The 285,760-nt window shown below is 43.2% G+C and overlaps 11 protein-coding genes, 1 long non-coding RNA gene and 3 other non-coding genes across 44 annotated transcripts in view; 8 read left to right on the forward strand and 7 right to left on the reverse strand.

Annotated features, from left to right (window-relative positions):
- Positions 1–8,484: 8,484 nt before the first annotated feature.
- On the reverse strand, positions 8,485–33,056 carry CXXC1 (CXXC finger protein 1). Of its 8 annotated transcripts, none has more exons than XM_020797612.3 (16): positions 32,865–33,056; positions 32,157–32,272; positions 31,323–31,423; positions 30,403–30,545; positions 27,305–27,460; positions 27,111–27,137; positions 24,818–24,967; positions 21,888–21,995; positions 17,735–17,919; positions 15,852–16,059; positions 12,843–12,953; positions 12,019–12,068; positions 11,011–11,107; positions 10,148–10,300; positions 9,853–10,003; positions 8,485–9,035 (listed from the first exon to the last, which is right to left on the reverse strand). In XM_020797612.3, the coding sequence occupies exons 1-15, from the start codon at positions 33,039–33,041 to the stop codon at positions 9,857–9,859; spliced, it is 1,929 nt and encodes a 642-aa protein (XP_020653271.3). In that variant the 5' UTR covers positions 33,042–33,056; the 3' UTR covers positions 8,485–9,035; positions 9,853–9,856. The 8 variants fall into 8 exon arrangements, with proteins under 8 accessions (XP_020653271.3, XP_078242579.1, XP_072847396.2 ...); XM_078386453.1 differs by having other exon boundaries at positions 27,305–27,463; XM_072991295.2 differs by lacking the exon at positions 27,111–27,137.
- Positions 33,057–34,858: 1,802 nt separating this feature from the next.
- SYCE1 (synaptonemal complex central element protein 1) lies at positions 34,859–52,413 on the reverse strand. 5 transcript variants are annotated; one of them, XM_078386465.1, is made up of 14 exons: positions 52,284–52,408; positions 50,272–50,317; positions 49,117–49,179; positions 47,785–47,844; positions 46,598–46,672; positions 45,275–45,322; positions 44,653–44,707; positions 43,067–43,156; positions 41,848–41,911; positions 41,196–41,253; positions 37,030–37,144; positions 36,598–36,687; positions 36,120–36,216; positions 35,121–35,480 (listed from the first exon to the last, which is right to left on the reverse strand). In XM_078386465.1, exons 3-13 carry the CDS (start codon positions 49,154–49,156, stop codon positions 36,159–36,161), a joined length of 753 nt encoding a protein of 250 aa, XP_078242591.1. In that variant the 5' UTR covers positions 49,157–49,179; positions 50,272–50,317; positions 52,284–52,408; the 3' UTR covers positions 35,121–35,480; positions 36,120–36,158. The 5 variants fall into 5 exon arrangements, with proteins under 5 accessions (XP_078242593.1, XP_078242591.1, XP_072847404.2 ...); XM_072991303.2 differs by lacking the exon at positions 50,272–50,317 and having other exon boundaries at positions 52,284–52,413; XM_078386464.1 differs by lacking the exons at positions 50,272–50,317; positions 52,284–52,408 and adding an exon at positions 51,427–51,538.
- A 1,768-nt stretch (positions 52,414–54,181) lies between these two features.
- On the reverse strand, positions 54,182–88,850 carry LOC110081141 (vacuolar fusion protein MON1 homolog B). Of its 5 annotated transcripts, none has more exons than XM_072991299.2 (6): positions 88,793–88,850; positions 71,332–71,436; positions 69,673–70,119; positions 61,281–62,079; positions 57,645–57,792; positions 54,182–56,750 (listed from the first exon to the last, which is right to left on the reverse strand). In XM_072991299.2, exons 2-6 carry the CDS (start codon positions 71,414–71,416, stop codon positions 56,532–56,534), a joined length of 1,698 nt encoding a protein of 565 aa, XP_072847400.1. In that variant the 5' UTR covers positions 71,417–71,436; positions 88,793–88,850; the 3' UTR covers positions 54,182–56,531. The 5 variants fall into 5 exon arrangements, with proteins under 5 accessions (XP_072847400.1, XP_078242583.1, XP_020653265.1 ...); XM_078386457.1 differs by lacking the exon at positions 88,793–88,850 and adding an exon at positions 83,061–83,135; XM_020797606.3 differs by lacking the exon at positions 88,793–88,850 and adding an exon at positions 76,003–76,132.
- PTPN18 (protein tyrosine phosphatase non-receptor type 18) lies at positions 88,780–127,809 on the forward strand. 2 transcript variants are annotated; one of them, XR_012084071.2, is made up of 18 exons: positions 88,780–88,941; positions 97,155–97,263; positions 98,365–98,441; positions 100,428–100,523; positions 101,821–101,859; positions 102,029–102,097; positions 104,373–104,435; positions 105,859–106,001; positions 107,065–107,131; positions 108,832–108,909; positions 112,003–112,092; positions 116,615–116,694; positions 117,787–118,121; positions 119,714–119,796; positions 121,484–121,511; positions 123,003–123,128; positions 125,795–127,222; positions 127,296–127,809. XR_012084071.2 is itself a non-coding variant. In XM_072991301.2 (17 exons), exons 1-17 carry the CDS (start codon positions 88,849–88,851, stop codon positions 125,860–125,862), a joined length of 1,644 nt encoding a protein of 547 aa, XP_072847402.2. In that variant the 5' UTR covers positions 88,780–88,848; the 3' UTR covers positions 125,863–127,809. The 2 variants fall into 2 exon arrangements, 1 of the variants encoding a protein (XP_072847402.2); XM_072991301.2 differs by having other exon boundaries at positions 125,795–127,809.
- Positions 127,092–140,548, reverse strand: IMP4 (IMP U3 small nucleolar ribonucleoprotein 4). The gene is made up of 9 exons (XM_020797636.3): positions 140,425–140,548; positions 138,874–138,982; positions 136,897–136,980; positions 136,156–136,265; positions 135,252–135,384; positions 133,239–133,393; positions 131,105–131,199; positions 130,220–130,293; positions 127,092–128,161 (listed from the first exon to the last, which is right to left on the reverse strand). Exons 1-9 carry the CDS (start codon positions 140,425–140,427, stop codon positions 128,049–128,051), a joined length of 876 nt encoding a protein of 291 aa, XP_020653295.3. The 5' UTR covers positions 140,428–140,548; the 3' UTR covers positions 127,092–128,048.
- VMA22 (vacuolar ATPase assembly factor VMA22) lies at positions 140,535–148,846 on the forward strand. Its single transcript, XM_020797637.3, has 6 exons — positions 140,535–141,098; positions 143,017–143,145; positions 143,394–143,497; positions 144,455–144,564; positions 146,016–146,177; positions 148,261–148,846. The coding sequence occupies exons 2-6, from the start codon at positions 143,017–143,019 to the stop codon at positions 148,395–148,397; spliced, it is 642 nt and encodes a 213-aa protein (XP_020653296.3). The 5' UTR covers positions 140,535–141,098; the 3' UTR covers positions 148,398–148,846.
- A 2,914-nt stretch (positions 148,847–151,760) lies between these two features.
- On the forward strand, positions 151,761–151,832 carry TRNAE-UUC (transfer RNA glutamic acid (anticodon UUC)). The gene has a single exon. It is a non-coding gene; the product is annotated as a tRNA-Glu (tRNA).
- Positions 151,833–153,490: 1,658 nt separating this feature from the next.
- On the forward strand, positions 153,491–153,562 carry TRNAE-UUC (transfer RNA glutamic acid (anticodon UUC)). The gene has a single exon. It is a non-coding gene; the product is annotated as a tRNA-Glu (tRNA).
- A 1,210-nt stretch (positions 153,563–154,772) lies between these two features.
- TRNAE-UUC (transfer RNA glutamic acid (anticodon UUC)) lies at positions 154,773–154,844 on the reverse strand. The gene has a single exon. It is a non-coding gene; the product is annotated as a tRNA-Glu (tRNA).
- A 905-nt stretch (positions 154,845–155,749) lies between these two features.
- Positions 155,750–171,611, forward strand: LOC110081203 (adiponectin receptor protein 1). Of its 5 annotated transcripts, none has more exons than XM_020797735.3 (8): positions 155,750–155,837; positions 156,655–156,852; positions 157,918–158,070; positions 160,607–160,778; positions 162,513–162,699; positions 162,964–163,151; positions 165,455–165,648; positions 168,147–171,611. In XM_020797735.3, the coding sequence occupies exons 2-8, from the start codon at positions 156,754–156,756 to the stop codon at positions 168,273–168,275; spliced, it is 1,122 nt and encodes a 373-aa protein (XP_020653394.2). In that variant the 5' UTR covers positions 155,750–155,837; positions 156,655–156,753; the 3' UTR covers positions 168,276–171,611. The 5 variants fall into 5 exon arrangements, with proteins under 5 accessions (XP_020653394.2, XP_020653396.2, XP_078242588.1 ...); XM_078386461.1 differs by having other exon boundaries at positions 155,836–156,133; XM_078386460.1 differs by lacking the exon at positions 155,750–155,837 and adding an exon at positions 156,225–156,413.
- A 1,300-nt stretch (positions 171,612–172,911) lies between these two features.
- Positions 172,912–182,390, forward strand: LOC110081184 (uncharacterized). Of its 4 annotated transcripts, none has more exons than XM_020797699.3 (8): positions 172,912–173,050; positions 176,398–176,651; positions 176,845–176,908; positions 179,293–179,420; positions 180,047–180,165; positions 180,877–181,012; positions 181,736–181,832; positions 182,011–182,390. In XM_020797699.3, the coding sequence occupies exons 1-8, from the start codon at positions 172,981–172,983 to the stop codon at positions 182,055–182,057; spliced, it is 915 nt and encodes a 304-aa protein (XP_020653358.2). In that variant the 5' UTR covers positions 172,912–172,980; the 3' UTR covers positions 182,058–182,390. The 4 variants fall into 4 exon arrangements, 3 of the variants coding, with proteins under 3 accessions (XP_020653358.2, XP_020653357.3, XP_020653356.3); XM_020797698.3 differs by lacking the exon at positions 172,912–173,050 and adding an exon at positions 173,146–173,245; XR_013542258.1 differs by lacking the exon at positions 172,912–173,050 and having other exon boundaries at positions 173,496–176,651; positions 180,813–181,012.
- On the reverse strand, positions 182,354–214,671 carry RBM10 (RNA binding motif protein 10). 7 transcript variants are annotated; one of them, XM_020797694.3, is made up of 25 exons: positions 214,499–214,664; positions 213,745–213,806; positions 206,526–206,646; positions 206,145–206,331; positions 204,929–205,120; positions 204,718–204,787; positions 202,477–202,550; positions 200,279–200,365; positions 199,606–199,666; positions 199,339–199,512; positions 197,438–197,598; positions 191,547–191,644; positions 191,376–191,463; positions 188,665–188,869; positions 188,410–188,573; positions 188,175–188,319; positions 187,920–188,011; positions 187,511–187,687; positions 186,870–187,019; positions 185,813–185,878; positions 185,263–185,448; positions 183,824–183,898; positions 183,627–183,730; positions 183,025–183,154; positions 182,354–182,608 (listed from the first exon to the last, which is right to left on the reverse strand). In XM_020797694.3, the coding sequence occupies exons 3-25, from the start codon at positions 206,540–206,542 to the stop codon at positions 182,483–182,485; spliced, it is 2,829 nt and encodes a 942-aa protein (XP_020653353.3). In that variant the 5' UTR covers positions 206,543–206,646; positions 213,745–213,806; positions 214,499–214,664; the 3' UTR covers positions 182,354–182,482. The 7 variants fall into 7 exon arrangements, with proteins under 7 accessions (XP_020653353.3, XP_078242596.1, XP_078242597.1 ...); XM_078386470.1 differs by having other exon boundaries at positions 213,467–213,806; positions 214,499–214,641; XM_078386471.1 differs by having other exon boundaries at positions 213,740–213,806; positions 214,499–214,620.
- Positions 214,672–223,255: 8,584 nt separating this feature from the next.
- On the forward strand, positions 223,256–273,702 carry NDUFB11 (NADH:ubiquinone oxidoreductase subunit B11). The gene is made up of 3 exons (XM_020797674.3): positions 223,256–223,466; positions 257,977–258,107; positions 273,521–273,702. Exons 1-3 carry the CDS (start codon positions 223,290–223,292, stop codon positions 273,648–273,650), a joined length of 438 nt encoding a protein of 145 aa, XP_020653333.1. The 5' UTR covers positions 223,256–223,289; the 3' UTR covers positions 273,651–273,702.
- Positions 245,252–257,977, reverse strand: LOC144587094 (uncharacterized). Its single transcript, XR_013542259.1, has 2 exons — positions 253,665–257,977; positions 245,252–253,179 (listed from the first exon to the last, which is right to left on the reverse strand). It is a non-coding gene; the product is annotated as an uncharacterized LOC144587094 (long non-coding RNA).
- A 9,416-nt stretch (positions 273,703–283,118) lies between the features above and the next one.
- The window catches only part of LOC110081189 (caM kinase-like vesicle-associated protein), a 46,806-nt gene continuing 44,164 nt past the window's right edge, over positions 283,119–285,760 (forward strand). The window contains exon 1 of the mRNA XM_020797709.3: positions 283,119–283,371. The gene's annotated coding sequence lies outside the window, so the exon portion shown is untranslated. The remainder of the gene's footprint in view (positions 283,372–285,760) is intronic.

A 285,760-nucleotide genomic window follows, 5' to 3' on the forward strand; every position in this document is an offset into this window, starting at 1 on the left:
ACAAAACCGCAGGCAGGACCGCAAAACCAAACAGTCTCTCTACTGCACTTGACTTCTCTGTCGTTGATCAATCAGTCCGTTTGGCCCCTCATCTTTCTAATTGGTGTTCCTTCACATCTAACATTTTGCTACTCTCTATCATAGCTACCAGCAATGCCACTGAATTCGATGTACCCCTGTCACAGGCCATGTTAAGGTCACCCTGACCCCTCCCCCACAAAAAAGGATGGAGGCCTCTGGCCCATCCTTGATTTTGGAGGCCTGAATTCTTTTACTACTCTACGTAGACTCCATATGGCTTCCTTGGACTCTGTTATTCACATGTTACGTCCAGGGAGTTGGTTTACCATGTACTGCCCTGGCTTCTGCACTTCTGTGACATCCCTCCTCCTGGTTAGTCAGTTTGCCAGTCACCCATTAGTGTGTATTCACAGAGGCCACAAAGGAGAAAGAAAAGTTACCTGTAATTTCAAGTGGTCCTCCATGAATTCACACGTACTCGCCCTCCTCCCCACTGTCAATCATGTGTGCCATGGCCTGCTGGGGAGCGGCAATCAGTTCCTTAGAATTGAGGCATTGGGTGCCGGGGGGGCGGAGTTTTTAGCCAGGTGTAGGGGAGGTCCCAGCACTAAGTGCTTAAAGCTGTGAACGTTTCCGAAGATGCTCTGCTTGAGTGCAGATTAACCCATTAGTGTGTACTCACAGAGGACCACTCAAAGAACCAGAGTTACAGGTAAGTAACTTTTTTTTATGTGTTTAGTTAATAAATACAAGTACTTGATTCCTTGTCCCAGAGGATGACTCTTGAGAAAAACAACAGAAATGCTCTGGAGTGTAGTAAAGATGAAAGGATGGCAGATGCCTTTGAAGAGGAAGTCTATGATGAAGAACCTGCTGTTCTAGAAAATGAAGTGAACTGTTCTGAAAGCAGTAGGAAGAAATAAATCACCTGGGGTAGATGGAATACCAATAAAACTGTTTCAAGACACAGAGAATGAATATGTCAAAATGTTTAAAATATGCCAATAAATATGGAAAACAAAACTGGCTCACAGACTGGAAACACTCAATATACATTACAATCCCGAAGAAAGGAGATGCCAAAGAGTATAGTAACTACAGTGGTGCCTTGAGTTACGAACTTAAGCCATTCCAAAAGATGGTCGTAACTCAAAGCACCATTTCCCATAGGAATACATTGAAACCCCATTAATCCATTCTGGCTGGGGAGGAAAACCCACTGAAAAACAAAAAACACTTCAAGACCCATTGGAAACGCAATTGATCCGTTCTTGCCAGGGGAAAAACAGAGAGAAAAGCAAACAAAGACTGCAAGACCCTTCACAGCACAGTAACATAACTCTGCAGCCCAAACCCACACTGCAAAACCCTGTACAGTACTTACTCAGAACAGGCATTTTAAAAAGCAGAAAGCAGGACCAGGCAGTCTGAAGCCTCCTTCAAACACACACTCTCCAACCGCTGGGCAAAAGAGCTACAGAGAAGCAGCCTCTTCATCAACCAATGGTTAGCAGTTTAAATTCCCCCCCTTTTTTTTTTCCGGTTGTAACTCAAAGCTCCGGTCACAAATGAAAGCAAAGTTTTGCGCCCAGACCTGGTCGTAACTCAAATTGGTCACAAATCAAGACATTCGTAAGTCAAGGCACCACTGTATAGGATCAATGGTTTAATTTCTCATGAAAATGATGCAACAAAGACTTATTGTATATAGAGTGAGAAATGCCTGATGTTCAAGCTGGATTTTGAAAAGGAAGAGGCACTTGGGATCATATTGCAAATATCTGCTGGCTATGGAAGAGCACCAAAGAATTTCAGAAGAAGATCAATCTATGCTTTATAGACTACAGCAGAGCCTTTTACTATGTAGGTCATGAGAAACTATGGGTTGTTCTGACAGAAATGGGTGCATCTCAGCCCTTGATTGTCCTGACACATAACTTATATTCTAGACAAGAAACTAGTGGTTAGGACAAAATATGGAATCGTTTCCTGTAGGTAAAGGAGTCAGACAAGGGTGCATTTTATCCCTTTATCTGTTCGAGGAGTGAAAATTGGTGAAAGAAGCATGGGTAATTAAAGATATGCAGATGACACCATTTTACTAGTAGAAAGCAGTAACAACTTGAAACAACGCTTAGAGAAAGTGAAAGGAGGAAGTGCCAAAGCAGGACTGTGGTTGGACAATAAGAAAACAAAAATAATGACTGAAGAAAATCTATACAACTTTAGCATTGACGATGAAGGAATTAAAATATTTAAGAGATTTTGCATACCTTGATTCAATCATCAATTCAATTGGAGATTGCAGCCAGGAAATCAGAAGAAGACTGACAATCAAGCCTTATGTCAGAGTCCAAGATATGACAGGCAGCCTCTCACCCTGGACAAGGGCACCAGGGCCCAGTCCAACACAAAGGGTATCGAGTCCAAAGGCACTCACTGCACAGCTGGCTGTGACTAAGCAGAGGTGGGAGTACCAGGCTGGAAGCCAGGTTGCAGGACCGGGAGTATGGAGCCAGAACAAGGGACCGAGATGCAGGAGACCAGCAGAAGCAGGAAGACTGGAGTCCAGGCACAGAGATGCCAGAGGCCGGGGCCCTGGAACACAGGAACTCTGTCACTCAGGAGCAGCAAGGCACAGAACAGCCAAAAGGCTTTCTTACTGATACCAGTTCTGGGAGGGAGACCCACTCCTTAAATAAGCCTTCCCTCCAGGCCTCCAGGTGAGCCTCATGAGTGGCCCAGCACTGCTACACGGGCCAGGGCCTGAGCCTGCAAACACCAAGCTATTCCTAAGGCAGGCTGGCCCTGATCCTGCAGCTGCCAGGGCAGTGTGGGCCAGATCCTAACACCCGAACTATCTCTGGAGACAAAAAATGTTGAAACTGAAGCTGTCTTACTTTGGACACATCATGAGTAGGAAGGATTCTCTAGAAAAGACAATAATGCTGGGAAAGGTGGAAGGCAGCAGGAAAAGAGGATGACCAAATATGCAATGGAGTAACTCCCTAAAGGAAGCCACAGGCTTGAGTTTACAAGAGCTGAGCAGTTGAAGACAGGAAATTGTGGAGATCACTTATTCATAGGGTTGTTATAGGTCAGATGTGATTTGACAGCACATAAAAACAACTGTAGTAAAGGCATGCTAGTCTACTGTAACACAGCTTTCCTGGACTAGAACCCCTTTCATCATGATAGAATGAACTTGTTAATCGTTAAGGACCCACAAAACTCTTTCTGCTTTTGCTACAGCAAGTCCAGTACAGCTTACTCTTTGGGAATGGTCTATTGGAAGTTTTGAAGGGCCTGTGATTACAGAGTTACCTGTTACTCATTTTCAACCTTGACCTACACGGAACTTCCCGTGTGAAGAGCAGAGGGTTGGTGTAAGGCACTGCCTTTATTATAACAGAACTTTTATCAGTCATAAATAATCCATAATTAACTGGCACTATATTGTATGCTAACATCTAATCTGCTGAGTTGTGACCTTTGGCTTACAAAACTACTGTTTCTGGCAGTTTTGCTTTAGAGAGTTGACTGGGTCCTCTCCAAACAGGGGAATTTGGAACAGTCTTGTTCACACTTAAAAGATTCTTATCTTCGGTGTGATCTATTTTATCCCTCATTTGAGCGATCCTCCCAGTCACTGTGGAGATGTTTAGTCTCTCATAAGAAGGGTCCACGCAGGTCTTTGGATTATTGGTTTACTGGCAAGTAAGAAGGCAGTAGCCAAAGACAGTGGTGGTGCAAGGGGAAAACATTGAGGTGAAGGTTGGGGAGATGGAAGGCAAGTTAACACCCCTCTTTTTTTTCTTCTGCTGGGGCTGCACTGCCTTATGGGGGGCAGAGTCCATGAAGTCAACATAGCCTCCTTCTCCACTTTTTCTCACGGCCACCATTCGGGGCTGTGGTGACTTTCCTGTTTTGTTTAGTTATTTATTTTGTTAAATAAAGTAAGTGGCAAATTGAAACAGCACCGTGTCAAACTAACCTAGTATTAGAACTTTGGTGTGTTAGGGAAATATTTTTTTTAAAAAAAGATGAAAATAGAGAAGGAGGGGGTTCTCAATTTTCTCTTTTAATGTCACAACCCACCTAATATGTCACAGATTTGTCACCACAGATAACACAGCCCACAGTTCTTTTTGGATACAAAATAACCATCTGGATAGGCTATACAATGGGATAATTAGGAGTGTACTGAATATTATATAAAAACACAGAAGCCTCTAGCACCAGAAATGTGTGCAACCGCCCTTAAAGGGACAGGGTGGATCACTCTAATTCAGTGGTTCCCAATCTTGGGTCCCCCAGTGTCCTTGGACTAAAATTCCCAAAAGCCTTCACCATGTGCTGTGCTGGCCAGGATTTCTGGGAGTTGTAGTCCAAGAACATCTGACCCATGGTTGGTAAGCGTTGCTCTAAGGATAAACATATGTGCATGCTGTAATTAAATTCGAACCAAAATGTACCAATAGCCATTGTGAAGGAGAGATAGATAAAAGAGAGAAGGAACAGAGTAAGCCGTCCCCTCGAATAGAGACGTCGGAGTGAGAGAAGGAGATAAAAGAGAGGAAGATAATAGAGTGGGGAATTGACTGTAGAAGAAAAAGAAAGAAAGGAATCAAAGGGAAGAGAAGAAAAGGTTGAAATATGTTTGGTGGTGGAGGGAGAAGTAAAAAGGAGAGGAAGAGTTAATTCTGCCAGTGTGGGAAGAGGATATAAAAGATCAAAAGAGGAGGAGAGTTTTCAGTGTACCAAGGGGAGAGACGGCAAAGGAGGAGGTTGGAGATAGAGATAAGAAAAAGGATGAATACAGGTACAAAAAACCACCACAAGTTATTAGAAGATGTTCCTATCTTGAAAGTAGGAGGATTACTACCAGACCATGAACTAAGAAAGGAAAAGGGATCAGCAATTGAGACACTAGAATGGACAGTTGTAGTCTTTCCACGAGGGCAAGTATCACATTCCCAGGGGGTTTCAACAGGCAAAAGTCCAATAAACCAGTCCAATATCAGAAGTCCAGAAGATGCAAAGCAAATACCAAAATGCCAAAGCCAAAACACAAACCATAGTCAGCAGTCAGAGTCCAAAGCCAAGGGTTCAGAGAACAAGGTTCAAGGTAAGCAGAAGCATTGATGTGAGCCAGAGTGTTGACTTGTTGCTTCCACAAACTTCCAAGCCTCTTGAGTGCAGATTTTATCACAGCAGCAGTCATCTAAACAATTCATCCTGCTAAAACTCAGTGCTGGTCGACCTGATGTTCCCATGGGAAGCATTCATGCGATCCTCTGCCCTTCGTGTCATGAGTCTTTGCTGAAGCTTAGCCCTCACCCTGGCTACTGGGGGAGGATAATCTGGTGGTGATTCAGCTGTCTTGTGCTTCTAATTGCCCAGCATTTTCCTCAGCTGTAATTAACCCCTCAGATTCCAGATCTTCTTCTGTTGAACTCATGACAGCAAGGTCACTGGAGGAAGGTGATCCGACCAGATCAATCCTTAAATGAACCACCACAGGAGGGAGATTGGGCCAGACATCCTTGCTGTGGAACGATATGCACAGTGCGGAGTGCTCTGTTGAGGAAACCTACAGACTGGGGGCAGTTTGGACAGGCCCCTCAATGAACTTTCATAACCTGCGGATGGAGTTTTCATCGTCACATTATGGACAGTTACCTACCCTTAGTTGTTTTGATCCTATAGAAGTCGTTGTGGAATCGCCAAATGTTAAATCAAACAAATCTGTTGATGTTTCAAAAGAGACGCAGTTGTTATTTCCTGCCAAAAAGGAGAAACTGCTTCAAATTTCTAACGAACCCAATCACAGCCATCCAAACAGCTATCTGTATACTCATCTGGACAGGCACACAGTCAGAAAGAGAAAAGAAGAACCTAAGCAGGTGTCCATGAAATAAAACCACAACCTGTAGCCGTGTATGGAGAAACCAAACTATGCATGAAGTTGTGGGGAAGTATATATTGTGACTGTTTTTCTTAAGTGCCTTGCCCTGGCCTGAGAGCCTGCATTTAGACTCATTGCTTTGTGCCTTTTAGTTGCAACCTGAATAAAAGGTACTTGCTGGAGGATTGACCAGGTATTTGGAATTTTGCTAATAGTTTTGGTGCGATGACTCCATTCCACTGCATTTGTGAAGGGAGCAACTCAGTTCGGGGTTCTGTTCCCAAATACACTTCTTTGGGCCCACAAAGGGGCATTTGCCTTTTTAAAGGCTCCTTCATGAGAGTAACTCCACCTGCTGTTTTGTGAACACAATTGCTGCTGGAAAATCAGAGACCAGCTGTTTTCCACAGGTCCTGGGGTAAGTCTGCTTTACTTGCTGCTGTTTTTTGGGGGGGGGGTTCTTTATGGAATCTATTGAGTTCAGGTGGTCTTGAATTTTCCTGCTTTGCATCTCAGGGGGCCGCACCCCTCCCTATCTGTAATGTGATCTGAAGCAAGGAATTGGTGATTTTTCATGAGTTTCCTGATTCGTTTTGGGCTTCATGTGGAGCCAATCTTCTGTAGGGCCTCCCGATGTTAAAGGCCCTCCATGTTGGTCACCAATATGTGAGGGTTCGACTTTTGGGTCCACAATCAGTTCAAAGAAATCAGTAGATTTTTGTTGCTTCAAAACAGGTGACAGATCGGTGCATTTAACAATAAACAAGTGTCTGTAACATGATTGTGAGTCTCTTCTCCTTCTGCCTACGGGTCTGGAAGGGGCTTCCAATCATCAAACTGGAATGGGTAACCATAACTATTATCTTGTGGTCCTGGTAAATCGGTAGGGACTGTCTCTCAGTCTGCCCCGTCGAACCTTCCAGCAAGGGCATGGTCTTGTCATCCTCATCGCCATTCTACAGGGCCTGTCTCTCGGGGTCTTGATCTCCCCAGGTCCTCCCGATAACTCTTCTCCCTCATCTTATTCTTCATTCTAGCCTTTCTCTCTCCACTCTCTCTTTCTCCTCTCTCAGCCTCCTCCTCCACTCTCTCTAGCCTCGGCTTCTCCCCAATAAGATGATCTAGAGGGAATCTTTCTTCTCCATTTGTAATCCGCCTCCTCCTTAGGCACTCTCAGTCTCTCCCATAATCCCGTCCAGGGATCCTCCATCCACACCCATTCCCAACCAGACGGCAACTGACTCTCTCTCCTTTCTACCTACCGTTCCTGCCTCAAACTCCACTCTCTTTTTCCTCTCCTTTCCCGCTTTTTCCTCCTGAACCTCTCTCATCGTTACTCTCTGTATCTCTTCGGTCAGCTCCTCTATATCTATCCCTTGCTGAGCTTCTGCCGTAGGCTCTGGTGCTGGCTGGGGTCTCGCCTCCTTATCCTCGTTGTGGGCGAGGGATGGCTCTCCAGAGTGGGGTATCCCTCTCGCCTTCTGTCTCTCACACACATTTTTATGCAATTCAACACTGTTTAGAACAGTCAGATTTAAAGTCAGAAAAGTCATTATGACACTGAGAGGAGTAAAAGTAGTAGTAATAGTGAGGATAAAGATTACTACATACTCATAGCACATAGGTCTCTCTATATGTATAACCACTTCACTCAGACAGTGTGTAATTGTTTCTTTGGTTAGCAGAACTTCAGCTTCTTGGCATCTCAAAGTCAATTTATAAAGCCATGGTAAATCAGAGTTTGAATATGATGAGTGGACTAAATTCATTGGCCTAGTTTTGAAAAGGAACATGACAGTGGTTTGATTCTTAGATATAATGCAACAAGCGAGACTAAAGCTAGAGAAGTTTCCTTCAGTCGCAGATTGAACTTTATGAAGTTTCAGTCACTTTTCTTAAGTGGTGGAAGGAGAACATCGGTGCTAACTTTTTACAGGAAGTATGTCTTTCTGCTGAAGATGGGAGTGGGTCAGGGACAGCAAAATAACGAACAGTTACACAATGGCACCCTTCCCCCTCACCAAACAAGGCCTTAAAGCAGGGGTCTCCAAACTACGGCCCACGTACCACATATGGCCTGCATTGCCATTTTGTCCAGCCCATTCCGTTCAGCCCTGCACGCGGGGGTGGGGGTGGGCCAGTGCATGCTTGCAGGCGTCTGTGTGAGCGAGCGGGTGGTGCAGGCAGGCAGTGGGTGGGTGTTTATGGGGGCATGCATGTGTACAGGTGGGCATCTGTGCAGGTGTGCATACGTGCCTGCGCGCACACATTCCTGTTCCTTTGGCCCTCAAAAACTTTGATAATATCCGGTGTAGCCCTCACTGTAAAAAGTTTGGAGACGTGCCATTAAGAGTTGTTTAATTTGGCTGTCTGGCAGCAAAGGCCAAATCACAAGAGATGTACATCTGCAACATCTTGGCATGTAGCAAAAGGATAGGCAAAATTACAGTAACTAAGATGCAATGATGGGAAAACGGGTAAAAAAAGAGGAGGGAGGGAGAAGCTGATAAAATACTAATCTCAAATTATGAGAGCAAAATAAAACACACCGAAAGAACATTCCAAGATACTTTTATTTGTTTCTCTTCTGCCTCCTGGCAGGAGCACACAAGGGATACAGTTGTACACAGCTGATGCCCTGGCCCTGGTACAACCATCTGTATGCCCTGTTTTGTAGGTCTCTTTACCACTGACAGCAGCTACATGGAAAGGCAAATGAGAAGTGAGCGCTGGAAAGGCTGTACTGCTGAGCCAGAAACCTCATCTGCTTAGGAGAACAGGGGCTGCCCTAAGCCAGAAGGCGCCCAAACAGTCTTTTTCACTTTGGCAAGGTCAGAGTAAAAGGAAGAACCACCACTGACTTTCCTACCTGCCAGCCTTTCTCCCTTTAAAACCACATGAATATTTTTAAAAAAAGTAGTAGTATATACAAGCAAGGCTAATAGCCACTGGCACAGGGATGAGGGTCAAAGATAGCTAGATTCTACAGTCACAGAGGCCACACCAGATCATTTTAATGAAAACTCTGCTTACAAAAAATCATTAAAAATATTCTGGTTCTGTTGGCACTGAATCATGAAGGTCTCATCAGAAATTTGGAAAGTACCTGTAAAGAGAAATGTAAGTGTTTAGTAGTAGTTACATGCCGTCAAGTTGGAACCAAACTATAGCAATCCTTATAGGATCCTTACTTTCAAAGTAAGTGAGATATTTAAGGGGTGGTTTTACCACTTCCACACACCCAGTGAGCTTCAATGGGAGAGCAAGAACTCAAACCCAGACCTTCCAAGTCCTAGTCTACTATCCAATACATCACACTGGATACCCATGTGGGTATTGGAGAAGGGGAAAGCAACACAGGACTCTATAGCACAGTGGGGAACACCTGGGTCTTCCAGACATTTTGGACTTCAGTGTCCCATCGTCCTTCACTAGCACAGCCAGTGGTGAGGACTGATGGGACTTACAGTCCAACATTTGAAAGGATGCATGTTCCCCACTCCTGCTTTATAGTGTTGCCCTTGTTTAAACTAGAGGATGTAGTTGACAGTTTTCTACACAAAAAAGGGTAGGCTTATGCACCATTAAATTTCTGCATCTAAATCCAGGAAACTATCCATCACAATCCTCTTTTGGTCCTCTATGCGGCCAATAAAAGCATTGCATTCCCCCACACTCTGCCACCGCCACCCCGACTCAAGCAGCACATGAGCACCAGTGCCTCCCGAGCCCCTGGCTAGTGTCAGAGGTTAGTGAGGGTCAGTCAGTTCCCAGAGCAAAGGTTAATGGAGAACCAATTGATCCAGTGCTGCCAGCATGCCTCTTATTTGAGGCAAAATCTCAGAAACCTGACCAGCCCTGGACTTAGTCCTCTCTTCCCACCCACCCCCCCAATGCCACCAATTCCCGTACTGTGACATTACCAGCTCAGCGGTCAGTGGTTGTACGCAAATCTGTGGTCAGCGGATCATGCTGGATGGTTTGGTGCAGCATGAGGGCCAGAAGCCCAGCCCGGTTGGTCATGGCCATCCGCACATTCCGCTCCTGCTCAAAGAGCTCATCCAGCTTATACCACTGTCAAAAGGCAAAGGGGACAGAAATTATACTGAGCCATCGCTGAAGAAGGGTGATCTCCAACCCAATCCTGACAGCACCACCATCCTCCTTGGTCTCTCCTTCCCCGCCCCCACCACCACTTCAAGGGTTTCCCATCCATACCACGCGCACTCGCTCCAGGTCCACCTCAGCTCGGCGCAGTTTCTCCCAGCAGTAATGCCTGTTGCACTTCCGTTTGGGCACCCGGCAGAATTCGCCAGTGAGCTCAAACACATCTTTCACCATGGGACAGCCGCACACTTCATCCGCAGGCACCTATGGGGAGATCACCATTGAAGCGGAGCCAGGTGGCTGCATGTCATCTGACAAAACTTAATTACTATTCTGCAGTGGGATCATCCAAACCCAATTCCTTATCCATGGAAGCTATGCGAATGTTGCTCATTTTGCTTTGCGAATCATCCGAAAGGAGAAAGTGTTATCTATGATTTCCTTTCCTTGGTCTCTGGAAATTTTGTTCAGTCATGCCTTTGGGTTTCAGGAGCAGAGATGGGCATGAACTGCCAGTTTGGTGGTTGGTCCATCAGTATTCCGCAGTTCTAAGCCCCACCTCTTCCGACAGGCACCCAACTCAGAGGCAGCACCCCGAAGCGGCGGGGCAAGGAAGTCAGGGCATTGCCTCTGAGTGGGCACCCACCAGAGAAGACGGGCCTCAGAACCACAGAACATCTGTTGGACCAATGAACAAACCAGCATGAACCAGGCCCATCTCTATTCAGGAGGCATTGTCCTAAAGTTCTGAAATACAACTCTGTAGTCAATAAGAGCTAGAAATTTGTTTTTATTGTTAAATAAAAGCCACTTCAATGCTTATTGCCACACTGCACACTTCTCCCCCCCCCCCCCAATAAAGGCACTCAGCCAAATACAGTATTCCAATTAATGGCCATTTCCCTCATGGATCTGAATGATACGTTAGCCTAAAGCCGGGGTTGGTTTGCAAAGGAGAGCAGCTCTGTCCCTACCTTGGGGTCCCGGGAATGTTCTGGGCACAGGACCTGCAAACGTTTGCAGTAGGTCTTGCTTTGTGGGTTGTAGACATCACAGAAAAGACGCGTGGCCCTGAGAAAAAGAGGACCACAAACAGGTTAGGAGTGGAAAAGTAATGACCTTGGTTTTCAGTGAGCTGGGTAAACAAGAAGAAAAGCATTTGAAATCCATAAGAATTCTGCCTCGGCTGCTACCATCTCTAGTAAGAAACTTGGAGGGACAGTACTGATTTTGGAAGGACATTAACTCAGGGGCAATGCACATATTTTGCTTATACAGGTCCTCCTCTTCCTTATGTAGAGGACATGCAGCCACTGTGAGGCAGAAATGTGATCTCGAGGTGCTTCACTGCCATTCATCTTTCCAAAACAGTCCTACACTCACATGGAGGAAAACATGAGGCTGGTCCACAAAAGACACCTTCCTAAACCCCAAGAGATCAGTAGAGAGTCAGCTTTTCAAGAAAATGCTCGGACCTAGTTTTCACTTGCACTGGCATGGGGTGGACCACTTCAGTTCGTATTATCAGAGGAGCAGATCTGAAAGAGGCAACGTGGTGGCACTGCAGGTTAAACCACAGAAGCCTCTGTGCTGCAAGGTCAGAAGACCAGCAGTCGTAAGATCGAATCCACACCACAGAGTGAGCTCCTGTCCCTTGTGCCAGCTCCTGCCAACCTAGCAGTTTGAAAGCATATAAAAATGCGAGTAGATAAATAGGTACCACGATGGTGGGGAGGTAATGGCATTCCCCGTGTCTAAGTCGCACTGGCCATGTGACCACGGAAACTGTCTTCAGATAAAATGCTGGCTCTATAAGTTGGAAATGGGGATGAGCACCGCACCCTAGAGTCGGACACAACTGGACTAAATGTCAAGGGGAACCTTTACCTAGATCTGAAAGACTGACTGCATCAGTATAATGATCCCTAGTGGGAAGGGTCTGGTAAACAGCCCCAAGCAGCAAAGCCTGAGCATTAACTTACCCTTCAATACGTGTTGGATACATAGACCCAAAGGATGTCTGGCTCTCATACTGCGGAAGGGGAAAAGGAAAGTGGAGTCACAACTTCTAAGCATCAACAGGAAGTGAAGAAGCAATTCAATCCCTCCCTCCCGCCCCCTTTCAAATAGCTATTGCCAAAAGGTGACGTGCCTGGTTCCACCTTTTGTTATGCCTGTCACATCCTACAGCATTCCTCTCCAAGCTTGTATCCTCTACAGAAGTTTTGAACAGTTACTTCCATAACTCTTTTAGACAAAAATGTTTAAATCTCATAATCCATGACAGTCTAGGTCATGAGCACTGCTGTGAATTGGAAAGTGATAGCAATTCACATCATTGGGTAGCAGATAATTAACCCTTTCCTTGATGTTTTAATGAATATTTAAAAATGTCATACCAAGAAAGGTTAGTTCTTGGTCCTATAAATGAATCCATGATTAATAGAATGTACTCCTATGTAAACCTGCTATTAAACATGCTACTAAGTAAATGAACAGCATCAAGCTTTTGATTTCACTTAAATGCCTTGGAAGGAGATATACTGGCAGAATCCAGAATGGCATCCTTGGCTTCCTAAGACTTGGGCAGACATTATAGCACAGGCCACCAATATTTACATTTTACAGCTTTGGAATGCAGGCTAGAAAGAAGCTGTTTGCTCAGCATGGACGTGAACGTTGGTATGAAATCCAACACCAGGGTTATCTAGCCCAGAGAAGGAAGGCAACATGATTTAGTAATGGAAGCTGCCTTGGGTCCTTTTAGAGAGAAAGGCGGAACAGAAACATTTAAAATAAATACTACCTTGGCGTAGCACCGCTCCATGTGACGCAGGGCGACCTTTGGATTGATTGGGTGGCCGCAGGAGACACAGAATATCTGCAAGTCTGTGTCATCGCTGTCTCCTTCACTGGTCTAGAAAACAAGCAAGGAAAAATCAAAATTAGCAACTGAGATTTTTCAACCCAACAGCTGCTTCCCTCCCTGTCATGGAATGATTTATGTGGTTTAAATCTTGTACTAAAGATGGGATATGTAGTAGTGAACAATGTAAATGGATTCCATATTGGTTCTCTGTATAAATGATCTCTGCATGCTGATAGTGTGTTTCTAGAAGGATGTGGGAATGTTTTTCTGTAGGCCTGAGGAGGACATTCCTAGATAAGAAGACTGGTCGTTTGTTTTGACTGAATTGCAGACATATTGAGGAAAACAACGCCTGTTTCCCATGAGAAGAGAAGAGAGAAGATAAAGAGGGACTGTTTACCTGAATTCATGCTGTGATTGGATGACAGCGTGAGAGACGGAGAAGAAGGGGGGTTTTCAGCTAAGCTTGAAAAAGGAACTCTTACCATGGACAATATTCTTTTTTTTCTTTTGACTTTTTGGACTACAGTTTGCTAGGTCTTGTTGCCTGCTGTGCATGCAGGTAACAGACTGATAGAGGTGTAGGTGATTAGGTGGAAAGGGGGGCTTTAAGCCTTTTGCCCACCCTAATAGAGCTTTTTATAGATTTTTCTAGGATTTTTAGTGTTTTTGTATTTAAAGAGAATTGTTGCTTCATTTATCAATCCTTGAAAATGATAATATGCTTGCTTATGCATTAAAATGACTTTATTTTGTGAATTTCTATATTTTTCTTAATAAAATAATAATTATAAAAATCAATTGGTCTCTTGTACAGCGGAGCTGTCTTAGTATTACCCTTAGGGGGAAATATTGGGCCACATTTTGCTACTGCGTTCTATCCATATGGAGCAAAGTGAGTCTACCGACTACATAGCTCATGTGTCTTCCTTTTTTGGAATTTTCTAAGGTTGCTGGAGTATCTTTTTAGGGCAGACTTGTAAGCAGAAGTGTTGGGGCAGCCCTTGGCTGAAGTTACCAGGACTCGACTCAGCCTAATGAGGGAGCACAGGCTTCTAATTACTTTCTGCCGAACGGTCAAGCATCCTCTAGGGGAGTTGATCGCTGACACTCCCTACTCTAAGAGGGTGGGGTGGATCTGAACAGTATCTATAACCCTCCAAGCCAAGCATGCACTATATACTCATCACCATGTCACAAGCTACATAAGCTTAGGATACGTAACAGGGAGAAATCTCAGCTCTAAGCTAGGGTAGAAGCAGTTGGGGACATTTTCCTTTGCTCCTTTCAGCCCTGATTTCCAGCTGTTCTTGCCCTCTATTTTCATTCTATCTCCCCATTCCCCACTGCCCCCCACCTCACAATACAGTTGACCTTTGCCTTGGGCAAATAGGTCTCTTGCTTCAGGTAAATATAAAACACTGCAAAGAATGGACTTGACAAAAGCTTCATAGTTGACCACATGACACGGTCACACAAAGAGGCAAAAGGCGATCTCAGAAAAACAACACAGCCTACTATGTGGGGGTGGGGGCAGGGGGCACTTGACCTTCTAGGTATTTTAAGAGTAGCCATTCTCAACCTTTTTTTGGCCATAGCTATAAAAACAAAATGAAAGAATTAAGGTGAATCAGGACTGTATAAGTATAACAAACCTTATAAGGTGGCCACAGTTCCATGGTTCAGCCCGGTGTTCCACAGGTGCCATCCCTGCCTCCTCAGTGCAACTGCCTACTCACTAATCTCAGTGCAAGCTTCCTTCCCCGCCCCCTCCAGTGGCGACCCACTCAGACGAGGAGGCGGAGCAGGAGAGCCTGCAGTGCTGTGTTTTAGTGGGCAGCCGCCGGAAGAAGGAGAGGAGGGAATCGCACACAGAGATTGGTGAGTGGGCAAACAAGCTGAGGAGGCAGAGAGGGAAGCGCGCTTCAGCCAGGGAATTGGGAAGTGCACAGAGGAGATGAGAGAAGGGAATGCACGGAGCCCACAGAACACCTGTGTGGGCTCCATAATGAACTGACCTGAACCGTGAAACTGCAGTTTATGACCCATCTCTAGTGGTGAACATAAGAGCCCTGCTGGATCAGGCCAGGGGCCCACCTAGTCCAGCTTCCTGTATCTCACAGATGCTTCTGGGAGCACACGAGACAATGAGATACTGGTCTCCTGATACTCCCCCCCCCCCCCCGCATCTGGTGTGTGAAGAAGTTTCCAGTCTGTGGCCTGTCAAGGGTGCCACGACCCGTACGGCCCCTTTTGCGAATGGCTGTTTTAGACTACAACTCTCACATACCTTACGCTGGCTATGCTGGGGAAGGTTAATGGGAGATTTTAGGTCACAATATCTGATGGGCCAAAGTTTCCCCGGCCTGCATGCTAGGGCTGAACATCTCTGGAAATCACCACTGGAGTAAAAGTTCTGGCACTCATGTAATTCTTAAGAGAACTCAGAGCACTGGCTGGCTGGCTTAACAGGTGAAGTTAAGAGTGACAATTTCTCCAGAGATCCCATTCCCATAAAACTGCTATGACAACAAACAGGTTTTGTAGGCACAGTGCGGAATTACAAGGCTATCAGGACAAGTACTAGACTTATTCTGGGAAGGTATCAATACCACTGGAACTCATGAAAGATCTATGGACTAAATCCAGGTGCTGGCCCCTATTAGAGTAGACCCACTGTATCAACTGTTGATGGTAAATCCCACTAATTCAATGGATCTACCCTAGTTGGGACTGGCGGCAGGATTTCGGTCGACAATTCTATATCCAAACACAGAAAGGAACACACACAGGTTGTAAAACAGCTCCATCCAGGCCCTTTCCACGAACCCCCTTTCTACGAAGTTAGAACATGGTTAATGTTTCCAGCGTCTACCCAAGAGAGGATCTCGGAAATCCAACAGCCAGGGGCCTCCCACCCCCACCCCCCACACATCTTCCAAGCACCTCTTCATCTTCCTTGATGGCCTGTTGCTTGGCCCGGCTAATGATGGCTTCTAATTCATGAAACTTGCGCTCCATTTCCTGCAGCTTGAGCCGAGCTTGCTGCTGCTCCCGCCGTATCCGCTCCAGCAGTTTCTTGCCATGTTCCTCGGCCACACACGGGCTTTGCTGCCACTGCTGGATGCGCTGAGGTAGGATCTCATAGATGCGGCTGTGGAAAAAGACAGAGCAGGCCCATCGATACTTGCCAGTACATCAAAAGACAGTAGCCCCTAACAATATCACAACATTCAATGCTAAATTGTGGGATTCAATTGCCACAGTGCATTTTGTGGGAACACGGGAGAGCGCCTTCTCTGCTGCTGTTTCCACGCTCCGGAACTCCCCCCCCACTGGAGGCCAGGCTGGCCCCATCTTTGCTGCCCTTTAGCAAGCAGGCAAAGACCTTTGTCTTCAGACAAGCTTTCCCTCAGTGACTGGCTGCCGGAGTGAGATATTTAAATGGATTGCCTAGCCTTACTACTTTGAATGTGGTTTTGATGTTCCTTTTATTCAGTTTTTACTGTGGCATTTGCTCGATCTTTTTTAGTACAGTGGTGCCCCGTATAGCGAGGTTAATCCATTCCGGATTAACCTTCGCTATACGAAAACATCGCTGTGTGGGTAAGCAAAGCCTATTGGAACGCATTAAACTTAGTTTTAAGTTTTAATGGCCGCGGATGGCCCGAAATGCCCCCCCGCAGCGTTTTCGCGACCTCCGTAAGCAAGGGGAGGGCGCGAAAACACTGATAGGGGCCATTTCGGGTCATGCGGCGGCCATTTTGGAGCCGCCGATCAGCTGTTCGGCGGCTCCAAAATGGCCGCCGGAGGCCCCAATCATCGCAAAGCGAGTGTGGCGATTGGGACTGATCCGTATAGCGATCCCCAAAAAGGGATCGCTATACGGATTCTTCGTTAAACGGTGCGCTCGTTAAGTGAGGCACCACTGTATTTATACACTTACTCTTGTTAAATATTGTCTTTTAATGATGTAAGCCACCTTGGATTCCCTTATCGGGAGAAAGGTGGTCGATAAATAAAACAATAAATATTTTATTGTTGTTGTTGTTGTTGTTGTTGTTGTCGCTGTCGCTGTCGTTGTCATTATTATTAACAATGATAATATCTCAAGAGGTGTTTAGATAATTGTCTGCCACAGAAAATTAAGAACTTGCAAGCTGCTTTTCTCCATACAGTAGAAAAAGATGATTTGAGAGTTGCATAAGGTGAGCCCCTGTGTTTTACCTTTGTACACTGGGGGATAATCTTAAAGGGGGAAGTGTGTCAAATCTGAAAAGGGGTGCCTAGGATTCCCACAGCCTGCGTATCATATCTGCTGCTTAGCATGGGCGGCTGTGCTGTTGTATATTGCCCACTAGCACATTAAGGCGTTTATCAATTGACTTCAATTTCCAGAGAGACAGCTGTGTCAGTCTGAACTGACAGACTAAAAATTACAAAGTCTTGTTGCACTTGAAAAGACTAACAAGTTTTATTTAGCATAAGACATCATGGATGCATCTGGAGGTGTCAACTGGGAGCTGTGAAAACTTCTCCCTAATAAAACTCGTTCAGCTGCCAGAAAACATTGTGGTTTCTGAACGACATCGTAATAGCTCGTTTCTTGAAACTGCCGAACTGAGACTGAAAGAAAGTCCCAAGACACCGACTCTGGCTATGTTTTGTCCGCCAAAGCTCCTTACAACTCACTCCATGCCTGCTCCGAGGGTGACCCCCGCCTGTCTCCCTGTCCCCCGTCAATGCTGGATGACAAGGCAAGGAGGCCAAGGAGATGGGGAAAGAAAGAAAAACAGGGAGAGGAGGAACCAAAGTAGATCGGCTCTTACTTTGCTGCCAGCTTCATGCCGCATTCGTCAGAGCAGTACTTAGAGTTGGCCCGGGCAGCCTGGATGCAACCAGGGCCAAGACACTGCTGTAAAGAGGACGGGTCTTTGGCGTCCACCCGTTCAGCATGCTTGGACCTGTCGCGGTGCTTCTGCTTCTGCTTGTGACGCTTGTACTTCTCCTCCTTCTGCAGGGCAAGGACCACACAGCAGATACAGTTAAGAGGCAGCAAGACCCCTGATGGGCACAAAGAGGACTGTGCATTTTTACTGAAGCTCCTCAAGGCCTTTTCACTGAGGCCGCCCTGAGGCTGTGGCCTGCCTCTTCAACAAGGACATTGCCAATGAGACTCACAATTGTTTCAGGCCACAAAGAGCGGCTCCTGCCTCTCCTCTCTAGTCTTCTCTAGTCTATTTTACTCAGCACATTTACTATCTTTTCTCCAAAGATAGATGATCTTTATAACAACTCTGTTGTGAGCTGTAGACAAGGCAAGGATACAGCAAGTGGCCCAAAGACACTCAGGGAGCTTTGCAACCAGCTCTTGAACTGGAATCTTCTTGTGCTCTAACCCAGTGAGTCCCAGCCTTGGGCAACCCAGATATTCTTGCACTGCAACTCCCAGAAATCCTGGCCAGCACAGCTAGCAGTGAAGGCTTCTGGGAGTTTTAGTCCAAGAACATCTGGGGACTCAAGGTTGGGAACCACTGCTCTAACCAATACTTCCCAGTGGCTTTACCTTGCAACAGAAATGCAACAGTGGATTCTGTCCTCTAATACAGTGCTCCCCAACCTTTTTGGAACCATGGACTGGTTGGGGTGGGTGGGCTCCATATGCAGGGGGGGCAGGGGCACCCCTGCACTTGCGGGTAGGCCTGTCATGCTTGCAAATGGGTGTATCACACTCGCGCACTTGCGCAACAATCCCCTGCACACATGTGTGACAATCCCTCATGTGCATGGGTGCAAGCACGACACACACACCCATGAGTGCAACATGGGGGGGGGATGGAGATCCATCTCTGCAGCCCAGTCCTGGGAAGCCCACGAAGGGTTGCGGACCCCTGCTCTAATACACTTAGTTACAGATTATCCTTCAAAATCAACAATGGGCCTCCAGATGTTGCTAGACTGCAATTCCCAATAGTATTCTTCAGCATTTGTTATGCTGGCTGGGGCTGATGGGACTTCCATGCAGTCCAATGATAGGCAGAGGGCCACATTTTGCCTCCAAGTAGCTTGGATGAGCAGCAAAATGTTTCAGCCTAATAAGAAAGAAGTCCAGTTGCTATGACTCAGCTTCCAGACTCCACTGTACATGTTAGGTTTTGTCGCACATCATAACTATAAAGCAACAATGCTACACACTAGGTAACTTTTACACTTTGCTTTGAATCTCCTATCAGATCACATTTAATAACACAAGAGGAGCCATAGCAGAGTGGCAGAGGATAGGGGTGCATGGTGTTAAGGTCCCATATCCAATCTTGGACACTTCAAGTAGGATGGAGCAGGCTTTAGGTCATCGGAAAGGCCCCTCTCTGCTTGGGACTCCAGTATGGGTACTTGCTCACAGTATACAGACTAAGGGTTGGCAAACTAGTACTCTTCAAATGTTCTGGACCCCAATTCGCATTCATCCCAGAAAGAACAGTTAGTGATCAAAATTATGGCTGTAGTCCAGAAAGTAAGGAGGGAATACTGCTTATGCCTAGACAAAAATTGGATTATATGGACAGTCTAATGTACTTTAAGGCAGGTTCTTATATCTGCCTAAATAGTTCTGTACTATTATATTTATTCATCTAAATACCAAGACTGCCGTTAGTTGGGAATTCTCTTTTGTATTGTTGAACTACAAGGGATAAATACAGTAGGACCTGGTATCTGCAGGGGATTGGTTTCAAGCCTCCTCATGGATGCTGAAAACTGTGGATAATAGTGAATTTTATACAGAGGATGGTAAAAAAAAAAAAAATCTAGAAAATAAGTAATTTCACCATGTAGTACCAGAACTGGCCACTAGGAGGAGCCAGAGATTATGCTGTGCAATGGTGCCTCGACTTACATATGCCCCTACTTACGACCATTTCGACGTACAGTGGTACCTCACTAGATGACAACTTCGTAAAATGACGAATCCGCATGACGATCAGGTTTTGCAGTCGCTATAGCAATTTGCAAAACAGTCATTCCAATGGGGGATTTTCGCTGGACGATGATTTGGTCCGTGCTTTGCGGACCATTTGTTTGCAGGATGACGATTTCTACAGCTGATCGGTGGCTCCGCAAAATGGCTTCCCTGTGTTTTCGCGACCCATGCTTCGCAAGACAGCCATTTTAACAGCTGATCAGCACTTGCAGAATGGCTTCCCTCTGGGCGATCTTCGCTGGACGATGACTGTTTTCCCCATTGGAACGCATTAAACGGGTTTCAATGCATTCCAATGGGGAAACGGTTTTCGCATGATGATGATTTTACTAAACAGTGATTTCTACTGGAACGGATTATCATAGTCATGCGGGGCACCACTGTACAACCAGGTCCGGCCACAAAATTTTGCTTCGACTTGCGGCTGCAACTTCAACTTGTGACCAGGAAATGCAGGGGGGAAAGGGGGGAAATTCAAACCGTTGCATTTTAAGGGACGTGGTGGCGCTGCGGGTTAAACTGCAGAAGCCTCTGTGCTACAAGGTCAGAAGACCAGCAGTCGTAAGATCGAATCCACGCGACGGAGTGAGCTCCCGTCGCTTTCCCAGCTCCTGCCAACCTAGCAGTTCGAACGCATGTAAATGCGAGTAGATAAATAGGTACCACCTCGGTGGGAAGATAACGACATTCCGTGTCTAGTTGCACTGGTCACGTGACCACGGAAGACTGTCTTCAGACAAACGCTGGCTCTACGGCTTGGAAACTGGGATGAGCACCGCGCCCTAGAGTCGGACACAACTGGACTAAATATCAAGGGGAACCTTTTTACAAACCATTGGTGGCAAAGAGGCTGCTGCTTTGTAGCTCTTTCACCCCAACGGTTAGGGAAAGGGATGCAGTGGTGGCGGAGGCGGGCCAATGCCGGGAGGCTGAGCATTGCCGGGATGCTCTGGCCGCTTGCCTCCCGACGGGTTCATACGGTGGGGCCAGCCATGGTGGAGGACGAGGCCAGGGTGAGTGGCCGGAGCATCCCAGCCACGTTCAGCCTCCTGGTGCTGGGCCGCCACTGTAGGAGCCCGTTGGGAGGCAAGTGGATGGAACATCCCGGCCAGGCTGCCGCTGCAATCAGAGAAGGCTTTGGAATGGTAAGGTAAGCTTGCAGTGTTTTACAGGTTTTTTTTGGGGGGGGGTTGGTATTTTTTTAAAATGCTGGAACGGATTAATTGTGTTCCTATGCATTTCAATGGGAAATGGTGCTTCAACTTACGACCATTTTCAACTTACGTCCATCTTCTGGAATGGATTATGGTCATAAATTGAGGCATAAATATAGTCTTCACCAACAAGAATAGCATGGTCTCTGTCTCCCTCTAGTGACCAGTTCTGGAAAATACACCATGAAAATATCTATTTCTAGATTTTTTTCTTTTCTTTTAATAGATTATATTTATAGGCTGCAGGTGAGACCACAGATACCGATCCAGTGGATACAGGGGCCCTACTTCATAAATGAAAGGATATGGTGGTTCATTTTGTCCTGCACGCTCAGAAACATCTGGCTGGTTATGGTTGGAAAAAGCAGCGAAGAGAGATGGGCCTTTATTTGCTCTAAGAAGGCAAGGTTAACATTCTCCTTGTCAATGGCAGGAGACTCATACTGACAGTCCAGTTCATATCAAGGAGGAATAAAGGAAAAACTACCACTCAGTGTGTACATTTTAAAGAGAAAGTCATCTGGTTTCACTGGCAGGTGTAATTGTAATTACACGACCCACAAAACCACCCCCCGCCCAGCTGTATTCTGGCCTATGGCTCCCATCAGCCAATGGTAACAGGTTATGGGAAATGTAGTTCAAAATTATTTAGGGGATCAAGAGTTCCCCTCTCTGGCCAGAAAGGATGTATCTTCAGTGCAGGGCTGGCCACTTAAAAAAAATCTACCACTCAGTTGCTCAAACCCTTTGTGCCCTGCAATGCAGGCTGCCTGCCTTTAGACGCCTCACCTTCTTCTCAGATTTCTTCTCCCTCCGCTTGACATGCTTCACCTTGACGGCACGCTTCCGCAACACAGGATCGAACAAGGGCCCATCGTCCGTATCACTGAGCCACGGCTAGGAGAAAGGAAAAGAGAAATGAAGGGATCCGTACACCAGGAAGGCAGCCTAGCACTGAGCAGGTGCCAGCAATGGGCCAAAGCTATTATGAGAAAAGCCAGTACCGAAGAACAGTCAGAAAAGCCAGCTCTCCTTCTGGTCTCCTTCCACCCCTGCTCCTGCCCCCCCCCCCCCAAAAAAGGACAACGTTTATCCTGAACAGGACACAAACTAATTTTAACCATGATACTGAAGATATCAGAATATATGGCTTACTTCCAAGAAATACTTTTTCCAAAGATCAGAAAAGGAGTTGAAAGTTATTAGACCAGTGGTGGACATCCTGTGGCCGTAAACCGCTTTTGCAGACCCCTCTGGCACTCCAAAATATTGAACAAAAAAAGGTCCTCCAAAATCAGCAGTGCAATCCGATATGAAAAATGAGTAGTCCTGGTTTCAGCAGCTATTTTATGTTTTGTCAAAGTTATTTAAATATAATTACTAATAAAACAATGGCCTGCTACTTAGCGTAACAAATCACATTAAAGTAGGCCCACTGAATCAACAACTCCGCAAGTTCCATTGACTCAAATAGATCTACTCTAACTGAGCCCTGCAATGCTAAAGTAAGTCACGGTTAATAGTCAGGCTATTTGACCAGAATTTATGGAAGAGTTGACTCACCAAATCCCCACTGATTCAATGGACATACTCTAATGCAATTTGCTATGCCAAAAAACAAGATCTTGGCCACTCTTTACTGCTTTTATCTTGGTTTATAACTCTTGTCCCATAATTGCTATAACTAAATAAGGAAGCCTGCGACCAGAAGTCTTCAAACAGTTTCTCAGCAATTTAATTGGCAACCATTTATTATTTCCTCTTACAGGATCCAGTGGTTAAGGACTGTTAAAGAACCAAACATTTAGGCAGCAGAGAAACTAGTAAATACTTGCCACAAATAAACTGAAAGAAAGCTGACTGAATACTCCCAACTGTAGACTACCTTATTCAATGCCACCAGTTAAGGTACCAAATCATGATTTTAAGCAAAAAATAAAAGCAGTGAAAATGTTCTCTCATAAAAATAAGTTCCAATACATTTTAAAAAGTACAGTAGGACCCAGTATCTGCAGGGGGCTAGTTGCAAGCCCCCCCCCCCGAGACTGAAAACCATAGGTAATAGCAAATACTGCATAGCATACTAAATGAAAGAAAAAAACTAGAAAAAAGTATTTTCACCATGTATTACCAGAACTGGCAACTAGAGGGAGCCAATGACCATGCTGAGTATTCTTAAAACACAAGAATACTGTACTGATTCACTCTTGTAGCCAATTCTGGTAAATACATAATGAAAATATTTTCTAGGTTTTTTTATCCTTTTAATATTTTTAATATTTTAGGCTTTGAATCCAGCCTCATGAATGCAGGGTCCTACTGTATAAAATAGCTGCTGAAAAATCAAAACATGGTTGAGATCTTAGGCAGCTTTTCTTTTTTGGGGGGGGGGGGGTGAGTGGCCCCAGGCTACTGGACAATGTGAAAACTGGCCCTTGAATCATTGCCAAGAATCACCCACTCTGTACTAGACAAAGCCAGAACAGTGCCTGCTTCCTCATCCCAGTTCTGCTCTTTGTTTCCTCTTGGCAACAGAAGAGAACAGATCTTGCCCACAATCCACCAGGTTCTAAGCAACACAGTATTGAATATGGGTATGAAGCTGGCTTCCATAGTGATGGAAAACCTCTTGTGCTACTATACCTCTCACTTCACATCCTTAAATGCTGCCATTCTCACTTTTGCTGGAGGACTTTAGAAAGCTTATGAAAACTCTGGATTTTGGGAACTAGATTATTCCAAAGAACTGCAGGCACTTGTTTCAAGTTACTACTAGCTCTTCAGCAACAACGGAATGTTCACAAACGGTCTAACTTCTCAAGGGGAAAGTGTTGGCACTAGAGCGCTTACGAAAAGCAGCTTCCATGAGAGAAGTGAAAGTTCTAAAAGCAGGGGTGGGCAAATTTTGGCAGTTCTTTTATCATCCGCCACTATTTATCATGCTGCAAGATTGATGGGAGTTTACAGTACAAGAATATAATGAAGGCCATCGGTTGCCCACTCAGGGTCTAAAGAAAGCCCTGTTTGCCAGCAGGAAAAAAAATGCTAGGCAAGCAAAGAGGCAATGGAAATTTAAGGGAGAGGAGGGTTAAAGTTAGGGTCAAATTAGACAATATATTTATGATGCGTTTTACATAGCTGCTCCCTCAAGTGACTAAAAAAGCTATATTTCATAGCACATGATTTTCTTCACCGACCACATTTAACGTATTTTGTTTTTTTAATTGATTACTGCACGGTAAACATTACCTAAAAGCAAAGGAAGCCTGCTGTATTTCTGAGGAAATCATGTCGCAGAAGCAGCCTAATGTCTAATTTGACCCCTTAAGCAACTGAAGACTTGAAAAAAGCCAGGACGGACAAATACAGAGACCAGAGAGAAAAGACGGAAGGAAGGAAGTGAAGGATGGAGGTACGCTGGAATGAGAGGGGCAGAGACAGCACACAAGGCTTCCAAAGAGCTGAAAATGTGGGGGAACGCTAGATCACATAATGCCATTAAGTATTTAGCTGGACGTTTGCTGATATCTGAGATATAAATATAAAAGTAGATTTGATCAGAATAATTTCAGAGTACAGCATTAAGGAATGTGCAGAAGGAAGGCATTGGGGGGGGGGACCTAGAATGCACAAGGTACAGGACAGTATCTCTGTCCAAACAGCTCTCCTGCCAACCTGACCTAGGAATCCCAAGAGTATGGATCCATCACAGGCCTCACCAGGTTCTGATCATCGAAGGCCCCTGAACAAAGCTCCTGATACAAATCGGGGTCTATGTGCAGATCGTCATCCGACAGAGGTTCGGGTGTAGCAGACGATTCTAGCTGTTCCTTTAGCATCTGTAGATCATCCTCCCGCCCCCGTAACATCTATTGAGCATTTGGGGAAATGGGGGAAAAGGGTGGGAGAAGGCAGTGAGAGAAAAGGGGGAAAGGAGAGGAAGAGAGGGAGAGGAAAGCATTAAAGAAGCCATCGGTCTGGCTTCCCAAGCACAAGGCACTGAAACAGCACAAACACAACCCCTCTCTCCCTCTGTGCGCAGCAGTGGTCAAACAGAGAAAACAGGGCTCGTGGTCAAGCAGCAAAAGCGCGGGAAGCAAAGAGAACCCCAACACCCATTCATTTTTTCCAAGATAAAAAGAAAAAAAGGAAAAAAAAGGAAGAAGGAAAAAAAAGAGGCTCAGAACCAGTTTAAATCAGCAGGGCTCCACTGCCCAGCAGCCACCTGTAGCTGACAATACAGAACCAGGTGCTCAAGAATCCAGCCCTCCCAAGGCCAACCAACTAAAAACCAGACTTAAACCTATACATGCTGCAGAAGGAAATGGGAATGAGATGATGGTGGGGACTTGCCCACTCGGGCAGAACTTGGGGATATCGTAGGCGAACACTCCCACACATTGGAGGTGGGGAGAGAAAAGCTTATTCCCTGCAAGAATAACAGAAAGAGAGCACAATCCAAAGGAAGGGCCTTCCCGAATTTTCCTTTCCCCCATGCGAGTTTGTCTTCTAAGAAAAAATATTACAGACTTTTTTTTGGGGGGGGAAACTAGTTAGAAACAGTTTTCGAAGAGGAAGCTCTGTTAGTCTGTGCTAGCATATCAGGTCAAAAATTAAAGAAAAATGTAAAAAGAAAGACAAAAGTGTTGTGGCACCTTAAAAACTAACTGCTATATTTTAATGTGAGCTTTCGTGGCATGTCTCAGGAAGTAGACTGCTCTAAAAAAAGCTCACATTAAAATATAGCAGTTAAGTCTTTAAAGTGCTACAATGTTTTTGTCTTCTTCTTTTTCTTATTATTTTGTTTGGAGGCTGATAAGTCAGAAAAAAAACTATAATTAACTCCTGCTTTCAGTGACTAGGGAATAACTATATTACATTACAATTGTAACACAGGAAGGGACTCCTTCACTCCTTTTATGATACAGAATTTTTTGTCATTAATTGTCCAGGTACAGAGCATGTAGTCTCATTACTTGGGCCAGGAGCTTATGCCATTATGATTGAATTTTCTAAAGTTACTATTGTATAGCAGGACCATGATATCCATGGGGAATCAGTTCCAAGTCCCCCACATGGATGCCTTAAAAAGTGGAAATAGAAATACAGTGGTGCCTCGCTAGACAGTTACCTCGCATGACAGTTTTTTCGCTAGACACTGATTTTTTGCAATCGCTATAGCGATTCGCAAAACAGTGATTCCTATGGGGGAATTTCGCTGGACAATGTTTGGTCCCTGCTTCACAAACCAATTTTTGCTAGACAACAATTTTGACAGCTCCTTCTGTGCTCGCAAAACGGGTGTTTTCAGGACCTAAGCTTCGCAAGACAGCTATTTAAACAGTTGATTGGCGGTTCACAAAGCGGCTTTCCTACGGCTGATCTTCGCTAGACAACGACGATTCTTCCTCATTGGAACACATTAAACAGGTTTCAATGCATTCCAAAGGGGAAATGCTTTTCGCTAGACGATGATTTCGCTAAACAGCTATTTCAGTGGAACAGATTATCATTATCTAGCGAGGCACTACTGTATAGCTATATATAGCATGCTCTTGCTCCTTCTGGTGGCCAGTTCTGCTAAATACATTGTGGGGGTTTTTATTTAATATTTCCAGGCACTGGATATGCGAATCTGCAGATACTGATGCCGTGGAGGTTCTATCCGTACTAAGTTTCAAAGCAAAGCATTTCTTTGATATGAATAAATTTCATGGTAATTAATCACTTTAACTATAACTAGTTTCTTTTATTAAAGTAACATACCAAGCTCGGGGCTTTTTAAATATGTAAAAGCAATGTACTTCACTTGCTCCTGAAGAAGCAGAGGCTGATAAGCCCCTTTGGTGACCTCGTTCTGTTGCATGTATAGGCCCCTCCTTATTCTGCTCCCCTATCTAGGGTTAAAAAAAACCAGGAGTCCCAGCTTAACACTCATCTATATTCAATCCTGAGTTTTAAATTAAAGAGAAAGCAAAAGAAAAAAAAACTGGAGGGAAAAAGGAAACTTACCGAAGCTGGAAAATATTTATAGGACTCCTAGGAAGAAAAGAATGGGAAACAAAAAATCACGTGTGAGCTAGACACAAATCAACCGCTTCAGTCGGAGGTGGCTGCCCCTCTGGGGTGGAGCAGCCAAGAAAGTGCCCCACAGAGAAAACATGCAATGACCGCTGGGCAGCAAAGGGCCCCCAAGAGACACTCACCCGAGCCCGAACCTGGCACTGCCTCAGGCGGCACTTCTGGCGAATTTTGTTGGGTCCCCCAAACTTCTTCATGTCGCGACAGAAATCACACTGGCCACAATCCTCCGTGCGCCGGCAGGCTTCGCATTCGCCGCACATGCGCGCCGAGCGCTTGATCTGCTGAGGGCAAGGTAGTGAGAAGACAGGAAGCAAGGGAAGGAGACGTTGAGCCCCCCCTCCCCCAGCCTCCACTATGCCTTACATGCAAAAAAGCCCCAATCTGTGGCAGGTTGTTCTGTCAAGAGTAATAATGACCAATAAAGCATGAACTCAGACGACACATGGAGATGGATCTCAAAACAGCCAAGATTAAAGACAGAACCTGAAAAAGGGAAAACATAGCCCAGATATGGGCAGGCAGACCTCCTCACCAGACTCCTACGGGGATGGCACAGGCTTCCTGACCAAAGCACCAGGTGAAACTTTACACTCAGAGGACCGAAGAGGGACCAGACTGCAGAAGGTCATGGAACCAGTCCCTGAGATCACAAGTCAAGAAAGGTTTCAAGAAGCAGGGCTAGGCTGGACATTTGACTGAAATCTTCATAAGCCATTGTCAGTCACAGCCAATATTATATGACATGATAATTCAATAAATATATATAAAAAACAGAGCCCTGTGTTTATATTCTTGTATTCAACTGTGTCCAGTTTTAGGTGCCATAATTCAAGAAGGAACCATAGAAACTGCTGGATAGCTCTGTGGTTTAGGAGAGGTTGGGAGTTTGATCCGTGCCTCCTTGAGAGGGGCTGAACTCCATGATCCGTAGGGTCATTCCAGTTCTAAGATGATGATGATCATTATATAAGGATATTGAGAAACTAGGACATGTCTAGAGGAAGACACCAAGATAGTAAAATGGCCTGAAAATAAGCTATATGAGGAAAGGTTCAGAGAGGTGCATCTTCTACACTTGGAGAAGAGAAGCCTGGAAGGCAACATGAGAGCTATCTTCATATCTGGAAGGCTGTCCCATGAGAAATGGAACAATTCATGGGACAGGGACCAAGCCAATGAATTCAAATGACAATAGAAGAGAAATCAGCTAACCATTAAGAAGGACTGACTGCCAATAACAGCTGCTTAAAAGAGGAAGAAACTGTCAGAAGGTGGTGGTCTCTACATCATGTAAGTATATGAAATGAAGGTTGGAAAGTTCTCTGCCAGAGATGCTTCCGCTGTGGATTTCCTGCCTAGGCAGGCAAACTGTTTGGATAACTCTTGGATCTCATTTAGCGCTGTATGGTTTTACAGGCCACAATCACCACACCGTCAACTTCCAAAACATATTTCTTATTTATTTGCTGCTTCCAGACTGCTAATGGCTTAAAGAAGGCTTTCTATCTTGATAATAATTAGGTACAACTAAGTTGATTGTGACTTATGGCAACTACTTCCAGGGTTTTCTGGGTACAGAATACTCAGAAGTGGTCTACCATTCCATTTTTCTGGGGGTGTTCCAAACATAAAACAGTTCACCTGTAGGAAGAAGCCAATATTAAAAACCAGTGTAATCCGCCAGAAACAAAACAGCAAAATACTATTTGAGCAGCCCTACAAGAACATGGCTCTGGCAAATAAGGCATTTATTTTCTAAAGCCGAGATCAAGCTGCACTGAAAATTTCTACTTCCCTCCCTGGCAGAGCCTACAAAAAAGGCCTCCTTTCTTGATGTGAATTTTGGGGGGGAGGAACATGTGGGTTGTTACTTTTAGAGCGTGGTCTACTATTTGTCACTAGTGCACTTCTTTTTGAATAATTTTGCAAAATATTCTTTTAAAAATAAACCCAGAAAATTATAAACATGGCTAGGAAATCTGTGGAATGATACCCAAAACCTAATGTTTCAGAAGTAGCGAATAAATGGTCACTAACTTTAAAAAGAAAGAGTCTTTAATAATAGTTCCAGTTGTTACACTGGTTTTTAAAATTATACTGGCAATGTTGTTATCCAAAAGATGGAGCACTATCCATATTAGGACCTGATGATAAGGGACCATTTTAAAGCGACAAATTTTGCCTAGGTATCTCCAGTTACTGATCTAAGGTATACAGCGTCAGAATTTTCTATGTCTGGAAATAATGATAGAGAAGCAGAAAGAGAAAAGAGAGGGAAGCAGTCCTTTGCTTAGCAGTTTAAATCTGCTGTTCTAAATGTTTCGGATAGTACAGTACAGTGTTACACACATGTATGGCCAAGTTCACAGGGGTTTCCCCGATTCACTAGAGTGTTTGTTGTTCATTAAATTGGCCCAGCACACAACCAGCCACACAAAGGACAGCCTGCTGGAGAAGAAGATATTAAGAATGATTACCCTTCTGTTCTTGGTTTCCCTAACAAGATTCTGCCTTTGGACTCATCCAATGACACTGCCATAAACAACTTACAATTTTGTAAACCTTTCCACTATATAAAACTTAATGTTAGTTAAAAAAAACACCAAGGTACTGGTACATTGGATTTTCCCAGAAATCTGTAATTATGGATACCAAATTGAATTCTAAAACTACACAGTGGTGTCAACAAAATCCTGCTGTTACCACCCAGATATCCTATGAACAGATTCTCTCAGCTCTGAGCGAACAATGGAGTAAGCAAGAGAGAGAGGGAAGAAAACCAAAAAAACTTAATCTGTTCTAGCAAGGCACTGATCTGATCTGTAGCATATACATGCAGCTTCTTATTGGGTTACATGTTCCACTTTTGGCAGGAAAGGAGGAGAAAGAAGTGGCTACTACAGCAAAATGACCAAATGAACACTTCTACTGAATGGCTAAACTCCACATATAATTCTACATAGGACCTGTTACACTCTTGGGATCATCAAAACAGCCTTTGTACCACCTATCAAAAGTAGGTACAGCTGAACTGAAGGACACAAACAGGGCAGAGTATTTACCTGAAGTCCATCCAACAGTCAAAAAATGACTGTTGGGACTCGGCAGTTGCTCCAGGGTTCTGAAGGATGTTCAGAACTCCAGCTCAGCATATATACTAATATTCTGGAGTGCTTAGCATGTGGCTGATATCTAAGACTTATCAATGCTGAAATCTTACTTTTGAGTTGCGACTCTGTTCCAGAGCTAACTCCTGGGCCTTCGCCCGCAATTCATCCTTCTCAGCACGTTCCTGCTCCCCCTCTCGGTCCTTCTCCTTGGATTTCTTATGCCTGTAGCGAATCTCAAGTGTTGGATCTCTCTCTGTAGAACGAAAAAGAGAAACCCATTAAGAAAACTCACAGGTTTCAAACCCAATTTAGAAAGTAGCCTAAAATTATATGTCTTCAACAGGATGGCCACCTAAATTTGAGAGTACAACCCTCATTATTCCCAGCCAGCTAATGGTCCTGCTGGCATGGAAAATGGGACTCGCAAGCCCAGGGCACCTGCAAACTGCCGAGTTGATGAAAACTGGTATAAATATAGCAGCAAATGCAGCTTTGTCTATAAAGCTAAGCTAGCCTGGTCCAATCAAACATTTGATAAACTTCCCAAAATTATGCCTGTCTAAGGAAGGAAGAACACAATAAACCTCTGAGAAGTACAAACAGAACCATATCAAAACTTCCAAAACAGGGTGCATGGTGAGAAGGGGACCTCAGTGGAAGAGTGTCGGCAATCGGTTTGTAAGATCTCCATAAACAGCTATTTTAAATGCCAGTTAAAACAAAAATACAGTAAGGAAAATATCAAGCTAAAATGTAAAACTTCCATTTATTCACACAGAAGCTTTCTTACAGTATTTTAGTTTTTTAAAAAAGGCAGCTACTTGTCCTAAAAATCCAAATTGCAAGAACCTGGAGTTGTTTTTTTAACTGATGTAGTTGCAAACATCAGAGATAATACAAACATGTGAGTGCTAGAAACAAAATCTGGATGTTCAAGCATGTTGTCTGCAACAGAAGTGTTTCTTGAAGTGTTTGCCCAGGATTAGGAGGCCCACCTCTAATCCTGACACCATCTGGTCTTGCAACTCACCTCTGCACTGCATGCAGTACCACTCCCGAATGGCCTTTGCCATCTTCTCCGTAATATTAATGCAGTGTCCATGGAACCATTCATTGCAGTGATCACAGCCTCTGGGAGGGAGGGAGAAGAGGGAGAGAAGTGAGGTTTCTCTGCAGAAAGTTCTTTTGCACTTGAGTAAACTGACATGGGAGGGCTCATTAGGCACCCTCTCACTGACATGTTCCCTTCAACAGGACAGGCAACCATAGAAAGCACAGCACTCTCTTCCACAATGGGTGGATGACAGGTTAGAATCTGCTAACAAATGTTTGGGTGACTAGATAGTGTAGCAAGAGGCCATGACTCCTCATTGTTGAAAAACAGCAGTAACAAAAAATATCTAGAGTAGGCTGCTGAAATGAAAAGGAAGCTGAGGCGGATTCTGGTGTGTCCGGGGGAGGGGGGAGGGAGGAGAGGATTCAGAACACATGTCCAGAGGCACCATCTCCTTTCATCTTACACTGCCCCACTTCAGAGAGCCCATACTTTGCTTTTGATGAAACGGAGAGTTCTAGCAAACACTCAAAAATGATTGTATTGTTAGCCTGTCATCTGCCTATTATTATTCCTGCATCATACATTATTTCACATTTTCTCTTGAATTAAAAAATAAAATAAAATAAAAAAGCAATGCCTCCCCAAACCTATCGGAATATAACAACACCCAGAACAACCTGACTGTAGATGGCAGGACATCCTACGGCTCACAAGACTTTGTCAGATTATTTCAGCACCTAAATTCCTCCCTTCCATGCCACATATAAACAATTGCATGCTTCGGACATCTTTTCCTCCAATACTTACATCATGAAGCAGTTGATATCAGGTTTGCGACAGATGCAGTAAACAGGTGCATTCTCCCCATTCTCCGATTTGGACTCTTCACCCAAAACCCCCAGATCAGGATCAGAGAATTCATCCTAGGAGGAGGAAGAAAGAGGTGCAATGGATTAATGGTGGCAAACAGCTCGGGAAGGAGAGTGAAGAACCTCACTCTGGTCACCCTCATTTCATACTCCACTCCGGATAACAGCACTTCGGCCGGAGGCGCTTCGTAGAGTGTTAAATCCTACTGGGCAACAGGAGGACTTTGTGAAAAAGGCCGGAGGAGAGGCCAAGAGTCCGATTTCAACGGGCAATCGGGAAAAAAGTCTCCGATTCGTTGCCAAGGGAATCTTGTACACCTGCTGTCAGCCAAAGGAAACAAGGCTTGGCCGGAAAAGGAAACGGGTGCAAGCTTCGCACCTTTACCCAAATCCTTTCTCTCTCACACACGCGCGCGCACTTTCTTTGCAAATGCTCGGGGTCAGAACAGATCGGCCGAACCCTGAAGTTAGTAAAGGGGCGCAGAAGCCCCTCCGACCTAAAAGCCGCCGCCGCCCCCCCCAACACACACACACACACACACGCATGCAGTATATCCAGGTCCCGCTCCCCCCAGCGCCTCCCGCCCCCTGCCCGGAGGGGGCAGAACCCGCGGCCTCCCGACGGGGAACCGGACTAGCCGCTCACCATCTTCGCCCCCTTCTCTTCCAGCCAGTTCCCTTGTTCTGAAACAAGACAAGGGGGGCTGACAATGGGAGGCCAGAGCGTCTCTCCGTCTCGACTTCCGCTTCCGGTGTGAGCCGAACAAAGAAGGAAAGAACATCCGTCGCCTGTGCCCTTTCTAAAGGTGGCGGCGGCCGACATCTTGCCCGGAGGCAGTCTCTCTCGCGTAGGGAAGGGGCGGGAGCGTCTTTAGGGCTTCGGCCTAACGCGAGAGGAGGCCCGGCGTCTCCGTGCTCTCTTCTCTGCTGCTTCCGGGGCCGACAGCTTCGATAGAAGAGGAGCCGAAGCGGCTGGAGCGTTTGCGTTTGGCTGTGAGAGGATCAGGGACGAAGACCTTGGGCGAGGAGGAGGAGGAGCCGCCGCCACGGCGAGGGCCTCCGAGATGGGCTTTTGTGAAGCGACTGATAGCCGTACCAGTGGGATGGTCACATCCCCCCAAAAAGGGCGACGAAAGAGGCCGTCGATCTGCTGAAGGTGGTCTACTCTAATGTAGATGGACAGGAGGACCCCCCCCCCGGTATCTACTCACACACACGCCGCCACCACCCCGCGCGGATGCTGAAAAACGCGGATCGTACCGAACGTTTTATACATAGCATGGTTTTTGCCAAGCTCTTAGTGGCCAGTTCTGGTAACAACTTCTTTAGAAATATAGTATATTTTTAGGATTTTTCTTTTAATATTTTCAGACTACTGTATAGGTAAATGAATCATTGAATCCTGATCCTGCAGATAAGAGGGTACAAGATGCAACACTAGAAATGATTGCCACAGCTTAACTGAATTGTAGTTGGGCTGGTTGGAGTTGAGAAGGCAGAGCAGGAGACCTCTTGAGTCTCCTTGGCCAGAGGATGACTGGGAAATGGGTAACTTCCAGGCTCCTGATCTGTCTCCGTGTTGGTGGTTTTTCTTAACATCTGTCTGGGCTGGAGAAGCTTGCAAAGAGAAAAGAGCTGTGACAGCTTTTCAAAGGGAAGGCTGCCCTTCATGTTAAAAAAACGAGAGGTGGCCACCCTCACGGACCAAGCTGTGAAGTACAATGCCCACATCCTGCATATTTTTGACAGTTGGAAGTGTCTCTTCAAACTATTTCAAGGAGAGCTAGATAATTCATGGTCCCAAAGGGGGCAAAAGGATTTCACAAAAGGTTTTAACATTGTAAATTGTCAGAGACCATTATGGGGCCAGAATATGACTCAATGTTGTAAATGTACGTACTTTTTTTAAAGAGGCGAAACCTCGTGGATAAGTACGTACTTTTTTTAAAGAGGCGAAACCTTGTGGCTTTTTATTATGTTTTGTATTCTTCTATGCTTTTGACCAGTTTTATTTTTCCCCATGTATTTTCCTTTATTAAAGATGCATTCTAGTGTATTTTCTTTGTTAAAGCGACATAGTACCTTATAACTGGATTACAAATATGTACAGGGGCTATTATGTAGCAGCCCTTCATAGGAGCTAGAGTAACTTATTTCACACACACACAAAAACATTTAGTTTAGTATTCAATATACACTACTGAAATTTAAACTTCAGATTAATTTTTTCCAACCTTTTGGGGTAGGGAAGAGTAGATTTTTATGAATTTATCTTACAAGCTTAAGTATTTGCAGATTAGATGTTTGATGTCTTTTTATTTTAATATGCAGCTGACAGATTTAACATTGTCAATGACTTGTATGTTCATCTTTCTGTCCCATCATTCCCTCCAGTCCAAGAGGTTTTACTGCTGCTGCTATGTGCTCTCAAGTTGGCCCCCCAACTCATGGCAGCCCTATGAATCGAGCAATCTCCAGAACATTCTGTCTTCAGCAGCCCTGCTCAGCTCTTGTAAACTGAAGCCGGTGGGTTTCTTTCTGGAGCCACCCCATCTCACATTTTATAGCTCTGCAAGTGATATAACTAGCACACACAGGCAGGGACAGGTTTCAAATAAAATCCTATGCAGATAAGATTGGTTTTATTTAATTTCATTGTTGTTATATTTTATTATCTTGCGGTAAACTGCTTAGAACAGTGCTTTACACTAATGAAGTGGTGTACAAATCTAAGAAATAAATACATAAGCTTAACTAAAGCCAGAATTCATGTTTTTTTAAGTGTAGAAAGCAATTATGTGAGGCCTTGAACAGAATCTCAGATTTCATGCTGGATCGAAATCCTAGATCTGTAGTTTCTTTTAGTAAGTGACAGTGAGAAGAAACATTAAGAACTTAATAATGAGTTTTACTCAGTGTACTTTATTAACAAAGATAATGGCCAGAATCCAACTGTCTATCTATGCCTGTGCAAGTGCAATGCGATAACTTGCAGTGGAGAATAGCTGCTAATTAACAAATTCCCAATCAAAATCTTAGTCACATATAGTCATTAAACTGGCACACTAGTAGAAATTCAATAGGGCTTGTTAATCAGAAGCTGTTTGCTGCTCCACTGCACTTACACAGGCATAAGTATTCAATTTCAATTCTGATCAATAGCAATTTATTAATACATGGCTAACCAGAATTGATTGTGAAGCACTCCACAGGGATGAGAATTTTTCTTGGTGCCAAAAGGAAGACTTCAGCTCACATGAACCTGCCAAAACAGAATAAGAAAGGAAATATGAAATGAGGGCATTAGCTCTGGAATTCTTACAGCATTTCTTTCCATGCAGTGAAAGGGGAAAGAAGAACTGCATTCACTAGCAGCACAGATCTAAACAGTGCTGCAATTCCTTTAATCCACTTCCCAAGAATTTTTGGCTTGGCTTGCCTAATCCTAATTGATAACTGAGATAATTCTAATGGTTTTATTGTTAAGTGTTGTTTGCTTTTAAGGATATTTGGTAGTTGATTTCAGTGCTATTTTTCAGTAAGAAATATAATTAAACACTACTTGAAACCACTGACACAGTCATTCTACATTTTTCTTGGCTCTTCCACAATCACCAGCACCTCCAGTTCTTTTCTCACTTTTTCATTCATCATTTCTCATATGGCCATCCCTCCAATGCCAGATTATTGTCTCCTCCTGTTATAGTTTACCTCTACTAATGTACAGCAAGGATTGGAATTATCTTGTTTTACATATGTTTGATTGCAGGGCTTATCATTCCTTACTGCTGGCTAGGGCTGATGGGAGCTTTAATCTAGCAACATCTGGAAAGACTCACGTCCTCCACTCCTGACATACACCTTCTGGTTTGGGACTGTCCAAACCACAAGGACACTTAACTTGTACACCATCCTCTGTGGCAACGTGCAACAACATAAGTTAATCCTCCATAATTCTGACTTTCTCCATTTCCAAGTCCTCCAGTTCTGCTTTTAATCTGGGGGAAAAAAGGGGGGGGAACTAATCTAAGTATGCAGGCAGGAAAAAGCAACTGAAGACGATAGAACACAAAGCTTCAAATTTTGATGAAATATGTAGGGAATTTAATCAAAAACACAAAATTGTGTATTTGGGTTTCAACCTTTCCAAATAACAGATCTGAGTGCTTCAATACAGGGCCATGAGTTTAAAAGGGGTAAGTTATAGGCTATACCCAAATCCTCTTTCAACAACAATACTCTATGTTGTAAGAACAGAGAATTAGGCTAGTGGCCCTTTATCCCAGCCTCCCAAACCAAAAAAAGAAAAACCCTCTGGAAGCAATCCAAGAACTGAACCTTCACCTCACTCATATTTAGCACATTCCTGACCTGCTCACCTATTACATCTCTGCTGCAAATCAGAGTTGCACTGTGAGGAAGTTTCCAGATATTCTTTTGCTTTCTTATTTTCTTCTTGAAATAGCTCCCTAGTAATGAGAGGGAGACAGTCAGAGGTTGGTTCAGCCAGATTTTTCTGAGTATGACTTCTTTTCTAGGCAAAGTGTTATGTGTGGTACATAGATATCCATTTTAGGAGACCCTGATGGATGAGGCACAGGGTAAAAGAACCCAGATCTTCCAGTGGTTTCATGTGCTATTTAGCTCATAGCAATTATTGCTAATTGCTCAACAAGTGCTTGCTTGTTTAGTTTTAAAAAATTGCCAAGCAATGGTTTTATTGGATATGCAATAATAGTAGTGCGGATAAGTGGGGTCTAAAAACAGGGCTGTCCCCAAAAAAAAAAAATTTCAGATGACTCTACACTCACAAGGCAGCCGCAGCCTCCTGGCTCTTCAGGAATTTCTTCTCCTCACTGAAGGTGGACTGGCTCAGCAAATCTAATTCATCTTGAACACTAGCCAGCTTCTCCTGAAGCAGTTTCTCTGAGCGAATATTGCAAAATAGAAGGGTGTTTTAAGGTCCTGTAAGTAGCACTGGCCTCAGAAATTAGCACAGCTTTGTAATAACTAGTTATCAATGGTTCCCTTTTCCAATTAATAAATTAAAAATACATTGTGGCCCTTTTTTGTCAGCGTAACTTGAACAATAATTTTTGGTGGCGAGTTGCTGCAAGTTATGAAGTCACTGTAGACATTAGTTGCACGCTGAATTGCACGACATTATGCATTAGTTGGGCACTGAATTGAATTAAGCAACAGATAAGATCTACATTGACTTTATAACTTGCATCAAATCACTGCCAAACGTGACATAATTTATATTATTCTAGCAATAGAATGTTGGTTAATGAGTATAATCTTATGTCCTTTGTGTTGCAAGTAATTTTTTAAACTTACTTTTTATAATAGGTATAGGTGCTTGTTAGTGGTAGAGGAGGAATATCACATGGTTGAAGTGCTGGCTCTTGCTGTATTTCATGATACTCCCTGTTGTGCAATAGTAAAGTAGATAGGAGGAGCATGTATTTTATATTATAGACCATTGGCTTGTAACATTCCAATTGTTATTAAAAGTAACCACAGTTCCTTCTTGAGAAACAGGAAGATAAAGGGCTCTTTTTTAAAAAAAGGTTTAATTATATTAATAACTACTTTGGGATGCCATGGTGCTATAATTGACTAACTGTTTTTTAAAGTTAATTTCTAAGGTCTGGAAATTGCTTTCAAACAGTGACAACAACAGAAGGGAATGTTTTGTTAATTACACTAGATTTAGTTTGCTGAAAATGGATAGCATTTTTCCTGAACAAAACCTGCACCAGCACCAGTACTAGCATCAGCAGGAAAATTACGTCACCACCATGATTTCTGCTGTTTCTCCAGGAACAGGAGGGTTATTTTTTCCCTTTTAAATCAGGGACAATACTTCAGACTGCGACTCATGTTAGCTCTAGAGGGCACAGCTAATGAAGATAGGATTCCATTGACAGTTCAACAACATCTCTAGGGGAGCAGTCTGCCTGCCCCTGTTCTAAAAATAGGCATCAGTGCATGAAATACATTTCCTCTTTTTAAAGACAACTCCTCCACTAGTATTAAAGGGGATGCAACTTCTATTCCTGCTATTCACTCTAGCTCAAAAACTATGTAGCCAGCTCCCATGTGGATTGAGGAGTAGCCTTACTGTGAAGGGTGGGGGGGAATGCTATTGAGTCTATATGTGGGGAGGGGGAATCGACTGGCATTCAACCAGATACTATAATTATATATATGAATGCAGCAAGAGACAGGACAACCAACCACCTCCCTGAATCTAGTCTTCCTCAGTTCTCACCACCAAGAGCAAAGTCAGAACTTTCTCTTTAACCAGCTACTTAACTCTGTTAGAGACAAAGGTAGGCTTGGGATCTGTATCAATCTCATAGCTCTGTAAAATGGTCTAAGTTTATCCAGGACTCTCATGATGGACCAGTTCTTGAGTGAGGGCCTTTGTACATCCCCATATTTCTGCCCAATATGTTATTTGGGGGACTATTTTCCTAACAAATACCTCAACTACAGGGGCAATCAAACTCCAACCCCCATAGATTCTGGTAAATCGCAAAAGAGACTGAGAGTTCACCCAAAAGTCTTCACATGCCAACTAGTGTAGTGAAGACCATTTGCAATATCATCTGCATATAAAAGGACTGAAAGCTTGACATTCCAGAATGTAAGTGGGAAGAATCTGAGGCCACTCAATTCTTGCATAATATTATTAAGGTAGACACTGAAAAGACAGAAGACCAAAAGGCATCCCTGTTGCCCTGTTGGACTTCTTTACCTGTCGGTATTGTCTCTGACAGCAGTCCATTTGCCCCAGATCTGACCCTAAGATTCATGCTTGAATGAAGCATTTGGACTAAAAACAACCACCTTCTATCAATGTTGGTGGCAGAAAGTTTTCACCACAAGCCATCGCTATAAAGTAAAAAAACTGAACTGTCCCCCCAGTGGGGACATAAAGCTCCTTCTTACCTAGTTGAGAATATTTTTGTATCAATTGATGGAGTCCAAAACAGTGATGTTTTGGGACCCTGTCTGTTCTGCTATTACTGAGTTATCAGCAGCCCACACTCTATTTTACCCAGCAAATATTTAGAATAAAGCAAAAAGCAAAGTGTGCTGCTTATACTGTATACCGCCCCATAGCACTTCAAGCCGTCTCTGGGCGGTTTGTAAGTTAATTATGCAGGCTACACATTGCCCCCCCCCCCCCCCGCGAGCTGGGTACTCATTTTACCGACCTCGGAAGGATAGAAGGCTGAGTCAGCCTTGAGCCGGCTACCTGGGATTGAACCCCGGGTTGTGAGCACAGTTTTGGCTGCAGTACAGCCCTTTAACCACTGTGCCATGAGGCTCTTCAGTTTGGAGACTACATTGAAGAGACTGATAGGCATACATCGCTGGGCATTTTTAAGAAACAACTAAAAACATTGATGTATAGGCGGGCCTTCCCAACAGAAAACCCTTGACGATCTTTTTTTTTCTTATTCTGTTCTTTATTTTTTATTTACGTTTCTGCTGTAAAGTCTTAAAATTACATTGTTGTTTTTACTGTAAGCCGCCTAGAGTGGTCTAATATGATCAGATAGGCGGGATAGAAATAAAATAAATAAAGAAAGAAAGAAAGAAATACATTTATTTGGATCAGCTTTGAATCCTCTTTTGTGGTTAGGAATACTAAACCCTACTCCCTAGCCCCGAAGTATTTCCCCATGCTGGTTTATAGAGGCACACACTATGGCAAGCACTGCACACCACCAGATGGTATTTGATTTAAACCAGGGGTGTCCAACCTTTCACCTTCCCTGGGCCACATTAGAAGACGAAAAATTGGTTTGGGCCGCACACACATTTGGTTTGGGCCGCATGGGAGGGCAGCCCTAGCCTTCCTCCGCAGCCCCGCTCCAAGTGCGCTTACCGGCAGCTGTGATCTTAGACAGCAGAGGCTGCCAGCTTCAACTCTGGTGGCCTTATGGGGCCGAGAGGGGGTCCGCCTATTGACGGGGACAGTGCAATGCAGTCAAGCAGCCGCCCTGTCCCCTCCCCTCCCATTCCTTCCTTCCTTCCCTCTCTCCCCCTCTACTGTTATGACATGCCCCGGCCACATTCTGGGCGCAAGCGTCGGCAGTGTAACTTGAAACTTTGGAATTTCTTTAAAAATAAAAAATTGCACTGGGCCACATTATGAGCTGACCTGGGCCGCATGCGGCCCTCGGGCCGCAGGTTGGACAAGCCTGATTTAAACAGTTGTCCTCGGAGCATATCCTCTCCAGAAATTTTGTTACTAGGTAAAGAGATAATCAAATACAGCAATGTATTTAATCACGAGTGACTGGCTCGTAGTCTAGGCAAGATAAACAAGGAAGAGTTTAAGCTACAAAGCAGTTTTATTTATTTTATTTATATCCCGCCTATCTGGTCGGTTAAGACCACTCTAGGCGTTTTGGTTTAACCCCAGAATAGTATGTCGAAAGAGTGCTGCAATATGGTTTTGCTACTGTGTGGAAGTTATTTGGTTTTCTAGGGTAGCCATTCTCAACATTTTTTTTTGGCCATGGTCATAAATACAATATGAAAGGAAATATAGACCAAATCAGGATTGTATAAGTCACATAATGAATCTAATAAGGTTGTATGTGAAGAATTGTTTCCAGTCTGTGGCTCTTTTCACATGTGCCAGGACTACCTCAGGGGGGCATAGAGCCCCCGTTGATAATGGCTGGTCTAGGATACCAGAATAAACCCTAATTCCCCTTGACTCTAATGACTAGAACCTAGCTGTATCTCTTTCCAAGGCTGCTAAACCTAGCTCTAGCCAAAATTTCCTTAGATTCTCTTCCTTTTTCTCCCATAGCAAATTTTTATGCTCTCTACACAGTTGAATGACCTGTGGTTTTAAGCAATAAAGCCTGTTCACTAGAAGGGTTATGAATTGTATATGCCTGCAGGATTTTGTAGTTCAAGTGTACAAAATTCTGCAGCTCCTCACCTTCACTTAGCAAACGCTCCTTACTGTCCTTCATCTCAGCAACTTGCTTCTCCCTGGCCTGGAAGGAAAACAAACAGAAAGTAACTGGAATCAATAATAATTTTGCCACAAGGCCAACGGGGATGTGATGTGAGATATCCTTATCACATGTGGAATCACTTCTGGGTCTTCTAAAAGTGCTAATACCGGCCATAAGGAAGGGGAGAGGCAAGAGTTTTGGGGTAAGAGACTAGAATATTGGAGAATAATGGCTACCTTTTTCTTCCAGCACATTTTTGCTTATTAAAATTACAAACACATCCAAAAACTTCAGTCTGCCTAACAGGGAAAAGTTAAATATGTTACACAAGTACCTGCAGATTTTGTTCAACAGGAGGACAAATACAAGATTGGAAAAGTTAAATCAGAACATACCACAAGAAGCAACATCTGTAACAATGTAACTAATTTTAAAGTATTATATCGTCTACTTTTAATCATGAAGAAAATATATATCTGAGAACTATGATTCCAGCAATAATCCCCACCCTTCGTTATAGTTATGAACATTTTTTTCAAACCACAGAAGATGTATGGATCTCTAGTATCACACCTAATTTCACATTTATAGCTATATAGTTCAGGCCAAAGAGAAAAACCCAAGGGTGCTTACATAAAGCTCCCAGAGACTCTTGTGCTTCTCCATCAGCTCATCAAGCAGCTGCTCAAATTCCATTCTGAAAGCAAAAAACAAGCAACATACTAGCTGTTAGGTTTAGGGAGCTGCAGTTCAAAAAAACAATTCTTCATAGTTGTCATAGCTGACTAATAGTAATTCCAAATTTGTCTTTAAAAAATGACAAAACTGAGCCATCCAGATGTCACTGCACTGGAACTCCCAGCATTCCTAGCCACTGGCTGCATCAGTTAAGTCCAATGGAAGCTGCAGTCCTACGACATCTGGAGAGCTGTACTTTACTCATTCATGGTCTTAAAAAGTGTTTTCTTAAAGTTACCAAAGGAAATGGCAATCAGTACCCCTTGTGTCAAGAGTATGCACTGTGTGAGGTGTTTCTGGTCAGAGTTTGGAAATAACTAAATAAAAATAATGCGTTACTTATACAGTAATTAGTTATTTTTCCAACTATCATAGTATTACATAGAGTGGTGTAACTTATTTTGCAATGTATCTATAACTCTTCTGAGCTTCACTAAATGATTAAAGGGGAATATAAAATGGTTTAGGTAGTAAATCCTCCTGTGACTTGTGCAATAACTCACAGGAAGAAATGTAGTTCCCTTTTTATGGGGAACTAGATTTCAGTTACTTCTTCAGGAACAAGCAAATAATTCCTTTTTTAAAAGTTTATGTAACTACCTGCTTGTTTGGAGGTCTTGATATACTAACTAGTTATTAGACATTTATTAACTAAACTTAATAAAATTACAGTAGTTATTTTTTATGTTACACTTCCAAGCTCTGGTTAATTCTTTTGTGAATCCTAAAGCTACCACTAGTTAGTTAGTTAGTTAGTTAGTTAGTTAGTTAGTTAGTTAGTTAGTTAGTTAGTTAGTTAGTTAGTTAGTTAGTTAGTTAGTTAGTTAGTTAGTTAGTTAGTTAGTTAGTTAGTTAGTTAGTTAGTTAGTTAGTTCTTATGACAAGAGTGCTGTAATTGTGAGCAGACTACAGATTTATAAATCGTCCTCAAGACATGCATTGTGATTTTATTCTGCAGCATGTGATTTGTGGGAACACTAAGAATTCATATCCTCCAACATTATCCAATGAAACTCAAGTTTATGACTTTCTCTACAAAACAAGGCATTAATTGAAATCAGGAGATGGAGTAACACGAGATTTTTCTGACATGGTTGTTAATTTCTAGAAATACCTCTGCTCACTTTGCTTCAGTTTCTCCTCCTGGATCTGGGCTGTGATTGCCTCAATTCGCTGCTTACATTCTTGGTTCAGCTGCTGCTGCCTGATAAACAAAGCAAACCTATTCTTCAAAGGGGGAGCTTGATCTCAAATATGTAAGTAAAAGTAGAAATTATCAAAAAATTTATGTACCTACAAAATTTGTAATTCAATCTCAAACATTTGACAGCAGGCATAGACCTCAATTAATGTCATCCAGCACATGTAGAGCTGCACAGAGAATAATTTTGCTTTGTGTCAAGGTCCTTTTGACATGGGAGGTGTGCCACTTTTTAAAATGTTATAGTGGTTCTATGCCATGTTCTGCCTACCTGAATGAACTAACTGCACAGCGAACAGATGCATTGCTAAAAGCACTTTGAGTGAACTAGTCTAACTGGATCTAGAGAGAAAAAGCAGCAAGCACCAACAAAGTAAGCTCCCAGAATGATATGGCTTCCTAAAAGCTCCTGTTCCTCACTGTCATTTTAAAAAATATATGAACACAAGCCATTTTAGCAAGCCACCCCCAAAATCCACCTTCCAAGCTATGCTGGAATTATAACTACTTTAGCATTATAATTTTCCTACAAAAACCAAGGGAAAGAAAATCCCTAGGAGTTCCTAGCATCCCTTGTTCTAAAATGATACACCTGTCCTCGGCCTTCTTTTCTGTATCATTTCTCACATTTGGCCTGGCTATAATCTAAATGGTACACAACAGGTCAACAGGCTGCTTCTGAAACATCCTGCATTGTCTGTCAAATGTAGTTAATTAATGAATGGGAAAATATAACAGGTTAATATCTTTTTTTCTATCAAAGAAAAGGATTATACTCTACAGCAGCAGTGGCAAACCTATGGCACACGTGCCATACTTGGCACGCAGAGCCTTCTCTTTGGACACGTGAACCATCAGTCACCAGATTGCTACTACTCCCCCGCCCACAGCCAAACCTGAGAAGGCGGCTTCAGCTGTGGTGCTGGCACCCTGACAGGCAGTAGGCTGGGATCCAGAGCAGCTGGCGCTGGTGGCGGATCTAGAGTGGGGTCTCGAGGCACCTCTGTGCCCGGGATTGCCCCTTCCACTGTCACTTCCACCACTGCCACTTCTGCTTCTGCCACCACCCCACTGTTCCCCCCCCCCCCCAGTCTGGGCACTCAGGCCCAAAAAAGTTTGTCATCACTGCTCTACAGTAATCTCATATTGGCATGACTTGTAGATCTGAAACCCTTTTAATTACAACTGTAGTTTAGGTTTATACCTCTTTCTGTTGCATATAAACTTCTCAAGGTTCAGTGTTATTTTCTCCCACATTCAGTAACAGTTTTCTCTTTGTTTTAGAAGAGGTAGTTACATCAGTTTGGGCTAGCATATAAGGCGATAAATGAAAAAAAAAATTAAAAAATGAAGACCGAAACAGTGTGGCACCTTAAAGACTAACTGCAATATTTTAATTTGAGCTTTCGTGGGCAAGTCCACTTCCTCAGACCTCAGGTGAAGGATAAGAAAAGGGCAAGTGTGGTGTCTTATTCTCAAACAGATGAGCAGCATCTTACCTCTGCATCTTGGCTTCTGCCTCTTCACAGTGCAACTGCATGACCCTCAGAGTCTCTACAATGCAGATAAGTGTTAGTGCTTAAGGCAGAAATTTTCTACATAACATTTCCATAAAGGCCCAGAGCTTTCACCAGACATCAACATTCCAAGTCCCCACAAACCAGAAAACTCCCTTAGGCAATCTCATTAAAAAACTAGGCCATGCTTGCATTCAAGCAACTGACTAGTTTGAAGGATTTAAATTCAAATCAGGAAAGAGTTTTAGGGTAATGAAAAATGCCAACTTAGGGTGTTTTTAAACTGAGGGTTCCTACTGCTTACATAGTAAAAAAAACACTGTGCAGCTGTTTCATTTCATTGAACATTTTTCTCTCAAAAGAAAAAAAAACACAAGAAATAGATGAAGTTGTAGAATGAAGATGATAATGTCTAAATTCTCCACAAGCTGCAGTGAATGTAGCATTCTGAGGTAATGAAAAAGTACAGTGGAGATTAAACCCGGTCTAGGAAAAAAGGGAGTATCCTTGCAACAAATGTACAACTGAAGGGATTATGTTGGGATGTATGTTAAAAACCATTGTGCTGGTGTCCTCATATAAGCATTCCTGATCTTGCTATTACCTTTCTTTTCATTCCATGTCTCCTCAAGGGTTAACTTCTCAGCATTCACTACAAGATAAGAAGAAGAATTCAGATTGTGCCTTTGTAATATTATGAGGGAGGTTAAGTGGAAGAGGCCCCAGGTGATGTTTTCCTGCCACCTGAGCAAAAAATGCACAGGCTGGAAAGAACTGTTGTGGGTGATATTAAGGAGACTCGTTGAAAATGAGCTTTGGAAAAACAACTAGAGAAGATCTTAGGAAGTGCCAGAATAAATTTCCAGCACCAGTAAAAATAGTTTGCAAAAGGGTAATATAGAAAATAGTTTAGACAAATCTTCATCAAGAGACGGGATTTCAGAAGGCTAATTATCTTTTAAAATGTGTATTATCTCAAAATGTCATATGACAAACATCAGGCTAAAAGGAATGAAAGAGATCAGTGTGCTTTTGTAGCAGTTTAACTTCTGTCTTTGTGGAATGACTGTAACATGACCACAGTGTTCCCACAGAAATGACAGGAGCACCTGCATTGGACATTACCAGGACAGGAGGACAAAATGGGTATCAGTCATGTAATACATTGGAAGATATTGAAACAGTTAATTTCAACAGTCATATTTTTAATTTTATGCAGCATGTGAAAAGCAAAAGACTAGCTTGCTCAGAGGTTCAGTGAGAGCGTTCAGCTGGATCTTTTCACTGGGCTCACATGCCAACAGTCCAGCACAGTAACTGTGAAATCCTGTACAGAACTACATCTCAAAAGTACAAATAGCTATTGAATCCTGATGATAGGGAGGGAGAAAACTGGAGACGTGAAACTTGACATCCGGCTCCAGCAGGTTTTGTTTTTGTTTTGTTTTGCTACATTTCCAAACTAAAGCTGTAAAATGTTGAAATGTCTGCAGCAAAACCCATAGAGGTTCCACAGCTGTACCCTTAAGTCCAAATTAAGGTTATTAATTTTTGCTATAAAGGAAGGAAGGAAAACTACACAGGATTAATTTTGTAGATTCAAAACAGACTTGAATTGAAAGGGAACTTTTCCATCTGGAGCAAAACATTCTGCTTTCCATCTGCATAAGCAGCAGATGGCTCTGTGTCACCAATGTACAGTATCTCAGTGGGGCTTTAACACAACATAAAGATGTGTAAGAAAAGCACATAGCATATTCTGGTGATAGTCTACAAGTTGAAGTAAATAAAAATATACACTTAAAAACAAACATACTACAACATTATGGGGATGATAATGTTTGGGCTGTGTGACAAATATGCCTACATTAATCACACAGCACATATATTATAATCCATAACAAATCATTATGTTACAATTACCTACATTTCTCCAGTTCCTTCTGTAGTGTCTCGCTATGCTCATTTGCCTCAGAAAGCTCCTTACTTAATAGCTTCTTGGCTAAGGAAAAAAAACACAAGGAGTTCAAATACCCATTGTGTTATGAAACACTGTGAAGGAGGTGCTCCCACTGCCCCTGGCTAGCTGTCCACCATGCATTTACATCTCCCAGAGGAATCATGCACTGGCCCTGACAACAGACCCGACAGGATAGGAGGATAGGAAAAAGGAGCATATGGGTGAGAGTAGGGGTCAGGAACACCTGGGACAGCACAGATGGGATAGCAAGGGTGGATGTGGGAATAAGATGGAAAGAGGGGAAAGAAAAAAGAGAGGTCATGGGAGGATGCCTGGGAAGAGTCGATGCCAGTGTTTTGTGCCTTGATGGCAGCACGGCCAAATGTCCTGTGGAACCCGTGGAATAGAGAGTTGGATGAGCTTTGGCCAGGGACATAGACATAGGGGTGGCGCACCCATCTTTGCTTCAGTGGAACCTCAGAATAGCTGACCTTGAAGACCTGCAGAGATTCACCCATCTGGATCCCACCCCTACACAGCAGAGACAATACCACCAGAAGCTGCACCTCACACAGGACCACTCAACAGTTATCCAAATTAATAAAAGCTGTTCACGAACATCCCTGCCCTGGTGTGTCTAGAGGGCCCTTTCTGGGGGCTTCCCCTTTGGAAGGGACAGTAGGGCACACATACAGACAAAGTTAGAAGAGAGGGGGAAATAGTTGTGCCAGGTAAGGGTGATGATCTCGTCCACTGCTCCTGAAGGGGGATGATGTACCACTCTGCAAGCCAATCATGTGTAATTAATAGCTGCAAATGTTTACAGGTCTTGGTAATTCAGATGTCCATCACTCTTGGTCAAAGAATTATACCGTGTTTCCCCTAAAATAATCTGGGTCTCATTTTACCCACAGCATGTTTTTTTAAAAATTTCCCTCTTGCTAATTGGACTCTTAGGATCAACTGATGTGTACAAAGGACTGTACAAGCTTCAGAATCAGAAGGCTGTGCGCTTATATTTTATATTTCTCTCTGGGAAAATTCTGCCTTTAAAGTTGCAGGATCATAAGCTTTAGACTTCGTAACCTTTGTCCAAAAGTACTGCCTGCTTTCCAAAGGGGTAAATATTACTAATCCTTCTGTTTGCCGCTTACCTTGCTGCAGTTTGTTTATCCTTTTTACTAGTTCTTCAATTCTTGGCTCCAGATTTCCCACTACAAAATGAGGAAAAGATCAAATTTCTCCTCAATTGTTTATGTTTTCAATTTAATAAGTAATCTCTTAGGAACTTGCATATGCAACTTGATTCGTGTCTAGTCCGAGACATCTTGCCATCTAAGGATAAGATGCCCACCTGCCCTAGTATTCCATATGCAAATGATAACTAGATTGGCATTTGAATCTTACTTCAGGAACGGCACATAGGAACGGCATACAGTACAGTATATACATCCTGAAGGCAGCATCTAGGGTGTTCCTGGTCAGCTTGTATGGCACCCACAGCTCTCTGCCTCCCAGCATTTACCATCCAAAACAGCCATTTCACTCTGCCTCATGATATGGTCATTAATTACCATTCTTCCTTTATGTTATTATATATAATCCATCACAGGATCAGGGCCATAACTCATAACTCTTTAGCATGAACAGCACACCCAAATTTCTATATGTCTAATAATTTTGACACCACCTTTGATGTTTCTCCTGCACTAACTGAAACTACAACTGCTTCCTTCCCCCGACAGGAACGTCACTCCCCACATTTTTCTCCCAACTCAAACCAAATATTCCATTCTTCCTGCCTTCTGCACTTCTGGTCAAAACAATACTCCTTTCCTTTCTATTTATTCCTTTTCCTACTTCATTCTATGAAGAGCAGAGTACTTGTTTGTATATCCTCTGCAGGGCAGGAAATCTGTTACCACTCTGCAGGTACTGTACAAAGTCTGATGATATGTTATTCTAGCAGGGCAGACCTTAACATTAGGCCTCAGGCTGCAGATGCTGGAGGTTGGCATATCATGACAAGGTCTAGGGGACAGAGCTGTCTGTGTTTTCCAGACTATATTCCCTTTGCTATCTAAAGGTGTGGCTACATTGACAAATATTGCAGGAGCTACCCACAAGAGTGCACAGCCTGAGGCAGATGAATTCTCATTGAAAGCTTGCTGTTTGTTTTTTGTTTTGTTATTTTTTAGTGGTCCAATAAAAGTGTCACCTGTTCCTGCACTTATAAAGCATGTAACCCTAGATTATATCTGCTGCAAAGAAAACCCAAAAATTATGTATCTAGGGTGTTAGTATTACTTGCTAGTCAGAATTTCTCTTCTGGTGCTGAGAAAATGAAAATAAAGTACTTGCACATCCCTTTCCAAACAACTCCCATTTCTACTCTATTCCCTTAACACACACCCCTTTCCCCAGCTAGGATACTTAGCTTCTGCTACATTTCTCTCTAACCACTGGTACTTCTAGGGTCAAAATACCATTCTGCATTTGTTTCACAAGTGACAGTATCTCTTCCATTTTTGATGCAAAATCCCAGGGATCTGGAGAATGAACAAAAGCAAAAACAGAATTGTCTAAATATTGTCACAACCCAACTTCTTCCATCTAATAAAATTGGTAACTCACTTTTAAAAAATGTCAGAAATATTGAACTCTGACCACATTTAGGTTTTGTAAAGTTTGCTGAGGGGAAAAGAACTGCCATCTCAGTCCCAGGTACCACTGTGATGCACAGGACATAGTGGTTACAGTACTGTATATAGATGGAAAACTGGATCAGTTGGGAAGGGAAGTGGCAAGTTTCTCAGCAATTGAGATCATCCTCAGAGGTTCTTCATATGCTTTCTGACACTTTCCAGGTAACTTTCAAGGAATGGGACATTTCTGTGGCAGTGCCCAACTATGGGGGAAAAAAACCCTCTGTGTTTACCTCCATGACATTGTGAGGTTTCAGATACCATGTGAAAAGACCATCCTGTTCACACAACACCAGCTTTCTGAAGTATGAACTGTCCTTTACAGTTGCCATTTTCTTTTGGTTAATTTGCTAGTTTTCTGCTTTTGATATGCTGCCTTCTACAGCTTTATGTTTTTACTGCTTTGCTCTAAATATGTTTGTTATTTATTTTAAAAGTAACCCTGAAGATGGCTTAAAATAAAAACAGAATACATTTTTCAAATAAAGTTGGAGCACTGCTTATTTACTCATTATATGAATTGATAGCTGTTAAGCTTGTGATTTCTACAAAACATACCTGTCACTATACCTCTTTGACTGATATAATTTGGTGCATTTTACTTGGATACCAGTTTGAAGAAAGACATTAAATGTTCCCCTTCTTTTAAAACACTATCAAAGCTGTTCTTCATTCCAAAACTTGGCTATTGGTCTCTTCGTTCGCATACTTGAAGGTAAGATGAAATGTGGCCGTTTGGTGACCCATGTTGATTTATTATATTTCTGATGGTCATTTTCTCCCACCTGTTTTTGAACTTTTAGTACACTTTTTTTAAAGATCTTAATATTTCATCAAAGGGAGATTTAGCCCCCGAAAATCCATAAGCAATATTGAGAGAGGGGGGAATATACCAGCCACTCCAAATGTCTGGCACAATAGGGAGCAGAACTCTACCTGCAGTTCCCTCTACTGTTTGCTGGATTCACAACATTTCCTAGAGCTGGAAGGGGAAAATATTGCATTAGTACTATTTTGCATGTGTTAGAGTGTGGTTACATGTTTTTTTAAAAAAGTTTTGAAGCAGGTTTAACATGTTTTAAATCGATTTTAAAAAATCTGACCATATGACACACAGGAAAACATGGGTGATTTTTTTGCCCAGGAAGTGTGGAGTTTTGGGTCAGAAAATGAAGTATTTTATTCATCTGTGAGAGGGTTGTTTATTTTAAATCACTTGTGAAACTTATTTTGAATTTTTTTTTGCATATGGGAATGCTTCTGTCAGTGTAAATTGTCTCTGGGGTTTGTCAAGTAATGCCAGGTTGACAGGATTCAGACTGTAGGGAAATCTTGCAGTCCAATCCACAATTAAATTAGATTGATAGAGAGGAAATATACTGGTATATATTCTATCTGTAATATATATATTCTACCTATAATATTGATCTAGAGCAATTCAAATATTAAAAGAAAAACACTGCAGCAGCAATGGTGAGTGGCTGTGAGAGGCAGTCAGCACGTGGTCAGGACGAATACACAACACAGTTTAAAAATGAATTAAAAGTTTTTCCAAGAGGACACACATACCAGCCCCAAAACTATGTGACTTTACATCAACTTCAAAACCACCAATCCATCTCTTGATTCATTTTCATGGTGTAACCATGCCTTTAATCAGTTTCTTCTGGCTGGATATCAAGCCTGAACTATTTCTTTAAAAATAAAAGCTTGGAAAACTGGATACAAGGAGAATGTTATAAACATCTGACTAAACTGCTTCAATTTATAAGGAAAACAAGATGCCTATTGGGGACCTGTCAGAGCTTTCTGAAGGGGCCACTCCTTTCCCCCCCTCTCTCCACCCTCCCTCCCAACAAAAAAAGAGAGACTTTTCTTTTCATCCTCATGCCTGTAAACTTTAAAGTCACCTTCTCTACAAACTCAAGTCCAGAAAATGAACTACAACCGCCATCAAGACTAACAGACACAACAATTCAACACAGCTGCCTCTTTGAGCACCCTGTCCAAATCCATTGTTGTGGGTATTCAGATTTGTTGAGTTGTACATTTTGGTTTCCATTTGTTTGCCTGTCTCACCCACATTCTCACCCAGATTATTTTCCTCCATGACCTTGGGTGGCTAATTTCACTCTGCGCCCCAAAAGCTTCCCAATCTGTGGCTCCGCCCTTTTTTGGGCTTTCCCGCCTTTTCTCAACTGTCACTTCCATGAGGCTCCAGCAACATCTCAGAGCGGATCTCAGCAACAGGCTTACTTGCTCGGTAACAAGGAGACCCAAACCAAACACACACTCCTCAAATAAAACAGGTGTTACACATGGGGCAGGATTATTGTGCACTGCTGACTGCTGACAGAGAAATGTGTGGGGCTCATGCCAGCAAACAGTGTAGCACACAAATGTCAAAGCACTAGTTTTCTTGCCATTCTGAGCAAGCAATGGTGGCAATCAGCCTCATAAGGTGCAACAAAGTTGAAATGGACTGTGCTTGTCATTTTGTGTTACATAAAAGCCCTCGTAAGGTTTTCAGTGCATATAAGGTATTTAAAGAGTGGTTTTACCAGCACCAGTCCCATAGTCCTAGTCTGGCACTCCATTGACTACACATCACACTAGCTCCAACATAAAACATACAGTATACTGTAAAAACAAACACAAATTGCAAGGCTCATGCCATATTTTCAAGAATGGCCCTGGTGCAAAATTAATATACTTAACCTCTATCCTGGCATAATGTTATCTATTTTGAGATAACAAAGGAAGAATAGGGCATGGTGATCTGAAAACGACAGCCTCCATTATGTGTGGAAGTTCCCCACACAGAATCACAATCCCTAGAAAACTGGAGTTCCCAGTTGTGTGGAGGCCTCCATGCGTAAAGGATACTTTTCTCTTCAGACTGTCATTCTCCAGATATGTAGAGCAATGATGGAAGAAGAGCAACTAACCTCCCCTTCTTCTGTGATTACTTTAACCAGTCGATATAATACATGAATAGCTTTTTTAAATTAAATAATTAATCTGGTCCTTTAGTATCAATTTGAGGCTTTTTCTATATCTTTTATTCCCACCCCTTTTTTCCTTTTTTTTCTTTTTTTGTTCCTCAACACCCCCTCCTGCCCCCTGTTTCAGGAGGGGCAGCCAGGGAAATACCACAGCTGTGAATTCAAATATCATAACTGCCACCCATTTAGCAACTTTGGGTTTATAAGAAAGCAAAAACCGAGTTTCAGTTCAGTTTTGTGGCTGGCTGACAAGAAGCCAAATGCACAGCTTTTTTGGATATGGAAACAATGTTGTTGAAGCTGTTTTATATGAACTTCTCACTGAAACTGGTTTTGGGTCACCAGTTCTGGTGAGGAATTCATATAAAATAGCTCCATCAGGCTGGTATCACTTGATACTTTTTGTAATGCAAGAAAACCATGATTGCAATTTCCAGGCTCCCAAAATTAAAATCCTAGGTACCCTAGATGGCAGCATAGCCTTCCCCAGCCAATTCATGCACTTTTACTATTTTTCTATCTGATCCAGTCTCCCCTAAAATAATTGGCCCATTTTAAATGAGCTACATGGTTATACAACCACTATTTCTGTTCTCTGTGGTGATTTTTTTCCCTAGAAAACGAATGGAGGAAATTCTCATAAATTCCACAGGGAATAAATTACAGCTTAAAAGTGAATAAAATAAATTAAAATATCAGAGATATGTACATTATAACTACACAACAACCCATTTCAGCCCCAACAAATGTCCACATTTCAGAACACCCATTTTTATTAGAGTGGACAAAGAGAACCACAGTAAAGAAATGTGGTGATTAAGAAAGCTCACTTCAGCCCACACAATACAATCTAGTGGCTATATGCATGGTTGATTCTAATGTGAAACTCTGTATGTTTCGAGCGTCTATGTTTTTGTTCAAAAAGATTTGGTTCCATTTCCTGTCCCTTCCACACACACACACACACCTTTTAAGAGCCAATTAAAGTTTCACTTCCCTCCAAAGAAACTAATTTGAATTGTCTAAGCAAGAGGTTTACAACTGCGCTGATGGCATTTCCCTATTATAGATGTATCAGGTCAGCTGATACATAACAGAATAGATTTTACTTCAGTACTCCCCAGGTAAACTTAAGCAACCTCTAATTAGTTGCTATACTTGCTTGTGGCAAGTAAAAACATTTGTCAAATAAGTATACAGAGAAGTTCTAGAAAGGTTGGGTAGTAAATCACCAACCTCTGTTTAGATAGAAATGATGACTAGTAAAACAAAAGAGCTAGCAATTATTTATATGCCTTCAGCATTTAGTCTCAGGTACTCCTAATTAAATGAAGCAGCAGAGAAATATAAGTATTTTTGTCAGTACAAGCACCGAGAAAAAGCGACATTCCCAAGAAAAGAAGCATTTACCTCTGCATCTGAAAGAGAAAGCCACTTTTAAGATGATGTTTGATAAGACGTGTGTCTTTAGAACTGCTCCCCCCATGAGACTTATACAGATTGATATAAAAAAATTAGACTAGTGGTTCCCAACCTTGGGCAACCCAAATGTTCTTGGACTGCACTTCCGAGGAACCCTAGATAGTACAGTTGTTGGTGAAGGCTTCTAGGAATTGCAGTCAAAGAACAACTGGGTTACCCAACCACTGAATTAAATGATCAATCAAACCAATACAATCAACCAAGATTAAGGCAATCAGGCAAGAGTCCTACCTATTGCCAGGGCTGTCACTGAGGATTCTTGGAAAGGGACAGAGGCATTTGGTTCTGACACATTAAATAATCTTTTGCTAAACATACTAGCAGATGGAGAAAGAAACAGACACACAGGCATAGGGAACTTATTTTCAAATGTTTGTATTTAATAAGATACTTCCAGTTCTCAGTACATCAGTTCAGCCAGAAATATAAACCCCCATTTTCTGTCAGCCACATGGTGCATGGAGTCACTGTTGTCCCCTTTTACCAGGGCAGAAAAAAAAATGCCAGCCAGAAGCAAGCTGAGCGAGCAAGCACACCCTAGAAGGGATCCAACAGCAATAAACAGACCCTGCAAAATAGCATAGTTCTTTTGCACACGGCAGCATTGGCCACTAGGGTAAATCCAGTTCAGTGCTCAGCCCACATCATAACTGGTAATAATAAGTAGTACCTTTAGATAAACATCTCAGGTTAAATCAAGCCTTATTCCCGACACACATAAATACATACTACCCCTTATCTCATCATTAAAAAAAATCACAGGGGGGCAGGATTACCCGGCTGCAGAAAAAAGAGCAGAGGCACCCTGTGGACAAAAATAAGGAAAGACAGAGACAAGAACAGACCCAGTGGAGCAGCAGCAAATTTATACAGGGCACATATTTGCACAGCAGAGCAGCACCTGCTCAGGCAGGAAACGGATGCAACTATTTTGCCTGTCAATCAGGTGTTCACGCCTTCTTCTGAGAAAACTGTCCCAACTGGTGGAACATCCAAGAGAAAATGGACCTGACAGGAGGAAGAGGAGTTATTTTGTCAGTACCAAGCCCAAATAGGAAGGTTACCATGGGTCTGTCTGTCCTTCCCAAGCTCCAAATCTACAGTAAACAGGAACGCAGTTATGCGGGAGTGGGGCAGGAAGGAAATGGTGGCACCTCAATGCAGAAAAGCAACTGAGCTCCCAAAATTCTGGAACGGGAAAATAAGGGATGAAAAGATGTGAAGGAAAAGACAGGAAGGGAGTTATGAGGGACATTAAGACAGCTTTCAAAGCTAGTTAGGTTTCAACTTAAGACTTTTTTTTAAAAGAGTGTCAAAATTCTGTCATGATTAATTACATAGTTTAAACCAAGTCATCATATATAGAAAGGAATCAAAATACCAGAAGGATTGCAAATATCCGTCACATACACGTAACAGCTTCTCATGGTGTTAGAAAAACAATTGAAGCAGCTTCCCAAAGTCATGAGGGAGTTGTAGTCCACAAGAAGTGAGATATAAAGAGTCTTAAATTAAAAAAAAATACTGATCGTTCCAGGATGAAAAATTCTTTGGAACTGGGCTTCTTCATTTACAGTGCTCTCAAGGCGGCATTAAAGTGTCCAAAGTCAGCTACCTTTTCAGTAAACACAAATCTCTATAACTTATGTACTGCACAAAAATATCTTTCTCTTGATAAACCAACAGCATTTACTGGATTGACTATGGACAGCCATTCTGGAAAAACTATGGACAATCCAGTAGCTTATTCTAAGGGCAACATTTTCAAATATATAAAATGGCCAGAATCGAGTTGAATATTTATAATGGCATTAAGTCCAACTGTGTGATTTGCAGTCTCAAATTCCCACTAATTAAGAAACTGGTGCTTTTTTTTTCTTGTCACGCACAAAGTCATACAACTGGTAAGCAGTAAGAAATAAACAGTGTTTACCCAGATATCAGCACCTTGCCACTGAGATTTATGCTACAGGACTTGCACCAGCAGGTGTTAAGTAACAGGATTCTGGTCGTGCTTCCTATTTGCTGATGTCTCAGATAGAGCCCTGAGGTTCTTATTATCATCTGTTCAATTCTTTTACTGTTCTAATACTCAGAGAAATTGAGCAAGCCTGATTCCTAAGCTCCAAATTCTTCTTCAAAGGAAGCTAGTGGCATTCAGCAAGCAATCAAAACTTCTGGTAAAGCAAAGGGAAGAGTGAAAAGTAATTTAATTCCTCAGTGATCACTGTCAGTGGTGTGACAGCACTCACAGAGAATTCCAACCCACTAGGCTGCAGACTAGATGTCAGTGTAAACCATATATATTCAGGAGGGATCCATACAATGTCCTACACCTTCCAGTTATAAGCCACTTCCATAGATAGAAAAGTCTCACACTCCTTAGCCATCTCCAGTTAACTGCAGGGCCTCAGTTCAAGCCCAACATCTCCTGCTAAAGACATGGCCTCAAAGACCACAGATAAAATAAAAATTTAAAACAGCAGGCCAGAAGCTTTGTGGACTTACCACCCAAATAACAGCATGGCCCAACAAATTCTGATTCTTCTTACCCCTATCCCACCAAGACCCTGCCCAACTTGTGGAAAAGAAAGCCGGAAGCTCTTGCCATTCCAAGAGAAGTTCCTCCACTAAGACCTGTATGTCCGGGGAGGGGGGGCACCCAGGATGCAGTTCAAGATGAAGTTCCAAATGAGTGAAGTCCCAGGCCTAGAGGCCTCCAAAAAACCCATTCTCAGCACCATCAGTTCGGGACCCCTTGCTCCCTTTAGCAGGATTGGGTGTGGTGGAATATTTGGGTGGATAACGGATGAAGAGCCGGTCTTCTTCCTTCTTTATCCAGCGCAGCAGCTTTGTCAGGACATTAATGGCTCCAGCTTTGGTTACCAAGGGACTGAAGCAAGTATACAATTCAAACTTACTCGTAACCTAGAAAAGAGAGAAGTGGGAGGGAGGACAGACATTCAGCTGTCAACTAACCTTGAAGCTCTCTACAGGCTATATGGCTGTAAGAAGAAAACATATAGGAGGGATGGAGAATGTAAAGCCCTCCAGATAGTCTTGGACTGCAGCTCCCACCAGTACAGCCAGTGGTGAGGGATCAAAGGAAATGGTGCTGAACAGTATCTAGAGAACCACACGTTTGCCTGGCCTGACTTATAAAATAGGACAGTATTTAGGGAATGCCCGGGAAGTGACAGGATTTACCTATTGTATTCTGTGGACTGTCATTTCTCAGACTTCCCTCCTGTCATTTCCTTTCTTGCCACATAAAGGAAATTCCAGATATTTTCTCTTGACCTACAGAGCACAACAAACTTGGAACATTTTTGTTCTGTGCCAGAACAACAGTGTGGCTGGGCCTTTTAACAAAATCTCAATCCAGATTTATCTAAATCTGTGGTTCCCAACCTTAGGTCCCCAGATGTTATCATACTGCAATTCCCAGAAATCCTGGCCAGCAACAGCTAGTGGCGAAAGCTTCTGGGAGTTTTAGTTCAAGAACAACCTTGGAGGAACCACTGATCTAAATTAAACCTACCTGCTAATTTTCAAGCTGCTACCTCACTACTTTGTACTACAAATCACAACTTACATCAGATTTCAAAACCTACCTGTGAATAAAAAATAATTTAAAAAAATAGGGAAGCCATTCACGGGGGAAATGAACCTTCTCTCCAATCAGCCAGTCCTTCCCTGCAACATGTCTTCCCCAGATAGTTGTCTTATGATGCAAAGAAACTGTATATTAAACCCCAATTTTTCCTCACAACCTGTAGTTCCACCCATGGACAAAAAGGGAGCTGTAGAGTCATGCCTCACCCAAGCCAACAGAGTCTCCTTTTCAGCTACGTGGTAGATGAGACGTAGAGGGCGTGAGGTACTGTGGATACGACCGTGAAGGTAGTGATAGAGATCAAAGAGACGGTGCCGTTCGCTCTCACTGCAGTAAGGCCCCTCCAGTTCCGGGCTGTAGTGGATAAAGAACAATACATCAGAGAATGAAAGGTTTTAGAATTTACCCAGAGAACTTCTTGCTTATCCATTGAAAAACTATGAGCAGTGAAAAACAGCTGGTAAAACTGATTGACATTAACCACAATTCAATAGTCTAACAACAACAAATACAAAAAGGAAAAATAAAGCACAATCCAAGAATAAGTCTATAAAACACCTTAGAATCAAAAAAACCATTCAGGCTCTGGAATTCTTCACATGATTACTAGATGACTGCTATCTAAAGCTATGTACACCCAGAATTTTTATAATTCCAAGTCCAAGAACATAAATCTGCACAGATCTTGTGGTATCTGTAGAGACAACACTAGAACACCAGCATAGCTCCAGTCCCTACCTACAGCCAGCCAGTCACCCGCATGTGATGACATGTATATAGGTCAGCTTTTGGCACAACACAGTTAGAAGTAACTCTTCAAGCCAATATACTGGTTTTCCAAATCTGATTCTATGCCAAACAACCCCTGTAATGGGCTGCCAGTAGACTGGCACAGGTGTAGTTTACTGAGCCACACATCAAAAACAGATGACTGCAACTCCCATCATCCCTCAGCACTGGCTATACTGGCTAAGGCTGATGGGGGATAAAAATGGATAAATGGTAAAAAGATTGCATATCATTTCATATATCCAACTCTTTTACGTGAGGCTGTTTCTGGTTTTGGTGCTGTTTCTAATGTTGCATTCCTTTCCCTTCCCTAGAAGAAATAGCAGGTACTTTAATTCTATCAACAGCATTCCTTTAGAGCAAGGTTGGACCAACCTCAGGGGGCTTAGGTACTAAAATGTATGCCCCCAGCTTTTTCAACAGGTTACCCAGAACCCTAAAACTGTCATTCTTAGACATTGAAAGAAGTAAACAGGAAGTGCCCAGACAGGAACCAATTTTTAAAAATATTTTGAGATGCTGGGGGCTTTAGGGGACACCTTCAAGATTCAAAAAGTGAAAGATGCTCTTCTGAAGGGCCTGCAGGAACAGAAAAGCAACATTTTTAGTTTTAAAACCCTACTTTTTGAAATGAGGGAGGTCTTAGAAACCTTATGGAGTTGCAGAAATCTCAGGGGGACTGCATGAAATGGAACAGCTGTTTCGTTTCTTGTCAGTTACTTTCAAATTATACAACATTAACTTTGAAATTATACAACATTACCTGCTAGCTAGGAGCTCATGATGCCCCTTCCTCACATTCTGCCACTCTCCACAGTCTCATGAAAGATTCCTGCTTCCACACAGAGATCTTTGTGGATAACCAGAAAGTGAAAAATGACACATGACATGTTCTATTTAAAGCTGTAACTGAATAAGGCCAGACTGGTTCTTCCCACATCCTCTGGGTGAGAGTCATGGGGAGGGGTAAAGGAGAGAAGGCATGCCCTCTGTATAAAGGTCTGCCTGCCCCAGAACCAAGTCTAACTGCCCTGGTCAAAAAATATGGGAGTGAGAAACAAATAGCAGGACTAGTCACCCAGTTCTCAAATGGAAAGTACTTTGGAAATATGATTATGTTGACACTTGCATAATTTATTTATTTACTTATTTATTTTTTATATTTATTTATTAGATTTATATACCATCCATCTAGAATGTGTCTACTCTGGGCAGTTTACATATAATATAAAAATAAACTAAGATAAAATCCAGATTAATCCAAGATGGGAATGGAAAAAAGAAAGAGGGGGGAAAAAGGAGAGAAAGAAAAAGAAGAAAAGGGGAGATAGGCTAGGGATGCAGCTGGGTGATCTGCCGAAGATGTAAGTGGGCAGACCGAACCACGGACGCTACCTCGGTCACCATGGTAAGTGCCGGGTCAAGATGGACCCCCAGAATGCATAAGGGATTATTTTGACAATTTCATCAGCCAAACTCTAATGCAACACATGATCACACAGTGGTGCTGTACTTTTTCATTAATGGCTTATATGTTTTTAGATTTGGTGATGTAGTTGTGTTATAATATTAAAATTTACTGACAAATCCTGTTCATGGAGCTGTCCTATGTAAGACTGATGATGTCATTAACCACAGCAATTTTTTTGGAAATAAAATATTTCTCCCACCCACCCACAAGAAATCCTTTTTATTGGGGAAAGCCATTGGGGGTCATGGGACAGGCGAAATCTGTAACTTCCAAAATTCACTGGCAGTGGGAAAACTTTACTGGCAGCTTCATGTTTTGGAAATTAAAGACATCCTCCTCTGTCCCACAGCCTTCCAACAACTTTCTCACAACAAAGAGGATCCATGGAACCCCTCAGGACCCTTGAGTGTGGGAACCAGAATTTTCCCCAAAAAATGTCCACTGCTGATTATGTCTTCAGTCTTATGCCAAACAACTCCACAAACAGGATTTCAGCCACTGTGTTCTTAAGTTGTAAATCGCCTCGGAGAAAGCAGAGATGTTGTTAACAATCATGAAAATTACAATACTGTCTGAATTACAAGGATGCTTCTATGCATGAAAAGCCTCCACTTTATTATTCATTCCCTATGTGAAAACAGTGACATCAGAGTATGTCTGGGCCAGAGCACTACCCATATTTTACTTTTTAACTTAAATTAGTTAGAACGCTTCAATAAAGCTTGTATTCAAAATCACTTAACATTTTAAATTTTTCTAAAAAACCCATCAGATTAGTTTCCAAAGAATTTCATATCATGTTTTTCTGTGCTGTCAAGCTGGCTCTGACTTATGGCAACCCTACTAGAGTTTCAAGCTGTGTGACATATTTAAGGACTGGTTTATGATTGCCACACACACCTGTGAGTTTCCATAGCTGAACAGGGATTTCAGCCGAGATCTCCTGAGTCCTAGTCCATCACTCTAGGCCACTACATCAGACTGGCTCTTACTGTCAGAATCTCAGGATTCTTATTTCATATCATAAACCCAGAAGAGGTTATGCAAGCTGTGATTATTTTTACTTATAATCTGTAATTTGAAGACTGGCTTTGAAAATATCAAATGTTTTCCTAGTAAGAGCACTGTGGGGCAAGACAAGTTTAAACAAAGCAAGAACAACAGAAGGATTGGAGAAGTAGGAATAGCAGAAAATTTGCTCACTCATTGCAAGTTATTCACTGACTTTTTTTAAAATTCCTGTCCAAAATCAGGACTAATAACATTTCCTCCCTTCAAATGAAATATTCAAAATCTCAGCACCATGCAACATGCCAAAGAAGCAACTGCAATATTTTTTTCCTTTCCTTTTTCTTAGAAATCTAGCCATATTTTTTCAGAAACATGAGATATTAGGCCAGATATCACAAGTTAGGATGTGACAATGTGTCTCCCAGGAATATCCAAGTGAATGACTGCAGCAGACAAATCATACTAGGACAAAATCACAAGTGAGATCATTCTCTCCTGGGCTTCCATTTGACGCCTGTACAGAGCCCTCCTTGCTCAGAGCAAATTCCACCCTCAGAGAGCTCCTAATTACCTGGTGAACTGGGGAAGCTGTCGGTAATTATCAGGTATATCCAGGGGCTTGTACATAAAATGCCGGAGGTCAGGCACCCCCACTAACCCCACACTGTAGGAAGGACTCCTTAGGCCACTGGACAGTGCCTGCAGGTAGTTCTGAGTCCTCATGCCTTCCTCAATGCGTTTCTTGCAGTCTGAAACAGAATAGAAAGACTCCTTGTCCGTGGACAGAAGGATGAGGCAGACAGTACATTCTGCGTCCAAGTAAGAAATATAAGCATAAAAATAACAATCAGGGTTGAAGCGTGGCAAGCAAATGGGTGTCCAGATCTCCCCCGTTTGGAAGGCAGAGGTTGCCCCAATGAGGTTGAGCAACAAGTGCAAGTCAGTGGGTTCTAGCCGGCAGTCTTCAATGACCGCCTTCTCCTGTACCGTGGTGACCAGCTGGCTCCGGGCCACTAGAATGGAAAAGACCAGATTGGGTGTGATGGCCTTCTGGAGCAAAGTACCCAAAGAATCACGCAGAGAGGCTGGGAGGGGAAGACAGCGCACAGCGCCAAGCAGGAAACAAGGGTCCGACTCCACCAAGTTCAGTAGGCGATCAAGGATCTTTTCTGAGCCCGTCAGCAAGCGTCGAAGGTCATAGTTCTTTTTCCGTTCAAAGATGCGAGTGATGCTGGCCTGAGTAAGCATGCTTATGATCTGGTGGTAGACATACAAGAGCTCCTGTCGCAGCTGCTGTTCTGACTGCAGAGTGCGTGACACTGATACGAGGACCAGGGGGCCTTGCTGCACAAAAACCAACTTGTGATCATCTGTGGTGGGAAGCAGCAGAAAGATAACCAGTTAAGAGCTGGAGCAAACTGAGCTACGCATAAAATGGTAGAACCAGGGGAAAGACAGACCTCATTTCTTACCCACTCAAGCCTCTGAAAGCTTGGGAACAAACAGGATGGTGCATTTTGGTTCAATCTCGTACAAGGCCCAGAAAAAGCAGGATGAGGTACTGAATTTGCTTCCAGTTTTTAACTAAAAGAGGACAGAACCATAACCAAAAATGGCCACCCACCCACTTTCGTTGCTCACGCACACATCCCCCCACTTATATAAACACCCAGATACACAGTTCATTCATCTTGTCTTCTTTCACCTCATACATTCAATCTACACACTCTCTAAAGCCCTCCCAGTATAATCTATAGTAGGACAAAAATTTCAATTGAGCCCTGTGGTTCCCAATCTTGGGTCCCCAGACGGACTACAATTCCCACAAATCCTGGCCAACGCAGCTAGTGCTGAAGGTTGCTGGAAATTTTAGTGCAAGAACATCTGGGGACCCTAGGTTGGGAACCACCGGTGTAGCCTATGGGACATTGTCCCACACTCATGGCAAGCCTCAAACATGAGGGTACAAGGCTTTTTACTTCTTCCACAGTGCCAGGTTCTTGATCCAGATCACTCTGGGATCACCTGTAATGTGTTGTTCTTCTCTGCGGGATAGTTAAGGAATGAAGTGTCTCTTTTCTCAGTAAGCACAAAAGCCAAGGAGGAGGCAGGGCCAAGGAGGAGAGATCCCAGGAGCAAGACAGGAGTGTTCAAAGGACATATGCAGACTTCAGGCCAAAGACTCTCTTCCTGATTTACTGTAACATATTTGCTTAGCCAGGTTGGAAATCTGGATTTATGCTTCCAAATAACCTAGGATGTGTAAATTATAACAAAACTAGTTTGTGATTCTGCCTTGTAAAGAGACCATTAAGTCCAGGCAGTACACAAAATAAATCCTTCCTGATATGCTTATCAGTTGCATAACAGTTGATGCAAGGCTAAAGAAAGGAGGAAAGTAACTAAGGGCGTGATCACATGAAGGAATTGTTCCCTACTTATGCCCAAAATAGATTACAGTATAGCATAAACTTGCAATCACACAATGCACAGCCATTTGCGATTCATTTTGCCAGCCAGCAGTGTAACTGCAGTTCAAATGCCACTTGCCAGAAGGCATCTGGGTTTTTTTTTATTCTGGTGGCACTTCAATATATTCCTCAATGGTATGGCATGTATGCACAGTCTTATCAATACTTTTCCCAAGCAAATTCACCAGGGAAAGTGGTCATCATTACTGCCACACAGCTGCCATTCTATAACATTTTTTTTTTTAGCCAGAGTGGTAAACTTCAGTCTAGACTTCAATGTATCTTAAATTCTAAGGTACACACATAGATGATTGTACCTTATGCACATAATATGTACTACATGGCAAAAGTTTTAGAAAACAGGTATTTTTATGTTATATTGCTATATTTCAAAAATTTTAATTATGCCTTCTCAGAGACATCCAACACATTCTGCTATTCAAGGCGGAAGAAAAGATTTTGTCTTTCCCCACCCCGCCGCAAGTCAAGATATAGAGAATCCAAGACCAGCAGGATTATTTTTTCACCTGAGGCAGGAAATATCCCCCCCCCCATCTCTAGAGCAATGAATTAAACAACTTTTTTCATCACAAACCAAATCTACCAACTGAAGCAGCCATCTGATTCTGGTTTACAGTAGGAATGGCCCTGCACCATCTTCACCCATCCATCACTCCACAGCTTATTTAAACAAAGGGGGTGACTGTCCCACCAAAGCTGGCACTCTCTCTAATTACACCATTTCTGACCAAACATATGCCATACTTTGAGGCCTGACTATAAAAGGGGAGCAAAGAAAGTAGGTATAATTTAATTATCATAAAACAGGAGGGGATGTAATAGATTTCTACCAGCCCAAACACAGAAGCTGCTATTCTTTAGAAATAAAGCCATGAAATCATCATTGCAAACAAATATTTTAAGATAGCCTGACATAAAAATAACCCAACTCAGGTTGTATCCCCTAGATTTGATGGCTTGTATTGGGATACAATCCCACATCTACTTTCCAAGATCACTGGGGGTCCTACCAGGTAAGTGAGTTACACTGAACTGAGATACTACATAGTTCCTCAATAACACAAGTACTGTACATCAATTCACCAATAATGGATGAGTAATGCATTTATAGTACAGTAATAATTTAGCAGTACCACAGAAGTTCGTCAAATAGTTCCTCTGGGACATGTTAAGCCACACTGTTCCAGCACAGTGTAATACTGATAAATTACACAAAGTAAGGGTTAAAACCATCTGAAATAGGGCTTAAAACATACAAATCAAAGTGTCATATGGCCGTCTGACAATCAGCTATCTGATTAAAAAGAAAATTCTATGGGCACGGTACAGCAGCAAAGGTAAGTACGTATTTAAGCAGTTCAACTAATCTCTTGGTCAGGCAGATTCAACTTAAATCAAACTGATCATGATTTAAATTTAAAAAATGGATTCTTGGCTATTTAAATTAGAAAATTAAATTTTAAATTTTAAATTGTGATTTAAAACTCTCAGGTTTTGAGCATTACCTTCTGCAAAGAAAACTATCCTTGCTTTTTCCCCTTTGCCCAGCAAATACATCTCTAAAGTCTAGGTTTCTGTTATCAAAAACTAGTGTTCTCTCTGTGAAATTTAGAAAGTGGTATCAGTCAAGCACTTAATTTTTATACACTAGCAAAGCAGCCCGTCGTTCTTTAACTGGTAATCCTCTTAGGCTTTTCTCTGAATAAAATTAGAGCATGACACGACTTAGCATGTACAGCACTTGGGTGTCCAGAGACAGAAGAATAAATCAAAGCCAGCACAGCAGTGCAGCATGCATTCAGCACTTACTGTTGATCACTATATAATTCTGCATCAAGAAAGCAGATTTTGCTCCCTTTATCAGATACAGAATTTAAATATCATATTTATTTTGCAGAATCTGTTATGCATTTTTCCTGTTTGCAAGGTGATATGCTGGGCTATGAGTTTCCCATGCCACAGCCACTAGAACTAAGCTTTCAAAGTCTCAAATAATTCCAAGTATGTTTTCATAACCATAAGGGCTAGAAATTAATTCTTCACTAGAATTAGCTTTATATTCCTGTATTGTAGTCAACACAATATTTGTGCTTTTATGTATTTGTAATATATACATATTATTTACCTACAATTGTAAAGTGTTTCACTCTGAAAACAACAAACTAAAAAACAACAGTATAGGTCTCACAGAGAGGTGAGACATAGCACAAACAGTCAGGAGAGATCATGTAAAGTCTAATTGAATTATATCCATTGGACTTCGCAGAAATCTATAAGCATAATCATCATTCAAGTCTAGGCTCCAACTATAGTTGCTGAAAACAGAAATTGGAAGTTTTTACACAGGTGTCCATGAAAAAAATGGTCATGTGTCAAAACATGATGTGCAAATAATCAAGCGCATCTGGAATGCAAAAAGTGATTTTAAAATATGGTCAGAATCCTAAATGCAACTTTTCAGAAAAGGGCACATTAAGATCCACAGAACTATTATAATAGTCACTGGAAAGAAACAGAAGAAAACAGGAACAAAAAAAGGAGGGAAAGGAGATCTCTTGCATAAAATGCAAGAAATCAAAGGAAATTTAAACCCAGATTAGTGATGCAGGGATGACTGCTTCCTTCAAAGAAAAATCCTTTGTTGAAAAACTTGCCAATTTAGAAAGTGATGTGGACACTGCTTACAGAAAAACTGGAAGAAATAAATCATTAGAAGTAAAAGCAACACCAGTAGAACTACTTAATGTTACAGAGGCTAACGCTATCAAAATCCCAACAAGAATATGCCAACAAATGTGGAAAACAAAATAACTGCCCATAAACTGAAAACATGCAATAAACATTTTATCCAAAAGAGACACCAAATATTGCATTACCTAGAGAATCACTACATTATTTTTCTAAGCAAGTCGTGTGATACTCAAGATTTTGCAACAAAGTCTCTTACTATGCATGGAGCAAGAAATTGCAGATGTTTAATCTAAATTCAGAAAAAAAGAGAAGCACTAGAGATTATATTGGAAATATAAATTGGCTACTTGCACATGAATTTTAGGAAAAATCACTTTGTGCTTTATAGATTACAGCAGAGCTTTTGGTTGTGTGGATCATGAATAGCTATGGATCATTCTAACAGATATAGGTATGCCTAAACATTTCATAGTCATGAAACATAACTTGTACTCTGGACAAGAATATTCTGTTGGGACACAATATGAAGAAGCAAAAGGTTTTCAGTTGACAAAGGTGTATTTTATCTCCCTTTCTGTTCAATCCGTACACAAAACACATCTTATATCGAAGGTTAGAGTCAAATGAAGGTAGAAAGAAAAAGGGGAACAGGAAGAAATATCAGTAATTTCAGATATGGAGATGACACCATACTTTTGGCAGAACTCACTGAAATATCTGCCAATGAATGTTAGATAAAAATGTGCAAAAGCAGTTACAGTTAAACAGTAAGAAAACAGGTATAATGTCCACAGAATAATTACATACCGTATTTTTTGGTCCATAAGACGCACTTTTTTCCCTCCAAAATGTGGGGAGGAATGTCCGTGCGTCTTATGGACCGAAGGCAGCAATTTCGTCGCCGCTGGCCACGTGGGGGGGAGCGTCGCAAGGGTCTGGGTGAGCCTTCCAGGACCCTTGCGAGGCTCCCCCACCCCCCACGGGGCCAGCGCCGGTGAAATCGCCAGCTTCCAGGTGGGGGGAACGTTGCAAGGGTCCTGGAAGCTCACTCAGACCCTTGCGACGCTCCTCCCACCCCCGCACAGGCCAGCACCGGCAAAATCGCCAGTTTCTGGGAGTGTTTTGAGGCTTCCCAAGCCTCAAAACACTCCCAGAAGCTGGTGATTTCAACCCCCCTGGCCCTGTGGGGGGGTGGGGGGAGCGCGGCAAGGGTTCAAGGGAGCCTCCCAGGACCCTTGCCACACTCCCCCCACCCCCCATGGGGCCAGCCCTGGCGAAATCGCCAGGTTCTGGGAGTGTTTGGAAGCTTGATAAGCCTCCAAACACTCTCAGAAGCTGGCGATTCTACCCCCCCTGGCACCGTGGGGGGGTGGGGGGAGCATGGCAAGGGTCCAAGGGAGCCTCCCAGGACCCTTGCCACGCTCCCCCCATCCCCCCACGGGGCCAGCCCTGGCGAAATCGCCAGGTTCTGGGAGTGTTTGGAAGCTTGATAAGCCTCCACTCTCAGAAGCTGGCGATTCTACCCCCACAGGCCCTGGGGGGGGGTTGGGGGAGCGTGGCAAGGGTCTGAGGGAGCCTCCCAGGACCCTTGCCACGCTCCCCCCCCCGCACAGGGCCATCACCGACAAAATCGCCAGTTTCTGGGAGTCTTTTGAGGCTTGGGAAGCCTCTGAAGAGTCCCAGAAGGTGGTGATTTTGCCCCCTCTGACCCCCGAGGGGGGCAGGGTGAGTCTCTAAAGCATCCTGGAACACACCCTAGGACCCTTTGGAGGCTCACCCTGCCCCCCCCCGCTAGGCCAGAGGGGAGGAAATCGCCAGCTTCTGGGACTCTTCTGAAGCTTCCCAAGCCTCAAGTCCCAGAAGCTGCCGATTTCGCCCCCTCTGACCCCCGGGGGGGCAGGGTGAGCCTCCAAAGGGTCCTAGGATGTGTTCCATAAGATGGACCTCTCCGCAAGGCTCACCAATTTTTAGGAGAGGAAAATAAATTATTTTTTTCCTGTTTTCTTCTCCTAAATATTTGGTGCGTCTTGTGGAAAGGTGCGTCTTATGCAGCGAAAAATACAGTAATTTTAATGCTGATAATGAAAAAACTGAATTTGTTGAAAACTTTCTATATCTTGGTTCCATCATCAATTCAAATGGACATTCCAACCAAAAATCAGAAGACAGTTGAGAGTTGGAAGGGCAGCTATGAAGAAACTACCGTATTTTTCTGTGTATAAAATGACACTTTTTCCTTAAATAATTAGACAAAAAATTGAGGGTCTTTTTATACACGGAAGGCAGTGACTTTCCCCTGCCTTTTGCGAAGCCACTGGGCTTAGCAAAAAGGAAGGGAAGGCTCTATTTGGGTAAAGCAGCCGTGAAAGAGCTGCACGATCGCAGCCCTTTGATCCTGAAGCAGCCATGAAAGGGCTTCAGGATCAAAGGGCTACAATTGTGCAGCCTTTACCCGAAGGGAGCTTCCCTTCCTTTTTCCCTTCCATGGCTTCACAAAAGGCAAGGAAAAGTGGTGGTCAAAGGGAGCCCTTTGATCCCTGTTTTTCCCTTCCTTTTGCTAAGCTCCATGGCTTAGCAAAAGGAAGGAAAAAGTGGGGATCAAATTTTCTAATATGGGTTTAAAAAGGGGGGGTTCGTCTTATACATTGGATCATCTTAGAAACAGAAAAATACAGTAATAAAGATGCTCAAATGTGAAGACCAGTTGCTAGAAAACAAAGCTATGATCATGCATACTACAGTATTCCTGATCCTTGTGTACAATGAGATGAATTGACTCATTAAAGGAGGTTTGCAAGACCTGAGCAGGTCCATTAATGATAGGATCTTTGGAAGTCATTGATAAAGCAAAGTATCAACAGTGCATACATAGACCTAAGCACAGACTACAGTACAGCTTTCTTCATCAAAGTGTCATAATTAGAGATAGAGGTATTTGTATACGAATATCTCCCCACAGGTGGAAATAACAAGGGTCCCAATCACGCCACTGCCACAAGTTCAATGGAACCTTCCCATTGCTCCGTTGCTCACAATGGATTAGCCACTCTGCGATCTGGCAGAGAGGCTCGTCATCCCGCCTTCTGCCAGGACTGGCTAATCTACTGCAAGCAATGGAGCGATAGGAAGGCTCTGTGCAGCTCGTGGCAGCGGCGTAACTGTGAGTAGACAGTCCAGCCCCGTGGGACCTGACCCTCGTTATCTCCACCTGTGGGGGGGTATTCGTATATGAATACCCCCATTTCTAATCATAATAAATCACCACTCCATCTCTTTCTAATGCCCAAGAGTCAAACATAGCCATACTACCTTAAGCAGAAATGCAACTGCCTCTTAGCTAGGCAAGGCCACTGAATCAGTGGGTCTATTCCGTTTGGGACTAGCAACTGGGTTTCAACCATAGTCTTGAAGACGCATCCAACTCAAAAAGAGATAGGCATTTAAACAACCAATTAAGAAAACTAAAGGAATGCTGCTGGATGCAGCTTCATACCTACCAATTTCACTGGAATTATGATAAAATAGAGAGACCATGATGATGTTGAAAAGCCCCATTACTGATCGTTCTCAATTTCTGGAAAAATATGGGCCCTTATAGCCTACTGAAAACAAAAGGCAAGGATAGCGATTGTCGTACTACAAATCCCATCATCCTTCATGGCTATGCTGGCTAGTTTCTGGAAGCTGCAGTCCGAAAACACTGAGAGGCCCCACTCCCCAGCTCCAAGTTATGATATCTGGAACTCAACAGTTGCCCCACTATCCATTTTTTTGGCATACCAGAATAAATAGATCGGATGGTGTTATCTCCACTCTGAATGAATGACACCAGCGCCATCATGACACCCATGGTGGAACTGAGGGCTTCCTCGTTGCCATAGCGGGAGTAAATGGGCTTGCCAGCCTCGCTTAGAACGAAGACATGCTTCCTGTGTGCCCGCCAGCTCTCAGCTGTCACATCCTCATCCCGGTGTGTTGCTGGACGGGTCTGTGTTGCAACTGTCACCTCCTCTTGTCCTGGTGGACCATCGCTCATCACCATAGGACGGCTAAACTCGCTGGAGTCCTCCAACGTGTTGTCTGTGGAGGCTGAATCAGAAAGATCCTTGTCACTCAGTTCCTCCTGTGTGTCCACTTTGCCATCTGCTGTGCTTAAAGGACCATTATCTGGGGCGGCAGCAGGCAGCTCCTCCTGCTCAACCAAGACACAGCTAGGCTCATCGCCACCTGGAAAATACATGGAAAAGTCACATTACACACCAAAAATTCAGGAGTCCAAACTAATCTTCCCTCTTCTTCCACAGCCCTTCCAGTTGAAAGGAGAACTCAATTGCTAACGCTCACGTCACATCACAATCAGTTACCCACATATCCTTTGCTGCAAGATACATTGTGCAGTGCTGACAATACTCAGCCTCTTCAAAGTCTCCTACTCTCTTGAATCAGATGGCCCAGCCACCCTTGCTTACCCTTACACCTTGAATCAGCTCCCAATTTAGGAATAGAGTGCCTCCTTGCTCCTTTTCCCAAACTCCTTTTTTCCTCACTAGTCCCTACCTTGTGAGAGCAAAATCTACACCCATGCAAAAACATTCATACAAATAGTTCCCTCGTCCTCTTTCCCTCTTCTATTGCTTTGCTGGCCATGCTCACGGGGGAATACTAGGAGCTGAAGGGGTGCGGGGAAATAACCTCTATAAAATCCATGAGAGCAAAGACTACCATTCTTCTGTAACACCGCGTCTATTAGTGCCACTATATTAAGAGCAAGCTGTGATCTCATTACAAGCCTTGCTGGCTTGATCCAGGCAGCAATCACTGTGAATGGGAAAATTTGTTACAACTAATCAGAGTTGGACTAAAAAGAATGGAACAGTAATTATCTATCAGTGGGGCAGGTATATATGAAGGGGGTGCATGTGCCTGTATCTAAAGAGAAAGAGAGACAGATTTCAGGTTTTTTAAATAAACAGGTCTTCATTATTACTATAATATATATTTCTTTTTTAAAATAACAATTTGGGAAAATGATATTTAAAAAAACAATTATATTTGCTATTTTCTGATCAGGTAGCTTATAGCACCATCCTATGATATTCAGTAATGCACTTACTATATTTCTCTCCTCTATCTCTGTTTCTGAGTTATGTCGTAGAGTTTGTTGTATGTGCATTATGCTCCCCTTAAAGTCTGCCCCCCCATATGACGTGCCCACACCACCGAAAAGTGAGCCTCCCCTTCCAGCAGCTGTGATACAGATGACTCATGGGGACACAATGCCTTCCCACCTCGCCCAACGCAAGCTGCAACAGTTGAAAATTCAAATGAATTTACTGGAGGTGGGAGGTTTGAAGGGAGGCAAGGAATTTGACAGGGATGCAGAGATGGAAGAAAGATGGAAAACCTCTTGTATAGTCGCCGGGATTTCAAGCTACTCACCTGTCCCTGCAGAGGCCAACTCAGCCTTCTGCTCAAGGACATCCATCCCACCCTCTGCGGGTAAGCCAGGATCTTCCATCTCCATCTCTACATCTCAAGTAGCAGCTGCAAAGACAAAAAGCAAACATGACATAACTCCATGAGTTAAAAACCAAACCAGGATGCAGATACTATGTAGCCAATATAGACTGAACTTAGAATAGCAACTCTGAAGCACCACAATGCCCTTGCTACAACTTTTGGCTCAGATAAATTAGCCACAGACTCAAGCTAATCTTTTTGGTTCAAAGAAAGAACAAGCACAAATCGGAGGGGAAAGGGGCACAGCTAGCTCTTCACTCTCCCAAAGAAAGAAAGGCGACACAGAATGCAAGAGTCAGTGTGTCAGATTCGCCTGCTCTGCCAGCCATAATCTCAGTCACATGCTAAGCCAGGGACACCTCAAAAGAGACAGCATGAAATGCCTTGCTACTAATCACACAATCACATACACACACACATGTGCACACAGAGTTAGCAGAGCTTTATACCCACTACTGCCTTTTCCAGTACAGCACCCTCCAGATCTTCCTGGATACAATTCTCATAATGTGTGGTAAGTTTATGTGGGCCACGGATGATGAGAACTATAATCCATGAGTGTGCTGGAATGAGGAAGATGGACTTTTACCCCTGGTTGTTAACTGACACACAACGAAGTTGGCTGCACCCATACAACTAACAATAGAGGGAAAAGAACCCCATCAATATTACTATTATTTTCTTGTTCCATGCCTTTGTTTGTTCATTTGCTAAGTTTTGTTTAATGAGAAGGAGCAAGGAATAGTTTGACTTGATAATCAAACAGAAACAAAGGAAACACTCCTTTACATTTAAGCATTCGGCAAAAGAGGAAATTTCAGCCAGGAATAAAGTAAGAAGGAAAGCCACACCTGCTCACTGCTCAGAGATAAATGAGACCTGTCGTCCTTTGTTTCTAGGCACACTGCAGGATGAATAAGGCAGGCTGATAAGAATGAAGATAAAGAAGAGCAAGAAAATATGAGTTCCAGGTTAAGGATGGTCTTCCCATATCTGAACAAGGCAACAGCCACCAATACTCGGCCAAAGCAGAGATAACACTACATATCTGTGACTCAAGGTGAATCTTTTCTCCACCATCAGGCTGGTCCTATCATTAGGCACAGCAAGGGAGACACCACCAAACAGTTGTTTACAAGCGTCGTAAAATGGCAGCGAATCTCTAGTCACTGAATTATTATTTTGCTTTAACCTCCAAGAAAGGGGGAGAGATGTCTGTGGGATTTCCTGTCTCAAAAGCAAAAAGTAATTTGGCTGGCATTAGGTAATATGCACTTTGATCTGGGAGGAGGAAGGTCTTGGTATTTTTTCCCCTCCTCTCTCAGGCTATCCCTGTCTTAGAAACTGGATAACCCTATACTGCTTTGCAATAGAAGCAAATATTCTGTGTGATATTGGACCAGCTCCAAGAAATCACATGCATCCACACGCACATACACAGACATGCAATACTTTTCTTGGTGCATTTTCTTCTAAAAGTCCTTCTTTTTAAAACCTATTAATGACACAACAAATGAACAAATAGACGTATATCCGCGGCTTTCAAAAAGTTCTCACCACTTGAAAAAAAAATCAGAGAAAGGGTTAAGCCAGACAGCCAAACCAGGAGGATGTACACAAACATCTATCATTTCAGTTGTGAAAAAAGAGAGAGCAGAGATTTGTTCCCACTGCTCAGTAGCCTGACCAAACCTTTTCTGTATATTTTTTTCTTTCAGACTTGCATAAATATGTTTTGGCAGATGTGTAGAAAGTCCTTTGCCTGAGGTAAAAAAGAAAAGGCTCCTAGAGAAAAGGCAGGGAAGTATTTAGAAAGGGGGGGAGGTGTTGTAGGGGAACATTGCTTTTACAGGATTTATCCTCATCCAACCCTTTCAAGCCATCAGTGTGCCACCACAATTATATATGCAGGCAGCTGATTAAAATATAATCACATCTCTAACAGGTGTTGTCAACTTCCTAACTCATTACATGTACAGTATGTCCTGTTTTTCCTGGATCTCTTCTCCACTTTGTCATCACAAGCAATGGCTCAGGTCTCACTCTAACACACTAACCACTACACCACATTGGCTCCATGCACCTTGCAAGGCTGAATTAAGGAACTCTAGCACTGCTCCTTTCCCCATCTCAGCACTTTGAGGCCAACAAACTCACAGGTCTATAGAAGGGGCTGCATTTCAAAACAGAAGAAGTCCAGAATGGCATTCAGAAGGATGACTTCCTGCTCAGAAGTCCTGAACAATAACAAGTGAAAGGCAACCCAAGGGGCTGCCAGCTATATGGCATATAACCTCGAAAGAACAACTTGTGCTAGGAAAATGACTCCATAACAGCCCAATCACGCCTGTTGGTCTTGCAGTTCTTATTGTCCAAGACAACAATGTTCGTCTATCCAGAATGACACTATATGTAATGGTATTCCTAGTCCACGACGTCTCAAGTCCTGGCAAGCTTTGAAAATGCTAGAAGCAGAGTCCAAACACAGAAACAGCATTCCTGTTGCTTGCTTGTACTGCTCTTGTCAAGGGATGAGCAAAGCAAATTTTCAAAAAGCAATCCACACAACTAGATGATCACTTTTGAGACTAAGGAGAGAAAACAAATGAACAGGCACTAAAGTACTTAAGGCAGAGTGGTGCAATGACTAGAGTACTGAACTTAGAGTGAGGTTCTAATCCCTTCTGCACAGTGAAGCTCACTGGGTAAACACCAGGCTGAAAAAGAAGGGCAGTCCCTATATCACAGGACTGTGAAGATAAAGGGGAGAGGACAAGAACTATGAACACTGCTGGAACTCGCTGGAGGAGATGGAGGATACAAATCAATTACTGCAGTTCACGGGACAGCACAGTGACAGTCCTGAATAGACAGATAATACCACATATAAGCCAAATTGTGTTACATCACCCTCGGCAGGAACTCCAGGTCAGAAGTGGGAAGCTGCATATTTAGACTACAACTCCCAAGATAATCTGCCCAATAAAGGAACTCAAAGTCTTTCTAATCAACAAGGGTTTCTGCAATCATTCCATGGAGTGAAGCACAACAAGGTTCCCTACCATTTCAGCAAACAGAGAGATGTATCTCCACCCCAAACAAACAACTTCCAGAAAGCAACAGCCAGCAAGTCCAGTCGTAGGCCATAAACCCAATGGTTTCCCTTCCCTGAGCCAGCATGCCCAAAGCACAGAGAAAATCAGAGTCTATTGTGTGCTGAATCCAACCAGGTATCACCAAGTTCTCCCACCGCAAGAGTCCTCCTCAGTCACCAAGAAAACACCATCTCAATCTGTCTCAAGTGTTCAAACAACTCATCCACAAGGCAAACAACCCACTACCATCATACACAGCCCTAGGATTCTACTGAGTACCACCTTACAGAGAGTGCTGGAAACATAGCTCCCCTCCCTTTTTTATATCTACAGGCCCATCTTAAACAGACACATATCCCACATTAGACAAATGCCCATGTCTAATTTTCAATAACATGTCAAAAGCAAACTCTTACATCAGTTTCCTAACAGATAAAAAATGCTTTCACACAAGGCCTCAGTTGTGCAACTACTCTGCCTCAAACAGCAAAGGTTCGGGGACCAGCTATATTCCTCCCATAATTTCCACTGCTTTCTTTTTCTTCTTCCCACCACCACACACACACAGAAATACCTGTTAAGCAGGAAAATGAAACAGACACGAAACAATCCTTTCAATTGGTAGCTCAGCCAACTAAGCCTTTGATCTGGAAAGCAGGACCAATAAACATCACATGCCCCTCTGATACTGCAGTCACTAAGTGGTAACATCTTGAGATGTTCCATGCACACGGACCTATACATACATATACTGTTTCATCAATGGAGTATTAGAAACCTACCCACCCCGAGGCCCGTGAGCTGCAAATAGTTATCCCTGATAGAGAGAAACAAACACTGACCAAAGATGAAGTCCACTGTTAAGCCTCAGTTTCAAGGCAGAGGTGGCAGACCGGAAGAACCACAAGAGGTGTTTGCTACAATTTTCTGCTGCGGTTGCTGCAACTCCCTGGTGCAGTGAGAGAGTCCATCAGACCCTTTCTGACCATGAACATGGCAAAGGCCACCGTCAACTCTTTATATATATATAAAAAAATTACAGTCTCCAGTACCCGAGAGGTTTAACAATGCTTAAAAGCGACGAGAGCCCAACCGAGCCTCCATGTACCGTGGCAGTCTACCTCCACCAAGCGCCGGGGAGAACATGCGCGGAGGGGAGAGGCCAAATACACCCTCAGGCTTGGATAACTTGCGAGCGTCCCAGGAAGCAACGTGACCGGCAGTGAAGACGACCCAGACGCTGATCAGGTCCTGCAGGGCAAGCCCTAGGGTCCTGCTTACTTTAGGATCCTGTTGACCCCAACCCATCTGGCCCAGGGAAGATCCCCGGGGCCGCCACACACACACCCCGCCCAATCCGGAAAGGACCGGGGGAAACCCCAGACCACGTTGCAAACCGGCCGCCCCTCCGCATGAAGGGACAGGCAGGGGGAGAGGAAGGAGGGGACCCGAGACGCCCTCCGCTCCGCTCCCATGGCCGCCGGCTTTTCCTCACCCTCCGCTCGGGAGCTCCTCGCCTCCCCGTCATAGCTCAGAATTCCCCTCCGGACTCCGCGAACCGCACTTCCTGACCTGAAGTGACGGGGGGGCGGGGCAAGAGGATAAAATTGGCAAGCGGCTCTTCTAATGACAAAACGAACGGCGGCAAAGAGGCGTGGATGGAGGGGCGGAAAGGCGAATCAGAGCCAAGGCGGTCCGAACTTGGAGCCGGAGACCAATCACATTCTCAGCCGATGAAAACGACAGTTAGGAAAGGAGTGGGGGGGAGCAACTCCAAGGAGACGGGGGAGAGTGACAGTGAACTTGGCTAACCAAAACCCGAAGAAAGGATGCAAGGGGTGGGAGAATGAAATCCGGCCTCTGAATTGAATCACTCAATCAACGAACGCCCGGCGAAAGCAAGGAAAGGGCGGGGTCATCCACAATGTCAACCAATTGGAACGCGCCTTTTCTAACCTTCCACCAACCACAGGCAAGAAATCGCGACGGTCACTGACGGGTTGGTGGTTGTAACCACCGCTCAGCGGAGGGCATTAGAGAGTGACGTCATCCCTTCTCTCTCCGGGGTAGTTTGCGCAGCGCGTGCGACCGGAGCAGTAGGATCTGCTCGGCTGCTGTAGCTCATCCTGCGCTTTCCTGGATAGTCTCCTTCTGCTGCAGTGGGATGAGATCAGAATCCGGAGTGATTGGCTTTTTGAAGCAGGGGGAGATGTGTTAAGAGAGTCTTGGAATCCCTGAAAAATCTGAGCCCGTTTCAGTTGGCACCTGCTTCTGCGGAGGTAGCTGCTGAATTCGACTGTGGCCCATGCCACCTTAGCTCTTTATCTGTCAACCTCTAAGGTGGCAGAAAGACTTATTTGTTGTTGTCCTTGCATTTTTATTGCCGCTTGTATGTGAATGCCACCAGGGCCAGCCCAACAGAGTCCGCTGCCCAAGGAAGAACACCTCATGAGGTAGACAGAAAGACACGCCTCAGTCAGGATGAACAGAACCAAAGACCCACCAAATTACTATCATGAGATAACAAGACTCACTGGAAATGAGAATAGCAGTAAGAGAAGTGGAAGGTTTGGGGAGAGGAGGAAGACCACACAGGAGGCGGATTGACTCAAAAAAAGAAGTCACAGCCTTGAGTTTGCAAGACCTGAGCAGGGCCATTAATGACAGGAGGTCATGAATTCATAGGGTGGAAGGCAGCTTGACTCTACAGGACAACAGCAAGCCACAAGAACATATACTGACATAAAACTTGTTGTCTTAGATGTGCTACAATACTTTGATTTTGGTCTCTCTTGCAGTTCACCCATTGCCACATAAGCCTACAACATTTGCAGGCTTAAAAATGCACTAAACTTGTATGTTTACAGAGGAGTGGAGCAGGCACAGGATTGGGGGGTTGTTAATACACCTACTGGGGTCCTCAGCTTTTATTCTTCAGGAAGTTGCTGGACGTCAGGATGTACCAGAAAATTTACACCTATCTTTCCATTCACTCACTTAGTAAGATATTATATATTTTCCCTTTGGTTAATATATTGTTCTTACATGCCAACAAGTCACATGACTTACGGCCACCCCAATAAGGTTGTCAATGTATGTGAGATTTTCAATGAGTGCTTTACCATTGCCACCCACACTATAATTTTAATGCTCAAGGCAAATACTGTATAGTAATTTTATAGTTTCATGTTTTTGTATCATTTCATGTATTATAATGATTGCCATAGTCACATTAGAATGGCGTTAGTTGGTATACTTTAATTATTAGTAGTACTATTCAACTGTGTGCTTGATGGGTACTCATTTAAACACTATTGAATAGAATATGAAAAATTATTCATTTTATTTGGCCATTAAAACTTTAGATAACAATTTTAATGCTACCTGCAATAGGAGGAAAATAAATTCCTCGTCGTGTAACTGTTGTAGATGTATAATTAATCACCATAGAAACACCCAAAGTTTATCTTGGTATTTTACACAAAAGTCACTGGGTGGCGTAATTGGACTGCATGAATATTCAGTCATGTAACCAATATCCCTAAATCTTGTTTAGCTTGCATAAATACTGTTTTACTACTGTACTGTTTAATACTGAACGAACCCACACAGGGCCTATGACAGGCAACCTCCTGCCGAAAGAGAGCACAATGTCTTGATTTTTCAGATTGCCTAACCACCATGGGACCCACAATTCCATGGGGTTGTGCCTGTCATTTTCATTTAATTTTTAAAGAGGCAAAAAAAGTAACTGCAAATTGTATCCATGCATGTTGGATCCCCTGTCGTGGCATACTCTGTGGGTGATGTCTTGTGTCTCATCCATGTCAGTGATGAGGCAAGGGATTGGGTGTGCTCTTGCTCCCCTTGGGCCACTCCGCCCATGACAGGTCATCTCAACAGGACCTTGCTGGGAAGCTGCCCATGCATTCCTGAATTCAAAAAATGGAGGAATATAAATGAAACAAAACTAAATACAGAAACAAATTTAAAAAAATATAAGGGCAGACATGACAAATTGTGTTTTCTGTTAGAACTGACACATTTTTCACCATTATTCTACATTGGCAGTTTATCTTGTTTATCACATGCTCAAACTGGTGTAAAATTGATTTTATGTGTATTTTTGGAATATGGGCTCCAACTTTATTGAATTAGGACCTATTAGAAATTCATATACTGTAGGTCTTTCATACACTGCTGTACAGAGGGCAGTACATGAAATATCTCTGGTTTCCTAGACTGCCTTTTAATCAGTTTATATCCCCATTTCTGATACACTTATAATCCTCTCTGGGATGGCCTCTTTCAGATCTATTAATAATACAGCAATGTCTTCCAGTTGTCAGTTTATGACCGTTTTCCTGTGTTGCCCTAAAGTAATTCTTCAGGTTGGACATTTGCTGTGTTGTACCAGCAGTCCAAAAAAATACGGAGAAGTGCTCTCTGGTTCTGTCTAATGGTATTTAGTGGCAGTGCCCACGGCTGCCTCAAGAAGTATTTTAAAATGCTGCCTCCAGTGTTCGGCCATATCAGTAAACCAGTTCTAGCAGTTCTTCCATTCTGACACTGGGCCTTTAAACAACTTATAAAAATACAAGGGAGAATGATGCTTCATTTGATACTTAAGAATGTCAAAATAACAATATAAAATTTGAGAAATCCATTCAGAATCTCTCTAAAATGCCTTTAAATGCTTTCTAAAAACTTTTGTGACTCCTTGTTAGATTGTTGTTGATGGATAACATTATTATTATTATTATTATTATTATTATTATTATTATTATTATTATTATTAGTAGTAGTAGTAGTAGTAGTAGTAGTAGTAGTAGTAGTAGTAGTAGTAGTAGTAGTATTAGCATTAGCATTAGCATTAGCATTAGCATTAGCATTAGTATTATTATTAAACACTCTCATTTTCTAAAACAATTAGTTATTCATAACGCTTGCTTCTCAACCAATCCCCTCTGTGAGGCTCCCAAGATGGAAGCCCTGATAGGAGTGCCGTTGCTCCCGAAGAGCACCCACCACACACAGACATCCCCCCCGCCATCCCCACTGCGACGGGAAGAGAAAGGTGTGGAGACCCCTGATTGGGGAGAGGAAAGCGTCGGATCCCTTACCCTAAATAAGGGGGTAGACACCCATGACCTGGAGGAGGTCATGAAAGAGTTAAGAATCACCCGGGAACCGGGGCGAGTTCGGGCGGGAAACCGAGGGGAGGAGATTGAAGCGGGAGTAGGGGATATAAGGGGAAGACCGAGAGATATTCCGGGCGGTTGGGAATGGGTGTGGATGGAGGACCCCTGGACCCATAAGTGGGAACAGGTCCGGGTTCCTCATGAAGAGGCAGAGAAACGCCGGCAGCTCGGATTGAAACCCCGACCCTCTTATTGGGGGGAAACGGAAGCTAAGGAGTGGAGGAGAAAACTCTGAGAAGAAAGAGAAGCTGTCGCCAGAGAACTTGAAAGAAAGAAACAATGGCATATCGCTGAACTGAGGAAGCTGGGGGGTTACCCGGCCCTTGGGGTACAGATGGAGGAGAGGGATCCTCCTGGGATGGCTGGAGTGGCGACGAGGAGACACTGCCCTTGATCTCCCTGGAAGAAGCTTTGGACCCTGGACTGGGGTCTGTGCCGCCTACAACCGGCCCCTGGAATCCAGAGACAATGAATCCTTTTGTAAATAGTTTGTGGACACCGTTGAAGCCAAGTCATGTGTTACAAGAATCCCTGAACCCTTTTGTAGGGGGAAACCCAGTTGATGTTAATGTGGAAATAAATGCAGAACCTTTTGATCTACCTCCAATGCCTCATCCGTTTATGGGGGAGAAAACAGTCCATCCCAACGAACCCTCACACCCTCCAACATTTTCTTTTATTCTTTTATTGTTGGAATCCTCATATTTGACTCAGTGAGTGAATAGAGTGACAAACTAGGACTCAGAAGACCTGAGTTCCAGTCCTCACTCAGCCATGGAAACTTACTGGGGTTGTGAAACTGGTAAAACCTTAAATATCTCACTTACCTTGAAAGCCCTATTAGGGTCACTATACTGTACAGTGTAATTCCAGATTCACAGCATATAACAACATATTCACATATTTTAAAAAATTAAGTATTTTATATTAGGATTTTCTGTTGTACTGTACTATTTAGTCCAGCATTGATAAAATGCATTGAAATATCAAAAGATTTGCTAACTTTTCTCCCATTCACACTCATTGTAGTTACTATTTTATTTAATTTCTAATGACTTCCTTTAAAAACCTTCCCCCAAAACCTTGAATTATTGTTTCCTATGTGTTTACTTTTACATTCCGATATTGCGTCACATCAGTATTTGTCTCAGTTCTAATATTTTTCAGTTCATTTTCTTTTACTATTAATTTTATCTATACCCATTTACTTCCTGTTTATGTTCTCACTTCAAGCTGACTGTACATACATATTATTCTTGTCAACAGCATCATGGTTCTTTAAAACTCCATTTCCCCAATTGTTCACATTTCTCATACCACCACTTTTAACACTTCCCATATTGCTAATGGATGAAGGTGGTTAGTAGTACTGTATTAGTTTTAAAGAGTATTGTTCATGCTGTTGTTTAGTGTGTACAGTATTGGCACTCTTCAATGGATTGATTTTCCATGAGACCATTATAAATTCCTTTTCTGAGATTTCCAGATTCTGGTCACAATGGCTCAATTTAAAATTGTGGCAGGACAAACGCAACACTACCTAATTTTTCAGTACAGACCGTGGTGGTTATTATGTAGTCCAAGGGTAGACAATCTAGTGCTATCAGATGTTTTTTACTAACATTTCCAAAATCCCTTTCTTCTAGCCACGTAGGTTAGGGCTGATGGGAGTTGTAATCCAAAACATCTGGAGGGCACCAATTGATTACTTCCTGATATAGTCAGTATAATGTCTAAGCAAATAAAAATTATGCTTTTTTAACTTGCTGAATAACCACCCATCATTGTCTATAAAATCATATATATATGGTTTATGTGTAAAAGTCGGTATGGTAGGGCCAGATTACTACTAGGATTTTCATTTGGAGTAAGTTAAATCACCTGCAGCTACTGAAAAGGTGCTCGCATGTGACCTGGCATGCAACTGGTACCTTGTTAATTAACTGGAATTAATTGCCACAATTTATGTGATTTACTCACTTGGCAGTATAATCCCAATAGGATTTTGGTTAGCTGTCTAGCAGGTATGTGACACCTGTGTTGTACCCATAGGTCTATAATACTTGCATTTATATCTTTTTTTTTCTCCTGCTGGCATTCTTCCTAATATGGCTTTATTTATTTTTTATTTAAAATATTTTTACCCCACCTTTCTCCTTAAAAAGGACCCAAGGCAGCTTACATTGTAGAAAGAAAATATTTAAAACTAAGAACGATGAGTATAAACAGACAACTTTCATCATTAAAAGGTAATATTAAAGCTAAAGCAATTATGCAAATATTAGAAAGGAACAAACAAGTACCACTCTGAGAGATAGTGAATACAAGTAACATTAAAGTAGTAGTACTCCCTCTCTTCATTTTTAGTAGATGGTATCGTCTACTAATCTAGTTCATTTTGTATTTTGGCTAAAGTACCAGTTTTTCTATTCAGCTGCTTATCAATTTGATTGCAAATGCATAACTGCAAATAGGAAAATATTGAGTCGCTGGATAATGTCTTTTAATTAATTGAATTAGGAGCTGTCTGTCGCAAGTATTAAGAGTAGTTCAGTCTTATTACTCATGATGCTCATAGTACTCATAATACTCATCATGTGAACTGAGATGTTTCTTTTTTAACAGCCTGGTTGTGAACATGAAAGAGCAACTGAGTTCCATTAAGACCTCAATCCTATGCTCATTTAGCTAGCATCAATCTCTATTCAAGTTAGTGGGGTGTTCTGAGCTGTAGTTATTATAGTCTACTACAGGGGGCAGCACTCCTGGCCACTAACTTGTTGATGGTTTGTTTATTCACAATTCCAGTCCTTAGTCAGTCTGGGGGAAGCAGGGGTTGCTGTGGCCACCCATTTCCTTTGAGAGCAAGGGGGTCTCGGTCAAAGGAAGGAGCTCTTTCTCACCTTATTCCTGGCTGTTCTGATTCCCAGGATGCCTACATATGACACACCCATTTTACAAACAGAGTACTGTAATGGCAAAGAAGACACAGCCGAGTATACATAGAGTGCTGCTGTTGAGTCCCCACAACTAGTTCTGACATATCTACGTATCTGAGATTAGAGAAAGGTTTACCAAGGCAGGAGGTATGAGCCCTGGGGTTAAGCCAGAAACCAAGCACTGGAAGTTACAGTGATCAGAATTATGTATTTCTTGGCACTATTCGTATATTATGTTCTTCTATTTACGGACAGTACCTCTGTAGGGACTTTCCATATACAGTCACTGACCCATGATTGAAGAGAAAGAAGAAAACAAAAGACAAATCATATTTCCCAGTGCCAAGATAGCTGGTCTCAGTAAATATATTCCCCGTACAGGTGGCTGAATCAGAGGTCAAGGAAAGACTCACTTGTCATTCATATAGTCATGGTTTGGCAGATCAAACTGAGGAACAACGTGGAAGCTTCCCTGTGGAGTTCTGTAGGCCTCTCGTGTTCTGAAACTAAGATGGAGGAAGTTGTTACTGGAATTCTCAATATCTCTAGAGGTCTCTTTGGAACAGAAAGAGCGAGCTACGTTGCAAAACTGTTCAGCAGTGGTTCCCAAACTTTTTTTACTTGTGACTCCCTTGACTCACTGGCCGCTGCTCCCCCAACATGATACCTTGAGTGAGGGGGGAGAAGGGAGGGGTGAAGTACTGAGTCATACTTCCACAGATTCCACCGGAATACTTCCAAGAATTCTGTGGCATCCCCAGCTAGTTTTGGCAGTGTCCTGGGGTGCTGTGGCACACAAATGGGGAATTATTATACAGGAAACATTAACAAAATGTGTTGTAGGAATTCTTCGGTATAATAAGATGACCTTCTATATGCATCCCGATTCTATGAATGTTTATAAACCGTTTGCCATAGTGGTTCGTGATCGATGAAGACCAGGCAGTTCCAGGTTCAAGACACCATCCATGTCATGTCCCAGCTAACCCTGGGTTGTCCTCTGCTTCACCCCAACCCAGCTGGCTGTTATGAGGACAAAAGTGTGGAATGAATCGTTTAAACTGCTCCGAGCTCCTTGGAGGAAGAGCAACATAAAAATGTCTTGAACGGACTCTCACATCACAGCATCCATGATCATGGAAGTGACTCTTCAGTCGCAGATGCTGTGCATTGTCTCTGACGCATTTTTGGTATCACCTGGCAGGACAAAATTCCAAATAGAGTAGTCCTAGAACGAGCTGGAATTTTTAGCATGTATATATTACTGAAACAGCGCCGTCTACATTAGCTTGGGCATGTTGTGAGAATGGCTGATGGTCGGATTCCAAAGGATCTCCTGTATGGAGAATTAGTGCAGGGAAACCGCCCCAGAGGGAGACCACAGCTGCGATACAAGGATATCTGCAAGCGGGATATGAAGACCTTAGGAATGGACCTCAACAGATGAGAAACCTTGACGTCTGAGCGTTCAGCCTGGAGGCAGGTGATGCATCATGGCCTCTCCTAATTTGAAGAGACACTTGTACAGCAGGCCGAGGCAAAGAGGCAGGCCCGAAACAAGCAAAACCAGGGAGCTGGACAGGAGACATATTGTATTTGTCTTCAATGTAGAAGAGATTGTCACTCTCGAATTGGCCTTCTCAGCCACACTAGACGCTGTTCCAAGACCTCCATACAGAGCATGTTACCATAGTCTCTCGAGACTGAAGGATGCCTACTGTGCATAAGACTGCAACCTTAGCATTTTGGCTCTGCCCATCTTTCTCTTGACAAGTGGGGCAGGGAGTCCAGGTTTGAAATTCAAGTGCCAGCCACTCTCTAAGACTGATACAGAAGCTGCAATCCATCAACATCTAAAAGGTTATACTTCACCAAGTTCTTGCCTCAAGCAGTTACACACACCCTCAAAAGGATTGCTGTGAAAAATATATGAAATTGCTAAAGTTTCCCATGAGTCCAAACATTTAGCAGAATAGCTGAAACCTGGCGCACAAATTATGCACACAGAGAAACATACTTTAATATGAAACACACATACTTTAACTTGGATTCCTGCCTTGAGCATGGGGTTGGACTTGATGGTTTTATAGGCCCTTCCAGAATGATTTTCTATTATTCTATTTTTTTTTAATTCAGAAAGTCCCCCATTCAACCTAATTCCCCCTCATCTTCAGATAACACTGGGAAAGACTCCCTGAACTGGAGAGACATTTGGTATCTGAATAACAGAATAATTTTACATACCGTTTGCCACTAATTATCAGAAACTAGGTTTAGTGGGAGGAAAATGATGACAAACCTACACAGCATCTTAAAAAGCAGAGACATCACCTTGCCAACAAAGGTCCGCATAGTCAAAGCTATGGTTTTTCCAGTAGCGATGTATGGAAGTGAGAGCTGGACCCTAAAGAAGGCTGACTGCCAAAGAATTGATGTTTTTGAATTGTGGTGCTGGAGGAGACTCTTTGGAGTCCCCTGGACTGCAAAGAGAACAAACCTATCCATTTTGAAGGAAATCAACCCTGAGTGCTCACTGGAAGGACAGGTCCTGAAGCTGAGGCTCCAATACTTTGGCCATCTCATGAGAAGAGAAGACTCCCTGGAAAAGACCCTGATGTTGGGAAAGTGTGAAGGCAAGAGGAGAAGGAGACGACAGAGGACGAGATGGCTGGACAGTGTCATCGAAGCAAGTAACATGAATTTGACCCAACTCCAGGAGGCAGTGGAAGACAGGAGAGCCTGGCATGCTCTGGCCCATGGGGTCACGAAAAGTTCTATATGACTTAACAACTAAACAATAACAAGATTTAGTTCCAGTGGTGGATCTCTAGGTACAGTGCAGTGGATTAGTCACCATCAGAGAGCATGACCACTCTCAAAATGGCTGCTTGGGTGGGTGTGGCCCATCACAGAACATCAATTTCAGGGAAGAGAGACTGGGAGCAGGTAGGATTGTTGTATCTCAGAGGATGAAGTTGAAGTTGTAGGAAACTATTCTGCTTCTCAAAGTCTCCAGGTGCATAGGGAAACCTCTGAGCAAGGGATTCTAGCACAGGATAAATTCGATTGATTTCATTTTGTCTGGTGGCTTTAATGTCTGGGTATCCACCTCCTTCCCACTTCCAACTGGCAGCAGGGCTTCCTAACTCAGCACAAAGCATTTGTTTATGTGTGCTCATGTGTAATGGCCAAAATCCTATTGGCAATATACACACGCATACATTGAATTACATAAGCCACAGTAGCAAATTGCTGCTACTTAACAAGATGCCAGCCATGTTTGTTTGTTTGTTTGTTTGTTTTATATCCCGCCTATCTAGTCGGTTAAGACCACATCCTAGCCACATCTCCATTGTGCAGCCGGTTGTGTGGCTGGGAATACAACTGGCACCTCATTAATTAGTGGCAATTCACAGCCACAGTTTTATGCACACATGAATCGCAAATAGGATTCTGGCAGGTTGGGGTGGGTTGTTGTTGTTGTTTAGAAGATAGTGGGGACAACCGACTTTGTTGCACTTTGTTGCACAAGGTCCTGATTTCAAGATTTGGCCCTGGAATTGCACAGAACAAGAAGCTGCTGACCTGGTAAATCTAGAGGCAAGTAACTGCCCAAGAAGCATAATATGAAGCAGATACGGCCTAAGAATTTACTGTATTCTTTTTCCCAGGCTTTCATTGCTTTATTACATCTTATATGTCTTTGATTAAGTGTAAAACTTCTCTTGGGCCTGGAAGAGAGACTTCTTGTGGCCATTACTGAGGCACATTGTGGTGGGAAGCAGGCAAACAGTGCTGCATACAACAACCTTGTTTTCCCACACAAAGATCTTTCTTTGTACTCTACCGAGAGGGGAATGAAGTGAAGGCTATCTAGAGCAGCCTCACAGCTCTAAAAATGTTAACGCTTACAAATTTTCACACTTGAGGTTCATTTTAGGTTAATGTGGTTTGGTGAGAAAGACTTGATTCTGTTGCAGAAAAGAAAGCAGAGGGGTATATTCTTCATGAGAACTGTTTTAATTCCATACGCACACTTCCTTCATGTAAAAATATATATCCTTCCTACTTCCTATGATGGTCTAGGAAGAAAGTCTAAGTTGCCTTGGCATTTTCATTACCAACAAGGATCCTTCTGCAGAGTTTGGAAAAATTACTTATTTGGACTACAACATATAACACGGTCACAGGGAGTTCTAGTATTAAAAGAGTGATTTTTCTACTCCACTCTTTAGTGAGAAAAAAAATATCAATTTTTGTCATTATGCCCACAGTCACCAACATCTTGCTGATTTCTTCAACTGATAGTTTTTGTTATGTTTTTGGTCAACCTGCACTAAGAAGGCTGCTTGGTATTTCATCACATTTGTACTTTGTTCAGGTCTTCCTCAGCGTCATGCTTTTGGCCCAGTGCATCTGTTTTGTACTGGACACCACATATGTGTAAAACTGGTACTTGGAATGAAAAGCTGTTACTCAATCCCCATTGATTCAATGGGCCTACTCTATTTACTACACTAAGCCCCGGGATTTTGGCCACTACTGTCAACCCAGGCTTCCTTTGAAGGTATGACTGCCCATCATAAAGAAGACAACACTGACAGAATTAAAACACTGTCACGAGAGGAAATATAATTTTCTTTGCACGTCTGTCCTCAGCCGAAGTCTTTGATGCAGGACTTCTCAGGCTTTGGTTTTGAACACCAGGAAGCTCCATTCAGCACAACCCATGTGGTGAGAGACTGTGGGAGTTGGACATGCAAAACATCCAGCAGCCCAAAGAGACCTCTTCTTTAAGGTCTCATGAGACGTAGGTCAAGATATAGGCAAGGATAAAACAACAGAAAGAAAGATGCTGACTAATACTGTACTAAGTATCCTCTTTAAGGGATTCCAGGTTGTGCCTCTCAGATTGCACAGCACCCACTAGAGCCGAATCAGATCTGGAGCTGGCGGGGGGGGGGGGGAAGCTCTTGGCATACTTCCACAGGAGTGGAGTCTTTGCAACCAATTAAAGCTTGTTGATAATTATAATCTTAGAACGGCAGAGCTGGAAGGGACTCTATGGATTACTGATTCCATGCCCTGTCAAGGAGGCACAGTGGGGAATCGAAGCCAGATACCTAAACCACAGCAGGTAAATTTCTATCTTGCATTTCTTTCTCATGAGCTCAAGGCATTACATGTGGCTCTTCTCTACTTTTATCCTCATAACAACCCTGTGAGGCAGGTCAAGCTAAAGCAAAGCAAAGCGTGCTGCTTATATACCGCCCCATAGCGCTTCAAGCACTCTCTGGGCGGTTTACAAGTCATTATGCAGGCTACACATTGCCCTCCCCAGAAAGCTGGGTACTCATTTTACTGACCTCGGAAGGATAGAAGGCTGAGTCAACCTTGAGCGGGCTACCTGGGATTGAACCCCAGGTCGTGAGCACAGTTTTGGCTGAAGTACAGTGGTTTAACCACTGTGCCACGAGGCACAGTGGTGAGGGTGACTGGCCTTCTGTCACCCACTGAGTTTACGGCTGAATTGGAACTCTGACCTCACTCTCGTAGGTCCCCATCTAACATTGTTAGATATACAGTATTATGCCACAGGACTCTTCAGGGACTTATTTCTCAGACAAGTAAGTAAAGGGCTTACATTCTGAAGTCCAGTTGCCCCAAGGGTTTGGCAGCAGAAAACTTGGATGATGCTGTGTAACCATGGTTCCCAAACATGGGTAACCCAGGTGTCCTTAGACTGCAATTCCCAGAAGCCTTCACCACCAGCTGTGTTGGCTGGGGTTTCTGGGAATTGCAGTCCATTCCCAGAAACCCCAGCCAACACAGCTGGTGGTGAAGGCTTCTGGGAATTGCAGTCCAAGAACACCTGGGTTACCCAAAGTTGGGAACCACTGCTGTATAATAACCCAGAGCCAGAGAGGTTTTGACAGGGAAGCTGGGTTTGGCTTCTGCTGATGCCACCTGGGTTGTTCCTCTCTCTGATCAGCTGCCCAGTGTTCACACCCTGATCACAGTGCCTTCAGAAAAGCCACATTCCCTTTCCAAGAGAGAGGGCAAAGTGCCAGACAGGTCCAGGCCCATCCCACGCCAGCCACAGCAGGAGAGGCGTGGTCATGCTAGGGCTTCAACTTCCTCTTACCATTTTATGCTCTTCGGTTCCAAGCCTGTATCGGTCCCTCTCCTGTAAGCAGAAGGATGAATCGTTGTGCAGAAAATGTGAAAGGCTTCCTAGCCCAAGTGGAGATTAAAGCAGGAGCTGCGAAGGCACAGCTGGCTGAGGAGTTCCAGGTGAGTCCACCTGTTCATCAGGTAAAAGAGAGGGTGGGCTCAAGGTAGCACTAGTCCTGATTCTTTCCTCGTCGGTATCGGTCAGAACCTCTTTTTCCTTGTTGGCCACAACCAGGGATTCTTCCTACCGCCAGGGATTCTGGACCAGTGCTGCAAAAAACCCTCCTCACTTTTCGCCTCCCTCTCTGCCAAGCCTCCTGCAGTTATGCTGGCGCCATTATAGGCAGAAATTCAACAGGTGCATCTCAATGCCACAAAACAGCTATGCATGTTAAATTTCCATTTGCTCTGCATTTGTACAAATGTGGGAGACCGGTCAAGGAAGGAGGGGGAGGAGAAACAGAGGCATTAACATACCTGATTAGTATCTCTGAACATCTCATATAATAATGCTTTGGCTTGTGTTTTGCCATGTGTCGGCAGGAGCCAGTCAAGTCGCTAACATGCCCTGCAGTGAAACTTACTGTTGTGTCTCATCATTTTTGCTTTGCCTCCATTCTGGTCCAATGCTGCTACTCAGCTAGGACTCCTGGATTTGTGAGGAAAAAAATGAGGGTGGCCATTTGAAAAAGAGGACTCAGGACCAAAGCTTTAATAGCTTTATAAAAGAGGTGATTTGAGCAGTCATTCTGTTTCCATATGTCTGACAAAGTGAAGGTGTCCACGAAAACCTAATACAGTATTAAATATAATAGCCTTTAATGTGCCACATTTTTTTCTTGTTTTGTTTTGTTTCTTGGGATTCGAACAGGTGTATCTTGTCTTGGAAGCTACACTTACTGAAAAAAAAATGTTTTGCACAGCTGCTGTAAGTGGAAGCCCCTGGGCTCTTTTTCTTGAGGTCCCCCTGGGCAGAAAAAAGATAAGTTTAACATACTGTATTGTACTTGCTAGAAAGCCACAGGACATGTGGTCAAGGTCTTAGCAGCTGTAATGCACTTCCCCATGTCGCTTCGATGATGATGATGACAATGACGACAACAACAACGACAACAACAACAACAACAACTGTGGGCCATCAAGTCAGTTTTTACTTAAGGTGACCCTTTCCAAGTTTTCCAGGTAGATAATACAGTACTCAGAAGTGGTTTGCTATTCCCTTCTTCTGGGGGCACCCTGAGACTATGCAGCTTGCCCAAGGCCACGCAGGCTGGCCTTTCTCCCTGGAGGCATAGTGAGGAATCATATCCCCAACTTCTGGCTCCTATTCCCTACCCTTGGCCATCGGCCATGCTGTCTGAAGCCAGCAGGAACTCACGAGCTCTCCCTGAATTCCATTTAATCCAATTCTGAAGTCATAATACAAGGGATGGACCTGTTGAAGCAAATGGAGGGTACTAGATGGCCTGTGCCAGCCTTATAAGGTTCTTGTAAGAAGAAAGAAAAGTAAAATACTTCTGATACGCTTAAAAACATTGTACAGCATATAGGTGCAAATTGTTTTGTTGTTAGCTCTATCCTCTGGACGTTTTGGGGCCCTATGGGTCATCAAGGCCTGTCAAGGAGGCACAGTGGGGAGTTGAACTTCCAACCTCTGGCTCCACAGCTAGATATTTAAACCACTGAGATATCCAGCAGATGATTCATCTCATGTGCACATAAACACCTAGTAGGATTTGGGCAGTAAATAACTCTTCCACCCCCACCCCACCCCCCAAGCTGTACATCACGGGTTGAACGACGACATTTGCCTCTTTGTCAACAGGATCCACTCCTTGAATCACAGTACTCTTTTTGGATTACTAGGATGTCTGGGGATTCTACAGGTGATCGTGTTTTTCACCTTTCCAAACAATAGTTCTGTCAGGTGGGTCAGGCTGACAGAGACAAAACATGACTGGTCACTTAGTAAACTTTGTAGTTTGAAACATCCGTGTATCAGGAATTCTGATTTCAAGAGCCAGCAATTGTGAATGAAAGAGGCTGATGATTTAAATAGAAAAAGAAAGTGGGAGGTTGTGGGCACAAGGGGAAAACTTCCAATTTTTTAAAAGCTGTGGAATCCAGATTCCTTCAAGCAGCAATTAACCCCATCGATCCAGCTATAGCCATTAAACTCCATTTCCCACCCAGATTCCTACACTAACTATTGATGATCTCTTACATGTTGAAGCAGGCACACATGCCTAATGACACTGTTTACTCTCATTATCGCCAGCAGAATAGCTCTGAGCTGTTGTATAACTCACTTCATTTCCTCTTATACACCACTTAAATTGTAACACAGGCAGAGAGAGATTGATAGAGAGTGCAGCCAATTGGTCAGGAAGTTTGTCCAAGAATTTAAACATGTCTGCCATGACAAGACTGCAGTGCAGGAACTGAGAGTTTGGTTTTGCTCGGCATGTTGTCCTATCTTGCATTGACTGTTCAGTAATGGTCCTCAGCGGGGCATATTAAAAACAAACACAGTTCAAGGAAAGATTTCTAAAATAGGGTTGATGACTCAAGCTTGCCCTGCAAGGAAGATACTGTATATTGTTTTCCTTGTAAGTATTTCCCATTATTGTTTTATGAATTCCACCAAATCATGCCCTAATCATTGGAAAACACATACACAAAAGTACTGGAGTTGCCTTAGCTTTTGGATGCAGCCCTTTGAAACTGGGAATGTTTACCTGTGCACACATCTCCCTATGTAAAGGAATCATGCTGATGCATCTTGCTAAGAAAACAAGAAAGCTTGTGTTTTTCTAGAGAAATGCACTTGGGATAGGAGAGGTGGTACAAGGCCTAGTTCTAGCGAATAAAAAGTTGGAGATGTCAAGGGCCATAGTTGCTGCTATCATCTCTAGAGAACAAAGGCAAGATGTCCCCTCTCCAATGGGGGGGCACCAGCAATCCTAAGACACAGGTCAGCATATTCAAAGGAGGTAAAGGACCATCTAGGAAAGCAGAGGAGGTCCTCTCTCTCAACTTTTACATAAGCGAGGGCATGCATCTTCAGTACAAGCTGAGCTGAACACTTTCAAGGGATGACTTCTGTAGACTTGGAAACCAGGAGATTCTAAATTCTGGCAGGCTGCACCCATGATATAGAAGGTGAGGCAATATTAGGCAATAAACAGACAAATAGGGTCAAACTGTACATTACAGGTAGCATACCATTTGAACCATGAATTGCTTAAGTAGTGAAAGTTGTGTGATTGTCATGCTGTGAGATTTCTGTTCCTCCTATAGTTACAAATCAGCTTTCTTTCCTTTCTGGATGGTCATCAGGTGCTAAATACCAGGCTTCATATGCAAGTATATAATTGCTGAAACACTAAGGTCTGTCAGAATCACACTTTTGGAACACTAATGTTTCAGCTGCTACTAATGTCCTTAACTTGGACAAGACAGTTTCCTGTGTATGTTCCATGAGAGGCCAGTGTTCGTGAATTCCCCTCTTGGATGCACACCTTAATGTGATGAGGGGGACTGAGTGTGTCAGAGAAGTCGAGTGAAAACGTGTCAGGTGGCTAGACTCCATTATAAGTCTGAACTCCTAGCAGAGTCATCCTAGGCAAAGCTGGATCAGTAGATTAAGATTATTCCACCCTCTGCAGAACTGTCAATCCCATCAGCAGAAGAGAATGGCTATTTCCAGTGGCGATGGGATGGAGAAACTTCTGGAGGGCAGCTACTCGGCAGCAGTAGTGGAAAGTAACACCAGCAGAGGATCTTTCACAGACAATGGCAGTGACACTCAAGCTACTTCTTTTTAATACTGTGCAAAAGAAGGCAATGGCAAACCACTGAAAATTCTATGATGAGACAATCCAAAATGAAGTGAGCGATAGTGCTAGAGGATGAGACTCCCAAGTACTGTATATTAAATATGGGAAAGAGAGAAACAGATACAGTTCTGCATAAAATGTTCTGGGCGGGTGTTTTATGTTTAATGGGGGAGAATGTGAGCAAGGGAGATTAGGTAGAGTTCTGTTACAAGAAACAGATGAGAGGTATGACCTGAGTGTAGCTGAGGAAGGCAGTAATGCTGGAAGAATGAAGTTCATAGGACAAGCATGTAAAGGGAAATAAGGGCGAGGAAAAAAAACAGTACAGTTCCCCAAATTCTCCTAGGAATTTTGTGAGTTGTAGCAAACAAAAAGTAACTTGTCTGAGCTGAGAAAGAAGAGTGAAATGAGAAAGTGGAGAACTTTGGTGATGAGATAGTGGAGGGATATGAAAGGTGTGTGTGTTATGGTTCAAGTACATAACAGGAGAAGCAAATAGCTTTGCCAGAAGGCTGACATGGTAAACTGTTACACATAGACCAGGATTGGCCTCCAGATGTTGTTCGATTCCAGCTCCCATTATCTCTAGCCAGCATTGCCAGTTTGGTCAAGAAGGATGGGAGCTGCAGTGCTAGAACTTCTGTAAGTCCAAAGGCTTCCAATGCTGACACAGAAAGTTTGGTTGATTTAACATCCCTTAGCAAACAAATGTGATTTTGTACAATGAGTTAATTACATTTACATTGACACCACCCAAAAATGATCCATACAGACATTTTAAAAAGGTGATTCTGCCTGAAGCAAGGAATACAGAAACATGGCTGCATGGTTATGTGGCAAACATGTAAATTACAAAGCCAAATTCATGGGCTGTTTTGCCTTCCTGCTACTTCTCAGCCATAGTTGAGTAAAACAAGGGAAGTGAAGGCTCAGTCTAAATGCACTCATATGACATTCCCTATTGATGTGATATTATAACAGTACTATATAATATAATGGTATCATTCTGTATATATTAAACAGTATAGCATGAACACAAGGAAGGCCCACCAACCACAACAGATCGTATGGTATGATATGTTGATTTAGTTTATCTCTTTCTTCCTCTCATGCTTTTTTTAAAAAGAGCCAAGCCCAACACAAATGATATACAGTATTCATTTAGAAAGAAAAAGAAATTAGATAAGGAACTTGAACATGCAAATAATGTCATTCTGAAAGAATATACAAGGGTTTACATATAAAAAAGACCTGAGGCAGCTTCTTCTCCTGTGATTCAAGCCCATTTCCCTGAGTGCAGGTGTCCCTCTTGATCTTGGCTACCTAGAGGCAGCTGAAAAGGTATGAGCTCAAAAGCCCTGCCTTGTCTCCAACCATGCAGGAGCTTCAGCTCCACCAGGATACTGATCTATGTGTCTTTGACGAGGGCATAATCAAAGATCTTTTCTCTGAGCAGAGCCTCCTCCTTCAAGTGGCCTCTTCCTCCAAACCAGTTCCCTCCTCGCTGGTCTCCTCTGAGTTCCTGTAATTCTCTGCCCATTGCAGCTCCTCTTCCACCTTTATTCCTGCCAACTGGGCACAGCTCTGCCCCTGCCCCATGGCCCAGGTGCTCCTCATCAACTAGCATCCCCTTCATAGGTCTCAGTGCCCGCCCAAGGCCTGACAGGAAGTGACCTCAACAAACCCTTCAGGGTGCGAGTGGACAACCCGCCAGGGGCACCAGAAGTGACACTCCACTCACAGAACGCATAACTTTATATAGTTGTTGTTGTTTAGTCGTTTAGTCGTGTCTGACTCTTTGTGACCCCATGGACCAGAGCATGTCAGGCCCTCCTATCTTCCACTGCCTCCTGGAGTTGGGTTAAATTCATGTTGGTCGCTTCGATGACACTGCTCAACCATCTCGTCCACTGTCGTCCCCTTCTCCTCCTGCCTTCACACTTTCCCAACATTAAGGTCTTTTCCAGGGAGTCCTCTCTTCTCATGAGATGGCCAAAGTACTGGAGCCTCAGCTTCAGGATCTGTCCTTCCAGTGAGCACTCAGGCTTGATTTCCTTTAGAATGGGTAGGTTTGTTCTCCTTGCAGTCCAGGGGACTCTCAAGAGTCTCCTCCAATACCACAATTCAAAGGCATCAATTCTTCGGCGGTCTGCTTTCTTTATGGTCCAGCTCTCACTACCGTACATCACTACAGGGAAAACCATAGCTTTGACTATTCGGACTTTTGTTGGCAAGGTGATGTCTCTGCTTTTTAAGATGCTGTCAAGGTTTGTCATCGCTTTCCTCCCAAGAAGCAGGCGTCTTTTAATTTTGGGGCTGTTGTCACCATCTGCAGTGATGATGGAGCCCAAGAAAGTAAAATCTGTCACTTTATATAGTACCTCTTCATAAAACCAAAAGTAAAAATTAAGAAACCTATAACTGTTCACATCATTGTCATCTGTGTCAGATTAGAATATCACACCAATGATTGGCATGGGGCTGGGGCTGGTGGGAAATATATCTTGAGAAAAATTTCAAGATATCAATGGACGGCTATCTGTCAAGGCTACTGTAGTCACTCCTTCAGTCACACTTTTTTTCCCTAGAATTCATCATAAGCCCCTAACTCGATAAAGCTTCAACATTTTCAAATGCTAATCTTTTAGCTCCTACCTTGGCGGTCATTATTTTCCATCCTGCCTACCATAGCTCTAAATTACATTAATCTAAAATTGCACGATACCAACCAAACTCTTCTAGGGAGCAGCTTGTCTATACTACATAACTCTGTTCCTGACCTCACATAACCCTGGGTGGAGATTGCAGTCCCAGGTACAAAAATACACCTGGTGTACCAACCAGTACTTGGAGAAGAAAGGCATAGCAGATGGGGCTCCAGCTTTTGTTATATAGAATGTATGCGGTACAGATATATTGACTAGAGATGGAAGAATTTCACAAGCCCTACTGTGTATCTAGCTATGGCCCACAATGTTATAAATACGGTAATCTGGAAGAGACCACTGTCCTAGCAAGCTGCTTCTGTTTTGCAGTCAGTCTTCATAATTAACAGAAGTATATATGTTCTCCTGTTTTATAATAAATCAAAGGGCTGTAAAAAATAGAAGATTTGTGGCAGATTTAAATAATGATAACAATCATTTTTACTATCTCTTGCAATTTCAAGGTGTGCTTCAGTACTCATGCTTTCTGTTAGATAGAAAGGTTATATAAGCTTCTACATTGTCTTGTGGTTTAGGAAGAACTGAATGAAAGGGCCAGGAAGGGCCTGAATTAGTCATTGTAGACCCAGGAGCGAGAGAGAAAGAAGAGGCCAACAGGAAAAGTGAGACTTCATTGACACTCTGAAGGCACCTCAATACGAACCTAGCTGTCACCCAGAAATCTCTCTGGCCTCAAGCAGTCCGTGACTCTGTCATGGTCACACAAGGACACTGTCCGCTTCCCCAGTGCTATTCTGCCCTCAACACACATTGTTTAGTATATTTTTAGTCAGACAGCTAAACCCACATTCACCCCATGCCTTTCAGATGAATACAATGAGATGGAAACCAGTGATAAAGAATATTAGTCAGCATAGTTTGTGAAATATGTCAAAATGCCTTCTCCCTCAATATACGTGGCACACACCTATTAAGAAACCTTAGATCATACCAACTGTACCTGTTCTACAGCATGTTGCTGTAAAATTCTTACCTCCCCCAGCCCATGTAGGTGAAACAGATAGGTATAAAACTGACTGGCCCTGATAGCCACCAATGGAGTCTTTCCATCTCTGAGCTACTAGATTCTTTTAGACCCAGTTCGCTTCAGATATGTGAGATTACAACTCCCATCAGTCACAACCAGCACACTAATGGCCAGGGATGATAGGGGTTATCTTTTAAGATATCTGGATTGCACCATGGGGAATCCAGATATGCCTTGGATGTTTTTCTGGTTTCTTGAGTACAGCTTATGTTTGAATGATTCCATAGGTGGGCAAAAGGCCCAGTGGTATGGACTTTATTAAGCTTGGTTCCCTTAATTTACAGCACTGAGATGTGTGAGTGAAGGATTCTAGAATGTTGTCCATATCCAAGCAACCTGTATATCCATTTCCTGGGTATCAAATGCAGATTTAGTGACAGAATATACCATGAAAAGCTTTGTGACAGAAATGCATTTGTTAAGGAATGTTAGGAGGCATACTTTAAACACACTGCTGTCCCAGAGGGACACATATTTGTCAATGAGGAGAAAAGCGCTTTTGCATTCAGCTCTAAGAGACTGGAAGCTCTAAGAGACCAGCTTTAACACCCGGGAGAAGGGAACTGACTTGGGTAACGGACCTTCCCATGGCTAGAAAGTTTACCACAACTTGGACTTTATAGGTTCACCTAAGTGTTGTCCCACCCTTCAACCATTGATTCAATGGGTCTACTCTTTGCTGGAGCCAGCGATAGACTTTGGACATAAGATTTTAAAACAAGAGTTTCTGTCTCTTGGCAGGAAATCAAGGCCCGAGCGGTAGCGTTCCGACAACAGCAAGGCGTTTCGACAGAGGCTGGGGCCCACAAGGAGAATCTCAAGAAGAACCGTTACAAAGACATCTTGCCCTGTGAGTTGGCACTCCGGTGTGGGGAAAGAAAGGGAGGTGGCTTTCTTTCGGGGGGGGGGGGCTTAATCTTGACCTTGCTGGTTTGAAAGGTCTGTCCTTCTTAACACCAATGGTCTCCCCAGGAACAAGCTGCCCTGCCACTTTTCCCTGCTTTGGGCACTCTGCCCTGCAGTCTGTCAGCCTGAAGGCAGCAAAATGTCCGCTTTTGGACTGCCATATCTCAGTGGTTGGTCCTGACTCTCATGTTTGCCAGGTGGTTCGTTTTTAGGCATAATAATAATAATAATAATAATAATAATAATAATAATAATAATAATAATAATAATAATAATAATAATAATAATAATAATAATAATAATAATAATAATAATAATAATAATAATAATAATGTGCCATTAAGTAAATTCTGACTGGTTGTTGTGGGTTTTTCGGGCTCTTTGGCCATGTTCTGAAGGTTGTTCTTCCTAACATTTCGCCAGTCTCCTTCTTAACACCAATGGTCTCCCCCAGGAACAAGAGTTCCCCCAGGAGCACAGAGTGCTGTCCTCTGAAGATGCCGGCCACAGAGACATTGTGTCATGCTAAAAAGAAATAGTAATTTTTTTTTTTTTTTGCAAACTCAGAGGAAAAAAAAGCTATGTTTTGAAATCCCTGGAAGTACATAGAATCAGTCTTGCTTCTTGGCCGAATGCAAAACAAATGGAGGCTCTAATAGCAATGACTTCCCACTGGGGACATGTTTCCCAGGCTATTTTACGACTGAGAACATATTGGATGAAGTGCCAAATTATTAGTGAGTCACCTATGAAAGGATGCAAGACCAAGGCAAAAACAAGCCAGGGATATTCAAACTGTTAACTAGCTCAACTAACTAGTGACGACGGGTGTTGCCTGGTTGTTCTGGATTCTGCAGCTCTTGTGCTTGTTAAAGAGGCGTAAATTGTTTTTACGATATTTCCTCCAGTTTCTTATAAGAGGTGGACCAAATCCTTGAAAGTTATTCCCCTGAGCCCAACCCAGGGTAATTTGTCCCATTTTCTCCCCTGAGCTCTCTCTTTGTGTCTTCAGTGAAAATAACTCCCAATTGTGTCCCTGTTTCAGATGACCAGACCAGAGTTGTCTTAAACTTACTGACAGAGGAAGGCCAAGGCGATTATATCAATGCCAACTTCATTCAGGTATTTCCCCGTGTGATTCTTTATGCAGATCTTGCTATACTATCAACTAGCATTCATAGTTTTGGGCCACTCCATGCCAGGGGTGCATGGAGTATGTGTCCATTTCCATCATGTGAAAGACGCAACTTGTTTTGAAAGCATCCAGGCAGCCATGCCGCTAGAGCCGTGCTTCCAAATTCCTGACAAGCAAAGAGGCATTTTCTCTCGGAAAGCCACACAAACTGGAAGTGTCTCATGGCTGGGAAGAGGCAAGGCTAGGCGATGGTCTCCGTCCCACCCCATCCCTACTGCAGTGGAGGCGGGGGGAGTCCTCCCTTTGGCCCACATGGTAACCTTTTTCTGCTTATGTTTAGGAAGGAAGGAAGGATTTTTGTCAAGATTGCAGAGATGGAGGCAAAGTTTTAAACCAACCCATAATGCAGTTCTGATAGAAATCCCCATGTCTAGGATTCAATTTTAAATTTTAAATATTTTTTTTTTAATTGCTGATGGTTGTTGTGGGTTTTTCAGGCTCTTTGGCCGTATTTTTAAAATTGCATTTATGTAGCCATGTAAGCCATCTTATTACTTTCAGATTCTATGTCAGATCCTATATTTAGAAACAAAATTGTTCCTCTCCTCAAAGAGCTCATTTAAATCTTAGGTGTCCAAGAATATGCATATTACAGTAGCAAACAAGATGTGCAAGTATTCTCATTTAACACTGACCATTCTAGTTACAAATTAGGTCAATTCAGTGCAAAATAATAATAATAGGTGAATGATCCAAAATCCTCTGATTGATGCGTGCATCTGAGGGCTCAATCACATGGGAGAAAAGAACTGCAATTATAATTAATATTTTCATCCTTCTGTTGTACTGATACATTTTTTCCAGTGGTCACGTGGGGTATATAGCCGCCTAGAGTGGTCCTAACCGACTAGATAGGCGGGATATAAATCGAATAAATAAATAAATAAATAAAATATATCAACAGGACTTTTTCCACTATTTTGAACTGTGCCACTACATTTGTTTCTATTGAACTGTTATAGCAAGCTACACTGTTCTTTAATTTTATATGGATTCATTTTCTCTGCTGTTTCTTGGGGCAATCACCCCCCTGTCCTTTAAAAAAATTACAAACGTGATTTATTAATAGAGCAGTATAAGCCTTCTCTCCTCCTCCCCTTTTTCCTTCCCTCCTTTATTCACTCATCTCTTTTTCCTTATTTCCCAGCATCTCTCTCGCTCTCACTTCTTGGCTTTCATTTTTCTTTTCCTTTTGCACAGCATCAGGAAGAGGAAGTGGGTTTTAAAAGACTTGCAAAGTATTGTCAACAGCAAGGTTAAAAAAAGAGATAAAGGAGATGTTAATGCTATGTCCCTTCTTTACAATTCAAGGCAGGAAATGTCCTTTTCTTAAGCCCTCTTTCACCTGTGGTGGGTGGGGGAGACTGTCTCCTTCTGAGCAATATATTAATATTTTTGTGGCAGTAGTGGCTGCTACTGCTGATTCACTGATATCCTTTAAAAAATTTTTTTGTTAAGGGTACAAGCACAGTGGCCATGATGTGTCCACAGCTCCCAAAAACCCAACTCCTTTGCAAAGGAAATGAATTTACTGCAATGCTCACACACGTTGAAACAATAAGGAATTAAGCAATACATGATCGGTACATTTTAAAACAGCTCTCACAGTGGGGAGGAAATAAACCGATCGCCAGGCCAAATGAATCGATGTTAGTTGTGCATCATGTGAACGGAAAATTTCGACACGATCCAAATAACAGCCAAAATAGTATAACTGGGGTTCTTTTCGCAAATACGATCAAGCTCCTAAACTGGTTTACCACCTTTTCCTTTGCTTCCCCAGCTGGTTGGTTGTCTGTGAAAATGCATTTCTCCATCACAATTGTATGGGGCATTGTTCAGCACAATTATAGGCTACTGATTAATATTTGTCATTCTCTTCCTCCTCATCTTTCTCTTCCTCCTCCTGTCAGGGTGTGGACAACAAGAGATGTTACATTGCCACACAAGGGCCACTTCCACATACCGTTCTTGACTTCTGGCGCATGGTTTGGCAATGCAAAGTGAAGGTAAGTTGTATGGCAAGTTTGGAAATGGATTTCAAAGCACATGTGAAAGCAGACGCAATAGGTTCAAACAGATGTTTGAATGTTCAGGGATCTGGTAATACTAAGCTCAGTCAGTGATGAGTTTGCTGTTGCAACAGACACGAAACCAGAAATGAGATTTGAGAGGTTTCAAGAGTTTGCAGATATTGGGGTTAGGTGGAGACCTGGTAAGTATATGTAAAGGGTCAAGCCCATTCCCAGCTAGAAATCTGTTGAAGGAGGACTAGGCCGAGCATTTGTTTGTCATTTGGGAGAGAAAAGGGAGAACCAGCAGGAGAAGAGAATGGGATGCCATGCATAGCTCTTAACAGCTTATAACAGAGACTGGAAACATTTTTCAGCCCATGAGAAGAGTTGCTGGATCCTCATTCCACATGTGGGTGGGACTGAGAGTATGAGCTAGGTCAGAGCAAGTAAAGCCAAAGCCAAGTCACCAGGGGCAGATGTCATTCTTGCCTATTCAGATATTTTCTCACCAAACATACAAAGCACGACTCAGAGCTCTGCCCAGGAGTAAATTCTAGAGCAACTATTTTCTAGATGATGCCTGATTAGTTACACGCAGCAGCTTTCCTGCCAGCAAAGCAAAGCGCATTTATCTGGAACATATTTAAAGTTGAAGTATGCTCTGAAGTGTGAGATATAATATTAAATGTGCTCTTATCTTGGATCCAGTGATCAGAGAAAATAACAAAAGAAACTAGTGAACTCAGTGAGGATCTTTGGTGGGCTACCTCTGGCCCGTAGATTGGAGGTTTCCTCCTCTTGTGCATATTGTATTCTAAAAGAGGGCACCATCAGCTGCCATCCTCAGGAACACTCCTATTAACAACACGCTGCAACATTTTGTTGTACGTGTCACTTGCTGGGCAAGTAATGGGCATGCCTCCTATCTATTGGCGTCAGCTGTGATCGACAGAGAATGTGTTTCGCCCCTACTCTGTTTCTGACTCTTGTGCTTTCTCCCGTAAAAATGAGTGGATGGCATTTGTGCTTCCATGTGAAAAAGTGAAGTCCTGCACTTTGGGATGCTGCCAAAGTAAAGCAAAACCTTGCCTCTCCCCCGCCTCCCCTGACCTTCGCTCAGAACTGTCCTGGAGAAAATCCTCACCATTCATTCGTGTGTTCTCTTCCCATCCTGCTCGTATTAGTACAACAAGGCATTGTAGCCAGCGCAGCTTTTACAAGAGTGGCCTCTCTCAGAGTGAATCAAATGTCTCCGATTGCTCTTCCTTCATGGGGTTTCCTTTTGTTGCAGGTGATTGTCATGGCATGCCGGGAAGTGGAAATGGGCAAGGTGAGAGACCTCTGTGGTCAGGGAGTGAGTGACATCAGAAGGCAGGAAACAACAACCGTATTTGCCCATCCTGACCTTCCCTTTTTCTGTAGGGGACAGTGCCATCATCTTTCTTTCAGAATCTTGGTTAACGTTTTGTTTTCTTTCTCCCTTTTCCCTCCCACCCCAGAAAAAGTGTGAGTGTTACTGGCCTGTAACAGAGGAAGCTGTACAGTTTGGACCGTTCTCTGTGGCACAGGTAAAGTGGCTGTGGTTTGAGGATGGTGGCAGACTGGTTTGAAGGGCCACGTTGCAGTAATGAATCTTGAAGCAGAACCTCTTTTTGTGACAGTCTCCGTAGCTACACTCCCAAGGAAGGTGTGGAAATGTACTGTAGACAGTCCTGTTGATCCATCTCTTTCTTTCTCTCCCTCCGTCCCCATCTTCCTGTGTGTGTGTGTGTGTGTGCGTGCGTGTGTATGCTTAATTTCTCTGTTACAACATGTACACACACTATCTTATTGTTATACCCCATTATGTCATTTCTGATTTATGGGAACCCTATGAATTAGTGGTCTCCAAAAGGTCCTTCCATTAACAACTGTAAGCAGCTGAAGACCCCAGAGTTTTTGGGATGTGCAAATGATGACTGAGCCAGGGACACCTCTAAGCACAAGTCAGCCAAGAAAAAAAACCTATTCTTTTATGGAGGATCATTTACCTTCTTGGCAAGCCAAAACCAAGAGATTATCTTCACTTTGGAGCACAGAAACAGTTTCCAGTTGTTACTAGATGAGGCATAACTGAACCAGAACCCACAAAGATTCTTGAAGACAATCAAAGGTGCATAGAACTTGCACAGGCAAAAGCAGCATGAAGCACTTTGATGTGAAGCATCAGTTTGTGGCAGAGGGAGGAACTCCTGGAATTAGACTACTGCTCAACTGAAGAGTTGATAGCTGACACCTCTCCTATTACAAGTCAATTTTTCTAATAAGGACATGCTATCTTATTTTCTGAGTGAGAAGTATGGAGATGATTCTGTTATAAAGGAGGAAGTGTGTGCAGATAATTATTCTGAGGCTCAAAGGACTGAATGCACAAGTTAATGTCACTCATGTACCAAGCTGAATTATCCATTCAGTCATATCTGACCCTTGGCGGTTTCATGAGCCAGCTGTCTCCATGATTTCTGATCTTGTACAGCTTCTTTCAGCTGCTTCATATTTTGGCCGGTGTCTGCTTTGAATACATCGAACCTACACGTTCTTTGGTGTCCTGGTCATCTTTTACCACTGACCATTCCAAGCATGACGTCTTTACTCATGTACCACTGCATGCTTAATCTGCAGCCGAGGGTGTGACCACACAGGAGGAAAAATGCAAATGCTATAAAGTTACACCTTGGCAGTTGGGTTTCCCTGGGTAAATTTGCTTCAGTTGGCCACACAGGAGTCAGAAGAGAGGGAAGAGTAAATTGGTAATCCTTCTTGTTTGCAGCTTGTTGAGGCAGCAAGAGACATGACTGCATCACAGCTGCCTTAACAAGCTGCAAAAATTTACTTTAACAACCTGTTGATAAGCAATTTCCTCCCTGCTCTCTGCTGACTTCTTGTTCTCCCCCCCCCCTTTGGTCTCCAGCTGCCATAGTACTCCAGTGCTTGCACTATCTTTTTAAAAAATTGACTGGGAGACAAGGATGTTCAGTTGAGAGGAAGCAACTCCCTCCACCTGGAATGAGGAAGCTGGAAGAGCCAGCTTCTGGTTGCACTTTCAGTATTGACTCAAGAGATCATATTGTATGAACGAATGTGAATGCATTTGATTGAGGGGGGAAAGTAGACGCCCCAAGAGCAGAATAAGTACAGATTGGAGGGTGTGGGAATTCCAGATGGATTCACATTGATCAGTATATTGTGTAGGAAACATAAAATAAGGCAAATCAAACCATCCTGGTCCCATAGCTTTACATTGCTTTAGTCACCCTGTGAGTGAAATGTCTGAAGAGAAGAAATTCCTGTTGTTATGTAGGCTCTACAGACAAGCAAGAGTCCTGGAAAAACAGGGCTCGGGTCAAGGTGTAAGAAAGAGTGAAGGGAGAAAGGAGGGGCTAGTTGTTTCTCTCTAAAAGCACAGTGGGGTAAATACAGCTAAATACCACTTGTGTCAGCTGTGGTCACAAGCTGAGACTGTGTGTAGTAGGGGAAACCTGCTTCTTTTGGTCTATTCTGCACCCACTTCCACTCAAATTACTATGCCTTCATCTTCAGTGAACGTCTTCATTTAGCAAAAGGGCTGAGAGGGTGGTCAAAATTCCTGAGACCTGCCACAATGAAGAATTGGCAAGGTTGCACTTGTTTAAGGGATATGGAAATGTGGCAGGCAGCGAGGCTGAAATTAAGGTGGTCATGTAGTCCTAGCTGCCAATCACAGACGGCTGGCACTAATTAGAAGAAGGAGAGACCTCCTCAAATCCTAAACCTGGGCATTATTTTGACTCGTTGTACTGCCCTGTGTTCTTCTCTCTGCCTTAGGTTAAACAGCAGGAGCTCAATTCTGATGTCATACTGCGGATGCTTACTCTGACATTTCAGCAGGTAAGGATATTATTTTGCAGTCTCCCAACGGGTATAGCTGGACAAGGGCCAGGGGAGGGAACTTATATCCCTAAACCTAACCAGATGCTGCCTTCTCCAGTCTCCCACAAATAAGCTGCTGGTGCTTGTAGTGGAAGCTGAAGAAAGAATAAATAGGAATCACTGTTTTCTTCTCTATGTCAAGGCGGAAGGCCAGGCTTCTACACTGTTTAAAGCAGTGGTTCTTAACCTTTGTTACTCAGATGTTCTTGAACTGCAACTCCCAGAAACCCCAGTCAGCACAGCTGGTGGTGAAGGCTTCTGGGAGTTGCAGTCCAAAACTCCTGAGTAACCCAAGGTTAAGAACCAGTGGTTTAAAGCACTGATTCTTAACCTTGGGTTACTCAGGAGTTTTGGACTACAACTCCCAGAAGCCTTCACCACCAGCTGTCCTGACTGGGGTTTCTGGGAGTTGCAGTTCAAAAGCATCCGAGTAACAACGGTTAAGAACCACTGGTTTAAAGCCATCTCTAAGACCAGTTTAAAATTAGGTGAACCTCTGAGATTTGAAGACTTTGACATGGGAATATGGTGTCAGAAGCAGCAAACCTAAATGGGTCTTCTTATAGACCTTCCGCTAGGGAACAAAATGAAGATAATTCTTCTCAGAGGTAGGGTCATGCCAGAGCTTAGAAAGTTATTTTGAATACCTGACACGTTAGCAATGGTATTAAAAAATAATAATTCTGTAGTAACAAGCAGTGTCATCCATTCCTTTGTATATGGGAAAACATAGAGCACGAAGTAATATATAGCATTGCTTGTTAGTACAGTATTACCAATCTGTTACTTTTAAAGTGCTTTTAATGCACTTTTAATGTCTACAAATTACTCCAAAGAGTGCAAAAATTAGCATGTAAGTCCATGAATAAATATCGCTTGTTACATGCATGCATACATGCATGCAAAAATAACATATGAGTGTTACTGCTAAGACATTAAACATTTGACCATTGTTACTCCTTGACCTTCCTATGCCCAGAATGCCAGATTACGATTGCTCGGTTGGAAGCACACCATCTAATATGCTTGGGAAAAAATTGATTTAAACATGTCATGTAAAGGTGTTTTCAGCTGTGGAGTTTTTAAATCTACTTTTCTCTACATTAAAAATATATATTGGGTAATCAAAAGTAAAATCTTAATCCCAAACAATATGCATTTTTCTTCCTCTTCTACAAATGGTTCTCTTTTCAGCAACCACATTCAGATGTGACACAAATGGCCCAATGGAAGCTCAGAGGTGGTTTTTAGTGCTTTTAATGACTTCCATCCAGTGAGGCCTCCCATTTTACAGAACCCTTGTGCTTTATGTGGACCAATACGGCACAGGGAGCAGAATGAAGGAATCATTTTGTTGATCGCTGTCTTCTCCCCATTCCAGGAGGAGCGAGTTATTTCTCATTTTCAATATGTGGCTTGGCCAGACCGGGGCATCCCAGATACTTATGGCTACTTCCTGGACATGATTGAACATGTGAGAAAGAAACAAGGGGAGGACACTGCACCCATCTGTGTGCATTGCAGGTAAGGGGCACCCTAAGAACACAAGCCTATATAAAGTATAAGGAGTCAACAACCTGCTCCTTTTGGGCTGCATGAGGCCCTTCACGTGAAATAATGCAACCAAGTGTGTTTAGGCCTCTGTACAAGTCATTCCCCGTCAGCCACTAGATGCAAAGGAAAGGGAGAGAACATAGATATGATCCCAATACTGCTAAGTGTGGACCTTATTACACCAAAGAGGATCGCTTTAATAGGTGCAATCTCCCTTAAAGTGACCCCTCTATCTGTCTGGGAGTTGTTCTAGCCTCCCCCCCCCCAAAAAAAAGTAGAAGCCCTACAGCTAGAGCAAAAAAGTCTAGCTTGGGCAGAGATCAGGGTCAGGCTGGAAAATGTTTCCCCAGGCCTCATGTGGTTGCCAGGAAACAGATGGCATTGGACTGCTCCACAAGCATTCTGAACTGAAACCTGTTTCTCCGTGTGATCAGACCCAATGCTGGAGGTTGAGAAAAGGGGGTGGACTGTCCTCCCTTTGGTTCTGTGCACTGTCCCTGTTGGCTAAAACATCCCCACTTGCCCCGTACAGCTTCTGACCGATTGCAACAGAAAGAGAAAACTTACTCCATGGAAATAAAATTCCCAGACTATCCTAGCCAGCATAGGCACATAGTCTGGGATCTGTAGTAAAATAAATAAATAAACCATTCCTCATTTCTACAGATTACACTGGATGAGGAACCCTAACCATGTAGGTGCCTGTGACCTTCACCCACCAATCGGTGTGACCTTGGATCTGGAAAAAAATGTTTGCATTAAAAAGCTGCCAAAATCTCATGTTCCTGCAAGCCTCTAGGAGGTGGGATTAATTTATAAATCACTTTCTGCAGCCCATTGTTGCCTTTGCTGAGTGGAAACAGGGCACACATGAAACTGACATTTGATTCTTTGGGCAAAGATCGTGTGCCTCTGATGAGTCTCAGGTCTGGGTATTCTGGTCCAAAAAAAGAAGGTAGCTTTTTCAAGATCTGTGTTATTTTGTAAATAGACTTTCGGTCACCACTGTCCCCCTTCCTCCTTTTCTCTGCAGTGCTGGCTGTGGCCGAACAGGAGTGATTTGTACATTGGAATATGTACGGCAACTACTGATCAAACAGGTATTTGCTGTGCAAGGAGATATGGACTTCTGGGTGAATAGGAGATGTGTCTGTCTGTCTGTCTGGTTTCATCTGGCTTGTTTCTATTGTTGTAATTTTTGAGTTGGACTATTAGATCTGTGGGAAGATCCGTTTGTTAGCAGAGTAAATGTTCCCTGTGACATTTAAAACCCATTTTATTGATCTGTTCTCTGGAACAATAAACTAGGCAGAGATTAACCAGTTAAAATTAGGTAGAACACCATGTCTCAAGTCCTGTTGGTGGGGACTGGGGAACAGAGTATGCCTTCAAGAGATGTTAATAACTTGAAAGTTTAGAAAGGCCTGGGGGTAGAAGATAGGAAGTATATACATCCATCTTCCACTTCCTATCTTCTACCCCCAGTCCTTTCTAACTTTCAAGTTATATATATATATATATATATATATATATATATATATATATATATATATATATATATATATATATATACAGTAGTTGGTCCTAGTAAATATATATACAGTACATATATAATATTCCTATTAAATATATGTACAGTATATATAAAGACGGCAATAGGACAGTGAGAAATAGCCAGTGAAAAGGACAGATACAACCTACTTGTATTCCCATAATGCCCCTACTAGGCATCCATGGAGAGATATACACGAAAGCCAATGCTCCACAAGGCTCTCCCAACAGCTTTGAGGATGTCAAATCTAGCAGAGCTTCCTCCAAATGGATGCTCTTGAGATGGATGGAGCAACAACTCCCATCATTCTCAACCACTGGTAAACTGGTGGTGATTCATGTTCAGATGTTGTTTGGTCTTCCCGGGTCTTAAGGCAAAAGTGCTTTGGGCTGAGAACTGTGGCTCTTCCTAAGTAATCATTAAGATATTTATTGTTCCTAGTAAATGAATCCTGCTTCCCTTACTCTTGCCCCCTCAATTCTTTGAAATGCCTTTTAGGGTGACTTCATAGATTTTGTTTTAGAAGAGACGGCTGTATTAGTCTGCCCTGGTTTACCAGGTAAAAACACACACGAAAATAAAAAGAAGATACAAACACTGTGGCACTTTAAAGACTAACTGCACTAGTTTAGTGTGCACTTTTGTGGCATGCATCAGGAAGTGGACTTGTCCACAAAAACACACATTGAAATATAGCAGTTAGTGTTTAAGGTGCCACAAAGTTTTAGTATTCTTAATTTTTTCTTTTTCTTTTTGCCTGATATTCATAGATTTACTTGATTGATATGCCTCCTGTTTCCTAGAAAGGAGACCTCAGGTGGCTGTTCAGAGGGGGGGGGGAAGTACAGGGTTAGTGCAAGACATTGTCTGCTGGAAGTAGGGGGGGGGCAAAGGAAAAAAAGACCTCATCCCTCCATATACGGAATTTTGTTTCAACATTGGTGAGGAGGCAGTTTCCTCCATGACAACTGAGGTGGGGAGGCAACTTAAAGCATGCAGGACAGACACACACCATAAGGCCATCTCATCCCCCTCCGTGACTCCCCGCCTTTCCCCATCACCGCAGCCCCAGTCGGACCCCTCACGCTGCCTAATGGTAGAGCTGGCCCTGCAGGACTGGAAGGGTAAAGGAGAGTAACACTCACAGGAACAGGAACAAACCAAAGCGCATGGTTTGAAGTTTTTATGTCATGTGAGAGCACGGCCACTGTACTCCCAAGTCGCCAGGTTCCCTCCTCTGTTTTTCAGCGAATCCCTCCCCATTTCAGCATTTTCGATGTGGTCCTGGAAATGAGGAAGCAGAGACCAGCTGCGGTTCAAACGCAGGTAAGCTTTCTGATCTTGAAAGTCCACCTTTTGCTCTCTGAGGCAAAAACAAAAGAGAATGTAAACAAGCAAGAATATGCCCTCTCCCTTACTTCGTAAACTGGAACTAACTGGACTGGTTGAGCATCACCGTAGGCAATTCAGAGCATCCCAAATATGCACAACACCTGAGGGCTGCAAGCTAGCTAAGGGGGCAGAGTGCAAGTGACAGGGATGACCAAAGACATCTCATTGCCTGAGGTAAAGAAATAAGAAGGCATATCCTCCTGGTCCAAATACAAGAGTTAATTAGACAGGCAGTTGAATATTATTATTTATTCTTTATATTCTAGCAATGGAAGGCAACAGACTAATTTAGGAGTCACTGGTCAGGCTGTTAAGCACACACCTGCTTCTTCCAACACCTTGTCTCCCTTATTCTGCAGCCTGAGACAATAGCCCTGCTCTGCCTTTTCCAGAGCTTACAAAAGTTACTTTTAAAAATGTATAACTCTGATAAGTGCCCCTAGACAATGTGGCTAATTTTAAAAATTAACTTTTCCAAGTTCTAGCCCAATGTTGGGTTGGCTTGAGTAATTTAGAGAAGCTATGGGCTATGCCATGCAGGATCACACAAGATGGACAGATCATAGTGGAGAGTTTTGACTAAACGCGATCCACCTGGAGCAGGAACTGGCAAGCCACTCCAATATTTTTGCCAAGAAAACTCCATGGACAGAAACAAAACGCTAAAAGATATGACGCTGTAAGATGAGCCCCTCAGGTCAGAAGGCGTCCAACCTGCTACTGAGGAAGAGTGGAGGACAAGTAGCTAATGAAGTGGTTGGGCCAATGCCAAAAGGACGCTCAGCTGCGGATGTGCCAGGAAGTGAAAGGAAAGTCCGATGCTGCAAAGAAAAATACTGCATAGGAACCTGGAATGTAAGATCTATGAACCTTGGTAAACTGGATGTGGCCAAACAGGAGATGGCAAGAATAAACACTGATATCCTGGGCGTCAGTGAACTATAATGGATGGGAATGGGCGAATTCAGTTCAGACGATTATCACATCTACTATTCTGGGCAAGATTCCCATAGAAGAAATGGAGTAGCCCTCATAGTCAACAAAAGAGTGGGAAAAGCTGTACTGGGATACCATCTCAAAAATGATTTCAATATGAATCCAAGGCAGACCTTTCAACATCACAGTAATCCAAGTTTATGCACCAACCACCAATGCTAAAGAGGCTGAAATTGACCAATTCTATGAAGACTTACTCTTAAAGAAGTGGGAGTGCCTGATGACCTTATCTATCTCCTGAGAAATCTGTATGTGGGACAGGAAGGAACAGTTAGAACTGGATATGGAACAACTGATTGGTTCAAAATTGGGAAAGGAGTACGGCAAGGCTGTATATTGTCTCACTGCTTATTTAACTTATATGTAGAATACATCATGCGGAAGCCTGGACTGGAGGAATCCCAAGCCAGAATTAAGATTGCCAGAAGAAATACTGTATCAACAACCTAAGATATGCAGATGATACCAGTCTGATGGCAGAAAGTAAGGAGGAATTAAAGAACCTCTTAATGAGGGTGAAAGAGGAGAGTGCAAAAATGGTCTGAAGATCAACATAAAAAAAACTAAGATCGTGGTCACTGGTCCCATCACCTCCTGGCAAATACTGTAGAAGGCAGTGCCTTTATGAAGGCAGTGACAGATTTTACTTTCTTGGGCTCCATGATCACTGCAGATGGTGACAGCAGCCCCGAAATTAAAAGACTCCTGCTTCTTGGGAGGAAAGCGATGACAAACCTAGACAGCATCTTAAAAAGCAGAGACATCACCTTGCCGACAAAGGTCCGCATAGTCAAAGCTATGGTTTTTCCAGTAGTGATGTATGGAAGTGAGAGCTTCCATAAAGAAGGCTGACTGCTGAAGAATTGATGCTTTTGAATTGCGATGCTGGAGGAGGCTCTTGAGAGTCCCTTGGACTGCAAAGAGAACAAACTTATCCATTCTAAAGGAAATCAACCTTGAGTGCTCACTGGAAGGACAGATCCTGAAGTTGAGGCTTCAATACCTCTGGGTAATGTGGGCGGCATATAAATTGAATAAATAAATAAATAAAATAAATACTGTGGCCATCTCATGAGAAGAGAAGACTCCCTGGAAAAGTCCCTGATGTTGGGAAAGTGTGAAGGCAAGATGAGAAGGGGACGAGGACGAGACGGCTGGACAGTGTCATTGAAGCTACCAACATAAATTTGACCAAACTCCAGGAGGCAGTGGAAGACAGTAGGGCCTGGTTCATGGGGTCACGAAGAGTCGGACATGGCTTAACGACTAAAGAACAACAACAACAAGGGTTGGCTTGCCTGGCAGGCCCTGTACTATGCAAAGCCATGTCCAACACCATTTTATTACTTGTTCACTGCACTTCCTAGTACTTACATCCTGCCCTCTGGGACTAAAGCTGCAATCAAGTAAGTGACAGCAGCCGTGTAGCAACACATGAACACAAGTGATACTTGCTGGAGATCTATGGGGAGGGCGGGTGCTTTTTTGCTGCCATTTGTGTAGCATCCTAATGCACCTTATTATAAACCTCACAATTTTGTTTTGTTTTATCTGATACGAAAAAATGGCTGCTATTGCCATATGATAGAAATTAAAGGGGCACCACAGGAAGGGGAGCTAAAATTGTGTATCTCTAGTGGAGTCAAGATCAGATGTGGGCCCCATGAACTATTTTCCACAGTTTACTTTATCCCACAGAATGTGGTGTCAGCCACTGAGCGCTGAGTTAGCCACTAACTACGCAGCCCCACCTGCTTACGTGCATACCCTGCCCCTGTGTGACACTAAAGCCGGCACATGTTGTTGGTCTGGAGCTTCCAGCAAGCCTAACCAGTGAGGAATTATGGACATTGTAGTCCAGCAACAACTGCAAGTTGCCCATCCCACACACTAGAGTGCAACAGAAGGCCTTTTGAAGGATTTCATATAATGAAGAGAGAAGGGGATGGGTAGAAATTAGAAGTGGGGAGAGAGAGAGAGAGCAGGAAAGAGAAGCTGTCATTTTATATTCATTGCCGATTTTCTTGACAGGAACAATACGAGTTTGTATATCATGCAGTGACTGAAATGTTCCGGGCTGCCCTGGGCTTGTCTTACTCACACTATGAAAACCTGAAAGAGGTAAGAGTCAAACTTGGAACAAGAAGTAATACTAGAGAGGTTAAGCAACGGGTATCTGTGTTTGTTTGCTGAAGAAAAACAAGCAGCCTGTTTCATCAGCCCCTTGTCAATACTTGCAGTTGTTGCAACACTTTCCGCAGAGGGGCGATGTTTCCTAATTCATCTACTGAAGCAAGTCTCAGTCATGGAAAACACTGGCTTCTTCACTGATTGGTTTCTTGTTGTCCTCAGCTGACCATCCCACTGGCTCTGCCCTCTTTGTTTACTGTTGGACAATCTTAAAACAGGCTGCCTATTGTGTGTCTGAAGACCTCCATGCCCAGTAGCCAGCTTTTAAAGAGATAGAAACCTATTTACTTTTGGAAAACTTGTGATTTTTAAAGCCAAGCTTGGCAAAAGTACAAATCAACTTCATTTTACGGGTTGTTGTGTTCGCTATTGTTGTTCCTGAATTTTGAAAACATGCATCTGGAGAACATATTGGCCACTTCCCATGGCATAACCCTGCCAGTGTAGCAGGAATGACATCACTAGCAATGACAGACTGCCACTAATTAAAGAGTTCCTTCTTTAATTTTGAGATCCATACAACTTGCACCCAATGAGACAAAATTCCACAGAACCTGAAACTGAACCTGAGATTCTTTAGTTAGTCACAATCTGGCGATGTCAGTGACATTATTTCCACTGTGCCGGCAGAGCCACGAAACAGGATTTTGGTCACTGGCACTTAAAGTAGGGAGGATCATGAGTGGTTATGGCCTGAGTGGGTCCTCCCCTGGACCCCCATGTTCTCCCCATGATCTGCCTCCTGCCTCCGTTTTCTCCAAGCATGGCAGAATTCTTTTCAGTACAACTAAAAGTTCATTCCCTTTGCCTGATGCTACACGTGCTTACGTAGAAGTACTTTTGCTTATGTTCGAAGTGCTTTACTAACAAGTAGGTGTGTGAGGTTTATAGCCTTGGGCCTTTTCCTGTCACATCCTTATGGGGTGTGTGTTTCCAAATTCTACCTCACTAAAGATGCCAATAAGCTTTTCAGGGGTCAGAGATTGAGAAGAGGATCCAAGAGGATCCAAGCGCAGCCAGATAGAGTACTGTTTTTGTACCAGATCAGGCATAAAATCCTGCACCTAAAAGCAATACCCCCTGTAGAGAAAAAGACTCTCTGTTCTAACACAAGTTTATCTTACTCCACATTTGGCAAATGAGCTTGCTTTTGTGTTGGAATCAGTTAACTGGAAGAAAGAGCAGCTTCGTTTGCCTGTTTAATGCTGCATGTTTGATGTCTCAGGTACGTAGCACTGAAAGATGGGCATGCCTGGATCGATCATGTTTTAAGAAAGGAAATATGAATTTGGCTTAATAGGCAATCTGAGCCTACGATTCAAATGCAAAAATTTACGGCTGGCTGCACTGCCCTGTCCCTTCCTGTCATATTATTAGGATCCCGAGTCAGAATACAGAATCTGGCTGCTTCTATCTGTGAAATTCTCAGGGTTGGGAGACTTTGCGATACCAGATAGGCAGTGTGCCTGTTTCTGAGCTTTTCCCACTTCTGCTCGTGTTGATGATTCTGCAGGGTTTCAAGAGAACAGTGGTGGGGCTAGGAACCAGTCAGGGTATACGAGTGTAGCGATTCCACCTTGCATGCATCATACAGAGTGTGTGTTGGTTCCTCTGAATCTGTAGTCTTCTCCTCCTCCTCTTTCTTCTTCTTCTTCTTCTTCTTCTTCTAATTGTGTGCCATCGAGTCAATTCTGACTTATGGTTATCCTTTTCAGGGTTTTTTTTTTAGATAAGGAGTACTCAGAAATGGACCACCCTGGGACTATGCAGGCTCTTTGGGGATGCCCAGTCCCAGGGGAACTGAATTCCCAGCCCCTGTGCCATAACTACAAGTGACCTGTTGTGGATTTTGAAGGAACATATTAGTAGGGGAAGTAGCAATGTACGATGGTGGTCTGGGAGCAACGCAGTGGTGGTGGTGGTGGTGAATACCCTGCTAATACTACAACAAGATTTAAAAAGGTTTAAAATAAAAATTCCAAAAATTCATATAATAACATAGAACTTTACCAAAACACCCAACTACTGTAGTTTTAAGTCAGCATTGAATTAGAAGTAATTTAGGAGCACATCAGTAGAAAAGTACTGCAAACTTTTCTCAAGATGGGTTCTAAATTATTTTCAATTTTGTTTAAAAAGACTGAGACTCGGAAGGGCAGCAATGAAGGAATTAGAAAATATCATCTAATATTAAAACAAGTCATTGGAGACCAAGATCATCGACACTCTTTTTTTCTTGATCATCTTGTATGGGTGTGAAAGAAAGCTGACCAGGAAAAAAATGTTTTGAAACATCATGAGAAGGCAAGGTGAGTCTCTGTAAAAGATAATAACGCTTGGAAAAGTGGAAAGGCAGCAGGAAAAGAGGAAGACCAAATGTGAGGTGGCTTGATGCACAAAAAGAAGCCACGGGCCTGAGTTTACAAGTGCTGAGCAGGGCTGTGGAGGAAAGGACATTTTGGAGATCACTCCTGCGTAGGGTTGTTGTAGGGCAGAAACATGTGATAACATGTGCCAACAGACTACGTGGCTGACATTAAAATTAGAGCATTTATTTTATTTTATTTATTTCATTTATATCCCGCCTATCTGGTCTTGTGACCACTCTAGGCGGCCAAGCTATGTAACCTGTTTGCAGTGTCCTGAAAGGGCAGCAAACGCTTATTTTCCACATTGTAGGGATGTTTTGTTTGTTGTTTTTGGATCTGTTTTGTTTGTTCTGCCAGGGGTGTGGAGAGTCGTGTGTGGGATTTGTACTTCAGATGCCCAAAATACATTTTCTGGCTTGGGTCCTGTTCACTTTGGCCTAGATGGGTGTGTGGATTGTGTATGTATCGCTTGCTGTTTCGTCCCAGGCAGCAAGAGATACATATACAATCCATACTTATTATATCCTTGATCCACCATGTCTGAATTTGAAATAGAGTAGAGGCTCATGGTGTTGCATTAGGTTGCTTCAGCTTGTTTTCTGCAGAGACAAAGGACTGCTTTTTGCTTCCGTTGATTTGTATTGCAAATTTAAAGCCTGAGTTTGCCAGAGGGCTTATTGGCATTGCAAAACCAAATCCTCCCGCTAGACAACTGGATATTAATATAAAATAGGAAAAGAGCCAATATTTCTATTCATCTGGGAAGTGGCTGTTGCTCATTGTTATTTTAGTTACTGTACCAGTTTCCCTCCCCCCCCCGTTAGATTTTATCCACCGATGAGCACCTATACAAGAGAATCAAGTCATTACAAATTTAAATTATTATTCACACAAATTGGAGAGAGCAAAAACCATTAGTTGAGAGTGTTGGCAACCTTGATAGTAATGTTCTCATGAGGTTTTCATTTCAGTGAGTGTAGATGATGATTGAAAAGATGTAAATTAACAAAACCCAGGTGGAACAGGGCTATTAAAAGACAACAGGTGATAAATGTTCTGCTATTTGTTTGCAGGGGATCAAAAGCAGTTCAGTTTTTTTTAAGAAAAGTCAAACCAGAAATTAAAACATTTTCACAAGAGGACCCTGGCAAAGGTTTCACAAGCTTGTGCTGCGTGTCCTGCTCCAGAGCTCAGATTTTAAAGGAGGACTTGGGCAACCCTTTTCCAAGTATACAATTCTGTACTCTCCTAAGCAAAAGGACGTGCCTTCGCCATAGCTAAGGGTGCCAGTAGAAAAATGTATCTTGAGCTCCACCTTGCTCCTAGCCACAGATGTTTCCTCATCAAACCAACACAGAGCGGGACCTAAACTACAGATCATAAACACCAGCTGAATCCTCCATGAAACCACACAGTCTCTTGGGTGTGGCTCTCACAAGCACCAGTTGCAATGGCTCTTTTTGTGAGAGGCAGGTGAGGGCTCCTGGGGTTGAATGCCGCTCCATAGCTATGAATCGATCAGGGGTGAGGCATCTCCAGATGTCCAGGCTGGGGCCGCACCCACCCACTCTTGGACGGTGGTTCCCTTCTTAAATGGTAGGTCAGTAGAAAGAAAACCAGCAGGCGATGTGAGCAAGTGGAAATTGAATCGGACTAGTTTTTGATTTGCAGAGAAGTATGGGAGAGCCTCTGCATGCAGGAGTATTTCATCATTTAATAGGAAATGTGCAGCTATTTGAAGCGAGAGGACTGTGGCAGAAGAGGAAGGGAAAGCCTCCTGCGTTGTAGTTTATCAGACATGACACTGTTTCAGGCACAAACATTGTGGTGAATCCTAGCCTAGACTCCACGTCAGTTCAAGAACACCTGCGTGGAATAAGGCTTTTGTTTGTTTTTACAAGGGCAATGAGAGACAGCAGTGCAGTCTTCAAAATGAACTGACATGTTCTAATTCTTTTTTCCTCTCCTCAGCACACAAGGTTAATACATACCGTTGCTTATGGGAAACTTTCTGCGGCAGGAAATTCAAACAGCTGGTCTGCCTTACACCCTCCCTCACTTCCTTTCTCTTCCATATTGCACAGAACCATCTTCCTCTCTATGACGACGCCCTGTCCCTCCGGCGCCCTGTCTCATCCCTCCTCAAACGAAGTTCCATTCTCCGGTAAGGAAACTTTGGGGACGGAGTTGGTGGTGGGGATTAAGAAACCATTGTTTTTACCATTCCCTGTGACAGCAGAGTCTTTTCAGTAGTGACACCTTCCTGGGAAAGCCCAGCTGGTAGAAACTTGGGACTTGGTGTGTTTGTGTGCACGCAGTGCTATATATTATGGTAATGATTGTTCATTCATGATTGTTTATTAATTCTGTTGTTTTATGCTCTGAATGCACATGTGGAGCTTTGCATCCAAAAGCTATTGGGTCTATTCTGTGAGGAAGGGGAGATAGTGATGATAAAGACAGGTGTATTTGGTGGGGACTCAAGAGAGGGCCATCTCTCTCGCTGCTCCCATACTCTGGAACCCCCTCCCATGGGAGGCCAGGCTGGCCCCATCTTTGCTGTCCTTCCACAAGCAGGTAAAGACCTTTCTCTTCAGGTAAGCTTTCCCTGAATAACTGATGGGCTGGGAGAAGTTTTTTAATGGGATGGTTTGTATTTTGTTGCTTCTAAATCTGTTTGAGCAATGCTTTTATCTTAAATTTTTAATGCAACATTTTATTCAGTTTTAATATTTGAAAATGTTGCTGTTTTAGCTCTTAATGGTGTGGTTTTAATAATGTAAGTTGCCTTGAATTATTTTTTAAGGAGACAGATCAGGGTAAAGCTATTTTAAAGAAATAAATACTGAAAATTATAGAAAGAGAAGGAGCTGCAGTTGAATATAGAAAGGTGTCTTTGTGGCCGGAACACAAAGTGGCTTTGTGACTCTTATGAACGGTAGAGCTCAAGCTTAGAAATTCCAGAAAGGCATAAAGAGGAAATAATTTCCATGGGTACACAGCATGAACTATTGCTGTGCAGTACAGTAAGAGCAAGAAGATTTCTTAAAGTACTTCTAGATGTTCTGTCCTTGTTGGGGTCGGGGTGGAGGAGAACTAACATAACTCACTCCAGAAAATGAACAGTGCAGCATGTCTTTGTTTTAATTTTGGGGCAGGTATCACAAAGCTGAGATTTAAGCCGTAAATAGACAGGTGGTGCCCATGTGCTCTTTAGCCCTTCCATTGTGAGGCCTCTCTGTGTTCTGTGGTCTAGGAGCATCTCCGTGCCAGCTGACCCGACTCTCACAGCCCTTCCAGAACTGCCACCAAAGCTAGGCAAGGACATGAGTGATACTTATGCCGTTGTGAACAAACTCCGGCGAAGTGGAGGGGGACCTTCTTCTACGTCTCCTCAAAATGAGACCAAGCTGGATGGACTCCATTATACTACTGTGAAGCCGCGGCATAGCAACGAGGCTGGTGCTCAAATAATTGATCCCAATGCCTTTGTGGGACTCCCAACCAGCCAATCACTCCCTGGGAGTCCCATACGACGGCCCCCTTCTACTGTTGCCTGCGAGTATGCTGTCATCAACCCACCTCCTCCAGGTGATGTATGAGAATAGCTCTGTGTTTGTTTAAGCAGCAAAAGATCTACAATAACTATGGTTAGTATTCATACAGGAGTTCTATAAGACTTCGTATGTATGCATCTGTGTATGTATAAATGCAACTTTAGTTTAATCGTCCAACACTCTTCATGTATATTGTCTCGGGAATCCTTACACTAGTCCTGTAAGGTAAGTCATGATCACATCATTTCAACCATTATCAGTTTAAGGACTGCCACCTCCACTGCAATCCTACATGCATTTACTCAACAGTAGGCCTTACTGGACTCAGTTACACTTTCTTTTGTGTAAAAAAAAATGCATGTGGTGTTAGTCCATTTAATGGTTGAAAACACCTTTAAAGAAAAACTGTCCCAGATCATAGCACACTTTCTTCTTATGCTAAGCTAATTCTATACAGATAAGATGACAAAATATGAATTTGAATGCAGATAAATGAGGTTCTAGTCTTCATGATAACAATTGTCAAATATCAGAACTGAAATTTTCTGATTGGAGAGATTTTTTTTCTGGGAATTCCTATGGGAATCTAATATTTGTTAGAAGGATTGTCAACACATGTTGGACCCAGTCATCTGTTCTGAAAAAAAAAGAAATAAGAAATAATGAATTTTAGGTGCAAAGTTCTACACCTGGGGTGGGGAGACAAACACAGATACAAAATGGAGGATACTTGGCTCAGTAGTACTACGAGTGAGAAGGATCTTGGAATTGTTGTAGATCACAAGCTGAGTGATGTGGCTGCAAAAAGAAGGCAAAGGCTATTTTAGGATGCACTGACAGAAGTATAGTCTTGAAATAGCGTAAGGTACTAGTTCCCTTCTATTCAGCACCAGTTAGACCTCATATGGAGTACCGTGCCCAGGTCTGGACATCCCCACTTCAAGAAGGATGCAAACAAACTGAGGCAAGCTCAGCAGAAAGCAACAAAGTTGATTTGAGAGACTGGAAAACAAGCCCAATGAGGAAAGATTGAAAATACTAGGCAAGTTTAGCCTTGAGAAAAGGAGACTGGGGGGAGATTTGATAGCACTTCTCAAACACTTGAAAGATTATCCTATTGGGGGGACAGGATCCCAAAGTGCAGGAGACATCATAATGGGCTGAGTTACAGGAAGCCAGATTTTTGTTAAATATTAGGAAAAAAATTCCTGATTGTTACTGCATTACAAGAGTGGAACCAATGACTTCGGGAGGGGGTGAATGCTCCAATAATGGAGGCAGTTCAAGAGAAAATTAGACAACCATCTGTTGGATATACTGTGATTTGAATTTCTGCATTAAACAGGGCATTGGACTCAGTGGGTTTACTGGCCCCTTTCAACTCCAGTATTCTGGGATCTATGATTCTATGAAAACATCTATTATAAAAAAACCCAAATACTTCAAATAGCATATCCTGATATATTGTTGATATCATATACCCAGGCCTCTTCTGACCCATTGTGGGTAAAGCATGGCAGAAGATGTGATGCGGGGGGGCTAAAGGATGTGTAAAGGGCCCAGTCTGGAATACATTGGCACGATGTTGGTCTTGATTTATAGCCCCTCCATTTCTTTTCTCTCCAGGTGATTCCAGTTCCCCAGCCACCTCCTCTCCATCTCATAATAATGGACTGGGGAAAAACCTCCTAAGGAACCTGATGGCCCCAGTAAGTAGCTTGTGATGTGTTTTCATCCCCTGGATCTTCCTATATCACAGGGAACCATGGAACTCCCCCTAACAAAATGGCAGGCTGATTGCAAGCAAAGATGAAGGATGATGGGAGTTGAGTCCAGCAACCCCTTCAGGACTATGTGTTCCACATCCCTCCTGTTGAGATTGGTTGTTGGAATTAGCCATTGTGGTCCAGTAGAAGTGTGCTTTTGGTTCTAGACAACTTGGGTTCAAGGTCCCACTTCTACAAAACAAGCATGGTTAAGCTTTTATGTAAGCCACATTAGCTTTACTTTTCTTATCTGTAGAATGGGAAGCACCCAGTACTTACTGGACAGATTAAACCCAACAATATATGTTGACGAATACTGTTATGTGTTAATAACACAATGGTAGATGGGGCAGGATCACCTCCAAAGAATGAATGAAAGCTTGGGTCCTAAGAACACTGCACAAAGCTCAAGCCCCACTCCAGTCTGTTTCTGGGTATATCATGATTGGACCAAAGCCACAAAGGTTAACCCAACTCTTCCCCAGTGAAAATGATGATAGAAGGTGTGCAGCTAGCATAAGACTGTGAGTGAAACAGAAAAAGCAACAAAAGGTGGCCCTAGATGCACGCGGTTCAGCTACCCCCCCCCAAAAAAACCCCCAAGCTTTCACTTTGGAAAAACAAAATGAAACTAGATTTCTAGCCTTTATGGAAAAAGTGCTGAGATTCTTAGGAGGCCTCATTAAAAAAGTGCAGCTGACCTGATGAATGAGGTCTCCAGTCATCCGAACCTCCATGCCTCTTCTTCCTCCATCACTGCGAGAGTAAGGTACATTCATTAACCATTAGAACTTGTGTTACAAGTCCACAGAGGAGAAGTGATTGAAATGCACTTGGCATGCATAGTTTATAGGGATTGTGTAATTGCCTTTTCTTGCTGAAACAAGGTATACAGAGAACTGTGGGAGGCTGCAGGCACTGCTATTCTCATCTAAAACAGGAAGTTGCTGGTCCCTTGTGTACCTTGTTTAAACTGAGAATCACTTGTTTGCAAAACTCACCAGGTAATGTAATAATTTGTAATTAATTCTGCTTTGATTGGATTTTTACTATCTGGTGAATTAACCAAACTATATCCCATCTTCAGGATGGGGATGGCTAGGTTGTGTGGCCTTCCTCCACACCACAGTCAGAAAAGAGACTTAATTTTCACAACAGGCAGTGTGAGTGTGGGGAAAGGGTGCATTCAGGGACTACTGTCTATCCTGGAGGCTGAGTGGAAAATTCCAATAACATGGTACCAGGGGTGAGGCATTTAAACACAAAACACACATCCTGGATGAAATTTGCTCTGATCTCACCTGAAGAAGTATCCCTGGCAGACTCCTGCTATGTAAATTCTGAAGCCCGCGCTGAATGTTTGATTTTTAGTAGTCTAAATAAAGGTATCACCTTTTCTACATTTGTATTATGTAAAGGGCAACATGGCTTTCTCTATTGGTTTGTTTAAATATGGTTTATTTTGCTGCTAAATCACTGCAGTTTAGTAATGGGGTTAAAAAGATCACAAAAATGGGTCAGTGGGACCAGTCAAGGAAGGTGGTGAGATACAGCATGTTTAAGTTACTGAGAAATATGTAAAACTGATTTTCCTTTTTTTAAAAAAAAATCATTTTCTTCCACTCTCCAGGCTTTTACTTCATCTTCTGGGAAGAAAGGTGAGGAGGCAAAGGAGCTCATTTTATATAGGACCTTTCATTTCCGTGTTCCAGGGTTAAGCCTATACCTTAAAAAGGGAAGCTGCTATGGTGCTTCCTGGGAGTCACAGTTCTTTGGGAGGTGTCCTCTATAAACCCTAAAAGGCAGTGATACTACAACTCCCAGTCCAGATAAGACAGGCATTGTGAACTAGGATTGCAGCCAATTAGGCAGTAGGTGTTCTGTCTGCAGGAGAAGCACCTTAGTCATGAGTAAGGGAGAATGCGAGTTGTAGTCCAGCATCATCTTACAAAGCCACATGTTCCACAGCCATGGTGTACTGGTGGTCAGGAGGTGGTGATTATGCAACCACTGAAGATACGAGACCACAGATTACAGCTATTATTTGATCTAGTGCTGCATCTGAATACTCAGGTGGTGTTCAAGAAGAGACTTGAGCAGGTTGGGCTGGTTTGCCAACTGCAGATTCTCCCAGCAAGAAAACCCTCATCACAACTCCTTCTCCTTCATTACCAGAATTAGAGAGAGAGAGAGAGAGAGAGAGAGAGAGAGAGAGAGAGAGAGAGAGAGTGTGTTGGCAGTGGCTTTGTTAAACCCACAAGTTTCATTTAGGATTGGTACTTGAATCAGTTTTATATAAGTGAATTACTGTTGATAAGAATTTCAGTTTTGATCTCTTAGTTTGTTTCTAATACTGTATTAACTTCCTATCGTGGTTTATTTTTGTTGTTTTTGTAAGGAAGAGGAATAGGTTTTGTAATCCACTCTGGAGATTTTAAATTCAGAGGCAGTCTAGGTAAAGGTTTCCCTTCACATTTAGTCCAGCCATGTCCAACTCTAGGGGGCGGTGCTCAACCCCGTTTCCAAGCCATAGAGCCAGCATTTGTCCAAAGACAGTTTCCATGGTCATGTGGCCAGCGCAACTAGACACAGAACGCCATTATCTTCCCACCATGGTGGTACCTATTTATCTACTTGCATTTTACATGCTTTCAAACTGCTAGGTTGGCAAGAGCTGGAACTAGCGACGGGAGCTCACTCCGTTGCATGGATTCGATCTTACAACCGCTGGTCTTCTGACCCTGCAGCACAAAGGCTTCTGCAGTTTAACTCTCAGCGCCACCACGTCCCATGTCAGAGGCAATCTAGAACTATCAAAATTAAAATAAGCAGACAATGTCCTTGGGAGATGTAGGATGTGCTCCCCCCCTTCCAACACAGCCCCCCTGATTTTGTTAATGACTCCTGTCAGTGATGCAGGGAGAATAGGTATTAAGAGAGCACAACCACATCTAGAGGTCTATAGATAGCACAGCCTGGCTTTAAATGAACAAGGTCCAGTTGGCACCTATTTTCAAATGGGTTTTTACAAAAGGTCACCAGGTTTGGGAAGGTTAGCCCTTTCTGATGTCCCGGGCTTATGGGAATACTTGCTCCCTGGCTTTTCTGTGGTGGACTGGCAAGTTAATCCTTCCTTTGTTTCTGAACAGCTCCATCATCGCCACGGATTGCCTCTATGCAGCCACGGATTGCCTCTACGCAAGCATATGAAGATGTGAACAGCACCAGTCCCAGGGATAGCCCAAATGCTGTAGGGACCTCTGCCAGTGCAATGGGTGAGTAAGGAGATATCTGGGCAAAGGTAACCATAGCAACATGGTAGAATATACTTGAATGGAGCTGTAGGTGGGCAAACTGGTTCCTATATATACGGTATATCAGATGTGAGTACACCCCCTCACATTTCATTAAATATTTTAGTATATCTTTTCATGTGATAACACAGAAGAAGTGACACTTGGCTACAATGTAAAGCAGTTATACAGCGGTTTGGACATTAATGGATGTGTGTTGCATTATTTTGAGAGGACAGCACATTTACACTGTTATACAAGCTGCATACTCACTGCTTTACATTGTAGCCAAGTGTCATTTCTTTAGTGTTGTCATTTGAAAAGATATACTAAGATATTTATGACATGTGAGGGGGTGTACTCACTTCGTTCACACACGCACACAGAGCTGGACTGTATTCTTATGTGAAGCTATTTCACACACAGAAGTAACGAACAAAACAGACCATTCTAGCCAAAATCCAACTAGTTATGCCCATTGGTGCCCATTGGCATAATGCAATGGGCACCAATCTTGTTGGTGAATTGGTACCAGTTAACATGTTAGTGCCGGCAATTGTATGCCAAATCATGAGATTCAGCACGGAACAGCAAACGCTTACCCTGATTTCTTAACTAGGAGTAATTGTACCACCAGATTTACTCCAGTTGCTTTATGTTGTGGGCATAAAACCTCAATAGTATTTGTCCAATATGTTAGCCTGTCAGTGAGAAAAAAATTACATGTGAATATGTGTAACAGCACAACTAAAACGTGTATGAATCTGAATTTAGAAATCCGTGGCCTAGATCTTGTTCTGTAGACTCTCCGAATCAACTGCTGAATGGCAAGTCAGAAGTTATGTAAATGCCAGTGACTGAACTAGTCCACCCCACTTCAAATTAGTGGTGGGATTTGAGCCATTGCTTCATAATTTGGAATGTAATCAGAGAAACTATAGATCACTGAAAAAAAGAGATGCCCCAGTCTGCATCATTTTTTCTAAAAAATGCATTTAAAAAAACACTAGATTTTAAATTTTACAGGCGGCTAACCAATATGTTATTCAGGTCGACTCCTGTTCAGTATCATTTTGGGGTTACATAGCAGGTGCACAGTGGGGTGCAGTGGAGAGACTTACCACTGGAGCCCTGGGTTCAAATCCCCACTTGGCCATGGAAACTGAATAGGGGAGTGCAATTGGTTAAACCATTCCTGAAATATCTCACTTACTTTGAAACCTCTCTTAAGAGCCGCTATGAATCAGTTCTACTTTGATGGCACAGAACAGCTGCAGCAGCAAACCTCTCTCTTGCTCTACAGTTGCCCCAGGAAACCACATGAGAATGATGGTGTTTTCATTCCCAGGTTCACATGAGGCTTCCATGAGCAGGTTGCTGCTGCAGCTGCTGCTTAGCTGCCAGCCAGCTTGCCCTTTGGGCAACTTAATTAGGTTTTGGAAAAGAAAGATCAACAGAAACCTCATCTCGCCCCATATGTCCAGCACAAGAGATACAGAAACTAGACTCCATTCCAGGCAGCTGTTTACTAGATAATCCTGGTGGGAACAGAGCATGGAAATATTAGCCTTCTATGCTAGTGCTCTATGCTAATTAAATGAATATTCAGTTTGTTAGCGGAGTTTTAAAATGTACTTAATTGTCAACTAACCCTTCATAGTAAAAGTTAAATTATGAAAAACAATTAAGAGTTTTTCCATTAAGGTTGTTATTTAAAATATTACCTTTTTGCATATTGTTGTTAAAAACGGTTTCAAAACAAATTATTTCCAAGCCCTGAGTAGAAACAACAATGCCTGGATACCCTTGTTAGACGTCAGCTGATAATTAAAAGTCTTTTTAAAGCAAGTAAACAAGGGTAATTTAATTAAAAGGGTAATTTAATGAAGAATAAGTATGTATTCCTCAAGTGCTTCATTATAAAAAAAGTGGATGGAAAGGAGTATCTTTAAAAGACAGGCATTTGCCCTTTTTTTTTCACACCTCTGAAATGCTGCCTGATACTACATATGTGCACAATTGTAAACAAATCAGTAATATTTTGCTTAGGAACTGTTGTGCACACCTGTGAATATTAATCAGAAACATATGACTTTTTGGCAAACTTACCCCCTTTCCAAAATCCTCCTAAGTTTATCTAGTCCTCTTTCCCCTGAGATTCAGTTTAAAAAAAGGCAAACAGAAGGAGGTAGCTAGATCAAAGGAGAGGTTTTGTTTAACCTTAGAGACAAAATTAAATTTAAAAAAAGGAAAAGTTACCTGTCAACATGACTTGGTAGAGAAGGAAGAGGATAGGGAAAAAAATGTGTGTGTGTGGGGGGGAAAATCGGGGCAGCCCATTTGTGCCCTGCAGGTACTCTTGGGCTGCACTTCCAGACAGAGCCAACACTGAGAAGGCCACACAAATGGCCTAGCTCTAAGGCTAGAAAGTCACAATGGGGAGAACGTAAGACTATTAATAAGAGCAGATCCTAAGCAATCTCCTGAATGTTGTTCTTCATAGCTTGGCTGGTTTTAAGTAAAAGCAATTTATAAAATCAAGGACAGCATATTTCTGAGAGACATTTGGGGGTGTGAGTCATCAAAAATGTTTTTTTTAAACGATGGAACAAACCTTTCATACTGTGCCTCTTTCTCCCTCTCCAAAGGGTTTAACTTCCGCATTGGGAAACCTAAAGGACCGAGAGACCCTCCAGCTGAGTGGACCCGAATATAAGCAGCAGGACAGAGACAGAGACAGACAGACCTCATCCATGCGACGCTGCTTCCGCTATGGAGCCAATACAGGCTGAACCAAACTGCTGCACTCACAAGGAGTGGATGTATAAAATGAACTAATTGCCCTCTGGGGTTACCTACTAAAATGCAGCCACCGCTGGAAAGGCTGCTACACCCAGCCACAAGGAGGTTTTCCAGCTGGAACAAAGGAATGGTGGAGAGTAACAGAAGCTGGAATCCTCCAGCCTTCAGGGAAAAATTGATCCTGGGCAGCAACTCTACCCCAGATCTAGAATGATGGTTGAAATGGGCAAGGAGCGAAGATTGCTTTAGAGGCACTCACATCCTACTTTTAAGCCCAGTACTGAGCAGAATTAGTGCCAGTAACGTCCACCATGGTGCCTTCCAATTACATGCAGATGTACAAGAGATGGTGATTTATTATAACTGTCTTCCCACCTGGCTGAGGCAAAGAGGCAGTCCTGAAATCAGCAAAATCAAGGAGCTGGACAGGGAACAGGTTGTATTTGTCTTTAGTGCGGAAGGGATTGTCACTCTCAAATTGGCCTTCTCAGCCACACTAGACGCTGTTCCAAGACCTCCATACAGATCACGTTACCATAGTCTCTCGAGACTGAAGGATGCCTAATCATTCCCAACTGACAGCTACTGGACCTATTCCCAGTTCCCCAGGGAGAGTGCCTGAGCTACGTCCACTCATGTTTTCCCTTCTTTTGTTTCTGGCAACCAATCATAATTTGAGCAACTCGTCAAGAGATTAAAACGGAGAGGACTAGAAGGAAGAAGATCCTTGATGGCTTTAGGCTGTTTCATCCATTTGAAGCCATCTGCCCTCACCCCTCAAAAACAGTTCCTGGGCTTAACTGCCTTGTAACCAACTGTACACTCTAATGGCAGCAGCTTTTGATTTCTTAAATACAGACCCGTTTTAGAAGACTGTAAAAAGAGGAAGTGAGAATAGCGAAATGAGGAAGGAAGAAGACACTCAAACCCTCCCTCTTTCAACTGTGCTGTTCTTTTACAATCTGCTTGCCTCTTTCCCCTGGAACTGAGGCTCAGACTCTCCTCTGTGGGAAGAAGGGAGGAGAGAACATGGAGAGCTCTGTTCTCCCTCCAAACGAGCTCTCCAGATCAATCCCACTTTGCAGTCCGGGTTCAACACAAGGCAACTCTTTGTTAAGGCTCTGGGAGGCAGACAATGGCAACTGGAAGTAACAGAAGGCTTTATTGTGTCAAAAGTCGGCTAGGGTCAAGTCGGGGCCTTCCTCACATACGTTTGTGATGTAATTGCATGCAGAGTGGAATGGTTTTGGGATGGCACAGGCTCTAGAAGGGAGGCATTAAAATTATCTCTCCTCTCCCCTCCCTCCCAAAAACCACTTTCTCCCACAACGCTTTGCTTTCAAGCAGATTCCCCACCCCCACCTCAAAAAATCAGATATCCCAAGAAAATTGAGACCCAGTTATACCATTACCTTTGTGGTTGGGCAAATCAAGAGTTTCCTCAACAGACAGAAAGGTATTTAGAAAATCGGGGACCAAACTAATGGTGGCTGGAGTGGGAGGGTACAGTAAAGGGATGGTGGGGGGTCCAATTTGCTATCTCAATTTTAGATGCCATTTCTTTGATTTCTGGGAAACACTGACACAGCATGTCAAATGCCCCCTGGAAACACAGAATCTCATCCATTTTAGCCTATGTGTCCCTTAATAGCTCCAGTGAGCGTACCTGTAGACTTCACACATGCTAGAACATTCAAACTGCTGTAAGTTCTTGTTCAAGGCCCCTGCTGTTCACATTCGGCCCTTGCTGGAGTTTTTGAAACTGGACGTTGCAGGCCACCCTGCAGCTCAGCATGGGTGTTAACAGGGGAAGAAGAGCAATAAAAGATATAAGCCATTCATCTCTTTTGTCTACTTTTTTTTTTATAAGATCTCTGTGGAAGAACGAGGATGGAAAAAGCTTAGCTTGAGCAGTGACCCTGTGGCTATATCCGCTATGGAGATTATTTTTTGGTTCTAAGCGGCAGAAAGCACACATTTATAAGAGAAATTCAAAATGATCCTCTTCCTCTCCCAGGGATTATTGCACTGCCAGCATATGGCGACCTTTTGATGAGAAAGAAACAGGCCCCACACGAGATATGTAGTTCAGAGTCCATGCTACTCCGTGCTGAGCAACTTCTGCTTCTTGGCCGTGCGGGTATACGGATGCCAACGCCACTCCACATCAGCAGTGCTCTCTTGCTCCAGAGTTCCCAGTTTGATCATGTATACTGCAATAGAAAAACGAAAGCATAAGAGACTGGCCCAGCCCTTCTCTCTGCAGCCACATAATCCTTGCACAACAGCCTCATGCTGGATTCCCTCAGTTAGACTGCAGTTTTTGCATTTTTACAGCAAAGCAGTATTTGTAGGTCAGAGAGGAAAAACTGAACAGGAAAGACTGCAATTGTAATAATGTTTTGTAGATCCTTCCCCAGGCACCTCTCCCTCGTTAATAGTAACTGCCTGCTGGAACAGAGCAGAAATCGACAAAGGAAACAGAAGCATTGGGAAATTCATAAGGAAAGCCAGAAGGCCATGACCAATAAGTCCTCAACATGCCATACTCTAAAGTCTTTTGTTTCTCTCAATAAAGCAGCATATTTCCTAACTCTTTTAAAATCAAGGTTCGGAACACATGGCCTTCCTGATGTTGCAAGCCCTGGTACTGTATTCTGTACCACTGGCTACATTGCATTAGAGCTGATAGGAAGTGGCAGATCACACATTCACTACCTGTTTTAATGGTAAGCCTAGCCTTATACTGTGATAGTGGAAGGAAACAGAGGATGTGAATCCCTTGGGGGCCTCTCCATGTCCTCATAGGTCATAGGACTTCCACCTTATCACATGCTCCTCAACACTATATCATAACAATTTTGTGAAAAAGCAAGAAAGACTTATTCTTGGCTCTGAAACTCAACCTACATACAATGAAAACAAACTCCAGCCTCAGTCACCTTGCAATTTTTTTTTCTTTTTTACCTCCAACACCCTTCCTTCCTTTTCTTGTATGAGAAAGAGCCATGGGACTAAATATTTAGTGGAACCTTTTGTATCAGCCAGGATTTTTTTCCTTTTCCTTTCTTCTTTTCTTTTTTTTTTTCTTTTTTTTTCTTTTTTTGCCTTTCTGCAACAATTAGTGAATCCACCTCAGCAGTATTTCAGAGAAAAGGGTTTCTATTGCCTCATCTAAAGCATGAGAAAGCTGCAATACAATAGTGGACAGGAAGGTCTCTCTTCTTGAGACAAAACAGTGGAACTCTTGTGAAAGATTTAATTCTTTCTATATGGCATCCTTGACGTAATTCAAAAGATAATCAGGTCTGTAGCCCTTGCAAGTGCATTGTGAGAAAGTTATATTCAAGGCACTTTTGTTTGCTTTATAAAACATTAAGTGTTTTAACCCTTTGTACAGAAAACGTGTTTTGTTATTTTTACTTATTATGTGGTGCAATATTAATAGTGATTTTAGGCTGGATGTTAATTACAAATTGTGTTTTGTTTTGCCATTAACAATAAAGTGCAACACAGCTCGCTTGGAAAAGAAAAAGAAGCAGTGCCCCCAAGTACTTGTGAATCTAAAAGATACAAGTAAAAGCAAAAACTCCCAAAGCTCAAAGTAAAGGAATGGAGACAGTGAGGCCTTCCAGATACTCGCAGACTGCAGTTCCTGAAATCCCTCACCATGAGCTAGGAAGGCAAGGGACGGAGATATGCACCATCTAGAAGGCTACACATTCTCAGCCCGAAAATAATGAATTAGTTTCAAACAAAATGGGGAGAATTAAAGCTAGCATCTCAGCGGAAAGTTAAAAGCTTAGCCTTCCTCAGGTGTACCAGTTTTCTGTGCCACAAGGATTCTCTTATGCTTTCAACATAAACCATAGTACTTTGAAAAAAGTAGCAAGAGGCTAATCATCACTGGGATTCCCAGTGTGGTGTAGGATAGAGTGATGGAGAACAGGGTGTGAATCCCTGCTCAGCCATCGAAACAAGGGAGTGTAACTAGTAAAACCACTCCTTAAATATCTCACCTTGAAAACTTAGTTAGGGTTGCTATAAGTCAATTCCGACTTGACAGCACAGAACACACACACAAATCACTAGCATACTGCTAAGTCTTACTGGACTTTCCCTGAGTGTTCCAGCCACTACACATACTCATTAGTGTAAGAATTCTGGTGACAGGAACACACCGTTCAGTATGATTAGGCCCCTTCAAGGATGACTGTGGTAGAGGCAAGCCTTCCTTTTTCACCAGTCACATTCTGGAAAACATTACTCACATTTCATTTCAAACCGTGGCCCAACCTCAGTGAGCTCCACATTCCGGTGGTCGGTCTTCTTATAGACGTGGTGCCTGCTCTCCCGCAATACAAATATATATATATATATTTGGTAAGATAAGAGAAAGTTCTGAAGAGTGCATAAAGTCTCATTCCTCAACAAATGATCTATGGCTAAAGGCTTCAGCCTCAAGTGGTATAGTTTAGAAAATAAGTATCACTCTTTGATTCCCAAGGTGGACCTTGGAAAAAGCCAGAGAAACACCTAGTCCTCTCCCAGCCTTATCTCAGAAGTCACATTCACACTGATCCATCAAAAGAAAAACACAGAAGCATAACAGAAGGCTGCTCACACAGACCAAAGAAAGAGAGGGAACTCAGTTTGCCATGGCATGCCCTTCTTTAGAAAGGCTGTGGGGGGAGCTTAAGTCCCCTCAACCATGCTAGAGCTGCTAGTGGGCTGGAACATAGTTCTAAAATAACTTTTGGCTTACATGAGGTGGGGATGGCCACTTGTGAGAAAGGTGGGCAAAAGCACACGGACCTTCTATTGCGTGGGCAGGGGGACAAATTTCAATGGTAGTACGAACAAAATCCAATGGTGCTCCCCTGGCTCTTGGTTCTTTCCTGCCCCAGAACACCCAGGGATGGCTCTGCAGCTCACAGTGCTGCTCAGACGGGCAAAACAAAATGGCTGCTGTTAGCAGTCATAACTGAGGTGGGGGAGCAACCCTCCGCCTCAATGTGCACCTGTATTTCCTTAAAGAAAAAAGAGCCAAAGCCGTTCCCACCCTTTTTGCTTTTGTCATCCATGAATGGCAGTCAAAGTGCTAAGAAGCCCATTTCATTCAGCCTGACTTGGAACGCATAAAAATTAACAAGTACCGGAAAGAGATGTAGTCCTCTTGGTTTGCAAAGGTGATGACTCGTTTGCTGTCCTCTTTTGGCACCGGGAACAAGTATTTGAGGATGCTGGTGACCTGACCGAGCGAATAGCAAGAGACAGAAAGGAAGGAGGATTTTAGCTCTCTTTATTTATTTCGCATCATTTGTACGCTGCCTTTCTCTGGGTGAGAGAGTGGGAGAAAATGAATTTCTACAAGGCTGTTGTAGAAATTGGGCCATTTTCACGTTACTGGCTGGATAACCTGGTGGTTGAGATACCTGGCTTGGAACCAGAGGTTGGGATTTCAATTTCCCACTGCAGATGCCAGAAGAGCCTTGAGCAAGCTGCACAGCCTGAGAGCGCCCCCAGAAGGAGGGAATGGGAAACCACTTCTGAGTATCCTCTACCTAAAAAACCCTGAAATGGGTTGCCATCAGTCAGAATTGACTTGGTGGTGTATGATTATTGGTAAACTCAGGAAGTGGTGATGGTGGTGATGAATGATCAGCTGTTCTAGTAACTTAGAAAAGGATGATATTCCACTCTCATTCCTACAAGAAGCAAAATTTAGTAAACTCCGAGCATAATGGAATCTGACTAATACTTACAAAAACAGAATGGCTTAACAAAATTTGCCTATTATGATTTCAGGACTTTTATTTTATTTTATTTTATTATTATTATTGTTTTGCAGAAGGATCCTATCCATTTCAAGGTGAAAGTCCTATAACAATATGCCTGGGAATAAGTCCTACTGAATTCAATGGGTTTTTCTTCTCAGTAAACATGGATAGGATTCCACCACAAGAAGATCCATCTAACCCAGCAACCCTTTTTCCAACAGTGACCAACCATGCGTCTCCATAAAGGAAACTCCATTTAGGTATCCTACCCAGCACGTGAAAATATCAGTGATACACCTGTTGCATTTACATTAAACTGCAAAAGAAAACTGCTTTGTTGGTGTAATATCATTAAGATTTTCTAATAAAACAAATCAGCCCATTAACTAATCCATTCCTTAATCAGTTTAGTCCTTCAATCATCATTAGTTATTCAATGTCTAGAAACATGAGAGAAATAATAGAAATTGTCATCAATTTAAATGATTGCCCATCACTCAAAACTAACATTATAGGCAGCTTATCAATTAAAATAGCAAATCTAACATTTGTTGTCTGGAATTTTAACTAGTTGGAAGCAGCAATTTTTAGTGAATGATTTCCAAGCCCTAATCTCGTTAACAGCAATTGATAGACTTCTTCTACACTGAGTTGTCTGAACTCTTCTTTTAGTTGACTGAGTTAGTAATGGCCACCTTCACACTCTGTAGCTGCGAATTCCAGCCGATTACAGGCCTGCTCATGTGTTACACCTGAATTTTAAAAAACAAGTAGCACAGGACTATGTGTGGCTGGATAGGTTGTATGAAACCCCAGCCTTCCTGATCCCGTCATCTCTTAAGCAGAACAATTTGAAGGACTGATGTATAGAAAAGTTCTCATCTGCTTTGTGGCACTTTCATGCACACTCTAGTGGAAGTCTACTATACAAATTGTCTGTATCATTTTCTACATTTTTTAAAATGTAGAAACAATTCCACGTTTTTACTCATATGCATCTTTTCATCAGCATGATTTGCAATTTCTTTTCATCCTTCCCTAATACACATTGGACTTATATATCCCATTCCCTAAATGCTAACATTCTGTATTTACTGTGTTCTTCTGATAACAGCCAGGGTAAAGAGATGTTTGTTTTTCTGAGCTTTTCAGATGAAATTTTAATCATGTTTCTTCTATTACTTTGGCTGTCTTACATCTACAGAACATCTGTATTATCATCCACAGCTTTTTGTGTGTGTGAAGATACTGTTGACAATGTAACTATCACTGCATTTTTCTGTATGCGATTTTTCTTCTCCATTCTAAACCATGCGTCCCCATGCCTGTAATTCACGACAACACTTTATGCTTCCCGTGAAAAGGACAGCAGTCCACACAAGCTTAAGCCATAAAAGCTTTACTCATCTTCAGTATGTCACAAAAGCCTGTATTGATTCTGCCTCGGCAGACTCCACAGCATCAACACAGTTATTGACTCTGCTCTTTTGGGCCGCCTGGCACGTCTCACCCGCTGTCCAAGACGAGATGTTAAGTTGTGAAAGATGAGGTGAGGATGAGCCTCTGACATGGTGCCAATGTCTGGGATGTCATGGCGCATGACCACATTGCAGAGCGTGAAGTAGGCTGTGGGCCCGAAGGGCAAATGGCTTATTATCAGCCCATCTAAAACGAGGGGGAAAAGACATGAAAAAAGTTAATCAGGTCCAATTCCTGTCCTTTTTTGATCACAAGCCCCAAATGAGATCAGCTTGCCGATTAGCTATAAAAGGCAACATTTAACTGACAACGAGGTGCAATGAAGGCAGAATAGATTACCCCTCCATTCTATCCTGGCTACAACGCCCAGAATATCTCAGCCAGCATGGCCCACTTCCAGGCTCTGGTGTTACCCAACACAGAGAAAAGAGCCAGCACAGCAACAGAGCTTTTGTCCGTCTCATGCAGACTGGGCAATCTCAGTGGGACTGCGGGCCACTCTTCAGATTTGCTAGGTTTCTGCTTGCTAGAAACAAAGAAGTGAAAGGGGAACCTATTTCTTAGGCATCCTGGAGCGATTTGTTAAGAAGTGAAACTTAAAAAAAAACTCTCTGGCACCAAGGATAGTGGGGGCAGAGAACTCAGTGTTTCCTGAATTAGGTTGTCACGAGTTTCCCAAGGGAGGGAGGCTGGAATGAGAGCAAAACCTGTACAAATTATGTGTGTGCATGCACATACACAAATTAAATCTAGAAGCAGCCATACACACTAGAAGGTATGTTTTCACATTGGTTCTCTCCAACTGAAAGACGGGCACAGCTGCTTATAAATCCCCTGAGCCTTTGCTGTTAGGATATGCTCTGGTGCAAGCCTGCCCTGCAGCAGTTTGCTCTGTGTCCCGTTCTGAACCCTCAACTTACATTTACATTCCCTACATCTCATTTCATGTTGCTTAATATAGCTAGGAATAAAATTTAGGATTATAGGTGCACAGATGAATACATTATAAATCAACAGCGAAATGTTATATTAGGTTTAGACCATTTGGGGCTATATCAGGCAGGGGAATAAGGCTGCTATATATAAACAGATGTATTAGATTAATAGATTTTGTGTCTCTGTGTGAGAGAGTCTCTGATTTTCACTGGAAACGTTCGTGTTCTGCTCTAGCAGGACCAGGTCCTATTCTTTTTGAGCGGTGTCTGCAGGCAGTATGAAACATGGGCGTGGTAAAAGTAGTAGGTACTTGGCAAAGACTACAGGAAAGCTGCCTGTACCCACTGCAGAAGCTTCTACTGAGAGGAGAGAAGGAAAAGAAAAAGACAATGTACAACTGTAGTAGAAACCCTGTATCCACAGGGATTGGTTCCAACCCATGTGGATGGTGAAAATTGTAAATAGCGAAAGCTATACATAGCATCCCCTTCACAGTTTGCTGCCTTGTTGTGACTTGAGGGGCTTGAGTAATTCAGAGAAGCTATGGGCTATGCCAGTCGTAACTGGTGATGTTGGGGACGAAACACAGCAGTTTTTGTATACCAAATACATACACCACTCCTGAGCTACAGCCACTATCTTTTGATCTAGCTCAGACAAACCAGATTCCAGGGAGTAACCATACAAGAGAGGGTCACTACCGAAAAATCCTGACCAAACTAACAGCTTTATGCCAGTTTTGAGCATGAGCTATTCACTATCCGGAGTAATATGAAGCTCAAGTCAGAGGAACAGGTTGGTCTTCAAGGTGTCACAAGGCTTGGGGTGGTTTAATTATGTGTTACATAGTGTTTACTGGTCTACCCTTCCCTATTGCAAACAAGATAAAAAGCCAGTTTTCTTCCACATGGTTTCAAATTAGGGGGGGGGGGGGGACAACAGCAGCCTTCAGATGCTGGCGGCCTGCCATTGCCATCAACCCTAAGGGGCAGAGTCAGCTGTGCGGAATACTGGGAGATACCCTACAACATCAGGAGGCCCCACGGCTGCCCATTAAATGAAAGATCATGGGTGAGAGGGCCTCCTTCATTCTCACCAGGTCACTCACCAGGCACCCCTCGGTGTTCATGTACTACCAGCAAGTCAGTGACCCCGTTGGCCTTGCAGGCACGGACCAAGGCGCCCACTTCATGCCGCCCACGGTTCATGCGCTGGGCCCCAGGGAAAATCAGCTTGACTTCCTATGAGGAAGCAGGAAGAAAGTTGTAAAAGAAACAAGAAGCTATCCTGCCAACACTCACATGCATGGTCCCTATTACCGTATTTGGCTGGCGACAGTAAAGAGACAGACTGGCACAGATCTGTCCAAAATGTGGATCCTCCATCCAGGTGGCTCTTGGCCTTCATCCCGGGGGCCTGCTGCCACAGATAAAGGCAAGAAAAGCTCTCCCCTCCCCTCCGCACACACTCACGACATTCCATTACTATTTTCCCACAGAACAGACTCTTAGCCTAAACCTCAGCCCTTTAGTGAGCCTCCCACCTAGTTTTACAGCCAACCAAAGGGTCCTCTCAGGTCCTCACAGAGTCAACAAGTGTTTATACACTACACAAAGCATTCTGATGCCACTTTAACTGTTGTGGCTCCACTGTATGGAATTCTGGGATTTATAGTTGGTAAGGTACTTTAAGATTTCTCTGCTAGAGAGCGCTAGTCTACTCGCCTGAAAGACAACTCCCAAAGGACCCTGACACCCAGTCTACACTACACAATCCACAGGCTAGTGACTCGTGTGGGTTAGTTTTAACGTCAATCCCTCCATTCTCAAGGTGCTTTGCTAGGACCCTCATCATACAACAAATCTTAGGGTTCCTTAGGATGGAGCCATGGCAATTAAGGCAATTTCAAATTGCTGTAACTGCAGTGCAGAGAAACACTCAGCCGCCAAAAGGAAGACATTTCTCATACACCTCCCAATAAAAAGGAAGAAACCACCATCGCTTGTACTTACCTTGGCAAACATTTTCAGACGAGAGCTAGGGTCGCGGGAGGTGGTGACCATAATTCGAGGATCCTCCACACCCGCCCAACGGTATTCATCATCGACATGGCTCGTCACTCCTACCAACCACAATAGAAGAGTCCAACTTAATCTCCAGAAACAACGGATCCAACCAGCGACACTCTCTGCCTTCGTAGCAAACAGGTAATTTTCCTCCACCACCCAACAACAGGTGGCGTTTCGCTGGAATCTTCCATCCTACTCCTTGAAACCAATCTTAGTTTGAGAACAAAGATGGTGGCAGTTTTTTGAAAAGAGGAAAATAAGGTCCTAGAGCCCAAGGTGGCTTCAAGACCAGAGCCTCAACAATAAGACTTAAAAATGGATCAGCAACATGTTTTCTCAGGGATGAAATTTATAGGTTACAACAGTTACACTGGTTGCCACTCCATTTCTGGGCAAAATTCAAAGTAATGGTTATAACTCACAAAACTGCAGAATATCTTAAACGCAGATTACCTGGCAGACTGCTTACACTCATCGTAACCCACACTGCTCTGGTGGTTACTTTAATCATAGTTCAACTGGAGTGCTGGGTGACACACACACACCCCGACTGTTTCCGTCCCTTTCGTCTCCCATTTCTACCATATTGTCCTTGGTTCAAGAAGGCTACCAAATATTGGGAGGGCCCCCGAATGTCCCACTCAAAGCCGCCCAAGCATTGTTTTGTTCAAGCAAGACACTCACCTTCTCCACCTCCATCGTCAAACTCCAGGGCCTTTTGGAGTGAAAGCGCCTCCTTGCGCAACGCTGTGGGGATGAGGCTGTTCTCTGGAAAGAGGAGAAAAAGCAAAGAGGACTCAGGAAAAACACCAAGATGAGGCCAGGGAATTCACCACTCATGGAGCCAGCCGGGCGCATGCTTGCCCATCATGACTGATCTTGGGGGTGGAGAGGCAGAAACTCCAAGTCTTTGAAAAACATACACGTGTGTTTATCGAGCGTATTTAGACTTGACTTTCCTTCTGACAGCTCGAAGCAGCTTCCACGCTCTCTTTTTCACACTCCCATTTGCCCCTCACAGCTGCCCTCTGAGAGCATCTAAAAGATGGCCACTGGCATAAGGGCCTCCAGTGGCCTGGGTCTTCCCAGACACTCAGGGTCAGAGTGCCAGATCAAGGCCATGGAAATTCAAGTTCAAATCCCCACTGAGTTAATAAACTTACTGGGTAACCCCAAGTGAACCACTCCCTCACCTATCACACAAGGTTGCTATGTGGATAAAATGGGAGATGGGGAAGAAACTTGTAAGCTATCTGGAACTTACTGGAGGAAAATAAGAATACAAATGCAATAAATAAATAATGTCCCGTAAGCTCTCCTACAGGACAACCTGTACATCCACTGAGTCCATCACGGTTTAAATTCCAAGATGTAAACATTATAAACCCTGAATATAGACCTGTAATAAACTGACAGTTACCCCCAGGTTGCAGACTGAAAGCTGAGGCTCAAATAATCATGACTGGCCTTCTGAGCCGGGAACTTTCTGCCTCACTGCTCCCACTGTGTGGCTATTGCTAAACTAAAGACTATTTTACAATCAGTCTGGTATAACTAGTTTCCAAACTTTGCTTGAGGACCAGCAGGTTAAAGCAGCCATTCCCCACAGGGGCCTCTATAGCCTCCTGGGAGGTTCTGGTTAAATTTGAATGGGGTCACAGAGTGGAAACAATTCTTCATACACCATCTTATAAGGTTTGTTATGCCATTAATACAATCCTAATTTGACTGATATTTCTTTCCTTACATATTTTGTTTATGGCCATGGACCAAAAAAAATTGAGAATGGCTATTTTAAAGATCTGATGTTCAGGTTCTTTATATATTATCATCAGAACGCAACTGTAAGCAAAGGGTGCAAGATCAACAGCTGGAATCCTACTGGTGCTTATGTAAGGGCTCTGTAACTTGCAGTGGCCAATGGATCAGCTGCAATTAGACACGAGACCAGGAAAATAGCTAAGATATGTCCCAGCACCCTGTCAATCAGCCATAATTAGATGTGGCAAGTTACATACATTTTATGCAAACGTGAGCAGGATTCTGGCCAGAAAGACAAAAAACACACACTGAAGTCCACTGTGCATAAACAGTCCAGACATCAAAAACAGAAGACGTTCAAAAGCAAAAACAGCATTTCAAAGAGCAGACTATCTAAGAATGTGCACATACACACAATATTTCCATTTTATATCTGTCTTTGAGGTTCTGAATAAAGGCAATGTGTATGACAGATGGAAAAACAGGGAAGCAAACTGGTTCTCCATTATTAAAATGATGTACGCTGGGGAACAAATGGAATGTGGACAAGAAAATGTTAAGAAGTGGGAAGGACCTCTTACTTAGGTTTACCTTTCTTTTTACTTTCAAGAAAGATTGGGAAGAAACTGCTATAAACCATCCTGGGCCCATAGGATAAAGTGAGACGTGCATCAATGAATGGAGACAGATGCACCTACCGTGTGCTGCTTTTATCAAGGTATGAACATTTGCAGAAAAATGCAAATGGTTATGCATCTATCGCCTCAAAATTTTTAAGAGGTGAGGAGATGATCTTTCACTTCAGAAAAGGCAGCTTACAAAAGTTAAGCAGCTTTCAATGTTCAGATTCATCCTCTCAACATTCATCAGTTTTTTTAGCTGTAAGCCAATTACTTGTACCTTCTAGTGCTTTCTTGATTTTTTCCTTCTTGTCCTCAAGAGCCCTGAGCTTCTCCTCTTGAGCTTTGCGGTACAAATACTCTCGCCGCTGACGAGCTTCCCGGCGCAACTGAGGAAGAATATAATGACATTATCTCAATCACAGAAATACCTTTTAAAAAATCATTTTTCTTAAGCCAAAGAATCATTACCAGCAGGAAATGGTTGGATTCTTCCCTAAAATGTCTCCTAACCACCTGAGAAGCACCACTTCCAAATCAAAATGTGTCCAAACTTCAAGACTACGATAGCAATCCTATGTTTGTTTACTTTAGAAGACCTCAAGTGGACTTATTTCTAGCTAGATAGGTGTAGGATCACAGTGTTAGGTGCCTTAAAGTTCATATACTTCAAAGAACCTTAACTTAGCCACCTTGGGTCCTTTTTAGGAGAAAGGTGGGGTAAAAATATTTTAAATAAATAAAACAAATGAACTATGCATTTCAACGTAGTCATCATATTTAGGATCTGAATCCCAGGACAGCAAGGAAATGGGATATAAAACAAACATAACTGAAGACACATAGAAATATCATTGAAAATGATAATACAGTATCTTTTTCCTATCAATGCTCCTCCCTCAGACCTTCAACCAACTTGTACACACACACACACACACCTGCTTTACCTATCTTTACTAGTTTCTAAGAGAACACTTAATGCATTTTACAAACAGGTTCTGGTCCTCAGAAGCTTATCTCATAATAAACATTTTTAGTTTTTAAGATGCAGTCAGATTTATTGTTTCTGATGCAGTAAGCTGATATAGCTCTCCATGCAAGATCTCAGCTCTGCCTACATGGATACTCAAGGTGAGAGAAAAGTGGGAAAGAAAAGAGCCACTGAGAATTTGCAGTTTCTGAGTGTAGATTTGAATAAAAAAAATAAAAATATATATTTTAAGGTTTTTAAAGTAAATAAACTTATTATAAGAAGTGCATGGTGGATAGAAGCAGTCCTTAGATTACTACATTACAGGCTAAGCATGTAAGCTGAGAAAAAGTGTGGAAAACGAAGAGAAAGTAACTGAAATTCCTGGGAATATCAGTCAGGGAGCAGGATGGGTAAACAAATGTGAGGAATCATTCTAGCCAGCCTGACTCCATTTTTTACAGCCCCATAGGCACATATTTCTAAGAAACATGTTGTTGCACTATTATTTCTGATGGTTTAGTAAAGGAAAGGCGGGATAAGCAAGCAAGTAAAATCAGCACCTACAAAGCGCGCTTGCTTCGCTGCAAAAATCAATCTAAGCTCATTACTGTATATAGCAGCAAGACTCCAGTCTTCAAATTAGTGTACTGCCATGAATTAGGGACGACTGTCTATGTGTATCAGCGGCAAATCCAGACTAAGTTATTTTGAAGACATTTCTCTGCTCATTCAGCCGAGGAGACAGAAAGAGAGCCATTATTATATTTTTAATTTAATTATTATTTATTAAATATATTTACTATTATTATTATTATTATAGAAAACAACGACACAAATATGAAAGCCTTCCCTCCTTACCATGATAACGACCGGCTCCTGCAACAGCCCGCCACGTGAAACTACATTGCCATCACTTCCGCCCCTGGCAGGCTTCTCATTGGCAGAACAGCCCTGCCCATGAATGCGGAGATGGATGCTTGCCCACAACAAAGATGGCGGAACACAAGCCGGCGAATCAAGAAATAAAGGTTGGCCCTCAGCAGCAGTGACGATAACGGAAGAGGAAAGGGTTGCAGTGGGAACCTCCATGTGCGGGGGAAGAAGTAGTGGAACATTTACTTGTTTCTTTGGCCCCTTTGTGAGCGCAAAGGAGCCGCGAAGTAACCACCCGCATCCAAGATGGCGGAGAGGACTTCAGCAACTATCGTCGAAGTACGACGTGGAGTTATTGCCTTCGACAAAGATGGCCTCCCTTCGGCCCGGAAGAAGCCGCTGACTATGGATGGAACGGGTCCATGCGATGGGATTGGCTGTTGAGCAAGAGGAGGTGGAGTCCTGTTTCAGGGTCGCGAGAAGAGGAAGTGCAGCGGTCAGAGTTTGCTTTCAAAGGGCTTTGGGAAAGGGTGCCGGCCCGTCTCGTCTGCAGGAAGGAAGAACGGCTCTGGAGGAAAGGAATCAGAAGCCCTTTTGCATTAGCTGGGGGCGAATAGGATAGCAGAAGCCCTTCATTTGTACTGTATCTGCGTACAAAGGTACCTGTCCTTCCTGGCTGGCAGAAGGTTGCAGCGGGTGGGGAACCTGGGCTGCCTTTTTTTTAAAAGTAGGACAAAGTCAGCAACCATGGAGGTGTGAATCAGGTTGTGATTTTATCAAAGTCTTCCGCTTTTGTTGTTGTTTAGTCGTTTAGTCGTGTCCGACTCTTCGTGACCTCATGGACCAGAGCATGCCAGGCCCTCCTGTCCACTGCCTCCTGGAGTTGGGTCAAATTCATGTTGGTCGATTCGATGACACTGTCCATTCCTCTCATCCTCTGTCATCCCCTTCTCCTCCTGCCTTCACTCTTTCCCAACATCAGGGTCTGTTCCAGGGAGTCTTCTCTTCTCATGAGGTGGCCAAAGTATTGGAGCCTCAGCTTCAGGATCTGTCCTTCCAGTGAGCACTCAGGGTTGATTTCCTTCAGAACGGATAGGTTTGATCTCCTTGCAGTCCAGGGGACTCTCAAGATTCCCCTCCAGCACCACTCTTCCGCTTAAGTTTTATTAATCAGTTTTATTAATAGAAATGGGAGGGAAGGGAGAGAAAAAGATATGGTGCCTGAATGGAGAAACATCATACCTCATGTGTATGTTCACTTTAAAGCAGTCCCACTCAGCTCAGCACGCTTCCAAATAAGCATCCCTCTTGGCCTCAGATCTGCTTTGCGATGTGTAATAGTCTTAATGTGGAATTGGCTTAGTTTTGTGCAGACCTAAAGTACAACTCCAGTTACATTAGCTGCTGCTGAGTAAAATATCTGCTTTGGCACTTACTTCTGAGTAAGTATGCATAAACTTTCTACATCATGTATGCTCAAGTTGCTTCAGAGACTGAAGAGAGGAGGGCTGTGGATGGTTTCCTTTTAAAAGTGTAAAAGCCTGGATTTATGTAGGGTTTGCTGCAGTTGCTTACTACTGCTGGCAGAATCTGGTTGACAAGTGAGTTGTGTGTTCCTTCTGTTTTATGCTGGGAACAGAAGTAAATAACTGGGCTTTTAATTTTAAAGGGAGAACAATCATGGTTATATTTGTCCTCAAAAACTTACTAGCATTGTGAGAACTGAGTAATCTTCCTCATACTGTATTTAGAGTAGATTTGGGGGTGGGGAGATTGTGCTATTGTTGTTTTTTAATTTCCACAGGAGGCAACTAAAGGAACTTCAACATTGTAGTCAGATGCATGTGATTTGTATAGCATTGTAGCCCATGTAGTCTTTTTCAACTTAAATAAAATGAACACAAGAAGCTGCTGACTGGATACAGAATCAGGGGGAGTAAATATGTGGCTCCCCAGATCTTGATGGACTACATGATCCCTCATCATTGGTTAATAACTCTGGCTGATGGGAGTTGCACTCCACAAATATATAGTGAGTGTGCTCTTCCTTTCACTCATTTAGATAGAGCAGGACGGAGGTGAAAAGAAGAACAGATGACAAGATAAAATGTCAGACAGACACGTTATTGCAGAGTTTTGAACTTTTGGAGAAATTCCTCTAGCTGTGCAGCAGAAGTGCAGGGATTCACAGAGCAGAATAGCTTGAAGTTCCCCGTATTAGCCCACATTTTTCTCATCAGCTGCCACTTGCAGTTTCAGTAACTCACTCTGAGACATTAGTAGGAGAAAGAATAAAAGTTTCATTACTTACAATTGAACAAATCAAATACCAAACTGACAAACATGACTGCCTTCAACAACAGACTTCCAACAGACTTACTGCTTCCAGCAGACTAAAAAAAAGAGGGGGAAGCTCTCAGAGAGGTGAGGCTCTCTTTGAAATCAGAGGCAGGAGGCAATGATAGGTTAGTGCTGGGTAGATTGGCAGTCACCCCAGCCCAAAAAGATCCCTCACAGCCATATCTACTAAAGACAGCACGTGAGGTTGCAAAAACTCCAACACATGCTTCTTTTCAGATGGCTCCAACAGAGAACATGGGACCAGCAGAAGTTTGTGAAGAATTGGACCACGTCATCCTCCAGCTTTTTGATGCGCTTGAGATGCTCCAGGCCAAGAGGGAAGCTTTTAACAGCTTGGTAGAGCAGGTGAGACCATGGTTCAGGGACATTTCATGCCAATCTATCCATTTATGGGACTTCCAGAGCTGGGCATAACCCTTTATCTATTGCTCCTTATGGGATAAATTCTTGCTATATATATATATATTTGTACCCCCATCTTAGGAAATGAATGACTAGTTCTCCTTTTAAAGTGACCACTCTGAAAAATTCCTCTTAAGCAGAGTAGCCTAGCTTTTGTATATGTGTTTGAGCTGTTGTCTTTTCCTCTCCAGGGTTGGTTCTGTCTCTCAAAATCCCGCTATGCGATGGGTAACAAGTCTGTTTCTACTCTGCAGTATGGACACCAGATGACTCCACTAATTCGGGTGAAAACCAGGTGAGAGGATACAATGTCGGAACTGGGGGAAGGGGTAGGGGGTAAGATAAAAGAGAGGGTTTGCCCACTTCTTCGGTTTTCCAGCTTCATCTCTCTCACACCCACCAGAGGCTGATAGAAGCTCTCCCTTGATATCTGTTATTGCCCAAGTAGGGAGCCTGCCCAGAAATATATTTCTATATTTGGGAAGAACCGTAGTCAGCAGGTGCTTTTGCATTTGCCCTGTTTTGTTTGTCCTGAATGGTTACAGTTGATGGTCCTGTACCCTATTCCTGCTTCTCTATTATCTGCATTGGATAATTGCTTCTCATTTGTCCAGGTGGCCCTGACAAGGCTGGGAGTGGCTTTCTTTTTCCCCCTTGTGAGGACTGAAAAGGCTTGCTCTGTTTGGCCCAAGGGTAAGCAACTTAGTACCACCACCACGACCACACCCTGATGGCCTGGGCTGCAGCTACCATCAGCCCTAGGTGATGTGGCCCATAATAATCCAAAATGTGCAGAAGGCCCCAAGTTGCTTGCCTCTGAACTTGATCCTGGGCAACAGTAAAAGAGCCCATTGGAAGACGTTGTCATGTTGGGAAGTGATCTTTTTGCTGCTTTGCCAGATCACTTCATTATTGGTAGCTGTAAAAGGCAGTGTGGTGCTGTCGTTAGAGTGCCAGCGTAGGACACAGGAGAGGTCTAGGTTTAAATCCCCAGTCTCTCTATGAAGTTCTCTTGCCCTTGAGCCAATCATTCCCTCCTGACCCCAGCTACCTTGTAGGGTTGTTGTGGGGCAAAATGGGAAGAGGAGAAAAGTATGCGCAGTCAGATGTAATGTGGTGTCCATGGATGTATTTTCTGTCCCATACGAAGAGCACCAAATAGGGATATCCCCACTGATTTGTGGACTGAGAATCGGTCCTTATGCAACTGTATATGTCATATAGTATCTTCTTGTGTGTTTGTTCAATCTAGTGAGAGAGAGACGAGTCAGGTGGAGTTTGTGGTGGTCTCAGAAGAAGACGTGCCTCCCAAAAAAGCTGAAAATCTAGCTGCAGTGGAAGAAATTGGCCCCAGTGAACAAGGTAAAGAAGCAGCCTAGAAGATCTTTTCACTTTGCTGATCATGTCAAGTGTGTGTATCTGGAGCAGCAGAGCATTTCAGAATGTGGGGCCCTGTGATCAGAATGCCAGTGCCTGGTCTTGGTTGGTGTTTCTGTGTTTTCAGTGGCTACATGGGACATGGTGGTTCCTTAGGTGCACTTGGTTCTCCCTGTCAAGTAGCTACTGCTGTAGAAGACTTGAAAAACATGTTGACTGGAGTCCGGTTAGAATTCAGGGAAGATTGGTGTACCTTGCTGTTACTAATTGACGTAGTGATGGGGTATATCTCGATGATGCAGTCAGGCACATGACTGGGCATGCAACCAAGCCATGCCCCAGAACCTTGTCAGTTAGTCACAATTAGCCGTGGCAACCTATGCAAACACCAGTAGGATTCAGGTCAATGATATTTGTTATGAAAAGCATAAACAAAGCTGTAACGGCCGTAGTGGAACAGGAGTTGCCATCTGGTGGCCATTGTAAACCAGGAGGATTTCAAATCATTGTTCCAAAGGATAGATCCTTGAACTAGCAAACATGTAACATGAATGACTATGTTCCAACATTTCTGATGCAACTTAAAGGATGGTGGAAACTATTGCAAAGTAGAGTTCAATAAAACAAGTTAAAAACAACAGTGAGAGTTTGCAAACAAACAGAAATTATAAGAAAATTGGTTATAGGCAGAATTTGGCTCAGCAGCAGTCTCGCTTCCAGATTTAAGTCTTCTAGACAGCAGAGCAGTTTTCCATCCATGTCTAGGGCAATGCCTTCACTTAGTTCACAAGTTAACCCTCTACCTTGATAGGAGCATGGTCAGTCCTACTGTTAGGGAGAGTGAGGTAGCCACCTCCAGCAGCAGAATGTGAGTGTCATGAAATGGCAATAAGTATTTGTAATCTAGCGTTGTACAATTTAAAATTATGGACATGTATAAAATTAGGTAAAAATTTAAAAACGAATTAAAATATTACAAATTATTGTAATTTGTGGTCTTAAAAGGACCATTGGATTATCTTGCTCATTCGCAAGTTGAGAGTACAACGCTTCTGGAGACGAAGGATTGGCCGGCTGCTCACCATTGCTCAGGGAATGTCTATACTAGCAGTGCTTTCCCACTCTTCAGGGAGGTGCCTTCTCTGTCCCCTGGCAATAAGTTGCTGTTTACTTTATTACTATGCTTCTGTTGCAGGGGCGGGGAGAGGTGATTCTGGAAGTTTCTGCCTCACGTCAAGATAATGTATCAGTTTTTGACTACTAGAAATCTTGACTTGGGTAAAAGGAGATGCCTTAGCTGTTCCCCCTGCCCACAACACACGCTTATCTCAAGCAACAAGAGTCATCAAGTGTGGAATTTCAAAGTATTCTTGAGTTAAAGACTTGAGAGCATTCATTCTTTGCTCCCTAAGCCTCTTCTGTTGTGATGTTTCCAGGTCTGCGATGGCGGAAGGGCCCAGGAAAACCAGAGGGTCTACCCCGGCCTTTGGATACAGCTTCTCAGCCTGCAGAGAGATCAGGGCACCAAGATCCTTTGACTTGGTTTGGAATCCTTGTGCCCCAAAGTCTTCGCCAAGCCCAAAGGACATTCCAGGAAGGTGAGAGAAGATGGAGGCTGCCATTTGAACCGTTGCCACATAACACAATCATGAAAGCTTCCTCTCTTCTCCCCCCCCCCCGGTTGCATCATTATAGAGCTAAATAAACTCATGGGCGGTTGAATGATGAGACCTTTAATGTGGTGACAGGTACAATTTAAACAGCTTGCTCAACTGCTGTAATTTCTCCTCTCAGGGCCATGGCCCTATTACTCACACATGGAACTTGTCTCCCTTTTTGGTTTGAAAGTTGTCATTTGGGCAACGGGACCCCAGGCTGCTCTAGTGCCCTCTCTGTGAGCAAGATTCTACTGGTTGCCCCCTCCAGTTGGTCTCATTCAATGACCTATGGAAAGTACCACCAGCTTGCATTGGGGAACACTGAGCTAATACAGTGGTGCCCCACTTGATGACGATAATGTGTTCCAGCAAAATCGCTGTTAAGCAAAATCGTCAAGCGAAAAAAAAAAATCCCCATTGAAATGCATTGAAAACCGGTCAGTGCATTCCAATGGGGAAATACCTCATCATCCAACGAAGATTGCCCATAGAGAACCACCGATCAGCTGTTAAAGATCGCTGTAATACAAAGCTTCCGTCTGGAAAGCAGCCATTTTTAGAAGGGAGGGAAGCCATTTTGCAGAGCCGGAAAGCAGCCATTTTGAGAAGGAAGCCATTTTGCAGAGCTGGAAAGCAGCCATTTTGAGAAGGGAGGGAAGCCATTTTGTGGAACCGGAAAGCAGCCATTTTGAGAAGGGAGGGAAGCCATTTTGCGGAGACAGAAAAAAAGGCTCCTAATCAATATAAAGCAGATTTTCCCCACTGGAACCATCATATTGCGATCGCAAAAATGTCATTGTCAAGCGATTTTGACATCATGCGGGGTAAGCGTCTAGCAGGGCATAGACAATGGATGTGCCGTATTTTTCCATCTATAAGACACCCCCATGTATAAGATGCCCCCCACTTTTCTAACCCAAAATTAAGAAAACTTAGCTTTAAATATTCAGCCTCTGGGCTCAGAATGTTCGGACATTACAAGTCCCTGTTGCATCTGAGCCTATAGGCTCCACCTCCAATAAGGTATGTTCCAATTGGTTTGTTCAACATCAGCTGACATCAGTTCCATAAGGCTCGTGATTGGAGGAAGCCTGTATGCAGAGGCAAGGTATGTGCCATTTTGTTATCTCCTCAACTTACTTCCATGTAAAAGACGCCCCTCAATTTTTAGTGTAATAATTTTAGGAAAAGTAAGATCTTATACATGGGGAAAATACGGTACGCTGAACGTGAACTTAAGGTACAAAGCAGAAAGCTGCTGTTGACCACTACGGACACTGATAGCAAGATGCTTTTTTATTCTTTTTTATTTATGGCACTTAAAACAGTATTGTCCTTATTATTTTTTGAAAACTGATATGAAACCATTTTAAAATGCATTTTCAAAAAAAAATTTGAAAGTTTATAATAATTTTAGATCAACAGAGCTGGAAGGGACCCTTATGGACTGATCCCCTGTCAAGGAGATACAGTGGAGAATTGAATTCCCAGCCTCTGGCTCCACAGCCTAATACCTAAACCACTGACCTATCCAGTATCACCAGTCTTTTTAAATAATACTGTTCTGACTGACTACAGTACTAGACGTTTAATGGGACAAAGCTACTGCCCCCCTCAGTTTTGTGATGATAGTTTTACTGCAGACCAGGAATGGGCAACCAGTTCAGTTGACGACCCAAACTGCCAGTAAGAAACAAGAGATCTTGATTCATGGACCGTGCTCCAGATAGGCAAGGTTTCAAGATTTCAACGGATTTGATACAAGAGGAAATAAGATCTATACATCTTGCCCTTCTGGAGATGCCAAACCCATCTGGACATAAAGGGGGTCACAGAGGAATCCACAAAAGAGAGCAGTTTCATTCTAGTGGACACAGCAGCAGAATGAATCTTTACTGCCATTTTTATGCTCCCTTGACCTGGTTTCCAGTGCTCCACAGAGGAGTGGAAGCAGGTTCTCTTCTGTTATGGATAGTTTAAAACAGCCTGCCACTGACCTCTTTTCCACTCTCTCCCGTTTCAGGAATCAACCTTGCTGCAGAAATTGCCTCATTACAAAGTGAAATTGAAACCATTCAGACATGTTACAGAGGACTGTTGGAAAGAAAGCACAACTGTGAGAAGCCAGAAAGAAGCAGGAGTGCTCTTGAATCGCCATAGCCATCTCTGTGCCAAAGCCACAGACAGTGTGGAGAACTGTGGCCTGTATTTATTGGAACTTATTCTCAGAAACCTCCCAGTTGTTTCCTATTTGTATTTTTATCTATGTATAACATTCTGATTAATAAATAAGGGGTTTCCTGTGCTTCAGATGAGCTTGTTTTCAGAAATTGGTTTTAGGAGGCCTATACGTCTTACAGTTGATGAGTATATGTTGTGCATTGTGCAGAGGCAACACAGAAGTGCAATATAGATGGAAAACTAAGGCTCTGGTCCAGATGTCCATGCTTCCCTTCCCCTCATTTTCAGTGGTAGATGAAGATAATGTTAATTGTTTTTGTTATTGAATATGTGGTTTTTAAGCATGTGAAAGAACGGTCTAGTAGAAACCTTTTCAATAAGCATTGTTGAAACTTTTTTGAACAGAGATTAAAGTATGTTGGAATGCATGATATTTTGTCAGACTGGATACAGAAAAACATTCTTTTATGGGGAAAAGCATGCTACTTTTGTCAAACTAGTAATATTAGTTACAATTTCTTAACAAAAACGTGTGCTAATGTTCTCTCTTCACTTGTTGTGCCCACTGCTATTTATTGTCTCTGCTGACTCCCATCATATCATATTGCAAGTAGAGAGACAGGATGGTGACATGCTTACTTGTTAGACCTAGCAAGCATAGCCAGTGAAAAGGGACGATACGCATTTTCGTCCAAAACTGCAACACAGATAGGAGAGGCATGGGGGGGGGGGAGAGACATTCATTGCATTAGGGAATGTCAGCCATCTGTTGTAAGATCCTATGTGCTGGTCTTTAAATTATGGTCCTCCAGAGGTTCAGGGCTTCATCCCCCACCATCCTTGACTGCTGGCCAGGCTGACCGGATCTTCTAGAAGTTGAGGTCTAACCCATCTGTCATGTGCTATCAGGTCAATTCAGACTTCTGGCAACCCTTTTCAGGATTTTCCAGATAAAGAATACAGTTAGTTTCCTTCTAGAGATACCCTGGGACTGTGTGTCTTGCCCACAGGCACCAGGGGTGGTGGTGGAGGGATCCAACAGCTAGATAACCACTGAGCTATCCAGCCAGCTAGTCTAACACTATGGAGGACCAAAGAATGAAAAAAAAATCATGGTCGTACCGTATTTTTCTGTATAAACAACCCTGCAATGTATAAGATGACCCCCTAATTTTGACCCTTGCCAGAGGCAGAGGAGCATTTAATGGGCAATTGCTCCTCCACCTCCATCTCCTGCTGCTGTTGCCTCCGCTGCTCGATCACCTCCTCCATTGCGACTGCTGGGGCTCACCTCGTCACCGCCTTGTCCCCTGCCTGAAGGGAGCACTGGAGGAAGCGATGCAGTGGCGGCAAGAGGCACCTGAGCACATGCGAGTGTTCCTTCGGCTCCGCCGCCAGAGGAGACCAGGCAGCGACATGAGCTGGAAGTGAGCCCTGGGAGTTACACTGGAGGAGGCAATGGATGGAGGAGGCGGCAGCAGCAAGAGGTGCACGTGAGTGCTTCTTTGCCTCTGCCTCCTTCCGTGTATAAAACAACCCTCATTTTCCCCCTAATTATTTTAGGAAAAAAGTGTTATTTTATACATGGAAAAATATGGTATTTATGGTGGATCTATATTGTTTTCTCACCAGACCAATTATCTTCAGTGACACTGAAATTGTGGCTAAGGGAGTAAACTACTCCACAGATAAAGAGCAAGATTTACACTTAGGAATCCAGCTAATTAAAATGTGCTATTCTCAAAAATAAACAAGCTTGAGATTTCCATAGTGGCCAATGAAATAGGAGGGTGACATGACACCAAATTGTATACTGATAAATTATGTAGCTCTTTAAAACCGGACCAGATCCATGCTGGCACCACTATAGATTTTCTCTGGTGGAAGGTGAAGAGTGAGAAGGACAGTTTGCGAAAACATAATGGGGCTGTTTCTCCAGAGGGGGTGGTGTCCATCATTTGGACATATATAAAATCAAGAGAAAAATAGATAACTGCCTATCTGGTTAGGATTCCTGCATTGAGCAAGGGGTTGAATTTGATGGCCATATAGGCCCCTTCCAATCCCATCCTATGATTTTATGCTTTCATCTCAAAATAATCTCCCCTGCCCCCATCATATGTTTGAATTAGAACTGCTTAACTATTAATGGAGAAATCTGTCTAGTTATAGAAGTGTGGAAACACCTTCTGTGAATTCTTCAGCAGTAAAGGGAAACTTAATGCTCTTGGACATGTTGAACTACAATTCCTATCAGCCCCAAGCAACATACCCAATGATGAAGGATGATGGGAGTTGCACTCCTACAACATTTGAATGGCCATATTTGCCCATTATATCTTACAGAGATGCTTCAGAACATCCTAGACACCTTTTTGCTTTACCAACAGTCCAACCACAAATGTTAAGTATAACTGGCCCAATTTATGAAACATCCTGCTGGACAGTGTCCACGCTGCCAAATTACAGCAGTTTGATATCATTTTAATCGACATAGCTCCATCTTGCAGAAGCACAAGATATGTAGTTTCGTGAGGAACATCGAATTCTCTGCTAAAGAGCTCTAGTTACCTTTATACTCTGCCTAAGAGCTCTACTAAGCATCTCACCAGACTACAAATCCCAGAATTCCGTTGGATGAAGTTGTGACGGTTAAAAGGTATCAAACAACTGTAGTGCAGGTGAAGTTCTGGTCAGGAAAAGAAAACAGAATAATAGCAGCAGCCAGTCTGCTCAAATGGATGGGGATTTGGTTGCCCTGTTAAGGTATTATGTATATGCAAAAGGAATTCACATAATTTGCCGTGGCTAATTGAGGAGGCGTTTGACATGTGGCACGTGTGTGAGCAGACATTCGACTGTCCCTGACACTTGTTTGATGAGCCATTGGAACCCACAGACTTCTCAACAGGATTTTGCCCAGTGGGGTTATTGTGGTCATCTCTATAATTAATTATTTCTGTTGGATTTAATGGGGGAAAGGATTGGCAGGTTTGGTTTGAAGCTACAACAAAATTACAGCGGGAAAGACTAATGATCATGAAAGGAACATATTAGGGGCAAGGAAAAGCATGTAACAAAATATATACTGTAGTCAGAATCTCTATGACTGATGATGATGATGATGATGATGATGATGATGATGATGATGATGATGATGATGATGATGATGATGATGATGATGATTGGGAATGTAACACGTGGAAGCTACTAATGCAGGAACAGTGAGTGTTTGATCACTGAACGATTGTTCGCAAAAGAGAAATCCTTCAGCAAGAAGTAAAGCTTTGCAGTTAAATGTTACACATAGGCTTTACTCAAGCCAGAAACTCAGAAGGCATTTCCCATATGGTCTAGCGGTTAGGATTCCTGGTTTTCACCCAGGCGGCCCGGGTTCGACTCCCGGTATGGGAAACGAGTTGTATTTTGTGCAGCAATCCTAGAGGTGAAATAACCAAAACAGAAGAACCTAATGCATATCTGCTTCATTTTATAAATGGACCAACAATTAACAGTTGGTCTGTCTTGCTTCGATTCCAATTCCAAAACTCTCTGCGACTGAAAACTCCGCCGGAGCGGCTACTGCCGGAGGCTCCTGCAGAGAAGAAACCAGGCGGAAGGCCATAGCAGTGACTCTATTACTTTTTATCTTTATATTATCTTAAGATCTCGCTGTAGACAAAACGCTGTGCAGGATGGGAAGGGGTGCGTTTCCACAGAGGGAAAGAGCCATGAGCTTGCCCCTCACTTGGTTCCCTCCCTTAAATCTGAAAAGTTGCTGAGTTTCAGAAACTCCGAGCGTTTATCTCATCATGAAGTTTTTACCACCTTTGGCAGGTGGTGGTAGCCTTGGGAGCGCACCCTCGTGGTATATTAAGAAATATAGCACACTCCAGCCTTCCCTCATTTCCTTTTATTACGGGGGAAGGAAGAAGGAAATCGGGTTTTTTTTTTCCGCGTTGGTGAAAGGGTTCATGCGCCTGATGCGCATGTACAAGTGTAGTGTTTCAATCTGAATTGAATTCAAACTGAATTAGGATTTTAGTTGGGTTATCATAACCATTAGGATCTTGGCCCTGTAGAAGGCTGTAGACGCTGGACAAACCGGTCCGCCTGGATTTAGGAGTCTAGACCCCTGAGGAGCCCTGGACAAGATGTGCCTGTTTGGGGGGGGGCGGGGGGCGCGAAATATCAGACTCAGGGAGCGAGTAGAAGCCGCGTCGGAACCGGAGTTTGCTTCTCTCACTGCCCTTCTTTCAGACTGCGCCCCTTTGTTTGCGGGTGCCAGGAAAGGCTCCTTAGAGAGCGTGGTTAACGAGGGATAAGGGACGGTAGTTCCTTCGCCCAAACGGCGGAAGCAACCGAGAACCGCAACAGAAACGAAGGTGGCTTGACTCAGAAGGTCAGAAGGGGGAGGCGATGGGGAGATGTCGCCGTCGTTGTTGGAGATCGGCCTGTTAGAAGTTGCTCTAATGACCAAGTTTAGGCAAAAACACAGTTCACGTCACTTTCTCCATCACCGTTATCAGCAGCCACAGGTAGAGGAACCAGCTACCCACAGGGACGAGGATCCATGCTGTGCCCACCCGATTTTTCTATATCGAAGGGAGAAAGGCGAGCGTTCCCTGGAGCATGCGCAGAGTGACTCGCCACCCTCGAAGGGTCCAACCCTCTCACGCAGCACAGCCTCCCGAAGGTCTGGCAATAAGGAAAACACCGGATCCTGCGGCACCTTTAAGAAAAGCGGATGTTATTTTTTCACAGAGTCTGGTAAGACTCTTCGCACTTAAGAGGCAGCGTGAATGTGAAATAAAACTGGCGGGCTTCTGTTCTGACTCTGCTTGGTGAACTGGGTATATAAAAATTCTCTTTCTAACAGGATGGAAGGTAACATTCTAAACATCTGCAGATTTATGTTTAAGAAAAATCTCCCATCCCCTGTCAAAGAATAAACAGCCGAGAAATGGACTCCTAAACTTGCCCGCAATTCCTATATTCCTCTGTAGGTGGCGGTAACAAATTGCCCTATCCCCGATTGGGCCACGCGTTAGTCAAGATTCGTTTGTGTCTTCTCCCATATGGTCTAGCGGTTAGGATTCCTGGTTTTCACCCAGGCGGCCCGGGTTCGACTCCCGGTATGGGAAAAGGACAATTTTTAATCACCCTCGTGTTGTTTTTTTTCCAGAAGTATACTAGTATGTAAATGGTCTTTGAGATTATTTTTAAAGCGATGTAAGCTTTGCATACGTAGTCTCAAAGCAAGCAACGTATTAACCAGTAATAAGATGCTGTACATGTAAAAGCAGCAATGTGTTCAGTGTGTATGAAAGCAGCGTACGTACTGGAACAAATAGAGCAGCCTTTCCCATATGGTCTAGCATTTAGGATTCCTGGTTTTCGATATGGGAAAGTGTGTGTTTTAGTTTAGGGCAATAAATACAACTCATGTTGCAAAATAAAAAAATTGTGTTTTTTTCACCATTTGTGAAACGAATGCCCTGTGTTCCTAACGCAATATAAATAATGGAGAATGCGAAGGCAGTACAGTATCTTTATTATTATAATATTTTAAAGAAATAAACACATTTAATTAGGCCATTAAAAAAAATCAAACAATCTATGCGAGCTTTCGTGAATTAAAATTCACTTCTTCACCAGTATCTTGCGGACAGTGCAGAAAAATTGCAAATTAATGTCCAAAAATTCATGGGAGAAGATGAGTTTAAAGGTCGTTGCAACGGGACCTTTGGGGATGTGGTTTAATGCTTCACTCCTGGTTAAGATGTAACTGGAATTTTCCACCCAGAGGTACCCTAGCTCTCTACAGAAACTTCTCCCCCACCATCGCCTGTGTTTGAAATACACGTTTCCTGTTGTCCCTCCGAATGCTGGGACAAGGTTGGGTTTAACTACCAGGTTGAAGCCAGTTGAAGCCACTTTAATCCGTGTTACCCCGTGAGTGTGTAAACAGATGTTATTCTCAGTTTGAACTCCCTCTTGGTTGATGCAAAGATCAAAACGTGTGCAAGAGAAGCTGCTGCTCTTCGGCCTGGCAAAGGCAGGTTGTTATAACTCGTTTTTGGCAAAGAGCATTCCTATTCCTCAGGAAGCAGAAAATATTTTTTGTCTCCCTCAATCACCATCAGATCTCTTATGATTTCAATCAAGCCTTACATTTGCAGCAGATTTGCATCACTCAAATGTTGCCAAGAATGAGAATGGAAGTGGAAGGACCAGTAAGGGCGACACAGCTAAAAATCTGCAAAAGCCAAAACCACAATTATTATTTATAGCTATTTTTTAATCTTGAGAGATAGGTAAAGGGAAGTCGAGAAATCTATAAAAACCTCGCTTTTCCCATACCGGGAGTCGAACCCGGGCCGCCTGGGTGAAAACCAGGAATCCTAACCGCTAGACCATATGGGAACTGCTGAAGCAAAGCTCTTCTTCATTCGCTATTTAGGCAAGTGACGTGATCAACCCATGGCTAAAGACGGCAAGGTGCTTTGCGTTACCCGCATGAACTTAGCTAAAAATACAGCCCATCTCTCATGGCCGCCTGCTGGAACGGATGAACCTTTCGCAAGTCTGGGGGAGCCCAAGGCTTGGCGAAGGGACCCTGAAGGAAGAGTGCCCCGAATAGGAAGGGATGCGGAGCAATCAATGACGGCTGCAGACAAACTTTTCTTCCCTGGTCATCGGTTGAAACCTCTCCTGTTGTTTCTCTCTCTCTCTCTCTCTCTCTCTCATCCTTTCTCGACCTCCGATATCAGGCACAAACAGCCCCCACCTATTGGGGGTGTGTGGAAAATCCCCTGTCAAATCCACATCCCTCTCTCTACCCTCTCGCCACCCACACCCGACCCCGCTCGTGTCCTAAGTGCGTCGTGTGGGCAGGAGGTCCCTCCACATGTTTATACGCCCTTTCTGTATCCACCCGGAAGCGCCGTTAGACAGCCGTTCCCACAAGACGTGCACAGCCTAGACCCGTGCCTGAGATGAACGTGGGACACGCAACCACGGGTTGGCTGCGTGTTGATTTGCAGGTCTGCTGCCTCCTGAACAGCCCTACACGTGCCCCTTTTAATCTTGCACCCGTTTCCTTCCCCGCGTTTAGCCGTTCCTTCTGCCTCCGCTTAACACGAAATCCGCCTGGCTAGCCCTTTAAGTGTTGCCATAGCAACCTTTAAAAGGAGCCTTTCAGCCGCAGCCGGAAGTTCTCTCTTTCGGGTTCTTGGTTTGAGCAGCATCGGGTTTTTTTTGTTTTTTTCAAACGCTCAGCCAATCCCGAGAGCGAAGGATGCTCTCCTTGTGGCAGGAAGTGATCCGAATCTGACGGGCAGGGATCCCGGCTTATCAGAGAGAGAGGCGGGGCTTTAGGGGAGACCTGGGTCCTGATGCTGCTGCCAAGGCACTTGGGTGAGGGTACAATGGAGGGGCTGGGAAAGTAGAGTGGAGGGAAGGGTGATGGAGACGCGGAGATCGGAAGGGGGAGGCAGGAATCTATTGGGTGGGCCTCCCGGGGTGGAGGGAGCGAGGGAGGAAGAGAGGCATTGCCTGGGATGCTGTGGGGGGGGGGGGGGGATGGAGCCTGGGAAAATCTTGGTGACGTGATGTTTTGTGAATGGTGCTGAGAACCAGAATGGATGCAGAGCAATCAGTGATGGCTACAGACAAGCTTTTACTCCCCGGTCACTGCTTGTAATCCTGTCACGGTATGTGCACGTTCACCACATGGGGAGCCAACCATGGGGTGGCACCGCTTTGGGCACATCTCTGACCCCCTTTAGGAATCTACAGAAGAAAGGTTGTGGTAAAATTCTTCTTACCATGTTGTGCTGCGCTGGATGGACAACAGTTTACAAGCAGTGATGTGTTATTGGTGGAAAAGTGGGTCACTGGAGGTGTACTGAGGGATCAAACTGTTTTGAAAAGAAGAAGGAAGGGCAGTCTAGTGGAGGGATAAAAGCAAAACAAAAAAACTGGTGGGACTGTGTAAGTAGTGTTTTTTTAAATCTGGAACAAGGGCAGGATGTTGGCACAATGGTGTATGCATTTCAAAGGAAGGCAGAGAATAGTATTGCTAGATAGCAAGCCCTTATGGGGAAAATGTGCAGGGTGGGTAGAGGAGGTGGCTGCAGAAAAAGTGGTGCAGACTAGTTCATGAGGTTGTGGAGGAGGGGATGATCCGGGGATTCATTGCTTTGCACCCCTTACCCTCTCTGCTTTCTCACAGAGACAGTGGGGACGATGGGGCTGGTGGCTTGCAGAAGGAACTGAGCCTCTGCCTGTGAAGAGGCCTCACCTGTGGGACCCCCTCCCCCCCCACACCATCATGGAGCCCCTGAAGGAGCGGGCTGGATGGTGCATAGGGTACCGGGGGGAGGAGGCACTGTCTGAAACAAGGCCCTTGCTGCAAAACGAAGCTGGCCAGGTGAGTGTCTGTGCAATTATTTACCAAATCCCTCTTTTTATTACCTGTCCTTTGTATCACTTCTTTAAATCGCAAATCCTAATAAGCTGGATTCAGTGGTGCAGAAGATTTTTTTCAGATCTCTGAAGAACATCAAAACTGGTTAACTGGGTGAACGTAACCAAATACTGTATTCCAAGAAGTTCATAAGAAGGACCTGAATGCAATGCAACAAACAAACAGCAACTAATTCTGACAAAGATTGTTGTTTTCCTTGCATTAGCCACAGCTTGACCACCCCTACCACCAGTTCCTTTGCCCTTCCTTAATTAAGCTGAGTTCCTAGCAGTAGTATGTAAAACATAGTAACTGACAGTTGAGACCAAGATCTGTTTAGTGTCCCACTCACAAACAACGAAGAAAGTGGTGTGACATTCCCCATTTTTTGATTCTGGCTACTAGTTTGCAGATGCATACTATCTCTGAAGATAGAATAACTTTCTAATGTTCCTATCTGTAAATACTTAATAAGTCAAATCTGAAGACTGCTCAAAAACCTGACAGAGGTGTTCTTAGAAGAAGACCACTCTTTAGCCTCTTTCCAGACCCACATCCTTTCCTTAGATGCCTAGAAGAAAAAAATCTCACAACCTGATTGCCTGGCAGCCATTTCTGGAACATGATACTTTGTGGGAGGGGGTGGTCTAAATGCTGTTCCCTTTACTTGCTTTCTCTCCAGTGTGACAGATTACAGATGTCGGACTACAACTCCCAGCATTTCCCCTCTTTGGCCTGTGCTGGGCACAAACTAAGCAAGCTTCAGGGACTCAGTTTATGAGTAGCCTTCTAAAGGCAACACACACACACACACACACACAATACTAACATTCAAGTTTTACATAATATCTCTTATGGGAGGCAATATTTTGAGGCTTGTTAAATGTGATGTACTTTAGGATCTCAGCATGTTTTAATTTACTGTGGCAATCAGCTAAGTCAGGTAGAAATGACAGGAATAACAGTCCAACATCATCTAAAAGGCCTCATGTTCTCCAGCTTCCATTCTTTCATGTGTGTTTCTTTCAGGATGGTGTTGAAATGCGCATTGTGCCAAGAGGTTGGGGGTCAGATGACCCAGACTTACAGGAGGATGAGGTTGGCCCAGATCCTGTGCGGGTCCTGATGTTGCCTCTTCAGGCTCAACATGCCATGGAGAAGATGGAGGAATTTGTCTTGAAGGTGAGTGATGTCATCTGATGAGTATGAACTCTCTGGGAAACCCCAGGGAACCCTGACATAAATTAAGCCTCCTTGGGCAGTGGTAACTTTGGCTACACTGCTCTTCCTCAGTTGCTTCCTCCACAGTTGTCGCCCCACTGCCAGAAATAACACAATCTAGGAGGTCACAATCTAGGAGGTCACAGTGGCTGAGATGATGTTTTTAGTTGCTGCCTGGTTGTCTTGGCAAACAGTGAAGATTCAACAGCCACACATGTTCTAGAAAGCAGAAGGGTCAGAATGCTGTGATCATTCTCCTCTTTGCCATGAGAACACACCTTGTCAGCCAGCTTTAGGGCTGGTTCAGAGAGCGCCAAGCCCCATAGGCTATATGATCCAGAACCAGGGCAGAAACAAAACACCGAATCTGCAAAAGCAGTAGCCCTGCTATCTTCCCATGAAGTCCAGTCCACTGACTGAGTACCTTGTAGGCCTGCATCTGAGGGAGACCATGCGCTGGAGAGAGAGGGCAACACAAAGGACAAAACGTGCTGCTGTTTCAGAAGATTTAAAGGAGGACTGTTGCCAGGTTCAGGCAAGTGACCACAAACTCAGAGCATGGAGGGCAGAAGCCATCTCCTTGTGACTTGACATGGATTTGCTGCCTTTGTTTACTGGTTGATGGCATTTATTCTAAGATTTAGTCCAAACTTTAGATTTGCTGGGCACGTCTCATGTTTTTCCTCACAGATTACCTCAGTAATCCTTACAACAGCCCTGTAAAGTAGACTGTGGTTGTTCATCGCCCATGTTGAAGCTGAGAATGAAGCGGCTTTTGAAGGCTCAATAACTTAATCCTGATTAATCTAGTTAGGAAAGGAACAGGTGAGAAGAGATCAGGAAACAGATTTGTTTGTTCATGTACAAAGCAGGGATAATGGAAGTCTGAGTTGGCATCAGAAGGGGCACATGTGGGGATGGCAACTGAGCTGAGCTTCTCACACCTGACTTCTTACCTCCTTAGGTGGCCACTTCTCTTCTAGCTCTGCCTCACTTTCAGTATTGGAGTTGGGATGGAGCCAAGGGTGGGGTGAGGTGAGGAACAGATGGGAAGGTGTGGATAGTGAAGGACCATGTAGTGACTTAGAGTGTTGGAGGAGGATCTGGGAGCTCAAGGTTCAGACCCTCACTCTGCCATGAAACTCACTTGTGTTCCCTTCTCTCAGCCTAACCTACTTCGCAGGGCTGTTGTGAGAAGAAAGTGGAAAGGAGAGTCATGTAACCTTTTGCTCACTTAAGGAAAGCAGGCTATTGATGTAATAAAATGGGGGGGGGGAGAAGAGGGAGGAGTTGAAATTCCCTTACTCTTGTAATCCCTTTCCTGGAAAAATAGACACACAGGGGCATCGCTTTGTATTTCAATGGGCAACAAATATGGCTGCCTATCTCTCAAGCTTAGCCCCAACATGAAATCCAAACAGGAAGCGGAGGCTACTTACCTTGCAGTGAGCTCAATGGGACTGGCTTCTGGATCAACCAAGCTTTAATTCCATTGTGAAAATAAATGGGTGTCTGTGTCTATGGTGTTGAATGTGATGTGAAGAGGGCTGGATTTGGGTCTTCACTCACTTCCCAGAATAAGGAATCTGGGGATGATTTTTAGAGGCCAGAAGGGAGCAAATGTGACTCTCCAGATGTTTTGAAACAGTGGCTCCTGCTATCATTTACTATTGATTGTGTTGGCTAGGGTTAATGATGGGTATTTAAAAAAAAGATTCTAGATCAGTGGTTCCCAACCTTGGGTCCCCAGATGTTCTTGGACTACAATTCCCAGAAGTCCTGGCCAGCATAGAACATCTGGGAACCCAAGGCTGGGAACCACTGATCTAGAGGGTTGTCATTGCTCACCCCAGTCACAGGCTAAGGAAGGAGAAACACGTGGCTGTCAAGATATTGGTGGACTATATCTCTCATGATTCTTCCCCATAGGCTGGATTGGCCAATTCTAATGGGAGTTGCAGTGTAACATTCTGGTGGGCCTTATGTTTCTCATCCCCACTCTAGGCTGCCAGTTGCCAACCCTTCTGTCTTTTTTCTTAGGGCTATCCGGTGATGTCAGCAAGGTAGCAATTCTTCTGAAAAGGGTTACACAAACGGCCATGTCACAGCTGAGGCACACACTCTCCTGGCAACTTCAGAAACATTGTCAAAATGTGTCTCTTTGTTGTACATTAGGGGTGGGGAAACATGGATCTACGGATGTTTTAAATCATCACTTCCAAAACCCTTTAAATATGTCCTTTCTTTTCTTTTCTTTTCTTTTCTTTTTTCTTTTCTTTTCTTTTCTTTCTTTTTTTTGGTATTAATAAAAATATTATATCCACAAACATACACATTATTTTTACTCCTGGGACAATTTATTTCATTGCTGCCTCCCAACACAGTTCCTACTGTCCTAAAGATCCAGTATCATTTTTCCAAAGCAGCACCCAGGGGAAAATGTGGACAGGCTCATGTCTTTCTCAGTCACCTTCTAAGCTTTCTTCTCCCTTTGCAGGTGTGGGAAGGTCGTTGGCGTGTCATGCCTTATGATGTACTACCTGACTGGCTGAAGGACAATGATTTCCTCCTACATGGACATCGCCCACCCATGCCCTCATTCCGTGCCTGTTTCCGCAGCATCTTTCGCCTCCACACTGAAACTGGAAACATCTGGACCCATCTGCTCGGTTAGTTAAAGGGTGTTGCCTTGAATTGCTCCAGAAAGTGAGGTGGGAGAGGGAATTAAAATGGGGAAAGTCTGGATTTGTTTCCATGTCCCTATGCACACTAACTCATAGCAAATTGTTTCATTTCCAGAATATAGGTGCCTTCTTAATATGCTAAATTAGCTGTATGTATATACATATAAATGTTCAGTGTAAACAGTTGTCTACTAACAATACACACCTGGGTCCACAATACTTTGTCCTGTACAATCAACATTGTGAGTGCTACTAGTAGGCATGTGGCCATTGGGGGTGGAAAATAAAGCTAGTTGCAGATCTCTAGCATTGACAGAGATCCTAGAGCAGAGGTTTCCAACCTTGGGTCACCAGATGTTCTTGGACTACAACTCCCAGAAATCCTGGCTAGCAAAGCCGGTGGTGAAGGCTTCTGGGAATTTTAGTCCAAGAACATATGGGGACCCAAGGTTGAGAACCACTGTCCTAGAGCAAGTAGAGACAACCTGTGGTCCTCCAGATGTTGTTGACAATAACTCCCGCCATCATTCACTATTGACTGACTAGGACTTATGGTAGCTGTCGTCCAATGGCCATCTGGAGAGCCACACATCCACCCACTCCTGCTGTAAATGAATGGCAGTAAGGATGTCCTATTTAGGTAACTGCCTACTGTCCCAGACATTTATCTCAAGGTTATGTAATAGGATGGGTGCTGTTATGTTTCCTCTTAAGGGGGAATGCATGCAGTAGGCGCTTCTTGAGTTCTGATGTACAAGACAGAGAGTTTGGTACTGCGAGCCTGCATCAGGTTAATCCTGATCACAAACATTGTCTTCTGCTCTGTCTTGGTCAATAGGACAGAGCCTGGAAATATACTTTTCTGAACCACAGTAATCTTCCCATCCTCCACAACAAAGCAATCAATACATTTCACTTTAGTTTTTCTAGGAGTTGCTCCAGTTCTGGGAACTGGGAAAATCTTCATATCCATTTACAAATATGAAAGCAAGTATAAATAAAATCACAAGTATTGGCATTAAAAAAGCCAAAACATAATTTAGTGGTTAAAATGATACAGCCAGGATCCTCTTCACCTTTTCTGCTCCCACAACAGTTTTTGGGACTTTTTTCAGAGGGCTTGCACAAGGATTTATCCAGCAACATTATGTGCAAGTGAAAGTCCTGGGCATTGCAATGGGGATGATCTCCAGCTAGCTAAACTATGTAGAGATCATAGAAACTCCACAGATGGATGGCTGTGCTCTGCCTGCAGTGAATAGGATTCTGGCCTACATAATGAAGGTATTACAATGATGTTAAGAACCAGCAATAAAAAAAAGTACCACAACTATTCCCAAACTGATCCTCAGTTTGTCTTGAACTACATCTCCCAAAGGCCCTAGTTCAGGGCTCCTGGGAGTCACACTCTAAGACACTGAGAGTCCCAGGGTTAAGCAGCCCTGTAGACGTGCTGTGGGAAGAGGAGAGGCTTAACTTGGCTTTTAAAGCTACTAATGAGGATGCTAGGTGGATCTCTTTGGAGAGGGCAGTTCATAGATGAGGGACCACTACTGAGAAGGCTTTTCCATTGGTAGATACCTGTGGCACCACGGTCTTGATTTGGAATTGGTCACTTAATATCCCTGCTGAGCCCTTTTTCAGGATGCTTGGGGGGAATGCAGAGAGAGGCGTACATTCGAACAAAGTTATGTAGGCAGCTTTCTTCTCTCTCCTCAGGTTTCCTCTTCTTCCTGGTATTGGGCGTTGGGTACATGATCAGTCCCAACATGAAATATGTGGCCCCTATCCAGGAGCGTGTCGTCTTTGGCATGTTCTTCTTAGGAGCTATTCTTTGTCTCTGTTTCTCCTGGCTATTCCACACCGTCTACTGCCACTCCGAGAAGGTTTCTCGCACCTTCTCCAAGTAAGTGCCCTTCCCACCCACTTGCAAAACTCTGGGGCATGTGGCAAGCAGGTGAGGGTTATCAAGATGTTGCAAGGCATGAGTGCTTGCAGCATCTGTGGCGACTTGCTTTCTAGCCAATGAGAAAAGCCAATGCTTTGTATCTTAAGAAAAGTATGAAGACAGAACCACCTTCAGAAGTTGAAATTACACACCAGATGCTATCCCGTGCTTGGTGTTTACCAGCAACCCATGCCCCTGCTCTGCATTCTGTATTTTGTGCAGATTAGACTACTCTGGAATCGCCTTGCTCACCATGGGCAGTTTTGTGCCATGGCTGTATTATTCCTTCTACTGCTCACCGCAACCCCAACTCATCTACCTCATCATCATTTGTGTGCTGGGCGTGACTGCCATCATGGTATCACAGTGGGACCACTTTGCCACTCCACAGTATCGGGCAGTCCGAGCAGGTAATTACATATTCTTGTTTTTTTTTTTAATGGTATTGAGATGTGAAGACAAGGCTTCCCGCCTTGTAAGCTAACCATTGATTAGTGCAAGCAGCAGTATCTGCAACATTTTGCAGCGTGGCATGCTGATTCCAGCCCCCAGCTGGGTTCAAAGTAAGTCAGGGTTTTGTACTTTAAAGATAGCTCATAAATTATGTTCTTTCCCACTCCATTAGCTGAGAATGTTTCTCCCCTAAATACTTTTTAAAATTTCTACAAGCCCTTGGCTTGGGATGATTATTTGGATCTTTTTCTGTCCCTTTCCTAATCACTAGCCAGGTAGCTGGAGGTTTCTGGGAGTTGTACGTAGTCCAAAAAAGCAAATTTCCCATGCTCTGTGTATCTGACAGGGTTACTGTTAGGGACATTAAGGATATGGTCTGAGAATAATTCAAAAGGATATGGTCTGAGAATAATTCAATTGGTTGGTTTTGGGGAAGCATTTGGTCCTTCAGGAGCTTTCTCTGTCTCGTACTGTCCCTTACAACTGGCCATGCTGGGTGACGCTGATGGGAGAGAGGCCTACAAATGCCAGATGCTGGGGAAGGGTACCAGGAGACAGGCATCTGGTTGTCTCGTGTACTCCCAGAGGCATCTGGTGGGGCCCCTGTGAGATACAGAGAGCTGGACTAGGTGGGCCCTTGGCCTGATCTAGCAGGGCTCTTCTTATGTTTTTATGTAATCCACTCCTGATAGAGCTCCATCTTGAAAGCACACCACAGATGAGGAAGGAAATGGGAAGAGATCCAGATAATCAAAAACAGAAACAGGAAAGGATTCAAATAATCAACATTAGCTTAGGTTTGCAGAAATACAAAAAGCAAAATAGAGAATTTTTTTAAAAGCACCACAGTTTGGGGAACAACAGTTTTCCAAAGATGTTTGGGTGTGTTTTAGTAGAAATAGATTCATAATACTGTACAGTAGGGCCCCCATGGGGGGAATTGGATCAAACCCCCATGCTGAAAACCACAGATAATAGCAAAATCTATACATAGCATGGTAAAAGAGAAAAAAAAATCCAGAATAAAAGTATTTTCACATATATTACCAGATGTGGCCATTAGAGAGAGCCAGAGACCATGCTGTATATTCTTAAACAAAAAAGAATATGTATCATCGTCTCCATCTAGTGATCAGTTCTGGTTAACACATTGTGAAAATACTTATTTCTATTTTTTTCTCTTTAATTTTTTAAAATATTTTCAGAACGTGGATAAGTGAAAATGCAGATACCAGTCCTGTGGATATGGGGGTCCTATATTATAAGGAGAGGAAAAACATGGATAACTTTTTTACTGTTGTTGTCTGTGTTTCTTTGCAATTCATAGATATGGGTTCAAATCCCTGTTCACCCTTGAATTTCATTGAGCCACCTTGATCCCATCACTTTCTCCCCATCTGTCCTCCTTCACCAGGTGAAGATACCTGGAGCTTCTTGGCAGCCTCACCCTCCAACTCAAATAGCTTTTCTTTGAATCTGAACTGTTCCAGTTTGACCCAATGGGTTATAGTTCCAGCACAAGCCTTATTGACACTTACCTAATGAAACCAAACTGGGTGCCAGTTTAACAGTTAATTCGGTGCACACAAAGGTTTCACATCAAGATGAAAGGATAGGTCTGTACTATATGGTAATGTGCAGGGAGCATAAGCTGTGGCTTTGCTGACTGACAGAAGTTACGGTTTTTAAAAAAGCTATGGTTAAAAACACACACAACTTGAACTGAATTGAATTGACTTTATTTATTACGGTCAGGTGACCAGCTCATAAAACATAATTATGATTTAAGTATACAAAATACAGTTTAAAAATGTACATCCAATTCATAAAACATATTATGGGGCTAACATATACAAAATGCAGTTTAAAAATATAAAATCAGTTCATAAAACATATTATGTGGTTAAAATACACAAGATGCAATTAAAAAGGTGTACAGCCAGTTAATAAGACATATTATATGATTAAAATGTATTTATACACACAACATGTCTAAGTTCTGAGCCTAATATGACGGCCAACAGGTGTTTTCAGTGTAACAATGAAAGTTCAGACTGAGTATTCTTCCAGGCATTACTTAAACATTGTGGCTTGGTTCTCCTTACTGATGAAGAAATCCTTTCTTTGTGTTCAGAAATGTTTTCTCTTTTGTTGCTGATATTCATTTTCCCTTTCTGGGATACTGAGATCTTTTTTTAGTCCCCATAAGGAGCTCATTTAAGAAGTAAAATCCTTTTCTTTTTGGGGGGGTTGGGAGCAGGCGTGTTTCTGGGCCTAGGGCTGAGCGGACTGGTGCCCACTCTCCATTTCATGATCGCAGAAGGATTCATCAAGGCCACCACAGTAGGACAGATTGGGTGGTTGTTCCTCATGGCTGTCCTCTACATCCTGGGGGTGGGTCTCTACGCAGCCCGCATTCCGGAACGCTTCTTCCCCGGCAAGTGTGACATATGGGTATGTATAGTGTTTTACCAGTGGTGTATGTGTATGGAGAGATATTGCGGGTGTATTGACAAGGTGGAACCATGACTCACAACTCCTTGTGACCCTCACTTCAGCATTGTTCGGGTAACTTTGGAGGAAGGGTCAGGGGTCCAGTTCCAGCCTCCTACCTCCTGTCGTAACCACACTCTGCCACATGACACCAATATCTGTGGCTATGGGGACAATTGGAAATGTTACTGGTTCCCACAAATAACATGTCCATGCTTTTATTTTTTTTAATTTAAAGTTATTTAAAATATTTTACCCCACCTTTCTCCTTAAAAAGACTCAAGGTGGTATGGTGCTCACCCTCTGCTCACTTTTTTAAAAAAAGGTACATGGCTATGTACAGCGGTAGTAGATGAGAATTGTGTTTCCAAGAAGGTTCTGGGAGTATACTTTTCTTTGCTCTGTCAGGGTCTCTAAGGGCCACAAAAATTGTTGGGAGGGGCATGCAGGCTGTGAGTCATTTGTCACCTGTCCCCGTTTGGGAGTTGGGTTCTCTTTCCCTCCTGTAGGTTCAGTGACAGAGCACATGCGTTGCCAGCAGAAGCTCCAGTCTCCTTTTGCTTGGTGAAATCAGGGAAGCCTCCGGTAACAGGAGATGGGAAATCTCTGCTCCTGACAACCTGGACAGGTGGATTTGGGATCACCCCCTAGACCTTTGGTTCCCACCCTTGAGTAACCTCGGATTGCAGCTCTCAGAAGCCTTCATCACCAGCTGTGCTGGCTCAGGTTTGTGGGAGTTGCAGTCCAAGAACACCCAAGTTACCCAAGGTTGGGAACCACTGCACTTGACAATACACTTGGCATGTTTTTAGGTCTCCCTCAAATTGTGGAAAGACGATTTCACATGAAAGATTATAGTGTGTGTTTTCCTCAGCAAGCAATCTTGCTGTTCATATGCTTTGTTTTATGACGGGTAAACATGGGCTAACTTTGCAAATCTGATTGCTGAAGGCCATATTTGAGAAAATACCACTGTAGAAGAAACATGGTCTATTTGGAGGAAATATACATTCCTCTTAACAGCTAGTTTGATTCATAAGAGTCCGACCTTTTATAATGTTCTTGTGAAGGGGCCCAGCTGTTTTCATACAGGAACTCATTTAAGCATCAGAACTCAGCAGATGCCGTTGAGCAAACTGAGAAGCAGCTGAATGCTGTAGCCTTCTACCTGCCTGAGGGGCTGGAAATGTACTTTGGACAGCTGTGTAACAGGCATTCAAGGGGCTTGTTTTCATTGGCAAAGCAATGAAGCGGAAAGTGCCACCTCTGACATTTTTGCCTCTTACCCAGCTGCAAAAGGCACTGGAGGTCTGCCAGAATAAAATCTAACCATTCTAATAGAAAAGGGCCATCAGAAAAGACCACCCCTTTTTCAATGAGTGAGTGTGGTTCGACCAACAAGGTATTAAGGTTTTGGGATTTATGGGGCTGAAGATAAAATTCTCATTCAGGCATAAAACTCTGCGGCTGACCTTGGGCTGTCCTTTTTTCCCCTCTCTGGCCAGCCTTTCCCACAGGATTGGCATGGGAATAAAAACTGTGTGGGAAGCCATGACTCTTGGTCTGAGTGGAATAAAAATGCAATTAAGTATTATTTATTATTCATTAATTTTATTTCAAATATTTTACCCTGCCTTTCTCCTTAAAAGATGGCGTACATCATTAAAAGGACTGTATTTGAAAGCTAAGAACAGTATGTATACAAATATTAAAAAAGAATTAAACAAATAGCCTATTAAAACAGGTAAATAAAATCAATATCAAAACCGCATTCAGAAGCAACAGAGCAGAACAATCCATTCAAAATTCCAATCTCAAAAAGCCAGTCACGAAGGAAAAGTCTGCCTGAAGAGAAAGGTCTTCAGACAGGCTTTCCCTTAGTGACTGGCTGGCTGAGAGGGGGTTACGGATTGAGGCTCTCTTACAATGTTGGATGAATTCATCCAGTATTGATAAATTCATCCAGGATGTATTCTGTACCAGTTCTGTACACCAGCCCCTGCATCAAACCTTTGCATAAATATATTAGAGCAGAAAATCAAAATAAGAATGTAACATAATCATGTGTATTTGTTTAACCACTTATTTGCTACCCTTTTTAAAAGATACAATTGGGCGGTGGGGGTGAGTGGATAGAGACAGTTTTAAAAGCCATGTGAATCTGCCCAAGGAACATAAATCTGTGATGTCAGCAGTGGCCATGTAATCAGCACTGAACGTGGTAAGAGTTTTGCTGGAAATGGGCAAACCCCATTCCCTCCTCCTAGGATTAGAAGGGCAGACAAAACGTTTTGGCATATGGAATGAAGTTGCCCCCACAGTGTCATTTTCTGATTCATTGGTAGATTTTTAAAGAAGAAATATGGGCTTCCCGTTTGCCAACTTCCTGTGAAAATAATGCTGCCAAGTCCTGGATTCAAATTCTCTCTCCTCTTCTTCTTTTTCTCTTCTCCCTCTAGTTCCACTCCCACCAGATCTTCCATGTGCTGGTGGTAGCAGCCGCCTGCGTCCATCTTCATGGGGTCTCCCAACTGCAGGCCTTCCGCTCATCACTGGGGGGAAGCTGCACCGAAAACACTGTGCTCTGATAGCCCCTGAGACGAGACTGACCAACCACCTCTGCTGGACAAGGACCAGCACTGCCCATAATCTGGCAGACCATACTTGCTATGGACCAAAAGAGCAGGGCCTCTCTTAAAGTTTAAGGAGGGAGGATAGCTCTCCCCTTCTTTCTCTTTCATTGTAGACAAAAAAAATTTCTTGTGTCCCAGGTCTTTTTTTCAGAATGCAGTGTGTGTGTGTGTGTGTTTTCTTCCCAATAAGGGCAGTCCTTGTGTGTGCGTGTGTGCATGTATAGGAGAGAGAGAGAGAGAGAGAGAGAGAGAGGGAAAAAAGAGAGATGCCAGGCAGTACAGTATATGAGCGGTATGGATAACCAAAGGAATGTAGGGTAGTGGGGACTGAAAACAGCTTAAAATACTGAATAGGGTAGAGCTTTTTGAAAAGCTGAATGGATGCAGGACATCGGTAGAATGAAGGGATACTGTTTTATTATATGAACTACTGAAGGATCCCATATGGATCTGACCAGGCTGCACTGATGTGTTCAGACTTCATGGATGAAATGCCTTCCTTTTTTTCCAGAAGAGGTTGGATTTTTAAATAGATGCTAAAAGAGAGCATGCACTTAACACAAAGATATAGTGATGATCTCCTTTTTTTGCTCAAATAGGAGCTGGATCTATTGGGCAAAATTTAGAAAGAGACAAGGACAAACGCCTGATTTTTAAGCCCAGATTGGCAGGGGGGAAAGCATCAGGGTGGTGATGGAACTTCTGTACCGGCTTCTGGTTGCTCCACCATCCTCTAATCGGTGTGTGGGTCCTTGAGGGCCTGTGAGGAGTCCAGGGGCTGCCACTTAGTGGGAAGGAAAAGGAAGCTTTGGCTATTACGGCTGCTAGGAGACAATTGCTTTCTTATGTATAAAGGGAGCAAGGTCTTGAACTAGGAGGAGTTCCTTGTGAGGACATGGACTGTGATCTGCATCCTTTCACCAGCAATTTGATAGGCCAGAAAGGGGCTATGGCAGCCCCACTTTTCCTGACCCTTTTCTTTATCCCCAAGCAGATGGATTTGAGGACAGGAGGACTCTTTTCTGCCCCCAGCCTGTTCTTTTGCCTTGAGAACACTGGTCTCAGAGGCTGTCTTCACCAAAAGCAGCTTTTCCCATCCCGGAATTCCCACTGTCACCAGCAGTCTTACCTGGGGATGGTGGGAGCTGTAGTCCAACATTCATTGGACAGGCACCAAGTTGGGGGAGGCCAATCTTGGGGACACTACTTATAAAAGAGGAAAACTAGTTGATTTTCCTTACATAGGACATTCAGACAATTTAATGTCACACAAAACATTCTTGCCATAGACCTTTGCTTTCAAAGGGAAGCGCAGAACAAAGGAACAGGGCAAGTAGGGTAACAGACAGTTTCATGATCGATTGCCCTCTCCCTATAAATTAGGAGATCTAGCGGTACTATCATTTGTTGCTAGCAGCACAGTATCATAGCTTTCTAGGTCCATGAACTGTTGAATAGTCTCTGAATCAGTCTTAGACTGCACACAGAAGCCACAAAGACTGGCCTAAAATCGGGATCTTCTGATTTGATTGCTGCCTGCAGTTGCCTTCATGCCCTGCTGTGTTCTGTTGTCAACCATGTCAGTGCCTCAAAGCTTCAGGACAGAAGGCAAGACTGGTACCTAATGGACAAGGTGGAAAGGACCGACTGGTAATACTTCAAGTCTTTCTCTTTGTAGTGCATTAAATGGTTCTTCTCTACACCTGTGAAAGCTGCAAGGCACGAGAACCAAGGAGCTAGGAGCAGGGGATGAGATGGGGCAGAGGAGATGATACTCCATAGGTCAAAATGGATGAACTCTGGGATTCTATTTCTGTTGTAATAGTGAAATTATCAATTAGAGGAATGGATGGAGAAAGGCAGCAGTGGATCAGAAGGACAATCCATTTACTGTACTTATTTATTTATTTATTTATTTATTTATTTATTTATTTATTTATTTATTTATTTATTTATTTATTTATTTATTTATTTATTTATGTGAATCCAGCCTTATGAAATTGTGATATCTAAGCTATCCCCTGATGATCTATTTAAAATGCCACCTTCCTTTGACTTGGCAACTCCATACATCTCTTTAAGGGGAAAAGAGGCAAGCCTTCCATGTCATGCTCTCTGTCTCTGGAGAACACTCTGAAGCATTTTCATGGCAATAGAACAGGATGCTCCTGGCAAGCTGAGATGTTTGAGAACTAGGCCTGGAAACTGATTTCATAAGTGGAGGAATTTCCCCTTCCACTCCTTGGCTGGTATGCAGGGTCTGACCATAAGGAGTAAGGTGTAATGGGAGGCAGACCTGCACAATGGGTGGCCTGTCAGGCCAAACACAACCAAAGCTGTGTACAGTATTGTAATTTCTCAGCTGATTGACAATCCGTACCATCACCATTTTAATGGCTGAAGGCAGGCAGGCGTATTGAGTCTCTGGTGGTCCTCTATTTATTGATGCTAGATTGTGGCTGAACTGGAGGATTACACCTTTTTCAAGCCAGGTTATTCAGGATATAATAGCTCTTAATAGTTTCCTCCAAAAGGAGGCAACTGAGAGTACATGTCTTTAAAATGTTTTTTGGTTTAACAATCTGTTCTCTGCCTCCATATCCAACTCTTACTTTTCTTTAGAGGCTGTTTTTTTTTTTTACTTACTAAATTGCAATGTGGACTCACAGTATCACTGGAGAAGTCATGCTTGAAAAACAAAATACTTCTTATGCAGGGACCCAGGAGCACAAACTCTTCAGTTCTATTCCCAGTGCTGAATGGGACAGAGGGAAGCTAAAACTACAGCATCTGAGTTCCATCTGAAGAAGCACCAGCATTTAGTGGTTTATGAATAAAGCAGACAAGGTGAAATGCATGCTAAGCATATTGGAACAGGATTTATAGAATAGTTTTTCACTATTCTCCGGGGGGGGGGGAGGTTTATGAGGACTGACTAATTTTTCCAATTGATCATTTGCTTCAAAGCAGGCATCTGCCACAACCATTGCAACCTCTTTGCTCTGTACATAATAAACGATGAGTCTCTTTGTGAACTGTTCTCTAAACACATTGCCTCTTCACCATTAACATCCCTATTCTAAGACAACCCTCTCATTGTTGCCTCTCCACCCCTCTCTTTGTGAGAAGCGCCAAGGAGCGCCTTTGTTTTTAAGAGTTTGGTTATTTTTCTACTGGCCGTTGTGATAAAAAAAAGTTCTTAGAAGCCAGACACTTTAAAAAAGCAAGACAAATGTAAACATATTCAAAGTGTATTATGAATAATTATAATTAAAAAAAGTTGTTTCCCTAGTTTGACTCAGTGTGATTCTTTGGATGGAAGGGTCCATCCATCCATCCATCAATATTTAGCCATGCCAGCTGTGCTTATCTTCCGTTTATTAAGCAAAGATGTTTAGCATGGGGAGGCTGTCAACAGATCTTGTAAGCTTGTCAGAAACTTGTGGTTCGATGAGTGGTGCTAAAAAAATATGCTAAATTAAATAGACAGGAGTTTGATCAAGCAAAATTATTCTTGCAGACTCAAAGGCAATCCTATGCAGATCACCGTATGTTATCCACCTCTGTGACAGTCCAAATATGGTATTCCAGGAATGAAGAAACAAGGCCCTGCAGATACTGCTGGACATCAGTCCCCACTATCAGGGCTGATGAAAGCTGTCAACATCTGCAGGAGCACTTATTTCCCACAGCTGTGCAAATCAAAGCATGCCTTTTAAGTGTGTATCTCTAGATATCCACCACCAACACGTCTATTTAATGTTTTGCGTTTTTTATTATTTGTTCTTTTTGCAAAGCTCAGTACTAGTTTTTGCTTACAAGTTCTTAAATCTTCTCAGTTTAAGCTGCATACTATTACTTTACTAGTTTTTGCTTACAAGGTCTTACATCTTCTTAGTTTAAGCTACATACTATTACTTTATTTATTAAAGAGTTTTTAAGCTGGTTTTCATGCTTTAAAATGGTAGCAGGTTTCGGGTGCCATGAAAGGGCATCAAACTGAATCCTTTACATTGCCGTTGAATTTTTCTCTGATGGAGACCTACGTTCAGGCTGCTGGAGGGAACTTGCCCAGCTTTTGAGGACTACCAAGCACCATCTCAGGAAGACAGGAGGGCCTGGCGAGCTCAGGTCCATGGGGGTCACAGAGTCGGACACGACTAAACGACTAAGCCACAAAAGCATCATCTCCTGGCTGGGTGCGTGGGCGGAAGGGCGACTCCATTTGCTGCTGTTGCTCAGGCAAAAATTTAAAAAAATGGACTGATCCGGTTTTAATTTGGAGTTGCCACCGTTTGACCCCAGGGCCCCTCTCCCTGGAGTCCTTCTCTATCTGACAGCTGTGCTATGACAAAGACCTTTACGGTGTGTGTGTGTGTGGGGGGGATAAGAATGCGCCCTTTTCATTGTCAGGCGATCTGGCACAGTTTAACGGAACCGGGGAGGGGGGGGGAGGATTAAAAGCTTCCTCCTTTTTTTTTTTTTCCCTCTGCAGAATCTATGAATTTGCCAGGAGAGGGGCGGACCCGGAAAAGCAGGATGCTTGAGTGGCTGGAAGTGTCCCGGTTCCGTGACCAATCAGACCTTCGCCATGGTGCGGTCCCAACAGAATGGCTCGACATGATTGGGCGAGGAGGCAGAGCTTCGCCCTTCGGCTCTCATGGCGGCGCCGGGATGGTCCGATCGCGTGCGGGAACTGCTGAGGAGGATGAACTCGTTCCACGGAGCAGGTGCAGCTGCGGCGGGCCGGGGGGAGCGGGCGGTGCGGGCAGCGGCGGCTTATAAAGCACCGTGGGATGGATTTTGGGGTGTGTGTGTGTGGAGGGTCGTTAGGGACGAAATGCCTCCATCCCTCAGAGGTCCTCAAAAGCAGGGGAACTCAAGACGCCCGAAACTGGGACAGCTGCCATCAAGGAATACAGCAGGTAATGGCGGGATATTGAAGCACACCGTTGACTTCTCAGCAGCGTTTCCCAGTTTGTCACCCCTGTGGAAACCCTGGGATTTGTAGTTTCTGTGGCTCCTTAGAGTTGTCAGTCTTTGTGTTTTGGCACTACAGCTCCCAGAATTCCACACCCACCCCTACTCGCCTCTGCTTTGTACTGGAAAGCATCCACCAGGCAAAACTATTGATTTAGATGAAATTGGCTCTTCCTGGTGGTTTAAATAAATGTTTGATCCCAACGCTGATGGAGGCTGGCCATGCCTCTGTTACACTGCTGATTTTCTCTAGTGGCCCAACCGAAACTCTTTGAGTTTGAGATGAAGGAAAGAGGGAGAGGAAAGGGGGGAAAATCAGATTGTTGGCCACCTTTGTTTAGAGAGATGGGTCAGAAATTCCAAATCACTGGCCCTTGTAGACTGCAGACGACAACTGTCACCATCTAAGAAGCTGTGTCTGGCCCGCCACAGCAGCCATCAAACTTTTGGGACTTTAATATAAACATATTATTTTGGAGCTACCCACAGGAACCTAATGCAGAATCTGAGGAAGGTGAATTGATCATTAAAAGCTTGCTCTCTTCTTTTGGTTTTTGATTTATTTTCTTAATGGTCCAGTGAAGGTGTCACCTATTCCTGCATTTGAATTGCCTCTGCTTAGAAATCTTTGGTAAAGAGATCTAGGACGCTCCCCCAAATTTAAAAAGTAGATGCAGAATACACTCATCAGTGGCTACTTGTCATGATGGCTATCAGTTGTCTCCAGTATCAGAGGAAGGGTATTTCTGGGAACTGGATGATGGGAAACAGAAGCTGGAAGATGAGGTTGCATTTGTTACATGTTTGTGGTTTCCCAGAGCCATCTGGCTGGCCAGTGTGGGAACAGAACGCTGGTCAAAATAGGCTTTTGGTCTCCTTCCAGCAGGAGTCTTCTTACATAGCTCTCCTTCACAGCACATTCAATTGGTACAAGCAGAACTTTTTCCATACCTCTTTCCACTTCAATCTAGTATCTCTTCCTAGGAGCAGGTCTGGGCTATGGACCTCCATAGATGACCCCTCCAAAACCTATATTTCTGTACTTAAGGGGCAGTGTTGTCCCAAAATGTTTCAAAAAGAGAATAACCGAGAAAGTAGTCTTAGGGAATGAGGACAAGATCCATCCGCCCGTCCGTCCGTCCATCCATCCATGCATGTGCTTAGTGCATTTACAAAAAGGCACAAAGGGAAAAGAAATCTATGTACAGTAATTATTATAGATAATAAGAGCATGACAATCCAAAATGTAACAACAGTGGGGAAATAACTTTATACAATAAATAATTTAATGGATTTATGCAATTAATGGTTTATTTGCCTCTTGGGTCTAGTATACATTTTAAAACTTCATTTTAAAATATAATGACATTCTGGGTCATTTTAATGTTTTGTGTCCATTTCAAATATACTGTATATGTATAAATGCTTATCAGAGTGATCTGTAAATGCTGTCATGAGATTTCTCCATATTATCCTTAGTTATAGGAGCTGTATCACAATCAGCTTTGCTGGTATGAAGGTTAAACATTACTTCGGGATAGTTAAGACTCTACGAGTGACTAACCTTTTGCATAATATTAGAGAATGCAACCCGAAGAGCTAAGGGTGAGCAACACAGTTTGCTTGAGCCAATTGATGCTGCATCCAATACTCTTTGTCTGATTAGCTGCTTAACTTGTGGAGTTACAGTTTGGGCAAAGAATTAAAAAGTTTAAAGAAAAAACACAAATGGTTAGTAATGGCTAGATGTGTAGGAATCTCTAACTCTGCAGGTTAGTGTGGTGGTGACATAACTAGATCTTAGGTGCATCAGTGGCAAGCACCTATTTCTATACTATAAGTGCACGATCCTGGTTCGAAATTCAAGTGTGCTCCTCCCAACCTTTTTGAAAGGGTCATGAGCTTCCTTAAAAAGCCTGCCTGTAGTTTTCTTAGATGTACAGTTCCCATTCTTTATGGCGCTTCATATAGGATCTAAATATTCACTTTGAGTAGATGAGTAACAGTTTGGTTTTTCTTTTCTCCCCTAGTGTAATAAATAGGAGTGATGGTCCTCAAATAACGTTTGGCTTAGGTAGTGATATTCCATATAAGCAGAATAACAGTGTAAGCTGGAAGTGCAGACTTGAATATTTGTATATTTGTTCATTGTCTTCACTTTTTAGTCACCATGTATATTTTGGCCTTCCCTTAACGATCATTGCCTTTGTCTTTTCATCATCTATAGCAAGTGCGTTAATTTACAGTATGCTATCAGTTTAACTAATAAGTATGCCTGAAGCAAGATGATAGAATTGCATAGACAGCAAACAAGGGTATACAGTATTTATAGCCTCTAGAAGCTGCTATTTTAGAAGAATGAGATAATCGTTATAAAGAATCCTGGTAGGTCTGAGAGAGATGAACTGAATAGCAAAAGAGCAAGAACACTTGACTGGCTAACTCCTTTCGTCGTTGGAATGGTATTGGGCAAGAGTCCTGCTTGAATACAAGGTACCTGTACTGGTTAACTTTAGTAATGTGCTTTAATTAGCTATAGAATTCACCCTTCCATGAGTAGACTCTGTAATTTATCCCATAATTTTGGTGTAACATGGAATCAGATGAGGCTTTTCAATGGACAAAAGGTACAAGCGGATTCCTACCTTTCAGCTGTGATCCTTTTCCCACAAGATTCGTCAGGTCAGCCGTAGCTCTACTGTCGAGCAATGCACTTTCAGTCCAGTCTGTTTGTCTCCACTTATATTGGATTCATAAAGACAGACTGAAGTTTCAAGCAGAGGAATGCTTGAAGCTTACCAACCGTGGATAAGGAGCTGATGGAGGGATACTTAGGTCTGATCCTATCATAGGATCATGGAGTTGGAAGGGGCCTATAAAAGGCCACCGAGTCCAGTCCCCTGCTCAGTGCAGGAATATACATCAGAGGAGCTTCTTATGCTCACTGCAGTAAGAACACTTGATCAGAGGGGCCTCAGGGATGGTAGAGGCACTTCAAGACAGCAGAGACATAAGGCACCTCTTAAGCGAGCAGTCATTTCCACTTGGCTCTTGTTCAGAGAGATTAGACTGTTTGTGTGTCTGGATCTCCTTCTAGGCTCCTCCAAGGCTCTGTGCCTGCCGCTTAGGGTTGCCGGACAACAGGTAGGCCATGTGCCACAGGCGGTAGCCAAACGTCTCTGCCAGTATCCATCTGTTTTCTCAGTGTCTCAAGGGAAAGAGGCACCTGCTTATATGGAGCTGAACGTGCAGCTGGCATCCTGGGAACAACGGACAGCTGCGGTGCAAGAGGTCCTCCAGGAACTGAGGGACCAGCAGGCCTTCCCCTGCTTAAAAGAGTGGAGGGAGGAGGTAAGGTGGACTGGCTGTTAGCAGTCAAGGAGGGGTCCCTGTGCATACTGCTCGTAGTTGTCTTCCAAGTCACCATGGAAGAAACAAAAGGGGGAAGTTCCAGACTCCCCATTTGGAACGCCAGCTCTGGTTGGAGGGAGGGAGGGTTGAGGTGGTAAAGCTGTCTGTTAACCAAAATATAGTTTTGTTGCAGCTGTATAGTGTGAGGCCCTATTTTTGTGACACACCTCTCTTCAGCATGGAGCGTGCAGCCACCCGTAAGTCTGAGCATCTTTAATATTTATGTATGTCCATTTATTTATAAACACACACAGAGAGAACATCTTACCTTCTTCAGACTTTGTTGTTTTATGTTTGAGACAAGATTTACCCATAATGAATAAAGTAGGCATCCTTCAGTCTCAAGACTATGGTAACGTTCTCTGAACAGAGGTCTGGAACAGTGTCTAGTGAGAAGGCCAATTCGAGAGTGACAGTCCCTTCCACACTGAAGACAAATGCAATCTGTCCCCTCTCTAGCTCCGTGATTTTGCTGGTTTTGGGACTGCCTCTTTGCCTCAGCTTGCCGGACAAGTGTCTCTTCAAATTGGGAGAGGCCGTGATGCACTGCCTGCCTCCAAGCTGAACACTCAGATGTCAAGGTTTCCCATCTGTTGAGGTCCATTCCTAAGGCTTCCAGATCCCGCTTGCAGATAACCTTATATCGCAGCTGTGGTCTCCCTCTGGGGCGCTTTCTCTGCACTAATTCTCCATACAGGAGATCTTTTGGAATCTGACCATCAGTCATTCTCACGACATGCCCGAGCCAACGTAGATGTTGCTGTTTCAGTAATGTATACATGCTAAAAATTCCAGCTCGTTCTAGGACTACTCTGTTTGGAACTTTGTCCTGCCAGGTGATACCAAAAATGCGTCAGAGGCAACGCATATGGAAGGTGTTCAACTCTCCTGTCGTACACAAAGGGTCCAGGACTCACTGCAGTACAGTGGACCCTTGACTTACAGACGGCTTGACTTACAGACTTTTTGAGTTACAGAGTTCTCTGGCCGCAAAATTTAGGTTTGACTTGCAGCCTGAGAATTGACTTACAGAGCAGAAAAAAACCAAAATGGAACAAAAACGGCCTGTTACGGGATTAATCGGTTTTCAATGCATTGTAGGTCAATGGAGACTTGACCTACAGACTTTTTGACTTGAGAACCGCCTTCCAATACAGATTAAGTTCTCAAGTCAAGACCCCACTGTACAGGAGTGTGCTCAGGAAGGCTCTATAGACCTGGATCTTGGTATATGTCATCAGCTTCTTATTAAGCCAAACTCTGAGTCTAGAGTGCATGGTAGCTGCTTTGCCAATGCGTTCATCCAGCTTTATAATGAGTAAAGAGGCTCCGCAATACCTAGCTTATGGATACATGTGTCAGACTTTACTGTCAGAGCACCAGATAAGGCCCTAGCTAGCTGAGAGGTGGAGTGGAGAGGAACTCAGTGCTCCTCTTTCTAGCCATTCTGGCATTAGCTGCCCTAGGTACATTCTGCTACATCCATGCTTGGAAATTAGATGCCTAATATTTTCAACAGAGAGAGCTTGGAACCATATATTATTTTAGTTTGTGTGGGGTGGATTCACAGGCTGCTGAAAGAGAGTAGGTTCTTTTTCAACCATCCACTCAGATTCTCTCAATCTTCCTTTGAAATTTCAGTTTCTTGATGCTCAGTGTTCACAGTTCCTTCATGGGATATGGCTTGGTGTTCATGAAGTTTGTTTCCGAAATGAACTTTGGAGCTCCCATTTTTGTTTGTTGTTAACAAGAATTTCTGAGCTTTATGTGAATTGTTGGTGCCTTCTCCTCTGCTGCATCTTCTCTTCTCTGAACATATCTCCCATGTCAACAGAGCCATTCATGCAGTGTTGGCTGCTCAGTACATCTACCTTAAAATCTTTGCAAGTCCTACTCTGATCTCAGCAGTGACAAAGGAAAACACACTGAAATTACCTAGGAAATGTCCGTTCAGATACTGAATTGTGTCATAGAGCATTGGTCCCTAACCTTTTCGGAACCGCAGACTGGTTGGGGGTGTGTGTCTGTGTGTGTGTGGACCCCTGCGCTCACAGGCAGGTGTGGCATGCTCGCAGGTGGGTGTGGCATGCTCACGCACATGTGTGGGTGAGCAGGGCACACTCATGGATGGGAGTGATGCTCGCAGGTCAATGGGGCATGTACGTGCATGCCCCACCCATCCGTGAATGCGCCCACCCACCCGTACATGTGTGTGAGCGCGCCATGCCCACCATGCAGGAGGGTGGGAGATCCGTCTCCACCGCCTGTTCCTGCAAAGCCCACGAACTGGCACTGGGGGTTGCCCCCCCGTCATAGAGGACTTTTTTTGACCACAGACCATACCTACCACCCTGTCTTTTTTCCTTACCTAACTATTCCATAACATTCCAAAAGCTATACCAAGTATATTAAGCAGACATGAAGAATTAATGTTGCACGTAGAATTTCAGTTTTCCTTGAGTAGGTGTGTAGTTTGGCAGATGGTACAGGAACAAATCAACTCATTGATATTACAGTTCCTTTGTTTGTATAAAAAACTATTCATCCTGACAAATTATTTCTGTTTATTTCTTGCATCTAGCGTTGTTAGGAGTGAAGCGCTATGGTGCCCATCTAAATGGCTATATTTGGCAAAATGGTCAGATGTATATGTGGCTGGCTCGAAGAGCTTCGAACAAACCCACGTACCCTGGCTTACTGGATAACCTGGTAGGTGCAGGACAGAAAGGATGATTCCTCCTCCTTTTGTTTGAAGATGAAGACTACCTAAAAATAATCAGAATCCTTCCAACAAAGGCATGCTCAGGGAGAATGCAGAACTGACTGGATTTCAACATGCCCTTTAGTACAGACATTATTTCAGCAAGCCCCTGCTTGCCTGCTTTTGCAGCCATTGTCCAATTTGTTTCTGTATCCGAGGCTGCAGCAGCAACCTCCCCTTTTCTTGCCTTTAAAACTATGTGCATGGGGAATGGATACCATGTTTTTAAGTCAGAGTGCAATTCAGTTTAAAAGCACTCCCTGCATGCCTCCGTAAAGGTGGTACTTTTTTATCATTATGGTAATTAAGTAATAAGCAAAAGTGAGGTGAAGCCCTTTGTGGATAGGTGAGGGGCACAGCATGGCTTCCTTGTTACAGGAAGGTGATCACCCCTGCACTGAAGTGAAAATAAAGGTGGGGAGCACACACTCCCTTTTTGTCGATTTGGGACTGTTTGTTTGCTAGGAAAGCAAAAGGTATGAACTAGCCAGATGATCTAGAGATAATGGTGGGAGACTACTCATGTGGCAATCTACTTCCATAGCTCAGTGTTTCCACTGTCCTCTCCCATCAGGCTGCTGGCGGCATTGCAACAGGACTGGGTGTCACAGAGACACTAATAAAGGAGTGCCAAGAAGAGGCTTGCATCCCTCCCTCCCTCGCCGCGCAGGCCAAACCTGTTGGAACCATCAGGTAACAAACCTACCCCAACCCATGAAAATTCAGCACATTCCCCCCACTATGTCAAATAAGAGGAGAATGAAGCCATTAAAAAGCTCTAGGAGATATTTGTAAAAAGCTATCTCTGTAATTACAAATTTATTGTAGACCCCAACATGAAAAATCTGTGCTTTTTGAGAATCTCTGCCATTTTTGAAAAGTTTTTAAGTGACAGAGAAGCTGATCTAGTTTTTGAGCTGCAAAGGGCTCCAGAGTGAAACTTCAGGGAATTAGGCTACTTTTTGACTCGCCTCAAGGCAGTATTTTCCTATGGTGGTAGCCTTCCAAATGCCAGCAACTATTCACTGTTAACTCTCCTGTGCCTTTCGCAAGCAAATCCTAATTCATTTAGAAGCGGAATCATGAAAGCTAATCCATCAGTGAAGGGTATGTTTCTACTGTGATTGTCTCGATGTAGCACAACCCTTGAATGGGACTGTGAGGTCAAACATTCACATGTGCACAGTTGCTAAATGTGATTTGCCAATCAGGGAGCAGTGGCAAATTTATGACAAAACCATGTTTATTGATGTCCTGAAGAGAAGGCACTTTTGCTTGGTAATTTAGATTGCTTATCCCCAAATGAGTGAACTCAACCATCCCTGCTGCTTGTTGTCAAGTCTGCCCCTCCACAGAAGCCATCGATACTACTGAGCTACCTCCCCTTACCTTCTCCCACCTCAGCTACACCTATGAGGGGGCACATGGAGGCATCTACCCTGAATGCCAGTTTGTCTTTGACCTGGAGCTGCCTGAAGATTTTGTGCCCCAAGTGGGAGATGGAGAGGTGCAGGAGTTCTACCTTTGGCCCCTTGAAAAGGTTGGTATCATTTGACTTCATCAGAGAAGTGGCCCTGTTTGTGTATCTGAAAGGGATACTTCAGAGAGCCACAGTGATCACAACAAACAACTTTCCCTTCCCAAGTTAGCCATGTTAATTAAGTCAGCCGCAGAAGCTGCGTAATGGAGCTCCAGTTTCCAAAAGGCTGGAGAGTGCAGCACGCAGAGCCCTATGGTATCTCAAAGACCATCCACTGTATATATTCAACAAATTATTCATCTAATAAAGCTGGCCACAGAAGCTAATTCCATAATTAATTTATTAGTCTTTAAGATACCACAATATTATTTCTATTATTTTGGGAGGGGAAGGTTTTTGTTCTTACGCCAGTTTGAGGAGAGGACTATGACAAGCAGAGTGGTAGTTATTGTGCAGATTCTAGTTCTCCTCTAAACCAGTCATACTCAACTCTTTTTTGGCCATGGTCCTTTTAGGCTCCAGGGCCCTTTGTGAAGCAAGGAAAGCCTTGGATTGTGTGCAAACAAGGATATAACACAGACAGATGAATCTGTGGCCCCCTTCAAATGGGCTGGGGCCCTGTGGCCAATGGCTGCCTAAACCACTAGCCGGGCTACAGATGATTTCAGCTCTCACCAGAGTGGCCTGAGGCCAAGAATCCTGGTGGTTATAGTCTAAAGAACACCAGGTCAGGGAAGGGTCTTCTACAAACTTATGTGAGCTACAGCTGTCCCTCTTGTGCAGGTGAAAGAGGCCATTGGATCTTCAGATTTTAAGCCCAACTGTGCAATGGTGGCACTGGATTTCCTTATCAGGCACGGTTATATACAACCTGATGAAGGTAAGCAAAGCAAAACCCCCGCCCCCAAAACGATTTCTTCTGTGGTAAAATGGGGGGGGGGGAATACAGATTGGGTAGGAGGAGGCAAACAGGGCTGGACGTGTATGTGAAAAGACGTGGACTGATACCATAAACACAGAGTAACCTGAATATTCTGCTCATCCCACTTTCATTTCAGAACCTCATTATGTAGAGCTGGTGGAAGGGCTACACCGAACACTTTAAAAGCACTGGCTGTTTTGTTGACACCAAGCTCTGTGGTTTTGGCCAGGCCAGGCCTTTCTCAAGATGGACACTACAGATGGGTGCCAAAAGGAGAGACTGTGACAGAATCTGCTTTGACTCAACAGGAAAGTGGCTGCCTGTTTTAAGCCAGTCCTCCATGGAGGGTTGTAGCTTAAGGGATTACTCATGGTATGCCAAGTGAGAGTGTTTCTGTACCATATTTACACACAGGGACACAAGCACACCATAGAGTGTGCTGCCAGTGACCTTAACCATAAAAATAAATAAATCTCTCATCTGTTTTAACATTTAATTAAAAAAAAGTCAACCAAAGGAACACTGTGTGAAAGTAGGGCTGTGGGGTCGAGGGAGACAGTCAGCAGCAAATACTGTACAGGCGTGCGCTCCTCACAGAGCTCTCGCTTTCAGTCTGACTCATTGAAACGTGTTAGCATTGTCTTGTGCAATGCCTCACGGTAGGACTCTGATGCTACCGCCCCATAAGAGCTGCCGCGGGCACCCAGGCCAGATCCACGTACTCGTGTTGGCGCCTATAAAAGAGCAAAAAGATACAGCCAGCATTGCAGAAAAACAAACACTCCTATATATAGGAAGAGGAACCTAAAACACTTTACATCCTGGATTTTTGTCCATCCTGTCTTTTCATTCCCTACTGGCATCACAACCACATCCCATTTCTCCTTCCTGTGAAGGAACCCATTCCTCCTCCCCTGAAACATAATCCAAAACTGTACCACTGCTGCAGTTTCTCCAAATCCCAACTATGTATTTTCCATTTTTTTCACTTTGTGTCTACAGTGTTATATCACCAAGGCCTCCTGCCAAGTTAAAAGCTCAAGTACTTCCCCCCACTCTGGAAAAGCATTTACATAAGGGGAATCAAAGGGGGGAAGTATCCCTCAAAAACACGAAGATATTTACAGTAATTTTAAAGTTATTCTCGTACCTCAATGGGGGCAATGATACCCTGCTTTTTGCGGCCCAGCCCGCTGCCTTCTTTCCAGCCCATAGCCTGCAGCATGCGGCTGCCAATGTTGTCGCTGCCAAGTCCATCCCGTGTTGGTTGTTCAAAATCCCTGTTGCAAAACAAGGGTAGAGACAGAATGAAGGAGAGAATTATGACAATTCTGCAGTCTCTTCTTTCCAATGGATACCAAAGCAAACTAAACTGCACTGAGGGTAAAGGATGAGGTTCTAATACCCTGTTTCCCTGAAAATAAGACCTAGTATGATTTTTCAGGATGCTCATAATATAAGACCTACCCCCAAAATAAGCCCCAACTAAGCAAAAGTCCACCCTCCACCATTGTGCAGCAACCAGAAGATACCATGACTGCATTTGAATAAACATTCCCTGAAAATAAGCCCTAATGCATTTTTCGGAGCAAAAATTAATATAAGACCCTATCTTATTTTCAGGGAAACACGGTATGATGGAGATTATTCCTTGTTTGTTGAGGAAAGCAGCCATCTTGAGAAGTAGGATATTTATCTCACACTTAATGAACATCAACACAAGACACATCCTGCAAGGAGTATGGGTCTTACACAGTGGCTGGGGAGACTGCTGAATACTTCCTTTTCTTGGGTTCTGGTGGCTCAGGGACACCATACTTCTCCCTTCGTTCAGCTGCACGATCTCGGTACTTCATCTGTTGACAGTCATGGAGAGGAAACTGTTAGGGAAGAGGAACTAATCCCTATGACATTCCCACCACAGAGGCCACCTGTTACTTTTCCCATACCTCCATGTCATTTTTCTCAAGTGCTTCAAGTTCCTGCTCCGATAAGTGTGCCCGTCGATGAATTTCCAAATTTTGCTGCACAGGGGAGTGAGAACAAAGTTAAGATTAAAGTCCAAATCCTTGGAGGATTCTGCATCAATTGATCTTCAACACTGGAGGATCCTGCACATACACTTATTTCTATATTAGATTTCATTAATTATATCTCATTGTCCTGTTTAATTTCAAAAGCACTTAGGGCATCTCAAAGTAAAATAATTTGCATAAGTTTTGAGGAAGCATATGGCAGATAGAAGTACAGAAATAAATATCTACTATTGTCAATACCTGAATACCTTTAAAGAGGAAGCTAAGCAAGTTCCCATAGCAGAGAATTCAACATCCTAAGCACCACTCCAGGAAATGCTTTTTCTCTGCACCCCACATCTGACTGAAACCCGCAAAAGGATCACCACTCTTCCCTGAAAAATCTGAACAGATGACCAGATTGGCCTGGGTTGAAGTTGTCTGGGGCTCTAACGTTGATACCAGCACTTTAAACTGAGCCTGGTAATACTTCAAAAAGTAGCCAAAGCTCATAGAACAATTGCATCACCTCTTCCCAAACACCCACACCAGTCACAAAGCCTGACCGCAGCACTTTCACTGCCACAGAGAACCTCTTGCCAAATGGTGAATTGAAGATAGCATTTGTGTGTCTGAATAAAAACTGATGAGACATTTTGCCTGATGTAGGCAACAGCTGGGTACAGTGGGAATTACTTAGTAATAAAACATATGTGGTGCTGGAGGAGACTCTTGAGAGTCCCCTGGACTGCAAGGAGATCAAACCTATCCATTCTGAAGGAACTCAACCCTGAGTGCTCACTGGAAGGACAGATCCTGAAGCTGAGGCTCCAATACTTTGGCCATCACATGAGAAGAGAAGACTCCTTGGAAAAGACCTTGATGTTAGGAAAGAGTGAAGGCAAGAAGAGAAGGGGATGACAGAGGACGAGATGGCTGGAAAGTGACATCAAAGCAACCAACATGAATTTGACCAAACTCCAGGAGGCATTGGAAGACAGGAGGGCCTGGCATGCTCTGGTTTATGGGGTCACAAAGAGTCGGACGACTTAATGACTAAACAACAAAAAACACATATTCTATGCTTGGCCATTTCTGGATACAGGATATGGCTTTTAAATGAATATGAAGCGCAGCCTTCCTAAGCTCTTGCCCATCAATTTCAGGCAGATAATGAAGAATTACATGGGAGTTTCATTGACACTTGGAGCCATCAGCCACAGTGTCAAGCAGAATTCCACCTCAGTGTCATCTTTCAAGCCTGCCTTCAAAGAAATAGAACTATTGCACCAACATCCCGTGCCTGCCAAATAATCTAGAAGAATATTACGATTGATGGGTTCAAAGGCCAGTGAGATCTATTGGCTGCATACCTTGTGTAATCCTGAAAGCTGCTGGTGACGAATAAGGGCTTCCTTGCTGGGAAATTGTCTACGACAAAGCAGACAGGCCAGTTTGTGCCAATCAGTCAGTTTCTCTTCCCGATCAGCAGTCTTTTCCTGCTCCTCCTCACTGTCGCTCTCACCACTGTAAGCAGCCACTAACCCTCGTGGCGGACTCTGCAAGATAGGAAAGTCACAAACCCACATCTTACACCTGGAATCAGATATTGAAGGGACCAGCAAACCATCTACCACTGCTTAGTAGTTCTTTCCCCCAGCCCCAATCAACTGATGCAACTCAGACTACTATGTGCTAATGACAGAGAACAGATGGATTCTGAGAACTCATTTACTGTATAATGTTCCTATGGCTCAAGACTTTGCATCATCCCCCTCCTGCTCAACATATACTTATTCTCAGTTCTTAAAAGAATACAAGATTATGTCTCCTAGAACCCCTGCATCCACACCCACTGCTGTGCATCACAAGTGGAACCCTAGGACACCCAAGATGAAGAGAAACAAGGAAGGAGGGGCTTACCAGCCTATCATCGCCAGCAAGCTTGGATAGGTCCATGCCACCATGCTGCCTCTCCGCCAAAGCCCCCTGAGAACACATACATATAAGGGCAGTTTTGTAAGAGGAACAAGAAATTCTCAAACCATTTCCTTCCTATTTAGCAAACACAGTCATTCTATCAAGATGCCTGAAGAGAACAATATAATGTGGGGAAGAGATTACAGGGGTGGTTCACATATTGCCTTGGCCCATCAGTATACCATATTTGCCGGTGTACAAAACAACTTTCTGGCTCTGAAAAACATGCCTCCAAGTGGGGCGGGGGTCTTGTACGCCGGGTGCATGTCCAGCAAACCCTCCCTCTCTCAGCGAAGTCACTTACCTGGTAGTAAGACCGAGTAGAGCCCTGCTCCTAGCCTGCGAACAGCCTGACTCTAGCACCAAACAGCTGACTGTCGGGAACAGCAGAGAGGAGGCACCCATTTTGAGATGCGAACACATGGCTGCTGCCTCTCAAAATGGCTGCCGCCTCTCTGCTGTTCCTTCTTCCAGCAAACCCTGGCTCTCTCCGAAAAGGAACCAAAAGGGGCAAAAGGAACTCTTCCCCATGATGCAGCCAAAGCAGGATCACGCATGCGGAAGAGGGGGTAGTCTTATACAGCAAGTATATAACAAACTCCACATTCTGAGTGGGAATGTTGGGGGGTGGTCTTATACGCCCAGTCGCCTTATACACCGGCAAATACGTTAAGTAAAAAACAACACGTGTATGTCGAGGCCACATACATCCCTTCCTTTCCAGGCAGTTGCCTTCTTTAAGGAGGCCCATGTTGCTCCTTGAACAGGGGTTCCCAGCAAGAAATCTCACATTAACAAAAGAAGAAACAGGACTCAAGGATGCAGATCTGAGCACTAACAGATTCAGATTCTGGCATAGCAGCAGGCCACAGACTTATGTTACCAAAACTGAAGAATCTCCCTTCAAGTTTCCAGACCAACTGTTTTGTGTAAAATGACAAAAATTGCCACAGGCGGTGATCTACTTTCAGTCTGATTCTGATAAAGGACTGGGAGATACCTTCTTCTCAAGGATGGCATAGCCAGCATCAGCTGTGGCTGATTCCCGCCTTTCATCCTCTCGTATGGAAGAGACTGGCTGAAAGCTGTTCTTAAAATTCTCCTTCTGTTTGTTGAGGCTACGAGCCCAGCGCTCCATGTCTTTAGCAATCTGTGGATGACAGCCAACAAAAGAAAGGATGTGGCAGCAAGCCAGAGAGTAACAGGATCAACGCAATAGTTTTGGCCCACACTGAGAAGGTGCACTAGCCCGCAAAGTCTTGTGCTTTTATTTGAATACCATTCTAATTTATAATTTTCTCCCTACCTCTATAGTAGGGATAGGAAACAGAGTGCACCCTCCAAATGCCAATGAACTGCATTTCCATGCCTCACCTCTGTCCTGGCTAGGGCTCTCTGGCGATATAATTCAGCAACATTGAAAGATTGAGGGAAAGAGAGAGAGGAATGCCTAAACAGACAAGCTACCCCTTCAGAGAAATCCAAGACAGCAGTGCAATTACCTAATATCTAACTGAAGCTTTAGAATAACCAAAAGTAGTCTTCAAGCACTAGCAAGTAGGAGGAAGTGGGCAAATGCATCGAACACACAACACAAAAAAGGGTAGATGGAAGTGGCATAAGCAAGAGGGTGTTTCTTACCTGCTGGGCAGTTTTTGTTTTATGCTTCTCCTTCTTCTCTTTGCCCTCTTTGCCACTGCCACCCCCTGAACTGCTGCCATCCTTGTGGCTGTCAGAGGCCTGGTCTGAGGCTGGAACATAGGTGCGCCTCTCCCCATCCCAGTACAGGTACTGCTGTGTCTGGGCATTGTAGTAATACTGCAAAGAGAAAATTCTCACTGAATCACTGTACCTTGTGTTAAGGCAATATACCACCAAAAGTAAAAGGCTGGATCTTCCTCTTGTTGACGTCCAGGAATTTCAGTGTCTGCTAGCTACTCTCATCTCTTTCTCAAGCCCACGGTGCTTGTCTTTGACCAAATTCAATTCAATTCAATTCTCAAGCTCAGAAAGGACCAATGCCTGCCTAAAGAAAACAGGCTCAACTCACCTGGGAATTGGGGTCATAGTAGAGGCCAGTCAGAGGGTCATAGTAGTAACCAGAGCTTTCATCATATTGATATGTAGAAACATCTGGGACAGCTAGAAATGGGCAGAGAGAGCAAACTAAGTAATAGCACCTCAGCCTTTTGCTGTTCCCCAGACCTAAGAGTAAGTGATTCCCTGTCTCCAGTAGAATCTAAACATACACCCACCGCATCCTCCCACTTTTCCCTTTAATACCACCCCAGATATAAGCACTCACGGTATTGTGTGTAAGGTTCCTGCCCTACAGTACTTGCAACGGGCAGATTGGAAGTGCTGCTGGATACACCCGGAGTTGTACTGGAGGACTGAGCACTACTAGGCACATCAGGTTTCAGCACAGCAGGTGAGACTATGGTATATGACTGCAAACACAGAAGCTCTAATGGGTCAGTGGGTAGAGAGAGAGCATACATCGTGTTCTAGCCCCATACTAATAACCATCCCAGGCATACCTGTGCACTAGCAGCATTTCCCTGGGTAGAACCTGTCCCTTCACTGTTGCCAGCTGCCTGGTATGTGACGGGTACAGTTGTGGTCTGGGCACCGCGGGGAAAAGCTGGTAGGACAGGCACAGGATCTACACCTGGTACTCCAGGTTCCAGTGATGCCTCAGTGCCTTTGTGGAGGCAAGAAAACAGAGCACAGTCAGTCAAGAGGCAGGGGGAAAACTGCAGATAAGGTGGAAAGAGGCAGCTAGTGTAGCTTACCTGATAATGAGCCCTCGCCGTGGACCTTGTCCACCTTTCCAGCGGCTGCTGCCCCAGACTGTGACTGGGAGCTTTTCAAATATGCTTGCGAGTATGCTGCACTTTCCAAACCTTGAGCACCGTATGCTTCTTCCTGCTGGTAGTAGCCATAGTCCACAGATTGCTCATCTTGAGCTGTCCAGGCTGCCTCGCCACCCTGGGATGCCTATTGAAAAAATAATGCAAGAAGTATTCTCGAAGGCTTTCACGGCTGGAATCCGATGGTGGTTGGGCTGTTTGGCCATGTTCTGGAGGTTTTTCTTTCTAACATTTTGCCAGTCTCTGTGGCCAGCATCTTCAGAGGACAAGAGTTACAACTCTGTCTGTGTTCTGCAAGCTTTTCATTCTGCAAGAAGCTTTTTGTTACTAAGATACTAGTTCTTTATTTTTCTCCCTCTGATAGGAAAAAGGCCCGAACTACCACAATGAGATTTCAAACCCACCCCAATGGTTTTTAGAATATTCTTCTATACATCATGTCTTTAAATTTTACCCTGTTTTGGGAGCTCTAAAGTACAAAGGTTTTCCCAACTTGTATTACATGAAAAACCATGAATTAAATAACTAGTGACAGTGACCTCGATCCAGAGATCTCACTGCACAATAAAATATTTTTGACTGCAAATACAGTAATGCCTGAATGAATGTGCTAATCTTCTCAATGCCAACTCCACCTCCAAATTGGCTCCAGCAAGCCAGAGAATCAACCAGAGTATATCTGAAAGGAGGGGACACGGCAAGAAAGTCACACAAGCAAGCAAGGGAGGGAGGTTCAGATATCTTTCAATCTAAGCCAGGAACACCAATATAAGCCTCAACAATGAAAATTCTTGTACAACCATCACACTTCTCACAAGGAAAGGGAATTTTAAAAGTGCTATTGAGCATGTTTCATCACACGCCTTCTTTTCCAGAACTAAGTGCAATAGCCCCTTGACATTTAGTCCAGTCGCATCCGACTCTGGGGGCAGTGCTCATTCCCGTTTCCAAGCCGTAGAGCCAGCGTTTGTCCGAAGACAGTTTTCATGGTCACGGGCCAGAGTGAATTAGACACAGAACATCATTACCTTCCCACCGAGGTGGTATCTATTTATCTACTTGCATTTGCATGCTTTCGAACTGCTAGGTTGGTAGGAACTGAGACAAGTGACGGGAGCTCACTCTGTTGTGTAGATTTGATCTTACGACTGCTGGTCTTCTAACCTTGCAGCACAGAGGCTTCTGCGGTTTAATCCGCAGTGCCACCACGTCCCAATAGCCGCCTTGGGTCTATTTTAAGAAGAAAGGCAGGCTAAAAATATTTTCAAATATTTTCAATATTTTTACTCAGCAAATAAAAAAAAGGTAAGGATGAGAAAAATGTTCCTTAGGAAGCTTCTCAAGAGTTGGCAGCATGTACACTCAACAGGAAAGGAATAAAGTACCTGCCATAATTACTCTGGTGTAAAGAACATTCCCATGGTGGGTTATGTGCAAGTAGAAGACCCATACATGTGATTGACAGAAACCACAAAGAAGGTGGAATGATCTGCTGGCTACAAGAGCAAAAGAACTTTGAGGGGACATTTATGTACATATCTTATGTTTTGCAGTCCCAGCCCAATAATTTTTGAAAGAAATGCCTTTAGGTCTCTTTTCACAATCAAATCTAGAAAAGCAATACTTTCAGAAAAATATCCCAATTTTCTTTTAAAATAAAATGTCATAGCAACTCACAAAAAGACTCAAATAAGAATAAAGACAACCACATCAGCCAAAAACAGATGAAACAGTTCATCTGCATAAAAACATATCATCCACCAAGCAGTGGAAAAAACAACCTTGCCACTCTTCTACCAAAATGTAGATAGATGCATGAAGTCACATCTGGATGAGACAATGAAATGAGCCTTAATGACTAGGCTAGGTCAAGCTTCCCTAGCTCAAGTGCTACAACTAAAAAAGGGCCTAGCCACTGTATTGCTCACCGCACCACACAGGAAGGCAGAGGTATACCTCTGGGATTGACTGGGGAGAAGACAGCCTGTAAGGAGCACAAATCTGATGCTATCTAAGATTAGAAACCAGCAAAGCTAGCAACTCGAACTGAATTCAGAAACAAATTGCCTATGATAATAGAACTGAAGAAATGAGTTCCAGACAGATGCCACCTAACAAACTGGCAGCAGCATTCTGGATGACCTGAATTTTAAAAATGACAACCCTAAGTACAGCATTGGGGGGGGGGGGAAGTCCAATTAAATACTGCTAGCACATAAATTATTATGGCCAGGCAACCACTCCTGATATGTGGGCGAAATGTGTTTCCTGCAGTCTACAATTAGTTATGCCTAAATTAGCACAGCAGTATTGTTTTGCAACAGTGGTACATCTGGTTCTTTTCTTTAAACCAGAAAACTACTGTTATGCTTTTTGATTATGACACAGATCAAAGAGAAGTTGAGGAAATACATAGGCGCATACATGTATATATATAAGGTATTTCTTTGTGCTTTGCAATAGCACAACACATACACACACAAAAGGGTGTGTGGGTGTGTACACCCCCACCCCCACCCCACCAAAGCTATGGATAAGAGAGCAAACGAACAGGACTACTAGCTTATGGGATTAAGATAAAGCCAACCCTTCTCCAGGAACACCATTTATTGTTCTCCCAGCCACCACATTACCTGTGAGATAGCCCACTGTGCAGCTGCAATGGCCGTGCTGGCAACAGAAGCAGCACTGATACGGTTTCCGTCTGATGAACTCATGTCCCTGCAAAGAGATACAGGAGTCACCTGAGAAGTCTCCTGAAGCAGCAGGAAGTCCAATTTTGGACAAAGTACTTGTCTACTCACCGCTTGGAACCTTTGGCAAATTCCACATTAATTGTTTTGCCATCGATGTTCAGGGGTGGATGCAGGGCTTGAAGGATCTGCAACAACTGAGCTGCTTCCTGGGTTATGGAAAGTAAGAGAAACAACACGATTACTCTTAAAATTTTTTTTAAAATCATCCTTCAACACAGGGGTCATAATCATAAGCCCCTCAGAATGGCTTTTCTTCATGCAGCTCCTTTCTTCCCCAGGCCACCATTCTTTCAAAATGGAGAATTTCTTTTTTTTTCTAACAGAAGATTTAAAAACATAGATATATAGCACAATGCGCATTTAAACAGTAAACATAAAGTGTAAGAAGCTCTAATAGTTAAACAATAAACAAAGATAATCTAAATGCAAAAAAGAAAAAAAGCCTAAGGCTCAACATAGAAGCAATCTTGTATATTCGAACAATTCTTCTGATGAGATCCTATTCATGACATCCCATCTTATATTCATTTTCTGTTCCTTTACTGTGGGATTTTTACTTTCCACCATTATAAAATAAATTCCAGCTTAAATAAAAAGATGATTCTTCTTGTCCCTTTAGCCTCTTAGTCACGGTAATCTATCCATTTCTGCACTTTCTAATATTTTTTTTTTATGATCATATCATCATTTGGTGGATTTTCATCTTTCCAAACCTGTGCCCATATTAACCTAGCTGCTGTCAAAACATGAAGTATTAAATAATAGCTTTGTATATTTACAGTATTTGGTAGTAATCCTAACAAAAATATTTCCGGTTTAAATTCTATTTCCTGCTTTGACATTTGCTTAATCCACATGTGGATTTTAGCCCAATAATCTTTTGCTCTATCACAAGTCCACCATACAGTACATGGTAATAACTTCCTTCATGATTTCTACATTTTCAACACTTGTTTGACATATTTGGAAACACTTTTGCAATACTAGCTGGTGACAAATGGCATCTATAAAACATTTGATATATGTTTTCGTTGTAGGAAGTTGCTAATGTTAACTTATAATTTTTTTGCCCAAAGTTGTTACCATTTTTCTAATTCTATATTAAAGCCAAAGTTTTAGACCATTTTAACATTGTATCTTTAACTTCTTCATCTTCTGTATCCCACTGCAGCTAAGGTGGTACAGTATTCTGTCGCTTTGTGATTTCATATATAATTAAAAGAAATAAAAAGAGAAAACAAGTATACAAAAACATGAAAGAAGAACATAAAAGACTGGAATTAGAACTTCAAAATAATCGTAATAACAAAGTAGTGAAAAAAGAAATGGACTTGTGAAACATAAATTGAACCTTATGGATACAGAACAAATGGCACAACAGATAAAAGCTACAAAACAAAAAAAATTGGAAATGCAAACAAGCCAGAAAGATGGCTAGCTTATAAACTAAAGAAACAGAGAGAAAAAAAAGACAAATAAATAGATTAACAGATATAAACGGTACTTTACGAACTCAAAAAAGTCAAATACATAGTATAATAATGGACTTTTATACCAACCTCTATAAAGCACAAGCAACAGACAGGAAGAAGATAAAGGACTATTTGGAAAAAAGCAAACCTTCCCAAACTACCTGAAGAAGCTAAAAAGACAATAAATGCAGAGATAACATTGCTGGAAATTATGGGAAGTATAAATAAACAAATAAATGAGAAAACCCCAGGCCCAGATGGACTCCCCGTCGAATATTACAAAACATTTTGAGAGGAATTAGCGGGACCTCTGAAAAATGTTTGCAACCATTAACACTTAAAGAAGCAAAGAGTCCAAAATCTTGGTCAGAGGCAAATATTACACTAATACCTAAGGAAGAAGCTGATTTGACTCAAATAGGGAACTATCGGCCGATTTCTCTTCTTAATGTGGATTACAAAATGGAGAATTTCAAAAGCAGTCTGTGATACAGCAAGATGGGCAGACTTTCAAAGAAATATTGTGTGTCTGCATGAAAAGTCCACTACCATGAGCCTGAAACAGCACTTTAAATACCAGTTAATGAACTGAAACCTTTTCCATTCAAAAGAATTAACGACTTGGGGTGTGATCTTAATCTGAAGTACTGTAAGTATGACACAACAGGTTCTTTGTTGTTATGTGTCACCAAATCGCCTCCTACTTTTGGTGACCCCATGAATGAGATCTCCACAATGTCCTGTCCTCAACAGCCCTGTTCAACTCTTTTAAACTCAAGCCAGTGGGAGTCAAACCTTCTCATAATTGGTCTTCCACTTCTACTGCTGCATTCAACCTTTCCCAGCATTATTGTCTTTTCTGGAGAATCTTGTCTTCTCATGATGTGCCCCAAAACACTCCTCAGTTTCATCATTTTTGCCTCCAGATATATAGTTCAGGTTTGATTTGATCTAGGATCCACTTGTTCTGGCAGTCCAGGATATCCATAAAGCTCTCCTCCAGCACCACATTTGAAATTAATCAATTTTTTACCTGTCAATTTTCTTTACTGTTCTGCTTTAACACCATATATGATGACTGAAAATACAAAGTGTGGATGATCTTGGTCTTCAGTGACACATCCTTACAACTTGATGATCTTTTCTAATTCCTTCATCGCTGCCTTTCCTGGTCTAAGTCCTCTTCTGATTTCTTGTCTGCATTCTCCATCTGGATTGATGATTAAACCAAGGTATACAAAATCTCCAACTCTTTCAATTCATTGATATTAACGTTGTGTAGTTCTTCAGTAGACAAGATTTTTGTCTTCTTAAAGTTCAACTGTAGTCCTCCGGCACTTTCTTCTTTCACTTTCACTAAACATTGTTTCAAGTCATTGCTGCTTCCTGCCAGTAGGATGGTGGCATCTGAAATCTTAAACAGTTGATTTTTCTACCACCAATTTGCACTCTTCCTTCATCTGTATAGTGCAACTTTCTGTATTATATGTTCTGTATACAGATTGAACAGATAAAGGGGATAAAATGCACCCTTCTTTCTCTAGAAAACCACACAGTCTCTCCATATTCTGTTCCAACAATAGCTTCTTGTCCACAATTATAGGTTACAAATCAGGACAAAAGCGCTGAGGTGCACCTATTTCTTTCAGAACAACCCATAGTTTCTCATGGTCCATACAGTCAAAGACTTTGTTGTAGTTTGCAAAGCACAGACTGATCTCAAATTCTTTGGTGCCCTCCAGTAGCCAGTGGACATTTGCAGTATGATCTTGAGTGTCTCTTCCTTTTCAGAATCCAGCTTGAACGTCAGGCACTTCTCATGCCATTTAAAGTAAAAGCCCTAGTTGAAGCACTTTGAGAATCACTTTGCTTTCATAGGAAATAAGAGCAATGGTCCTATAGTTACCAGAGTCCTCGCCATCTCCTTTCTTGGAAACTGGAATATATATTGAACATTGCCAATCTGTGAGCCACTGCTTTGTTTTTCTTATTTGTTGGCATATTCTTGTTAGGATTTTGACAGATTCAGTCTCTGTGGCTTGAAATAGTTCTATTAGTATGCTCTGGTGATTTATTTTTTTCTAGTGCTTTCAGAGCAGCTTTCATTTCATTTTCTAGAACTGCAGGTTCGTCATCATAGGATTCCTCTTCAAAGGAGTCTATTGTCCATTTATCTCTTCTGTACAGAAGCCTACTGTTTCCAAATTCTCTTTACTTGACCAGATAGTGTGCTTCCTTGATGGTCTTTCAGCTTTCCCCTTTAATTTCTTGAATCTTATGGAACAGATGTCTTGTTTTTCTCCTTCTGTTGTTCTCCATTACAGTGGTGCCTCACACAACGATGTTAATTGGTTCCAAAAAAATCAACGTTGTGTGAAACATCGTTCTGTGAAACACCATTTCACATACGAATGCATTGAAAACCGGTTAATCCGTTCCAATTGGAACGGATTGCCATCGTTCAGTGAAAATCCCCATAGGAAACATCGTTGAGTGAAACAATGTTTCCTATATTGGAATGTATTGAAGCCAACTCAATACATTTCAATGCCTTTGCGAAGTCCTTTTTCGCTCCTGTAAAAGTGTCTTACAATGTTTGGACGCTGTTTTAAATGATTGCAATGGTTAGTCCACCTCCTGAAACCTATGCAAACTGTTTTTGGTGTTGTTCTGACACTTCGTTAATTTATGATGATTTTTTGTTTTTTCCATTGGAAACCATTAGACAGACCATCCAATGGTTTCCTATGGAGAAAAAACAAAAAATCATCATAAATTAACGAAGTGTCAGAACAACACCAAAATCAGTTTGCATAGGTTTCAGGAGGTGGACTAACCATTGCAATCATTTAAAACAGCGTCCAAACATTGTAAGACACTTTTACAGGAGCGAAAAGGGAGATCGTTGTGTGAAAATCCCCCATAGGAAACATCGCTGTGTGAGGCAGCAAATTTAACAGAAAAAGGCATCGCTGTGTGAATTCATCGTTGTGTGAGGCACTCGTTGTGCGAGGCACCACTGTATTTCTTTTCTCTGGTTACTGTAATAAATTCTCTTTACCTCCATGTGAGAGATACTGAAAAGCTGCATTTGGGATTTGACCCTTTTTCTGTCACCTTTTCCTTCTGCTTCTCTACAATTTTAAGTGTTTCCTCCATCATCCACCTAGCCTTTTCTTTTCTTTTTACTACTGAAATTGCCTTTTTACATTCTTCCCAAGCAGTACAGTATCTCTATTCAATCTACAGTTCTTCTGGCTCAGTCAACCGAGTTTAGTAGTTCAAATCTGTTCCTTACATGGACTTCACATTCATCAGGAATGTTTAAATTATATTTTGGCACTAAAAGTCTTTCAGTGTTCTTTCGCAGTTTTACTGTAATGTTGGCTATTATCACAATATGCTCTTGACCTTGTTTCACAGTCTATTTGATTTCTCTATTGGCCATCTATTAATGTCCATGTGTACTGTAATCTGTCCAGTTACTTGAAGCATGTATTTGCAATAAACAGACTGCTGACTTTGCAGAACTCTATGAGTTGTTCTTCCGCTTCATTTCTGACCCCTAGACCAAACTTTCCAACAACACTTGGTTCTGCTTTGCTTCCAAGTGTTGCATTCCATTCACCTATGATTATAAGCATGTCTTATTTTGGTGTGCAATCAATTTCCTCCTGTATGCTTGCATAAAAGCTTTCAGTTTCATCTTATTTAGCATCTGCAGTTTGATCATAGACTTGAATGATAGTTATGCCAATAGGTTTTCCACAGAGTATGACTTATATTATTTGGTCAGACCTTGCACTATAGCCTCTGACTGCCTGTGCACTACATCTGGCTTCAATATTACAGCTACTCCATTTCTTCTGAGTTTGTCATTTCCAGAGTAATTGTCTGAATGAAAATATCCTGTTCCAGACCATTTTAGGTCACATTGCAATGTTTATATATTCCACTTTTTGCTTTATGGTTTTCAGTTTACCTTGATTCATACTCCTCACATTCCATGTTCCAATTGTATGAATAATGGAGAATCAGACTTCCCTTTCGCTTCTATGCATGTCAGCCACTAGACATCATTTACCTCCATCTCAAAACTAACCCATTCAATAACAAGATAATTCTGTAGTGCAAATGGCACAATGGCTGGACATATGAATGCTCTGAATCAACTAAAAGCTCAATTTACTTGCAAACTACTGCAACTTTTGGAGCAACCAGATAGTATGGATGCATACTCAAACAGTACATGAATTAGAAACTTGAGTTAAATAAATACAAGCTATTCTTGTTCCTTTGTTTTTCTAAAAAATGAATATAATCCTAAATCAGGAAAATGTAATGAAGACTGGGAAAAAAACAACAAGTACTGGGAAATAAGCATTTTAAACTCATAGGTTACAAGTGCCAAGTTAACTCCTACATGTTCTTCTTGGCTTAACCCAGTCTAAAATGTATGGCACTCACCACAATGGTAGACAACTGGATGAATGCAAAACCACGGTTGAGCTGCGTCTGCTTGTCTTTAATCACACGGACATTTGATGAGGATAGTACAGCATATGGTGCCAAGGCACTTAAAATAGAGTCCATTGTACTATGAGGATTCAGGTTTCGCAAGATGATGGCTGTAAAGAGGAAAGAATAGCACGGTTGTTGAAATCTTCACCTTTTCCATCTACCTCAGAGCCCTTATGCAACAGGTTTTAAGACACAGCACAGGTGAGAATGTACTATGGCTTAACATGGTTTATACAGGGACCACAGAACTCTGATTCCCATTTATTTTAACAGGAAAGAGCAATCTTCAGGCTTTCAGTGTCACCAAGATAACAGGAAAATACATTAGCTGAACGTAGGAAGGAACAGACTTTACGAGAATCACACAGCACTGTGAAGATGTCATGAGCTCTCTTTAATGTATAGCTGATTACAATATATCTTTATATACAACACTGCTATATACTACAACCACCTGAGAGTTGTTCTACTGCTTGCTATTCATTTTCTGCTGTGACTAACTACATTAGGCAGATGGAGTCTGCATTATTTTTATTTCAGACACTTGGCACCAGCACATTTTCTTTCTCAGCAGCAACAGCAGGAGAGGGGAAGAACAAGTGAGTAAGGAAGGATATGAGGCTCTCAGTTTTAGAGTTCTTATTTTCCTACTTATTCTCCTTCCCCACTGCTTCTGCTGCTACTATCTTCTCCTGCTGCTGGAGAAAAATGCACCCTCTGTGAAGTGCTCTGTTTCTCAACAGAAAGGGTGGAAGAAGACAACAATGAAGGACTCAACCAATGAACAAAGGATAAACATAATTCAATATACTGTAATATTAAGGCCACATGCACTTTGACAGAGCTTACAGAATTGGCTGGATAGCTCTGTAAGTCAGGCATCTGGCTGAGGGGCTGAGGAGTTTGGAGTTCAACTCTCCACTGTGCCTCCAAGAAGAACCAGCCTAAGTAGCTTTGAGCAAGCTGCACAATTATAGGATGCCCTCAGGACGAGGTAATGGCAAACCACTTCTGACTACTCTCTACATAGACAATCCTGAAAAGAGCCACCCTAAGTCAGAACTGACTTATTGGCACACCTTTCCACAAAAACCCAGGATCTCTTTTTAAATCCTTGAAAAACAAAACAAATTCAAAACAAAATTATACTGCATACGACTTACTCTTAAAAACTGAAACAACATACTCATACTTCTCCTGCTGCTGGAGAAAAAAACACCCTCTTTGAAGTGCTCTGTTTCTCAACAGAAATGGTGGAAGAAGACAACAATGAAGCACCACTGAGAACCATTGAGATCGGGATTTTGCCGCCCCTGTCTTTGAGAAATTTCTGTAGCATAAGATTCCAAATCTTACAAGGAAGGTATTCAAGTCCCATTGACATATTAAATAAATATTAAATAAATAATTATTTTAATTGTATTTTAATCATTTTATCTTTTGTTGTATTTTAATTGTATTTTAATTGTTGTAAGCCACCCAGAGATCTTTGGGTAGAGTGGGCGGCATATAAAATAAATAAAAATAATATTTGTGCCCTACGTTTCCCCCTTTTTTGGTCACTATGCTCTCACAGTTAAGAATTATACAAAGAAGTCTAGACTCTTAAAACTCATTAGATAAATCATATTCCAACTCATAGTCAGATTTGGACTTCCACCTAACACTTAAACTGATCTACACAACACATATTTACGTCAGTAAACTCTTCCTATCCTCCAAATTGCCTCCTGTCAAAGGAATCCTAAGGTTTGCAACTCAGTGATAATGTGAAATTCCATTCTGAAGACACCAAAGAAACTAAATGGATTTAGCTTTGATTGCAGCTTTGCAAAAAACATACTCACTGTCATTAGCATTTTCTGCACAGGGTTCAGACATCTGGGCCACTGGCTGAGTTGAAAGAGCTGCTGACACCTGGTATGGCTGTGGGAGGGGCAGAAGGCCTTGGCTGAGCTCACGCCCCGAAAGAGCCACTAGCTGATCCAAACGACTACCGGGGGGTAGCTTCTGCTCAGCTTCTGTTGAGAGGTGGAAAGTCATTTTTAATAAGTCCATGGATATAACTCTACGCTATAGGCATCAGAAGAGTTAAAAAGGACCAAAACACTTACCAGATCTGGGAATGCCACATTTGAAGCACTTCTCTCTGCGCTTGAAATTCTGCACTCCACACTGCAGAGAACAGATACATCTTGAGTTAGCTTGAAAGAGACCTCCGTACAGCCCTCTAGCAGCCTGGGCTGTATCAGTTTCTGCTCCATGCAGCAAAGCAGTTCGTATCTGCTAGTAAGTTCCCTCTTTGATATTCTTTCTCTGCACTCCTCCCTTATGATGGTGAACACTTGAAAAGCATTGAGATACAGTTGGCATAATCTCAGAAGCACATTGTTATGCCACAACTACAACAACTCAGCATTTACTCCTAAAGCCAAACGTTTTTACATAAGCAAACTGTACCTGTACTCTTCATGTTCCCATAATCACTTCATAAGCAGTTCAAACCCTCCTTCAGGAAGGAGAACTATTCAAAATAAACAAATCTATCTGACTTGCCTAACTGATTTGCCTCAAAGCCCTGATGCCGACTTTGAATTTATGGGATGGGAGGGAAGAATATGGAATTTACAGTCCATCAGCAAGGTGGCCACTACTTTGCTACCGTGGGTTCTTCTCTTAGTCCACAGTTCCCAAATGGTGGAAAACCTTCGCAGACCACCCAAGCCCAACTCTCAGACTGCTACATGGCAGACTCTTTTTCAGGCAGGTTGATTTCAAAGCAGATACCTTGCTGCACAGCCAGTCCTCATTGATCTTGGGTTTAGGGTCACTGTAGTGCATGGAGACCTTCTGGCCAAGGATGGTGAGGGAGTGCTGCAGGGAGAGGAACACAGCAATGAGAGTCTACAGTGGAGGCGGAAAGAAGGTGCCCATCACTGCCGCAGCAGAAAGAAGGAGAGGTTCAAACCCTTCAGCTGAATGGAGGAGGGAGGGAAGGGAGCATAGGCCGAGAGAGGTTTGGAACTTGGCTACTTGGCTAGCGCACACCTAATCTGGCCGACAGAGGCACCTGTCTCTACCCAAGGCACCGGCACGTCCGGCTGCTGTGATGGAGGGAGAGTGTGTTGGAGAGAGACAGAGAAAAAGATGGAGAGAAGGAGGAACAGACAGAGAAAATGCAGCTGTGCTCCAAGACACCGCCGTACAATAACTGTATGCCACTAGAATGACCTGTCTCGAACTTTCGTTCCACATGCAAGGAACATGTATTTCTACTCTTCCCTCCCATCCCAGAACCACTGCGCCACCACAATGGGCACCCTTTCTTAATAGACACGACCCCTTCATTCAGCAGAGATCACTGTCATGCTTATGTCAACTTCCGTTTAAGGGCCTACGTGGAGGAACACCCAATGTTCTAATTTCAAATCCGTCCAGGAGGTGAAAACATATGGGAGACCTATAATTTGGTTTGAAGTTACATATACATCCCCAGATGTTCAGTGCCTGTTTTCATACACTGTTCTGCCCACACATGCCCCCAACTTTACTGTTCACCAATGAACTGTATATTTCTAAAGTGGCTTCTAAAACACGGCCATACACACTACAGGTTCTCAGCACTTGGTAAGGGTATCACACGACTACAGGGCCATACATACTATTAAACCCAGAAAGTTATACCAGAGCACTTTCCAGAACCAATTTTCAAGATCTCACAAGCTAAAATCCTGTTCTGACAGATGCAATGTTTATACCTGGCTTGTTGCCATCTTACAAAGACATAATGTATCATTTTCATGTACACATGTACAAACTGTTCTTGAAAGGAACTTCTAGTCCACACTTGCTCATGAACTCCATTTTCACACACCCCTCCTGCATCAAGAGCAAAGTGCATCATCTCAGCCACACCAGGATGACATGTGTCAGCTCCCACTGGGGATGTCCACACAGAGCCTGGCTACACCGCCAACGCAAGAAAAGAGGAGGAGGAGGAGGAGAAGATGGCAGAGGCCACTGCCACACCTGCATAAACACTAGAAAACCCAAACAGTTTGGGCTGGGGTACATTTTCACAAACTTTATGGCTATTTCAGATTACAGCTTGAAACTCAGGTCAGAACAAATAGTTTGGGGCTTAAAAACTTGGCATGTAAGCCATCCACACTTCTATTGTGATCCCACAGTAATGGAGAGAACATAAGGTCTCACATACTTGGGCTGTCAACACAGAGCTGCTGAAGAGAAGAGAAAAGGCCTCCTAGGAAAGTTTCTGCCCTAATTTCTCACTGCACTGTAAAATAACTCACATCCCCTTATAACAGTCTCTGGCAGTTTAAAGGGGGAAAAAAACTGCTCATCTGCTAAGTTGGTCAGCTTCCACACCAACTAAGCTGGCTTATTTAAGTTCCAGATCCCACTGCCTAGAATTGCTGCAGCCTTTGGCATGCTGAGGATCATGCGTATTTCCAGAGCGGGAGAGGTTCACACAGGAGTCTTAGCCCCCTAAACCCTCATTTCTTACTTCCAGGAACTCTCCCGACTCCACCAATGTGGAGCAAAGGCAATTCCTTAGTTCCTCTGCTCAATCTGTTATAACTCATAGAAGGGAAAGCACTGTCCTGATTTCCTTCTTACTTGGAAAATGAAATCCACAAGCCAACTCATTGCCTGTGTTGCTAATACCCATTTAAAGATTCCAACTTCTCAGGTACCTTTCTAATACACTGAAATGTCCCTGTTCAAGACTTGTGATAGGTCCCAGAAATTGAACTCCTCAGTGCCTGCTACTCTGTCTGGATTCCTCATATTGGAGACAATGCCGGCTATATCTTACTTCCAGATCTAATTCCATTTCCCCCCATCCCCCTTGGATGATTCCCTCTGGGGAAGGCTGCTTAGGGGCTTGTCATGTGAACCAGGTGTTTGGATTGGTCATTAACAGTAGCAGTACTTGTGGGTTTCAAGTGCGGCAAAGCAACCTGATTGGCTTCCATCCATCGTGTAGCGTCCTGCAAGTGATTAAACTCGACGAAGGCGAAGCCCCGGCTCTGACCTGGAGGACAGCATTCAGATACAGACGCAGTGTGTTAGTCAACAGATCCAGCCAACATCACGCACCCCTGTCGCTGTACCAAATGGGGCGAGGGCAGGGTGCGGGGGAGAAACAGGGGAGGGTGGAAAGGCACAGAAAGGACACCCTAAGGGTGAAGTGGGGCGTTGCAGACTCAGATGCTGGTCACAAAAAGAGAAGCACCTACTCCTCTATCATCTTAAACAGAAAATGGCTGGGCAGAAATATGCCACACCCTACCATCTGAACCTCTAGATGTCCTCTCATTCCCAGAACTGGGAACAAAACTGTGGAGTCCCTACTCCCAAGTCCAGTACCTTTATCAACCAACTTGCAACTGCAATGCCCACTTAGCTTTGGGAATGGCTAAGAACCCACCCATGTGTAAAAACACTGGAGAGCAAGAGGCCCAGCAGCTATGGGATCTTTAAGAGACATCATGCTACATCATGCTGCTGGAATGGAATCTGAGAAATTTTGGTTCAAATCCACACTGAACTATAAGACTCACTGAATGACACTGGGTCAGCCAGTCTCTTTGCCTCACCTATTCAACCAAAGTGATGTCTGTCTCTTTCAGAGATGCTGCTAGGATGAATGAATTGAAGAAATGTTACTTGCCATAAAACTAAGCACAAAGACCAGCAACAGCATGTGCCTTGACTAAAAGAAGGCTGAAACAATCTCAGAGAAGGGGCACTGAATTCATCCAGCTAATGCAGTGATAATTAAGCTCCTTCCCCTTTCTTGCTTAGTACTACTATAATTACACTAACCATAAATTTAGGAACCTTACAAACCAGTAAATTATTATTGAATGGTAAACAAAATGCTTAAAAGAAACTGAACAGACCCAGAAAATATCAGTTTGCTAATGGTACTTCTCAACAGCTCTCATGAGCTCTTTTATTTTTCAACACCTGCATTGCTTTATGGATCTCTCACAGATAGGGATGCATTATAATTTTTGTTTACTTCTTTCAGCCTTTGGATGCCCAAGAAATCAGGGTGTCTTTCTGTACCCTCCATTTTATAACATCTGCCAGCCCTTCTCAGGCCTAGCACAACAAAGGGCAGATACAGAGGACTATAGTCACATACACACCTTGCTTTAAAACAAGAAAGAGAAAAAGAAGAGGTACACAAGCCTGACTCATGGGCGAGAAGTACGTATACATGTGTGCAAGTGTAATATGAAAAAGCATAACTTTGGAAATAAGGAGCAAACTTACCTGTCTGATTTCATATTTGACCCTCCAAATAGTGCTAAGCTATAGAATGGACACAACCACCCTGTTTTCCATGGAGCAGACTAAAGGGATCCTTTGCCACCCTGGTGCTTTCCAGTGCCACCCCAACTAGCTGGTAACCTGCTTTCCTTGCTATAGGCCTGTCCAACACATGGTCCACCAAACCAAACAATTTTGCCAACCAAGTATTGTGGCCAATCGGGTGCTTGACAAGCCTCCATTCCAGTGTATGACTGGAGGATTGTAATCAACTTGGTGGATTAAATGTTGCAAAACTTAGCCTGGCACCTGTTCCATCAGTACCACTCTAAAAATGTAGCTCAACTTAGTGTGTTGGGACAAAGAAGAATCCTTGCAAGTCATTGCATTTGATTTAATGTGGCCACATAGGAGAAAGTATAGTACTAGGGCCATCCTTATCTTTCACTACTAATTCTGTCCCTGGCCCCTAAGACAAAGGGTGACCAAGGAGAACAGACATTTTTTTAAAAAAAATCCTGATCTTCATATAGGAATAGAAGCTGAGCAGCTAAATTTCAGGAGTCTCACCCTTAGACAAACTGCAACAGAGCTTAGAAAATTAAAGAATGCAAGAATAGGCCAATGGAAAGAGTGGAGCACAACTGAGGCCCAAGCTTAAGGAATATCAGTGACACAGAACTACAATAGCTACTTATGAATCAGCTATCAACATCTGAAAGCTTAACTGAGCCTAAATGCTGTATGGGAATGTACACGCAGAGACCACAGCTAAATATTTAATATTACAAGGCAAAACCATTTCACATGCATACATATTTGACATACCATATTCTAGTATGGAGTGTGTGTCATAGCCAGTGAAGAACTACACCAATATCAAAATAAGGAAAAAGCTAGAACTGTGAACAGAAGCTCACCTGAAGCTTTATTCCGCATCAGCCGCACCTCCCGGGGCTGGAATCCATGTGCCTGCAGCTGAGCCCGGATCTACAGAGGCACAGAGTAAGAGTCAATAATGCCTTTACCAGAGTAGTATTAAACAGAGAAGAGTTACTGAAACAAGAAACAGATACAGTGAGTTGCAAGGTTACTAAGAGCAATTAATTTCTGCTTAAGCGTCTAACATACATCATTTTCAGTTGCAGATTGGGGTAGCATCCTCAACATGATGATGCTGCTAGCTTTCTGTTCTTCCTCCTCCGGCTCGGTTCGGTAGTCCTGGTCTCGGTAGTCACCATCACCGGGAAATCCAATCTGTTCACTGGGGCTATCTCGTTTTCTACGGTGTGTCTCTGATCCAGAGGAGGCTTCATAGGAATCCTTGATTTAAAAAAAGCACAAACAAAGGGTAGAGGGACAGAATTACCATAACAGAGAAGAAGTCAGTTCCACAGAAGAAGACCTAGTATTTCTGTACAGGTATCCGGGCAGCAACAAAACCACCATTTTGCTCACAACGGCACCAACGTATGCACTCCTCCAAACGCACACAGGTCCCTACTTGTATCAGACTTTTTCACAAGCTCTGTTACGTTCCCAGGGATTTCCTCTTCATAGATCCTTCATATAGTTAGCAATCATCTTCCATAGTTGACCATATACAGTGGTGCCTCGCTTAACGATGATACTTGGTTCCCAGAAAATCGCTGTTAAGCGATTTCATCGCTAAGCGAAACACGGTTTCCCATTGAAATGCATTGAAAATCGGATAATCCGTTCCAATGGGAACGGATTGCCATCCTTAAGCGAAAATCGTCATAGGAAACATCGCTAAGCAAAACACGGTTCCCCAACTGAAATGCATTGAAACCTATTCAATGCATCTCAATGGGGGGAAAAATTACAACAAATTTAAAAAGAGTCGGAACAAAGTCAAATTAGTTTAACGAAGGCTTTATTAAGTGCACTTATGATTTCAAGCATTCTAAACATTTTAAAAACATTTTTAAACATTTAAAAAACAGCCAATTATGAGGCTGTCAAAACCATCATTAAGCGAAACAGGGGGAGCCAAACTGTCATCACTATGCGAAGCATGGTCCCAAACATCGCTATGCGAAAATCACCCATAGGAACCATTGTTAAACGGAGCGCAAGATTGCTCCGGAAAAGTCATCGCTAAGCGATTTCATCGTTAAACGAAGCAATAGCTAAGCAAGGCACCACTGTACTCAGTTGTGGTGGCACCTTAAGTAACTACAGGAATAATTTTGAATAGTGCACTATTGCCTGGGGTTCCTCAACAAGAACAGAAGCTTATGTATCAAAGAATCTCTCACCATACAATAGGGAAGCAAAGCTGGGGATACAAAATCTTCTTCAAAGAGGCCCAACCTCAACCTACCTCCACACTGTGTTCTTCAGAAGAATCATCATAATCATTGGTAGGCTCCTGGTTGTTGAAATCTCTCATATAAGATCGATAATCCATGTCCCTATAATCGTGATCCCTCTGGTTCCGGCCTTCCGAACTTTCATCATGGGTCTGGTCAACAGCACCGTAACGACCTGTCCGATCACCTCGACCACCTCTACAGTGTTTAAGATGAAAGCAAACCACTGAGAGCTATGTTGAAGCATCTATTCCAACAAAGGGAAAGCCTTCCCCCTTAAGCCCTTTATTGGGATTCCTGGGCAGCACTACTGACAAATACAGGCAAAAACTGAAAAAATGTTTACATTAATGAACCAGTTTCCCACTGCAGTAACTGGAGAAATATTTTACCTCCTCTCATACTCCATTGCTAATTGTGACGTGCAAGTGCTTCAGGAATCTCCCAATGCCAGGCTCTTCAATGGGTGACTGCCATTTCAGTAGATCACAAGTAATGGGATCTAAAGAATCTCTGCAGGGATGAGTATAAGATGCAGTTGTTAGGCACAGGCTCTCAGTGTAACTTGACAGTTTTGTTTATCAATAAGGAAAGAAAAAGCAGAATTAGGATATATTTTCAAAACCTTAACCAAGTATTATTTCAGCATCACATTCATCTGCTCAAATTTTCCAAGGTCTGCTGCTTCCTTATAAAAATAACATAGAGCTTCAAGATAATACTAAGAATCGATCTTTTTAATGATACACATGTGCATGTCAACAAAAGCACTGAATCAGTGCTTGACCTTTGATGTTCTCAAAATCCAACTGTGTATCATTATTAGTGAGGTATCTGTACCACAGTTCCCCCTCAGTAAAGTGTGGCTCACCTAACACAAGTACTGACAGACTAACATTACACTTTCTTGTAGTGCTAACATGCAACTTCACAGATGTCTTAGGAATTAGGGGAATATTTCAAGGGATACATTATTTTGTATTCACGAAGGCTTTCACGGCCAGGATCTAATGGTTATTGTGGGTTTTTTGGGCTCTTTGGCCGTGTTCTGAAGGTTGTTCTTCCTGACATTTCGCCAGTCTCTGTGGCCGGCATCTTCAGAGGACAGCACTCTGAAGACAGAGTTTCATCCTCAGAATGCTGTCCTCTGAAGATGCCGGCCACAGAGACTGGTGAAATGTTAGGAAGAACAACCTTCAGAACACGGCCAAAGAGCCCAAAAAACCCACAACAACCGATACATTAGTTCTTTAGAATTGCTGAGAAAAATAATACATTTAGAATCATTGCACATTCCTTCTACTTACTGAAGGTAAGATTATTATTTTGATCTCTAGGAAGGAACTGAGCTCTAGTAGTTTAATCAGGTGTGCTCAGTAATCCAGATTCTATGTGTTCTTAGCTTTGTAACCAACTGGTTATATGACCTTCAGCATGTTATTACTGTATCCATCAGAGAGATAATTCTCTTTTGCTTTTCAGAGGTTTGTGAGAGATTTAGAAAGATTTATGACCTAAAGGACTTTGACCCACAACACATAAAGCCATCACAAATAGAAGCAAAAAGAAATCCCTTTACAAAGGAAGCATTCTCTTTCATGCTGCACTCCAGAATTAATTACATTTCTTACAAGCAGCAATCACTTATGAAAACAGAAATGAACACACACAGCTGAAAATTATGAATCCCTGAATTAATGGAGGAGCCGCTTCATTTGTCACTATGAACTTTGCAAACTACTTTTGTTCAGATAGCTAGACTATTCTCTCACTCACATATAAAACCTGACATCTAATAAAAGCTCTTATTTTATTTATCATAAATAAATCTCTCAGCCTATCCAGAGAAAGAGGATAAACTAACGTCATTGGATTTGACACAGCTGTGCTAGAACATGAATTCACTGTCTAAATCATAGATTCTGAAGACAAAAACATATTTTAAAATTATCCACCACCAATATGAACAGATAAGATTTTCAAGACATGAGCCATGCAATTAATTGCTATAAGCTGCATCTGGTCCACACCGTTCTACACAGCATGTTTTTAATAAAAGAATAGCTGTTGTATATCTACTGCAGCACATCAGCACAAAAAAAGCTGTAATTTGCAAAGAAACAGGGTTAATCTATCGCAGATCAAGCTCTGCCTTACAGTAAGTACTGTATACATAATCATTATCAACCAGCCACCAAGTGGAGACAGGGAGCAAAAATGCATCTGGAACCATAGCTGAAAGAAAAGTGACAAACTTTTGAAAATTGACAGTGGCGATCGGGATAAAGATTAAGCATCCCAATCTTGCAGCTACTGATCAAACTGATTTCCAGCTGTTGAGAGCAACCTAGATTGACCTAACAGTTAAAGGATAAACTGCATATGATGTTCAAATATTCTCATATGTCCCTGCCAGAGTTCAAGTAAAACTGATCTGTGTCATTTGCCCATGTGCCACTAATGTGAAGCAGCAGAGAAATAACACCGTTATCTCTAAATGTTAAAGGGAGAATGTAGTTTCTGCCACCTGTTCATGTTGACTGTATATGAAGTTCTGTCCTCCATTTTCTGAGAGCTGAATTAAATGTTAGCCAGCAAAATCTCTACATTGTGACAGCCAAGAAATCAGAAGTACAGTACTGATACGAAATAAAGTATTGCAAACCACTCTGAGCTCATATAGCATATAACCAAGCCAAACAAAGAGCAAGAGAGTGACTGGTGGAGTATATGTAGATTCACTCAAAACAGTTTCTTGATACTGTATATAGAGTTAAGGAAACAGCTAGTTACATCAGATCTATAAAGCAGACCAACACTGCTGTGGGTCATTATAAATCAGGGATAAAGAAATATTTTGGACAGGAGACAACTACAGTACTTCCCATGGCCTTCCTTAGGCAAAAGACATCAGCAGGCAGTAAAAACAGATGAATTAGATATATTACTGTACACAGATGGGGCCAGCAAAAGGAAGAGTATGTTTCCTAGAACAAGATAAAAGTAAACACTGACAGCAAGACAATCCTACAGTACATCAAAGTCAACAAGAAAAAAACTAAAATAAAACTAGATTCAATCATTTTGCATCAACATGCCATTGATGTATACAGGCTTAGATCCACTGGAATCCCTTACAGGCTAGTGCTCAGTCTGCCTAAAAACAAATGTGAACTACACTATTTGCCAAGATTTAACCTATCCAAATCAGGCGGTAACAACAGTTACATCTCAATACAGCAACTGAATAAGATAATGCAATGTACCAGTTCCAATTTCATGATAAGCCATAGATCTACAAAAATTGTAGCTTATCAACTTATAGGCATTAGGCAGCTATTCCTCCTCAGAGCAAAAGTGTCCAAATTAAAATGGCAAAATAGGTTACCTTTAATTAAACTCTAGCTTTAAACATTAGCTACAGCAACTTTGCAGCTGCCAAAAAGTCACTCCAAACACATATATCTATCAAGTCAAATTGATCTCTAAATGACAAAATCAGCCACCACTTCTTCTCCATTAACAAATGTATACCCTTTTCATATTCTAGACACACTGAAAGGTACCCAACATCAGAATTAAGAAACATCCCACTACTTTCCAAATTTTAAAGTTAATACTGTATTCCATCTTTCTCCCAATAAAGGTTAGACCAGTACTATATTTGCAAATTAGCAATATTAAGATTCTATGGCTATAGTTTTTATATGTTTTCCACATCTATCCCCAATCATATATGCCCAAATATATACAGTATGTGCAATCAAACACTTTTATTTTAGATCTGCCCAGCTCTTCTCATTGGTGTACAACGTTCAGCTCCTTCCCTTGGAAGTATACTATGCATCTAATTCTCAAACCTGATATGGTGTTGAAAGTTGAATTTAATTAACTGTTGAAATTCAGAAATAAACAAAAATGTTTGACTGTTTAAAAATTATAGGCCCAGAGTGGGATTTCTGGGCATTTGGAACATACCATAATTCTACTTTCAGACGATAACAAGTCATTAAATATATTGGTTTTCAACCACTTTTATTCAGTGTGTTTATAATAAGACCCTGTATAGCCAAGGTGTGGAAACAGTTACTGTGCCATACATTCTATTAGGCTCTAAGTGTTTTCAGACAGCCAACATAAAAACACCTTCTGTCAGTGTCTGCCAACTGAAATTAGAACTAAAAAAAACCCTCTAACCCCCAACATGAAAGAAACTCAAAAACAGAGATATGGCACATCTGAAGGGTGAAGAGTTTCATTGTATGAGTCCTACACTTAGCTTAATATTCCAATAATCAAAATTATTATTTTGAAGGTTTGGAACTAATCATATTCTCAAAGCTTCAGCTAAATAAATAAATTTTTAAAAATTGTCAGTGAAACAGAATTGATTCCAATGTCTGCAGAAGTTTTGTGGTAAAACTAAATGTGTGAATACCCAGCAATGCTTCTAGTAATTTATGCATACAGGTACGCCCAATGCATTGTTTGGCACTAGTAGGCACTATGGTTCAAATATTAAAATTATTAACAAAGGCATGGAAATTATATTAACAGTATGTCATCCTCAGCCCCAAGGTAATTTCTGCTACCCCAGAACCCCAATACTGTCAGAATAAGACCCCTTCAAAAACAATCATGTAAGATGAAGAGAGGGAGAATCAGATCTCTACAAGCCTCTGAGAACCCCAGTTTTCCATGATTCTCCAAATGTTTTTGTGGGGAGAACAAAGCACCATTCCCCAAAAAATATTTTTGAGAAACTAGAAATGACCGTCTTTCAGTTGTACTGGAACTGGTTGGTATGGACCATGGTACCAGTGGAAGATGGTCCCCATACCCTCCAGGTTGTCCACACTATAAAAAGTGGGTAAAACTGTCAATGTACTGTAATTAGAGAAACCCTACTTCAAAACAGCCTTCAGGCTCACTGCATGACCTTGGGCAAATCACTAGCTCACAACCTTTCTTTCCTTATGGAGTTGTCAGAATGAACTGAGAGGAACCATACATGTTGTTCTAAGTTCCTTGGTGAAAGAGTGGGATAAAAAAATAATTAAAAGCACAAACAAAATATAACTAACTCTAATACTGCTTCTTTTAAGGGGAAATCATTTAAAATAAAAACTGAACGTAATACAAAATGTGATAAGGCATTTCCCTATCATTTTAAAATCTCATCCCACTACCAATATCAAACACACTCACAATGGACGTAACACTAAGCCAGAGTTTAGCATGAGAGCAAGGTGCAAAAAAACTTGCACTCATCTACTCCCTGCTTCTCCCTTCGAGCCACAAGGAGACATTTGAAGGTTTTAATTTAATTTTTATTGTTTATTTATTTATGTATTTATAACCAAGTTAGAGTTAAATATTTCAAATTCTACAATCATAGTATTAATATCTGAATTCCACAGTAACAGAATATACAATATATACAATGAAAGTATAAAGTACAATATACACAACACACAACACCCATATTAACATGCAATATTTAGGCAATCCATGAGACAGATGTTGGAATCTACAGAGAATGTTAATTTATGTTTTCAACATGTGTCTAACACTGAAATTGTAGAAACATGTCAAAATTTTAAAAGAAAGGCATTCCACACAATGGGTTCCACACTGCTAAAGCTCTATTCCAAGTCATTATTAGAGATGGGGGTATTCATATTTGTACAGTATATGAATATCCCCACACAGGTGGCGATAACAAGGGTCCAGCCCCATGGGGCTGGACGATCCACTCACCGATCTGCCACGGACACCGCAATTCTTCCAATGGTTCTGCAGACTGTGATCTGCGAGCCTCTCTTCAACCTTGCAGCGAGGTTTGTCCTCCCGCCTCCTGCCAGGAGTGGCTAGCTGATCGCAATCTGCAAAGCCACTGGAAGAATTGTAGCGTCCGCAGCAGATTGGTGAGTGGACCATTTGGCCCCACAGGGCTGGACCCTTGTTATCGCCACCTGTGCGGGGATATTCGTACACAAATACCCCCATCTCTAGCCATTATACATTAAACCCATAGTGCATGTGGCACTACCAAAAGGACCCCCTCCAAAGACTGAATGGGCATATAAGGGAAAAGGCAGTCTCCTAGGTAACCAACTCCTAGATAGCCTAGGACTTTAGAAACTAATAACAAAACAAACCTCCTCCGGCAGCAAATAAGCAGCCAGGAGTCGACTACACTGTGCACAAGGAAAGGGTTGTCGCGCCTTGTTTTTCAGTTTCCCCATGAGCAACTGAGCACTAGAAATTATTAATGTTTGCTTTAAAAGAATTACTTATTAAAATGCATATCCTATATTTATTCCACCTAGAATGTCTGACTCCAGTACAACAACCCCAATTACTATGGCTAATCATAGATATACTGTATATGGTATGAAATTTTTTCCATGGAAAAATATAGCATTCAAAACTTGTCCAACCCAAATTTGATTTACAGCAGCTCTAGGTAAATGAGAGTGGTTCTACAATTGCCATCCCCACCCACAATGACTTTCCTTTGCTAAGGAGTGCAGTGAACCCAGATCTCCCAAGCCCTAGTCCACTGGTTCTTAACCTTGGGTTACTCAGGTGTTTTTGGACTGCAACTCCCAGAAGCCTTCACCATCAGTTGTGCTGGCTGGGGTTTCTGGGAGTTGCAGTTCAAAAACACCTGAGTAACAAAGGTTAAGAACCACTGCCATCACCCTAGCTACTATGCTGGCTCTCTCAGTGTTTCCACAGACAGCAAGTTCATAGGCTGCATTTTCTGTCAGATGCACTATAATTCCTTGTGTATGTTTCTGTATGGTTCTGTGCCATCAAGTTGGAACCCTAATAGGACTTTCAAGGTAAGAGAGGGTAATGAAACACTTCCAGCCCACTTCTCTTGAGTTCCAATGCTTTCTGGGACTCTCTTTTGTCCTGGGGAAGCCTTTGGGGGCCTTGGGAAAGGGTGCTTTTAATAGTGAAAATTTGTTATTAATTACTGCTAGAATCAGATGTGTCAGATTTGATTTTCTTTTACCTAGTTATGCCAACAGGATTTTGCCCATTTAATTTGAGTTGCAGTAAATCAGACCTAAGGGTCTGGATAGCACAGTAATTTAGATACAGTATCTGGCTACTGAGCCAGGGGTTTGGAGTTTGATTCCCCATTGTGCCTCCTGTGCGTAAAGCCAGCCTGTGTAGTCTTGGGCAAACTGCAGTGTCCTGGGACTGTGCAAGAAGGAGGGAATGGTAAACCTGAGTATTCTCTATCTTGAAAACCCTGAAAACCGTAAGTCAAAATTTATGTGACAGCACATGATTGTTACTCTTAAATCAGACCCACCTTGCAACCAAACTCAATTTGCAATATATACGCTTTATTGAAAATTGTTCCCTAAAGTCAAGTGTAGGACTGGCCTGTCCAAGAAACCAGAAAGCACCTTGACAGGGGATTCAGCATCAGAAAATCTATTGTTGCTAGGGGGATAAATCTATGACTAACAAGGCTTCTTTCTCAATCTTTGTGATTCCAGTAATTGGCTTCTGTATCATGGGATACAGGATCATGGAATACTGTAGGAGGAAAAAAATAAACACCACATGGCATACACAAAACCTCACAGCAGAAGGAATCCAGCTTTCACAGCCTAGTTATAGTCCAGGAGCAGTTGTCCATTAATGACCTGTAAGTTCAAGAGAAATAATACCCTTTAAGATAACTACATAGTTCAGAGAGAGATCCCAAAACAGCCCTTCTGAACTAAAATTTACCTGCTAAACAGGCCTATATTCATTTAATTCTTAGTCAAGGCCAGAGACTTCTATCTCGCTAAAGTTATCAACTCAGCACAGCAAAACTAGGAAGACTATGTTCTCATCAACCACTTCATGAATTGGTCAAAACTCGTGAATGATCTGTTTTGTTTTGTTTTTTTCAGAAAAGTTGCCATGTTAGTCCGTCGCAGCAAAAACAGGCAAGAGTCGCGCAGGTCTCAAGCAGAAAGCACATTTAAAGCTAAATATGTCAGAATAAGACGGATGGTCGTTCAAGGGCCATAAGAGAGAGTCATTAACTGCCCGGGTCGTTTGACACCTTTGCTTGCACCACTTTCCCTCGCCACAGTTAACAGCGGCCTGTTCCCGTTGAACCACGTACATCTTGCCAAGGGAAGAGAAGACTCCGAAAGGCCACCACAACCCTAACCCTTGACGAGAGCGCTCGCACGTCTTAAGGCCGGCCCAGTCCGTGGCCCGTCACGCCGAGCCCCGCAGCCAACAACCGGGCCGTCCAATCCATCCGCCCGCCTGCCCGCCCCCGCAACACCCCGCCTTCTTTCCGGAGCGCCCGACCTCTCCCCGCGACGCCTTGGCTCACCTGGCGAACCCTTCCCGACTATAAGGCCAAAAAAAGGACGAGGATGGGGATTTACTTTGCCACACGGCCCGCCTCACAAAATGGCGGCGTCCCTCTAAACTTCCCCCCCCTCGCGCTCCCTCCTCCCAAGGCTGTCTTCGTCAGCGTCGTCGCCGTCGGTGACAGCGGAGCCTCCGACCGCCTCCCTCCCTCCTTCTCCCCTCAACGTGCGCACGAGGGAGAAAGAGGAGGCGCTCATTGGTCCATGATATCCAGCAGTGACCGCCCACCCTGTGGCAGGACTGGCAGATATGTTTTGTCAATCAGTAGTCGCGCCAACGATCTGCTTAGGTGTGTCATAGGCCTTCCCCTCGGCCTCTATGAAAATTCCCGAGAACAACCCTTGGATTTAAGGCTTAACTCGTCATAGCCGGTGAGGCCGGTGACCTCGAAAGCAGGAGTATAATTGTAAATTTTGGGACGTAGAGGCTCACTACGATACTTAACGCCCTCAAAGAGAGTTCAAATGGAAGTGGCATGGCTTTTGTAGAGCTAATGGGTCTTAACTGCAAGTTCAAGGGCAAGGCGCACCAGAATACTTTGCATGGCAATAGGTGCATTCTGACAATAACATAGTGCTGCTGAGGAAACAAACATACCGGATATCGAACCGAGAGAACTGGGAAGCTGGGGAGGATGGGGGATCATGTAATCATGCTAATCAACAGCTCTCAGGACTTCAGCGCTGCCAACTTTGATTCCACTACATTACTACCCTAAAATGTGTTCAGGAGAAATGCACACATCAGAGGTAACAAAGGGTACACCAGCTGTTGACTTCTCAGTAATGTATGCTTTTCTAGTGAATTCAGTCCTAGGTACACAATACCTATGTCCAACTTATATAGAATTTTTAAAGTCTTGCATGCTCTAAAGACTACGTAGTCTTTTTGGATCAGGCTAAATAAGGGGAGGTCACTAGGAGGTCTGATCTGTATGCTATTTGGTGCAATCTAAATTGAACATGGATTAAAAGTGACACTACAGTATTTGGCCTGCACCGGCCTGCTGTCAATTTGCCCATATTGTGAAGTGGCTTAAGAAGATAGCTACATAGATATAGGAATTTCAAACATTAAACACTTTCTGGTTTAGTAGAATAGTGTTATGTAAAAAGAAAATTATCCCCAAATTAAAGTTCTTATTTTGGATGTTACAGACGAAGGCTGAAGAAAAATTTTAAAAGAATGGCAGGTGAGGGTTAATATGTATTGTAATTGTAATACTGTAAGAGAGTTATAATCCATAAGAATGAATGGTGTGTTTCACAAAAAGAAAGAGGTTTAGGTATGCTCAGTATTAAACTATATTATATAGCAAATCAGTTGAGACACATTCCAAATATAAGAACGTATAATAAAAATTTGATTTGGAGAGAGTCAGAATTTGATGGAAAAGAGGGAATGATGGAGAATATAATTTAAAAGAGAAAATCAAGGGAGTGATGAAAAATAAAGATAATCCCTTTTTAAAAATATGTTAGAATGTTGGAAAAAAATTTAGGGGAGTGTTAAGTCAACCAATAAGATGGATCTTTCTTATACCAGAAAGATCTGGATGTCCGGGACAACCCAGATAGTGTGGTTGCTGCCCTTGAGCCAGACGCCCTGGAGAGTGAAGTCAAGTGGGCCTTAGTGTGGCTAAGAACAAGGCCAGTGGAAATGATGGCATTCCAGTTGAATTATTTAAAACCTTAAAAGATGATGTTGTTAAAGTGCTATACTCAATATGCCAGCAAGTTTGGAAAACTCAGCAGTGGCCAGAGGATTGGAAAAGATACATCCCAATCCCAAAGAAGGGCAGTGCCAAAGAATGCTCCAACTACCATACAATTGCACTCATTTCACATGCTACCAAGGTTATGCTCAAAATCCTACAAGGTAGGCTTCAGCAGTATAATAATAATAATAATAATAATAATAATAATAATAATAATAATAATAATAATAATAATAATAATAATAATAATAATAATAATAATAATAATAATAATAATAATAATAATAATAATAATATATTGTCATTGTAAGTATATACACAGTATACCGTTACAACGAAATTCACAGACACCCAGAGACCAGACACATGCACAAACATAAAATTCCCCAAACACTCCCCACCACTGAAAGTCCCCCACTAAAAATACAAACATCTACATGTATGTGGACCGAGAACCCCCAGAAGTACAAGCTGGATTTCGAAGGGGCAGAGGAACTAGAGACCAAATTGCTAACATGTGCTGGATTAGGGACAAAGCCAGAGAGTTCCAGAAAAATATCTACTTCTGCTTCATTGACTATGCAAAAGCGTTTGACTGTGTGGACCACAGCAAACTATGGCAAGTCCTTAAAGAAATGGGAGTGCCTGGACACCTTATCTGTCTCATGAGAAATCTATATGTGGGACAGGAAGCAACAGTTAGAACTGGATATGGAACAACTGATTGGTTCAAAATTCGGAAAGGAGTATGATTTATTTAACTTATATGCAGAATACATCATGTGAAAGGCAGGACTGAATGAATCCCAAACCAGAATTAAGATTGCCGGAAGAAATATCAACAATCTCAGATATATGCAGGTGATACCACTCTGATGGCGGAAAGTGAGGAGGAACTAAAGAACCTTGTAATGAGGGTGAAAGACGAGAGTGCAAAAAATGGTCTGAAGCTCAACATTAAAAAAAAAATCTAAGATCATGGCCACTGGTCCCATCACCTCCTGGCAAACAGAAGGGAAGACATGGAGGCAGTGACAGATTGTATCTTCTTGGGCTCCATGATCACTGCAGATGGTGACAGCAGCCCCGAAATTAAAAGACGCCTGCTTCTTGGGAGGAAAGCGATGACAAACCTAGACAGCATCTTAAAAAGCAGAGACATCACCTTGCCGACAAAGGTCCGCATAGTCAAAGCTATGGTTTTTCCAGTAGCAATGCATGGAAGTGAGAGCTGGACCATAAAGAAGGCTGACCACTGAAGAATTGATGCTTTTGAATTGTGGTGCTGGGGGAGACTCTTGAGAGTCCCTTGGACTGCAAGGAGAACAAACCTATCTATTCTAAATAAAATCAACCCTGAGTGCTCACTGGAAGGACAGATCCTGAAGCTGAGGCTCCAATACTTTGGCCATCTCATGAGAAGAGAAGACTCCCTAGAAAAGACCCTGATGTTGGGAAAATATGAAGGCAAGAGGAGAAGGGGACAACAGAGGACGAGATGGTTGGACAGTGTCACTGAAGCTACCAACATCAATTTGACCTAACTCCGGGAGGCAATGGAAGACAGGAGGGCCTGGCATACTCTGGTCCATGGGGTCACAAAGAGTCAGACACGACTTAACGACTAAACAACAACAAAGTCGACCAACGCCACCTTTGTCACAGGTTGTAGAATTTAAAAATTTCTCAGGTTATTTTAAAGAGAAACTAAATAGTTTTACCAGGTAAGAGAATTATGAAGATTAAACAATGGACAAAAGAAATGCAATATAGGGAACATAGAAGAGAACTACTGGGAGAGGAGATTTAATGGGTGAACATACTTCAGTTAGAAAAACAGATGAAAGAATGGAAAACAAAAGAAGGAGAGAGAAAAATAATGACAAAATTTTAGAGATTATAGAAAAAGGAAAAAGCAGAGATAAGGGAAATAGAAAGGGAACAATAAGCGCAGTATACAAAATGTTAATGCAGGCAGAATATTTTTTTAAGTGTTAAAAGATTTATGGCAAGAAGACTTGAATTAAAAAATTTTAAAAATTGGAGTAAATACTCTGTTTCCCGGAAAATAAGATCTAACCTGAAAATAAGCCCTAGTAAGATTTTTCAGGATGCTCGCAATATAAACCCTACCCCAAAAATAAGCCTCAGTTAAGTGAAACCCCATTCCCCACCATTGTGCAGCAACCAGAAGAAGATGACATGACTGTATTTGAATAAATGGGTACAGTGGGGTCTCTACTTAAGAACGTCTCTACTTAAGAACAATCCAACTTAAGAACAGCTCCATTTGCTAAATTTTGCTTCTACTTGAGAACAGAAATCCAAGATAAGAACAGGGGGAAAAAACCTTTCCTGCTCTTTTTTTAACCTTAGGTCATCTTAGGTTAAACAAAAATTCTCCCCCTAGTGGTAGAGTACGTATTAACCAGCTTTGCATTAGTTCCTATGGGAACTAATGCTTCAATGTACGAACGCACCTCTACATAACAAAAAGCAGCCAGAATGGATTAATTGGTTTTCAGTCCATTCCTATGGGAAATTTTGCTTCAACTTAAGAACGTTTCAACTTAAGAACACCATTCCAAAACGGATTAAGTTCTTAAGTAGAGGTTCCACTGTAGTTTCTATGGACGGAAAAGAGCAGATATGGATTAAATGGTTTTCAATGCATTCCTATGGGAAATGCAGATTCAATATAAGAACTTTTCAACTTGAGAACCACCTTCCAATACGGATTAAGTTCTTAAGTAGAGACCCCACTGTAGACTGTTGTTCATGAAAAAAAAAAATCCCCTGAAAATATGCCTGTGATGGTCTCCTCTCACGTCACAAAGGAGGTGTCACGTCACTCTTACATACACACACTTTATTCACGCTGCCACCAACCATTCCTTCATCTGAGACTCTTCAGGCAAATAAATGATTTTTAAAATAAAAACTTGTGTTTATTTATCATAACAGAAGAAATGGTAAATCACTGTATCAACGAAATAAAAAGGCAATCAATATAAAGTATCACACACACACTCTCTTTCAGACCTTCTCTCAAAATATAGCACAGTACTACACGACAGGTACAAGCCCTAACTCCCTAAGTCCCTATCAGGTCCCTATTCAAACCCTATCTGACTCACACCTCATTCACTCCCCCCTTAAATACCATGGCTCCACCCTCTGAAGTCCCACCTCCCGTCATGCTATAGGCAGATGAACTCCAGCCACAGCAATGACAGGCAGATGACATCATCGCTACGGTCACAATGCCCTAATGTGTTTTTTGGAGCAATTAATATAAGACCCTGTCTTATTTTCGGGGAAACACGGTATGTCTCTAAGGATTAAGGAAAATTGTTACAAGGTAGTCTGGAGATGGTATATAGCACTGGTAAAGCTGAATATAATAAATAAATCATACACCTTCACTATGGTGGAGATGTAAAAAAAAGGTGTATATACATATGTGGGGTTGTATGGAACAAGGGAGAAGTAATGGACAGTTATTTTCAAGGAGATTAGAGAAATAACTGGTGTGGAGCTAATAACTGGTGTGTCACCAATGATTGTTGAATCTGGTTAATAATAATAGAGAGAAGAAAAGGGATTAATTATAGTAATGACATTGGCAAGGTTAATATTTGCAAAAAAATGGAGAAGTAATAATCAAATTACTGTGGAGGAGTGGTATAGTATAGAAAATGTGGAATATGGAAATTAGTGATAAATTAATTTGTGAAATTAAGATTAGAAGATGAAATGTAATAATCTTAAAAAAATATGGAACTTGTCTTTGGTACATGTGTTTCAGGAAGGGAAGGGCTATACACCAGGAGAAGAATCAATACATTACTGGAGAAAAATTGGGAAATTTGAATTATGAGAATGAAGAACATGTAACTAATCCCAAGTGGGGGGTGGGTTGCACAGAGTGGCGAATAGGGGTTGGTCATGGATATATGATAGTGATCTGTAAAATGGTAAAAAAAATTATACTTTCTTTATTTTCTCTTCCATGAAATATATATTAAAACATTAAAAAGGAAGAGAGCTACAGGTAGGTTCTTGACCAGACCTTTAAGAGACAAGCAAACAAAAATCGGGGAATGGGAGGTTTGCCTTTCCTGTCTACTGCTTCCAGGATGAACTTTTCTATTTTTTTAAAGTGGTGCATCTGCACTACCCTAATACTGTAAACTTAATAAACTTTTTTTTCACTTCCTCTGCCCCTCCACAGAGCCAAGGAAGTGTTTCATTTAAGTTAAGGCTCTCTTCTAAAGCTATTTCATGGTATGGCAAATTCAGAGAGGAAGGGTCACTTTGGTTAATTTCCAGCAATTGCATGTGTAGAAACAAATCAAAACAGAAATACTACTAACATCCAAAAAATAGAAGCAAGCCCTTGAGATGGGCCAGAAATGTGTGAGTCGGACTGCTCTGGGGGTGGGCTGGTTCACTCCAGCAGACATGTCTGATTGCCAGCTTTAGCAGGAAACCAGCCCATCCCTGCAGCCGACCAAGCAGAGGGCTAAATGCCATGTATTTGTCCTCTAACACATTTATTGCAGCATATACTGCGCCACGCCAAACCATACTTTGTAGGATGTTTGTTATGGCATCCTGAACCGGACAGACAGACGCAAACATGCATGCTCAAGGTAGCCATTTATTTTTATTTATTTTATTACCCTGTTTCACCGAAAATAAGCCCTAGTATGAATTTTCAGGATGCTCATAATATAAGCCCTACCCCCAAAACAAGCCCTAGTTAAGTGAAACCCCACCCTCCACCATTGTGCAGCAACTAGAAGATGACATGACTATAAAATAAAACATCCCCTGAAAATAAGCCCTAATGCGTTTTTGGGGGGCAAAAATTAATATAAGACTCTGTCTTATTTTCAGGGAAACACAGTAGACTTCTACCCCACCCATCTAGACCAAAGGTTTACTTCGCCATAAGTTTCTTGTGGGCCAACCCGGCATTTCATGCATCTGTTGAAGATCTCTGGTGTACAAAAGTTTGTGCCATAACAAATGTGCTAGTCTTTCTATGCTATTATACTCTTTCTTGTTTTTATTGCTGCAAATCAACAGCCATACCACTGAAAAATCTTTACTAGAGTGCAGTCCTTTGGTTTGGTTTAAAGGGGCTTACACCCACATAAGGCTGCAGCCTAGGGCTCTTACATAGCAGCCCAACCTTTCACTGTTGACAAAATATTTATCCATCAAACCTTTCTTCTTTCTCTTTTTGCCTTCTTGGTGTTTAAAAGCCTAAATTACTTATGTCCTTCTTTCATTGGTAAAGTTAGTAAAGCACTTTCTTCTTCTAAGCTCCCATCCTTTTCCAGTTTCTGCTTCTTTTCAGTCATTTTGCTGGCAACTGAAGAAATCAGTGCATAAATGAATGTATGATTCCTAAAAAAAATGATGACATTTTACCCCAGAAGCATATAAATTGATTTTTTTTCATGCATTTTCTTCTCTGCTTTTGAATTGCATCACATGGATGTAAAGGATGTAGAAGTGGCTGTTTTTGATCAAATGTCCATGTTATTTAATAATTCATGTTTCAATAATGAGAATTACTAACCATGAATAATTAATGTTTAACTCTCAGAAGAATCAGTGCCTTTCATCTAGGAATACATTAATTAATTCTGCTCATTAATCCCTTCATCTTTCTTCATATATTATTGTTCAGTGATTCCACCTTACGTTTTCAATGATTCACTAATTAATCATAGAAGACTTCATTTGCTCATCTACATTACCCAGTTAATTAATTGTTGTTAATCATTATCTTTTTAAAAAGAATATGTGAGCTACTGCCAGCAGAGCAGTGTAATGCAGTTACCACAGTAATGTTGGGGCCACAGTTTCAAATCACCGTGTGACTTTTGGCCAGTCACTCCGTCAGCCTAACCTATCCCATAAGGTTGTTTTTGGAAAAAAAGAAGGCGGCAGCAGTGGGGGGCAGCGGTTATCCACAACACTGTCTTGACTTCCTTGAAGAAAAGGCAGGATATGAATGATAGTAGACAACCACTGTGTGTTGTAAGATGCCCCATGTATAAGATGCCCCCCACTTTTCTAACCCAAAATTAAGAAATCTAAGTGGGGCTTAGCAAGTGGAGGGGAAAGTAGGGATCAAAGCCCTGCAGGATCACTTTGATCCCTGCTTTCCCCTCCACTTGTTTTTGTTCTCTCCTCAGCTTACTTCTGTGTATAATATGGCCCTCAATTTTAAAAGATTTTAGACAAAAGTATAGTCTTATACATGGAAAAATACGGTAGATACCCAAGGTGACTGGATGTAACCAGAAACATTTTGCATGAAGTAGCCTGTATGGTGCAGTGGGTAGAGTGGCAGACTAGAACTCGGAAAACCTGGATTCAAATCCCGGCTTAGCCATGGAAACTCAGCAGTTGGGGACAGCGTTATAGAACTGGTAAAACCCTTCATTGAATGTGTCACCTTGAAAGCCTTTTAAGGGCCATTGTTAGTTGGCTCCGATTTGATGGTAGTGATGCACACATTGGTGGTGTGGGTTGAAATGTATTTGCCCTTTTTAGAATTGAATTAATCCTTTTTAAGAAGTGCCAGAAATACCTCCACCATTGTCTTTGTTATGGACCATTGAAGCAACAGGTGACAGTAAGCAAGGTCAGCTTTATCATTATGAAAATTAGGGAAGCCACCTTTTAAGTGGCATAAAACGCAGCACATTTTAATTACTTATTTGAAAAGGGCGATGTTTTATCAGGGAAGAAGCACTTGGGGGATGGATTGGTTGATTGATTGCCTTAAGTGTCAAACCTTGAGACCTTGACTTATGGTAAGGAAACATTTTGCTGCCCTGTCGAAACAAGAAGAGCCTCTCGCAGACAGTCACTCCTGACCCCAGCGTGCAACTTCTGGCGCCACACCACCAGCGGACAGAGAGGGAGAGAAGCGCGTGAAATGTTTCCCGCCCTCCATACTTCCGGGGTCCGGAATCACCCGCTTCCGCTTCCGGTTTCCTTGTTGATCATGGCGGCCTTGAGGAGGCTGGCGAGCCGGCAGAGGTTGCTGGGGTTATCGCGGCTCGGGGTCCGCGCGGTGTCCTCGGGGGGCAAAGCGAGCTCCTCGGGCTCCGTGTCCGTGTACCCGAGCCCCGTCGTGCGCCGCTTCGAGCAGGAGGAGAGCGGGACGGAGGAGTTCATCAAGGTGAGAGGAGGAGCCTGGGCGGGGGCGCTTGGCTGGAGGAGGTCGGGGAAGGGCTTCGGAGGCAAGCGTTGGGAGAGTGGCTGAAGGGGCGGCGGGTGAGCGCGGCAGACGGAGGGTGCCTCTCCCCCCACTCCCCGGGACTGAAAATGCAGCTTTCCTGAACAACGAAAGCCAAGCGAGCCCAACTTGCGAAAGGCCTATTACCTCCTACAGTAGCGCTCTCTCTCTCTCTCTCTCTCTCTCTCTCTCTCTCTCTGTGTGTGTGTGTGAGAGAGAGAGTCAGTGATGTTGCTGTTGGGTACTTTCTGTTGCGGACCCACATACACACTTAGGTTTTCAGGTGAGCTTTGGGGGAGTAAGTCTGAGGAACTGGACATGATCTAGGAAAGCTCACATTTGAAAAAGTAACAGTCTGTAAATGGCTGCAACGTTTTTGTCTGTCTTAAAATGGATCTGACTTAAATCAGATGGGTTTAAATCACTGCAGAGTGGGTGAAAATCAAGAATTTGTTTAAGTTTAAAATAATTTTTTAAAATCCTGTGTAAATAAAAAAAATCAATTAAAATCATTGATTTTTATTCTCCCTACAGTGATTTAAATTGTGAATTAAATCTGTTTTTTTTTTTAAATCCTGTCAGAGCTCCCAGGGCATTCCTCCTCTTTCCTAAGCGATATTTGCATGGTCTACATAGGGCAGGAGTTCAGAGAGTCGAGAAGCTGGTCTTCTGCCCCAGCTGTTGAAAGGTGATACAGACTGCCACAAGGGCCAAAAAACTAGAAGTGGCTGAAAATCCTCTTCTAGTTTTGAAATATGAGTAGTTTTAGCTACTAAACAATACAGGGAGCTGTGTGACATATTTAGGTGATTCTTCACTTCTGCAAACTTCCAGGAGTGGTACTTCACTTTTTTTAAAAAGGGGGAAAGAAGACTGGGGGAAAACTGGGAAAAATATGCAACCCCAGTGTCACATTTTGTCACTCCTGGTATGTGGGGTTAATACTTAATGAGGTTTCCTCTTTCCGCTGCAGGAGAAATATACCAGGTGCATTCAACATCGCACTTAGATTTTTAGACTCTGACAATCACTGAGGTATTAGACCGGTGTTATTGGTTATAGACTGCAAGGTTGTTTATGACATCTGTAGACAGGACAAGTTCGCAGAATTAAAAGGAATCTTCAAGATCGCGTGATCTTATTCCTGGTTTAGTATAGGCTGCCACAACAATAAGCAAAGAGAATCTCTCAAAATTTATAATTATTCAGCGTTCTTGGAGTTCCTCAGTCATTTGCATGGCAGCCAAAGAGAACACTTTAGACCCTAGTGTATGTTTATTGCCTGATATTATGTTGTGCCTCCATGTTTCAAGTGTTCTGTTCTCTGGCAGCAGAACTATCAAATCAGGATTGAAGTTTTGTCTTTGTTGGAAATGTGTTAAAAGTCTTGCTCAATTTCTGTAGGACAAAATTCCCAGGCCTTGCAAGGTTCTTCTTGTGGAAGCAAATTTACAAGAGAGGCTTACTTCTAAGTAAGCATGGAGAGAATTGCACTGTAAACCTCTTTGGAAAATAAACTTGAGGCTTGTTCATCAAGTCTGAGCAACAAACAAACATATAAGAAAAATTTAATGTTTTCATTAGATATTATTACCAATCTAAGGATATCTTTGCTATGTTATAGTCTGTATAAATAGAGAGTCTTTCCTGTAGCAGGCTCTAAGTAAGCAATGTGATTTCCACTACCAAAAACCTGTCTCTTCATAAATATATTTTGAAGACAATTTTAGAGGATTCCTTGCCAGTTCCTCTTTTTCTACAACTCTCACCCCTTCCTTAAAAGAAGTATTACAGCTTTATTATATTATTCTTACATCAAATGCCTTGGGTGATCAGGAAATATCATAGGTTAGGTTTCAACAATCCCTATTTTAAAATAAAGATCACTATGATATCTAACAGCATAAGGATTGCTATAATATATCAGATGTTGCCTGCGAAGCACTATGAGTGGTGATATGTTCTCATTCACAGAATAGATGGGCTCCAGGAAAATTGACTAGTTGAAGATGTGGCCAGTTTTTCTGTAATTCTTCGATGATGTTGCTAGTGATGCCAACAATTGTGGTTGCAAATTATTCTCCCCCTTTCCCACCCCTCACCAGTGCAGATGCCTGCACTGAATAGCAAAGTAGTAGTCCTGATTCTTTCAATGGAAAAATAGGAAGGGAGCCTGCAGATTTTAAGTGATGTTTCGCGTTGGGGCTCAGACTATCACCACTGATCAGTAGCTGTAGGATCTTTCGTCTTTGCCTCTCTCTTCTGCTGGAAAAGGGAGATCAGGATTGTATAGCTTCCAGGTATTGCTGTCCTGTATTTGCAAGGGAGAGCTCCTTCCAGCTTTCCTTTCTTGCAGGTAAGAGATACATGGAGTATGTTGGACCCAAGCTTTGAACTACACAGCAGAATAACATCTGCACATTTTTCCCTGTCTTGGATGTCTCACTTGCAGGAGTGAGGGGCAAGGAATACATTAGTTTCAGATGCCGCCTGGCAATGGGTTCTTGATTCCTGCCACTGAGCAGGATTCACCTTTCCAGCCTTTTCCTGTGAAATAGAGAAACAGGAATTGTGCAGGTTTAAGGCATTATATTTCAGAGTTCCACAGCCAAAGAGCAGATGCAGGAGCCTCCCTCCACCTCCTGGAAGGAGGATAGCATGTTTCCAATCCCCCCCAGCTTTTCTTCCAAATCTGTAGCTGAGGATAACAGGGAGAGATTGCTAAAAAAGATGATGAAAACATCTCTGCCTGATTCTATCCCACCAAAAGCTGAGAAAAAAGCCACAGTAAATGAGGTAACTATACAGTGGTGCCTCGCAAGACGGGTGCTTCGTTTAACAACAAATCCGCATTACGACGAGGCTTTTGCAATGGGGGAATTTCTCTGCGCGATGATTGGTTCCCTGTTTCGGGAACCGATTTTCGCTTCTCGACGATCAAAACAGCTGATTGTCGGGTTTTCAAAATGGCCGCCAGATGCTCAAAATGGCTCCCCGCTGTGTTTAGGAGCCATTTTCCGCTGCACAGGCACCCGAAAATGGCCACCCCTATGGAGGATCTTCGCTGGACAGTGAGTTCTTAGCCGATTGGAACACATTAACCAGGTTTTAATGCGTTTCAATGGCTTTTTTATTTTCGCTTTACGACGTTTTTGTTCTACAGTGATTTTGCTGGAACGAATTAACATCGTAATGCGAGGCACCACTGTGTTTGGCTTGACCTGGGCTGAAGGAAAGGCAAAGGAGCATTAAATAACAAAAGCCAAGGTAAAGCTTCAAAGTTCCTGCAGAGAATATAAATGAGCTTTACTATGTGTTACAGTTGACTCCATGCATTTGGGCTTCTTGCATTTGTTTTTCTCTTTTCTAGCAGTTGGTTCATTTTTCCAGATATAAAGCTGATCGAATATGGTTGGAAGAGAAATATGTCAGCCCTCCGTAAATTTGTTTGTTAGCATTTACAAAGCAGGATAAATAAATGGCACCTCCATACGCTGAGGCAATGAGTTTTTGAAGATCAGCTCCTGGACCAAACAGGAGGAGGGAACCCATGGTTGGGAAGATTCTCGAAACCATCTAATGCTGTAGGATAATTGGGATCCGTTGTCTGATTCAACACGTTTCTTTTCTTAGAATCAAGCTTAAACTGATAAGAGGTCTTTCTGGAAGGTCTTATATGTTGAAAGGCTGAACTGAGATCTCTCCTGGTATCATTGTGGTTTAAAAGAAAGCGGTGAAGATTGAGAGGAAAGGGGGAGAGGGTAATGCTTGTTAATTACCCTCTGGGAGACATACTTTTAAAAGATAAGCAGAATGTCAGGAAATTGGGTTATTACAAAATTGCCAAGTGAGGAGAATGGACAGTTCTAGACTATGAGGCGTAACTGATACACAGATTAAATATAGGTTCAGACCAGGAGTAATAATAAAGATGTCATTGAATCCTGTGGTTGGGTTCCGTCTTCCGTCTCCTTTCCTCCCTCCTCTTCTCTTTGGCACTCCTTCCACCTGCACAGCCCTTCACTTGTGATGGGATCTGTAGTACAGGAGAAGGAAAGATTTATTCCTCCTTTTCTGCACACCATTTTCTGACTGAAACCAGCCTCTGAATTTGCTGTTTCCCACAGATAGCAGTTGGGAGATACAGTAGTAGGAAAAAAGCAGCCAGGGGTAGATTATTGAAATCCGCACACACACACCCCAAAACAACACATACGTCTGTTTCAGATCAGAGATCACATGATTCTTCATGGTGTTAAGTGTTAGCCTTTTAAAGCAGGATATAATGCCATGTGTGGGATGTTAAGCCCTGCTTAGTTTTGCCTATTGTAAGACACAGATAACAGCATGTTGCTTGTGAACGCAGGCTTTTTGGCCAGCAGTGCCATGGTCTGTTTCTTTCAGGACCAGTGGGAGTAGGAATGAGTGACTTGTAGATGTACAACAAGCCTTGCTGTGGGAGGAAGGAGATTAAATGTTTAAAATGAAATAAAAGTGCAAAGTTGGATTCTCACTATTGTGTGTTGTTCTCTCCAATTTGTAGTCTCTCTCTATATTTTTAATTGGGTCCCATCTGGCAGTCAATGAAATGACTTAAAGATTCAGGGTGTTTAACATCTTTGAAGCACTATGGTAGCAGAGAGAAAAATAATAGAATATGACACACTTTATTCCTTCTGCATTGAGTTGGATGTTTCTTGTGAGGAGCCGTAGTCTTCTAGACCAAGGGAATGTCCTTTGTGTGTTGCTGCTTGACAAAAGGTTTCTGATAACCTTGTTACTCTTCTCTTCCTGGGCCACTGATTTTTCTGCATCTCTACCTGAGTGCTTTCCTGTAGTTATTGACTTCTTGCATGCTTGAAATTCTGCCAGTCCCAGTTATTTTTAATTTCTCTACAAAAGTTCAAGGCAGTTAACGGTCATTTCTGGGCATCCCAGTTGCTGCTTAATGTTCATTCACTTCCACCAAGAGCTTTGTACAATAAAGTTTGCTTATAGATTACATTGGGATCTCTTAAAGTGACACAATTTGATGGCTTACTGATTCTGTAAACTGTAATTCTCATACGTATGACCAACAGTTGGGGTTGATAGGAGTTAACAGTCCAAAAGTTTTGGAAGGTACCAAATTAGCGGAAGCTGACTAAGGTCCTCTCCACAGGGTGAAATGGCTTTAGTATGCACTTTTCAACATCTTTTCTGTGTGGCTCCCACTCCTTATTTCACTCTGGGCAATAAACAATCCGACAGCCTGTCAGAATTTTGTCTCTCCTTCAATACTTGCTGTCTTCCTTAGTTATTGCAATAGCTACTTTTAAATGCCCAGGGTAGCAAGGAAAGCAATGTCTGGCTGCCACAGCTCATGAAAGTGTTGGCTCCTGACCTTGCCTGTAGCTAGGGAACTGCCCATGTACAAATCCCTGGAATTGTGTTACACTAGCAATATGGGCTTGTCCTTTGTAGCGCTCTATAAGAACAGCAGTTGGTATTCAGTGCAGAGCTTGGCATTCAGTGAATCTAAGGTTTTCTGGCTTGCCTGTGTTTAACCAGACAAAGGGGTGGGGTGGGGAGCAAGTTTCTAATTCCTTCAGACTGTGTGGATAGAATTGAAATTTGATGTCGAACACCAGATGAATGTTGAGAATCCTTTGGCTGTTAGGAAGCCAAGCAGGATTCTCACTGGTCATGAGTATGTAGTTTGTGCTTCCTGATACACAGAGTGGCCATAGAAATGTCAACATGGACATACATCAAGCTTCTCATGTGACTTCTTACTGTGAGCCAGTTCTTTTGTACTTGGTGCTCATATTAAAAAGATGAATTATTTTCTAATCAGTCCTTCCTTCCCCTAAGACAACATTTTGGGCAGAGAAGATTCTGTGGTAGCTTCTCTTTTCTTGTTTGATGTAGATCCATATTCCCAACCTTGGGTCCCCAGATGTTCTTGGACTGAAACTTTTTTTAATTTTTAAAATTTATTTTAAAATCATGACAATCCATCATGTTACAAATAATAAATGCAAGGCTTAACATAGTAATCTATCGTCTTACTTATTATGTAATTTAACTGTTGACCATTTGCTATTTCCCACATTTCACAAAGTCACATTTACACCATTCCCCATTTCACCTTAAGAAATATCGACCAACAATCTAAATGCTCCAAATTGTTTTCTAAACTATGTGTCTCGTCATTTATTTTATTGGCATATTTTAATAAAGGGTTCCAGCTTTCGGTAAATTGGCATAGTCAATAAGGCATAGTCAATTCACAGAAAGGATAGTCAATTTTTGGAGTAAAACTCTCAGAAGCCTTCACCACTCATTGTGCTGGCCAAGATTTCTGGGAGTTGTAGTCTGTGAACATCTGGGGACACAACGTTAGGAACCACTGATGTACTTTAGATCATGGGATCAGTAGGCCTGTCTCGTACAGCATATATCACATAACAGAGATGCTGTTGTGTCTTACCTTCCATCAGCATAGCATAGTCAGGAGTGAGGGATGATGGAATTTGCAATCCAGTAATATGCAGGCAGCCACACATTCCACATTCTAGGCCAGAGGTCTCCAAACTTTTCACACGGAGGGCCACATAATATATTTGTGATATTTTCGAGGGCTGAAGGAATGCACATGTATGCACGTGCGTGCACACTCCCGCATGCATGCCTGTACTCCCACCCACCCACATGCACAGCTGCCCGCCCATGTGCATGCCCACGTGCATGGACAGGCTGGATAAAAAGTCCTGGTTGGCCGGATGTGGCCCACTGACTGTATTTTGAAGACCCCTATTCTAGGTAAGTAGAATCTCCCCCTTATTACTGCATGTGCAGGGGCTTCCAGGCTTACTTGTTATGCTTACCTTAATGCTAATGCTCTGAATCTAACAATCAACCCGAAGCTCTTGGTTTCTCAGTATTGTATTGTTCTTGGAATAGCATCTGCTGTAATAGCCACATCTGACCATGTGGCGGAGCTGTGAATCTACACTGCATTCTGGCTAGGCTTGCTTTCTGTGCTATCAAAGTAGCGTGCATTTATGGCTGGTCTTATTTCTTCTGTAGCTCTGGTGCCTTAGGGAAATCTTAAATATCAGGGCCAGAGAGCTAGCGCTGTTCACATTTACCATGAACTTTTTTGCAGTGTTCAGTTCAATGTCACTTCCTTGTCTGGTTAAGTGAGGCCAAGGCTAAGAGGCTATTAGAATGCTTGTTATGTCTGAGGTAGGACTGTAGCTGTTTGCTGCTAAGAGAAGTAATCAAACCGATGTTTTGATTATTCCCTCCAGGGAGGCCACACAGGTTTCATGCACGTATGTGTGTCTTTGTACCCTGCCATAACTTCAGCATTATCAACCCATCTGCAGTATCCTCTCCTACCCCTTAATTAGTGAAATTTAATTACTTCTGGGTTGTCGCTTGTAGATTTGTGCATCTCGTATTTCCTTGCAGAAATTCCTTGGAGACTGTGGTGTCTGATGAGGATCGTTGATCCAACGGCTTCTGTCTCTGGAGAGTAGAGAAGATGATGTTTAATCTGTGGCAAAATAATTTATAAGAAAGAGCTTATTTCATTGCAAGCAAGTGCAGGTCTGCCTGTGATCATTCAGTCAAGGGGCTTTTAAACCCTACCTTAGCTATCCAGTCACATACCAGGCTTGAGGAAAACTGACCCCCCACATCCACCCTGCACAAGCCAGGATACAGACCAATGGGGACTGAGGGGCTCAGGTGCATCATAAGGCTTTGCCAAAACTGCTAATATGTGCCCAGGAGAATGTTAGAGGTTTTTTTTTTTTTTTTTTTTTTTTTTTTTTGCCTGTATCTGAAAGGAAGCAGTCAATGCGCATGTTAAGGGAAGGGATTCTGCCAAATCATCTACTGCTGTTCGTGCTAGAGGAACTACCTGATGGAGCCAAATTGGCTTGTATGTTGGCTGTGAAACCTGGAAGGGGAGCTGTGGATATGGGGGCTATGCTGAGAGCCAGATGGAAAGTCCTTAAGCCACCTGTTACTTTTCCTTAATCTACTCAAGAGCATCTGTTTTGTTCCTTGAATCCAAGACTGGGGAACAGTTGGACCTCCAGTCATTTTTGGCTTTTAAGTCCCATCAGCTAGAGCCCAGTAGAGCCAATGGTGAAAGATCGTGGAGATTCTAGCCCAGCCACATCTGGAAAGCTGCCAGTTCCCTTACCCTGCTTGAATCAGTCAGTGTTGGTGGCTCCCCCAGGGTGCTTTGATTTCGTTGTGTTGCAGCCCTTGTTGTTAGCTGAATTTCACATCAACTAGCAGAGTTGGCCTTCAGAGCTGGCCTTACCATAAAGCCCTGGGAAGCTCTGTGCTCTGGCAATTAAAAGCTGGTGGGGGCACTCTGTTCCTGCCACTGGTTTTTCCTCTTCCATGACATTTAACAACAAAAAAAGGAGCTCAATGTGTGGGTAGTGGGAAGTATCTGCAATGAGCGAATTCTTTTGTTGTTCTGCTTCCACTGTTGTTAATGTGCCTGGAGAGCCCCATGTTATGTTAAAGTGATAAACCTGTAGGAAAGCGATAGTATGAGCACAGTCATGTGATGAAGTTTCTTTCCAGGATTATACTGGCTAGTTTAAAAATTTTTACTTCTGCCTTTTGAATAGTTTTGACCATTTCAGCCAAGGCAGCCTTTCAGGAGGAAAAGTGAAGTGGCAGTGCCAGCTTCAGGCAATGATTTCAAGTACTGCTGAGAGCCATCTTTTACCCCTGTAGCAAAGTGCTGTTTAGCTGTATGTCATGTGCAGCCTGGCTAGAGGTTTCTTCTTTGGGATATCAATTGAAAAAAAATCTGTCATTATTTTTCCATTGTTCTGGTTTCTTACCCAAGTCTCTTTCTAATAATCAGTATTCCCTAAGAACATGCACCTGGGGTGGTGAATTTCACTAGAGAAAATGATAATTTCACTAATATCCAAAAATTGGTGCCCAGTCAATGGCAGGAGAAGATGGCACCTCGGTCATTCAAGACAAGCTGGAGTTATCTTTGGAACTCAATTACTGCTCCCTTGTTCCCAGAGTAATATACTGACTCAGCCAGAGTTGGGGTAGAGTGGGGGCCCTCCTGTAGGTGTGAGAGATGAAAACCAAGTATCAGAGTATTGATCTGTTTGACCAGTTTATATATATTTGACCTTCATTTCTCTTGTTTGGTCTTCTCATTTTAGCTGAACATTAAATGCAGTCGTGCCCCACTTAACGATTGTCCCGCATTACGACGAATCTGCTTTACGACAATGTTTTTGTGATCGCAATTGCAATCGCAAAACGATGGTCTAAATGGGGGGATTTATCTTAGCAATGATCAGTTCCCTGCTTCGGGAACCAATTTTCGCTTTACGATGATCAAAAACAGCTGATCATCGGGTTTTCAAAATGGCCACCAGGTGCTTAAAATGGCTCCCCGCTGTGCTTAGGGACGGATTCCTTGCTATATAGGCACTGAAAATGGCCAATGTATAGAGGATCTTCGCTGGACGGTGAGTTTTTAGCCCATTGGAACACATTGAACGGTTTTCAGTGCATTTCATTTGGTTTTTTAATTTCGCTTTACGACATTTTCACTTAACAGCGATTTTCCTGGAACGGATTATCATCGTTAAGCGAGGCACCACTGTAATGCTGTTTCTTTGAGCTTTGGGGAAATTGCTGAAGAAAATAGGACTTTTGAGCCTGTCCAGAAAAGACCCTTCTCTGTCTACTTGCACCAGACAGTTTGAAGAAGCTTATTGTTAAGGTTTAAAGCCACAATGACAGAGAAGTAAGACATACATTTTTCAGGGTTAATAACCTTTTTCCAAACTTGTGTTCTCCAGAAGTGTTGGTTGACAACTCCTATCTTCTTCAGCGAGCACCATCATTAGCTGTGCTGCTGGTGGAGATGGGAGTTGTGTTCCCACACTTTGTTAGAGAAGAAGGACAATTTTGTAATCTGTTGTGTTGAGTTATGCCTGAAAAGCCACAAAAGAATCCAGGCCTGCCTGTTATAATACAGTACACTAGTGCAGTGGTTCCCAAAACTGACTCCCTAGATGTTCTTGGAGTAAAACTAACTGTGTTGGCTTGGATTTGTGGGAGCTGTAGTCCAAAAACAGCTGGAGACCCAAGGTTGGGAACCACTATACCAGTGATATAGCATACTCCTGTTCCTAGTAACTGATTTGCCCACTTTAAGAGGCAGGCTGCCAAGTCTTGTGCCAGCTGCATCTTCTGAACACTTGTCAGTAACCAACATAGTTTAAAGCTGGAGGACAAGTAGGTTAGTTAAAGCAGGAAAGAATTGAGATGCATCAGTGGTCTTACAGCTTCAGAGACGAAGGTGATTGTAAACTGTGTGGAGGGGAGAGGCTTTGAAATTGAATTCTCCCCCACCTAGTACTTCTCTGACACTGCCAAAGTTCTTTGGCAACAATACTTTCAAGGTTAATTGAACTGCACAGTCCTGCCGTTGTGTCTGATGCTATGCCTATAAGAACATCTCCCTTCCCATTCTTCTTCGTTTAAATCTGGGCGCAGCACCAGCTGCGTCTGACACCACTGGTCCACTTTCCTTTTTTAGAGCTCATTTCCTAAAATCTGCGTGGCAGTATGTGGGTCAGATAAAGTTTGGCACAGCAGTGCAGAGGCAGGGTGTACCGGAGACACACAAAGTGCATTTGCCGTAGCTGAAACGTGTGGTCTCTGTCTCCTCAGTCGGTGTATTTATCTGGCCAGAGGGATGTCAATACCTCCTAGCATGCTAGGGGCCCTGTGGCTGCTGTGCTTAGCTAAATGGGGCCAGTAATTATCTCCACAGGCCCTCTTTAATTTTTCCACCCACTCCCTCCTGAGTGCTCTGGCCCAAGGCTATGCCCCAGATGATGAGAATCCTAACTCCTGGGGCTGTGGAGCAGCTGTGGCTTTGCAGTGTATGACGACCTCATTTCTGGCTTTGGCAGAGCTGTATGTGCTCTGATGGGTTGGGCTAGGAGCCAGCATGTCTGGCTGGACAGCTGAGATCCTAGTCCTCAGAACAGATGGCTGCATTGAGGCCCTTTCTGCAACAGCATTTCTGGTGGGGCACCTGCATGCTGCACCTGGCTTTTATAGTGTTTCTGTTCTGTTTTTCTGTTGGCATGTCCAGGACAGGTTTGGATCTTTATCCTCGTTCTTTTGCTTCTGTCCTGCAAAGAAAGTGTTGGGTCACGGCCAGCCCGATATCCCTTTTTGTACCTGGATCCCAAAATATGAATGTTGTTGTCCAGCTCCACCAATTCACATGGAGCATCCCTTGCTATTGCAGAACAGCATAACAAGAATCAAGCCAGACCAGACCAAAAGCTGATTGACTTTCTACAGTGGTCAACAAGATGCTTATAGGACGCCTGCAAGCGACAGAGAAGGAGGGATATAGCACCCTCCCTCTCATGTCCCACGGCAACAGATGTTGAGAGGCAAACTTCTCCTGACTAGCGGTTTTGTCTCCCATGCAGTTGTTCAGTCCCTTATTAAAGCTGCCCTGCTTGGTGGCCATCACTACATCTTCTCGTAGTGAATTTCAGTTTAGTTGTATGCTATTTAAAAAGAGAAATTGCTTCATATGTCTTTTTGTAGTCTCTCATCTCACAGTTTGATTAAATGACCATGAATTTTTGTATTCTTTGTATTCACTTTGGTGGGACTTGAGTAGAAGAGATGAGTGGTGCCCCAAGAGTCAAATCTGTCCCCATTCAGCGTTTTTTGACACCCGGAACCCATCTCTTGAGGTAGTTGCCTCCACATGGTAGGGTAAATTCTGGACTGGGTTGCAGTGGTGAAGTGTGCTGTGGTGTGTGTTCATACCCACCCATGTGTTAGGCATCTAGTGTGGCTGAGAAGGCCAATTTGAGAGTGACAATCCCTTCCACACTGAAGACAAATACAATCTGTCCCCTGTCCAGCTCCCTGTTTTTCCTGCTTTCGTGACTGCCTCTTTGCCTTGGCCTGCTGGACAAGGGTCTCTTCAAATTGGGAGAGGCCGTGATGCAACGCCTACCTCCAGGCTGAACGCTCTGATGTCAGGGTTTCCCATCTGTTGAGGTCTATTCCTAACGCTTTCAGATCCCGCTTGCAGATAGCCTTGTATCGCAGCTGTGGTCTCCCTCTGGGGCGATTTCCCTGCACTAATTCTCCATACAGGAGATCTTTTACCTTGCAATATCCATTGAAAAACGGGTGAGGAAATTCATCATCCAGTTGTGAAGCAGCAGACTATTGAACATGTTTATATTTCACTGCATGCTTGTCCTTCTCTAGGAAACCTGAAATGCTGCTATAGCTCAGGAAGACATGCCAGGAGACTTGCACGTATCTATTATAGATAGTTCCTGACAGCAGGAAAGAGAAGTCTGTGCATGGTAGAGATCAACATGCCATCGTATCCTAGTTCTTTCTGATCGCTACTTTCCATTTGCAAGGACTTCATTTCTCACCTGCATTGTTAAATTGAAGGGGTGCAGTGGCAAAAATTGTGAACTGTGGTAGACGGGAGAAAAGCCTTCACATCTGCCACAAACTCACAAGGTTGTTAGGCAAGCCATTTTCTATCTCATTTAAAGTGTGGTGATAAAGCTATCTATCTAATAAGTCTTAGAGGATTGTAAGTCAGTGTGACAACAACAAAAAGGGCTGTGAAATATTTTAGATAATCTAAAAGACTAGATAAGCGTTGAGAATGGCAGTGATTCTCCTGGCTATGATCTGAAACTGTGGGATCTTTCTTTGATTGTACCATACATCTTTTGATGAGAGTGTAATCATGAGGCATTTTAAATTCAGCGACTGAGTCCGTGCTGCCCAGATCTTGCTATATCCTATTTTGGGGGCAAGCAGGCAACCCAATGGTTGTAAATACTTCTTTTACTGTTAAATCCCCTCCCCTCCCCCATACTCTTATTACAGTAACTGTTGAGATAGTGGGCTTTTTCATGCAACTTATGTCAGGAAATATCACAAATGTGCTTCATTCCACAGTTTGTCTTGCTTTATGCTCCCAGTTTTCTTCAGGTAAAAGACAGAATTATGTTTAACACTGTTTCTACATATCTTTTATGTTAAGATAAATGGCTCCCATGAGCCCCATCCTAATCAACACCCTATTCCCTTCTCCTACTTTCAATTTTCATTTAAAAAGAAAACACTTTAGCTTCATTTCATGTATAGCCATCATATATCTTTAGAACTCCTTTCCCAGTTTCTTCACCTAACTTGTTTGAAGACGAGAAGGTCAGAATTTTTGATTTTGAAGGCTTTGTGCACTCCACACACACATGCTTACTCATTGTTACCCTCCTCCTTTGGAGGTACTGCACAACCACATGTATATGTTGTTAAAGCGCACCGTTTAATGATGAATCCGTATAGCGATGCGGATTTTGCGATCGCTAATGTGATCGCATACCAATGTTTCCAGTGGCCAAAAATCGCTTTGCGACGATCGGTAAGCATTTCGCTTACCGATTTTCGCATAGTGATTTTTAAAAACAGCTGATTGGCGGTTCCAAAATGGCCGCCGGGTAAAGAAAATGGCCGCCCGCTCTGTTTTCGTGCCCTGCCCTCGCTTACCAAGGGCGTGAAAATGGCAGCCGCATGAGGGATCTTCGCATAACGGTGAGTTTATCCCCCATAAGAACGCATTAAACGTGTTTTAATGCGTTCTTATGGGGTTTTCTGCCCCGCATAGCGACGAATCCACATAGCGACGTTTTTCCTGGAACGGATTAACGTCGCTATGCGGGGCACCATTGTACTGTATATATTCAGCATTATATGTAATCATAGATAAACAGGAAGAGGTTTTAAAGGAGAAAGTGCTGCAGAGGCAGTGCGGGTCAAACCAAAATAGCCTCTAAATAGATGAAGTTGGATCTTTATCTTCTGATTAGTTAGGTAAAACAGCAAATCAGGTACGTGAGGTAGGGAGCCCAGCCAATGCAGCTCTTGGCTAGATGGGGTTATTAACTCTTCTTGCCTATGAATGTAAGAATTTCTGTATGAAAGTTCTGGAAATGTGATGCTCAGTTGCCTTAGAATTACTGACGTATTTGTGTTTGGTAAGAATCTGCTTTAGGTTTTCTCATTTTACAGAGCTGACCAATGGATTTTTGTATGAATCTATAGTTTACAGATAGGGCTGAGATAGCATTCTCTTCCAAAAGTGTGAGGTATTTCTTTCATCTCTATGATCCCATGTTCTGGATCCAACTCTGAGAAATTTTATCTTCTGGAATATCTTGTTCTCACATTTCAGAGTGGCTGTTGCATAAAGAACATAGCAGACTTGTAGTCAAACCATTGATCTCCCTGGCCAGTGTTGTCCACCATAGTATTAGACAATCTAATATCCCCCAGACCTTATGGTTCTACAAATCCCATAATTCCTAATTTGACTGATATGTGGGCATCAAAGGGTGATCCATCCAGAGGACACCAGGGTCCCTGTCTCTGAGCCACACTCACTGACTATCATCAGCTATCCTGGTTTCCAAGCAGGGTTTTTTCCTCCAGTTTCAAGCCGGAGATGGCAGGGGTTCGACTGAAGACCTTCTTCATGATGCATGGGCTCTGTCACTGAGTGGCAGCTGGAGCCTGTGACTCTGCAAGCATCTGTACAGTCTAAATATCAAAACAGGGAGTGGTGGTAAATTAAGGGAGAGGCCAGGGGAAATTCTGAGAGGTATACAAGCCGCTGCTCCACCAGGCCAGCTTTTGCACTTGTCCTGTGGCTTCCAAGGTACTCCCAGCCATTGAGGCTTTCCAGATAAATGTGGATAATGTTGGGGCCATAAGGCTACCTAACCTTTGGCCTTCTAGCAGTAGACAGAGTAGAGACCAATGATTAAGACTTGATAAAAGCAGAACTGCTCCCTACAAGATGTTAATCTACTAACCAGAGTGAAAAAGTAAGGGCAGGTCCTCGCATTCTTCTCCTGTTTTCCCATTACTTGGGCATTCCCCCCCGCCCCAGTCTTTCAATTTTGGAGCGACCTGTAGTTAGGGATGAACTGCACAGCCATTCTAGCTCATCACTGTTCTAGCTGTCGTGTGCAAATCCGTCTCTGACCAAGGTTGCTGGCTTGGCACCTTCTGTGGATTGGAGGTGTACTCCTAACCGTGGTTGGGCTGCCAGGCAATGGTGTGTCTGCAACTGAACTGAGCTCTGAAGATTAATTTCTCTCAGTAGTAGAACACCTATTGACTCCTTCAGTAACAGGCTCTGTATTATTAGTACTGATCCTGCAGCCCACTTCTCCTCCCAGTAAGTGAATGGTTAAGAAGCCCCTACTGCAGAGAAATGAGATTTTCCTCAGCCTAGTGTCACTGCTGCCATAAATCTCCTGCCAGATTCACTTTAGCAGCCATTCTTTCTATATGGCCTGGAATTGATGTCAGCCAGGAGCCAGAATAGACTCCTACTCTCCCGAGTTGAATGGAAATGTGCTGAGATGCCCTTGGATCTTGGGAGCGCTTTTTGAACCTGGTTTCATAATTAGCACTCAGCACTGGTTGGGCTTGGAAAAGGAGGGAGTGGAGCTGCAGTTGCAGGGGGTGGGCGGGCGGCCTGCCGCTATGCAAGAGGCATTGATTTCTGCATCTTTAGGCAGGAGTCGGTTTCGTAGCTCCAGGCAGTGTTTTACACAGGTTGTGTGTGACAGCCTTGACGCTGTATGGGGAAGGTAACAACTGTGGAGCCCTGGGGGTAGCCATTTATTAGGCCCAGGGGAAATTAACTGTAGTGATTGCTATGTTTCTAATGGTTTAGGAGGGGCCTGAAGGGATAAGGAAGAATACATTTCTGTTTGAGAAAATTTCCACCAAGGAGAAGGAAATTCAGGAGGTATTGAAAATGTCACCTTCTTTCCAACCTGTGGGGCTTCTGTTTATGGTGGAGAGATGTGAACTACCAGCCTGTAAAGAATGGTTTTTATATATGGTGCCTAATTTAACCTGGGGACAGTTTTATACTTCCAGTCTTAGTAGAACTGCTGGATAGCTCAGTGGTTTAGGTCTCTGGCGGCGGAGCCAGAGATTGGAAGTTCAATTCCCCATAGGTTCCCTTCCAATTCTGCAGTTCTAATATGATGATGATAATGATGTCTAGACATGTGTAGCGGAGGCATATGGAACCTTAACTTCCATATGTTCTGTCTCCTGCTGTGGTTTTTGGTGAGTGGTTCTGAATCTGACAGTGATTTATCTCTGAGGTTTGCAGAGAGGTGGGATTATAGGGGTAGGATCATATACTGTACTCCGGAGTGCAGTGCCTTTGAACTACAAACTACAGTGGAACCTAGGAGCCAAGCTCCAGGAACACTGCCCATGTTGAACAAAATTGCTTCAATCCATTTTCTGCTACTAATTGAGAGTAATTTGTTGTGGGACATGTGCAATCTTGAATGGTGGCGGGGTGCAAGGAAGTGGGTTAAAGGTAAATTTTTGTTTATTTATTTATTTATTCCATTTATACCCTGCCTATCTGGTCATTGCGACTACTCTAGGCGGTTCCCCTTGACATTTAGTCCAGTCGTGTCTAACTCTAGGGCGCGGTGCTCATCCCAGTTTCCAAGCCATAGAGCCAGCGTTTGTCCGAAGACAGTTTTCATGGTCACATGGCCAGTGCAACTAGGCACAGAACGCCTTTACCTTCCCACCATGGTGGTACCTATTTATCAACTTGCATTTGCATGCTTTCAAACTGCTAGGTTGGCAGGGTAAAGAAATGTTACTGAGGAACTGCTGGGTAGGAGTGTGGATGAGGAGGTTCAGAACATGGTAGTCAACTTCCAGTTGGAGTTGGATTGCCAAGCTCAGGGTTGCAGCCTGCTCAGTTATATGTTCAACAATCTTGTGTGCCAAAGCTTCCAGTGCTTAGGTTGATCTACAAGGTTGGAGCTGATCTTCTATAATGTGACAGCCTTTTAAAAGCAACAGGACCCCCCCCTTTTTTTTTTAAAATTATTATTGCGCTCTCCAAGTCCAAAGAACCCATGGGAAATGCTCTTGATTGCTGCCCTCTGAGAATGAAACTGACCCTGGGCATTTTCTGGGAAGGCTATAAGACCTCCCAGTTTGGTCTGGCTTTCATCAGTCTTTGTGTATTCTTTCTTAAGCTATTTGTCCATACCAGAAATGACTCAATGCAACAAATTAATACCTGATGGTACAGTGGAACAGCAAATACTGTAGAATCAAGTAAAAATTCCCATACTGTTAAACACTCAACATACTGTAAGTAACGTACAAAGCAGTAGCAGCAGCAAATCATGGAATAGTAAGGAGGGCGCAACAGTTTCTAAGTGCTGTTCAAGGAGGATGTTTTTATTTTATTTTATTTTGATTTATTAGGTACTTTATAGCACAGGCCTTCTTGGCATCATACAAAATGGTAAACAAAATTGTAAGCATACTGTAATAGAAAGCCAACATGCAGATCTTTTTTTCAAAAGCAAAATCCTGTATAATTACCAGCACAATGCATACATAACAGGAGCTAAAATAGTTCTTGGCATCCAAGGAGTTAAAACACAAGTTTCTTCACAAAAGCACATGCTTCGGCAGCATCTTAGACATTCAACAGGTCCCAAGATATTACCATAGTAATAAAATCTGAAAGGCCATTTTAAAACAAAAACTGTAAATGATGTTCTCAGAAGACTGCCGTTCCAAATCTTTTTCATGTGGCCAAAAAGAGAGACTCCTAGACATGGAGGGAAAGCTACCAACACTCCCATGTCCTCCCTCTGTGGTACAACTCTGTGCATTTATATTGAAAAGTAAACCCCATTGAGCCCAGTGGGAGTTAAGGTCCAGGTAAAAGAAGAATCATCCGAAGCCATGTAGGGTCCCCAACCTTGGCCTCCAGATGTTCTTGGACTTCAACTCCCAGAAGCCATCACCACCACCTCTGCTGGCCAGGATTTCTGGGAGTTGAACTGCAAGAACATCTGGAAGCCCACTGATGTGTAGGATTGTAGCCTCAGTACCTGCTTTGGTGCTGTTTCATTTGTCTGGATGCTGCTTGTGCAATATGAGGTAGAGGAGGAGTCAGACAGGAGAAAGAGTAACTTTGTCATCCTTATCAAGCCATCACAAACCTGGAGAAGGGATCACTTCCTTGGTAAGTCTGTCAACTCTTTTTAAAATTCTGATGATTAATTATCTGAAGATGGTTAGGACAGTAACTGGTCAAATAAACGTTTGTATATTTAATTTACAAAGCAACCAGTATTTTCTGGGAAGTCTACTGAGAGCGAAAAACAACACACAGTGCTTGCCTGCAAGGTAACAATCTGGTAGGCAAGCTGGAAAAAAAAGAAAAGGAAGGAAGGGAGAACTGGAAGGGAAAAAAGAGCAGAAGCATATACCAAATCTGAAAGTTTCTCTATTTTTTTTAAAAAAGTGACGTTAATTGTTCTAGTGCAGTGGTTCCCAACCTTGGATGACCGAGGTGTGCTTGGACTGCAACTCCCAGAAACCTTTGCCAATAGCTTTGCTGCCTGGGGTTTTTGGGACTTGCAGTCCAAGAGCACCTGGGTTACCCAAGGATAGGAACCACTGTTCTAGTACTTGACTAGAATGGTAAAGAGGAAGTTCTGAGAGAGGAGGGGCCAAGTGGCGAATAGTCATATCAAGTCATATAGATTGGGCCCTGGTGTCAGTTCTCTCCTTCTAGCGCAACCAAATGAAATGACTTTAGGTGGATACCCCGAGGATCTTCACTGCCATACCATGATGAGGTAGCAGAGGAAGACTTTACGTGAGGTATAGTACCACGATAGAACCAAAATGCCCTCAGAACAGATGTGCTTTCTTTAACTCACAGTTCTCCCAATTAAAATTGACCTCTCATCAACTTAATCAGTGAAACTTTTGGGTTGGTTGACCAACTCATTAACCATGTAGAGTTAGCCTTTCATTCAACTGAAACAAAAGGTATCCTAAAACATTCCTATTGGATATTGGTCTAGCATTTATAATAACGTTTGTGGAAGTATATGCAGTTTGCATTTCTGTGTCAGCTGCTTCTTATTGAATCACTAGTTAATGCATATTTCAAAATGCAGCTATGTTTGGGAATAGGAAGAAGAGAGGAAGGTAAGATGATACTCTGAAGCTTGACTGTTATCAGATTTGATGGTGGCCATCAGTAAGAAATATGTTGACTCGGCTTAATATGCTAAGTTCTTCATGTATGAAAGAATAACACAGTGTCCCACAGCATGCTAGGGAATTGGATTTTCAGCCAATCTTTTCCTCCTACCCTCTCCAACTCATATATGATCTGTATTCCTCCATAAGTGGACATGCTGGCTGGAGTCTCTGCACTTACGTCCTCTCTTGTTTGTGAGAGGTGCATGCTTTGAACCCACTCCGGAACAATGGGATGGAGAAAGGAAATTTAAAATAGTTAATACTGTAGAAGGATTTGGAATTCCGATGCTTTGTTTTGTTTGTTTGTTTGCATGGCTGCATGTAGAGCTCCGTCAAGCCAAGAGTAGTTTGTGTGAGGCAAAACTTCTGTTCTGAGGGAGTTGAAACTGCATTTTGAAATTCTATTAACAGGAGGCAAGCTTGGATTCTTAGGGTCAGTGGTTGCAGTTGCCACATCTGTTTCTGGTTGCCACATCTGTTTCTGCTGAGTGCTTAAACAGTTGAAAGGAACAAATATTGCAATGAGCATATGACTGAAAACCATTTCTCAAAGTTGAGCAGTTCTGAGGGCAGCTGGTATACTGTCTGCGGGGAGGAGGGGCAGGCAAGAAACGGCCCTCCTGACTCCAACAGGCGTGCGCTGCCGATTTTCATGCACAACTCAGCTGTCCCTGTGCAAGGCCATAGTGGGATGCATCGATCCACCCTGCAGGAAAAATTGCTAGCGTGCCTGTTGCTGCATTCGTAGGGGAGCTGCTGCCCAGCGTGATGATGATTTGCAGGCGGGTAGATGAGCAAATCGGTCAGTTGTGAGCAATTTTGTGTGCAGTACTGCTGTTCTAAAAAACTTCAGCTCTGTGTTTTAATCAAGTGATTTTCTGTCTGTTAGAGAAGTAAACTGCAGAGAGCTCAGCCATGACTGTTGGAGCTTTTAATGCTCAGGGAGTGACATCTCTGTGCCTCCTTTGGTCGTAGTCGTTTAGTCGTGTCCGACTCTTCGTGACCCCATGGACCAGAGCACGCCAGGCCCTCCTATCTTCCACTGCCTCCCGGAGTTGGGTCAGATTCATGTTGGTTGCTTCGGTGGCACTGTCCAACCACCTCCTTTGGTGCTGACCACCATTTTTTTCCCCTTCATGCGCCTCTACCGACCACCCTCTCCCACTTAAGTTCTTCATGGGTTGCCTTCCCTGCTCTTGTTGCTGCCATATAGCTTCTCACCAAGAAATGTCAGATCCTCCAAATCTATTTGTGTTGCTGGGGTTGCACACCGCTTTCAAATGTAGTTTTATTGTGTGGTTGTTTATTTGTGTAATTGGCATGTGGAATTTGGTTTTTCCATCTTGTGGAAGTATTTAAAGAGTGAAGGGACAGGTTTGTGTAAAGCCTTCTGTCTCCTCTCACTAAAACCCCTGCCCCCAATGGCTAGTTCTTGCTTCCTAAATAAAAGGATATGGAGTGAAGGGCAATTGAATTTGGTCACTGAAGTTGGAAGAATGCATCCATTTCTGGGACAGGTTGACTGAGCATTTACTATGTACGGACTGCCTATAGAGTAGGCAGAGTCTGTGTGTGGCAGAAGCATGCAGTGGTGATCAGAGCACACGTTGCTTCTCTAGCAAAGAAGCTGACTGTATCCCTGACACCTTTGCCCGTTTATTGTACTGCCTCCACTGGGCAAATAGATGGCATAAGTCTTGATGAGGGTTGGCAACAGCAGAAGCTACAGGAAAGCAAGGGACATGAAGCTCAAGCACATTCAGTACTCATGTCAAAGTGGAAAATCTGATCCGATGGGTGCCCTTGCCTGCCCCCGATTCTCTGTGTGAAAATGGGGCAGCCTCAGAGGTTGGTGGTGGCATTATGCAGTGTTAGGTGCAGGGGGCTGGCGGGAAGAAGGCATCCATTGTGATTTTGTAGACGCAGAGGAGGTAGAGAACATGGAACGAAATTAAGACTGTCTGCAGCCATAAATAATTTCTAGCGAAGTCTTGGATTGTAATTGTGTCAATACAAACATGAATATTACCAAAGTCGCAGTATAAATCCTTTTCTGAGATATGGAAGGGAGGTAAGATAATGTACTGTACTGTACAGTGTAATCAAGGCTCAGTGTTGGCAAGAAATGTTTTTTAAGGCTGTTTTCTTTTCTACCTTTATTACAGTAACACACCAGAATCAAAATAGTTTCAAAATCTAGTGGTACAGTATTTAGAAATCGCTTCCTATAGTAAACTATATCTTCTGAACTGTATTCCTGAACAGAGGGGCTCTGTTCTCTCTCTCTCTCTCTCTCTCTCTGTATACACTGGGAATCTGAGTAATAAAACCCATGTAAAATGCAGTGTGACTAAATATTGTTGAGATTCAAATGTAACAATAAGGCAGGGGCTCGTGAGGAACCCTGGCATCCTGAGTACAGCTAGTGTGTGAGTCTGCTGCTCCTGCTCAGTAAGGCAGGGTTCATATAGTACTTCACCTTATTATTATGTTCACAGATGGCCATTGATTGTAAGTTATTATCGTTTTTGCTTTTTATAGCTTGCTTTGCTTATAAATACTGATTTCACATTCTAGTTTTTTAACATAATCCAAATTATTTTCTGAATTTCCGAGATGTCTCTGCGTGCATCGAGAGACATTCTGAATGCTGGTGGCCATATCTGTTAATAAAATACCTATTAAAACCGTCAATCGCCCTTTTCAGGTGTAATCTCTTAGTGTAAATTCATTGCAGGTTAAGGGGAGCAGTCTAGAAGACCAACCCTTTGCATCCATGGTTTCATCACGCTCTTACACATGGAGTGTATGTAGTTGAACCTGAAAAGAGTATGAACTTTCCTGTCTATGGAGGTATAACATATGAGTTGAGATCCTGGAAAATTAGGGTCTCAACTCCATGTGTATTTTTTCCTCATAGATAACATCTGAGCAGGCTCTTGTCTCATAATCACAAATGCAAATGACTATGGGATTTGGCCCTGAAATTAAAATTAAAAATCAAACTAAAATTGACTTAAAATTTAAAATAGCAGCAGTCTGGAATAATTTAGCAGTGTTCATAACAGAAGAAGGCAAAGACAGTAGAGAGTAGGTAGCTGAACAATAGCAGCCTTTGGGAAGAACTATCTGGGCACAGAGCTAATATTCTCTCCTTTTCTTTCTGGATCGTGGAACTTCCCCCTAATAGTTCCCAGCATTCTCTGGAAGCCATGTTGTATATGGCACCTTGGGATTTCTTGTCTGAAAATGGACAGGAGAAGCTGAATTTCTCAGAGTCCTGGCTTGTGTGTTATGTGGACTGAAATTGTGACCGCGTGCCGCTTTAGCCTTTGAGTGCCCTCCATGGTGACATTGAACACCAGAAATAGACAGCAGTGTTTAATCCATAAAAGTGTCAAGGAGGTGAGCTATTAAGATATAAAAAGAGGTCTGCAAGGACCACTCACACACATTTTTCAATTTGGAGCAAATAGAGTGTGTTCTTGGGGGGGGGGGACTTCTGAGTCTGGTAGAAGGGCATGTGCTGGATCGCTGTATTGCTGTGTCTTGCCACCCAGCCTCCTGGAAATTGGCCTCTCATCTCCTCCTCCAAGGAAAGGGTTATTGCCATCTCCCTCGTACACCCTCCTTGAAAAGCTTCTGTGGTTCGGAACCTTGTGGCCTGTTGAGATACAGACGTCCTGAGAAGATCGCCTCCCTGAAACAAGCACCAGGGAGGGAAAGCAGATGCCCCTTGGCAACCCTGCACCAAGTGCGTTGAAGAGATTGCTGCTGCCACAGCATTGACACGATGAGCACTGGGATGGGAGGGGGGGAGATGCACGCCTGCTCTGAGTAGGGGGTGGGTCAGGTGTCACAGGAGGCTTGCCAGTAATGAAGTAATCAGCCTTTACTGACGGCTTGTCATGACTGACGCCCCCGCCCCCCCTGAGCCTGCCAAGTTGATGCCTGACGCAAAGTTAGGCTCAGGAGGGGGAAGCAGGCCAAAGCACTATGCTTAACTCCTTTGGTTTCCCTCCACTACAGCCCTACCACCTTGGCAGCACATTACTGTAGTTTGTAACATAAACCATAATGGGCTTTGGGTACAGGGTTCTATGTCCCAGAAGTGAAGTCCTGGAACAGCAGGATTGATGGGAGGGGCGTGGTCCATAGTGCTTTGGAGCCACATGTCGCTAGGGCTAATAACCTTTAAAATGCTACCATTCTCTTTCTCTCCACCCTCCACTTCATTCTCACCAGTTAATGCATGAATGTGGTTGTTCGACATAAGCCTACACTGTGGAGTTCCCTTTTTACTGTAGCCAGTGGGTGTGTGATCTGTATCCCTTCCATGCCCAGGATCATGCATATGTTTCTATGTGTATATACAAGATACTGTATTCGCGAAGGCTTTCACGGCCGGGATCTAATGGCTGTTGTGGGTTTTTCAGGCTCTTTGGCCAGTCTCTGTGGCCGGCATCTTCAGAGGACAGCACAGAGACTGGCGAAACGTTAGGAAGAACAACCTTCAGAACACGGCCAAAGAGCCTGAAAAACCCACAACAGCCATGTATATACAAGAACTTGTGTCCCACAATTTTTGTATATTCCTGTAATGTTGAGGAAGAGAAGAGAAGCTTGGGAGGGGATGTCTTCCTTATAATCCCATCAGGCTTCAAAAAGATGTTTTCTGGAGGGTTTATCCCTGTGCATAAATGTATATGAAAATATTCCAAAAAATAAGATTGCCTCTGCTGTTTCCCCAAAAATAAGACCTAACCTGAAAATAAGCCCTAGTATGATTTTTCAGGATGCTCGTAATATAAGCCCTACCCCAAAAACAAGCCCTAGTTAAGTGAAACCCCGCCTTCCACCATGGTGCAGCAACCAGAAGAAGATGAAATGACTGTAAAATAAAGCATCCCCTGAAAATAAGCCTTAATGCATTTTTGGAGCAAAAATTAATATAAGACCCTGTCATATTTTCGGGGAAACACAGTAGTGTTTACAACATTGCATCTGTTGAAAGCCTGTGCCTAGGTTAAACTCTCAGTTAACTGAAGGGTGATCTGCATATATTCTGACTTGTGATGCCAAGCACAATCTACTGATGGGGTATTATGGGGTGCTTGAGTGCCAGGTGCTTAACACCTTTTTCTTTTTCTTGCCATCCAAGCCAAGTAGATGGGCTGTGTTCTATTTAATAGGCCATGATATGAAACCCTTGGAGGGCAGCTGGTGGGCAGCAGCAGCAGTAGAAGAAGGTGACACTGACAGAAAATCTCTCACAGAGAACAGAGACACAAACTACCTTTTCCTAGCACTTTGCAGAAAAAAGCAGTGGTTAACCACTTCAAAAGATGACTTGGAAACCTTGATAGTCCAAAGTAAGTAGTGCTGGAAGAAGAGACTCCAGGTCAGAAGGCATTCAGTCAGCTACTGAGGAAGGGCAAAGGACAAGAACAAAAAGCACTGTAGCTACTGAAGCAACTAGATTAAAGCCAAGAGGACATTTAGTGACTGATGAGCATAGAAGTGAAAGGAAAGTCTGAGGTTGCGTGTTATGATTGGAGTATAGAATGTGCAAAGTATGAAGAAGAAATTGAGTGACTCTGAAACTGAGGCAAGATGAACCATAAAGCAGTTTGGGGTTATGATACAATGTCTGACTGAATAATATCAATCCGACTTCTTGGAAAACATGACAGCATAACCATCTGTCATTCAAGTTTACGCTCCAACTAAAAGGTTGAAGAACAACCCGAACGCTTTTACACATGCATCCAGGAGGAAACTGAAGGTGACACTGGCGGAGGTGGCAATGGTGGTGACACTCAAGGTAACTTTTGTTAGTACTTCGCAAAAGGTGGCAATGGTAAATCATTACTGTGTATTTTTTTACCATGAAAACCCTGTGATGAGACAGTCCAAAATAAAACAAGTCAGAGTGCTGGAACATGAGCTCCCAAGTTGAAAAGCACTCAATCAGCTAATGGGGAAGAGCAAAGGACAAATAAGAATAATGCTGTCACTAATGACACAACTAAGTTAAAGCCGAAAGGAGGTTGAGTGGCTGATGTGCATAGAAGTGAAAGGAACGTCCGATACTGCAGAATACATACAATTGGAACATGGAATGTGAGAGGTATGACTCAAGGTAAACTAGAAACTGTAGGCAAGAAATAGAATGTATAAAGATTGCAGTACTTGGCATCAGCGAACTAAAATGGTCTGGAACAGGATATTTTTTGTCAGACAACTACAAAGTGTTCTATTCTAGAAATGACAGACTTCAGAGTATATGGGGCAAGATGTAGCGTAGGCAATTAGGGGCTATAATATACGGTCTGACAAAAGAATACATCCATACTCTGTGGGAACCTTATCAACATAACCATCATTCAAATCTGTGCTCCAACTACAGGTGCTTAAGATGAAATTGAAAGCTTTTATGCAAGCATCCAGGAGGAAATTGACCCCACACCAAAACAAGACATGCTTATAATCATAGATGAATGGAATGCAACACTAGAAAACAAAGGAGAATCAAATGTTGGTGAATTTGGACTGGGGTCAAAAATGCAGCTGAATATTTCATAGAATTCTGTTAAGTCAACAACTTGTTTATTGAAGATGCATACTAAAGGCAACTAAACAGTTGGCTACACATAGACATCATCAGAAAACCAATATAGAAATAAAAAACTGCATAACTGGAAGTCGAAGACAGAGAAATTATATTCCTTTTTTTAAGAAGAAGATTTTGATTATGAATTGTTAATGTCAAAAATTAGAGTAAAGGTTAAAAAGAACTCTGAAAGAATCCTAATGCCTAAAAATGATTTCAATAAAATTGCTGGTGAATTTAAAGTCCAAAGGAACAGATTTGAATGACTAAACTCAATTGACCATGAACCAGAAGAACTAAATCGAAACCAGAGGTGTTATCAGAAGAATGCAAAAACATTATTATAGTCAAAAGAAAAGCCCTAGATGGATGAGGAAGAAAAATTTAAAACTCTTAAGGACATGTGAAAATGAAAAGTAGAAGGTGTCAGAAACAGGGTCAGAATTCTGAATACAACTTTTCAGAAACTGTCATATCAGAACAAAGAGAAACATTACAGAGATCAATCCCCCTCCCTCCAAAAAAGGAGAGAACAACAAAAGAGGGAAAACTAGTGTTATCTTCCACAAGATTAAAACAAACAAACAAAAATAAAACAAAGAGAAACTTAAACCTAGATGAGGGATTCTGAAAAACTAAAAGGGAATGTACTATCTGAGTTGGATAAAATAAAAATAAGGTGGAAGCAATATACTGAAGCACTTTGAAGAAAAGAAGCAAGGATGACAAATTCCTTTGAGGTGGGATCCTACAATGCAGTTTTAGAAAGTGAAGTGAAAGCTGCTTTTCAAGCACCTGGAAGAAATAAATCACCGGGACTAGTTGGGGATACATGCAGAACTATCCTAAACTACAGTGACTGCATCTGTCAAAATCCCAACAAGATATGCCATTAAACATGAAAAAAATAAAATAATGGTCCACAAATTGGAACTATTTAATACTCATTCCAATCCCCAGATGGTAGACATCAAGAAGTGCACTAACTACAGGACTATTGCATTAATTTTTCATGGAAGCAAAGTGATGTGCAAAGTATTACTACCAAGACCTTACCCTGCATGGTGGAAGAACTGTCTGGTGTTTAAGATGGATTTCAAAAATGAAAAAGTGCTCAAGGTTTTGTATACCCTAGCTGCTGGAGGGAACCAAAGAATTTCACAAGAACTATCTATGCTTTATAACTACACCAAAACGTTTGACTGTGTAGCTCATGAGAAACTATGGATTAAAGTATCTGAAATGCATGCATATGCTTCAGTACATGATTGTTTTGATGTGTAATCCATATTATGGACAAGCTGCTGCTGTTGGAATAGTATATGGAGAAACAAAATTGTTTCTGCTAGGCAAAGGTGTCAGACAGTAATTTACTTTATTTACCTGTCCGATCAATTAATATGCAAAACATACAGAAAACTGAATTAGTTTCAGTTGAAGGAGGAAAAGAAAGTTGTAACAGAACTATCAATAGTTTAAGATATGCAGATAACACCATTACTGGCAGAAGACAGCAATGACTTGCACTGACTTCTGATAAGTAAAAGAAGAAAATACAAAAGCAGGATTGTAGTCGAACACTAAGAAGACAAAAATTATAACTACAGAAGAACTACACAACTTTGTTGTTGATAATAAAGAAGTTGAAATTGTTAAGGATTTTATATACCTCAGATCAGTCATAAATCCAACTGAAGACTGCAACTAGTAAATCAGTAGACTGAAACTTGAGAGAATAGCTGTGAAAAAACTAGAAAATATTGTCAAGTGTAAGGTCATATTCTTGGTGACAGTGAAGATAATTTACATGATGGTGTTCCCAATTAATATGTATAAATATGAAAGCTAAACAGTGAAGAGAACCAAGAGGGGAAAATTGATTTAGTTGTCATATGGTGCTGCATGAAGAAACCTTTGGGCATATAATGAAAAGATGAGCCTTGCTGGAAAAGACAGTAACTTTAAGAAAAGTTAAAGGCAGAAGGAAAAGAGGAAGACCAAATACATGGATTGAACTCTATAAAGGAAGCCATAGCCTTGAGTTCAAAGGAGCTGAGCAAGTCTATTGAGTATAGTGGGATCCCTGTATCTGTGGGATCAGTGTCCACAGTTTCACTTATCCATGGTCTGAAAATATTAAAAGGAAAAAGCTGGAAAAATATTTTCACATGTAATATTACTAGTACAGGCCACTAGAAGGAGCCAGAGACCATGCTAGGAATTCTTGTTGCTGAAAAACACATACAATATAGTAGTATGGTCTTTGGTGCCCTCTAATGGCAATATTTGGTACTTTTATTTATTTATTTATTTAAGTAAGTAACTTATATGCCGCCCACACTACCCAAAGGTCTCTGGGTGGCTTACAACATTTAAAATACAATAAAAAGACAAAACAATTAAAATGCAGTTACCTGCCCTGAATGGGGTTACACTCCCCCTAAGGGACAGGGTCCGCAGCCTGGGGGTGCTCCTGGACCCCAGTCTAACTTTGGAAGCCCAGGTGGACTCGGTGGCCAGAGGCGCCTTCCTTCAGCTGCGGAAATTATACCAGCTGCGTCCCTACCTGGACGAGCGGAGTCTCATGACAGTTACACACGCACTGGTAACATCTTGTATAGATTATTGCCATGCGCTCTACGTGGGGCTGCCTTTGAAGACGGTCCGGCAACTACAACTGGTCCAGAATCAAGCTGCGCAGCTGGTGAGTGGTGGGGCCGCCAGAGATCACATCAAGCCGATTCTGTTTAATTTACATTGGTTACCAGTTGCTGCCCTGGCCCAATTCAAAGTGCCTGTTTTGACATATAAAGCCCTAAACGGCTTGGGCCCTGGATACTTGAAGGACCACCTCCTTCCATATGAGCCTACCCGGCAGTTAAGATCTAACCAGGGGCCCTTTTGAAAGAGCCGTCCCTTAAGGAGATAAGAAGGAGGGCTTGTAGAGAAAGGGCCTTTTTGGCAGCTGCCCCCAGACTATGGAATGCCGTCCCGACTGAGATTCGTCTGACGCCGACGCTGATGACATTTCGGCGCCAGGTCAAAACCTTCCTGTTCCAAATGGCTTTTAACTGAAATAATATCAGCTGTAGGTCTGATGGCAATTTTTAGAATATATATTTTAATTGCATTTTAATTATTTTGCCCTTTTATTTTGCCTTTTTATTGTATTTTAAATGCTGTAAGCCGCCCAGAGACCTTCGGGTAGTGTGGGCGGCATATAAGTTAAATAAATAAATAAATAAATAAATAAATAAATAAATAAATAAATAAAAATTGCCATCGGACCCACAGCTGATATTATGCTGATATAATGCATGTGAAAAAATTTTTTTCCCGGATTTAAAAAATGTCACCATGCTATGTATACTGTTCACTATTATCTGCAGCTTTCAGCATCCACGGGGGAGCTTGGAATCAGTCCCGAATGGATGAGGGTTCTACTTTACAAGACATTTTGGAAGTTACCCATTTGTAAGGACACCATAAGTCAAAGAAGACTTGATGGCATATAACAACAACAATTAGTAGTAGTGGAGGCCCCACCTAAGAGAGAGGATGGGAAAAGAGGGAAGATCAGTTGTCTGTTAGGACCTGCCTTGTCCAGTTCCAGATGAGTAGTATCTGTCTTCAGTGGGAGGGATCTGACATCTAATTGATTCAAAAGAGCAAATAGCCTGCAAAGGGAGGAGTCTTTGAATCTGTCCTAGAAGCCCAGAATGAGGTGCTCGAAACAGAAAGGCAGAGTAATTGCCTTCTTATAGGTTTTTAGGTAGGCTATGGGTTTTTTGTATGCTTATTGTTTTAATTCTGTTTGCCCCTTTCTGTTCCTTTTTGTACCTGTCACATACAGCACTGATGGTACCTGTCTGTCATGGGTTTGGAGGGAAAGTTCCATCCTATGGGGGTGGAAGGCGGGACATCAGGGGGGAGGAGCTGTACTGTATATATATTTGGAGCTGGTGTGAAGAGTGAAGAGTTGGAGTCTGTGTGTCAGACTGGGTACAACTGTGTGTCAGTTAGTACATACCTGATAGGTTCAGGTTTCTATTTAGGTAGCCAGAACTGATAGGTTCAGGGTCTGTGCGTTACCTTGAAGGGTTCTGTGGGAACCAATCTGTTATATGTGTATGTTTGGGGCTATGCCACGTTACATTATCCTATTTACCTGATTCTTTTATGTACCCTGTTTGTTGTTTCAATAAACCCTGTTCTTTTGTTTAGTAAAATCCATTCCTGGTCTGTGTGACTCCTTACAGGGAATGGTTGGTGGCAGCATAAATACATGGTGGCATACTCCAGTAGGTCTGGGGTTGTCACAGTACCCATCTAGAATAGTGGCTAGCTACTAGATAGGTGGGGTATAAATCCAATAAATAAATAAATAGACAGACAGACAGACAGGAACACACACAGTCCAGGCTTTCTTGCCTACTTATTGACCGGAGGCTTGGGGCAACATCAGCTGCTTACTGCAGGACGGGTAGCTTTCTCTGCATGTGTCCCCGTCTGTATTTAACGACTCTTTAAATATTTAGGTGGTAGCAAAGCTGCTCAGGCTCTTTAATAAATCATGGTGGCCTGAAACTGCTTCTGTCTCTGAAGGTTGCTCCAGAGCAAGGTTTTGAGCTTTTTCTGCTACAGGTCATTGCAAGAGGCTAGAGAAGAAAGTGAATGTAGGGGAAGTAATTAGCCAAGGTTTCTCAAGTGGGAAGAGACCTAAAAAAATAGCCCCCCCGCCTCCAGTTGGCTTGGTTTTGTCTCCTTTCTTCCATGCTGTGCCCTTAAGCAAGGATGAACAATGTGCAGTCCTCCAGATGTTATTGGCCTGCAACTTTTCCCAACCATAGTTAGAATAGGCAGTGGGGAGGGTTGATGGGGATTGCATCTCTCAACGCTATCTGGATAACCCTGGTGTGAGACAGGAGGCGAGAGTGGTAGCCCTCTTGCCGGAGTGCCGTCCCTCCTCCTTACAGCAGAGAAGGAGGTACAAACCCATCCTGTCTCACCTCCCAAGAGAACAGAGCAGCAAGGGACAGAAACAGAAGAGATAGAAGGAGGAATACAAAAGCTAACCGTTGAAGGGACTCAGGGAAAAATGGCGGGAATGGAACGGAAGAAGAGGGTGGAGATAGAGGCGGGGACAGCGGATATAAAGAGGAGGGAAGACCAGTTACCGCCAGGTGGGGAGTGGGTCTGGATGGAGGATCCATGGACCGGAGTGTGGGAAAGGCTGAGAGTGCCTAAGGAGGAGGCTGATTATAGGAAAAGAAGGGACATCCCACCACGACCGTCTTACTGGGGAGAGGCAGAAGCCAGGGAGTGGAGGAGAAAGTTGAGAGAAGAAAAGGAGAGAGAGAGAGAGAGAGAGGCTGGAATGGAGGGTGAACAAAATGAGGAGGAAGGGGTACCGGGAGGCCCCTGGAAGACCATCACACCTGAAGGATGTCCCGTGTAGGTTGAGGGCTGGGACAACGACACGGTGCCCCTGCTGGAAGGTGAAATGGGACAGATTGTGAACCGGAACTTCTCGGCAGATTGACCGGGTTCATGTAACTCTGGTGAAAGGAACCCGTTCTTGGACGAAGAATGGGAGCCCCTTCCCGACCCGTTGTCAGAAGGAGAAAGACGTTGGAATCATTTCGTTGACACTGGTTATTTGTTGAATACCCCAATAAATATCACACCTGTTTTCAAAACAGCAAAAAGCTCCTGATTTCTTTGAACAAAGGAAGGAGCCTAAAGTCGAACCCTCCCACCTAGAATGCGGCATAGAAAGTTAATTTTCTGGCCTACAGCTCATAAGAGCTATGCTGGCTGTGGGATTCTGAGAGGTGCATTAAAAAGTAACTTTTACATCATATATCTAGGGACAGAGGTTGAAGAACAGTGGGCATTGCATCAGTCTTAACTCCCCACCTTTCTGCCTGTTCCAAAAAAAAACAAAACCTAACAACAACAGCCCACAGTATTCCTGCCATATTTTGTTTTTCTGCTTTGCCCTTATTTGGCCTCTCTTTTGATTGTTAACACTGCGGTGATACAGGACGTATCCTCGCCTCCCTCCTGCTCTCCCATTTGTCTAAACACACATTAGAGGGCTTGATCGTGCACCACTCTGTCAGCCTAAGTGGAATTCGGCAACTTTGGGCAGTGCTTAGAGGAGATGCACACCCCAGTTCTACAGTGATTCTTGTCCTTCTTCATCCCGAGTCCCACCAAGGAAAAAGTTGCCCACGTAAGACTTTACCTCCTTTTAGATACCTGCTGTGTCAATTTTTTAAAAAAAATTGAATTGCCCCAGCTCCACTGCAGAAGATTGCCGGGGAGGGGAGGCTCCATTGCAAATTTAGCTCCTTGGATATGAAAGCGAGAAGGGGCGAATGTTCCCAGGAAGCTTGCTGTGACTCAGCCTCAACTGGCAAGTAGGCGAAGGAAAAAGGAGCCCCTGCTGTGCACTGTGAATTTGGGAAAGGAGGGGGGACCTTTAGCTTGAGAGTCACAGGCATCAGTACGTCTGACCAACTGGTCATCTCTCCATTAATCCGACAGACCTGAAAGTTCATACGTCCTCATGCCTGTGGGATAGCCTGTTGGTTTCTGTCTCGTTTCAAGGAGCCAGCAAGAAAGATGGTGTGCATACACATGTGAGTGTGGGTATCCGGGACTGCTGCTGGAGCATACACGCCTTTGAAGGCTGCGCTGGCCACCTAGATTCATCCACTATGACCCTGGTGTCTGAAACTGGGCAAAAGGGGTATCCAAGCAACTGGCTAATAAAATCTCATCTCTACTGATCTTGTTGCTTCCCTGAAATCTCCTTATGTGCCAGCCTGCCTTTTCGAAGAGGTGTGTGTGGCAGGAAAGATACTGAACGTTTCAGTGGTCAAGGAGACTGGAAATAGAAGTCCCTGCTCATGTCTGAGAGAAAAGCCAGTGTCACTCCCACCCAGAAGGCACCTGTGCTTAAACATCACTGCCAGACTGATGAGCCATGCTGCTGGTGATTTGGCATAGATTCTCTTCTGACTTAAACTACACGTGCTTTCCTACTTTCCTAGTTCAACTCCCTCTAGTGCCAGGGTCTCCAAACTACGGGCCACAGGCCACATCCGGCCCACCTTGCCTTTTTATCCAGCCTGGGCATAGGAAGAGCAAGGAAGGGGAACCCAAGCGATCCCCCCACTGTCTTTGCAAAGACAGTGTGGGTGGGGGGATTGCTTGGGTCCCCCTTCCCTCCTTCAGCTCTCGAAAATGTGTAAAATATATGATGTGGCCCTCACACTGAAAAGTTTGGAGACTTCTGCTCTAGTGTGTAGTTCTGACCAGAGACCATTCATTCTGGCAACGGTGGGGGTGGAATACTGTCCCAAGAGGAGGATTGAGAGGACATGTGTGTAGGAATAAATGCTGCAGCTCCTAGTAGTTGTTGCTATTGTTTAATTTCTCATTCATTTAATATAAGAAAAGCGGTATTGGAATAAACAGAGGGGGGAAATGCGTATGAAATTTTGCTTAGTAAACCAAGCCTGTTTTCAGGATCAAGGCTCAGCAGGCTTGTACCAGGACATCCCTCTCTTTTTTTTTTCCACCCCACCTTTCAGAGGATGTTTTTATAAGACCTAGGGAATGTTGACTCATTTTCCCACCTGAGGCTGGAGCTGTTTTTGTTCTGCACCTGCAGTTTGACTGACAGGGAGCTCCTCTGAGCATGAACTCTCCTGTTTCTACAGCTTCACCGCAGGCGGCTTCCATACCTCCAGGACTGGGCCTATAGTGAAAGTGCTTCCCTCTCTCCTTGCTCTTTCTCTCCCTCTCGCTTCTCTGTAAAAGTATGGACCCCATGCCTGTTTTCATAAAAGGGAGTCTTAGTCATGCTGCTGGCTTCCAAACCAAGTCTTTTGAATGTATAGTATTGCGGAGCTCCTTCTCTGCTTGGTTTCTCCCTGTACTGCTGTGTCTGTCGCTCTTCTCTGTAGAGGATTGGCCTCCCCTTGTTTTGCTACTGAAGAAGCCACTGGCAGGGGCATGCATGTCTCCAAGAGTCCTCTGGGCCTCTTAGGGTTAATTATTCCAGCCAGCTTTGACCCTTTTGTAGCTAGAAAGGCAGATTGGACACAAACTGAGTCTCAAGCTGGAGGAAGAATGGTGATGTTTATGTCTGTGCAACTATAGAGGATGGCCTGCTGCCTAGAAATTCAGAAGCAGCCAGGTAATAAGCAACCTGGGAACAAGGGTTTTTATTCCAAAATGTTTCTAGGTGAAAATACATTTTCTATGTGCAAACATATCCTACTCCAGAGAACTGTCAAAAGTGGGTGTCTGATTCTCTTCAAGGCACTGCTAACTGCTGTCTGATAAATTTCCCCAACAGGATTATCTCATGTACAACAAAATCAGAATAAAACAAAACAATTTATGTAACTCAGGGTGATTTCCACCTCCGTTGATCTCAAAGAAAAAATGGAGCCTGATTTTAAAATAATAAATAAATAGGTTATTGAGTTCAGCATATAGCCATTCTCTTTAAACATTGGGTTTAAAGTTTACAATAAGTTGTGGAAAATTGAGCTTGAACAGAAAGAACACGTGGTCTTTTCATCTGCAGACTAACTGTTTTGTATTTTTTACTTCCAGAATCCAGATTACCATGGTTTTGACTCAAATCCTGTTGTGGACTTGTGGAGTATGCGTATTTCCTTCTTCTGTGGCGTATCTATTATGTTTGTGTTGGGCTTCGCCTTTGTCGCCTATATGCCTCCAAAAGGGTAAGGTCTGTTTGAAAATCTCTCTTCCTAGCTGGGCCTCCTGGCCCCTGCATGGTGATTCTTGGTCAGGATGCTTTGAGACAGGTGGGTGAGCATATCCCCTAATGCAGTCTCTCTACGGGTGCAACCTTCCTCTTTCAGTACTAGCAGTACCTGAAGCAGAAGATATCAGGACATGAGAAACCCCATTTGTTCCTGTAGTTCACATCAGAATACAGGCCGGGTGTTTCTCTGTTGATCGGTCATGTGGGTTCTTTTTGCCCCTGTGCAAAACTCCCTTGGAACATTCCAGAGCATAGAAGTCCATTAGGTTGACTCCTTGCCATGCGCACCCTCCCACACCTTGCATTGAGTCCTCCTTTCCCTTTCAGCTGCCACTAAGGAAACACTTACCAAGTGTTCTAGAGCCTCTTCTAAATACAGTGGTACCTTGCTAAACGATGACCCCACTAAACGATGAGTCCACATAACGATGACTTTTTGCAATCGCTATAGCAATTCGCAAAACAGTCATTCCAATGGGCGATTTTCACTTGACGACAATTTGGTGCGTGCACGAACCGTTTGTTCGCAAGAAAATGATTTCTACAGCTGACTGGCAGCTTCACAAAATGGATGCCCTGTGTTTTCCAGACCCATGCTTAGCAGGACAGCCATTTTTACAGCTGATCAGCGCTTTGCAAAATGGCTGCCCTATGGGCAATCTTCGCAAAACAATGAGGTATTTTCCCCATTGGAACGCATTAAACTGGTCTCGATGCATTCCAATGGGGAAATGGTTTTCGCACGACAATGATTTTGCTAAACAGCAATTTTCACAGGAAGGATTATCGTCGTCATGCGAGGCGCCACTGTATATATAACTTCTCTGTTGTTGTCCATCTTCTCCCTCCCCTTAACCGTCTTCATTGGTTTTCCTTTTTAAAAATTGATATTTGTCAGCCCATTCAAAAAGTATGCCATCTGCACTAACAGGATGCCCCTCACCAACAGACACTCAAAGAACCTTTGATGATTGGCATCAGAAAGAAAATTGCCAGATTTGTCACAAATTCATGAAAGGTGTGTAAAGAACCGCAAATCTTGAATTAAGTTTTATTTGTGGGAGAAATCTCTGCAAGCTGGTGACACCATCTCCAAGCAAACAATAACCCCAGTTTTTGCCCTTACTATCTGTAAGGCCCCTTGTAAATAGCATATACTTATGGAGGCAATCCAGCCCAAAGCTAGGACTGGCTCTCAGAATGATCCAGCTTCTCCAGAGATAGTTTATGCCACAAACATCTTCCCTTGATATTGAGGACAGGCCCATTGACAGCCAGCTCACTGTTGACCATCATGACAAAGAAGAGGAAGAAGCCTGCAGATCCCGAGAGCTACAAGAACAAAAGGCCGAAGCTGGAACATAAGAAGTCTAAGGAATCTCAGGCCCTGAGTGCAACTTCACTGCAAACTAAAAAGTAGGACAACCTTAGCTATTTGGGATTGGCTTCAGAGGAAGATTTGAACACATCTCAAAATTGAATGTCCTCACCAGCTTTTAGCCACTGTCTAGAGTGGAGCTACCTAACTCAGCAAACCTTGCTCTGTCCTGTACACGGGGGGCCTGTCAATGCACAGCTGAGCAAAACAGCATGTGAACAACCTCAGTCCCTTTGCTCTTCTTCAGGAATGGCTTCCACAGTACAGAAAAGAACTTCTCTGCCTTGAAAGAGCCAGCAAAAGCACATAATGCTTGCAGCCCTTGATGTTGGTCAAGTGTAGAGATGGGGGTATTCGTATACGAATACGAATATTCCCGCACAGGTGGAAATAACGAGGGTCCGGCCCCATGGGGCCAGACCGTCCATTCACGATTTCACCACTGCCACCGGCTCCGTGGTGCCTTCCTATCGCTGTGTTCTCCGCAATGGATTAGCCACTCTCCGACCTAGCAGAGAGGTTTGTCATCCTACCTCCTGCCAGGACTGGGTAATCGATTGTGGACAACAGTGCAATAGGAAGCCTCCGCGGAGCCGGCAGCAGGGCCAAAATTGTGAGTGGACAGTCTGGCCCTATGGGGCCAAATCCTCGTTATTTCCACCTGTGCAGGGATATTCGTATTCGAATACGAATACCCCCGTCTTTAGTCAAGTGTTATGGGCCGGATGTCACAGCCAAACTTCATGCAGCTTTCGACAGATCAGTAATCTCTTTTGTGTTGCGGTGACATCCCACAAGCCAGTAAGTGAGCTTGCCAGTCATCCACATGCGTGATTCACAGAGACCACAAAGAAGAAAGACCAGTTGCTTACCTGTAATTGTCATTCTTCAAGAGGTCATCTGTGAATTCACACAATTTATCCATTCTCCCCTGAGTCTGCAGCACACATTTATTGTTTTTCTGTCAGTCGTGGATTGAGAGACCTGAGGATTCAGCACAAGGAGGGGGAGCATGTACAGTTCAGAAAGTCAACCTAATGAACTTTTTGGCTCTGTAATGTTCCAAGGAAATTTCATGCAAATGCAAAAGGAACCTACATGTGAGAATTCACAAATGACCATTGGCAGTTACAGGTAAGCAACTTGTCTTTGCTTCTCCCCCTTCCTTGCATGGGGAAGAGAGAGGAAGAGGAAAACCTGGAATTAAATCCCTCTCTGTCTCTGATCAGATACTGCAGGGACTATGTAGGGGAGATGGAGGGATGTCGCCCACAGAAGGAGCAGGGCCTGCCTGCTGGACCTTGTAGGCAAGGTGGAAATCTCCACAGGCCTGGTTAGGCTTACAGGCCAGAGCTGATGTCCTCTCGTACGCTGAACAAATATTCTGCCAGGATTATATGTCATAATGTGTTCAAGGTAGTGCTTTTCTTTCTTTCTTTCTTTCTTTCTTTCTTTCTTTCTTTCTTTCTTTCTTTCTTTCTTTCTTTCTTTCTTTCTTTCTTTCTTTCTTTCTTTCTTTCTTTCTTTCTTTCTTTCAGAGTATTGCAGTTTAAAATTATAGATATAAATGAAATATAGGCAAAATTAAAAACAAATTAAAATGTTAAAATAATTGGACTGTTTTTGACCAGAAGCAGGGCTACTTCAATATGGTTCATCATTTACTAGATCTTCTTTTGTATATGGTGGGGCATAAATTGCATGCCCATAAGTGCTGCATTGATTGCATTTCACCACAGTCATGGAGAACTTGTCCTATATCCGAAGTAGCCTCATTTTACTTGATTATTCTTTGATGCTCCTTCCAGAGTGTCTAGCTAGAATCTTGTTGTCCGGGGGTGTGGGGGAGAGACACTCTTCAGCATTCATCCTTTCAGCAAGGTGCATTGTCTTTTCTCTCCATAGGTTTAGCATAGCCTCTTCTAGTTTAATATTTAGAACTTCAGATGGATTCAGAAAACCTTTCCTCAATTTTAGTCATCATTTAGGGGGTCAGTGTCCATGAGGTGGATGGGTTTGGTGCTATATTACCTTTATCGTTCAATATTTGATAGCAACTCTCCACATACTTTTAGAGGGACAATGCCGGCCAAATAACAGACTTTTTAAATGTAGATAAAAGTGTTTTAGTAGTGATATGAGCATGCTGTGAAACATTCACAGACGATTTATTGAACCACAAAAGTGTCTAGAAATCTATTTGCAGGGAATTATCTTTAGAGCTAAAAGGGTCAATTTTCCCTTAATTCTAAGAGTTTAGCTACATATACTTGGAGAAGGAATTTTCATGTACTTGGAAAAAGTGCTAATGTTCTCAAGCAAAGTATGATTGCCCTTGTTTATTCCTTTGTGTTCCTATTGTATGAACTATTTAGGCACTTCTAAGTCATCATACTGCATTTTAAGAGGTATTTCATGGGACAAGAGTTTTACATGTTTATGGAAGGTTTCAGTGTTTTTAGAATGCAGTTTCTTTCTAATTTATGTATATGATTAAAGTAATAATAATTGTCTACTTCAGCAATGGCAGAGTATTATCCAGAATATTTTAAATGGAAGATGACATCTTGGGCTACCTTCCTGCAGAAAGGCTGTGCAGCCTGAAACACACCAGGATTAATGAATGCAATCTTCTACATACCTCTAGTAGTCTGTGTTGCGGAGCTGTCACATCATTGTGTGTCCTTTTTCTGATGAGGCCAGGGTCCTGCTTTGAGGAGATCAGAGGGAAAGGTTTAGCAAAGAAATAGAAGCAATTATGGAGAAAGAAAAAAACAGAAGCCTTGAATCCACTGCTTGTAGGGGGCCTTCAGTCCTTATGAGGTCCTGGTGGATATGACTGACAAGAAGCTGTCACATAAGCTTCCTTCTCCAGCAGAGAACAGCAATGATGCTTCTAAAGTAAACCTGGTTTGTGCTCTCTTTGATGCACATGTCTGCTGTTACTGGGTCTGCTGTGCCCATGACCCTCTTGTTGTCCCAGTCCTGAAACAGCTGCATACAAGGTGGATTTGATATAAATCAAGAATTCAGTTTTTAAAAATCAGATCTCTTGATGATTTAAATAAAAAATGATTTTAAGTTGTGAATTAAATTTGATCTTTAAAAATATCATTGATATTTATCCACCGTGGCTGCATACAGTTCCATGCCCATGAAGTGTTGCTAGGCATACTTGTGCCTTGTATAGGCAGAACTTCATTTTGGTGCCTTTTGTACATTGCTGCAGTTCCGTGCAAAGCTTGGAGATGGTTTCCTTACCTTATGTACAGTCCGCTATATCCTTGCACAGACAATGATTAAAGTGCACACAGCTCCGTTCTTTGCAAAGTCGTTTAAATATTATATACCTTTAAATAGTTTATTATCTCTGATAAGTGCTCGGAGATGACAACTGAGGAAGTTGAGGGGCTTCTTCCGCTGATATCTTCAATCAGTTATCAGAGATAAAAAATTCCCATCCCTGTCTGTTTGGTTCTCTGGACCATCGGTTGGAGGCTCCCCATCCCTGTCTTAACCCAATCCACCATGTTGCTGGATTTGGCCAATATTTTGCTTGCCATATCTGTGTTTGTATTATTGTGAGGCATCATCATTGAATTTGTTGCAACTAGATCCATACCCTGCTCTTTCTGCAGCCTAGGTAAACAAAGCTGATCACACACTTCTTCGGCACTGGAGTGCAGGTGAAGCTTGCCGCTTCCTACATTGGCATAAAACAAGATTCCCTTCCACTCACTGGTTAAGGACTCAATGCCTACTCCATGCTTTTCTAGGACAGAAAGGCCAAGGTTTTATTTTCTCCACTCTGTCATCAGTAGTCCCATGAGATCTTTGTTCCTGTCTAAATAAATGCAGCTGCCCCACTAGGGACAGCTGCATCAAACTGCAGTTAGTTTTTCGCTTCCAGAGACAGGGGAGGGCTTCTTTGGTGGGGCAGTTAACTGAGATCTGGGATCAGCGAACTGAGAGCTGGAATCCTCTCTGCGGTAGGTATACTCTGAGGAGCTGCATGTTGGCATGGAGTTTGTTTGTTTATTCATTCATTCATTCATTCATTTAATTTATATGCCGCCCACACTACCCAAAGGTCTCTGGGCGGCTTACAACATTTAGAATACAATAAAATTTAGAACAATTAAAACACAATTAAAATATATATATAAATTGCCATCAGACCCACAGCTAATATTATTTCAATATTGCTTCAGTTCCCCCCCCCCCCAGATAGTGGAATAGAGTACAGAGGAGGAAGGTGAGTGTTGGACCTTACAGGGTAAGTTGTATTAAATCTGCCCCTTGAAACCGTGGGAGTTTGTGCAAAAGTCTATAGGAACAGAAGTAGCAAATGACAGCTGAAATGACTGAGCTGCCGTGAAGTCACCTTCATAGGTATGAAATAGGGTGGTTAATATTGCTCTTCCTGTTTGTTTGTCCCTTTTAGGATGCCAGTAGCAAGGACTGAGGTCTATATTTCTTTCTTCGCCACTGGCCTACAAGCCCCTCCTAACTTCCAGTGTAGTTTTATTTTATTTTATTTTATTTTATTTACTTTTGGTTTTTAAAAAAAGAAATTGGTTTGAGTCAAATGTTTTGTTTACCGCTCCTTTTCTGTGGTGAGGAATTCCTAACATGGGCGCAGGTTCTGTTTGGAGGTATCCTGTAACTTCTGGGTCCTCTGAGAGAACCAAACACCAACCAGCAGGGCTGAAATGCCCTGATAATTACAATAAAACCACGGTGTCCTTCGCATTTTTAAAAAAAGTATTAGATTCTTTCCTCCTCCTTCTAGGTTACTGTCCAAAAATGATAGCATCCCTGAAAAACCAGCCCTGGGCCCTGCGGCAGCACCAGCCTGCTTGCTGTTCCAGAGGATGTGGTACTGGAGGCAGTGGCATTGGGGGGGGGGGAGACAAGGTGGGCCAGGACATCCGTGTTAATTGATTGCATGCTCCAGGGGGAGTGAAATGGAGCCCTGGGTGATGACTGCGTCCTTTTTTTGGCTTTTTATGTGAGGACAATCTGGATCAAGTGACCGTGAAGGTAACAATTCATGCTAATGGTTAGAGAGTGCTCTTGGCTTCTTCGCTTATTTAAACCACTGTCTGCCCTGAGAGTCCAGGGAGCTCCTCCTTCAGAATGAGGCCGCTGAGTCCATTTCTTGTACAGCGTTTTTTTTTTTTAAATGGAGGCCAACTGGATAAACGGAGAGAGGAGGGAAGATGAGAACTGGGTGGATAAAAACCAATGATTTTTTAAAAAAAATCAGTTTCATTTAAATTGTGATTTAGATCAATTTGATTTAAATCAAATCCACTCTGGGTGAGAATTTAAAAATCTGCTATGAAAGCTGGTGTTTCAGAAGTGAAAGAGAGTGATAGGGTATCACAATTAATTTCCTTAAGCCTACTGGCTAGTGCATGACAATCAACGTCTCGTGAGGACTCCGTATCACAGCATGTGCTTAGCATACAGCAGTTCCCAGATGCAGTTCTTAATGTCTCTGTTATTCCATCTTTCATTAACAACGCTCTCTCCTCAAAAAACTAAAATGACAAAGAAATAAATACAAAAAAGTGGCTGAACTGGTAATTTATGGAGGGCCAGTACAGCCTTACAGATTCCAACACGGCCACCTTCCTAACCATCATGGCTGGAATTTGGTCACATGGCAGCAATTGGAAGTGAAAAGGAAACAAATTCTGCTTCCTGAAAGAGTGCTCTCTTTCTGCAAAATTACATGGGATGGGGGACAAAAGGGAACCATGCAGAACAGATATTATTGGAATTCAACTCCCAGAAGCTTTCAGCACTAGCTGTGTTGAAAAGGGCTTCTGGAGTTACAGTCCAGTAATGTCTGGGGACACAAAATTGGGAACCACTTGTGTAAAATAAAGAAAAGGAGCATATATTCGTGAAGGCTTTCACGGCCGGGATCTAATGGTTGTTGTGGGTTTTTCGGGCTCTTTGGCCGTGTTCTGAAGGTTGTTCTTCCTGACGTTTTGCCAGTCTCTGTGGCCGGCATCTCCAGAGGATAGCACTCTGTGTGTGTGTCCTGTATCCTCTGAAGATGCCACAGAGACTGATGAAACGTTAGGAAGAACAACCTTCAGAACACGGCCAAAGAGCCCGAAAAACCCACAACAACCAAAAAGAGCATATGTTTATCCATATGAAGTTGGGCTGCAGTTGTCTTCCTTCTTTGTTGTTTTGTACTTCTGCTGAGGCTGATGAGATTTAATCTGGTCACACCTGGTGAGCCCTGCTTTCCTCATACAGAAAGTGGGTCTAAGTGGCAGAGTGTTCAAGTGTGGGTGGACAAATCTATCCCTCACTTCTTGGACCCGTGCCCATCCCTTACCAATGTGTGCAGTGTTTTTCTCTTAACACTGTGAAGGTGAGCCCAAAAATAAATAAATAAAGTTCTCTTGCTTTTAATTTTAAGGAAGCTGCGTTTTTCTGGATGCAAAGTGATAGGGATGAATAATAATCTCATCTCAACTTGCTTGTGACTCCAGGAAGTCAATTTGGGGGCACACATAGCCATGCTTATAAGCATGGGTTGGCCAGAAGCAGAAGGGGAAAGATCTTCGCCATTTGGCAAGAGCCCCAGGCTGTGTCTGATTAAGGACCATTTGCAATCAAACATTGACTACTAGCCACCCCTTCCTCTTTTCTGTATTTAAAGCTGTAACAGGCACTGTCTGCCTCTTTCCCATACATAGATACCCTGTTTCAGTCCCCCCCCCCCCTTTCTGCCTGCTTTCATTCTGTCCTCCAAAATGCAGCCTTGCCCCATCCTTATGGAAGGGATTGTTTTCTGACAAAGAGAACAATTTAGGAGGGTGAGTTGTGGAAATTCACTGCAGCTCTGCTGTGCTCTATCGCGAGGCTTTTTTGGGAGGAGAGGTGCACGAGCTGGTGCTAGAGGTGTGTGCGCGTGCGTACATATATACATATATATATATGCGTGCATGTCACTGATGGGATATAGATAGACCAAGGCCCAGAGCTGAGTACTGTGCTGCTTTGGCTGGCAGGGGAGGGGTAGGTTACCAGCCTGGCTTTCGGTTGCTGACGCACACAGAATGCTCTGATCAGAAGCCGTTTGCGCAACTCCAGCTCCTGCCTGCGCGGGCTCAATGATAGACCCTGCAGAGGAGCATCGCTAATGAGACAGGTTTTGCCTCCCTGTCCAGCTTTGAGCTGCAGAAGGGACCCAGGAGCCCTAGTGCCTGGCTCTGTTCCTCTCATCTTCTAGGTCACCGTATCCTCCGACAGGCAAATTCCGTTCTGGCTCTTGCGTCGGAGAGATGTTGTTTTGTGTTCCCAAGAGCAGGCCCAGGTTAGGGTTCAACGCCTGCATGGTTATAGGTAGGGATACATGAAGAAGCAGGGAGCACCTGTGGGATGTGCTCGTCTCCCCCCCCCATTTCTACTGCAAAAAATGGTCCTGAGGATAGACGTCAACATTCTGATAATTTTTCATGTACTGAGAGGGAGAGGGAGAACACTGAACATTTTAGATCTTACATCTGTATAGGGAAACTGGCAAATGTGTGCCCATAGAAATCTGAGGAATTGAGACTGTGAAGAGGATTCTCTGGGCATCCCTAGCAGGCCGTTTTCCTTCACTCTGCACCCTCTGACAGGCCCCGTGGAGGCACCTGGTGCTACAAAGGTGCAGAGAGGGAAATGGTGGCTTCTGAGTAGGGGAGAGAAGTCTGGGGCAGACAAGCGGTCCCCAGTTTCTACTGTAATTATTGTTACTAGGTGCAGAATTCAGCCCTGGACAAGGAGGCAGGTGGGAGCCCCATAGAAGGGAGAAGGGGAGGGCTCATCTTCTACAGAACGAGAGGTGCCTGTGGCATCGATGGGAAAGGCTTGCGGGGGGGGGGAGGCACCTTTGAGCACCCAGCACTACAAACCCTCCATGAAGAGAGTTGGCAGGGGCTGTTTGGAAGACCCAGCACCAGCTGCAGACCATGGGCAGCCCAGGAACTGAAACACAGATTTTGGCAAAAACTAGACTTTGGGGGGCGGGGAGGAGCTGGTGAAGCTAACTCAGCTCCCCAGTAAACTGGCATAAAAGATTGCAGCTGGTGCCCACCTTTCCTTGTACCCTGTTCCCCAACATTAATAAAATCCAGTTCCAGCAGCTCTGGGAGTGCTGATTTTAGCGAAGGCATGGCCGAAGGGTGACTCCCCCCACTGCTTCCACTCTGGGTGAGAGTGGGGCCGTGGTCACAGAGACTATGGGTAACCAGGATTTCCAGGTGGCAGAGGGATGGGTCTTGAACCTCAGTGCCTGTCCATGGGGAGACATACATTGCCCTTCTCTGTGTTTAATACATGCTGCCCAATGAACAAAATGCTGGTTGCAGAACTGACCTCTTCTTGCTAAAAACAAGATGTTGCCTTGATGCAGAACTCCAGTTTGCTGCCAGTGTGCAACATATGGGGGGGGGGGGAGGTTGACATGTTTAGGCACAAAATGATGAGTGGAATGCTTCCCCCCCCTTTCTTGCTGCTCTTCTTCTCACCTAAGTAGCTTCACTCCGGATGAAAAGTCAAGATATGTTGGTATTGGTCAGTAGGCCATGAGGGAGGGAGTTCCAAAGGAAAAGTGGTGTGCAGGCATTATGCACCTGCTACTTCTGTTTTTCTGGCAAATACTGTGCTCCCACCCTAAACTGCAGCAAGTCAGAGCCCTGAGATCAGAAATAGGTAGAAAGCACCAAATCCAACAAGTACACTACAAGTACCTTGTATGCTGTGCAATTTAAAATCAATTGTCTGTGGGTTCTACCAGTCTGTGGTTTATTGGATGCATTTCCTCTTTGGTACTAGCTGGTCCAGTTAGTACCATCTTAAAAACTCTGCAGTTGTGAAGTCATGTGTAAATCAGAAGGAAAGGGAGTTGATGTCCCAAGGAAGGGAGCAAGCAGCACAGGACAATCTCAGCAAATGGGATTTGGGTCCTAAGTAGGGACGTGTAGAGGTGAAGAGTTTACAAGCTTTTGCCTGGATGCCTGGGGCACCAGAGCAAATCCTGCCTTTTCTCCCCTGTGAACGTAAGGACCAGAAACGTTTTAAAAAGCCCTCCACTCTGGGATTCTTGGAAGTATAATTGATAATGTACAAAGTTCTGTTTTAGGAGTCAGCATAACTTGCAGTCATTCACAGATTTGGAGAGATCTTTCTTGTGTCCATTGACTGCTGAGAAAAACAAGGGAGAGCAAGATTAAAGCTTTTTAGTACAATTATGGCAGCTTCAGTTCTGAGATACAGCTGCTTGGTAGAGACTCCAGTGGCAGAAAGCTGATGATCCACTTCAGCATTGTGTATGGGGAAGATGCTGGCCTGAGTGGTCTGGCTGGCTCCCCCATGTCCTCTCCTCTCCTCCTCCTCCTCACACAGACAAGAGCGGGCGCTAGGGAAGAAGGGCTTAGGTCCATCTCCCTGCCTGTGATGTCTTAAGGTTTGCAACGCAAGGCTGGTTGTCTCTGCTTTTGGTGTTCGCTGGAAGTGCCTGATTGTGAGACATAACTTGTGTCTAATTGATGAGGGTCTCATTAGAGAGGCCTTTGGGGAGCCAATCACGAACTAATCCTGCTGCTATGGCTTCCGATTATCCACACTGAGGGTCTGGAGGGAATTGAGCTGACAGCCCTTGGACAGGGTGGGGGGGGTAGGTGGGGGAAAAGAGGAGGAGGAGGAGGAGGAGGATTGCGTTTGCAGGACAAAGATCACAAAAGGGTGCTGTTTGGGCCTCCTACGAATCCCAGCAGGGCACCTTTCTTGCTTCAAAGATGGAGCGCTGAGGCCAAGAGTTAACTCATGTCAGACGTCCAGCTAGGGTCCTTTGGGGTCTTTGGGCCTCACTCCCGCCGCAGGGCTGATCTGGAGTTCCTCTCCACGCTCCCCACCTACTTTTGATTCTCCTCTATCCTGCCCATGCCACCTGAGCAGTCCATGGCCCCCTGTAGCGAGGTGGTGGTCCTCCCTGGTAACCAGGCCTGTTTGGATGTAATTTCAGCTTTGTTGTCTTTTCCCTTGCATTTTTACCTTTGGAAGACCTGAGATGGTTCTTCTTCCTTCTTTCCTTAAGGCCCTTCTTCCTATAAACACATGACACACACACCCCAACCCTGAATGTGGTCCTGTCTCCTTCCCATCCCGAGTCTCTTTCCCAGGGCATGTTGGGTGGCAGGGAGTAGGTGGGTGGGTGGGGTGTTGGAGGGTGATAAAATGCCCCAGCGTCTTCATGTGCACGCACTGTTTTTTCTCCCAGCCTCATCTTCTCAGTCTGGCCCCTTTCTCAATGGAATTGCTGCAGTCCCATTTGTCAAGGCGAGAGCTTGAGATGAAAGCCTGCCTGCCAGCCCGTTAATATTCCACTTAACGAGCTGACGAAGCAGATCGTCTGTGGTTCCAGGGTAGGGAATAATTAAACTAGCTTTGGGCTCAGGGGGTTTGGCATCACTGCCCTAGGCTACTGGTCAGGAATGGGCAGATATGCGAGGAGGGGGAGTGAGGAGACGGTCCCCCCCCCCGTCCGTCCGTCCGCCTCCTCCTGATTCATTCAGGTGACTGATTGAGCCGCCTGTTCTCTCTAGTAGAGGGGATTATCCCCTAGGAGAAGTAGAGCAGCTGGAGAGGGCAGGGAAGAGAAATTGTGACAAACTCATGGATAAGCAGACTTCATTGCACAGTGTATCAGCCTTGCCTACAAGGTGCATATTGCAACAATGCCCTGTTTCCGAAGTTCCCTCCTAGAATAGAAAAAATGAATAAATCCTACAGTGCTCTCTGCTGGAGATGGAAGGTCTGCCTCTCCCTCCTTTTTTGGTCCCTGTTACTGCTACACTGGGGAGCAAGCATAGTGTATCAGCAACATTTAAATGGGAATATTCTTCTTCCTTCAAACATGTCTGGAAACATGTTCATAAGTGCTCCAGAGCACCTATACTGGCTTCTTAAAATCTTGGCTTTGGCCTGCCTTAGAATTCCCAAAGGAGTGGAGGCGGGTGGAATTTGGGGCAAAACTTTCCTCACTTCCTCCCCAGTCCATAGGATCCCTAGCAAACAGTCCCTTTCTGTATACTCTGGAGCATATTAGTTGGGAAGGCAAGCATAGCTGGCTTGAAAAGCCAAAGCTTTGGACACTGTGGCGCCAAGCCATGCCCCTGGTTGCTAGCGGGGCCTGGCAGCTAAGCAGGACGCTAGACAAGCCCTAATGAATGAGGTGCTTCTGCTCAGCTGAAGAACACGCAGGAGTCAGATAGCAGGGATTGCCCACCAAATCAGATAAGGTTGTTGGCCCTGCTCTCCCTGTCAAGACTGGGCTCTCAAGGGTGGGGAAATGCTTGACCGCCACATATGGCGAGCTTCACTTCCCAGATGCCCCAGCCGACAAGGCCAGAGACAAGGAACTGCAGTCTGTTCTGGTGTTCCAAGCAGTCCCTACCTCTGGTTAGGAGGAGCACCTCATATTTAGGTGTGATGTAGAGTTGTTAGGCGGGAAAAGATCCTGACCCCGGAAGGCCCAGCTCTACATTTCTCCCCCTTGCAAAGGCTTAGCTGCCATCGGTCAAGTATGGGTGCTACAGAGAGTCAAGGGCCTTCAAGGAGTGGCACAATCGCTTCCTTTCCCCCACCCCTCTCGTTTCTTTTAATTTTTTTTTTTCTGGAATAGATGGACGGTTTTAGGAAGGGAGACTATCATGTGCCGCTCCAGGTGACTCATCAGGGCAGCATTTCAGGTAGTGCCCCCCCCCGGTCCACAAACTCTTACAAGTCTCGCAGAAAGGGAGGCTGGATCTGTACATGAGTTCTGAGCACTTGCATGTGAAAGCAAGGCTGCTGGTAGAGTTGGGGTGGGACGCGCTTGGAGGCCGTGCTGAGTCCGAGCAAGTTTGAGAAATGCTGGCTTAGAGGTTTAACTCAGAAATACAATAGGAATGATGCCGCCTCCTTTCCATGTACCATCAGAGTGGGAAGAGTTTAAAGAACCGCCTTGCCCTCCCTCTGTTGAAATTTGCCTGACTTCATGCTGTCCGTTTGAAGGCGAGATGGAAATAGCAGCGGGCGGCTGCAAACTAGGCCAGGCCCCATTACCGCTTCTCTGAGCCACCAAAGCAGCCAAGCTGACTGACTCTTTGGTTTTTACATATAGAAAACAAATACGTAAAAGCAGTGGTCTCCAATCAGCTTCTCTCTCTGCCAGGAGCTCTGATTAGGTCTCGGGCAGGAGGTCTCAAAGGACTCACTCGGGTGTGTGGGTCTGGCTCAGACAGGGATCAAAAAGTTGCCGGTCAGTAACTTAATGGAAATTGGTCATGAGGCCTCCACCCACCAGCCTATCCCAGCTATTTTTAGGTTTTTGCCAGGAACCTTTCCCAGTGGCCCTGAAACTGGAAGACATTTTTTGGGGGGTGGGGGGGTGGGGAGAGACTTTTACAGGAATGGGGAGAGTCTGTGTCTTGTTTCTGCCAGCCAAGCAGCAGGTTGGTGACTCTGTAACGAAGCACTAATTAAGGCAAGCAGCTTTGCGCTTCATCTTGGCACAGTGTAATTAGTGCTGTAGCTTTGATTGGGTTCACACTCCAACTTCTGCTGATGGTAAACGAAGAATCTTAGAGGCAAACAGCTAGGAGTGCATCCTGATAGCTCTGCTTTCAATGCCTTCCCTCCAGTCAATTAAGTCTTTCTCTTTTTTTTTCTTTGCTATTCCATCTTGGTAATTCTCTCTTTAAATTAATTGTTTTAAATTGAAATTGTAGTTGTAATCTTATGATTTTATATATTTTATACTGTTTTGTTTTATTTTGTAAGCCGCCCCGAGTAGACATGGTCTAGAGGGGCGGGGTAAAAATCAAATAAATAAATAATAAATAAATAAATAAATAAATGCATTGCTAGAAGGTACGGCACAATTGAGAACATCCTAGGAAATATGCTTTGGAATGGAGTAGAGACATTGGGTTTTTGTAGTTGGGGAGTATAGTGCTATAAAGCAGCCATTCTCAACAGGGGCTGTATGGCCGCTCCTGGGACCCTGGCACATTTGAAGGGGGCCACAGATTGGGAACAATTTTTCACACTCCACCCTATATGATTTGGTATTCCATTTTATACAATCCTGATTTGGCTTATATTTGTTTCATACTATGTTTATGACCATGACCTTAAAAGGTTGAGAATGGTTGCTATAAAATATTCCTCTTTCCTGAAGATTCTGCGAACCATACCTTTATGATCATTTCTACAGTATATGCCAAATTGAGTTTTTGGTGTAGGACCTAGCTTGCCGGGGGGTTGGTGTTTAAACAAGTATCTAGTCCTCATAGTCACAAAATTTCTGCAGGCTCTATTATGCTTCAAGGAAATAGGCTTCTGTGCTTGGCCATCCCTATCTTTATCTAGAAAATTCTACTTTCTTCCATTTATGTGTATTTGCATTACAACTGCTACATCTTTCTCTCTTCCAAAGAAACTCAAGTTCAGTACTGTCTCCCCTTTCTAATTAGTAGTGGGAATGGGAGTCTGGTTTAGGTTCCAGTATACAGATTGAGCAAGAATGACTGCAAAATAATTCGTTTTCATTTACATCCATTTGAAGCATTAATGCTATTTTCCATGACGGTAGAATTTGGCTTTGTTTTTTCACTCGATGCCCTTGCCTATACATTCAGATGACCCCAGTGAGCCGTCAGGTGTTCTAGCCTTCATACACGCACATCCCATTTTCTTTGTAGCTTAATATATGCCAAGCCTGAACTTCAGGATGGCGTTTATTCTATGGCAGGAGCCAGAGCCCATTTCTATAGGTCAGGGCAGACAATTTTGGCACTTTGGATGTTTTTGACGACAACTTTCCAAACAGGTAGCATGCCAAAGGGTTCGTATTCCTGTTATTTTATGGCTATACTGACTCCTTTCCTTAATAGCCCACTCTGTTTCTGTTTGGTCTTCTCTCCCTACTTCAGGATGACGGACTGGGGTTACCGAGAAGCTGAACGGCTCGTGAAGGAGCGGGAAGCAAAGGGGTTGCCTGTCATGGACTACTACTGTTTTGACCCCAGCAAGATTGTGCTGCCTCCTGATGATGAAGAATGAGCACCTCACTGTCTGTCTGTATACTGAGAATAAACCTCCAAGATACTCTGCTCTTTTCTGTCAACTTCTCTCTTTCTGAATGGGAAAGGAAATGCTCAGCCGCCTGGAAAGGGTGGCATTTTTAAGCAATGTGAAATGGGATACATCCTACTAGTCCTGTGGCATTCTGCTTCAGGACCCTTTGTCCTTCCCCACATACCTATCGATCCCTTGTGGTGGCTGTCAGTGTTCCACCCGCTGCCTGCTTACGATAACTACAGGCCTCTGTGGGATCCTGAGGGGATAGGACAGCCAGCCTTAGGATGCGGGCAGAAGGCCCCACAGAGCCAGGAGGTCACCTGTGTATAAACAGAGGAGGTGTGGGCAGAAGAGAATGAAGTGTGCCAGCATGGGTACCCTGAAGGCAGGAAAAGGAAAGGTTGGAGGGTTCTTTCAGTCTCTGCCAGGCCTTTTCTTAGCTCTGTAATGGGTGTACTAGAAATTGGCAGCACCAGCCACTCCTGACCAAAACTAGGCCCTGAGCAGATGGTACTGTCCTGGAGCCTTGCGGTGGAGTACTATATTTATCTTTCATCTCTCTCTCTGCCTGCTTTTGCACTGTATAAACCAGCTCTCTGTCTCCCAAAGCCAAACCTGTGCCCATTTAGTCAGATCATGTCACTGGTTGCAAATCAGGAATTCAGTCCTCTGGGTTAACAGCACCAGGCATTCGCCCCACATGGAGGTGGGGTGGCCATGCCCAAATCAGGTGTTTATAGTTCTTTTGCCCACATACAAGCAATAATTAGTATCCCTATTTCATTCTGCATTTCTGAGAGTGCTCTTAGTTTTTCACAACCAAATAAGAAGCAGCAGCATCGGAGATGAAGCTTTCCTCTTACTGCGGCCCTGCGCAGTGGGTGAACTGGCTATAGGGTTTCTGCCTGCTGTGTGTCTTTCTCTCCCCCCCCCCTTTCGTGCCAATCTCTGCTGTGTACAGGCCAGGGATTGGCACGATAAACAGCTCCTACCAATGACAGAAGAATAAAGCTTTCTGCACAATGTTTGGAAATGACCATAGGAAATATTCGTGTTCTCTTCTGTGTTCTAAAAGATTGAGGGCACTGTGGTTCCAGCCCTAAATTGCTTTTTCATCCATTCTATTTTTAAGGTATGCCTTGAGGGAGGGATCCCACTTTTCCCATTCATCATGTGATATGTTATTCTTCGTTCTCAGAATATAACAATAAAGCTACAATGACATTCCCTCCCTCCCTGAGTGCTGGGTGGGTGCTGGTAATAATAGGAGTGAAAATGGATGGCCTTGAGAAGCTCTAGGCTTTCTGTACTGTAGCTGCCATGTGGTGAGGAAACAAGAGGAGGGGTGTTGCTTTAGAACAGAATTCGGTTTATTGTGCCTCAGGGTTTTATGGCAACCAGAACAAGCGTTCTGAGAGTAAGAGCCCTTTGAGATACACTCGCATTGGTGAGTCTGAAAAAACTGGAGCCGTGAGGTTTGCATGCAAGCTGTAACGGTTTGAAGTTTTTCTCAGATGGAAACCTTACTTTTCCTCCAGAGGCTCATGAAAAGGTGGTATATACTGCATAAGCAGTCTTTTTGTCACCCTCCCTAGACTTGCAAAATAGGAAGAAATACAAGGTAGCCTCTAATTAAACTTCCTTCAACTTCCACATCCCTGACATTTGGTCCTGCCGCCACGGTTGACAAAAACATTGCCAGTCAGGGAAGTATGTGTTTTCAGTGAGGTAGTGCAAATAAATAGTATGGCGCAGTTCCTCACACACACCCCTTACCCCCATCTACAGTGTTTGTGGTATCTAAGTCAGAGTGGGCATCTGTGCATCCAGCCTTCCAGATGCATAGGGCACAGCACCCATAATCAGTCCATGGGCTATGCTGGCTAGGCTTCGTGGGCGTTTTAGCCAAAAGCATCTGAAGAGCCAGTGTTGCCCAACCCTCTTCTAAGCCCTTCAGAGGATGTGAGAACGACTGCAGACAGGGGAGGTGGAAGAGTGTATCTTCTTATCTGGTAGTGGAGGAAAAATCCTATCATGGTTTAGTTTTATCTTTACCTCTTAGCACTGCATCCATGATAATTAGTCTAGAATCAAGTGTGTCCTATAGAAGCAAGGGGGAAAAACAACAATCCCAGAAGACTGCAGTAAAACTTCTTTCCTAACCTGCAAGACAATCCTCAGCCCAACCCCCCCTGCAAAGTTCTTCCCAGCAACACACTTTCCCCATTTTTTATACCTTAGTTACACAGGCACAGCAACAGCAAAGCTATTGTCCTTACAAGCTTATCATATAATGTAGCTTTGAAGCTTCTACAAGGAACCAGCACAGCTAGAACACTCTCTGACTTACTTCTTTATCTCTTATTTGCTGCACATAGTGTAAAGACTTGTAAAATTGTGATCTGCTTCCACAATGCAACGTCCGGCCTTCCAGATGGCTTTGGAACCGAACTCATCATTTGCCATGCTGACTGGGGCTGATCAGGAGTTTGGAGTCCAGCAGTATGTCTGGAGAGCCGCAGGATCCCCATTCTTAGACCAGAATTTTGCATCTCTTTCAGACTGCCCTCTGAGACTTCTACACTTTTCTTGACTCAACTGTTTCTGGAGGTACAGGAAGAACCAGCATTAAGATCTGGGGGGGATTGCTGATAAAAGACTTCTGGAGGAGATAGGGCCTCCAAATGACAGGTCTGAAAGCCCTTCATGAGTTGGTTTCTGCATGTCACTCGAGTCCAGTACTTCTGGATGAATACCACCTTCCCACTGACACGGATAGAATTAGCTGCGGGGCCAGGGGGAGGCATTACCATCTTCCTTAGTGTTTCTACCATGCAGTTTCAAAGTCCTGGTTTAAGTGTAAAGCAAAGCAACAAGCATGCTAAGTTTGCCTTGAAAAATCCCATCTGGCTTTCGCAGACCACTATGGGGCCCCAGCAGTCCTCTCCCTACCCCCATTATTTGCCATGGGGTTTAGGATTGCCCTCCTACAAGATCGTCTCGTTTCTCTAGCTTCCCACCTTCCTCCCTTCAAATTCGATTCTAGATACAGGAGCACATACAGGATGCCCTCCTCTGATGCGTTCGTATGCTGCGGCCTCTCAACACTTTTTATAGCTCCTACAAAGTTAGTTAATATTCTTTTTCTCACACAAACCTATATGGTTGCTCTGGGTTTATTTTCTTCTCACTGTCTGCCAAGAAAAGCTTTTGTTCAACGTCCTTGAGCCTTCCTGGAGTTGTGCATCTCGACAGGTTTATACTCTGGTTCTCTGAAAATAAGACAGGGTCTTATATTAATTTTTGCTCCAAAAAACACATTAGGGCTTATTTTCAGGAGATGTTTTATTTTACAGTCATGTCTTCTTCTGGTTCCTGCACAATGGTGGACGGTAGGGTTTCACTTAACTGGGGCTTATTTTGGGGGTAGGGCTTATCTTACAAGCATCCTGAAAAATCATACTAGGGCTTATTTTCAGGTTAGGTCTTCTTTTCAGGGAAACAGGGTAGCAGTTTTATTATCCTGATTTGGGGGGGGGCAGAGGAAGGGAGGGAGAAACTCAGTCTGAAAGAGCAGATGTGACTCACACTCATGCAGGCATTCTTGCACACACACTGGCTGGCTGCTCTACAAGCAGCCAGTGGTCATGTTGGCAGAGCACTCTCAGACACCCAGCTTGCAACTCTATCTTGCGTCCCCCCCCCCAATATACACGCTGCTCTTTAAACACAGACTAAAACATAAAAGACTCCCCTACTTCCCAGCACAATCATCTACTCCTGTTCCTTCTGCTGTTCTCTGAGCCATGGCTGGAACCCAGGAGTCCTGGCTCCTAGCCTCCTTTGCCTTTCATCTGTGCTCTACAGCCTCTCTGGGAATAGCAGTTCCTAAATCAGGCACAGCTGTTCCCATTCAGCAAACGGCACTAATTTCCATTCACAGCCAAGGCAGAGCCAGGATCACGTCTTGCAAGCGTGCTGGAGCATTTTCTAGATGGCTGTGTTCCTGTTAATCTCATCCCAGAGGTGGCTGCAATCCTTTCCCACGTGTGGCCGACAGGCAGACCGAGCCAAATCCCGCAAGGTAGGCAGGATGGGGGAGATGAAGGGGAAGAGGATGCGGTCGGGGCAGGGTTGCCATCGGAGTTTTTGCATTCCCTGTTGCTAATTGCATGGTGGCCACTCTCAGTAGGGTCCACAGAGGAGATTAGGAAGCTTTAAGCTGTTGTTGGTGAACTAAAGCCAAGCAAGAAGCTGGCTTGAGAGGAGGGGCAGAGGAGAGCTCAAATCCCCTTAGGAGCTAAACATATATTAATATTTTGAAGAAAACCTGATTGCCTTCCAGTTTTGCTGAAGTGGTTGGTAACTAAAAAAAAAAAATGTGTGCATGGTCTGCTGTTATGATTACCCCCCCACTCCTCCCATTCCTCAAGAAGCTTACAGAGTCCAATGACCACCATCCATGGTTTCACAAGAACTGACTTATGAGGTAGAGAAGAGAAGAGCGTGACTGGCCCAGAATCACTCTGTGAGCCTCATAACTGAGTGAGGATTTAAACCTGAGGTTCCCGGATCTTAGTCTGACACTCGGCACAAGTTGGGATGACGGCTCAAGCTTGATTGGTTTATAGTATTTATACTTAGGCTGGGCAACTGTGGGTGTGAACACATGGAGAAATAGATGACAATTTGGATTGGTTGTGAAGCGGTCTGATGTGGTCATTTCCCAGGGATCACATGGCAATCACATAAATGGGCACCAGCCTGATCCTGATCTGTGGCCAAGCTAGACTCTTTTGGTCTAGCGGTAGGGCTTCTACTTTTAGAGGCTGGGCTGAAGTGATTCCCCAGCGGGTGCAAGGATCATTTTAAGGGAGATCACTCCCATTGAAGCAACAATTTCTGGTCCGATCAGTCACATGCCTGTAGGCTAAAAACATACGGTGCTGCAGATGTTTTTGGCCTACAGTTCCCATCTGTTTTAAATTAGCATCACCAGCGGTAGGGAATATGGGAGCTAGAGTCCAAAAACATCTGCCACTTTATTCCTAATTCATACTTTTACAGCTGAGAGGACTGAGTGGATTATAAGAATAATAATCTTAGAGCTGTAGAGCTGGAAAGGACCGTATGGATCATTGAGCCCGGCATCAATTAAAGAGAATGATCTGCCCTACAGCAGCCTCTGGCTGGAATATTAGGGATTCGGAATAGCAGGGAGCCATTCGGCAGAGGTGGGATGTCTATAATTTGCAGAGAACAAGTGGGAGGGTTGGAGGTAAACCAACCATAAAAGAGCATCAGTGTGTGCCTCATTCCCATATTTATTTTCATGCCACTATTTCTGTAGTGGCATGAAAATAAATATGAGGTCTAATGGCTATAGTATTAGACTAGACCAGAAGAGCACAAGGTTGTTCTTCACTCAGCCATGAAACTCACTGGGCAGCCTTGTGTTCATTATTGCAGTTGGTCTGACCCACCTTACAGTCTGATGAGGATGATATGAGGGACAGTGAACCACATGCATTAACTTTTTGGAGAGAGGAATGGTGTCATTAAAAAAATTAATAAATATATATTTAAAACAAAGGATCTTGTACTACTGAAGACCAGTTTTATTGGTGTGCTTATCTAATACTGCTGAAGTATTGTAATTACATTTTTAGTTGAGCTTGCTTTTAAATATTATGTTGTAAGCTGTCTTGGGTCCCACTGAGGAGGAAAGTAGGACATAAGTGAAATAAATAAACTTCTCTGGGCTACAACCCATTTCATTAGAAGACTGATGCTGAACAAAGCTTGTTACTCTTCAAGGTATTACCAGAGTCGTATTGTTTTTGCTGTAACAGACTGACCCAGAGATAAATAAATCATTTTGAGTATTGATGTTTTTGGGTTTTTTTGGTCTTGCCTCCAGATATTGCCAGTTGGCTGTTAAAAAAAAGTTTAACTTGTTCTTTTGCCTTTATTTTTATTTAATTTATACCCCGCCTATCTGCTCAGAACGAGCACTCTAGGCAGCACTCTAGGTACCTTCCCTATTTGATGGGAAGGTACCAGCAAGTGAAATTTTTCAGATTGTGGAAATAAACCTTGCTCCATTTGTATTGTTTGGAAGCATGAAGTGCAGTTACAGCAGCTGGCTGAAATCATGGGCTCCCTGGCTCTTTTCTGTAACTTATTTTTCTCCCCGTCTGATGAGTATACTACTAATAATTATTATGTGCTGTCAAGTCATCTCTAACTTCTGTCAACCTTTCCAGATACAGAATATTCAGAACTCTTTTACCATTCCCTTCTTCTGGGGGCATCCGGGGTCTGTGCAGCTTGCCTGAGGCCACCCAGGCTGGCTGTACTCACAATGGGGAATTGAACTTCCAACCTCTGGCTCTGCAGTCCAATACCCAAGTCAATGAGCTATCCTGTGGAGTTTGGTGGTGATTAGAAGACTCCTTGGTGGCAAAAGTTTTGTTAGAAGTATGCTGTACCATTTCAGACTGTTTGCCAAGCCCTGGAGGAAGAGCTCACACCTTTGAATCTTCCCTGCATAAAGAGGAGGAGCAGCTAGCCCTCTGTATGAAGTTGTAAACTGCAGTGGGCATGTTTGTGCACACGTGACTACTCCCTCCTTCCTGCCTAGAGTGGTAAAGTCCAGGAAAAGCTTCCTTATATGATATGGTTGAATGTACACATTGGCCCCGTCAGTACTGCCAACTTATCAGGCATAGTTTTTCCTCCCTTTTTAAATCTGGTCTCTCTTCTGACTCTAACAATAGCTTCAGAAAGCAGTTGCTGATGCTTTTCATGCCATGGAGATCAACGTCAATCACCCTCTACTGGCTGCAGAGCTGTCACAGAAGCAAGAGCTGCTAAAATAAAACAAATTGTCAAGCTTGCTCCCAAGTAAGGTACTTCAGGGACGGGGCCCTGCCGATGTTCTTGGGTTGCAGATCCATCAGTCCTAGCCTGTATAAACTGGAACGAGGAGAGCTATGTTCAATAATTATAGGAGGGCATTTGATACTCCACCATGGCAGAGTTGAGGATATAGCACCTTTCCTCCCATTCCATAATAAATAAGAACAAGATGTAAAATACAGTGGACCCTCTACTTACGGAATTAATCCGTATTGGAACGGTGGCTGCAAGTCGAAAAGTCTGTAGGTCGAATCTCCATTGACCTACAATGCACTGAAAACCGATTAATCTCATAACCGGCAGTTTTTATTCTATTTTTGTTCCATTTTGGTTTTTTTCTGGTCTGTAACTCGATTCTCCGGCTGCAAGTCGAATCTAAATTTTGCAGCCAGAGAAGTCTGTAACTCGAAAAGTCTGTAAGTCGAGCCGTCTGTAAGTCGAGGGTCCACTGTACACTGTGATTTGACTTACGAAACGAAAACACTCTATCCCTCTCTTGACCTGCCGCAGCTGGGATAGCATTCCCTCTTTCCAAAATACTGTACATCTCCAGTTCTTGCTATTCCAGATCTTGTTTCTGTGATCATTTCCTCTCATGCCCTCATCTCTCTTTCTCCACAGTTTTCACCCCATTCCTCTGTCTTCCTGGAATTGGTATCCTCAGAAATGTCTCGTCGTTGACCCATGGCCCAAACATTCTGCCCTTTTCTTTATTCCCTTATTCTCTGTTTATAAGAAGGAAGAGTTTTATCTCACATCCATTGCGACTGCTGTACAAATAGATTTATGGATGACATAATTCACTCAGATATTACCCTGAGACACTCGGAGTAGAGTGATACATTGGGGAGGGGGCAGCACAAAGGTCTGCACATCCCTTAGGCAACACACCAGACACTTTTTCTCTTTTCTGAAAGGAACATGGCAGATACGCACAAGCACACTGAGATGCACTCAGCTTGACTGGATTATAAATACAGGCTGAGACACATGAGAGCCCTTATACAACTGCAGTAACACCACAGAGTGCAAACAAGTAATTGTAGATGCATATGCATGCACCCCCCGCTGGAGATTTATTTGGCCTTGCGCATACTCCCAGGGAAAAAAAATTGCCAGATACATAAAACACAGTTGTTATGGAAAGAAAGACAGGCTAGAAAAGGTGCACAAACACGCACACGCACAGATGCACACCCATTGTTATGAATATGTAACTGCCTGTGAACAGTAACAAAACAAAGTCCAATGAAAAGAAGAATTATGACGGGCTTTTTATCCCTATATCCTCCCGGCTTCTGCCAGTTCTGTTGATTCGTGCATCTTGACATCTGCCCCAACATCTGGTCCAGCAATTCCTGCATCTTGCCCACCAGGTGCAGTCCTTGAGCTTCCCATTTCTAAATCTCAGCTTGCCTTCATATCCCCAGCTTTAACCTACTCTCCATACCTGCTTTCACATACATGGAGTTGGGGGGGCCAATGGTTTTCTGCTACTTTCCAGCATTATTGTAAGAGAGAATCACAGAAGTGTCATCCCCACACCTGTGCACCCCGTAACATGTTGAGATGCATAATCAAGAAGACAATAGTCCACAAGAAGACCATAAAGTGAGCAAAAGATGTTCCTATCAAGGAACCTGTTGCAGAAATGTGTGTGTGTTTGTGTGTGGTATAGGAGAATCACTTTTCTGATCTGAAGACAGCTATTTTATATTCCCAAACAGAAGTCTCAGAGGTTGCTGAGAACACAATGCCTCGACGTGTTTTTTAAAAAATTTATTGCTCAGAGGCAAAGATCTATGTGGCGAAAAACTCACTGTAATTTTGATAGTCTCTGGTGCTCCCAAGGAAGACAAGACACCTTCCAAATCTTAGAATGAAGATTAGTAGGACTATCACCTCCCCGGGGGGGGGGGAGACACATTCTTTTCCTCTCCCTTGTTTTCCCCCCACACGCACAAAGGTACCTGTCCAAAAAAACAAGGTTGCTCCCAAATCCGCCGATTGACTCACACTTGGGACCATCAGTCCTTTTCTTCCAGCTCAAGTATGGGAAGCGCAAAGAGAATCTTTCCTGCAAACCCCCCCCCCACCCCACCTGGGCGGGGGAGCAGCTCTATCCATACTTACCAACACCCTACAAAACTCCATTCCCAACAACCTGTGGTGCAAACGCCAAAAAAGAACATACTGTATTAAACAAAACGAAGAGCCAGAAGCAAAAGGCAACAAAATCGTCGTCCCCCGCCACACAGCATTTCCACCCATCGATAGAAGCATGCACAGGCACTTTAAAACGCCATCCTCACAAGTGCTGATCCGTGTGCACGTATGCAGACACACACACACACGGGTGATGGAAAAGAGAGCCTGCTTGTGAAAGAGGCACGCAACTCTCCTTTTTTCCTCTCTCTCTCTCTTTCCCCCCTCTTTCCTCTCTCTCTCTCTCTCACGCACACACGTCCCTAGCTTTGGGCGCTCCATGTGTTTCTGGGTCTCTCCTCCCCCAGCGCTCCCCCCCCCCACAACAACAACAAGGCAGCGAGGCAGCCGCCGCTGCTCCTCCCGCCCCTGTCTTCCGCTCCTTGGGCTCTCTGCCAGGCAGCGCAGGCAGCGCTTAGACTCTCTGCCAGGGAGCGCAGAGGAAAGCAGGCTGTTTCGTGCCATGGCCGAGCCATCCCAGGCTACCGCCTCCCTTGCGCCTTGTGGCAAGCTGTAAACTCCGGCACTCCATCCCAGCCAGCCCCAGGTGGGGGAGGGACATCCAGCTCCCCCCCAGGTAGGATATGAGCCGGGTGGGTTGTCAGAGAGGGTCGGGGAGGGGAAGTCGGAGAGATGGAGGAGCTCCTGTGTGGGCTGGGGAGTGAGATGCAGGAATGGATGGACCAAGGGTGGGACCAAGGATGCGCTGGATTGTGACTGGAGAACGGGTTTGCTGGAGTGGATGTATCTGGACTTGGGGACAGAGGGAAGAAGAGGAGTGGGCCAGGAAGCTCATCTCCAACTGGGAGGATGTCTCCCTAGACAGGTTATAGCTAACCTGTTTCTATTCTTGAAGCTAGATGCCCAGAAAGTTTGAGTATCTTTGGGATGGTGGGGTGGGGTGTGATGTAAAAGTGTGACCATATGTGGTAAGGTGCTGTTCCCTCTCAGTTCTTGTGGTGGTGGGGAGACACAGTGAGTAAGGCAAAATACATACATTTCAGGGGATGTAGTTGAGAGCAATACAGAAGAGGCATCAGCAGGAGAGTGGAATGGAATAGAAATACACTTTCAATCAAGGCAAAGATTTCTAATGCTATATTCAGTGTGTTTGATGCACTTAGATCCCAGGGAGCTTCAGGCAACTCGTCTCCTCTATTTGTGGGTCTATCTGCTTCTGCCTCTTTCTCATGTGCACATGCAACCGCATACACACAGAATAATCAATCAGCTACAATGGGTTTGTGTGTATTGTCCATGACAGTACATGGGGGAGATGTGCTCCCAAAAGGGATGTGTGTGATATGCACCCATAACTATGTGATAACGGAACCATTTTTGTATGTATAAGGTATGCATCATGTTTGCCAGTGCATTCATGTGTGCTAATTCATACATACTGCCTGTGTGCCTTGTTATTGATAGGTAGGCATACATTCACTTCGGTATCTTTGGGCTGGTACATACAAACAGGAAAGCAAATACAGGGGTGTTAAGTTATTTCTGCTGTACATCCTGTGTACCCCACGTATGTATGAACAAATGTGACACCAAATGTTTGGGAGCTGTTGTATGACATGTTCATACATGCAAACAGTCTGCAGAGTCCTTATTCGTGCCTTTGCTCAAACTTTCCTTGTGCACCATTGTGTATCCATAAGCTTATGTGCCTGTGTTTGCACCTGACCTTTATATACATGTGAATAACTTTTCTAGGCTTTGTTTTGTATGGAAAACCACATGTCCTTTTACTGAAAATTAGGGAAAAGCTGTATGTAAAGTAACTATCAATCACGGACCACAGTCCACTGCAGAACTACAATCATAAATACTGTATTGAATTGTAGAGCTAGAAGGGTATCCAGGAAATCTGTTCAAAGAATCTGAGATTTGCATGTCTTTATGTTTGTGAAAAAAATCTTTTGGAAGACCCTTGATGTCTTTTGGAAGACCCTGAAGCTAAAGGAGAGCCTTCCTTGTCTGAGTCCCATTGCTTTCCTCTACCAACTATCTACAGCTCTTCTATAAGTGTCATGACTTCCTTACCTTGAGTCATGCTATTTTGCAAATAGGAGGACAGAATGCCTAATTGACCTTGTTTCTTAGGAAGGTGTTGCTGCTTTCTGCTTATATCCCCTAACATCTGTGCTGAATAAATAACATCTAACAAATAAGTTAGATCCAATAATTTTTGCTTGTGTGTATGACACAAACAGCAGTGCATATTTTGGGCTTTTTTTGTTGGCAGACCACGAGGCACTTGAATGCGGGTCTGAAGCTATGATCCCTTAATTCTTCCACACCCCTGCCTTCTCAAGATTCCCCTTAGACATTTGGATCTCTGCTTCAGAATGAAAACTGCACAGAAGAGGGAGAAATCTGCCTGAGCTGTTTTGACAAAGGTGTATGAAAGAGTGACTAAAGTCTCTACTGACAACATAACATTAAGACATCATTTACCATTCACAGGGCTGGCCTTAGCCATTTTGCTGCCCAAGGCAAAGGACAAAGTAGTGCACAGGAACATGTACATGCACGTGTGTGTGTTTGTGCATGCACACACGCGCGTGCGTGCGCGCACACACACACACACACACACACACACACACACACACACACACACACACACAGAGGAGCTGACTGTAGTGGTATCTGTTATTATGTTACATGTGGTCAAGTTGTCTCCACCTTATGGCAACCCTTGGAGTGAGTGATCTCCAAAATGTCCTCCACAGCCCTGCTCAGCTCTTGCAAACTCCAGTCTTGTCGTTCCTTTAGGGAGTCAATCCATCTTGTATTTGGTCTTCCTCTTTTCCTGCTGCCTTCAACTCTTCCCAACGTTATTGTCTTGGCCAGAGAATCCTGCCTTCTCATGATGTGCCCAAAGTAGGACAGCCTCAGCTTCAACATTTTTGCCTCCAGAAATATTTAAGGCTTGATTTTATCTAGAATTTATTTGTTTATTT

The sequence above is a fragment of the Pogona vitticeps genome, chromosome 2, assembly GCF_051106095.1.
Source record: "Pogona vitticeps strain Pit_001003342236 chromosome 2, PviZW2.1, whole genome shotgun sequence".
NCBI lineage: Eukaryota > Metazoa > Chordata > Lepidosauria > Squamata > Agamidae > Pogona > Pogona vitticeps.

Coding starts and splice junctions, on each gene's coding strand:
- CXXC1 (XM_078386453.1), bottom strand. CDS start 33,041: ATGTCGGCCGCCGCCACCTTTAGAAAGGGCACAGGCGACGGATGTTCT. Junction 24,968..27,110: donor ATAAATATTTTCCAGCTTCG/GTAAGTTTCCTT, acceptor AATGCTCAATAG/ATGTTACGGGGGCGGGAGGA. Junction 17,920..21,887: donor AGAAGAAATCTGAGAAGAAG/GTGAGGCGTCTA, acceptor CTTGCCCTGCAG/AAGGAGGAGAAGTACAAGCG.
- IMP4 (XM_020797636.3), bottom strand. Junction 133,394..135,251: donor TGAACACCGAGGGGTGCCTG/GTGAGTGACCTG, acceptor CCCTCGTTTTAG/ATGGGCTGATAATAAGCCAT. Junction 130,294..131,104: donor GAGGACTACATCTCTTTCCG/GTACTTGTTAAT, acceptor GCGGGAGAGCAG/GCACCACGTCTATAAGAAGA.
- LOC110081141 (XM_072991299.2), bottom strand. CDS start 71,416: ATGGAGATGGAAGATCCTGGCTTACCCGCAGAGGGTGGGATGGATGTC. Junction 57,793..61,280: donor CAGCTTCCCCAGTTCACCAG/GTAATTAGGAGC, acceptor TATCCACTACAG/CCCGGAACTGGAGGGGCCTT. Junction 56,751..57,644: donor AGGAGACTCTGTTGGCTTGG/GTGAGGCATGAC, acceptor TCTCTTTTCTAG/GTTACGAGTAAGTTTGAATT.
- VMA22 (XM_020797637.3), top strand. CDS start 143,017: ATGGCTCCAACAGAGAACATGGGACCAGCAGAAGTTTGTGAAGAATTG. Junction 143,146..143,393: donor TTAACAGCTTGGTAGAGCAG/GTGAGACCATGG, acceptor TTTCCTCTCCAG/GGTTGGTTCTGTCTCTCAAA. Junction 146,178..148,260: donor CCAAAGGACATTCCAGGAAG/GTGAGAGAAGAT, acceptor CTCCCGTTTCAG/GAATCAACCTTGCTGCAGAA.
- LOC110081203 (XM_020797735.3), top strand. CDS start 156,754: ATGGAGCCCCTGAAGGAGCGGGCTGGATGGTGCATAGGGTACCGGGGG. Junction 158,071..160,606: donor TGGAGGAATTTGTCTTGAAG/GTGAGTGATGTC, acceptor CTCCCTTTGCAG/GTGTGGGAAGGTCGTTGGCG. Junction 160,779..162,512: donor CATCTGGACCCATCTGCTCG/GTTAGTTAAAGG, acceptor CTCTCTCCTCAG/GTTTCCTCTTCTTCCTGGTA.
- SYCE1 (XM_078386464.1), bottom strand. Junction 44,708..45,274: donor GACATGGAATGAAAAGAAAG/GTAATAGCAAGA, acceptor TCTGCATTGTAG/AGACTCTGAGGGTCATGCAG. Junction 36,217..36,597: donor TTGCAGCAGAGATGTAATAG/GTGAGCAGGTCA, acceptor TTTTTCCCCCAG/ATTAAAAGCAGAACTGGAGG.
- PTPN18 (XM_072991301.2), top strand. CDS start 88,849: ATGAATCGTTGTGCAGAAAATGTGAAAGGCTTCCTAGCCCAAGTGGAG. Junction 97,264..98,364: donor TTACAAAGACATCTTGCCCT/GTGAGTTGGCAC, acceptor TCCCTGTTTCAG/ATGACCAGACCAGAGTTGTC. Junction 123,129..125,794: donor GACCTCTGCCAGTGCAATGG/GTGAGTAAGGAG, acceptor CCCTCTCCAAAG/GGTTTAACTTCCGCATTGGG.
- LOC110081184 (XM_020797697.3), top strand. CDS start 176,157: ATGGAGTTGGAAGGGGCCTATAAAAGGCCACCGAGTCCAGTCCCCTGC. Junction 176,652..176,844: donor TAAAAGAGTGGAGGGAGGAG/GTAAGGTGGACT, acceptor GTTTTGTTGCAG/CTGTATAGTGTGAGGCCCTA. Junction 176,909..179,292: donor CATGGAGCGTGCAGCCACCC/GTAAGTCTGAGC, acceptor TCTTGCATCTAG/CGTTGTTAGGAGTGAAGCGC.
- NDUFB11 (XM_020797674.3), top strand. CDS start 223,290: ATGGCGGCCTTGAGGAGGCTGGCGAGCCGGCAGAGGTTGCTGGGGTTA. Junction 223,467..257,976: donor GGACGGAGGAGTTCATCAAG/GTGAGAGGAGGA, acceptor TTTTACTTCCAG/AATCCAGATTACCATGGTTT. Junction 258,108..273,520: donor GCCTATATGCCTCCAAAAGG/GTAAGGTCTGTT, acceptor TCCCTACTTCAG/GATGACGGACTGGGGTTACC.
- RBM10 (XM_078386473.1), bottom strand. Junction 200,366..202,476: donor GATGGATGGAAGCCAATCAG/GTTGCTTTGCCG, acceptor CTCTCCCTGCAG/CACTCCCTCACCATCCTTGG. Junction 182,609..183,024: donor GTATCATTGCCCCCATTGAG/GTACGAGAATAA, acceptor GCTCTTTTATAG/GCGCCAACACGAGTACGTGG.